This window comes from Lissotriton vulgaris, chromosome 2_1 (genome assembly GCF_964263255.1).
Source record: "Lissotriton vulgaris chromosome 2_1, aLisVul1.2, whole genome shotgun sequence".
NCBI lineage: Eukaryota > Metazoa > Chordata > Amphibia > Caudata > Salamandridae > Lissotriton > Lissotriton vulgaris.
The window spans coordinates 1,525,195,038-1,525,438,830 of NC_141687.1; the positions used below are offsets into that span (position 1 = coordinate 1,525,195,038).

The 243,793-nt window shown below is 46.3% G+C and overlaps 1 protein-coding gene across 1 annotated transcript; it reads right to left on the reverse strand.

Annotated features, from left to right (window-relative positions):
* Positions 1 to 7,495: 7,495 nt before the first annotated feature.
* Positions 7,496 to 243,285, reverse strand: ZW10 (zw10 kinetochore protein). Its single transcript, XM_086957379.1, has 16 exons — positions 243,121 to 243,285; positions 236,010 to 236,144; positions 173,880 to 173,981; positions 164,066 to 164,143; positions 153,551 to 153,710; positions 146,556 to 146,720; positions 108,879 to 109,070; positions 108,072 to 108,232; positions 99,584 to 99,766; positions 77,245 to 77,480; positions 73,628 to 73,699; positions 72,748 to 72,917; positions 60,457 to 60,587; positions 52,029 to 52,160; positions 12,747 to 12,949; positions 7,496 to 8,221 (listed from the first exon to the last, which is right to left on the reverse strand). The coding sequence occupies exons 1-16, from the start codon at positions 243,223 to 243,225 to the stop codon at positions 8,101 to 8,103; spliced, it is 2,346 nt and encodes a 781-aa protein (XP_086813505.1). The 5' UTR covers positions 243,226 to 243,285; the 3' UTR covers positions 7,496 to 8,100.
* Positions 243,286 to 243,793: the final 508 nt, after the last annotated feature.

The window sequence follows — 243,793 nt, forward strand, 5'->3', positions numbered from 1 at the left end:
GTCAAAAGTTCAATCTTCCTTGAGTGAATGGTCTCTCAAAGTGAAAGTTCGACAGGATCTAAAAGACAACAGCATACCAAACTATATTAAGTTGTTTCGTATATACAATTTTATGTCAAAAACGAACATTCTGGGGTAAACACTGACGAAAAAAGCCAAAGTACGCGCCACCAAAAAGTTGACACCCGTGTCTTGCAAAACGGTTAAATGGTGTGAGATATAGAAATAACTAACCCACTGGTTCATAGAAAGAGATGAGATAAAACATGCTTCGCTCTCGAAAGTGAAAAAACGGCACCCGAAAGGTGTCATCATAAACTCATGCTTGTGACTGAATCACCGATTGACTTCTAGTGTTCGATTGTATGCCTTTAAGTAGAAAAATCCACTACAATGTGAAAATACATACACTGGTCCGAACAGCCTCACTTTCATCCGATAGCTTATCCTACGTGAATAACCCTTTCTAGCGAGGACCTAAATGGCAGAATAATAAAAACCTATTACAATTCCAGAGCAACGTGTGGAAAATGCCCATAAGAATCTAGCGTTAATACAAGTCTTACCGCCAACTTGAAGACGGGTAAACGCGCTGCTCAAAAAGGTCGCCCAGTAACAATCTGTATATTTAAAAGAAACTCGTGGTGAGTTCAAATCTATAGGGCAAACCGTCCTTCCCAAAGGGCTTTGGTAGAGTTGGCATGTCAAGGCCTTCCTCAAAGGACAGCTGGCATTTGGATAGCTGAGCAGCGGGCCCCAGAAGTCGGGTGAGGATCTGGCCCGTATAGGGATAAATGACAAAATGTCTGTATTGAGCATCGATCTCCTCTTGCAGTTTATGGAGGATCAATTCGACATCACCGAGCTGCAGTCGGTCCTGCGAGTCGGCATCGAGGGTTTCAGCTCTGTGGCCAGTTTTGATTTAGACCCAAAAGGTGTTCAACCCAATGATCTGGTCAGCGGCGAGGCAGAAGTCAGCGGCGTTGAGGATTTCTTTTTCAGAGAGCCGGAGATGGTTGTTACGTTCCAAGATGATGTATGGTGCTGACCATGGCCAGAAGGAAGTAGTGGTCTGGCTTCTTGACTCTGGTGTTTCAGAGAAGCTGTATGACCCTTGAGACGGGGCTGATTATTTTGTGAGCAGTGTCAAGGGGAGGGGTTACTGTACTTATGGTTGGATGAGCAGTTGGATGATCCTCGATCTCCAGGTCAGTGCCAAAGCGGTCTTCAGAGGAGAAAACTTCCTTGTCTACAGAGAACAGCTGTGGATGGTGTTTCCCTGCAATGTCCTCAGTGCTGAATAGGTCCAGGGTGTCATCTCTGCTATGTGACATCCTGGGAAGGTGAGCAGGACTATCGGTGGAGGCTCTTCGTGGAGCAGAAGGAAAGGCAGGTGTTGCAGGCCATCTCATGTTCCGATGAAAGACAGAAATTACAGACCTGATGAATGTCAGTTCGAGGGTAATGCGAATGGCAGCAAGGACAATAACAGAATGGCGTTCATTTCATCACCGTTGAGACATGGTGGAGAGACGTGGCAGAGACATGGAAGTAGGCCATGCAGGACGAGGTAAACGAGCTGGAGAGGCTGACCCAAAAGTCGCTTGAACGAAGCCGTTGTTGTAAACCCGACAAAAGCAAGAATTGAGACGCAAAACAGAGTAATACCAATGGAGGGAAGGGACCTGTGTAGACTAAGAAAGAGCACCTAAACTGTGTCAAACTGGAGCACATGTTTGAACCGGACGACGGAAAGAAAACAATCCAACAATGAAGTCAGTACAAAGGCGCATTACCAGCAAGAACAGTAATTGTGGCTCGTGACTCAAAAGACTTCTTCAAAGAAAAACAAATGGCACACATCCGGGCCCACCACTAGAAGACAGGAGTATGTACAGCATGTGGGTCTGCAGCCACACATTCCTCGAACTAGATACTTCTAACACATTTGAAGCAAACCAAAATTGACAGAAGAACCTTTGCAACAGCTATTCATATTGAACTCCAGGAAGACCTCAAATATACCTTATCTTTGGTGGTTTACCAGTCTTCTACAGAAAACATCCTTGTAAATCCCTACACTTCTTCACAGAAAAAAATTGAACCTCAACTTCACATCAACTCGTGGCTAAAAAGGCACTCTATCTCAGGCTCCAATGAGGTATTATGACTTGGGTACAAGATTATTTCAAACAAGCGATACAATTCCTTGTGTTATATAGACTGCACTACAGAAATACACAACCAGGAGGAATTCATAAACTACACCTAGTCCCATTAAAGCTACGTTGGCCACTAGTCACGGATAAGTGGATCCTATCTCTATAAATCTGTTTACTCTGAAATGGCCCCCCCCCATCGTCATTAGAAATATCTGTAAACTAGCCTGCATTACCCAGAAGGCACTTCACACTGTAACTCCAAATTACCTTGTCCGCAAACATCCCACCTCAGACTGCCAAGACTAACTTCAGACAGGTCAAATCACCCAAATACCACCCTCTGTGGCACCCTCGTCTACAGACCACTAGGCCACTGGGCTTCCTTCACCAACCTCTACTTTATTGCGGCCCAGGCCCTTGCAGCCACCAACTACACCCTACTCTGCGACCTCAACTTCCACCTGAACAACCCCAGCAACCAGAACACCTCATCCCTCCTAGAGAACCTCACCAACGTAGGACTCAAGCAGCTAGTTACCTTGCTCACACACAGCAAGACAAATGCTCGACCCAGTCTTTACCGCATGAGACAGCATCATTTTCAGCCATACCACCAAACTCCTCTGGACTGAACACCACCATTTATTTCTCCTTCATCAAACCAACTTACATCACCACACCCACCGCATCTCCTGCAGAAGCTGTAACAAAGTCAATGAAGAACATCTCACCACCTTCCTCCACAGAACCCTGCCACTGGCTTCCACAGATATCAACACCGCAGCACACAACTTCCATCATTGGATCGCCAACTGCTCCGACACCCTGGCTCTCCTCAAGAAACCCCGGCAAACAACACGTCAAAAAAGCAAGCTGGTTCACCACTGCCCTCCAAGAGTCCAGAAGCACCTGTAGATGGCTTAAGAGATGGAGGAACAACAAAACCCAGGAAGCCCACTCCGCCTTCAAAGCAGCCACCAAAGCACACCACCACCTCATCAAAACCACAAAGACAGAATCAACACCAGCGCACACACAAGCAAAGAACTATTCGCATCATTAAAGAGTTTGCCAAGCCCAACAGCGAGACCACAGGCGGCCCACCCTCACGAGCCCTCTGTAGCAAACTCTGTACCTTCTTCCACCACAAGATCATGCAGATCTACGACAGCTTTGACGCCCAAACCATCCGACCACCCCCACCGCCACAGCAACCAACACCGCCGCCTCCCAGCAGACCTTGCTCAACTGGATCCCGCTCACCATGGATGAAACCCTCAGACCATGAAGAGCATTCACTCCAGAGCACCATCAGAACCCTGTCTCCACCACATTTTCCACAGAGCGCCACTACACCCGAGCTACGCGGCACCATCAACTGCTCCATCAAAACCGCCACCTTCCCTCTTCGCATCATTAAAGAGTTTCCCAAGCCCAACAGCGAGACCACAGGCGGCCAATCCATCACAAGACCTCTGTAGCAAACTCTGCACCTTCTTCCACCACAAGATCATGCAGATCTACGACAGCTTTGACGCCCAAACCATCCGACCACCCCCACCGCCACAGCAACCAACACTGCCGCCTCCCAGCAGACCCTGTTCAACTGGATCCTGCTCACCATGGATGAAACCCTCAGACCATGAAGAGCATTCACTCCAGAGCCCCATCTGATCCCTGTCTCCACCACATCTTCACCTCAAAAAAGAGAGCGTTCCTCAAAGAAACCAGAAAGGAATGGGTAATGCAAACAGTAGACAAAATAGATTTCCTTTCTGTGTTGTACAGTTACTTACTATAGCAGCCTCACTGCAGTAGTTTTTCGACTGCAGTGAGGACGCAAGATTCTGAACACGAAGGTGCCCAATATTCCTACAGTGAATACAGGAGGGGCAGTAATTTGATTAAGGTTTACCAATCATATGAAAGCGATTTGATCTACGCTTCGACAATCGGAATGACCATCATGAAATATCCGCTGTTTAATAAGTAACACTGGGCATTAATGTAAAGATATTGCCCCCCACAGAGCTTGCGAGAAGGGAAGGAGAAGGCCCTTGACTGTACAAATGAGAGCCTTAGCGTTGGCAACTCACATGGAAGATGCTATGTTTTTAACTGTCTGTCCTGAAGAAGGTGTATAAAAAGCATAAAAGACACCGAAAAGCGTCGACAAGAGGACTATTGTTTTATCTCTGTCAAAAAATAGCAAGTATAGATTGAATCAATATTGTTTGAATCAACTATAAGTGACGACTGTGTTATTGATATTACCTGATGTATTTACCATTATTGAAAAAATACAAGTATTTTAATAAAATCAACAAACGAACCTTATTTTGCATTTTTGTCCAGAGTTGTGTCATGTTATAAACTAGACGGTCTTGTTATCACTATAGTAAGTAACTGAACAACACAGAAAGGAAATCTATTTTGTCTACTGTCCACCACATCTTCCAGAGCGCCACTACACCCGAGCACCATCAACTGCTCCATCAAAACCGCCACCTTCCCTCATGGCTGGAAGCATGCAGAGATCAACCCCCTGCTAAAGATGCATTCTGCGGACCCCACGGACCTTAAGAGTTTCAGACTCATCTCACTGCTCCCCTTCCCAGCCAAGGTCATAAAAAAAACATCAAAGCCCAGCCTGCCGAGTTCATCAAAGCCAACCATGCCCTGGATATCTGCTAATCCAGCTTCTGGAGCAACCACAGCACAGAGACTGCCATCCTCAACACTACCGATGACATCCGCTCCCTCCTCAACCATGGCAAAACCTCAGTTCTCATCCTCCTGGATCTCTTGGCGGTCTTCGACAAAGTCCCCCCACTGCACCCTAAGCACAAGACCACAATGCTGGCATCTGCGACAAAGCCCTGGGCTGGATCGGCTCCTTCTTCTTTGGCCGAACACAGTGGATCAGACTACCACTGTACCTCTGAGAACTCTCAGAGATCCCCTCTGGAGTGCCCTAGGGCTATTCCCGAGCCCCACCCTTTTTGTTTACATAGTCCCACTTGCAACCTTTATCAGAAACCACAGACTCAACATAGTCTCCTCAGGAAACAACACCCAGCTTAGCCTCTCCCTCACCAACGAACCCACAGTCCCCAAGAACAGCGTCCATGAAGGGAGGGATGAAAGCCATTGCATCCTGGAAGAGAGACATCTGCCTAAAGCTCAACTCAGACAAGACAGAAGTCACCCCTCCTTTGGAACGCATCCTGGCCGGCTGCTGCACTGGGAACACCCCCACACCCACGGACCACGTACGCAACCTCTGCATCATACTGTACTCCACGCTCACCAGGAACCGCCAGATCAACTCTGTCTCCTTGTCATGTTTCAACACGCTGCGCCTGCTCCGAAAGACCTTCAGATGATTCTCCCCCGAATCCAGGTCAACAGTCACCCAGTCCTTATCAGCAGCAGACTACTACAGCAACGCAGTATACGCCAGTGTCACCCAGAAACTCCTCCGGAAGCTCCAGAACATTCAAAACACCACAACCAGACTGGTCCAAAACATCACCCACCGCTGCCACATCACACAAAACCAGCGTGAACTCCACTGGCTTCCAGTTGACAAAAAAATAACCTTCAAGCTCCTCACCAACGCATACAAGGCCCTCCACTGCCTCCCATTCCACGCACCCAATGGACCCCTCCGCTCCGCACAGCCGTCACTGGCCACTGTCCCACGGATTCGAAGGATCCTTCTCCTACCTCACCACCAAGACCTGGAACACCATGCCACTCTGCATCAGGCAATCCCGTTTTTTGGCCCAATGCAGGAGGGACCTTAAGACCGGACTCTTTGAATGAACCCAGTACCAGACGGATCAGCAGCCCCCCTCCCACCCCCCAAGCCCCTGTAAACTCTCACAGGTGTGTAGCAGCGCTTTACAAGCCCCTGATTGATTGATTCTACTTGAAATCTCATTCTTCAAGAAGTGAAGGATACTACAGCAGTTATTCTCTGGTAATCTGCAACTCCATCCTACTACCCAGCAGGGCAACCTTTTCCAATGATGCCTTAAAAAAAACTAAAATGTATATTTTCCCAATGACACGTTATGCTTCCAGAGTATCATGACTGTGCAAAGTACAACGTATTCCAGAAAGTCCTCTTTACAGTAACTACCAGTAAAGCTGTAAATAACTTTGATATATGTCCCTGTGTTTACAGAGTGATTATTTATTTGCATGTATGTGGACTACACTAAGTCATCCATATATGTACTTATATTATGTGATACTGTGCGACCTTAATTCTTTTACAGTATACATCCTTCATGTAAACTACAACTTACCTTTAAAGTAGCATACTCGGTTTCCCCTTTTTTATCTTTATTTTCTATGTTTTATGTAGCGAACACTCTGGTAAACAGTATCTTGCAACATTATCTTACGTGAAACGCTTGGTCTCTCACTGTGCCTGGTCAGTGATTCATAAAACTATTGATAAATAAGTGTAACAGACGAAAATGAATAATCTACAACACTCACAGGTTTGACGGTGTTCACCAATACTTTTTAAGCAGTTTTCCACCAGAAACACGCTTGTTGATTTACTTCAGCTAAGACCAACAGACAATCAATTTACAAGGATCTCTAAAATGAACTAAAATCCTCAGACAAATGTTGAAGAGGGTGTAGGATAAGGAGTTTCTCTTATGAGGATATATTTCTGAGTGGAGTAAAAAGAAAATAAATATTTTTCAAGTGCACACGCAAACTCGTCACATTTGTTCCTGCAAAAATGTACTTTTGTTGTATATCTATGTGTGAAATTGATTACGTATATGATAATTGTAGGAAATCTGCGGCATACGCAGAATTCTAGGGCTGTTTCCTTATATTTTGCGAAATCTCGACAAGTAGGACATATACTCCAAATGTAGGCCTAAGCCTGTGTTGGCACAGTTTCAACTATGTTTTGGGAGGCTTTGTGACTCATGCCATTGTGAAGAACTGTGACTTGAAACACCGGGCAAACTGGCAAGTAGGCTGTAAAGACGACTATATTTGCACCTGGGGTTGACAATTCCCATGGTGGTGGGCTGGTCAAGCAACAACAATTCTTCATAAATTCTGGACTGCAATTCCTTCTGGCCACTGTAGCTACAAATGGATGCTCCTGAGTAACACAGCCAAAGCTGTTTTTAAAGTATATGAGAATAGACCTATCAGGGTTTCCAAGTCCATACATAAGTAGCTCATCCAGTCCAAGTTTCGTCATGCGTTCTGGAACTTCCAGTCCTGTTTGCCCCATTAAAAAAGAATTGTAAGTCCCAGAATGCATAGAAAATGGAAACTACATCTCTGTATGAATATCACATTTATAATATTTAGGAGCCAAAAAGTTAATCTTCTGAATGTCAATGTTCCACAATGGCAAAGGGGAGAAAACATAACATTGGTACAGCAATAAAACAAGACCATAATGTTGTCTGGTAATGTAGTGCACCAATTCCAGGAGCCTGTATTTCATCATTTGGTTACCAGTTCGAATCACTGCAGGTCTAGTCGTTGTTTCTTCCTTTCAAGATCAACATGAGCACAATTGCGTTGACCTTCAATAAACATCCATTACCAGCACCAAGAAATCATTTTGGTGTGGAAAGTTCTCTTTGCAAAACAGCATTTTATTATGTTAATTTAAAACTCATTTAGAGCTTCATAGTTAATAAACGATGGAGACAATATGGAAAATTTGTTTGCTTCACTATGACATGCTGGAGTACAATTCCAGAAAATGCAACCATAAATTATATGCAAGAGTGGATATAATGTTGCATCAAATCCCAGCCTATGGAATAGTATAAAAGCCTTAAAGTGCGGTCTATGTCCAAAAAAGGTCATTTTAATCAGATTGACGCTCTCCTTTTCACAGAAAGTGTGCTGTACATATATTGGATATTGAACAAGGTAATTATATAATTTTGGAAAGGGCTGCTGCTCTCCTCCCAGTGTTCTGGAACAGCGCTCGTATCAAACTCTTGATCTCGACGGGGGAAAACTCAACGGCAAGTGGTCCGTGGCCATCGGTCCACCTACAAGATACATGTATATTATTTAGCAGAAAGTAAACAACTACATTTAAATTCAAACTCAAAAAGAGCACACAAAACCAGTTCGAGCCCAGTTAATTTGCTAATTTAACCCACAGATTTGATTTCACCAGTAGAATGTAAAACAGATTGATCAGTTACTTCTCGCTTCTTCCACTAGCCACGGTATAAACATGAGTCATAGTAAAAATGAACAGGGATTTATGTACATTGGCTGTACAGCCCTCAGCTTGAAAAACGTGCAGAAAATGAGAGTAGTAAGAAAGCTCACAAATTCCACAACAACATCCCTCAATATAATGGAGCCATACGTCATCCAGCTGCCCCAACCCATTACTGCCTCACAGCATGACTTCCCTGGAACGCTTAAATCGTAGGAAATGTACTCATTCAACACCTCTAACCAGACACAGCAGACCCTGATCTCCTTGACATAAAGCAATTTGAATTCCACTTCCCCCTCCGACCCCCAACTCACCCCCCAACTCACCCTTAACCACCCCACTCTACCCTCCTCCCAGATAGTACTGAAATATCACTTCCCACTGTTTGGGATGGAATGCTTCAGAATGAAGTCTTGGTCTCTACTAAATGATTTGTCAACTTCCTTTAATATGATGCACTACAATAGCTTCTTTTACTGACCACTCAGCAGTAAACATACTCAAATTATTCAATTCCTTCCGTGCACACAAGAGCCAGAATACAGGTTTGTGTAGGTGGTCATGTGTGAAGTCCTCAAGGTTTACCCCCTACAACATTTAGGTCATTCCCCTCATGCACCACCTCAGATCACAAAACCACTTGTACATTTGTGATATCCAAATAAATTAGCATGCATGTAACCGGAGACAAAGTCAAATTCTTGGCTGTATTCAATGGTAAGAAAACTATAGTTCTTGGAATAGCCAAAGTAACTTTAATCTAAATGTGTTGCAAACTGACATAAAAGTCCTCAATCAAATCTTATTACTCACGGAAATGGGACATGCTTGCCTACATTCCCATTTATTTCCACATCTTGACTTTGATGAGAACTTTTTCTCCAAATATACTGGTGAAGGCCTTCTTGCACCAGATTATTTGTAGACACATTTCCCAGTAGACACATTTCCCATCAAAGTCAAGGTACAGCAATTTAGGGATTAACTGGAACAGACACCAGCATCAACACACCAAGTAGAAGCAATTCTGCAATCAGTTCTTCTAGTTTTGGAAAACAACACAGGTTAGATTTGACATTAGCTTGCCCCTGAAACATGACATTGCTGTCCAGATTTAATGGCTTCGCCCCCATCCATGGAATCCAAGACATCCTTCAAGATTCTGTGTCTCTCACGCAAATTGATTAGAAGGCTGTACACCCATTTTCCTGAGGTAAACATCCAACACTACCAGCCCTTCCTCTCACAATGCTCATAGAAATCAAACATCTAATGATGTCCTAAAAACAAATAAAGGGGTACTAATGGTAGCCACCTCAAAAAAATCCACAACCTAGACATCTGAAATACACTCAACGTCCTACTGTTCACAACATAAATAGAAACTCACCCATTCCGAAACCCACAACCCACCAAGCTGCTTTTCTGAAAGGCTATAAGATATGAAGTTAAATAACCCGTTTTGCCACGAAAGAAGTCAGCACGATAACTCAGTCACCTGTCAACCAAGAAACCTTTTTCCAATTGCCTCCGCTAAAAAGGCCATGGCACCGAAATTTTGATTGCCTGATAAGCACAATATTTATTTAGGTCTGACTCAACACCTCAGCTGTCTGCCAAACTCATTTTAACAGAGTCCTAAAAAATATAGAAATAATAGGGTATTGGGTCCAATCAGATTAGTAACTCTCTCTAAAGTGTTGCTATGGGCTACTTGGCGTACCATACTACAGTTTAGGCAGTGCGTCCATTAGAATGTACAAAGGATTATTTTACACTAGAACATTACACTCAGTTGCACTGTTTGTCATATTCAATTATTTTTCTTTTATACACATTCTCTATAGAAGGCAATCACGTTTTCTACATTTTAGCCCCAGCAATGGCAAAAACAAAATAGCTGTATTTAATGTGCAAATAGCAGATGTGAATGCTTGCGTTTACAGGATATACCACGGGGCGGTGAATGCACAGGTCCTCTTAATGTAAGACGTGGTGTGCGGCAAGGTTGCGTCCTCGCCCCCTTTCTCTTTACCTTATATAAACGACCTTGAAAAGGTTTTGGTGAAAGAATGTAATGACCTGCCTGTGGTTGGTAAACGCCCTATTCCTGCATTGTTATATGCTGATGATGCGGTTCTAATGGCCCGCACACCACTAGGACTCCAAAGAGTGGTATCCAGCTTTTCAAAGTTTATGACAGATGGGGTCTTACAATTAATTCAACCAAAACATTAATTGTGGAGCTGGATGTATTAAGACCAGATCAATTCTTATTGAGGAAAAAAGGGATCGAAAATACCAAGATATTCTCTTATTTAGGAATTTTATTTGATCGTACGGGGTCATGGGTGCAGGCTGTAAAAACAAGGAGATTACTGTACATAAAAACTCTTACTGCACTCGTAAATTTTAGTAGGAAACTAGGCAGACGCCCCACGGTGAAACTAATGAATATTTAGAAGGCAAAAAGTGTTACTGTAGCTTCATATGGAGCGGGTATTTGGGGGTATGAGGATGTAAGTTCCCTTCAGGTAGCTGAAAATACATTTTTTAGAGTTTAATTAATGATCCCTAATGGTACCTCTTCTTTCATATGCCACACAGAACTAGGTTTGCCATATTTGGAAGACATCCTAAAAATTCAGCCGGTACTGTTGTGGCATAGGATATGGACAACAGAGGAAACAAAGTTCAATCGTGGGATCCTATCAGATTGTGCGGGCCTTGATGGAGTGGCGAACATTAGATGGCTGTCTTATGTTAAAATGTTTCTATACAATTTAGGTGATCGAGAATTTTATGATGATCCGCCCACTTTGGTAAGGTACTCTGGGAAAGATTTTAAGAATGAATGCTTGTGCTATCTGAGTGAACAGAGACTAAATGTCTAATTGAGTAAGGTACAAGCACACAACCTTACATTAACAACGTTTAAAATGCAGCCATACCTATGCCTTATAACTAACGACTACGATAAATTCTTATGGATGCGCTTTCACATCGGGACTCTGTATAGATCCTTAAGTTTCCCAACTGTTAATGACTGGCCAAAACAGCTATGTAAATGCCCATGTGACGACATTTCTGATCAGTCCACTATACATGTCCTAATTTCTGTAAATTTTACTCTGTACAGAGAAAAAGGTGGAATGTTCCAGTCTTACAAACACTTGGTATGAGGTCGTGTCGCCCGGCTTTTGTGGCTCTCCAACAATTAGATATAGTATATGTTGTAGCTTCTGTTTCCGCTTTTAAAAAAGGTTTCAGATGTAGGAAAACGATTGTGATGTGAAAATTACGACAATGAAATTAATGCTGTGTATGAAGAACGGTGTTAATTGGTGTAAATACTGATATCTGCCATGTATATTTTAACAATGTATTTTTATTGTGTGCTTTTATGGTTATTTATCTATAACCGAATAAAAGGGCCGATTATGATGGCGGACGGACCCGAGTCAGTCCGCCACCATAGAGTAGGAGGGAACCTCCGCATGGCCTGCGGAGTTCCCTCCTGTGCAATTAGGATGTGACCGTCACCCTGGCGGTCACATCCTCTATTTTTACCATTGCGGCGGGTGCGGCTTCAAGCTGCATCCGCCGCAATGGTAAAAATGCATACATTGCATTTGTATGCAGAAAGCGGCAGGCACCGTGCGGAGCCTGCCGATTTCTGCATACAAATGCAGGGGGGTACCATAGGTACCCCCCATGTGCACCCCCCACTGCCCCTTCACCCAGGGGGCCCGCAACGGGCCCGCAGTGAAGTTACACATGCTTTTCCACGGCGGAAAACCCGCCGCGGAAAAGCATTTGAAACAGCCCATCCTAATATGGCGGACGGTGTCTGAGAGACACCGTCACCATATTAGAGCTTTTCCGCCGCGGTTGTAAGCCAACCGTGGCGGAAAAGCTGCGGACGGAAACCAGGACCCACCAGCCATCCTAATGTGGCGGTGGGTCTTTGGTGGTTCCGCTGCAGTTTTTCCGCATCCTCCGGGCCGGCGGTGGCTTCCGCAGGCCCGGAGGATGCAGAAAAAACGCAATCGTAATAGGCCCCAAAGTCTTTTATTGATATACCACATTAAAGCCAGAGCTTTTGGTTTTGCCAGTGCTTTCCTAACTCTCAACTTCAAAAGCAGTAGTAATTGTGACCTAGATAGTCTGCCATCAAAATATACATCAAGTATCAGCCAGTCCTCCAATCATATGCAAGCCTGTATACTTTTAAGAACACTTAAAAACAGACACGTAGCATGCTGCTGATATATACAAATACAATAAACAAGCAACATATGTGACCATCTTGTGCACGTCTTAAGTGACAGCAAAATCCCTACCGATCCACTATTTCTTGTAAGCTAGCCTGCAGGACGATCAATAGCTCCTTGAATTTCATCCACTTTGGCACAAAGACTGGCACCTCTTCTTGATATCTCTTATTCTGATTATCCTCTGCCAAAGGAGTAAAGATGAGAGGTCCTTCCTCCACCATTGTTTTGCACAATGTGTGCAACTTGTCACCGCTCTCAGCAGAGATATCCTAAAATAAGACAAAAGAAAGAACATTAATTCAACATATGACTTGCTATCACTTTCCAGTACTGTGAATAACTTGATTCTGATGTAGGGTTCATCTCCTTACAGAGCTTTTAATTCAGATTTTCATGATCATGACTAAAGCAACCACAGACTGTAGAGGTAAAGATAAGGTTGCAAAGAACACTCCATACTGCCTTTCAGGAAAGGACTTCTCCACAAACATGCTATTGTGAGCTCAAAGGAACTTGATAAGTCAAGGAATTGGGTGTCCAACTCTTTAGTGGGTTTTGGCAAAGGGTGACATTGGTGCGAGAATAAGAGCTCACAATTAAAATTAATAAAGTGATAAACCATATTACATTGCAAAAAAATAGAAATTCAGAGTTATGAGAGAACTTGCGGCCCAGGTCAACACTGCCTCTTCAAAATAATAAAATTTAGCAAAACGATTCAAGCAGTCATTATTAAAAACTCAATTGTATGAAGTGTACTGAATTATTTTATAAAAATGTTGGTCCGTCACCTCTTTATTCGCTTAAATAATTTTACTGGATTCAACAAGCATACATAGCGCCCATTTCCAATGACAGTAAGTCATAGGAGCCATATCAACATTTTTTCTATTTTAATAAATATGTGTTAGGTATTTCACACTTATCCAGAGGCAACTCGAGGAGGGAGCTAGGATTTTGCACCGCTCCAGATCCACACATGGGGCCTTTATCAAGGAGGCTCTTCTGTCTCATTTGACTTGCCGTTTCATACATTGCTGCATCTTCGGCTACAAAGTGTCTACAAGAAGACCATCCACACAGTTTTGTGCCAGTTTGGAATTTCTGATATTTTACACGCCCTGACGAAGTTCATCCTGATGAACGAAACGCATTGGCTGAGACTCTTTGCACCATTTTGGAATATTTGAATAAAGGATATATATTTTTTTTCACCAAAAGAACTTGACTACTTGTTGGGACTTGGAACAGCAGACTAGGGTAGTGCACCGCTCCATTCTTTCCCGGATTTCTGATCATCTGCTTGGCAGTTTTCCCCTTACATCGGCAGGTGCAAAAGCAGTCAGTGCACACCACATGTGAATAGCTTGGTACAAAAATTTGTATACTGGGAACACAGCTAAGAGGTGCGGCCACTGGAGTCCGCCGTTGACCATCGCCTTTCCCAAATGTGTGTTAGGTATTTTGCATTCCAGAATAAATAAATACAGCTACTTACAAAATGGAATGAATCCCATTGGCGTGTCAAAACTGGAGAAAAAGTCAACAAACGCACAAGTTACTACTTGTGTAATCTGTGAGAGACATTAGTTAGTGATAGATTCCTTACCTTAGAATATCCCCAGGCATCAGACTGGATCTGGAAACTTTTGCGTAGCAATACCCCTGCGCGTCGGTAGGCGTCGTCCGCGGCTCCGCTTCCGTTGTCGGAGTCGTTAGCGCCGGAATGACGTAGTCGGAGTACTTAGACGCGGCCCTCGCGCGCTGACGTCAGTTCTGATACACAGCTTTTCCGCGCCAGATACGCAGAGCCATGATAGAACCAATACTGGTGCCATGAAACTAGGGCCCTGAAAGGGGATGACCTTAACCCTAGATATCGGTTCGCAGAACGGGGAGGATGGGTGAGTCGGTAAGGAATCTATCACTAACTAATGTCTCTTACAGATATATCGTTACACAAGTAGTAACTTGTGCATCTGAAAGAGACACGTTAGTGATAGATTCCTTACCTTAGAATAGATACCCCAGCAATACCAACCCCGGTGGTGGGTCGGCGAACCAATAATCACACCAGAAAGTCCCGGAAGACGGAACGGCCAAAGAAGCCATCCCTCCGAACTTGCCTGTCTACACAGTAGTGTCTCGCGAACGTGTGCAGCGAGGCCCACGTAGTCGCCTGACAAATGTCCTGCAAAGGGACTCCCCGGCCCAGGTCAGCAGTAGTCGCCGTGGCCCGAGTGGAGTGGGCCCTCAGCCCAACAGGAGGTTCCTTCTTAGCCAAGGAGTAACACGCTTGGATGCACAACAAGATCCTCCAAGAGATGGTCCGCTTGTGCACCGCCCATCCTTTCTTAGTGCCCACGTAACCAACAAAGAGTTGGCCATCCACCCCGTACTGGCGGGTGCAATCCAGATAGTAAGAGAGCGCACGTTTTGGGTCCAGACGGTGTAGCCTCTCTTCCTCTTTCGAGGGATGCGGAGGCGGAAAGAAGGTGGGCAAGGTGATAGACTGCCCGATGTGGAAGGCTGTGACTACCTTGGGCAGGAAAGAGGGTTTTGTCCACAACACAACCTTGTCTGGATGGACAGAAAGGAAAGGAGGTTTAGAGGAATGAGCCTGGAGCTCACTCACTCTCCTGGCAGAGGTGATGGCAACCAAAAAAGCAGTCTTAAGGGTAAGAAAACGTAGAGGACAATTATGAAGCGACTCAAAGGGAGCGCACATCAAGTAAGTGAGAACCAGGTTCAAGCCCCACTGGGGCATCACAAAAGGAACAGGAGGGAACATATGAGTGATGCTCTTTAAGAATCTGTTTACAATGGGGACTTTAACAAAGAAGGCTTATCAGGTAGCCTTAAGAAGGCTGAACGGGCAGAAAGGTAGCCCTTGATAGTGCCCAGAGCAGAGCCCTGCTGGGCAAGAGAAAGAAGGAAGAGGAGAACCTCAGAAAGAGGGGCATTAGGAGGATCCACAACCTTTGCTGTGCACCATGCTACAAATCTGTTCCACCTGCAGGCGTATACTGACTTTGTTGAGGGACGCCTGGCTGCCAGAATGACATTACAGACTTCAGGAGGCAAGTCAAATGGCCTCAACTGTCGCCGCTCAATCTCCAAGTATGGAGGTGGAGACTGGACAGGTTCGGGTGGAGGACCGTCCCCTGCTGCGACAGAATGTCCTCCTGAAGAGACAGACGAAACGGGGGATCGACTGACATACTGAGTAGCTCGGGATACCAGTACCTTCGCGCCCAGTCCGGAGCCACAAGGATAACTTAGGCCCGGTCGCTCTTGATCTTCTTCAGCACTCTGGGCAGAAGTGGTATAGGCGGAAAGGCGTACAACAGACCGCAACTCCACTCGCGACGAAAAGCATCTCCGAGCGAGTGCCGCCTTGGAAATTCCAACGCGCAGAACTGATGACATTGCGCGTTCTCTTCTGTGACGAATAGATCTAACCAAGGCTCTCCCGACTGTAGAAAGAGGCATTGAGCCACATCAGAGTTCAGACGCCATTCGTGATCCATCATGCACCGCCGGCTGAGTTTGTCCGCCCTGGCGTTCAGAGAACCTGCCAGGTGTTGAACCACCAGAGTCACGCCCTGATGTTCCAGCCACTGCCAGAGGCGCAGAGCCTCCTGGCAGAGGGTTCAAGACCTCACTTGGGCCCTGTTTGTACCACATGGGGGTGGTGTTGTCTGTGAACACCTGCAGTACACTCCTCCGGACAGAGGGGAGGAATGCCTTCAGTGCTAGATGAATCTCCCGCAGCTCCAAAAAGTTGATATGGAGCTGGGACTCCGCCAGAGACCAGAGGCATCTGATCTCCGCCTCTCACATGTGGCCTCCCCAGCCCTGCAAGGACGCGTCAGTCACAACTATGTCCTCGGGTTAGGGAAGGGAGAGGGATCTGCCGCTGACCCAATTGCGGTCCGTGAGCCACCACTGCAGCTGTCTCGCAGTGCCCTCTGACATCATGACATGGTCGGACAGGTTGCCCTGATGCTGGGCCCACTGAAACTTCAGGACCCACTGCAGAGCCCGCATTCGCCACCTGGCGTGATGCACCAGAAGGATGCAGGAGGCCATCAGCCCCAGAAGCCGCAGCGTCAACCTGACCGAGACCCAGGATAAAGGCCGAAAGAGTGGAATGAGAGCCTGAATATCCCGGACCCGCTGTTCGGGAGGGTAAACCCAAAACCGCGCCGAGTCGAGGACCGCTCCGATGAAGAGGAGCTTCTGAGAGGGGCACAGGTGTGACTTCGGCACATTGATGGAAAACCCCAGCTGGTGCAGGAGGTCTGCCGTTGTCTGGAGGTTGCTGACGACTGTCTGAGGCAAGCCTGCCTTCAACAACCAGTCGTCGAGGTAGGGGAAGACTGAAACCCCTAACCTGCGCAGATGAGCTGCGACCACTGCCATCACTTCCGTGAACACCCGTGGGGCGCTGGTAAGGCCAAAGGGGAGCACGGTAAACTGAAAGTGCTCGAGATCTACCGTGAACCGCAGGTAGCGCCGGTGGGCCGGCAGGACGGGAATGTGGAAATAGGCGTTCTGCAAGTCCAACGCTACCATCCAGTCTCCTGGGTCCAGGGCAGCTAAGACCTGAGCCAATGTCAGCATTTTTAACTTCTCCTTCCGGAGGAAGCCGTTGACGTTCCGTAGGTCCAAGATAGGGCGTAGGCCCCCTTTGCCCTTCTTGGGTACCAGAAAGTTGTGGGAGTAACAACCACACCCTACTTCCGGCCCAGGAACGCGCTTGATGGCCCCCTTGGCCAAGAGGGCCGTAACTTCCTCTAGCAGAAGTTGCAAATGATCCCCCGACATGCGGTGGAATTGCGGTGGCATGGCTGGAGGGGTCGCCTCGAAGGGGAGGGAGTAGCCCCTCCGGACGATTTGCAGCACCCACACGTCCGACGTGACTGTGCGCCAGTGGAAGTGGTGATGGCGAACCCTGCCCCCCACTGGCGTCACATGGGCCTGAAAGCGCGGACTAGGAGGGTTTTGAGGCGGATGCTGCAGGGGAAGGTGTGGACTGCCCGCGCCGATGTCCCTGACCGCCTCCACGGCCGCCACTGTGATGTGTATTAGTCTGCGGCAGGTGGCTGGCGGCACGTGTGGGAGCGCCCCTTCATTGGCCACGAAAGGAGTGAAAGGCACCCGTTTGCCGGCGTGGGGCCGAGAGGCCCAAGGACTTGGCCGTAGCCCTGGAGTCCTTAAAACGCTCAAGCGCATGGTCTGCCTTGTCGCCAAAGAGGCAACGGCAATCAAACGGCATGTCCAGAAGTGTGGCCTAGACATCAGCCGAAAAGTTGGTGGTCCTCAACCGGGCATGGCGTCGAACAGCCACCGTCGTTGCCATCGCTCTGCTCAGTGAGTCCGTGGTATGCAGCTCACACCGGATGGAATAGCTTGCCGCATCTCGACCCTCCGCAAGGGCTTGGGCGAGTTTAGCCCGGACCTCCTCCGGGCATTGTGGCAGCACGTCCGCGACCGTGTCCCACAGAGTGTGGGTGTAGCGGCCCAAGAGGAATGCGGTATTGACTGACCGCAGTCCCAAACTCAGGGACGAGAACACCTTCTTACCGAACTGTTCATACCTCTTGGATTCCCGATCGGGCGGAGCCATCGGGAATGCGGTCTGGGAAGTAGAGGCCTGGATAACCAGGCTCTCGGGGTGGGGTGGGTGGACAAGAACCTAGGGTCGCCTGGAGCCGGGCGGTAGCGTCTGGTCACGTTCCTATCCACAGGCGAACCTGTAGCGGGCCTGGACCAGGTGCCCAAAAGAACGTCACACAAGGCCTCATTAAACGGCAGCAGAGGCTCAGCTGAGCTTCTGCGGTTTAAGGACCTCAGTGAGGAGGTTAGTCCACACGGCCGCGACGGGGAGCTCCAGGCTCAAGGCCTTGGCCGCCCGTGTCAACACTACACTGTAGGCTGCCCCCCTCCTCCGTAACCACAGTTGGAGGGGAGACAAAACCAGCGTCTGGCGAAGTGTCCAGTCCACTGGCATCCCCAAGCTCACATGTCCAGTCCTGTTGAGACTGGCACTCCTGTGCCAGAGGGTCCACAGACCCCTCCCAATTCCCTTCGTCACCCATCACCTGATATTCAGGTTCAAAGGATGGGGCCGGTTCGTGGAAATAAAAATCTCCAAACGTCGTTGAGAGCGGCGCCGGAACCGAATCGAGGGTAGGAATGGGGACGGCGTCGCCCGGAGGTGGCGCCGTGGTTGACACCCTAGAGGCCGGCGTCGGCGAGGTCGTGAGGTCGACTGGCGACGACCCGGATCCGGAAGCGGATCCAGTGGGGCCCTGCGGCGCCGGAACCGAAGTCGCCGGCGGCGTCGGGCCGAAGCACCCGGCGGCGTCAGAGCCGAAGCACCCGACCTGATAGGCCCCCCAGCCGGGACCACTGGGCCTGAAGGCGCTGCGGAACCCGGCGGAAGAGGGAGGGACCTCATGGCCATGAGGTATCGCTCGACCTCCTCAGGCGCTGCATAATGCCAAGGGACCGGAAGGTGTGGGGCAGGATGTGGCGCCCGCGACTCAGTCGGAGCCGCGTGGGTGGTGTTACCCGAACCCCCGGCCGCGCGAGCGTCGGGGTGGGTCGGAAGAGCGATGACGCCTTTCCGACCTCTCACGCCTCTTACCTGAGAATCGTGATCCCGACAACCGATGCCGACTCTCGGAGCTGCGAGGACTCAGACCCCGCGACCGGTCCCTCGACCTCCTGTGGGACCGGGACCTCGAATGGCGCGGGCCGACTGCCGGAGCTCAAGTCGCTTGCGGGACCGCTCCCGCCTAGCCTTGGACGTCAGGGCCCGGCAGTCGGAGCAGGTTCGGTCGTCGTGGTCGAGGCCTAGACACTGGAGGCATTGGTAATGGGGATCGGTAACCGACATCAGTCGGCTACACTTAGAGTAGGGTTTGAACCCAGGCATCCCTACCGGCACCGTAGGAGTCGAACGACTCGGAAAAACAGATCAAAAAAGTTTAGTCAAAATGTGACTAAGTAGTAGAGCTTCTCCGGATCTGCGCTAGCTGGCACGGAAAAAAAAAGAACTGACGTCAGCGCGCGAGGGCGGCGTCTAAGTGCTCCGACAACATCATTCCGGCGCTAACGACGCCGACGACTGATGCGGAGCCGCGGACGACGCCTACCGACGCGCAGGGGTATTGCTACGCAAAAGTTTCCGGATCCAGTCTGACGCCTGGGGATATTCTAAGATAAGGAATCTATCACTAACGTGTCTCTTTCAGATATATAATGCTGCAATCATCCCACAACCTGCTTGGTGCAACAGTTACACATCAGTTCAGTCTCACCATGCCCAAAAAAGGGAAAAATACAGGTATGCAAACCACCTTCATGTGCTGCCAACATCCTGGCCGACTTGCCATGTCCTTCACTTTTAAGAGAGAGAGCGGTGGAGAGGGATTGTGAGAAGCAATTATACTTTCCGAAAAGATAACACGGTAATTGGGGCTTTGCTTGGGAGAATAAGGCACAAAGTACCTACCGAAGAGACTCTTACTAATTAGCACTTAGTCCGATTTTAGAGTAGATGAAGTTTGATGGGAAAGCAACCAAATGGTAAATCAGAGATCAACCTGAAAATAGTCATCAATAGACTCACCCAATTGAGCAGCTGCCCTTGAGTGAACATTCATTTGAGTGGCCTAAACAGATGCTTTTCATATAATGAAGCAGGAAATTAAGACAAATTGGACCCCTTTCAGAGGGGGGGAAAGCACTTACATCTTGCATCACTGAGGGCTGCAGAAACAACTATATGCAGGTTTAAGCTAACGTAAGCTCAATTCACCAACTGACTAATGCTGCCTACCCTCTACTAGTGTCCTTTTTGACTAGGTCACTCCCACTTTTTTGACTGGTATTTGATGTGATTTTGACTAAATGTGCTCTGGGTTCCTTCTATCCAAGTTTGCAGCGACACATCTCTTTCCCAAAACTGCAATTATTTTCCCCAATTGCCAATACCTTTAGTACCCTCTAAGTCCTTAGTAAATGGTAACTGTGGAATTATCTTTGGGAATATTGAAATTAAAGTGTTAGTAGATTCAGGTAGTTTATTTACATTGATGTCTAAGGAAGAATACCTGAAAGAATTGAAGAAAAACTTGAAGGACTTACAACATTCCGATATAAGTGCTGTGGGATATGGTGGAAAAAGGATAAACATTGTAGGGATGGAATGGATGGACATGTTTTTTAAAAGTAATAGTGTTCATGGTAGAGTATATGTGACTAAAGATGGGTCTAATCTTTTAGGATGGCGCCATCAAAAAGATCAGCGTATCATTCTTGATACAAATGCTAAGGAACCTGTGATGGTAGTAGAGTCTGCACAGGAATGCAGTTCACCTGTTTTAGAAGATACTTCAGATTGGGGGAAGAGTTTAAGGATGTCATTTCCCCATGTATTCACTGATAAATTGGGTATGCTAAAAAATGTTTACTCACCGCATTATCCTGAAAAAGAATGCTCGTCCTGTAGTGCACAGAGTTAGGCCTATACCTTTATTAATGAGAGAACCGTTACAAAAAGAGCTTCACAAATTGCTGGAATGTAAAATTATTGAGCCAATTGAATCTTCAGAATGGCTTGCCCCGGATTGTCGTTGCACCCAAGGAAGGAAATAAGATTCGTCTATGTACAGACTTAAGAGACTTAAATCAAAACATATGGGTTGATCAGCAACCACTACCAAATATAATGGAGATGTTGAGTGTGATGGGTGGTGGAAAGATTTTTAGTCTTTTAGACATGTCCGCTGCTTATCACCAAGTAAATTTAAATCCAGAGTCACGACCATTAACTTCTTTTGTCACACCATTAGAGGTTTACCGGTACCGACGTATGCCGTTTGGGTTAGCTTCAGCCTCTGTGGTGTTTCAAAGAGTTATGCAGAACATATTTCAGGGAATGCTTGGAGTTTTATGCTTTCAGGAGGACATAATGTTCATGGGTAGATCTTTTAAAGATCATGATAAATTAATCAGTGAAGTTTTGAAAAGAATTGCTAACCATGGGTTGATTATACAGAAAGAAAAATGCCAACTGAGAAAAGAACAAGTAAACCACTTAGGTCATGAGATATCTGCCAATGGTATTAGACCAAAGAAAGGCATAGTAAAAGCAATTATAGATGCTCCCCAACCATCAGATAAGGATTTGTTAAAATCATTTCTAGGCCTAGCTGAGCACTGTTCAAAGTTTGTATCTAACTTCTCGGATACTGTGGAACCTATGAGAATGTTAATAAAAAAGGAGTCATTTGAATGGAATGCTTCATGTGAGGCAGCATTTGAAAAAATCAAAACCTCATTGGTTACTACACCTACCTTGGCTCATTTCGATGTGTCAAGGAAAACTATATTAACGACTGATGCTAGTAATGTAGGGTTAGATGCTGTTTTCACCCAAAGAACAGCAGATGTAGAAAGCGTGATTGAGTTTGCGTCATGACGCTTGCAGGGAGCAGAGAGATCTTACTCTGCTATTGAGAAGGAGGCTTTGGGTTGCTGTTGGCCGATAAATCATTTAAAATTTTATTTATGGGGATTGCCTTTCGTTCAAGACAGATCACAAGCCCTTGGTGCACATTTTCAAAGGTGGGAAAGGTCTTGAAGGAAATGTGACTTCACAAATTTCTAGATGGCTGTTATCAGTAATGGATTACAATTTTTGAATTGATTTTGTCAGGGGTAACAAGAATGTCATAGCTGATTGCTTGTCGCGCATGCCGGTTGAGGGAGAAGAAGAGGATTCTTCCTCAGTATATGAAGTGGAATCTTTATGCATTGTTAATGATTTAGATTTGGCCTTAAGGCAGGAAGAGTGGGATGAAGCCTTGAATAGTGATAGGGAGTACATGGAGCTTAAGGATGTAATACGTGATGGCTGGAAAAATGTGATGACTTTGAATGAAGAATTAAAGAAATATTTAAAGGTAAAAGATCAGTTGAGTATTCAAATGAATAAAGTTCTGAGATGCAACCTTATAGTTCCACCTAGGATGTTGAGAGGGAAATTAGTAAAATTTGTACACGAAGGACACTTAGGGAGAAGCATTTGTAAAAGAAGATTGAGACAGAATTTTTGGTGGCCTTAAATGGATAGGGAGGTAGAAGAGATTGTAAAAGACTGCCAAGCATGTAGTAATAGCGACCAATGTAGAGTGATCCGCCAACGTCCACTGGGGTGTGTAGGTGTTCCTGATCAACCCTGGGAGAAGTTAGCGATGGATTTTTTGGGTCCGATTGATAGATTAGGTGTAAGGAGTAGATTTTTAATTGTTTTAGTTGACTACCACAGTAAATGGTTTGTAGTGAAATCTGTAGAACACATTACGTCAGAAGTTGTCATTGAATTTCTAAGGAATGCATTTTTGGCAGAAGAAATACCTAAATGCTTAGTTACGGACAATGGATGTTCAACTTGTTTCCACTGTGATGAAAAGGTTTCTTACAGAATTGGTTATTAAGCATGAAAGGGTGGCGCTATTCAGACCACGAGCAAATGGGTTGGTTGAGCGAGTTAATCGCATCATAATGGACAATATTCAATTGTCATTGAGTAATGGTTTAAGGTGGAAAGAGGAATTAGACAAAATGATGTGAGCTCACAGGGTGACTCCCCACTCTGTCACAGGCGTGTCACCTTTTGTGGCTTTAAAAGGAAGAGAACCGGCAAGCAAAGATTCTCCTGAGTGACTGCAAAAGAAAGATCAGGTCTGGGTAAATCGAGAGCAAAATGCAGAAAGAGTTAAGGAGTCTCAAGAATGAAATAAGAATGATTATGACAGAAAAAAAGGGGTGAAAGATGTTAAAATTACTATTGGTGACTGGGTGGTTACTAAAAAAATGGGATTTGTAAGAAAAGGAGAAAGTAAATTTTTCAGACCACAAAGAGTGATGAAAGTAATGAGCTCAGTGGTAACTCTTGATGATGGAAAAAAGTGGAGCATGGGTAACTTATGTAAAATTGATGTTCCAAATTCCATTGAGTGATTATTTTGTTGTTATTTATTATAACATACGAATGTTCTATTTCCTGTTATGAATTTTGACATGTATAGTTATTGATGTTTTATTGTACTTCCTTGTAAGGGGGGGGGAGATGTGTGGAGATTTCATTTCCTTTATTGTAGAACTCAGTGATGCCATAGAATGACATCACTGAGAGAGTCTGTGAAGACAGTCAGTTGAAGAAGCTGGAGGTCGCTGTACACATGTGAAGATGTACTCTCATGAATAAAGGCTTTTATTCCTTAACCACTGCCTCTGTGGTTACTACAGTTACTTTGGTACCTAAGGCCTCAGGTAGTAGAGAGGGTTCCTAAGAGCGACAGCACAAATTGTACCACCCTAAGGTATACCTCACAAAACTCATGCATAGCCTCCATTGCAGGATGCGTGTGTTGGTGCAGTCCCAAAAATGAAAACAAAACATGACAATAATCCCTGTGTGCCACCTCTGCTTACTCTGCAGGTAATATTTGTAAGGCACCCCTACTGCGGGCCTTACAGCCCTAAGGCAGGCTGTCTTATATTACATGTGAGGGCACAGCTTCGTGAGCAGATATGCCAGTGTGCTGGTCAGTTCCATTAGTGCCAGTACAAGAGAACGGGGAAGCCTTTTTAAGACGTGCTAGACACTGGTGAAAACGAGGTCCCCGCTACATGATCGGTTCACTGAAATGAGGGACGTTTGGTATCAAATATCTCATATTAATAAACTCACGCTGATGCCAGTGTCAGGTTTAGTAATACAGGCACACAGAGGGCACCTTAGAGGTCCTCCTGAAAACCTACCAGCTCCTGGTGATGACTGACTGGCTTTCGTCAGCACACGATTAGAAACGAGCGCCTGACCCCTAAGGAGAGGGTTTTTGCTCTACCGGGGCCATACACCAAACTTGCGCAGGCCAAGGGTGCTTTACGCCCCTGCCCACAAGATGACCTGCAGATTAACATTCCAAGGCAGGGGCATTTCAAAGCACCTAACGCCTTTGATATGTGAATCTGGTTTCTCTCACAGGAAACGAAGAAGACTCCCCGAACACCCTTTAATTCAGTATTTAGAGGCACCCGGGGCACCAGATCCTGATGACCTAAGAAGAAGAGGGCCACTGAAAAGTGGCAGAAGACTGTAGAAGAGCAACTGACTTGGCACCAGTCCCACACGCCTGTCTGCTGTTCCCTGTCGAAACTGCACCATAGATGTGTCATCCTGCAGCTGCAGGGCCTCCAAAGCCCGGGAGGAATGCCTGCCTTCAATAAAGACTCAGAAACTCCAGTTGACCAGCGGAACAACTTCCCTGCTTCCTGCAGGCTCCCAAAGAGACCTAATAGGAATCAAAGACCGTGAAAACCCGACACCAGCAAGTACCACTGCACCCGTTGCTCCAAGCCAGTGTGGAAGTGGGCCAACTGTGCTTGCGTGGTCCCACAACCCTCCAAAGACAAAGCTCACCTTGGAATTGCCCACTGTGGACTTCCCCTGTTTGCAGGCCCCCTCTCCAGGTGACAAAAATGTGTCACCTAAAGACACCTCTGCACTCGTCGCCCCTGGCTCATGGACAGGAGGACAAAAGGTGTCCCCATGTCCCCTAGCATAGTGAGATCTGAGCCCACTTGCTGGTTTAACCCGACTGGTTTCCCAGTCCATGCCTGCAGCCTCTTTTCGACTGGAAAGATCCCCTTTGGATAACATTGGACCCCCAAAGCTGAAAAGCACCTCTGCACCTGGCCGCCTCATGCCGCCTAAGGTGACCCGTTGGTGCTGCCTCGGACCTTACCCCATACTAACCTTAAGTCCAGGACATTGATCCTGTAAGTTGCTGTGAAGTGCCCAAATGCAGTACCTGTTTTGCGCCCATAGGGTAACACTGGGAATCCGACAGTCCATCTGTTTTCCAGAGGATTGACAGTTTCTAGCTGCCATAGCGGCATAGCAGCATACTAGGCATCAGCGTGGACATTCAATTGAACCAACTATGCAATAAATGATTTTGCTGCATGTGCTGCTTTACACAATTCCCTCAAGGAATTCAAGAAAAGTAATATGGGGTACAGCACTGCCTCCCAAAGCATTTAAATATCTAAGTAAACACTATAGACCACACAAGGCAAGATGATGGACTATGCAAAATTAGTTATTATGCCCACTCATCAAACATGTAGGTTAGCACTTAATCATTTTACAAACTGACTGTGGCTTTTAATGGTCAGCTAAAATGGAGAAAAAAAACTCCTGATCTGCAGCTTATCCCGGAAAGTCATCAAGAGGGATCAAGTGCAATTAAATTGCTTTAAAGATCAGTTGCAAATGATCAGCTTGGACCCTCTTTACTGTAATCAAAGTGATTAAAGCACGGATAAATCCCAGATAATACATTTCCATTAAATATCGCCGAGGAGTAACATTTCAGGACAATGACAGCCTTGCGTCTTTCAGTGCTTTTACACTCCACCAATACATAGAGCAGCTGATCAACGAGACAAATTAATTAAAACCTTAAAAAACCTGCCACTGCACAGCGCCAAGGGTCACTTGATGACGAGCAGGGCGGGTGGTCCTGATGAGGGCACGGCACCACATCCTAATCCTCGAAGCCGTGACTTCCTTGTTTTTTCAGAGACGAAGGATAATGCTGTAATCAACTGCTAAGCATGGAGGCTGTCACACGGCAGCAGGCTACAGCCTGAAAAACACTTAGCCCCCCCCCCTGAAAATAAATCCAAAACGCAAAAGTAACACCCTTCAGAGTTCAGCAACATATTTACGGCGACTTACTGAAGCCCAAAAAACAAAACAAAAAAACGAGGGCCGAATCCATGTCATTTAATGGATAAGAACTTAATATGGTAATAGTTTGCATTTACATTCACTGTATGTTTTCTATGTTCCACCAATCTCACACTGTCCTCTCTTCGTTTTTCATTGTGGAAAGGTATTACAAATATACCTTAGCAATGTGAGCAACTTACACATTTACCATCCTGATACACATTAAAATGTATAATAAAACAAACATATATATTACAAAAAAGCTTCCTCCTATCTAATCCACAGGTCATTTTCACTGCAGATTTGGACAAAGAAGCAAGAGCGGCACTACAGAGATTCTTTCTTATATATTTATTTATTTCACCAGTGCATACAAGGGACAGTCTACAAGTGTAGGCGATTGCCTTCAACTGGACACACACACACACACACACACACATTTCCAATAAAAATACACACTTTTTTTATTTCCTTAATTTTAGTACGGTTAAATGAATCTCCACAAAACTTTACAAAATAACATTGAAAAAAAAGCACATCACTTTAGGTTCTTCAATGCAAGTTTTGTGCAGATCAGTTAAACAGGTACTTGAAATTAGGGGAGGTCCCAAAAGTGATATTCCCCAGTTTAGCTAACAGGATTCTTTGCTGGATCCGGATCCCCAACCGACCCCTGCCCCCACCACGTCTTCAACAAGGCCGACTCCATCATCGCACCCCAACTCCTGGACATCATCAACGCCTCCTTCAACACCGCCACCTTCCCGGAAAGCTGGAAGCACGCCGAGCTCAGCGCCCTCCTGAAGAAACCAACAGCGGACCCCACCGACCTCAAGAACTTCTGCCCCATCTCGCTCCTCCCTTTTCCTGCCAAAGTCTCCGAGAAGACCGTCAACCGACAGCTTGCCGCCTTCCTCGAGACAAACGGATCCCTCGACCACTCGCAATCCAGCTTCCGCGCCAACCACAGCACCGAGACCGCCCTCATCGCAGCCACTGACGACATCAGATCCCTGCTCGACAACGGGGAAACAGCAGCCCTCATCCTCCTGGACCTCTCCGCAGCGTTCGACACTGTCTGCCACCGCACCCTAGTGCAACGCCTCAGCAACATCGGAATCCAACAGAAGGCACTGGAGTGGATCATCTCGTTCCTCGCCGCAAGAACCCAGAGAGTCTGCCTCCCCCCGTTCAGATACAAGGCCACTGAAGTCATCTGCGGCGTACCACAGGGATCATCACTCAGCCCCACCCTCTTCAACGTCTACATGAGCCCCCTCGCAGCCATCGCACGCAAACACAACCTCAACATCATCTCCTACGCCGACGACACACAGCTGATCCTCTCCCTCACCAAAGACCCAGCCACCGCCAGAGCCAGCCTACACGTAGGGATGAAAGACGTCGCCGAGTGGATGAAGAACAGCCGCCTGAAACTGAACTCAGACAAGACGGAAGTTCTCATCCTAAGATCATCTCCCTCCGCCTGGGACGACTCCTGGTGGCCCCCTGCCCTGGGCACCACTCCCAAGCCAACGGACCACGCACGTAACCTGGGCTTCATCCTGGACTCCTCCCTCTAGATGATCCGACAAGTCAACGCCGTCTCATCATCGTGCTTCAACACCCTGCGCATGCTCCAAAAGATCTTCCGATGGATCCCCACCGAAACCAGGAAGACGGTCACCCAGGCGCTCGTCACCAGCCGACTGGACTACAGAAACACCCTCAACGCCGGAACCACAGCCAAACTTCAGAAAAGACTCCAACGCATCCAGAACGCCTCCCCACGACTCGTCCTGGACATCCCCCGACACAGCCACATCTCCGGCCACCTGAGAGACCTGCACTGGCTCCCAGTCAGCAAGAGGATCACGTTTAGACTCCTCACCCACGCACACAAGGCTCTCCACGACCTGGGCCCCAAGTACCTCAACAACCGCCTGACCTTCTACACGCCCATCCGCCAGTTACGGTCGACCAGCCTCACCCTCGAAGCCGTTCCACGCATCTGCAGAGCCACCGCCGGCGGAAGATCCTTCTCCTACCTGGCAGCGAAGAAATGGAACTCACTCCGCATCCACCTCCGGCTAACCCAGGACCATCTCTCCTTCAGGAAGCAACTCAAGACCTGGTTTTTCGAGCAGTAACATACCATACCCCTCCCCCCCACCCCCCAGTGCCTTGAGACCCTTCCGGGTGAGTAGCGCGCTATACAAGTGTCATGATTGATTGATTGATTGATTGATTGCTGAACTAAGGGCAGGAGAGGCAGCTCATACAGGAGTCCTGTGGTCTAGTCTATCGGGAACACGTCTTTAGGAGAAAGCCGCCTTCAAAACTCCATCACATACACGTTTTCACACTGCATGTGCTCAACAGTGGCGAAAATACATGGCAAGGGTACTCTCTATTGAGAAAAGATGCCTTGTGCCACCTCAGGATGCATCTGCCATTGAATATCTGCAAGGCAACGTCGGGGGAGATCGTCCACCCTGGCGAGCCAAGATCCCAAAAGGTGGTTCATGACCAGGGAAATGCACAGAAAATCTGCCAGCTCCAGAGATTCAGTGGCTATTGGCACAAGACACAGGGCCACACACCATCATTTTTGTTGCAGTACTACATAGATGGTGGTGTTATCTGCGAGAACATGAACCAGCCTCCTCCTGATGAACAGTAGAAGACCTTGAGTGCCAGCTGAATGGCCCACTACTTCAACAGTATGATGAGGAGACAGAGCCCGGCCAGTGATTAGTGTCCCTCTGATCTCCTCATCTCCCAGGTGACCTCACCATCATAGCAATAGTGCATCCATCACCACCGTCAACCATGGGTAGGGCAAAGGAGAGAGGCGTAGCCCTGGTCAAGTTGCGGTCTAGCAGTCACCACTGCAGGCCTCTTGCAGTTGCCTCAGACACCTGGATGGAATCTGACAAGTTCCTCAAGTGCTGAGCCTACTGAGACTTTAGGTTCAACTGCATATGCCACCTGGCACAGTGAACACATAGGATAAAGGTGGCCAAAATACCAAGAAGCCTCACAACCACTCTCACCAAGATCCAAGACAGAGGTTGAAACATAAGGCTCATAGCCCAAATGTCCTAGACTCACTGTGACAGCGAAGGCCTGAAACTGCAACATATCCAGATTGGCTCAGATGAAACTGAGCTTCTGCAAGGGAGTCCGGTGTGATTTTGGCATTTTGACAGTGGACCCAACCAATGTTAGGTTTGCTATCATCTGGAGGTGGTCTATGCTGGACTGTGGCAAGCATGCCTTCAACAGCCAGTTGTCGAGGTAGAGGAAAACTGGAATCCCCAACCTATGAAAGTGTGCTGTGACCACCGCCATCCCTTTTGTGAACACCTGAAGGAAGCAAGGCAAATACAAAATGGTCCTTGCATGCCTGGAAGACAAAGAAGGGTCTGTGGCACTGCAGGAAGGGGACAAGAAAGTAGGCACCATGCAGCGCTACGAGGCCTCCGGGTAGTAACGCGCTTTACAAAACCCAATTTCATTTCATTTCATTCATTTCAGGTCAAATGACACCAGCCATTCACCAGAATTCACAGGAGACAGACGTTGTGCCAACGTGAATATCTTGAATTTGTCACTTTGCAAGAAAGCAGAGATCAAAAATATGATGAACACCTCCATCCTTCATGACACGAGGAAATAACAGGACTAACAGCTTATCCCTAAGTCCGAGGCCAAAATATCCTGCACCTATTGTAGCAAGATGAGCAGGTGTTCCTCTGAAAGCTGCACTGATGTGGGTGGAAGATGCAGAGGGTCGAAATGAAATGGCATGGCATAGTTTTGTTGAATGATCTAAAGAACCCACCTGTTGGATGTTATTTTTTGCCACTCTTGGAAGAAATGTCTGATCCCGATTCCCACAGGGTGGCTGTGTGCCATTGAGGGCAAACAAAAGTACCTTAGAGGAAGATGCTGCAGAGGTGGAGGTCTAGAAAGGTTGCTGCCCCTGGTGGCCTGTGCATTTTCTTCTTGATCCCCGCCCCTGACCCCGAAAGTGCAGGGTGGCTGCTGCAAAACCTCTGGAGTAAACTCGAAGGGGAATAACTGTTGAGAGTAATGTATCACAGGGGCAGTAAGCCCTAAGGAACAGGGCATGGTCTGGGTTTCTTTGAAACGCTCCAATCTAGAATCCACTTTCTCATCAAACCGGTGGGATCTATCGAATGGCATATCCATCAGGGAGGCATGCACATCCCCAGAGAAGCCCTACAACTGAGGCATGGTGGGAATGAACTGGAGTTTACCCTACAGGTGGAAGCTTGAACCACCAGACCTTCTGGCATAGACTGCTGCATCAAGGAGTAAGGATTATCTGGTACCGACTTGCGGCACCTGGCTACCTGCTTGTTTACCAGTAGGCACGAACAAAGATTAGACTAGGTGACCATTAAGTATTCTGAAGAACCTGGCCATTAGTTGTGTGGCCGGCACAAGTAATGGATCCACATTTGCCCTACAATGGGAACCAAACACTCTATTATAGTGCTTGACTCTCTCAGGGTAGCAAAGCTGAGCAGTTCAAGGCCCACTCACAAGGGAGGTGGGGTGGGTTAGTAATCACCATTCGCTGGGACACAATAGCAACAATCAATAAATAATTGCCCAGTATGTGCTTGTTCTTTAGAAAAGGGAAAACTATATTTATTACACATACTACTCAATACTAAGGGTGGGCGTAGTTCTACTAGGCGGAATTCCACAAAGTTGAACAAAAACTATGTGACTATGAAGAACGGTCTGACTCCCAAATATTTAAAGAGAGACCTCATATACTTTTGGTAAAATAACAAGTATCTCTGTCTTTACATGCTAAAATGCATATAGTCATTTCACAAAAGTGAAAATGAAAATTTAGCAAGCAGTGAGAGGTGATGATTTTGGGATCATCCCTAACCTAGGGAGAGAACCAAGCAGATGCCTTGAAAACAAAGAGCACATCTTGCTGAAGGATTCAGTGGTGGTCCCATCCTCTTAGGACCACCCCAAGCACAGTTATGGGCAAAAATACAATCCCAACTAAAGGCCCCGCAAAGCATTATGGGACGAGATTAGCAGTGGGCAGTAAATATTAAAGTCACTTTGCTAGACACTCCAAGCGCAGGGTCGATACTTTTGGTAATCCATTAGGCTTTCATGTAGGGGGAGCTGCGGCCCTTCTGCAGCTCCCCAGCCTTTTATTTCGGTCTCTGGTGGGGCCCCTGGGGTCTAGAAGCCACCACCCACTTTGGAAAAGGGCTTTGTCAAATTCTAGTCTGTAGGGCATTATGGGGCGCTTCCTTGTGGAATGTAAATGTCTGATTAGTAACTCCAGGGGCTTTTGTGTTTTATTTTTTTGGGGATGCCCTGTCCCACCTGTGGTCCGCACATGCCTGTTTCTGTTGGGAGCAGCCAAGCGAGTCCTCCCCTGGCTGCCCCAGCTGTCTTCCACACGCGTGTAGCCTCTCCTCTTCTGACAGGGAGCCAGCAGCACTCTTCTCCCCTGGCGCTTGCTGCAGTGTGGCCACAACCTCCCCTCAGACAGGGGGAGCAGGGCAGACGCACCACTGATATGGGGGGACTGCGCAGTGACACTGCCCCTTCTCCTCTTCATCTGTAGGGCCAGGTGTTGGGATCCTGGGCCCCTCCTCTTGTCAGGGGAGCGTGACAGCGCTCCCCCTGCCTTTGGTGTTGTCAGGGGCCTGGACTGGGGATCCGAGGCACTTTTCTTGGCTTTTTGTGGGTGACTGCGCTGCCCTCATTTCTTTTGGTGGTGGGAGGCCCAGCGTTGGTATCCCCCGGCCTCCAGTACTCTGGGGAGGGGGCACCATGCAACTACTCCTCTAGATTCAGATAAAAATAGCTATTTACACTCGTAGCTAGAATCAATGAAATCCCTGTTTTGAGTCACTTACTGCTCTTTGTGTAGTCAATTACACTCTCAGTATGATTCACTTACACCTTACACGTCGGAGTCACTTTTACCCTAAGAGTGTAGTCACTTGGACTCCTAGATCAGAGTCACAGTCACACCCCCTAGCTCAGTTACTTGCTCCCTTAATTTTAAATTACCTTCACGCCTAGCTTTGAAACACATATACCAATAGGCCGAGCTACTTATTCCCCTTCCCCCAGATTTAACCACTCACTGTAAGAAACTGGGTTATTAATTGAGTAGGATGAAAAGCAACAACAACAATCCTTTTCAGGATGAACCACAATAGTCAGTAAAGTAACCTAACTAAGAGGCAAAGTGTAATGTATTTATGCAGCACACAAACAGATATAAAGTGACAACAAAACAAGAAAAATCTCAAGCAGGGCTTTGCTTTGCTACACGCAGGATTTGATGAAACTTTCAGTTAGTTGGTCTTTTGGGGTAGGTTTTATCATTTTCTGAATGCAAATAGAGCACCACAGTCAGCAACAATCATACATGTCTAGTTAAGCCCTTATAATAAAAGAGAAACGAAAGAAGCGAAATATATTAGATGGTCTAGATCTTTATCTGAGAAAAACAATGCTCCACTTCTCAAATAGTTTACAGTGACAGTATGCATGATAACCTGTGGGGACTTCGGTGGACTTGAGGGCAGATATAAACACGCATGGTTCCATACACAACCCATTTAGCAATAGCAGTGTAAATACTATCAACAAGGTGTACCTCTCCACATGGTCAGTCCTAAGTAGCCAACATGGCTTGATGCAAGTGCGTAAGGGCTGCCCATTTAAGTTAGTTGAGTTCACTCTGATGCCAGCCAAGGGTCCACGACCTAGCGAGGTACCTCTTAGGATCAGGGTCTCACTCAACAGAGGCTAACAGGGCTCTGGGTGGTCCAGTTCAGCAGGTCAGCTGGGCAGTTTCAAAGAGGCCTCTGAAACTTGTTCTGTCTCTCTAGTTCAGACAGGAGGTCAGCCAACTGAACCTTGGAGAAACTCCAGTAGCCTGGGATGAAGGGAGCAGGTACAGTCTTCTTTCTCAGAGAGCAGAGCAGTCCTCTGGGGACCAATATAGGCCTCAAGCAGCAGGGAAGTCCTCTGGTAGCAGCAGGGCAGTACTCTAGGGAGTAAGATAGGTCTCAAGCAGCAGAGCAGTCCTCTAGGGAACAAAGCAGTCCTTCTGTTATGTCCACCGGTCCAGGATTGTACTGATTGGCTCAGGAGTTCCATTATTTATATCTTGTGCCAGCCTTTGAAGTGGGGGCCACTCCCTGTAGGACAGCCACATCTGGTTCTGGAAAGTTCTTTCCTTCCCCCTGCCAAGGCTCCAAGTAGTATTAAGTTACAAAACACTGGTGTCAGGTATATTTGTGTGTGTGCCGGAGGCAGCTCTTTAAATTCTAAGTGCTGCAGGGAACAGCTCCCCTCTACCCCAACCATCCTGGCAGGAAGACCCATACAACCAAAATCTTGTCCCCTTTTGTCTCACTGTCTCAGAGGACTACACAAAGGATAACTGCCAAACTATTCACAGCCCTGTTACTCAGGACACAGGCACCAAAATGTTTACAACAAGGAAATGCCAATTTTTTTTAAGTTGCAAAAAACACGGTTGATGGACAGAATGTAGAACAATGTCATACATTCACCCCAGTACAAGGATCTGGGCCTAAATCCATTGCTTTTTTGCACTCCACACCACCCTGGGATAGACACTGGCTATATGCAAATCAGCTCTGACCCTGTGCCTCATGGGAACAGTCCAGTCCGAACTACCAAGCCATGTCTTTCCCAGACCGGAATCAAGCATCCAAGGACCGGTTTCTGGCTATCAGCCTTCATCAGCCTGGATAGCTGCTTGACTCCAGTGGTATGGAGAGCCTGGGACTCACGTCTGAGTATACCCAGCACACTCGGGGTGAAAATTGCAAAAAAACACAGTTGATGGACAGAATGTAGAACAATGTCATACATTCACCCCAGTACAAGGATCTGGGCCTAAATCCATCGTTTTTTTGCACTCCACACCAACCTGGGTTAGACACTGGCTATATGCAAATCAGCTCTGACCCTGTGCCTCATGGGAACAGTACCTGGTTGATCCCCAGCGGTCCTAGTTAGCGCAGTTAGACTTCTTCTTCTTGGCGCTTGATAGTTTCGGCGCCCTTGTGAATAGTTCCTTGTTTCTTGAAGGGGGGTTGAGTTGAGGGCTGCTGACAGGATTTCTCAGCGGGTCACTGTAGATGGTCCCTCGGTTCCCCTCCTGCCGGGCCAGATCAGTGGGCTAGATCAGGGTCCCTCACTCAACTTGGTGGGCAGCGCCTAAACCCTGTCACCCCCAGTAGCATAAGTCCCCCTCTAGGCCCTACCTCCTAAGTCTCCTGCGTAGATTCCCCCAGGTCAGTGATGCCCCAACTACTCTCTGACTGGAAAGTTTCCCTCCCTTTCCTTATATAGCGACAGTTCACAGCTGGCAGTGGCAGTTGGTGTCACCTCCCCGGTTCTAGAAGGTTCCAGGAGCTTCCACCATTCTAGCTATGGGCAGGCTGGCAGGCTGGTATTGCAACATTTTTTATGGGTTCCAGCCAGCTCCTGGCTACTAGAGTGCGTCCACAAAGACTGCGCTGCAGTAGCAGGGGTCAGTGGCAGCCATGTTAGGGGAAGAGAGCACCTGTACCTTATAATTGATTTAACATTACACAGGGCATCTCAACTACGCAGGGCCTATACAATGTTGTTACGATGAGGGGACATCCTAAATTAGGGGGGCAAAAAAAGCGAAAAATTTCAAGGAAAAGGGCCAAGTCCAACACAACTCCCCCCCCTAGCCAAAAGCCAGGGTAGACCAATCACCACCTTGATGGGCTTCCCTGCTTGGGGTGGAAAAAGGTGGACGCAGGCCCGTAACTTCAATGGCATCCGCCAGCTTCTCACCAATCAAACCACCCCACTGGTGTTCCCTAGTGGGATGTGGCCAGGACTGGCCTCTAGACAATCCAAATGTCTCTGGCCCTAGTTCTCGCATTGATGTGGGGGGCAGTAGCCCCAGGCCCATTTGACCACTCTCCTTCTCCTCCTTGCAGCTCCAAATGGCCACTGGTCATCCCACCTGGAGTCCGAACCCACAGGCTGACCAGCCACCAGGCGCGAGGCTCTCCTCCCCCTAGCTCTCCTTCTAGGGTTCCGCCCATTTCTCCTAAGCGGGACACCTTCCAAACACCACTCTCTCTCCAACCTAGAGTCTAAACTCTTAGGTTGAACTGGTGACAGGGGAGAGTCCTCCCTCCCCGTGCACCCCCTCCCAGAGTTCCGAGTAGTACCCCTGAGAGTCAAATCCGGGGGGGGGACTCTCGTTACAGAGGTCCCACTCGCCAGGTACGGCAAACCCTCAACCTGGCCACCCAACCCGGGATCTGCGCCCTGTGGCTGAGCCGGTGACAGAGGAGAGTCCTTCCTCCCTCCGCACCCCCTCCCAGAGTTCCGCACCCCCCCACCGGGAGAAGTACTCCTGGAAGTCAAACTGGTAGGGACCTTGGTTACAGGTACCCCACCCTCCAGGTCAGGCAACTCCTGAACCTGAACTCCCAGTCCAGGATCTAAATCCTGCGACTGGTCAGAACCCCGAACCACTGGAGCTCCGATTACTGATGCTCCGGGTTCTCCTGACATAAGGGGATCCCTTTTACTGGAAGGCACAACAGGACAGCCTAGGCTCCCAACCTGGGGCCCCCTTAAGGAACTCTCCAGGCCCTGTGTCTGCGGTTGGGGAACCTCGGGACACCTCCCAGTCTCACTCCCTCCTGTAGATGGGATGTGAGGCCCTACAACCCTCTCACTGGGACCTAGCTGGGTAACTTCTCACCTCTCCCGCCTCGGTGGGTCGGAAGATCCCTGCACCACTCCCTTTGGGATCACTCCTCCGAACCTCAGATACGCTGCCACCATTAGAACTTCCTGGCGCACCTAATTGAAATGCTCGCAGCTCCATTTCTTTAAGCTGGAGCTTGTGCGCCAATTTCCTTTCCTCCATAGCTAATCTTTCTTTCTCCAAAGCAAACTCTCTATCTTCCCTTTCTCTCTCCCTCTCGTGCTCTAGCTTAGCAAGCTCCAATCTCAATCGCCTCTCCCTCCTCCTGTCCTCATACACCTTTGACGACGCACTCCTCCTAGATACACTACTGCCTGTCCCAGAACGTCTTCCTAGCAACACATTTCCACTCTCCACAGTGTTCGCCTCCCCTTGTGTGACCTGCCCCTCCTGTTCCCCATCCCCTCTCCCCTCTGGGTGGCCCTTACCCATGCCCTCAAGGCAGTACGGAGTTCTTCCTTTGTGGCTCTCCGCCCAACCGGCACCCCCATCCCCTGACAAAATTCCCATAGCTGTGCCCCTGTGTATTCTTCCAGGTCGGCCAGCTGGAACTCCATTTGGCCAGGTGGGGACCCAGATAAAATAAAGGGATAGCACTAGGACGTAGGTAACCATACTGGGTCAACCAGGTCTCTATACACACAGGCTAGACAGTGGGGGCAATTAATTATGCTTGCAGGCACGATAGGTGTCCAGTCTAATTGCGGCACACTCTGTCTCACTGGAGGGTGCTGTATAGTGCCAGGTCCTGAATCCCACCGCCCGGCACCAATGTAAGAACTGGGGTCACCAGTTCCCCTGGGGTAGCCTGGCACAAGCAGATAGGCACCCGAAAGCTTAGGTGTTAAGAGACTACACAGCACACGCATCCACTGAGACATTAAAATGCACGCAATGACTGACGCCACTCCAGTGAGTTTTGATTAAAAACAAATAACTTTATCTAACATCTAAGACTGCAAACGCTAGGAGAGCTCTGTACTTGCTGTTGGCTGTAGGATTTAATTCGCTTTTAACCCTTTCGATGCTGATGACGAGCTCAGCTCGTCATGATGCACGGTTGAGCTGTGCTGATGACGAGCTGAGCTCGTCATGAACAATGGTGATCAAAGCTTTCCAGCACACGGGAAAAATATGCCTAGCAGCCAAGGTGTTAATATCCCTGTTTTTTCTCCATTTCTTTGTTTTTTTGTTTCTTCGTTCTCCCTGGTTTTTAATTAGGGCCACTCGCAGACCCGCATTGCTGCCACCTTACCCCCACTCTAATTTCTGGAATACTCACCGCGTTTTAGCGGGTCCCTGCCCACTGTCTCGTTTGGTGGCCATATTGGGAGAGGCGACATTGTAGGCGGCGCGGTTAGCGCTCTAGTGTGCACACGCTCGGCGAACAAAAAGCCAGCCATGCTGACGCGCAGCGTCATCACGCAGCGTCATCGCCGGAGTTTCGCCAGAGTTAAGCCCGTCTGTGCCCGTCCGGGCCCAGACGGGCCCAGGGCACGCCACTCTGCTTAACCCTTCTAGTCCTCGGATCCGCACTTACAGGTATTCACGAGACTCTCTGCTCGCACTTCGCATGCCCAGACAACCCAGTTGCTGCTATTATTGGGCTGAGGGTTCCGCATTCAAACATTGCCTTGGCTGTCGCCCGCATAACACTTGTAAGGACCTTGATTCACTTACTATGGCTCTGCTTAACTGCAGATCACTGCCTTGCCATGCCACGGAAATTCACTCCCTCCTTTTGGACCATAGTCTGGATGCCTTATTCCTGACGGAAACGTGGCTGACCACAGGTTCCGATCCAGACATTGTCAACGCCCTCCCCTCGGGATACCTCATGTTTCATCTTGATAGGCCGGATGGGAGAGGGGGTGGAGTGGCCATTTTGTATAGAGACACATTTGTATGCAAAGCAGTAGGCTGCGGCATCAACAACGCTGAAAGCTGTCAGTTTACCCTTTGCATCTCCTCTACTGTCTCTATCTCTGGCCTCCTTGTGTACCGGCCTCCCGCTACGCTAGGGAATTTCATGGATTCTCTCATGGAGGCTGTTATCCCACTGGCTGCTGCCTCGTCCGACAGCAAGCTTACCGGCTCCAGGAGGGGTCGCAGAGACGCAGCCTTTCTCCTCCGCCCACTTCCTGTGAAAGCGCCAGGAGGCGCTACTAAAGGCCACAGCTCCCGGAGTGGAGCGGGGGTCCGACAGCAAGCTTACCGGCTCCAGGAGGGGTCGCAGCCTACACCGCCGCTTGCCACACAGCGCCGCTGGGTCCCTGACGTTGTGGCCGCCCCCGCCACTGTGCAGCGCCATCGCACGGCCGCGGAGCGGAGCGGACCACAACTCCCAGCGAGCCCTGCAGCATCCTCCGCCCACTTCCTGTGAAAGCGCCAGGAGGCGCTACTAAAGGCCACAGCTCCCGGAGTGGAGCGGGGGTCCGACAGCAAGCTTACCGGCTCCAGGAGGGGTCGCAGAGACGCAGCCTACACCGCCGCTTGCCACACAGCGCCGCTGGGTCCCTGACGTTGTGGCCGCCCCCGCCGCTGTGCAGCGCCATCGCACGGCCGCGGAGCGGAGCGGACCACAACTCCCAGCGAGCCCTGCAGCATCCTCCGCCCACTTCCTGTGAAAGCGCCAGGAGGCGCTACTAAAGGCCACAGCTCCCGGAGTGGAGCGCGGGTCCGACAGCAAGCTTACCGGCTCCAGGAGGGGTCGCAGAGACGCAGCCTACACCGCCGCTTGCCACACAGCGCCGCTGGGTCCCTGACGTTGTGGCCGCCCCCGCCGCTGTGCAGCGCCATCGCACGGCCGCGGAGCGGAGCGGACCACAACTCCCAGCGAACCCTGCAGCATCCTCCGCCCACTTCCTGTGAAAGCGCCAGGAGGCGCTACTAAAGGCCACAGCTACCTCCGCGTCGCGGACGCGCGCGGGCGGTGCCCGGGCAGAGGGCGGGCCGGATAAGGCCGTCCAAGGACGACCAGGGACGGGACGGGCCACGTCCTTAACATCACTCATTATGGGTAAGCGCAAATTGGTGACATCAACGGCAGATGAAGCTAAAGCGAAAGTGCCTAAGTACACTACCAGTATAATAACTTATTTAACAACAAAGGTGGGGGAACTATCATCGCAGATCGCTGAGTCTGAGCGTGAACTAGGCCTCGCTCCTAGCCCTGGGAGTGTTGATATATCCAATTCCTCTGCTATAAACTGTATTCCGTTGGAGCCTCGGGTCATTATTGAGGCCTGTAGACCTACCTTGTCACAACCCGCCACAGTTCTTCCATGTCCGGCTTTATCTGAAACTGTGATACCTAACTTTCCTGTGAACTCTGTGGATACTGGAAGTTCTGCTTCGAGTATGGCTGGTGCTCCCCAGCCAGCATTTGTAACGGAGGAGGGCATTATGACCTTACTGGAAAAACTGTTCTCAGAAAGACTGGAGACTGCTTTAATCCAGATTGCCTCGGACATAACTGAAACTTTGAAGGACTGTGTCAAGAATCTTATGGCAAAATGTGATGGCATAAATGAGGCCCTTAACACTCGGGCCCCCCCTTCCTTTATGCCTTTGGCACCATGCCCTACAGTTGTGCAGGTGCCTGCCCCTAAAGTTGTGGACCCACTTACATTTAGGCCGGTTGCTACTCCCCTTTTGCCCATTGTTAACCCCGTGCCTCAAAATGGGAAAGTGGATAATGGGATATATATTCCCATAACGGAGAAAGCCCACAGTGTAAGTTCCTCCGTAATGCCTAGGGGTCAGCCGGGGGCTGTTGAAAAAAGGGTACCCCCAATAAATTTACCCCCGGACGCAACACCCTTTGTTGCAATTTTGGTTAACGTGCCCAAACTAGAAGACGGGGTGGTGGAACAACATGAAACCCTTCTCAGGCACGTTAAGAAATGGTGTAATGCAAATTGCACGGGAGAAAGTAACATTGCTGATAATATTGTAACAAGTAGACGGGTGAATTGGGTGGGCAGAAACAAGAAAGAGGTATCTGGTGATTGCGTTATTGTTAATTTTAAATCCAGGAATGTCTCTAGTCGACTCTTCTGGGATGACTCTCCTCTGGACCCTGTAAATAAAGGGGTTCGGGCGATGCCCCTTGGCTTCTTTTATCGCCGACCTTATAGACCAAGTGCAGTGGAGAACAACAAGTCACAGTTTACTGTTAATACCTGGGCAGAAGACAAACTTATCTCACCTATGCCTATTAATGTCTGGAAGACTAAGCCAACCAAGGGCAATGGGGTAGTAAATGCTGTAAGGAACACATCCCCTAATGAGTTACCATTATCTAACATGTTCTCGGCCCTAGCTGATAGAATTGAAATCGAATGACTAGAACCTGAACACGACAACCTGACTCGCCCATCCCCAGGTAATGCTGAGGCTGTCCCATCTACTATCAGGGTAGAACCTGAACACGAGAACCTGACTCGCCCATCCCCAGGCAATACTGAGGCTGTCCCATCTACTGTCAGAGTAGAAACGGTTATTAATGACCCATTAAAACTAGGTAGAGGGCATATTCGGTTATTATCATGGAATATTGCGGGCCTACGGGCAAAACAGGATGATCAGATTTGGCTACAATTAGTGAAGAACCATGACATTGTTGCCTTACAAGAAACTTGGACGAAAGATAAAGCCTTTTGGGTAGATGGATATATTTCCTTCTTTGTTGATGCCCAGAGTTCCACATCGGGAAGGGACAGAGGGGGTTTGCTATTTCTTGTCTCAGTTAAAATTGCAGGGAATGTTAGAGAAATCCCCAGTTCTTCGCACTATTTTCAGCTGGTGGAAATTTGCTCTGTAGACAAGAACAAGATTGTATTAATAAATTGTTATAATTCTATGCAGGGGGGACCCCCAAATTTTGTTTTAGATGGTTTATCGGCCTTTTTAACTAAATATATGTCAAAACAAACCACTTTTGTTCAGTTTATAATGATGGGAGATTTTAATGTTCATCTGTGTGAGTCTCATTGCCAGATTATTGATGATACCGGCCCTGATTATACTACGCTGCCACACTTTGAACATAGCCCTAAGGGTGTGGCAATGGAAAACCTGTTATCATCAAATGACTTATATGAACCGGGGTTTTCAGACCCTATAAACCGTGTGGTTACTTATAACGCAAGGGGCAGTGAATCGATTATCGATTTTTTTTTATGTCTTCAGGGCTCCTTCGTTATGTATTGTTTTATAATGCAATTGTAAGTGGGTTTAGTGACCACAACCCTGTGCTGCTGGTTCTGGACGCTCTCTCTGGTTTGCATAAAGGAGATTTAAGGGCTACTTCTACGAGGGACGTAAGGAGCAAAGATCAGGGGAGACGCCTCAAATGGTGTAAAGTCTGTCCAGAGGATTTCCATGGCCTTATTGTACAAGACATGTCTGTTGAAATTGAGAAATGTAGGGATGGAGAGAGGAGGGGGGGGTGAGGTCGTGAGTGCCTTTGAAGCTATTTGTGCTAGAGTTGAAAAAGAGCTTAGAGCTAAACCAGGGAGGGGTTCTGCTCCAGTATGTAGATGGTTTGATCGCTCTTGCTCACAGGCACATTCAGCTTTGCTGAAAGCTCTTAAACAATCCCCTAGAGACAGGTCCTTGGTGGCACAGTTAAGAAGAAAATATGCTTTGGCAGTTAAACTTCGGAAAAAAGCCATCAAAGATGAAGCATGGGATTCTTTAACGGATCCCATAACCCTTAAACATAGCTCCAAATTTTGGGCCACAATAAATAATCCTTTGTTCTCCAACACTAACAACATGGATCTTGAAATTAACATCTCTGAAGCTGACTGGATCAACCATTTTTCCAATATATATGGTTCAAATGAAACAGTTGAGGCGTTTAAAATACCCCACTCCTTATCGCCTCCAACTAAATTAAATTTGAGCAAATCGGAAGTAGAGCTGGCAATTCTAGGTTCTGCTGTAAATAAAGCCCCGGGCCCAGATGGGGTACCCCTGGACCTATACAAACTTAACTCTGAGATGTGGGCTGAGATTTTAGCTAATGTTTTTAATTGTGTGTATGAGGGGGGTCTGCCAAAAACGTGGGCTTGTTCTATTATTGTACCCATTTTTAAAAAGGGGCAAAGAACTGACCCTAAATGTTTTCGACCAATCTCGTTATTGGATTCTTCTATGAAGATTTTGGGCAAGGTCCTGCTAGCTAGAATTAACACCTGGTCCCTAGATAATGACATTCTAGTAGATGCTCAGTATGGGTTCCGTGCTGGTAGGGGGACTGAGGACCAATGCTTAAATCTTCATATGTTAATTTCGAAATACACATCTGTTAAAAAAGGGTCAATTTTTGTTGCTTTCATGGACCTGTCCACGGCTTTTGATTTGGTGAACAGAGCCCGGCTGTGGAATATGCTATTAAAGCTGGGTCTTGATCCTCCCCTTGTATATTTTTTGGCAGAACTACATAAGGACTTAAAAGCCTCAATTAGAATGGACCAAGATGGCAATTGTTCTGCCTGGTTCAAATCCAGTAGGGGCGTGCGGCAGGGCTGCATCCTTGCTCCCATGCTGTTTACTTTGTACATAAATTCACTTGAGGAGACTCTTTTAACTGCTACCTTGGATACTCCGCGTGCAGGGGACACCCGTATTCCTGTTCTCCTGTACGCGGATGACGCAGCTTTAATAGCTCGGACTCCCATAGGTTTGCAAAATTTTTTAAATGCTTTTAATGATTTTATGTCATCATTAGACTTAGTGATAAACAACTCCAAATCTCACGTCATGGCTTTTGGGGCTGGTAAAAATAACTCTAAACAGTTCTACTGCAATGGTGACGTCATCACTAATGTCAAAATTTTTACGTACCTGGGTGTAATTTTTGACACTAAGGGGATCTGGGCTCCACAAGTTGTAGCTAAAACTAAAGCGGTCAGGAGCTCAGCCAACGCCATTTTAAGTTTTTCCAGAAGACTGGGCGGGAAGCCAACGGGTGCCTTACTTAACCTGTACAGGGCGAAATCAGTAGCAATAGCCAGGTACGGCTCGGGTTTGTGGGGCCATGTAAATAGTGATTCAGTCCAAAGGGAAGAAAATAAGTTTCTGCGTTCCACCTTAGGGCTTCCCCCATCGACAGCCACGTTCTCAGTTCACCAGGAAGTTGGTCTTGGGTACATATCTGACATCCTTCAAATGGCCCCTATCTTGCTATGGATAAGGCTCTGGACCAATAATAACCTAGGTCTGAATCACAAAATATTGGTGGACTGTCTAAAATTGGATAATTACAAAAACATTACTTGGCTCTCATATATACAAAAGTGTTCTCTGGACCTGGGACGTCCTGATATTTTTCGGGCCCCTCAGGGTCTAAAGAAATCGGATCTAAATTGGGTGAAGGTCAATTTTATTAAACTGAAAAATGTGGAGAGGGAGGAACGTCAATTACTTAAGCCCACGGTCAGAGCCCATTACCTGACTATTACCAGCCTTACTATACAACCGTACCTTACCATCGTCAATATCCCCTTTCATAGGTGGCTCCTGGTTAAACTTCGGTTTAACCAGATCTACACAGTTCTGTGTGATAGTCAAGGCTGGTATAAGGAGGAGGACGCCCCTGTCTGTAATTGCGATAATTTCTCTACGCAAGATAATATGCACTTTATGTTGTTTTGTAATTTTTATATTGCGCCCAGACAGAAATACCTGGTACCATTACTGAAGGACAAAGCCTTCCACCAGGCAAAACCTGCCCTCCTGTATCTCCAATTATTGGACTCTGAGTTGGCTATGTTTAGCGTGGCCAGCTATCTAGTTGCCGCTGTTAGGATCAGGAGGAGAAGACTTAAAAATGCAACACTAGGGTTTTGTATAGAAGACTGAAATGGAAATGTTGTTTATATTACAAAATTCGTTTTTTATTGAATATTTATTCTTTTTATGAAGTATTTTTACATATTGTATATTAATTAATTATTATCAATGTTTCCTCATATCATCTTTTCTTCCATGAATATGTAAATAGTATTGATTGATGATTATTGTATTTTCCCATGAATTTGCATTGCCCCTTTTTTTGTGATTGTAGAATGCTTTTATGATTTTTAACTAAATCGAATAAAGTGGTTTTGACTTGACTTGACTTGCTGCCTCGTCCAACTTTTTTATTCTTGGGGACTTTAACCTTCATTTTGACGACCCCAATGATGTAGTAGCAAGGATCTTCTAAGCTTGCTTGGGGCACTGGACTTACATCTTGTTAATATGGGAGCTACTCATAATAGAGGTCATCAGCTTGATGCGGTTTTTGCTAACTCTGTGAACCTGCAGGCTCTCCAGATGTTGGCTCTCCCCTGGACGGATCACCATCTCATTCCGTTTAGCTGGCCGCTGGGGAACCGGAGAGACCCCGCACTAAGACAACATACTGTAGAACGACTATGGTCGAAGCTCCCGGTGGACAGTTGGGCGGAAGAGCTTGCTAGAACCTGTCCTTACCCCGTAGATGACCCCAATATCGCTGATCAGCTTTTGGGCGAATGGCTAACCAACTCTCTGGACTTGCTGATCCCGAATAAAAGGAGGCTTGTCAGGGAGAGAAGAATTGGCTTTGCCCCCTGGTATACCCCAGAACTTAGGTGCCTCAGAACCTCTTGTAAAAGGCTTGAACGTGCTTGGAGGAGAGAGCAGACGGAAGAAAGCCGGGCCAATTACAAAAGAGAGTTGAGGAAATATAAAAGCGCACTGAAGGACGCTAAAAAGATTTTCTTTAGCGATAGGATTGAGAGAGCAAGTAATTCTTCAGGAGAATCGTTTAAAATCTTCAAGGAACTTCTGAAAGCCCCGGTCCCTCCAGTGGTGCATGATAATCCCAAAGAAAAATGTGAGGAACTGCCCAGCTTCTTCCATTCTAAAATAGAGAAAATACTATCCTCCTTACCCACCATCCCTCAAATCCATGAACCGGTTACCAGTCCAATAAGTCGCCCGATTGAGCTAGCATCCTTTGGCCCCTTCTCGGAAGAGGAGGTTATAAAAGTCCTGTTGGAGATGAAGAGTGGTTCTCCGGGTGACCCAGTCCCCATAAAACATCTTAAACTCGTGGCTAACACCTTGTCAACTCCTCTGACTGACCTCATGAACCTGTCACTCGCTCAGGGCACAGTGCCCCAGAGATGGAAAAAGGCTGTGGTAAAAGCCTTATTGAAAAAACCAGGATTGGATCCATCCAACTTGACCAACTTCAGGCCAATTTCACTTCTGCCTGGATTTTCAAAAATTGCAGAGAAGCTGGTCAACCGTCAGCTCTCTCACCATCTAGAGTCTAACCACCTGCTAGGAGACTCCCAGACTGGTTTCCGCCCCGGCCATGGAACAGACACAGCCTTGCTGGCAGTAGTGGAGGAGGCAAGGAGCACTCTAGATACAGGAGGGTCAGTGGCAGTGATCCTCCTGGACTTGAGTGCTGCATTTGACACTGTGAGTCATCAGGTGCTCCTCCAACGTCTGTCAGAGGTAGGTGTCTCAGGGACGGCTCTGAAATGGTTGGGATCTTTTCTCTCTAACCGTTTCTACCAAGTCTGGGAAGGATCAGAGCAATCTGCCCTAATCCCTCCTCAATGTGGAGTCCCGCAGGGCTCATCGCTGAGCCCTACCTTATTTAATATATATATGACTCCACTTGAAAGAGTGGTCGCCCCTTCAGGGGTGAAGATCATCAGCTATGCTGATGATACTCAGCTGGTGGTGGGCCTCACTCAGTTGGCGGAACAACCTGAGGTGTTACACGACTGCCTTGCCAATGTTTATCGTTGGATGTCTATCTCCGCCCTAAAGCTTAATGGAGGTAAAACCGAGCTGATGCTCCTGGGCAATTCCAGTCCCTCCATTATTGCGAGTTGTTGGCCCCGGTCTCTTGGTGACCCACCATCCCTCAAGAAGGAGATCAAGTCCTTGGGAGTATGGTTGGAAGAAGATCTGTCCTTCAGGACCCATGCCAGGAAAACCGCAGGGGTATGCTTTGGTCTGCTGAGATCAGCCCGAAAGGTGTTACCACTGCTTCCTGATCCAGCAAGGAAGCTGTTGATACGTGGCCTAATTCTATCGAGGCTCGATTATGGGAATGCCTTATTTCTCAGTGCTCCCGAAGCAACCTTTAAAACCCTCCAACAGGTGCAAAACGCAGCTGCGAGAGTCCTTATGGATGTTCCCAGAAGGCAGTCTGCTGCTCCGGCCCTCAAAGCGCTTCATTGGCTCCCCGTGAAGGAGCGGGTGAAATTTAAAGCGCTATGTACAGCCCACAAAATTCTGCATGGCAAAGGTCCTCCCATCCTTGCCAACATGGCCCGCCCTTACAAATCCCCACGTCTGCTGCGCTCGGACCAAAAACATCTTCTGCAGTCAGCGAGAGTAAGGAGAGCCCGTTCTGGGGGCAGGCGTTTCTCTGTGCAGGTGGCGTCTCTTTGGAACTCTTTGCCCCTCAAGATTCGCTCAGAGCCCAAGATCCTACCATTTAGGAAACTTCTTAAGACCTACCTGTTTCCACAGTAGTGATTAGCTGAGTCTCTCCTTCTGGTCTGTTGCGCCGGGATGCCCCCGGGTAAGCTGAGCGCATTACAAATGTCATATTATTATTATTATTATTACTAGAGCAGAGTCAGGGTAATCAAAAATTACAGTATCTCCATGTCATCAGAGCATTTCATCAGAGGGGAGTAAAGGGAGCAGTTCAGTAATCAATGTAGCATGTTGTAATAACCATTTCCTTAAGGGATTAGCATTCCATCAGTACGTTACTGAGCAATAAACATTTCATCGGGTAACTAAGACATTCCATTACTCGGTACGAAGCAGTTCCTTAAATAACTGGAGGCCTTGAGTCAACAGCTTCCTTTGCAGGCCTAAACACTTTAGTGAAAAATCAGGTAACCCCTCATTGGCAAGAGAACCAGCACCTCATGGTGAAGACATTAGTATCGTCATCCCTTTAGAACACAGGCGACGTTTCCTCAGTGAACCAGAGTAAACATCTCATTACTGGTCAGGCTGGAATAAACGTTTCATTCATTGGAAGTAACCCATTCAGTAGAAAAGACCACCATTTCAGTAGGGTAAAACCATCCCATTACCTGATGCCTGAATAAGCAGTGCATTACTCAGCAATAACATTTCATTAGGCCTTAACCATCAGCTCATCAGGCAAGGATGAGCATGTCATGAAGCAAGAGAACGCATTTCATCAGGCCAGAATAAACATTTCATTTACCATTGCATTAGAGGAAATCAAGCTTCATTACGTAGCAATAACCACTTCCAAGCAGCAGGGATCAGCAGGGCATTTCATCATGTAAATAAACGCTTCCTCAGGTAAGCAGTGGACACACTTGTGTAAAGGCCCAGATAACTAATTCATCTACACTGAACCCATATATCGACTCCTTAGGTAAAACTTCTTTAGAGGTCAGGCAACATTTCACTGGGATCAGGCAGGAAGAATAACATTCCCTTAACCAGGAGCCAACAGGGCATTAAGCGGACTTATTCAGCAGAGGCAGACATTCCATTCAGTAAGTAACCCCTTTAGCAGGCAAATCATATCCGTAGGCACAGGTAAGGCATTGACCCCGTAGGGTATTTCCCTCGTGGAACTCAGCTTCGGCTAAGAGGCCATCTGGCTAAACAATTCCACAGTCAGGGACTACTTCCGCCGCAGACCAGTCACTCAAGGAGGAATTTGGGGTTCTTACCCAGTCCCTAGGGGCTACTGCCCAGTTCAGAGGGGGCCTCCTGTAAATAATTAGGGTCGACGGGGCCCAACAACAGTGTTCCTCAGGGGGCGGTTTCAGTCCCTCCAACCCCCGCTCCGGGAGTTACCTTACTCTTCGGCCCTCTCGGGCCCTTGTGACGGTGATGGCAAGCTGGGGGAGGGCTCGTTCTCTTCCCTGAGCCCTCCGATGTGCACCACTCTGTCGGGCTAGTTGTGGAACAGCAGGGCCACACAGGGCCCCGCGCTGCTGGTGTAGTCGGGCGGAGGTTTGTCGACATTGGGGGGGGGGGGGGGCTCTTACTCCTCCCGGAGCCCTCCCTGATGATGACCGGCTGTTCCTCTCCTGGTCCCGGGCCTCCAGAGGCTTTCCCGGGCCCAGGACCAATCAGAATGCTGCTTATGAGGGGCTCGGCCACGCAGCCAATCACTGCGCGGCCGGGGCGTGGCCTAGTGACGCGGCTGTCGGCCCCTGTCCCGTGATGGTGGTTCCCGGCCTCGTCGTCCTAGTGAGGCCTAATGCAGCCTTTCTCCTCAATGCGGCGGCCCTCTCATGGCTCCGAGGGCCCGCCGCGAGGATTCTTCACTCTCTGGGCCGGCTGTGGCGGTGATGGGGCAGTCTTCGGTCCTAGCGCTGCCCTCTTCAGATTCCGGCGGCCTCTCAACACAGCGGCGGCCCTCTCCTGGCACCGAGGGCCGCCGGGGGCAGGAAACAGCGCTCTGGACCCAGCGCTTCCCGGGCAGTCTCCCCTGAGGTGAGTGGGGATTAAGATAGCGCCACGTGGGACAGTGCTTCAGGGCCCTCACACAGCGCGTCAGCAGGCAGGGGGGCGTTGACGAATTACAGACCCTCCAGGCACAGGGGTCGCAGGGCACCGCAGTTCTTGGAACCTGAGGGATGTAGCGCTCCTCAGGGGGCACAGGGGTACAGATACAGGCAACGCTGGAGCGTGATAGCACCTCAGGGGGCAGTTAGCAATTCAGGCCCAGCGCGGCCCAGCGCACAGCAGGGGGACACTTCACAGACAAGTTCTGGCAGGGCAGACAGCACCACGGTAGAGATGATGCAGGTTACAGCGCTTCACAGTACACAGCGCTAGTGAAACGCAATGTGGGGGCACACACAGCAGTTCTGTCAGCTGAGGCAAATTAGGCAGTTCAGATGATGCAGGACAGGCAACACGACAGTGGTAGGTCAGCGCAGGGACCCAGGTCAGGACAAAGGGGGCGGAAGGAGCACAGCCCTGTACCTGGTTGATCCCCAGCGGTCCTAGTTAGCGCAGTTAGACTTCTTCTTCTTGGCGCTTGATAGTTTTGGCGCCCTTGTGAATAGTTCCTTGTTTCTTGAAGGGGGGTTGAGTTGAGGGCTGCTGACAGGATTTCTCAGCGGGTCACTGTAGATGGTCCCTCGGTTCCCCTCCTGCCGGGCCAGATCAGTGGGCTAGATCAGGGTCCCTCACTCAACTTGGTGGGCAGCGCCTAATCCCTGTCACCCCCAGTGGCATAAGTCCCCCTCTAGGCCCTACCTCTTAAGTCTCCTGCGTAGATTCCCCCAGGTCAGTGATGCCCCAACTACTCTCTGACTGGAAAGTTTCCCTCCCTTTCCTTATATAGCGAAAGTTGACAGTTGGCAGTGGCAGTTGATGTCACCTCCCCTGTTCTAGAAGGTTCCAGGAGCAGGGGTCAGTGGCAGCCATGTTAGGGGAAGAGAGCACCTGTACCTTATAATTGATTTAACATTACACAGGGCATCTCAACTGTCTGGATTCCCTTCCAGAAGCGCCGGGACGCCCCTTTGCTGGGGCATCTGTGCGCTATAGAAGTGCTATTAACATAGTATAACATAACATAACTACGCAGGGCCTATACAATGTTGTTACGATGAGGGGACATCCTAAATTAGGGGGGCAAAAAAAGCGAAAAATTTCAGGGAAAAGGGCCAAGTCCAACAGTCCTTAAACAGCATTGAGTACATTCAGCCCTTGTGCATCACTGCCAACACGTTGCGATTGCAGAACAGTGAGCAAACTTGGCACTGGTACAGCACTAAGCACTCAAGGAGCTTGTACAGCACAGAGCCCCCGTTCAGTCTTTAAACAGCACTGAGTACTTGTACAGCCTAGAACACACTTTGCACTTGCACATCAGAGCAAACTGTCAATCCCTAGCTTTAGTCGCCAAGAAACCACTCTCCGAGCCACTCAAGCTCCTAGCTCTGAGTCACATGCATGCCTAACTTCACTCACCTACAACCCTTAAAATTCCAATGTGAGCCACTCAGATCCATACCTTAAGTCATACCTCTACTGTTCTGAACTATAGCCGCTCTGGAGCTTAAGCCACTTACATGCCTAGGTTGGGCATCTTTTACACCTAGCTCCACATCACTTGCATCACTAGGTCTGAGTCACTTATACCCCTAGCTCCGAGTCTCCAACACCCCTAGAGACAGTCAATGTCATCCTTAGCTTGAGTCACTTACACCTTTGCCTCGAGTCACTTACACCCTTAGCTTAAGTCATTACATCCTTTTTGGTGGAGAAGTGTGGCTCGATGATTAGAGCGGCAGACCCCGATGCAGAGGTCTGGCCCTGGACCAGGGTTCAATTCCCCGCCTCAGCGGGTCTTGGGCTCAAAATTCCACGGACCTGATAATTCTCGCCTCGGTGCCTATTCCAATCATGGAGTCCCACTCTGCAACTCTGGACAATAGCTTGCTTAATCTCCACAACGGCCCCCACAATGCTAAGGATGCCTGGCCTCCACCTTGGGGGTGCCCAGGAGTGGACGCCTCACAGGGAAAGCCAGGATGGGTTCCACAGCGGTATTCGTACAAGCGCCTTGAGACCCTTGCGGGTGAGTAGTGCGCTATACAAGTATCAATTTACATTTTTTACAATTTTTTTGAGTCACTTAAAACCTTTGCTTTAGTGTCTCATATCCCTAGTTTGAGTCTCTTACACCCCCTACTCTGTTACTAACCACAGTAGCCAAATCTGCTTACAGCACTAGCTTCATTCACTTATTTTGCCAGCTGGAGTCATTTACATCACTATCTTGAGTCACTCCCACACCATACATCGCAAACTTGAGTTACTTACGCTTCCAGGTGTAAAACCCACACAACCCCTAGACTGAGTCAATTATGGGCCTCGTTTGAGTCACACTCCTAGGTCGAGGCTCCTATATGCCTTGATCAAGTCAGTTACATACCTCGTTGAGTCACTTTGGTGCCTAACTCCAAGTCACTTTCACCCCTAGCTCCAGTCACTACTAAATGTAAATGTAAATGTACATGTATTTATATAGCGCAAATCACCGACCCGGTATCTAAGCGCTTGCTTAGGGGACCCGTCCTGGAATTCCCCTGTGAGATAACCCCGGCAGGGTATCCGCAAGGTGAAAGCCAGGCATCCCGCCGCGAGGGGCCGTTGTGGAGATTAAGCAAGCTATTGCCCAGAGTCGCAGAGTGTGAACCCATGAATCGAGTAGGCACCAGAGCGAGAATTGTCGAGTCCGTGGACATTTTAGGACTCAAGACTCCGCCGAGCCGGGAATTGAACCCTGGTCCCGGGCTGACCTCTGCTTCCAGGTCTGCCTCCTCTAACCAGTGAGCCACACTTCTCTCTACTATCCTAGTTCCATTCACTTACATCACAGCTTCAGGCACCTGCACCCTAAGCTCTTTGGTTGCGCACCTGTCCATCAGCGGACAAAGTGGTAGCAGTCAGTCATAGCTAGAGTTTCACACCATCGTTGATGGCACAGGCAGCTACTGTGGCCAGTAATAAAGCTTAGCGCAGACTTCCTATGCAAGGTAGAAGAGATGGAGCAGTAAGAGTTAAAAAAATATATATTTTTAAAGGCACGAGGAAAGCTAAACGCAACTATCTAAAGTGAAACCATGGCAAACCAAACACAAATGCATCCACAAAAGTAACATACCTCCAAGGCAGTGATTTTGCTGATCATCTCGGTAATGACGGAGTTCAGTAAGGTGCCCATTGCCTTGCAGTAAATGTGAACAGGAAGGACGTCTTGCCACACATTTCCCAGCCGCTTCAACTGGTGTATTATCTGAAAATTATAACAACTGCTACTGGTCATTAAGCTTAATGTATGTAATGCTTTAATAAACTCCTGAAAAAGCGTTATCCAACGTAAGTCCATGTCACTTACCTGCAATTGTCAGCGCATGTCCTTGCTTCTACATGTTTTAAAGCAAAACTCTGAAAAGGTGCACAACTGGGTGACACGCATAACTGGGTGATACAGCTCTTTGAGGGACTGGTCTAGTACCAGTAATTAGGACAACCACTGTCTTTGTAAATATGTTCCATTTCAATTATTCATATGTAAATAAACATGGAATAAATATTCCTTATTGGATCTGGACCTTTTGGACACTCACTGGATGCCCCGTTCTAAAGCTACTGGGCAGTCATACAAGAGCGAAGACAACTGTTAAGCAAAACTCAGTCACAGAAGAAAACAAACTATTTTCAACAGCATTTATGTCATTGACATGCGTTGAAAATTAGAGGAGTGTTAAATATTAGTTTCGCATTGTTGGCCTACTTGTAGTTTGTGGAATTTGCCACAATACCTACGTTTAAGCATGTGCATAGCTTTCCCCGCAAACGGTCACTATTCCCTCGCAAATAATGAAATGGGTATGTAGGTCTGTCATGAGTCAACGTTAACACTGCAATGCTTATACTTGCAATGCTGAAACTGAGTGGATGGTGGCTTCTAAACAACTTAAAAGGTAGGAAAGTCCTGTGTTTAAAGTGAATGCTTACATGCTGAAAACTGTAAACTATGTCTATTTGTAGTATTTATTAAAATTAATGGGAATTTGGGAAGAAAACTTTGCTTACCTCTCCAGAAAAGGCAGTGCTTCCCATGAATGATCACAATGGATGTTTTGTTGATGGGTGTGCAAATCCTTATTTGGCATTAACTACAAGAGTTAACGTACAACCTGTAGGCTGAGAAGTCACATTCCAAAAGAATTTTAAAAGGTGATAGGTTTTGAAAAGTCATGCAGCCTTTCATGGATGCAACACTTGGTGTACTGATTGCACCAAGTTGTTGCAGTTTTTCAGTAGGTCAAGTATTCTCATGTATAAATGACAAACTGTGGCCGGACTAGAGTCAGGCGACATAGGCAGTCCGATCCTGAGCAAAATTCTTGCATTTGAAGTTGTGTCACTCTCGCCTTGCACGTACTGTTTGGTCATTTCACTAACACTTGCGAATATTTAAAGTCCTGAAATAAGAAATACCATTCGGGGCGAGGGATCCAAAGCCAGATGTGCTAAATAAGGCAAAATGTACAAGGTACTTGTAAGCCCGTATCCAATTTATAACTGTAACCAGTCAGTGGAAAAGGACGGACACAATTGTGCTATGGCAATATGAAATATCCTAAAAAATCATTTTATGAATTGGTGTGCATGGGCTGTGTGCAGTCATGTTCTTTTTTTACCAGCTAAGTACCTGCAATTCTCACGGCCACTACAGGAGCAGGTCCCTGGGCCAGCCACACTGCTACTGTCAGCTCAAAGATGGAGATCGGATACCAGCAGATCGAACAGCCTTGATCAGCTGATCCACCCTACCACACTGTCTGTGACACCATTGGTTTGCCTTTTCATCTTAACCTCACTTTTATCCTCATTTAACCCTGTTTTTCTTTTTTCCTCCTGTAGCCTTGTTTCTTACATTAACTGTGCTTCCTCCTTTATCTTCGCTTTTTTCTCCTTCAATCTGGTTATTCCTTTAGTTAAACCCGGATTATACCTCATTCTTTCCTTTAAGCTCATTTCTCCTCTTTCAACTTTGTTTTTCCTAATTTTCTCTCTGAACCCCGTTTTTTTCTGCCTAAACTGCGTTCTGCCCCTTATTGGCATTTCCTGCCTTCTGCGAAGCTCTCCACCTGCTTCCCGCCTCACACTGACCCTACCCAGTGCCCCTCCCAGGAACCTACTTAATATAGGCCGCAATGCCACCCCATTGAGCAAGTCCCTGGGCCAGCCCCCACTGCTGCTGCCAGCTCGAACACTGAGCTTGGCCACCAGCTGATCAAATAGCCCGATCAGCTGATCCACCGTACTGCACTGTCTGTGACACCTATGTTTTGCCTCCTCATCTCGATTTAACCTCTCTTTTGTCCTCACTCAACTCTGTTTTTAGGTCTCGCGCCTAGCGGGGCAGTGCGCAGCACAACACTTTTTGTAGGGGGTTTGGAAATGGACCTAGGAATCGCACACGCTTGTGCGTGTGCGATTCCTTTTGGGCCAGGCTATTGGTCTTTGAATGCGTCTTTTTATGAAAGACTGCACGCAATTGGCCAAAGGCGGGCGCATTGCTCCGCCCATGGCCTATTGGTGTCTATTACGCGCACCGGCCAACATGTGGTTTCAATTGTAGTGCCCAGACACGGGCGCGATAATTGAAACCACATGGCTCGCAGTGACGCGCGCGCACGCACACCACTCGCAGCCTTCTTCTTTGGATCCATTTCACAGGGAAGCAACTAAATGAAAGAAGGAAAGAGCGGTGGGCAGCTCACACGCACCACTCGTTTCCTTCGGCTGTTGCTAGTTCTTTTTAGTTACTAATGATGAAGAGCGCCATGCTCATTTAAGGACGGGCGTGTGGAATTATTTATTTGACAATTTCTACCAGGCTTCTTTTGTGTGATATTGCAAAACACAGGGCTGGAAAGTTGTTATTGTTCAGGTATCTGCGCTGTTCTTTTTGCTCGGTAGAATATCTTGTTTCAAAAATGAAATACGAGAAAGAAACAGTGTGGGTCCTTCGGCTGACTGACCTTGCCTCAGTAGCTCTTTTTCAGCTCCCACAGGTTAGAGCAGAGGCAGCAGGGCGCTGTTGAATAATTAAAGACCGCTCATTTTAGCCACAGCAGCCAGCCTCACAGAGCCGCAGACTGTGAACCCACCAACTGTGAATGTACTAAGCCAGAAAGTTGCCCCTAACCAAGTTGTGCTGGATTTCCTCCAGCCATCCAAATCTTATTACATGCCTCGTGCGGCATTAAGCTTTATTCATTATTCATCTTGTTCCACGCAGAGGGAACCCCGAGACCAGATACTTTCCCGCGTAAATGACAGCACGTGACAAGACCCGGGATTTTATAACCCTCCTCTTGCCAGTCTGGTGCTCTGGGCAAAGGTCCGGTATAATGCTCCAATAATGACCAGTATGATGTATGTGCGACTGCGGCTCTTCTGACACCACGTTTGCCCTGCGGAGTATCCGAACCGCCAAGAGAGGGCGTGGCCTAGCACACTGCACTCTGGAATCGGAGGAAGGAAGCAAAGAGTTAACTATGTGTAAAGGTGTCAGAAATGCTCAATGCTTGTTTCGTTTGTATTCAACATTTTCTACAGTTTTGCCTTTCATGCATAAGGTGATTGTCTGCAGGGTGTTGGACATCAGCTTTAAATGTAAGGGGGGTGGTCATTTTTTGGATAACCAGTGGTGCCATGTTTTATAAAAGATGGGTTACAATACAGCACGCATAGCGTGTTTTTTACAATTGTATATTCCATCGATGGTGTGCTGTTTTAAAATACGCCACTCGCATTGTTGTAATAAAAAAATGTGGCCCACCGCTCTTTCATTTTCGCTCAAACAATGCCCACGCTGCACTTGTGACATAGAGTGCTGCCTGTGTAACTAAGGATGCGACGACTTCAAGGTCGCAGAGGCACAACGAGGCTGCTTCTGATTTGCCTGTATGCTAGACTTCAACATCTTCAGGTAGGGCTGGGGCTCGTGCTGGCTTGCGGGGGAGCCCCTGTCAGCGTGAGGTAGGGTGAATACTTCTATGTCGGAAGAGAGCACTGCTTCATATTTAAATATGGATTAGTTCGGAGTTTTCTATAATTGTTTTTGCTAGGGAACTTCCTCTTCAGTACGCTGTGGTTTTAATTTAGGAATACTTTGGAAAATTCTAAGTGATCTTGGGATGGTTTTCACTTTGTATATATATGTTTTCCTTTCAGAAATTAAGAAATGCCCTCTTTTCTCGTTTTAGTGGTCTTCAGGTAAGTTAACACTGCAGGTGGTAAAGTACTGGACTATAACCTCTTTACATGCTGGTCCTGGCCTGCCTCCCCTTGACTTGGGGTCCTTCTGTGCAGGGCAGACTGACCTACTCGGAGATTCTTTTTTGTTACACATTCGACATGCTGAGTCAGCCCACAGAAAGTGCATTTTCTGCTTTGCGTGTGCCACGTAATCATTCGTAGAAATAATCACCTGCAAATGTCTCATAAATGTGACAGTACTCAAATACGGATTGTCTGTCAATGAGAGACACCCTGTAAACCGCTCCCTATCTTTCTTTTGTCAGTTTTACACCGAACAAAATACATTAACATCGTTAATATCTCTGTTTTCGGATCCCTTTTTGTACACAGGAGAATCATTTGCACTGCTTTCGCTCAGAAAAAAAGATCACCAATCATTAGACAAATGGCCCTTGTGCAATGTACCTCCACCCGTGCCAGAGCATTTCCTCTTTTTGTGATTTAAAAGATCCTAACCCTTAGTATTTTCTGGAAATTTTCCTGACCTTCATTTCCACAAATGAACCAGAAATAGTCTGCTGAGTCCACTTCAACAGCCCATTTAGTTGTCAACAGAGACCATGGTAATAATATACCCATTCTACACTTCCATTAACCTGTTATTTATACCACGACATTGCAAATATTGACTGTTTATGTAGTGCTTAGTTCGTAGATCTTTTGATCTGAGGGCACACTGCACCCTAGGCATGGGTAACCCCTGGATTTGGGGCTGCTTGAAGAAAGAATTCTCATACATTGATGCCACGTACAGTGTGCCATGGTTTAAGGACACTGGTGCTCTGCAAGAGAGAGAGAGTCCAGCCAGGACACTGGACTTTACATTCAACACCGGAAGTGAAGAGCAGAGCAGGGCATTCATGCGAGGGAGAGTACCATGACGCATTGGTGGAGACCAGCTTTCTTAGTAACAAGCATTTGCAATGCAATAGGTCTCGCATTTTTTGATGCAAGGTGTGACTCTTGTATAGAGCATACTGTGAAGTGACCCGTGTCTAGTTGAGATTAGGGTGTGGATGGGTGTTTATGAAGGACACACTTTAATGCTTTGAAGTTGAAGCAGAAAGAAGTGTGAGTTTCCCGCAGTGCCTCTCTAGGAATCATAAAGGTGTACAGCCTATATGCTCATCCAGTCATTGCCCTCTCTGCTGAGCAAACAATAATGGTCACTTGTGTGCCTTTTGTAACTGTAGGAAAATATGTGAAGGGGCTACTCAACTGTTCAAATATGGCCAGTGGCAAAGGAAAAGAAAATGCTGTGTTTACAGTTTCGTGGGTGGGTTGCGTGTGGAAATGTAAGTGAGTTAAAAGGAGATACATGCAGATGGGGATGGGCATAGGTGACTAACAGAGTGCAAGACTCTAGGGGAAAGTGCTCTAAAGGGGATAACAGGAGTGACTAGAAAACCAAGAAGAACCACTACCCCTTCTACACAGACCGTAGTAATGCTTAATCTACTGTCCCATATTTCCACCATTGAAACATTTCCAATTCTAAATAGCCACAACAGTCTTAGTTATTCAGATGTGCATTTGCACTAAGTTAAACACGAGCTAACATTCTGCATTGTCAATCGTTATCTACAATTGGACTTAATTTATCAGTGCTTGGTGGGAGCGTGCACTGCAAAACTGACCACTGACATGACGGGTAGCATGGAGCAGAGAAGGTGAAGAGAAAGGAGCCTTCAAACAAGGATGTACTCTGGAGAGGGAATTTATTATTTCTTTGAATTGTTTGCTATGAGGAAATAGCAGAAGAATCCTTCTTTTTTGGTCACAGAAGAGAGAGGGATAAAGTGGTGTCTCTCATTACTCATATTCCTGGAAATCCTTTGCGGTTAGAACATTCTGTGCTGCCTTGGATTGTGACTTTGTTTCTTTTTGTTTAAATTTCTTTATTGATTTTAAGATAGACATATCACACATAAGAATGGCATACATTCCATAAACCCTACATAGGCTACAAGTTCAGTTTTACACATCTCGCAAATTCATTAAATCCATCTTTCATTTTAAGACAGACCAAGCATTTGCAATGCAATAGGTCTGGCATTACTGAATATTTGAGCTATTGGTGTTGCATTATTATTAGCAATGCCAATAGCTCAAACTTTTATAATGCGAGACCTATTGCATTGCAAATGCTTGTTCCTTTTTTCTCATGTAACCTCGTTAATTTCCTTAACTGTGCCTCCTCCTTTAACCTCAGGTTTTCTCCTTTAATCTCGCTGTTATTCTCCTTCAACATCGTTCTCTCTGTTAAACCCTGATTTTTTCCTTAACCTCTTTTCTCCTCATTCAACCTCGTTTATCCTCATTTTCTCCTTTAGCCCTATTTTTCTACAAAAAACTGCTTTTCCTTCTTGTTCGCTTTTCCTGTCTTCTGTACCGCTCTCCACCCGCTTCCTGCCTCTCCCAGACCCCCGACCAGTGCCACTCTCCCTTTCAAGAAACCGACTTAATGGAGGGCGCACCATAGGCGCATCAAAGGCAATATCGTCCGAGCCTGGAATGCATCCACTGCCAGGACCCCTAGACCTCCACCCAGCTACAGCAACGCCAAGCAAATGGCCCTCAACCTACTACCACAATGACGACTGTAACCATGCACCTCAACGATCCACAGCAGGACTCTCCTCCTGCAGACACTGTCCCTTCTCCTGTGACATCAGAACCCCTGTTCACGAGGCCCCACCCACCTCCATCGAGATGGAACAACTCCACCGCCAGCTGATCAACACCCCATCTCTCTACAAACACTCCATCAAGATCTGGGACATCTTCACCGTCCTCATCCCTGATGTCGTCTTACTCACCGTGACTTGGCTCAACCTGACATTAGCACTGGCTTCGCCACTGCTACAACGAACGGATTCAAGATAATTCACTGGGACAGCATTGACAAACACGGAGGATGAATGGCCTTCATACACAAAGAATCCCTCCACTCAACAGCCACCACCAATAGCACCACCTCTATCATGGATCACTTCAACTTCCAACTCAACACAGACGGCAAGTCAACATGCTGGCCTGATGTATGAGGTGGCTTTGCGGTCGCACAAGATACAATATACTAAATGTACTTTGTGAGTCAGAAAGAATTTTCTGACTCACAAAGTGCCTTTTATGACTCACTCAGAATTGGAAAGAGGAAAGGTCATGAAAAGGGCGTCCTCCTCCGCATTGCAAGTTGTAATATATACCAGTGTTTGGTGACAGCACTGACAATGCAAACTACTGACAGGTTACCAACACACCCAACATCGGGTGGTAACCTATTCAAAAAGGCAAAGTGAAAGCTGTCCATGTGGGAAAACTTGCACTTTATGAATGATGGCGGGGTCTCAGAGGTGAAAAATATATTGGTATTCACCCACCAGCTCAGTATAAAACATTTGACTAGAATGATATGGCCCTGCAAGAGTCCCGCAACACTAATACTTTTCACCAGTGCACAGATCTGCTGGGATTTATGGACATGCATGTATAATTTAGCCTCTACAGAGTGAAGACAGTTTGCTAGGGGCCTTGTATTTACCTTGAAACGGAATGGGATACTGTAGACCCAAGTGGAATACCACAGCTAAGTTCCTTGGACTTGGAATTGCAGTGAGGCATGGCAACAGTCTCGTACTCTTAATACGGATTTTCAGGCATCTGTTGTGCTTATGCTGGCAAACTAGCTTCAGAGTGAATGGTAAATGAAGAGGAATCAAATGGAGGAGGGAGGAGAGACAGAACGGAAAGGGGACCAAATGGCTATAAATCCATGCAGTTGATGGACTTAAAGACTGTGTTCAGGGTTTACTGAAAATAGAGGTTTTCATGTGCAACATATCCAATGAGTCTTTACAGATTTGAAATGTTTTAACCGTTGATAAAAGTAAGCATTCTTACCAGAAGGCATGTGACTTTGTTGCTTTTAAGAAAGACTGGTTTAACAATTTGTTTCCTAGCAATACTGTAGTTGAATGCAGAATGGTCTTGTGGCTAAACCATATTGCAATGCAAAACCTGAGGCACAAGCATGCAGGTAGTGGGTCACTTTTGATCGACCCATGAGTGCTGAACTAGGACTACTTTTATTGGATTTTTTTATACAGAACCCCAATTCCTAAATCAGTTATGTCACCTGAGAAACCAAAGCTCAATTTGTGAAGCGGTACTGTCACTCCAATATTCCCAGTCTGCAGAGGCAGGGTACTGCATGAATGATGACAGTCAAATCTCTCCATCATACTAACCTGCCGAAGGGCTTTGTTTGCAGCAATGTCGTTTTCTTCAACATCAATGTTGGCAAAATTATTTGCACTCGACAGTCGCCCAAGAAGCTCTTCCTTTTGCAAACGCATTTGTGCCAGGAAGCTCTCGGTGCCTTTTGGAGAAAATAAAGACAAAGATAAAAGACAAGTAAACCTGGAAGTACGTTTAAATTTTGCTTTTAAGAAAGACAATTTTCAGCTAAATAGGTTGATAAGAGCTAGTTAAAAGCCTTTTGAGAAATTCCAACCCTACTCAAATCACTCCCCTTTTGTTATGTTCTGTTAAATACTTGAGTGGTTCAACATTGTTCATTATTCTTGCTCCCTAACATTTAATTCATATTGGAAGTATATACAAACAGATTCAATTATGTTCTTAATGCCTTTTGAGCATACATTCTCGTCAGAAGGCATTTAATTTGATCCAGTTATCAAACAAGATGCTGTAACTCTAAAACATTATTAGTAAACTGAAGTACAAATGAATGCACCAAGAACCTCCAATTTTCCTTTCATTCATGTTTAGTGTGTTGGCATCCTCTCATCAACAGAGCACAGTTGTTCTTCATGTATGTTTTGCGTCGCATTTAGTCATATTACCGTACCGTAGATCGTTATTATCGCCATAGTAGTTTTTACCCATTGCAAATCATCTTCAATTTTATCATTCATAGCAGTGTACTTAGTAGCAAACTTTGCAAGTGATTGTGGTTCCGATAAGAAGCCCATTCATCCCGTTCTCTCTGTGATGTACAGTACGAGGATTCCCAGATCAAGAAGACTCGCGGAAAACGGGGGTGATGAGAGAGAGAGGAGAGTGGACAGAGGGAGAGAGAGAGGTGGTATTTGCTACTTCAGCAATTCAGGTAGTAGGTTGCAGGGACAACCCGGGTGATGAGGCTTTTGACACACTCAAATATGTGAATAACAAGGCACTAGAAGGGCTTTCAGTGGGATGAAAAAACTGGGGGGACGCTCTAAAGGGGGTGTGGACGATAGAATTAAGGGCGTGGCTTAAAACACTAAGTTAGAACTCTCTGAATAGCATTATGTGCCACCTGAATGATATGTTGATGCTTCTTTCTGGCTTTGCACCTAGATATAACAAGCAACATTACACCTACAGCAATCCAGGACTATTGGCTTTGTGAATGGTTGTTAGTTGCATATGATAAATAAGCAACAAAACATGGCATATTTGTATAAACTGGTTAAAATGCTTCAGTTCCGAAATGATGAGCCTGTGAAAGAACGGTAACGAGTCTCTTTAAAGATACATGAAAGGGAGTGAAGGGCAGTACTGCTGCGAAATGTAGATTTTATTTTATTTTTACTAGGAGGGGAGGACAATAAAAAAAGAGTTTGAAAGGGACCAGTTTCGACACCTGCTTTTTAGAACTGCTAATGCTCAGGACCGGCAAGACCCGGCCCGCTTAAAGCCCTGGCACTAGGACACATAGATACAAATGATGCAGAACTCGGAATGGATTGTTTCCATACGAGAAACATTCCATTCCAATTTTGGGAAGAGTTAACTGCCCAAAGTGGTTCAGGCCGCCTCAGTAGCGTGGACCAGGCGCTGGGATAAAATATCCCTCTCTGGATTCTGTGGTGCTTTGTCACCTAACCAGTCAAGTCTGGGTAACTGTATCGAGACAGCGGATTCTCCAGTAGAAAACTGGATTAATGAAGCTTTGAATCAGATTGCTCGTTGTGGAAGGCGAGCCTTTCACAGAACAAAACCCTCGGATGAGTGGTTTAACACAGCTACGAGCGTTACAGAAAAACTGTTAATGGTTGGAGCTCCTGTTCCTAAAAGTGGCTAGAAGGCAGCAATAAAACAAACCATCATGGGGGTATGGAAATGGCTCACTGTGTATTTTCCACTCAAAATCCAACAGGCTCAAAAATTCCCCCTGTGAGCTCTTCCGTGTGGTAAGTTTCTTCACTATGCACTGTCTCAGCAACTACCACTCCAACAGATGAAGGCTGCAACTTGTTGGCGCATTTTTTTCTGGTTAAAGCAGCCAATATTTCTGACTTGTTTACGGTTAAGGCTAGAGACACTCCCTGCTTGGACATTTGGTTTGAATGGTCAGAGGACACTTCTAGGTCAAATAGTTTCAGACCTATTGATGCAGAAGAGTTTACTACTGTATATACGAGTCAGTAAAATCAGGCTCGCTACTAGCTCCTGCTTCTCCATTTATCTTGGTACGAGGCTTGGAGGTGATTCACCCAGTTCTAAGCAAATTGATCAACAACTCTTTAAATTCTGACCAGGTACCCAGGAGGTGAAAGCATGCAATGGTGGTTTTTCTTTTAAAATAGCCACTGCCGGACTCAAGCAAGCCGGAAAATTATCATTCAGTTTTGCTCATTCCACTTATCTTCAAAATTATAGAGGAAGCCATCAATAAACAGATCTCGGCTTTTATGGAGTGGCACAACATGACTGATCAAAATTAATCTGTGTTCCGTCCCATATATACACTACTGAGTCGCCCTATTGTTGGCGACAGTTCATGCGACAAATTTTGGCTGCTGGCAAATCGGCAGCCCTAATGATGTTGGATCTTAGCACCGTGTTTGATACTGTGGGTCAGATAATTTTTATAGGGTTACTCTGACATTTTTGGATAGGACACATAACCCTGCGATGAGTTGAGGCTTTTCTGTAAGGACGCCCTTTCACGTGGCACAGAAGCCTCATCAGTCAAGGGTGCTCCTGTTGAATTGCCAACCCAGTTTAACGTTTGTGTGCACCCGCTAGCAGAGGTAACAGAGCTATGGGTTCTCGATTGTGTCATATACTGATGACACTCAGCTTATTATCACTGTCAAAAAATGCTACTCAGATGGCTGTGTCTCTCAGTCGCTGCCTAGTAGAATTTGTTAAGTGGATGGACCTAATTTGTCTGAAGCTCAATGCAGGAAAAACAGAGGTTTTGAATTTGGGTAACCAGGCGACTATTTGGTCATTGGCCTGGTGGCCAATGGAGCAGGCTCCTGTCCCGGAAACCAAACCTAGGGTCAAGAATCTCAGAAACTGGGATGATAAATTATTCTTTGACAACCAAATCTCTGCAGTGGCGGGAAAGTGTTTTGGACTTCTGAAAATGCGGAGAGACATAATGTTCTTCCTTACTAGAAGAATCAAAGATGACAGTGGTTCAGGCCATGATAGTGTCAATGCTGGACTACCGTAATGTGTTCTACCTTGGAATGACACAAAGTAGACTCAACAGACTGCAAAGAGTGCAGCAATGCAGCAGCTAGTCTCATTTCGAATCTGCCTAGACGGGCGCCTATGAAAGACGAGCTTAGGAAGCTTCACTGGCTCCATGTGAGACAAAGACCAGCCTTTAAAGCCTTATCCTACTGTTACAAAGCCATGACCAATAAAGGGCCACAGTATCTACAACCGCTGGGGAGACCTTACGTACCCCAGAGGAATCTTAGATCAGCAAGGAAGCTCTTGGCAATAGTGCCCGGAGTAAGGAACGCACAAGTTGGCGGAAAGTCACTCAGCTTCCTAGCACCTAAGATGTGGAATTCTCTACCCTAATCAGATTGGCAGACCCGGTCAGTAGAAATGTTTTAAAAAAAAGTAAAACATGGGTTTTCAGTTCAGGATTTAGGGGGCTTGAGAACTGTACTAACGGGTGGTATTCGGTATCGAGTGCTGCGACACCTCTCTTGAAGTAGGTGTGCACTGTAGAAATGTCATTATTATTATTCTTAATATCTGTTAGTGAACTCTGCATGGGAAGAAGCTATGATAAGACCAGACAAGGATACATGTGCAAGCACTTGGATGCCACTGAATACGGAATATCAAAGTAGGTAGTAACAAGATAAAAAGGTAGAAGTCCTGCCTAGCTTGACTAAATTAGGGAGCCAGATAGGGACAAGGGTACAAAAGTGCAAGGATCGAATATGGCAATACAATGATGAAACATGAAGCCATACAACTGCTCAACAAATTGTGAGGCATCTTTTACACACTAACTTCGGTCTTAAGTATTCACTGCCTAACAAGTCTCAGAAGTGGTGGTTCTAACCCGAAAGCAAGTGTGCACCGAGGTTGTGGAGGAGTGTGGCTCAATGATTAGAGCGGCAGACCCGGATGCAGAGGTCTAGCCCGGGACCAGGGTTCATTACCTCCTCGTCCTGGTCTCCCCGTCCCATTCCTGATACGTGAGCAGCTAGTCTGCTCTACAGAACCCCTACCTAGCTGAGCTGTTGGCACTTCCCCCTAGGATGACGTCACCATCACGTGACTACAAAAAGGGGGAAGTGCCGGAAGAATCATCCTGTCTTCTTTTTTCTGCAGTCTACGACCGCGTTCCTGGCTGGGCTGTTTCCTGGAGGCTTCCTTTTTCTCGGGTAAGTCTCCCTGCTGTTTGTTTGTTTTATGCGGCGGCCTGCTCTAGCGGCCGCCTCTGTTTTGTTTTCGCTGCCGCTTCCCCCGAGCTACATTAGGCTTCCTTTACTCTTGGGGGCATTTTTGTTACTCACGGCTCGCGTTAGCGGCCGGCTTTGTTATGGGGGCGCTTTGTTGCACGCGGCTCGCGTTAGCGGCCGTTTCTGTGCTCTGTGCCTCGTTAGTGCTCACCTGGCTTGGGTTGGCCTGCTCCAGCGGCCGTTCCTGGGCATTCTCCGGTCCGTTTTTCGCCCTGCTGTAGCGGGCAGGGGCTTTCCATGGAGTTTGGTGTCTTGCATCATTTGAGGGGGCGATTTTGGCGGCTGGCTGGGCTTCTAATACTGGCCCGGTTTTTTTTCCCCTCCCACAGGTGTTCGGGTCCTCGCCTATATCTGGGGTCCTTTTTGGGATGTTTTTTGTCCTTGTTTTTGCCTGTTGGGAGTGTTGTTTGGACTTGTGCTTCTGCAATGGATTCAGATGCTTCTTCTTCTGCGACCCCTCTGGATGCCCTGCGCCTCATTGTTAATGAGGCTGTGGCTGCTGCTTTCCTGGCTAGGGACGCGGCTGGGCCTCCTCCCAAGGTGCCTCGTGTGTCTTTAGATCCACAAGATGCTCCGGAGGAGGACGTTGATCCTGGTGAGGATGAGGGTGTCCGTGGTCGTTTTGTTCAGGGTGCTGAGCTCACTGACCTGTTTGCCCATGTGAGGTCCAACTTGGGTTTTTCTCCTCCTGCGGATGCTGTTGTTGAGGATGACTTTTTTACGCAGTATGTCCAGCCTGCTCCAGGTACTTTGCCTTTGCATGGTGCTGTGCGCAATGTACTGTCTCACGAATGGAAGGAGGTGGACAAGTCTTCTTTTCCTCGTTTCCTGTCCAGACGTTACCCTCTTGAGGGTTTTGCTGACGAATTCCCTCAGGCTGTGAAAGTGGACAACTTAATGGCTGGCCTTTCCTCTCAGGGTTTGGTTGTTTCTGAGGACGCCCTTCCTGCGGATGCTGTGGATAAGCGTGTTGAGGGGGCGGTGAAGCGTTCCTATGCTGCTTCTAATTTCTCTGTCCGGGCGACTGCTTATTCCAACTATATGATTCAGTCACTCCTTCAAGACTTCCAGTCTCTGTCTGTTCTGCTGAACGACGGCGAGGATGCCACTCCTCTTCTGCCTTTGATGGAGATGCAGGTGCGTTACCTGTCGGACATTTCCTTTGACAATTTGGGGGCGGCGGCGGCCGCTTCTGGTGCTTCCATTGCTGCCCGGCGTCATATTTGGATGCGTTCCTGGAAGGCGGACTCTCCGCAGAAGTCGGTCCCCCTTAAGTTGATTTTTGAAGGTTCTAAGGTGTTCGGTCCTCAGCTGGAGGGCATGGTCAAGCAGTCCGCGGAGAACCGCAAGCTGGTGGCTCCGATCCGTCCTCCTGCTCGGGGGCGTGGATTTGGTTATCGTCGCGCTTTTGGGCCTTCTGCTCGTGGCGCTTCTCAGCCCTTTCGAGGCAGGGGTCATGGCCGGGGGGCCCCTGGAAGTGCCAAGCCCCGGGCCGCTGCCGGTGTTGCCACCCCCGCTTCCTCCTCTTCTCAATGACTGTCTGCCTTTTCCCGTTGGTGGTCGACTCCAGTGCTTCCGCGCCCAGTGGTTGTCGGTTCCAGATGCCTGGGCGGTTCAGACTGTTTCGGAAGGTTGCCGGATACAGTTTTCCTCTCCTCCTCCTCCGGGTTTTGTTCAGACTCCCCTGCCCCGTCTTCCTTTGCGAAGAGTGTCTTTGTTGGCAGGTGTTCGACTCCTGTTGGAGAAAAAAGCTATTGTGGAGGTTCCACCGCTGGAAAGGGGCGAGGGTTGCTACTCAATCCTCTTTCTGGTTTCCAAGAAGGACACTTCCGATCTTCGTCCTGTTCTGGATCTGAAGCGTGTCAACCGCTTCGTCGTCCATCGCCCTTTCAAGATGGTGACCCTCCAGTCCATCCTGCCTCTGATCCTTCCGGGTGGCTTCCTGGCGTCCCTGGATTTGATGGATGCGTACCTGCATGTTCCGGTCCATCCTGCCGACCAGCGTTTTCTGCGCTTTGCTGTGGGGTCCCGTCACTACCAGTTCCGGGTGATGCCTTTCGGCCTGTCATCTGCGCCCAGGGTGTTCACCAAGCTCCTGGCCCCTCTGGTGGGTATTCTTCATTCCAGGGGGCTGCTGGTGTTTCCATATCTGGATGACTGGTTGATTGTCTCTCCCTCTTTTTCGCAGGCTCTGTCGGATGTGGCCCAGGTGTGTCATCTGCTGGGTTCCTTTGGGTTCCTTATCAACCACCGGAAGTCCTCCCTGGTGCCCACTCAGTCCCTGAAGTTCCTGGGGGCTTTCTTCCGGATGGACCTGGGCATGGTGTTCCTCTCCCAGGAGCGCCAGTAGACTTTGTTTCGCCACCTTTCATGGCTTCTTTCCCAGTCGCAGGTGTCTGCCCGTTTCTGGTTGCGGAGTCAGGGGGAGATGGTGTCCACTCTACATCTCCTTCCTTGGGCCAGGCTGCATCTGTACCCCCTGTTGCATCATGTCCTGTCTCACTGGGATCCCGCCTCCTTGGACTACGAGATTCTGATCCCTGTCACTCCGGGGATTCGGGCGGATCTCCAGTGGTGGTTGTCTCCTCTCTCCCTTTCCGGGGGGTTCGATCTCCTTCCCCCTCGGTCTGTGGTCGTGTTGTCCACGGATGCGAGTGCATTGGGATGGGGGGGATGTTCTGGGTTCTTCCAAGGGTCAGGGTCGGTGGTCCCGATTCGAGTCCCTCCAGTCCTCGAACTGGAAGGAGTTGAGGGCGGTCTGGCTTGCTCTCCTTTGGTTCGCTCCTCTCCTTCGGGGTCGGGCGGTCTCTGTGCAGACCGACAATCAGGTGGTTCGCTCCTATGTGAATCACCTGGGGGGCATGTGTCATTCTCTCTTTCTCCTGTCCCGGGAGATCGGCCTTTGGGCCGAGTCGAATCTGTTGTCTCTGACGGCGGTCTATCTTCCGGGGAAGGAGAATGGGCCTGCGGATACTTTGAGCAGGGTGTTCCCCTCCTCGGTGTCCCTCTGTCTGTCCCCGGATCTGTTCGGGCAGATTGTCCTCCGATTCCTCCTTCCTTGGCTGGATCTTTTTGCCTCGGAGGATTCCGCCCTTCTTCCTCTGTTTTGCAGCATCATCCCGTCTCCATTGGCTTGGGCGACCGATGCTTTCTCGATTCCTTGGTCGGGGGGTCTGCTGTTTGCCTTCCCTCCATTTGCCTTAATTCCGAGGGTCCTCCGGTAGATTCGTTTGGATCGGGCGGAGGTTCTCCTGGTGGTTCCAGAGTGGTCTCGGCAGTCTTGGTTTCCCCTTCTGCTGACTTTTGCCGTTTGCCCTCATTGGAGGTTTCCCCTGTCTCACTCCCCCCTGCGGGCTCCTCTTCTCAGTCTTGCCTCCCTGCGTCGCCTCCGGCTGGGGGTTTGGCACTTGAGAGGTTGAGTTTGCTGGGTCTGGGTTGCTCGTTAGAGGTTGCCCAGTGTCTTCAGCTTTCCCGGCGTCCTTCCACCTTGAAGTCTTATGCCCGTCACTGGAAGAATTTTTCCACCTGGTGTCTTGGGACGGGTCTCTCTCCTGCCTCCTGTGAGGCCGTGCGGGTGTTGGACTTCTTACGGGATGGTTTTGTCTTGGGACTGGCGGTTTCTTCCCTGCGGGCGCAATGGGCTGCCGTTCTTGCCTTTCGGGGTTCCTTTGTTTCATCTGTCTCCCCGTTGGTGGCTCGCCTTCTGAGGAGTTTCTTGCTTCAACGTCCTGTCTCCCGTTCCCCTGTGCCTCCTTGGGATCTGCCCTTGGTTCTTCGGGCTTTGACGGGTCCCCCGTTTGAGCCTTTGGACTCCGTAGCCCTGAAGTTCCTTTCTGCCAAGGTTATCTTCCTGGTGGCTATTACCTCTGGGCGTAGGGTTGGTGAGATTGGTGCGCTGATGGCTTCTTCCCCCTTCTTGCGCTTCTGCGCTGACAAGGTCGTTCTCCGTCCGAGTCAGTTTTTTCTCCCTAAGGTGATTTCAACTTTTCACTGTCAGGAGGATATTGTTCTCCCTGTGTTTTTTCCGACTCCTGCCTCTCCTGAGGAGGAGCTACTCCATTCTTTGGATGTGTTGAGGGCTCTCCACATCTACTTGGAGCGTACGGCTGGTTTCCATAAGGTTGATTCCCTGTCCGTCACCTACGGCCTGTCGGGTCTGGGGCTTCGCCCTTCTTTGTCCACCTTGTCTCGTTGGGTCAAGGGCGCAGTGGTTTCTGCTTATGATTCGGTCCAATGTCCCCTGCCTTCTTCTGTTCAGGGTCGTTCGACTCGGAGCGTTTCGTCCTCCTGGGCCATGTTCAGGGGTGCCTCTTTGCGAGACATTTGCAATGCTGCTACGTGGGCTTCTCCCCACACTTTTGTTGCCCATTATCGTCTGGAGTTGGGGATGGCGGCCTCCGCTGCCTTTGGGACTAGTGTCCTGTCTGCAGTGCTTGATTTGTAGTTTTGTACCGTTTACATTGATTAAAATGGACCTGTTTTTCTGACATTCTTCTGGTCTGTTTTTTTCTTACAATCACCATGTGCTTGGGTATGGGCTCACGTATCAGGAATGGGACGGGGAGACCAGGACGAGGAGGTAATGCCCGGTTACTCACCGGTAATAACCATTACTCCGAGTCCTGGTCTCCCCGTCCCATTCCTGAGCCCTTCCCTCCCTCCCTCCCTGGTTTGGGTTTTCTGTGGGTGATTGTATGTGTTTCGTTCTGTTGTCTTTGGTATTTTCAGGATGATTCTTCCGGCACTTCCCCCTTTTGTAGTCACGTGATGGTGACGTCATCCTAGGGGGAAGTGCCAACAGCTCAGCTAGGTAGGGGTTCTGTAGAGCAGACTAGCTGCTCACGTATCAGGAATGGGACGGAGAGACCAGGACTCGGAGTAATGGTTATTACCGGTGAGTAACCGGGCAATTTCCCGCCTCGGCGGGTCTTGGACTCAAAGATTCCACGGACCTGATTATTCTCTCCTCGGTGCCTACTCCAATCATGGAGTCCCACTCTGCAACTCTGGGCAATAGCTTGCTTAATCTCCACAACGGCTCCGACAACGCTAAGGATGCCTGGCCTCCACCTTGGGGGTGCCCAGGAGTGGACGCCTCACAGGGAAAGCCAGGATGGGTTCCACAGCGGTATTCGTACAAGCGCCTTGAGACCCTTGCGGGTGAGTAGTGCACTATACAAGTATCAATTTACAAGTATCAATTTACAATTTACAATTCTACAAGCTGGTTTTTCCCCACTTACAGACACCCTTAAGCCCCTCTCCTTTTCCCATGTGCAAATGTTCTTTGGATGTCTAGTCTTACCTTCCTTCCTGAATCCCAATTTCCCAACTATCTTTCAAGTGGTCTTTGTAGGATTTTTGGATGTCTTCTCTTCCTTATCCGGACAGTAAGTCTCTTTAATTAAAAACTCTGCAGTTGTGCAATGATGTTGCCATTCTATTATTTTATGTTGCTTTTTATTAGTTAAAATTTAGCCAGATTAACGTTAGGGTAGTTTTTCATAAAATGTACTGCTATTAGTGAAGAGTCATTTCTTCACCATCTATGAATTGTATGTTTTGTCCATCAGAGTTATCTTTTCTTGTCTTTGTTTCCTATGGACCAGAGTCTGTATGGACAATAATTACAGACCTATGTCATTCATTACTCAATAAATATTTTCTTTGCAATATGAGGCTAACAGAATATGTTACCCTTTAACCCATTACAACAGTGTGCACAGCTCAAATACGGAAATGTGAATTTGCTTCTGCTGTCTATTGCTTTTTTTTCTACTTATGTTGTATTCTTTCACCTCTGACCAATTACTAATTTTTGTTTTCCCTTCTTCTGCATGCAAAACTATGATCTGATGCAAAAATCTCTGTGAAAAATGTTATTAGTTTACACTTGCATGCAAGAAAGTTTCTTACCCAATAGCTCCACATCAAATATTTTGATGTAAACACCAACTTAGCCTCTTTTACAGGTGCTTTATGTTTCAGCAAAGCACCTTCGGAGGTATTTTTAACTTTTGTAATGCTTTTGATAATAAATCCTTCAGTACCCTGTTTTATGAATCAGTTGCAGAGCTTCATTTGTTTGAAATTCCAAGTCACCAGACTGTAAAGCAATATTTTTACTCTCAGAAACTCCAAGTATGGTAGATGTTTTACCAATGGTCTTCAATGAAAACTCTGATATAACAGCAAATAATTTGTCACCTTTTTGTCACCTAGACTTGTTGTGTAATCACCATCTGATTAACCAAGCTTGACTAAAACAAAAAGCAAAAAAGTTATAAAACAGTTTCAAACAGTGACGTCACTGCTGCTATCTATATAGAATTGTTTTTGTTTAAGATTGGAAATACCTTGGGAAAAAAAAAATATATATTTTTTTAAAGCATTCTCTAATCCGGCTTTTTTTTTTATAATTCAAGAATGTCTTTTCTAGTATTTTCGTCCGCACAGTCCCGATTATGAATGTCATCTGTGTACATGGAGAGTGCTATTAGTAGGGTTTTTCATTTGAATACTTCTAGGAGTCAAACTCCGATGAATAAAGCAGTACTCCAATGGCGATAGGATACAGAACACTTTTAACACAAGAAAATGAGAGGACTTTCATAATTAATTAATTAATTAATTAATTGTGGGTTTGTAATGCGCTAGAATCGACTCCCGAAGGAGTATCTCTGCGCAGTAGACCGCTGGGGAACCCGTCCTGGCTTTCCCTGTGAGATGGTCCCTGCTGGGTATCTCCAAGGTGAAACCAGGCATCCCCGGCGTATGTGGGGGGCCGTTGTGGAGATGAGGCAAGCTAATGCCCAGAGTTGCCGAGTGTGATCCCTGGTTAGAGTAGGCACCGAGGTGAGAATTATCGAGCCTGCTGACCCTGGTCCACGACCCTGCCGCGTCGGGAATTGAACTCTGGTCCCGGGCCGTCCTCTGCTCTCGGGTCTGCCGCCTCTAACCAGTGAGCCACACCACTCAACATAGAAGCAAATTTATTAATATGGTACAGTTATTGACTTTTTCCAAGAATTAGATGTTTCAGAGAAGCATACACTTATTTGTTTACTTCGGCAACATGATCAAATTAATTGCCTTCTGATAAAAAAAAAAGAAAACGATTTTGGTTAGAAGATATTTTAGTATTTAACCAACATAAAGGAGATTTGTGAACAACTTTGGAAATTAAATGGAAACATTATATATTCAAAGTTATTGAAAAATATACAAAATATTGAACTGAAGATTCAAACTTTGGAAGGATTTATTCTTCATGTTGGATTCACACTGCATTGGGGACAAAAGTCCCCAAAAAAGTTTGCTCAATAATTATTTGCCAAAAGACTGTGAAACACATCTTATAGAATATACAAGTAAACACACAGTAAACAAATATATGGATTAACTGTTCAAATAGAATAGCACCTTTTGGTAAAGAACTCTTTATTACTGAAGTTTGTATTCAGTATTCGAAATGTGTGTTAACCTAGCATATGTCCATAACCCTCCAAAACACAATAGGGGGTGGATTTGAAAGGATATGAATTATATTTTGAAACAAAGATCATGTACAAGTAGTTGGGCATAACTGTGCACAAATGGATACCCACTGCAGGCTATAGTTTGGAGTAATCCGTATGGTAATAATTAAACCAGTGAACCTTTATCAAAAAAGCATTACGAAGGGAAGCTGACAAAAAAGGAGAACAAAATAGATCAGAGTGAATATTCTTTTGAGTACAAGTGCTACTTGACAACAAGTGTTTGTGACAGCTATAAAGTGAAGGTCTATAAAAAAAATAAACTTACCAAGTCTTCTTAATCCAGGAACTAAGTCTACAAATGTGGCAGCTCCTTCACACAGAGGAGATGGCAAGTGATACCGGAACTGGTGCCCAAGCGTCAACAAGTGGTGGGCAATGTACATGCAGTTATTATGATGGATGGCCGTCAGTTGCGGCAATTTTTGAAGGTTCTCTCTGTGGGATGCAAACAGTAAAACTAAGGGTAAGATGCTTCAAAAGATAAAACACAACAGCAAAAAAATGTATAATATGACATGCAAAGATCAATGCTGAGCCATGAATGGAAGAATACAAATCTTGCCAGAACTAAGCCAAGGTGATGCAACAGTATTTTGATTTACCTACTGAAAAGTTGGTAAGTGACATTATTTTTATCAGTAAAAAAAAAAAATTGAAGAGCCTTCACTTTCACTAACATCTTAACACGTAAAAGCCCATATGTATAAAGCGGTTGTCTGTTACCAAGAAAAAAAGAAGAAACAATCAGAGTTGTTTAACTGTGATCTTATTGAGGAGCATTGATGCACATGATTTTGAGTGAGCGTCTACTCCTTTATGCAGGTATGGGATGGCCGGAGGTTTAAAGTGCAGACATGGTTTATGGGTGATGGCAAGGCCCCACTGTTATTCTAGCACAGGCCCAGTGATGAATCAAACACAAGAACTGTGGAGCCAGGAGTGTTTGAATAATCACTGTGACTGTTCTTGTTGTATTGAAAATGTACTTAGTACATTTGGTCAGCTAATGAACTATTGTAACTGAAGTGTCCTACTTGAGCTGAAAAACTATACGTTGAGATTAGACAATAATGCTCAAGTGTAAAAAAATAATAATAATAAAATAAAAAAATAAAAAAAGATTTTGAATGAAAAAATCCACTTACTTGTGGTACGTTGGTACAACATCATGAAATAAATGAAAGATATGTCTTACAGTGTAAAAAAGTTGAATGGCACTGTAAAAGAAAAGAAAAACTATTTAAGAATGGGACAAAGTAAAGAATGTTCGCAACAATTTTTAAATCAAAAGCCACTTTGCCCCTGCTCTCACTGTTTAATGTAGACAGAACGTCTGCTTTTATCATGCAGTACAACAAAGCTGCTCACCATTTAGCCCTGGCCTGTCCCACTCAAATTCACACAATAGAGCAGAGGTCAGTAAACACGTTACTAGTATCATAGTAAAAGCTGGCCTTTCTAAATGTACTTTTGATTGCTTTGATTGACCATGTTTTAACACCTTGGCTGCTACTTGAATTTTTCCCCTGTGCTGGACATTCCAGAACAGGGTGTGGTCGTGACGGAACCATTCCGTCATCAGCACAGCTCAGCCGTGACTGATGACGGAATGGTTCCGTCACAAGCATCAAAGGGGTTAAAAGCCCAGACAACATTGCACTGGCTGCCTGTTGAACAAGGAATGATTTCTAAAACCCTATGCCTCTTTACAAAGTGTATTACCAGCTGGAAAAATCTTTAGCCCTTCACTTTAATCATTACAAACAGGCAAAGCAGTTACGATCTAATACCCATATATTATTCACAAGTATACGAATTAGGAATTCTATAATAGGAGGCCGGTCTCACTCACATCTTGGTACAAGGCTGTGGAAAAATCACCCTGTTAGACCTGACATCATTGGCTTGAGTCTCTCCTCCATTTTTTCTGTTTTACGATGTTTTGCTGGTATATGCTTTGGGCGCCGTGCCACTGCTGATCAGTGCCATAGCGCAAGTGCTTCCTATGTTAAATTGATGTATCTATTGTATCCATGTTTGGCTTATTTGGTTTACTGTCAGTCCCTAGTCTAGTGCACCAGGAGTGCCGGGGCTTGTAAATACAAATGCCTCTCGTGGGCTTGCAGCACGTGTTGTGCCACCCACAGGAGCGGCCTCGTAAAAGAAGGTCTACGGGTCGGTCATTGCGAGACCCACGTGCAGCCTAGTGCTGTCACGCAGGCTGCGCAAGTATACCTACTTGCCAGCCCCTCAAACCTTCCCTTGACTTCCTGTTAGTCACCCCTATGGTAGGCCCACGGGCAGGGTGCATTGTAAGTGTAAGGTAGGACACGCCTGACCAAGTTGGCATGTCCTGATAGTGAACAACCGCCATCTTCGTTCTTCACTATTGCGAGGTAGCCTGCTCTCCATAAGTTAGAATGGGTCGCCGGGATTATTAATGCTATGATCCTAGCTGGCTCGGGGAGCATGGTGCAATGTCGAGTTTGGTATCCCTGAACTCGGGGTTTAATTACGCATCCGTTGGTGTGGATGGTTTTTGGACTCTGTGTTCGAAAATAGCACTTTTAGAAAGTGTCTATTTTCTTGTCTAACCATTTCTGGTTTCTGCTGGTCTTGCGTGTGTGTGACAGGAGCTGGGTGGCTCCAAGAGGTCTGGATGAGTCAGTGTGGGATGAGTGGGACATTTGCGTTGAGAGTAGGGGGAGAGTAGTTGTTGATAGCCTGCCCTGCCTGGTACAATGCTGGCTCCACCTCCTGCCAAGCGGCTGATGGCTCTGTGCCTGCCATGGACGATCCTAGCCCCACCTCCTGCCAGGAGGCCGATAGCTCTGCTCCTGCCAGTGTCAATGCTGGCTCCACCTCCTGCTGGGCGTCTGAGGACCCAGCCCTGCTCAGTGAATAGGCCAGGTGCTTCTGCCTGGCTCCACCCACAACCGACCCAGGATGTTGGGAAATTCCCCTGCATGGACAAAGGGATCAAAGCCGAGAAGGGGTATAAGAGAAGGACCCCTGAACCAAGAATTTAGATCACTTCTGACAAGGAACCCTGTAACCAAGGACAAGAGGCCTGCTGATTTGAGGACTTGCCTACCCCTTCTGCCAGTGTGCTGTTTGCTGGGGGGAATCCTGCAGTGCTTCTTTATTTTTGCCAAGGAACCAGGAGAGAGGAACTGTGTGTGTACTCTCACGCTTGATAAGAAAATCTCCAAGGACTGGAAGAGTGCCAGTCTCCTGCTGAAGTCACAGGGCTAAAGGACTTCATCTGCTAAAGTGCTATTTGCTGGAACCTGTGAATCCAGCACCTCTGAAAGAGCCAGCAACCTCGACGGACGTCGCCGAATCCAGCTCGACGCAGTGGGAAACGGCCCCAGTGTCCCGCTTCCTCGACGACCGGCCGCCGGGCCCGACCGACGCCAGCAGCAACGCCAGTGGGTGGGAGTACGGCTCCAGCTCCAAGGGACCTCGTGTCTGCACCGCTGCTGATCGCATCGCCTCGTGCCCTCTCGACACCGTGAGCGCTGCTCACTCTGTGCAACCGCATCATCAACGACGACGCCTGCTGAAGCCTGATCGACACCGAAGACGCGACGCCGGATTGCTCGGCGCCGCTGATCATCGTGTGCTTCATTATCCAAAGGTACTGTGTTGTTGGGGGTCCGTGTGACTCCGGGCTCGACGTAGCGCTCCTCGAGGTCGACGCCGAACCTTTGGATTAACTTTGCCTCGACGTCGTGTAGCCCCCGTGTGGGTTACCCTGTTGCTAAGAACTGTATTGCCAAGAAGAAGATTTGCTTTGATACTAAAGACTTTTGTGCTAAAGAAGAAACTACCGTTGAACTATCCTTTTTCCCTTCCCAGAGTATTTATTAAGATTGTGTACATTTTTGTCGTTATTTGGTCTTGTGCTAAGCCTTATATAAAAATACTTATTTTTATAATACTACGGTGTCGTGTCCATTTGTAGTATATTCACGTTATTACTGTATGTGGTCATAAATGCTTAACACACAGCCTCTGAGATAAGCCTGTCTGCTCTGCCAAGCTACCAAGGGGGTGAGCAGGGGTTATCGAAGGGTGTGACCCCCTTGCCCTGACTAGAAAAGGTGTGTCCCTATTTGTCAGAAGTGTATACCTCTGCCAACTAGAGACAGCCGGTTCTAACACACCCCATGTGTCGTTCTTCATTCAGGAAAGCATTGAATACCCACCTGGGCTTCTTAACCCCTTCCATGCTCATGACGAGCTCAGCTCATCATGAGGCACATTGGAGCTGTGCTCATGACAAGGTGAGCTCGTCATGAATAATGGGATCCTGCATTTCTCAGCACACAGCGGGAATTGCCTTAGCATTCAAGGAGTTAAAGCCCTCATTCGATGGCCAACATGTGATCGTACAGTGAACATTTATAAGTACCCATTCATACATTCAGCAAAAGATAAACAGCTCAAAGACTAATCTGCACCCATTTTGTTTATCCGTGGTATATGCGGGATTTTCAGTTTTCTTGCATGTATTGCAAAAAAGCACGCAGTAGTGAGCTGACTGGAATATACATGTGACTACCTCCAAAACAACAGTCAACAATGTTCGGAATAGCCAACGTTTGATATTGTTGGACTGCTTTGCCTTACAAACGTCTGATTGGGCCGCAGTAACACTCACTGCCACTGGGACTTTAAAGTTCACAGATTTCAGCAAGAGCTCCTTTCTGAACACCAACATTCAAAGTGGACTGTCACCTCCCCTTCCAAGTCTCACCACTGATTGCCACTAGACGTAGCCTCCGTCATTGTTGAATATGCCAAATTAACCAACTTCTGCACTGATTCACTAATTCGGCAGGCCGGCAAGGAGAAAGTATGCTGTCCCAGTTTGTTTTGAGTCTCCAAATTCACAGACTCCTGGATGGCTCTGGACACTTGCGGCGTCTTGCGTCGGTCGCCAGATCCAGGGTTGGGCAATTTCTGTACGCTAACCTTCGACTCCGGGGCGATCTAAACACAGAAGCAAGGTACACAAAACAGGAAAATTTAAACCGCTAACCCAACAAAAACATTCAAAAACTGTAAAGAGTAAACCATACAAATCCAAGGAGGAAGAGCCTTCCCATTCAAACTCAAGAAAGCAACCAGGAATGAAAGAGCACAGCTAGGTAGCTGGGTGCATAATGAGTCATGGTCAGCAGCGGTCTTTCATACAATGCCTGAAAAGATTGAGCTAATGATTCTACTTGCAGGAAATCTCTGCTCATTCATTTCAAACGGCACCCTTTCAAAGTATCGACACCATTAAGTGTTGAAAATGCTTCCTCCTCATTTAAGGGAAATACATACCCTTGGATTAGGAGAAGTGTGAATCTGCAGGACAAAGTATAATAAAGGACACTGAATGATAAAAATCTAACTTTACTCTCCGTTATCACATGCCTTCTGCACTGTTCCATCCCATGAAGATGCCATATAGTGCAGACCACTTACTAAACCAATCAACATGCAATACATTTGTTGTAGTCACCCTTTACACCAAGAAAACCAAAGCTGAAAAGCTCAACAAGCATTATTAGCATTTAACATTTTTCAAAGTGACTTTTTTTTTTTAATCTTTTTATTGTTTAAAGCAAAAAATAAACAGACATATCTGGTGCCATACATACATCCAATAATGACAGGGTGAATTGGTACAAAAACAGGATAGTAGTGGAACAGCAAAAATATTCGAGAGGCTCGCACTATTAACCCCTTCCATGCTGCTGACGGAACGGTTCCGTCATGCACTACGGGTGAGCTGTGCGGATGACGGAACCGTTCCGTCATGACTCCGCCCGCGCAAGGCGGAGTCAGCATGGGCGGGGAAAACCGCCCGCACGGAAGGGGTTAAGCACAAAATAAAATTTGCATCAGTATAACCGGTTAACAGTTTAGTTGCGGATCCTCAAAGCTTTCCCACCCATAAAATCAAAACGGCAGGAGAATCATGGCAACTAGATACTAGAGGTTATGGATCAAAGTCAGGATATTTCGCCAGTATTACGAGTAAAGAAAAGACTGAGAAAAATTGAAAAAGAGAGAAAACCATATGAGCGATAACAGAAAGAAAACAATAAACCCATCCCCCCACCCTGCACCCCTGAAAACGGCTATCGCCTAACCCCCAGTAGCAGCGTACCTGTCGCCCCAACGAACAAGGTTCTAAAAGAAGAAATCAACCAAAGTAGAGAAGAGAAGTGGAGGAGGGCATATTCGTGCAGGCTCCCGGACGCCCCCCCCCGCCAGAACCAAGGATCCCCTAATTGAAGTCAGGAAATCAATCGGACAGCAAATATGTGTCTTAACAAGGGAATCTATCAAACACCGCCCAGCCTTACTATAGCATAAGTTTAGCAAATCCTGTGCCCATCGATACTTGAGTCAAACCCAGTCTTTCGATCTCATCTTTGCCCCTTCCGATCAGACACATAAGTCCCCTCCTGATAGACCAACTCTTTCACAAGACAGTCCGGATACGAAGAAGCTATAATAGAACTCAATGCAAGACAAAGTAGTAGAACGAAAGTGCTGTGAACATCGTCAAGTCCAGAGACTCCCATCCCCGTTGAGAACTCCCAGCGTTGATTCGTCCGCCATCTTAGCGCCTCCGATACACAGGGAAGTGACGCAGTTTCATTCAGATAACAATTCTCATCAAAAGTTTCTGGAGTGGGAACATCAAATAGTCCTTCCATAGTCTGCAACGATCGTGGGCTTAACAATCCATTGGTGGCATTGAGCTTGTGTTCGTCTTCCAAAACCCTGGTCAAAGGCTCCGATACCTCACACAATGGGGGGTCTACTTCCTTCATCAGAGTGGCCATATTGGGTGTCTCGGTTGTTGCTGTTTCTTGTAATGGAGTAGGGTCCGGTCCAATTCGTAGCATCTCAACCAAGCGATCCATCGTCATCTGAATGCGGTCATCAACGTACACCTGAAGGACCCAATGGCCGCCAACACAGTTTGCAGCGACGGATCACTCACAGTCTGTTCAACCGCTCTTTGATCGGTATCGATCATGATCTCTTCCCCCAGCAGGCTCGTTCTCTCAGAGGGAAAGGGGCAAATAAGGACTGGTCGACTGCAGAGGGAGACTTCTATATTGTTTCGATGATATCCTGGGGATGCCACCATAGGCGGAGAACCAAACCCAGCGAACACCAGCGGGCCCGTTACCGGGTCACCGGGCAAGGCCCGCGACCACAACTGCAAGCGTTAGGCTGTCACCTCTCCTACGACCTTCACCAAGGCAGCCAACCGTCATCCACATCAATCCGAAAAAGCGAAAAATAAAAATTATTTTTCCACTCCGGTAGACCGGACCCAATCACACCACCACAGCCGATGTTGTTTAACTGAAACCCGGATGGGCCAGTACTCGAGACCCCGGCTTCCGGGCAGATCAAGGCTGCAAACTTCCACTCGACAGATCTTCATCTGCCGAGCAAGTAGAGATCTCGGGATAGCACCATTAATCTCACAGCAGGTTCATACACAATGTGGCTGGGTGCAAAACTGGATAAATGACAGGATATTCCGGCGGGAGGCAGAGGTCGGCGGAGCCGGGAGCCTACACGGCCTCCTCTCAAAGTGACTTTTTAAAGTAAAGAATATTCAACATGCAAAGAAGAAACGGAGATCCAAAAGAGGGATATAGAGCAGTGTTAACGAGTTCCCAAAACCAGCCCCATACTGCACCAAACAAAAGCAAGCAAGCAACTAATTTGGGTTAATTCCACCTTCCAACTCATGAGAATTAATAAATCAAAATAGGACCAAACGGTGCACATTGCAGGACAACTTTTCAAATACTATGGAAAAGAAGTCAATGATTTATAGGCCATTCCTTCTAAAGAAATATTCCAAAAGTCATGGTCTGACACGTTATACTCCCAAAGGAGAAAATGTCATGAATGCATTTAAGAAGATTTCATGTATCATACATAACCGTGGATTCACAGGAGGAAAATAGCTGTGCAGTAGGAGAGGCTTCGTCTGAGACAGTGTGCCATGAACAAAACAGGAGAAATACTGTTAGAGCGGGTGCCATTCACAAAAATGTCCAAGGGAAATAATACCACTTTCAAATATTGTTACAGAGTTCTCATCACGGTAAATCTAGCAGTTGAAAGCATATGAAGATTTATGAGGCTGAAAATAAAATACCATGCGCATTAATGAATTTATATGGCATGATATTGACACTGTAGGCTACAGTATTTTCGTTCATATATAAGCTGCTCAAATATGCCAGTTTGGGGTCAACTGCAGTGTTTTTTTTATCCCATTAAATATTCTTGGATCCTCTGATCACCGATGCAGAAATAAGGTCCTGTGGCAAGTGTGATAGCTACCAAGCTCTGTTTATGAATGTCACAGGCTCAGACCTCAGTGTTTACCCATCAGATACCTCTATGAAGCCATTGTCCACAATGCCCTTATCCAGTGACTGAATCGCTTAATGAAATGGCAGAGTACACGTTGTTCCGAAGTACTGTCCAGCTAACTGCCATACCAGTCTACACACTTCTGTCAGTGTGTAGACCACCAAAGCTATGAGAGTATGCATATTCTGCAACAATGTACAGCATCATTCCCATGTAAGTGTGGGAGTGGACTAATGTCCTGCAGAACCCCACCTTATCCGAAGGATATAGCTCCATTCTCCTATGGCCCAGAATGAAAAACACCACTGTCATATTAGCTTCCACAATATGCAAGGCTCCATTATAATCAATGTTTAAAGAGAGAATCCGTTTATGCAGGTTAACGCATTTGCATCCACATGTAAATTACTCTTACCGTGCCTTTCTACATGTTGCCCCTACTATGCAAAGCACGGTTACCATTAGATCATCCACATTGGTAGCATGTGCCCGACTTGCTTTTACATTGCCCTGCTCATTTCCACATGGCCTTAAGCATGGGTAGCATCATTGCCATCCTGAAAGACAAAGTGCCCCATAAGAGAAGCGTCACTGCCAACACATTACCTGTATCAGCCTTTCCTTACCCTCACTAGTGTGGCGCTGCATCGATGCAGCACCTGCAGCGGAGTAGTTCTGAGCCAGATGTACAAAAACAGGAATATGAGCGGGCTTCTGTCCTCGCAGAGAAGATTTACTGCCCCGCACAGCAGGGATTTTGGCGCAGGGTTGAAGCACTTTTTTGGGGGGGGGGGGGGGGGGGGGTATTTATATAATGTGAACTCGAACGGAAAGTATCTGAGCGCTTTACAAGAGCACCAGTTATATTTCACAATTACACATCCATGGAGATCAAGTGATTTGCTCAGAAGTACGAGTTACTTACCGTCATTAACGATGTATCTGGTAGAGACGATTCTAGCCGCAGATTACTTCACGTAGAATTATCCCCAGGCATGAGACTGGATCCGGAAAACTTTTGCCACAGCATCCCTGCGCGTCGGGGAGGGACCACGCGACTCCGCTCAGGCGTCCGCGTACGTGACGTGAGCGAGGTCACAGAAGACCCACCCCAGCGCGCCTAGGTCAGTTTTCTTCGTAGAAAGAAAACCACCCCCATCCAGAAATAGGGAAGGGGAGCCAGTCCCAAGACAGACAGAAACACAAACCTCCAAGCCACCCCAGCATAGAGAGCAACCACCCCCAAAGGAATAAGGGCAAGGCCTAGCCATATGACCCCTAAACCTCCAAGCCACTCCAGCATAGTGAGCAACCACCCCCAAAGGAATAAGGGCAAGGCCTAGCCAGATGACCCCTATTCGGAGGTAAGCAGAGGGACCAGGACCCACAGCAGCAACAGGAAGGGTAGGGAGGGGAGGACAGAGATTGAAGGTAAATTGAAGTTTGCAAATTGTATTCATGTTTGTTTTCCAGGGGGAACCATTTTAGGGGAGGCGGTGGGGGGGGGGGTTGTTAGGAAAATTATATATTTAGTGAGGTTTAGTTTTGTACGGCACAAGCCAAGGGTTTTTTGTTTGTGTAAGGTGCACCTGCTTCCAATAGAGCGGCCTTTGACACACCATAAAACGAGTCTGTGCTGCCTCCCTTCTCCCCGTCTCCCCGTTGGGCCCCAATAGGGCTTTTGGGGGAGGGGGGGGGGGAGATTTAGGGGGGGGGGGGGGCAGCCGACCCGCGGGAGGCCTGCTACCCCGGGGGTTTTGGGGCCGGGGGAAGGGGGGGGGGGAGATTGGCCAGCGCCGTATGAGGGCTGGTTTTGGGCTGGCGGTAGTTTTTGGGCTTTTGTTGGGCTGGTTGTTGGGCTGGCACAGTTAAAGCCGGCCATTTTAGGTCACAAGCGGGGGATTTTAGGTGGGGCTTAAATTCATTTTCCCTCCCTCCCTCCATTTTTTGTTGGGGTTTTTTGGTAGCTTTTTTTTATTTTTTTTGGCGTTTTGATAGATAGGAGGGTTTTTGGTGTGAGGTGGGTTTTTGGAATGGTTTTCTTGGGAGCTGGTGCATTGGGAGTGGTTTTTGAATGGTTTTTAGGTCTCGGCGCCAACGCGCGGAAGCGCGTCTCCGCCGAGATCTTTTGTCAGCGACTATCATTCCCAGGAGACAGTCCTGGCCACGCGCATCCTTCCAGGCGATTTGTAACTGGAACGCGCGCTGTGGCCAGGCGCTGTCTCCTGGGAAGCGCAAGCACCACACACGCATGCGCATACACACACACACGCGCCCATGCACGCACGCACATACATACATACAGAGACACCACCCCTGACTCATACACACACGCGCGCACACACACAAGTGCACCGAGGCCCCCCCTTCCCCTCCCCCGCCGTCACCGTCGCACACATACATACACACACACACACGAGCATACACACACACAAGTGCACCAATCGCGCTCCAGCCTTTTGGAACTTACCTTACCTCAGCACGCGGCGCCCAACCTCCTGCTGGCGCGGCCCCGGGGCTCTACACCGCTCACAGGAGCCACGGGCCGCGAGACGCTACGACTCCGCCTGCCTCCTCTTCCGGTGTGAACGTGGCCCCGCTGTGGTAAATATTTGATTTACCGTCTTAATTTCTATGCAGGTAAGTACTTAAACAAAAATAACTCAATCGGAAAGAAAGAGGCAGAGTCCGTGGTGTTAGAGTTCTTAGGGGTTTTATTCCTTAAAAAGGAATGGTCATGGTACCAGATCGGATATCGGGTTCCTGCCACCACTGGGGTGCAGGAAGGGATAGAGCAGTATTTTATTGACAATACATAGCTTATATACTTAAATCATATTATAGAAACCAATACAGTAGGCGTAACAGCTGAGAGAAACAAGATAAGAGCACACACGTGGTAGTGATACGTAATTAGAAGGCGTGAACTAGGCGTGAATATAGAAAACGTCACATGTAAGTGTCACAAGTAGGTGGGGAAAAAACAGAATATTGCAATGTCAGCAGAAATCTGAAGTCTGGATGCGCGCGCAGCTGCATGACGTGTGATTGGCGTGAAACTGGAGGGTGCAGGGGACTTGACATTTACACTAGCGGAAAGAGACAGAAGTCTGGCATGTCAGATCAACTCGTTCCTATATCATATCTGATATCTGATGTTTGGGAACCATATTATCGAAAGGAAAAGGTCTCTGGGGCAGAAGCTATTCTATACTGACTGTGAGTGCGTGTATAAGCGGCTACGTGTCTGCATGAGATGCGAGGGGGCATGGGCCTACCATGGTAACAGAGGCTATGAATTACTTGCACGGAGACAGTGAGGCCGGGCCCTTTGCTCTGCAGCTGGGGGGATGTTTACTTAAACTAGTAGGTAGGAATGTATTTTCGAGGAGCGGAACAGATAATGCGATGGTTGAATTTGGTCTTGGCAGGCAGCAGGCTGAGCTAAGCGCCGTGAGCCGCGCAGGGAGTAAGGCAGAGGTCACGGGTACAGAGGCAGCCCAGGCTGAGGCATTCAGAGTCAGAAGGCGGAAAAAGGCTCCATGGCAGAATTCAGGGCCTACTTCGCCAGAGCTGAAAAACGTGTAAAGTACACCACAAAAAGACGTTGGCATAGCATATTTAGAAACTGAATATTCAACCCGTTCATGGCGGGTCTGAAAGAGGACATGTTAACGTTGGACGCAAATGTATTTGCGTCTTCATAGCTGGCACAGGAGGGAAGTTACATGCACTTTAAGCTGGTACATGGAGACGGTGGGGTACACGTTAGGGAACATTTCTTGACCATAAAATTTATATTTCCTCATTCCCTCCTTGTTCCCTACGGACCCTTCATGATATATCGATCCTCATGAATCGATCAGTCTGTTCTTGTAACATCATTTGCTCTTCTTTCTTCTTTTTGCGTTCTGAGTGAAAACTGGAATGTGCAATGCACGATGTGGCGCACAGTCCACAAATCGCTGGCCCACATTGTAGGCACAGGCAGCAACTGAATACTATGACAAGGGCAATGCCTAGGAACGATAGGATCTTCCATCCCCACGCAGTCAATGTTGTCCAGAACCAACCGGACCAAGTCCAGGTGCCTGGATTCTGATGTATCAAACTTGCAATTTTATGAAGACGTGTGATAGCTTGGTATACCGTTGGTGCGTTTTCTGGAATGAAAACACAGCAACTTGACCCGATGACCTTACAAGCTCCGCCTCTATCTGCCAAGATGACGTCAATAACAAGACGGTTTTGAAGAACAACAACCCGCATGGCGGACTGCTCCTCTGTTAAGTTGCCTAGAGCGGAGGTAGTTTCATTCACTACTGCTTCGAGTGTTCTAGTTAATCTACGTATTAGTTTACTGTTTTGGACGGGACCTGTGAAGAAAAAGAATCCTTTATTGAAATCTGTGTATTGCTCCCATGCCGTTTCAGTATAGTCGACAATCGGGAGATCTCTTCTGAGTCTACTCTTTACTAGATTTGTATTTCTGTGATAATCAGGAGGGGCTAGGAAAACAGGTGGCAGAAGGAAGGCAATGTAACAGGTACCATCCCAATCTGGAGGTAAGCGTATGTATGCGGTATGGCCACAAACAAAATAGGAATGACGAGTAGCTCTAAAGGAAGACTTGCCATGATCACTGAATTCGACCACAGTAGTACATTTACTATGACCTAAGTGTACTGAACCCTTCTTTCTGACACATAAGTCGCCTGTGACTGGTAATACTGACATAGCAGGGAGAACTGGTGCAGCTTCGGATTCAACAGTAAGAATCATGAGGTTAATTGTATAATTACCTAATCCATATACTTCATTTTCTAGATCAGTTCCTGTCCAAATGGGGAGTCCCTTCTTGTCAGGGTAGCAGATGTTGAGCAGAACTAGGTTCAGGTTTCCCCAAATCCAATTCCCCTCGAAAACAGCAATATCAGAATCTAAAGAATTAATTAATCTAAACCATGCACCACAGGATCCATTGTGAGTGAACGGGTACGGAAAGAGAGGCAGAACTCCCTTATATTTCTGATAGGGAGGGAGTCGGCCACATATCCAACAGTTTGTAGCATTGTTAGTCTGATGGGAGTGATGTAACATACTAATGAATGTGTTGTTACGCAGCGCAAGTCTGTAAGATAGTTCATGAGACGGTAATTCACTAAAAGAATGTTCGGCAGTTACATTGTAAACAGATTGTTCACGCTTGAAGATAGGGTAGTATATTGGCAGTAGTATACTAGCAACAATAATCAAAAGACTTAGAAAAAACATAACCAATAATGTCACTATACAGTGACTGCGGAGTGATTTACAGTATGTACGTTTCTTGAGTTGTCTCTCTCTCTCTCTATCTCGATCTAGGGGATACATGTCAGAAACTATTTAACCGATTCACCTAGGGGAGGACTTAAACAATTAAACTGTCTGACTTGCTAGATCGGAGTTTTGTTCGATACTCCTCTTGGGGAGTTTTCTCTCGCTTGGGAACTTTAGAGTCACTAGATTCGAGGCAGTCCTTTGAGGGGGTGGACGAGTCAGTTTCTGGCAACAGTTCGTTACATTTTTTAATATGACTCGTGTGGATCCACCCCTTTCGGCCTTCCACTTTAATCGCGGTCCTCGTGGTAAGAAGGACGATCTTCGGCTCTTTCCAGCGGGGCTCCAGCGGGCTTTTCCTGTCAAAATTGCGAATCAACACAGTATCCCCGGGACGAACATCGTGTGGCTTTACATCAGTGTTGTCGGGAAAGGCTGCGGCAACCTGTGAACGACATGATTGGAGTGCAGACATCAAGGAGGCAAGGTAATCTGTCAGCATATTACAATCAACATCAGTTATTTTCTTAGGCATGGGCGTCCCCCACATATTCGGTGGTCTGCCAAAGACCACTTCATACGGGGATAGCCCTGATCTCGAATGGGGGACCATTCTCATGTAGAACAATGCAACTGGCAGGGCGACTATCCAGTCGACCCCTTTCTCTTTACAGATTTTGGCAAGGCGTGTTTTCAATGTCTGGTTATGCCTTTCTACAAGGCCAGCGGCCTCGGGATGTCGGACACAATGGAATCTCCACTGATATCCTAGCAGAAGGGAAACCTGTTTCATGAGCTCGGATGAGAATGGCTGTCCGTTATCTGAGTACACGATACGAGGCAAGCCGTACCGTGGGAAGAATTCTCGAACCAGCTGCCTGGCAGTGGTCGGGGCAGTGTAATCTGGGACTGGATATGCTTCGGTCCAACGGGAAAGCGCACAAACAACTACGAGGACGTACTTAAATCCTCGACATCGGTCCATCTGGATATAATCCATCTGGAGGACTTCAAAAGGGTGATCGGGAGGATGAAATCCACCTTGCTCTACAGGGACGCTTTTACCTGGATTGAACTGACAACAGATCATGCAAGTACGCACTTTCTGTTTTGCTGCTGCTCGTAAGTGTTTGTTGTACCAGAGATTCTGTAAACTGTCTAACATAGCTTTTTCTCCTAGGTGTGCTGGACTATGTGCTGTATTTATTATGACTTGAACCATAGAGTCAGGGAGAAACCATGTAGATTTTCCCTTCGTCATCCATCCTTGATCTGTCTGAATCCCTCCTAGTTCAGTCCATTTCTTGATTTCATCTGAAGTGGCATGTGTCTGAATATCGATTACATCTAGTGTGGGATCTTTAACTGTCATACAATGTGTCGGTACTATGGTCTTTGTCACGTCAGTTGTCTGGGTGTGAGTCAATGCTGTATGTTTTGCTGTTTGGTCTGCCAGGTCGTTACCCTGGGAAACAGAATCTGTAACTTTAGTATGTGCTTTACACTTCATGATGGATATGCCTGAGGGCAGATGTATTGCTTCTAACAGGGCTTGAATGAGGGGACCGTGTTGGATCTTGGCACCGTGAGAGGTCAAAAAACCTCGTTCTTGCCATAACACTCCGAAGTCGTGTACGACTCCGAAAGCATAACGGGAATCTGTGTATATGTTAACATTTCTGTTCTTGGCTAGTATGCAGGCTCGGGTCAGAGCAATGAGCTCCGCCGCTTGAGCAGACAGTGTGTCAATACGATGTGTTTCTTTGACTTCAGTTTCAGTGGTCACTGCATACGCGTCCACTAATTCTCCTGTACTTGTTCTCATACATGAACCGTCCACGTAAAGTGTCAGGTCTGGATTTGTCAATGGAACATCTGTTAAGTCTCGTCGGGGCTTTGTTACTGCATTAATGATTTCTATACAATCATGCGGGGCTGGATCTGTCATAATTGAAGGTAACAATGTTGCGGGGTTTAGAATGCTACAGCGTCTGATTTCTATGTGTGGCTGGAATAGCGTCAATTCATAACCTGTCAGTCGTGCTATAGTAAAGTGTTGAGTCTGGGTTCGGTTTAGAAGGACCTCTACAGAATGTGGGACTTGTACTGTCAATGGATGTCCTAATACAATTGAGTCGCTCTGTCTGATTGCTAGGGCTGTCGCTGCAACTGACTTTAAGCACGCAGGGAGTGCCTGGGCTACTGAATCCAATGTACTTGAAAAATAAGCGCAAGGCTTATGTGAACCTGCTTGGTCTTGAGTGAGGACAGATAACGCTGTACCATCACGTTCTGTAACAAAAAGTGTAAAAGGTTTGCTGTAACATGGTGTTGCTAGAACTGGTGCTTGACATAAAGCTTTCTTTAATTCTTCAAAAGCCTGTGTATGTTCCTGAGTCCAAGGGAGGGCAGTCGAAGTCGCTGCCTCCTGTGTTGTCAACCGAATGAGTGGTTTAGCTAGAAATGCATACTGAGGAATCCATTGTCTGCAGTACGAGGTGAGGCCTATAAAGGCCCGCACTTCCTTTTGTGTCTGGGGTTGCGGCATATTTACAATTAGCTGGATGCGATCAGGAGTGAGCTGTCTCCCCACTTTGGACAGCAAGTGACCCAAGTACACAACTTGCTGAACACAGAATTGTAGCTTCGAAGGAGACACCTTGTGTCCCTTGTCGGCCAGAAAATGTAAAACCGTCAGTGATGCTTGCTCACATTCGGGTTCACTTCGTGCGGTGATCAGCAGATCATCGACGTACTGTAGTAAGGCAGTGTTAACTGGCATTTGGATACAATCAAGTTGTCTTTTCAGTGCTTTTCAGTGCTTGGCTATAGATGCTGGGGCTTTCTGTGAATCCTTGAGGTGCGCGTGAAAATTTGAAACTTCGTCCATTTAAACTGAATCCGAAGAGATATTGGCTCTCTGGATCAATGGGCACACTGAAGAAGGCGTTCTTGAGGTCAATTACAGTAAAGAACGCTGCATCTGAATCAATAGCAGTCAATAAGGATGAGATGTCGGGAACCACAGGGTACTAGTTTCTTCATCTCCAATAATTCTAACTTGGTCAGAGGTGTGTATACATACACACGTTTCAGGGTATTATCGGTGCCCATAACTGGATGTACTTCTCGTAATGGGTTCTGCCTTTCAAAATGCTCCATATGAAACATTCTCCTTTCTGGGGGCGGAGCGGAAACATATTGTGGGCCTAAGAAAGGGTTATATCTGTGCCGTTGTTCTAGAATTATTTGAATTAACTTGGTACTTAGGCCTCTCCATCTATTCATAAGTAGCGCTTCTAATGTATCAGGTAAGGGACCTGGATCAGAATGTTGATTTCTGTATAACGTGAGGAGGTGCTGAATCATGTATATACCTGCTAATTTCTGCTCGTCTGGGGAAAGGTTCAGAAATGTCTGTGCTACTGTGCCATCATTGTATATATTAGTATTGTCAGCCCATAGTACTGCTGACCGGGCTAGTTCTTGTTCATCCATAGAATTGAGTACATGGTACTCCATTCGTTCTCGAAGCATTTTATCAGTGTCTTGAAACAGATATTCAGGAGAATTCGGTTTTGATATGCCAGAGAGAAAAACTCTCTTGCTTTCTGGGCGAATGCCTTTCCTAAGGTAAGTTCCCTTACCTACATACGCTATCGTATCTGTAGTCGTTTCTGGTTCTTCAGGTCCTTCCTCCTCCTCGGAGGAGGCATTTTCTTTTTCGTGTATTTCTATTACTGCTTTTCTTATTTTCTTGTACATGCTAGCTATGCAATTCTGTCTATCATGCTTTCCTTCGGCTATATTTTGACCCCACTTGTTTAGTGCTTCCATTTCTTCCTGGTCTACCCCAGGCCTGTCTCGGTCTCTTATTAAGCAATTTATGAAAAAACGTAATACATATGCTTGAGTGTCAACTTTCTGGTGTGCCAGGGCCTCCTTAATACTTTCAGGATTTTCCCCAGTCTGGACAAAATGATATATTCTATCTAGGTGATCAGTCATCCCCGGGAATAACACTAGGTAATCTGTGGCTTGTCGCAAACGTAGTGATGCTATCAACATTCTATCGTCTTTACCGGGTACTGGATCATATCTGCAAACTGGAAGGGGTTCTTTGAGTATGTCGAGACGGGGTGATTGGGGTGTATATGGCTTCAGCATGTCCCTAACGTGTAATCTGTGTGTTGCTGGCGGGGTCTGAAGACCCCCTGTTGCACCTCCTGGGGCAGAGGCTTGGGCATTATCTCTCTGTGGAGTCTGTATGTGTACCTGAACTTGTCTCTTAATAGGATCAGGCAAAAGCGGATTTGGTATTTTAACCTTAGGTGTGGGAAGTGGTGGGGGTGGAGGGACAGGCTGTCGAACGGGGGAACTCTGTTGCGGTAATGGCGGGATATGGTCTTGAGCCAGGTTGCCACCTCCGCCACCGTCAGTAGGCGGTACACGGGCAGGTGGGTTGGTGTAAGCGGGTGCTACATCATCTAGATAGGAAGCCAGGAATATGTCTTTAGTAGTCCTGTGTTTTACTTTAGTTGGAACCAATGGTGGCGGCAGATCTTTCGGTATTTCTGAAGTGGCTTCAGGCGAACCCTCGGCCACTAAGTACATGCCATTTACAAGATTGTTTCGTGCGCGGTCTACTTGTTCTGCTTTTACTCGGATCCCTTCATTAACTAATTCGTTTTCTCGGACTCTATCCGACGCTTCTCTAAGTCTGTCTTCTTTTCGGAGTTCTTTTTCGGCTCGTTTATGTGATTCTTTACGCCATAATTCTATGGCATCTTTCTGTGATTGTCTGGCTTTCTTTCTCCATAGTGCTTCTTCTACTTTCAGGATGCACTCGGCATCCTATGTTCCTGTAACGGGCCACCTGTGTCTTTCTTCTAGGTGCTTAGTATAATCGGCCCATAAATCTAGATACAGTATGGCGTCTATGCCATGCTTATGGTACATGAAATTTCCAGGCGTGTCCCTAGGGGGAATAGGAATTTCTTCCTCTAGCATCCCTTTCCTAGTTCCTATCTGCTTTAACTTATTGAAAAACGGCATCTTGTCTATTTAGTACTGGATACTCAATCCTTGCTACTTAACTCTGAACACAACTAGTTACACAAAAACACAATAATGCACATTAAACAATCACTCATACCACGACATTAATCACATGAGAGAACATTTTGAACATATATCTCTACCCTCGGAACTAGATGTACTGCTAAACAGCACAGATACACTGTCGAAGACAGTGCAAGAACTTGAATAACGGATATACTGCTAAACAGTACAGATACACTGTCTAAAACAGTGCAGACCGCGTTTGTGTACCCAAACCCGTCTTTACCGGATACATAATAATGCACCCGTCTAGATACGTCCCAGCAATGGTACTCACCGGGAAGCACGGAAACAGAAGGCCTCGGAAAACTTGACTGGACTGGACCGGACTCAACTCGACTCGACACGTGGATACTTCGGAAACTGGTGGGCCTCTTGACACCTCGGACCTTGCTTCTTTCGGCTAGGCTCTGGTCGGGATCCTCCGCACTCCTCACCGCCTCGTCTGGGTGCTGATCGCAGTCTCCGTCACCTCCGTGGGCCAGAGGGAGATACAGGAAATCCTGCGGGTACGCGTAGTTCCGTCTTGACTGATGGCAGGGGGCAAAGCTTGCAACGCACCAACCGGCGCGTGGGGGAGGGGTCCCTATTCGGGCGCCAAAATAATGTGGTAAATATTTGATTTACCGTCTTAATTTCTATGCAGGTAAGTACTTAAACAAAAATAACTCAATCGGAAAGAAAGAGGCAGAGTCCGTGGTGTTAGAGTTCTTAGGGGTTTTATTCCTTAAAAAGGAATGGTCATGGTACCAGATCGGATATCGGGTTCCTGCCACCACTGGGGTGCAGGAAGGGATAGAGCAGTATTTTATTGACAATACATAGCTTATATACTTAAATCATATTATAGAAACCAATACAGTAGGCGTAACAGCTGAGAGAAACAAGATAAGAGCACACACGTGGTAGTGATACGTAATTAGAAGGCGTGAACTAGGCGTGAATATAGAAAACGTCACATGTAAGTGTCACAAGTAGGTGGGGAAAAAACAGAATATTGCAATGTCAGCAGAAATCTGAAGTCTGGATGCACGCGCAGCTGCATGACGTGTGCATGACGTGTGATTGGCGTGAAACTGGAGGGTGCAGGGGACTTGACATTTACACTAGCGGAAAGAGACAGAAGTCTGGCATGTCAGATCAACTCGTTCCTATATCATATCTGATATCTGATGTTTGGGAACCATATTATCGAAAGGAAAAGGTCTCTGGGGCAGAAGCTATTCTATACTGACTGTGAGTGCGTGTATAAGCGTCTACGAGTCTGCATGAGATGCGAGGGGGCATGGGCCTACCATGGTAACAGAGGCTATGAATTACTTGCACAGAGACAGTGAGGCCGGGCCCTTTGCTCTGCAGCTGGGGGGATGTTTACTTAAACTAGTAGGTAGGAATGTATTTTCGAGGAGCGGAACAGATAATGCGAAGGTTGAATTTGGTCTTGGCAGGCAGCAGGCTGAGCTAAGCGCCGTGAGCCGCGCAGGGAGTAAGGCAGAGGTCACGGGTACAGAGGCAGCCCAGGCTGAGGCGTTCAGAGTCAGAAGGCGGAAAAAGGCTCCATGGCAGAATTCAGGGCCTACTTCGCCAGAGCTGAAAAACGTGTAAAGTACACCACAAAAAGACGTTGGCATAGCATATTTAGAAACTGAATATTCAACCCGTTCATGGCGGGTCTGAAAGAGGACATGTTAACGTTGGACGCAAATGTATTTGCGTCTTCATAGCTGGCACAGGAGGGAAGTTACATGCACTTTAAGCTGGTACATGGAGACGGTGGGGTACACGTTAGGGAACATTTCTTGACCATAAAATTTATATTTCCTCACCGCCCCCGTCACAGGCGACCGTGCCTGACTTCCGGGGCGGCCGCGAGTGTCTTAACCCTGTGAGAGATTTTAAACGCAGCCTCTCTGGGAACGAATAAGCTGGAACAGCCAATTTATTTTCTTTTAAATAAATGTATTTGTTGACTGTCAGACCCTGATTTCACCAGTCTGCCTCGCGAGAATCCACGCGCTTTTCTCTGCTGCACACTGAAACCCAGTGTATGGTTTTTCATACCATTCCAGCACTGGATGTGACTCAGCAGTCCTGGCCCCTCTCTTCCTATGAGGCGCTGCGGCTCTTGTCGCTTTGTACTGATGAACTTGGGAAACAATATTACAGCAGAGATTTGGAAATGTTCTATAAGTGCTACACTCGTCACCAGACGGGAAAGGATGACGCCGTCCACTCCAAGCCATTGGCTCACATCATCACTCTGTCATTGGGGTGTGTGTTAGTGCAGGTCTTTGTGTGCATGCTTCGTGAACTATACACCCCCCCCCCCCCCCCCTCCATATCATCTTTTGATTTATAAAGGTTTAGCCACCCTAGTCAACGTAGAAACAAAAGTTAGGAAATCTGGGTGTAGGTACTTCGTGATAATTTACACACGTGTGGTACACATACACTGAAAATTGTCCTCATTCGTGAACTATTCACTGCGTTCACACAGTGATACTGTGTTGTACACACCCAAATTGAGCTCACAGAGGGAGTGCGCATTGAAGGTTAAAGCTCACACTGTAAGTATATTGTACAGCCTATATGTTGTGATCACACTAATAAGAGTACAATGCTAGCGGCCATATCAAAATAGTGCACAGGAGCTAATAACTTTACCCTCCGAGCTGCGCACATGCCGGTGCCTCCTGTGGGGTTTCTTCACACTAACATAAGGGATGTTTTACTCATCCACAGTGGTGAGTGCAGAGTGGTGAGTGCAGAGTGGTGAGGGTGAGTGCAGAGTGGTGAGGGTGAGTGCAGAGTGGTGAGGGTGAGTGCAGAGTGGTGAGGGTGAGTGCAGAGTGGTGAGGGTGAGTGCAGAGTGGTGCAGAGAGGTGAGTGCAGAGTGGTGAGTGCAGAGTGGTGAGTGCAGAGTGGTGAGTGCAGAGTGGTGAGTGCAGAGTGGTGAGTGCAGAGTGGTGAGGGTGAGTGCAGAGTGGTGAGGGTGAGTGCAGAGTGGTGAGGGTGAGTGCAGAGTGGTGAGAGTGGTGCAGAGTGGTGAGTGCAGAGTGGTGAGTGCAGAGTGGTGAGTGCAGAGTGGTGAGTGCAGAGTGGTGAGTGCAGAGTGGTGAGGGCAGAGTGGTGAGGGCAGAGTGGTGAGGGCAGAGTGGTGAGTGCAGAGTGGTGAGGGCAGAGTGGTGAGTGCAGAGTGGTGAGTGCAGAGTGGTGGTGAGTGCAGAGTGGTGGTGAGTGCAGAGTGGTGGTGAGTGCAGAGTGGTGGTGAGTGCAGAGTGGTGGTGAGTGCAGAGTGGTGGTGAGTGCAGAGTGGTGGTGAGTGCAGAGTGGTGGTGAGTGCAGAGTGGTGAGGGTGAGTGCAGAGTGGTGAGTGGTGCAGAGTGGTGAGTGGTGCAGAGTGGTGAGTGCAGAGTGGTGAGTGCAGAGTGGTGAGTGCAGAGTGGTGAGTGCAGAGTGGTGAGGGTGAGTGCAGAGTGGTGTTGGTGAGTGCAGAGTGGTGAGGGTGAGTGCAGAGTGGTGAGGGTGAGTGCAGAGTGGTGAGTGGTGCAGAGTGGTGAGAGTGGTGCAGAGTGGTGAGTGCAGAGTGGTGAGTGCAGAGTGGTGAGTGCAGAGTGGTGAGGGCAGAGTGGTGAGGGCAGAGTGGTGAGGGCAGAGTGGTGAGGGCAGAGTGGTGAGGGCAGAGTGGTGAGGGCAGAGTGGTGAGGGCAGAGTGGTGAGTGCAGAGTGGTGGTGAGTGCAGAGTGGTGGTGAGTGCAGAGTGGTGGTGAGTGCAGAGTGGTGGTGAGTGCAGAGTGGTGGTGAGTGCAGAGTGGTGGTGAGTGCAGAGTGGTGGTGAGTGCAGAGTAGTGAGTGCAGAGTGGTGAGTGGTGCAGAGTGGTGAGTGGTGCAGAGTGGTGAGTGGTGCAGAGTGGTGAGTGGTGCAGAGTGGGGCAGAGTGGTGAGGGCAGAGTGGTGAGGGCAGAGTGGTGAGGGCAGAGTGGTGAGTGCAGAGTGGAGAGTGGTGAGTGGTGCAGAGTGGAGAGTGGAGAGTGGTGCAGAGTGGAGAGTGGTGAGTGGTGCAGAGTTGCAGAGTGGTGAGTGGAGAGTGGTGAGTGCAGAGTGGTGAGTGGAGAGTGGTGAGTGGTGCAGAGTGGAGAGTGGAGAGTGGTGCAGAGTGGAGAGTGGTGAGTGGTGCAGAGTTGCAGAGTGGTGAGTGGAGAGTGGTGAGTGCAGAGTGGTGAGTGGAGAGGGGTGAGTGGAGAGGGGTGAGTGCAGAGTGGTGAGTGCAGAGTGGTGAGTGCAGAGTGGTGAGTGCAGAGTGGTGGTGAGTGCAGAGTGGTGGTGAGTGCAGAGTGGTGGTGAGTGCAGAGTGGTGGTGAGTGCAGAGTGGTGGTGAGTGCAGAGTGGTGGTGAGTGCAGAGTGGTGGTGAGTGCAGAGTGGTGGTGAGTGCAGAGTGGTGGTGAGTGCAGAGTGGTGGTGAGTGCAGAGTGGTGGTGAGTGCAGAGTGGTGGTGAGTGCAGAGTGGTGGTGAGTGCAGAGTGGTGAGGGCAGAGTGGTGAGGGCAGAGTGGTGAGGGCAGAGTGGTGAGGGCAGAGTGGTGAGGGCAGAGTGGTGAGGGCAGAGTGGTGAGGGCAGAGTGCAGAGTGGTGAGTGCAGAGTGGTGAGTGCAGAGTGGTGAGTGCAGAGTGGTGAGTGCAGAGTGGTGAGTGCAGAGTGGTGAGTGCAGAGTGGTGAGTGCAGAGTGGTGGTGAGTGCAGAGTGGTGGTGAGTGCAGAGTGGTGGTGAGTGCAGAGTGGTGGTGAGTGCAGAGTGGTGGTGAGTGCAGAGTGGTGTTGAGTGCAGAGTGGTGTTGAGTGCAGAGTGGTGGTGAGTGCAGAGTGGTGGTGAGTGCAGAGTGGTGGTGAGTGCAGAGTGGTGGTGAGTGCAGAGTGGTGAGTGCAGAGTGGTGAGTGGTGAGTGCAGAGTGGTGGTGAGTGCAGAGTGGTGAGTGCAGAGTGGTGAGTGGTGAGTGCAGAGTGGTGGTGAGTGCAGAGTGGTGGTGAGTGCAGAGTGGTGGTGAGTGCAGAGTGGTGGTGAGTGCAGAGTGGTGAGTGCAGAGTGGTGAGGGCAGAGTTTTATTTTTGATTTAAAGAAAAAAAATGTCATGAGCAATGCCAATAGCTCTACCTTTAATGATGCCGAGACCATTGCATTGCAAATGCTTGTTTTTCGTGTCGCTGGAACAGGTGCTGGAAATGCTTGTTTTTCGTGTCGCTGGAACAGGTGCTGGTGTGCTGCCAAAAATGCCAAAGTCCCAATGAAGGAAACAAATGGCCAGAAAACACACTATAGCCAGAACAACTGGCCTAAGAAGGCCCATAATCAACCCAACTCAGGAGTCACTGAGGAGGGGATGGAGGAGAAGGATAAGGCGGAGGAGGACGGAGCCCTGCCAAGAGCCTTTGGATGGCGGAGTCGGTTGGGGGCATGAAACAACAGCTGCCATCAAATGGAACGTCGATGAGTCGCTTCAGAAAATTCTCAGGGAATACTCTGTGCCAAAGCCAAGCATGACAACGGAGAGCGATTAAGGAAGCCATGGTCAGGCCAAGCACCTCTGAGATGTCTAGAGCGGAGCGGAGAATAAACGCAGCTAGCTCCCGGCCATCCACAGCATGATGCCGTAAGTCCACCTGGACCGTCTCCTGGGAGGCTGCGGATCCTAGAGACTCAGCCGAGTCCCACAAACAGGAGGAGGCCCTAGCCAACACACACAAGGTGTTAAGGGCCCACAGGGCAGCGCTGGTCGAGGTGAACATTTTGCGCCCCCAAGAATCCAGCCAGTGGGCCTCTCGGGACGGCGGAGTCAACAGTGGCAGCAGGGAGGGAAAAGCAGTCCGCAAAAGGGGGCTGGCGGCCCTGGGGTGAAGGGAAAGACATGCCGGGTCACGTGGCGCCAGTGCAGAAGAATTTGAAGCACCGGGTCCCCTGAGGCAGGACGCCTCCCAGCCCCGGTCAAGGAAGAAAGGAGCGAACCTTCAAAGGGAAGTAAGATTTCCCTCCCACCGGAGCCCTGGTTGAGGACCTCCAAAAGATGGTCCGCCGGAAAGTGAGCCACCGGGTCACCCATGCGCAGGATGCCCACAGCCATGGAAACCGCGTGAGCAAAGGCCGCATCCGCCTCCGTAGGGCCCCACGGCGGAGAAAGCAGCTCCTCCGTGGAGGATGGCTGCAAACTAAGGCGGCCGTCCCCCAGGCCAAGCGGGACCGGCAAGGGCCAGACCTGGAAGTCAGAAGGAGCCGAAGAATGAGGGACCTGCCGCTCTTCCGACGAACACCTCTGCCTCAGGAAGGGCGGGGAGCCGCCCTTCGACACCGGTGAAAAAGACACCACACGGCAACCAGTCTCCGGGGAGGACAACACCAATATACAGCCTGTCTCCGGAGAAGAAGGAGCTTCCGAAGACGAATCCGAGGTACGACCCTTGCGCGGAGCCGTAGAGTCCGCTGCCCGAGTCAGGACGTCGGCACCATCCGGCGTCACCAGACAAGGTGCCTCCAAGTCACCCGCACCGGAGACCGGAGCGCAGACCAGAGTGGAGTTGGAGCTGAACCGGCCCTGGGCGGCTCCAGAACCACGCCAAACCGACCCCCGCTGTGGCAGCCACTGGCGTTGGGATACGAGACGGGCCTGGAGAGTGACACGAAGCCCTCCGCCAGCCGCAGCCCAGAATGAGGTGGAGATCGCTCGGTAACCCACGTGGCGGTGCCAGGGACGATTCAACCTCCGACAAGGCAGTCGCCTGTGGGGAGGGATGAGAGGGGCCAGGAGAGGGACGAGGGGTTCTCACCCGACCTCGACCGGGAGCGGGACGAGGAGGGTCCACAGACCCCTGTGGCTCCGCACGGTCCAGCTGCTGCCGGCGCCGTAGCGGCATCACCTCGGCCTTAGACAGGACCACCTTGTCAAAGGACTGAGAGGTGCTCGGGGATGTGACCCGAGCCCCGGTGACCTCCCTCGACACGACAGGGAATCCTGCAGGAGTTTGCGGCGAGGCAGAGACGCCGTGGCCTGAAAGAGGTTCCCAGGAGGAGCAGCACCCCAACAGCACCACATCCTCCAAGCCTGGATCCGAACCAGTCGGCGCCGGAGCCACCGGCGGCGCCGCAGAGGGCCCTGTGCAGGGCGAGGGATCCGCTGACGCCCCAGGAGGGGAAGGAGGAGGAGACGCGAGGCCTGCAAAGCCATCGCGTATGTTTCCATTTGGACTCTCGACGTCCCAACACCGGGAAACGGTGGATAGGACGACACGCGGGCCGCATCACTCGCGGAGAGTCCACGCCCCTGGCAGGCCGGAAACCAGCCCCCGGGGACAAACTGCGAGACTTACCCACCAGGGAGCGACGCTCACGTGACATCGGAGAAGGGCGAGGACAACGACCACAGTGTATCTGATGCCGTCCGCCAAAGCAGACCGAGGGGAGGACGTTGACCTGGAAAGACGCGCAGAGAGAAGTTTCATCCGGCGCTCCTGCCGCGACTGTTGGCACACTGCACAATCAGTGGTGCTGTGACCCTCACCCAAAGACCACATACAAATGAGGTGCGGGTCCATTACCGAAATGAGACGCCCACAAAAAGTGCAAGTTTTGAAGCCCGAAGGTATTCGCACACTTTCACCAAAAAGAATTGGAAGAAAAAGGGGCCCTGAACAGACCCGTAGCAAGGAGCGGATCCGCGGTGCACGCGGAAAAGGAAAAAAAACTGACGTAGGCACGCCGGGGTGGGTCTTATGTGACCTCGTTGAAGTCATGTACACGGACGACGCCTGGGCTGAGTCGCGTGGTGTCGCCCCGCCTCCGGCGCACAGGGATGCTGTGGCAAAAGTTTTCTGGATCCAGTCTCACGCCTGGGGATAATTCTACAGGCAGGAATCTGCTGCTAGTAATCTATCAGATTCACAGGATGTTGATCCTCCTGCCAGACTCGAACCCTGTTCCCCAGCTTTGAGGTTGACTGCTCCAGCAGGTGGGCCACATCCCTATCCGGAAGAATATTTGAAGTAACCACACCAGGTAGTGGCAGAGCACACATATAGACCACAATCAAAGGGCACTGCCAAAGAACTTCCACAGGATATGGGCTTGCTGGTTTGTAGCACACATCGCACTGTCCGCCTCTGGGATCTCACTTGCCAGTCTAGCCAGGTACTTCTACATTGTTAAGAATGTATTTAGTCAGCAAACATCAACAGCTGAAAATCGAAATCCGTGTAGCTACCTTTACAGTGGTGTGTATTTCAGATGTCATCAAGTTTCTGGCCGCTACAATGACATCTTGACATTTCTTGCTAGCAAAGAGGACATTGACGTTCTGGGCATACTTCAGCAGGTTGGTGGAATCCCCTTTCAGGAACCTCATGTCCTTCAAAGCTTTTTCAAACATCTCCGTTGTTTTAATGACCTAAAACAGAAAGAATGGTTTATCTCTGTATGTCACCTCTGACTGAGCACATGCTACAAGGGATCGCACATGGAACAATAAGGAATACTCCACCAATCACAACTTACATTGTTCTAACACTTAAGCAATTTTACTGCCAAATGTTTTGAAAGCACAGAAAGAAAGAAATGCCACTTTTTGGTACAACTGTTCTTTGACGTCACAACCATTCCATATTATGCGGCCCTTTTCTCCGCCCACCCGAACACCCCCTCCCATTATGTAGCTTCACTCCGATATAAACTACAGAAGTTAGAATGACAAATGAGAACGATAACTTGCAACTTAAGCTAAGTCATTTGAAATTTAGAAAAAAGAAAAAAAAAATCCCAACTTACCAATCGTATCCAAGACTTGTCTGAAAATATTGTTCTAGCTCAGAAGTGTGAGAACAGAAATCCTCACCAGCAACCACTACTTTAACCTCTGCCTCATTCTGGGCCACGTGTTTCAGGCTCTCCCTTTCTGGCTAAATTCATGGAGAAACACAAAGCCAACTAACTGGCTGAACAAACACCGTAAAGCCAGTTACTCGACCGACACAAGTCTGTTTAAATCCGATACAGCACAAAAGCCTCCATACTTAAGATCACAGATGAATGAATGAATGAATTAAAAACTTATAATGCGCGACTTTACCAAAAGGCATCAAGGCGCCTATAATCCGATCATAAAGGAAAAGGCAATCCAATAACTAAGGATAAGCTTTGACAAAAAGCCAGGTCTTCAGGGCTTTTCTGAAGGACTGCATCGATGGCAGGGTCCTAATGTCGCAAGGTACAGAACTCCACAATCTAGGGGCGATGCTCGAAAAGGCTCTGCCACCCCACTTAGCTCTTCGCACTCGAGGAGCCAAAAGAAGAAACTTCTTTGAGGAACGAAGATGTCTGGAAGGAGTATAGGGAGTCAGCAGATCTTTTACTCCTCCTGTCTCCTTTCTGGAGAGGGCTCCATATACCAGACAAAGGACCTTGAAGGAAATCCTGGCTTCAATTGGAAGCCAGTGTAAGGATCTCCTGGCAGCAGTGGCTGACGACCTCCTAGGCAGATCTAGAACAAACTTAGCCGCAGCATTTTGCACGATTTGCAAACGCTGTAGCAGGCACTTATTTATTCCCGCATATAGGGCATTACAATAATCAAGCCGAGAGGCTATCAGTGCAACCACCGTTTGTTTACGGGCTTGTATGGATAGATAATGCTTAATCTTCCGTAAGATCTTAAGTGCGCCCCAACAGGTGGAGATTGTCCTGTTGACTTGACAATCCAACGCAAGGGCTGGGTCAATCATGACCCCCAGGTTTCGTGCTAGGAGGGTAGGCACAGGGCAAGTCCCCAGGGATGTAGGCCACCATTCCGTTGACCAGATGTCATCTTTCCCGCCAAATACAAGGATCTCCGTCTTCTCACCATTTAGCCTCAATGAATTGTCAATCATCCATTGAGACACTGCCTCCATACAGTGTCTAAAATTGGAGGCAGAGGAGCTGACGGACTGGGCGAGAGACAGCAAGATCTGGGTGTCATCGGCATAGGAAACTACCTCCATCCCAAATGATCTAACAAGCCTGGCCAGCGGGGTCACATAGATGTTAAACAGGGTCGGACTTAACGCCGACCCCTGTGGGACCCAATACTTGACCGGCAGGGATGGAGATAGGAACTCCCCCAGCTTCACTCTCTGTTCCCTCTGGCCCAAGAAGGAGGCCAAAAGACTAAGAGCAGGCCCCTCCACCCCTATCTCCCTCAATCCAGATGTAAGTACAAGGGGAGATAGGGTATCAAACACAGCCGAGAGATCTAGCAGGATCAGCAGAGTACTTATGCCCTTGTCAACTGTGGTGCGGATGTTATCAAGCACCACAGTGAGGGCCGACTCAGTGCTGTGTCCCTTCCGAAGCAAATCCTGGCTTCAATTGGGAGCCAGTGTAAGGATCTCCTGGCAGCAGTGGCTGACGACCTCCAAGGCAGATCTAGAACAAACTTAGCCGCAGCATTTTGCACTCCCTTAAATATCATGCTACTGTGTACATCTGGATGTATGCGTCACAGGATGCAATGCCCTAAGGCGGTCGCCACAATCCACAACCCAGAGGTCTGAGGTAAGATAAAGCCCTGCTTCCCATCAGGGGCAGTGGGTGAGCAGAGTAATACTTTGCATTCTTGCTGCAGACCGGTTTATCCATGCAGAGCCTGTTCTGTATGTGGAGAAGTGGCCCGGTTCTAAGTCACAGGAGCGAATATTGGGAATAATACATGGGGCCCAATGGATTCGGACTCCTTGAAAAGGTAAAAAGGCACGAGAGAGAGCAGTGGGGGGTTTGGGGGTGGAAGAAGCCCACAAGATCAAGCGCATCATGAAGGGGGGACAGGGAGAAGCAGAAAGAGCGACAGCAAACAGGGGATGAAGGGGAAGGGGAAGCAACAGCAGGGTGAGTGAAGGAACACAGGGGCAAACGAATGAAATAGCGCACTGCGGAGGTGGGTGACGGTGAAGCACAATGGTCAAAAGTGCAATGCACATAGCTGCCAAGGTTTCAGATTGGCTTTTCTGGCATTTTCATAATTACAGTGTAATTAGGAGAGACTTTTCAACGAGTATGAGTGACACTTCTTTCCGAGGAGAAATCAAGCAATGAAGACAAGGGAAACATACCAATATAAAAAATTTGCCCCATTTGAGCTATAGTCCTACATCTCCACCACCTCATTAGGCAAGCGGTGGGATAAGCACAAATGGGAAGTGGGGAGCACATAGGCAACCAACACGGTGGAGGAGAAGACCTAAGTAAGGGAGACCCTGTGCCTCATGGGAACAGTCCAGACCGAACTGCCAAGCCAGGTCCTCCCTGGACCGGAAACAAGCATCCTGGGACCGGTTTCAGGGTATGTCATCATTCTTCAGCCAGGCTAGCTTGGATCCAGTGGCACAGTGAGCCGGGACACACATCTGGGCATACCGATCTGGGTTTAAATCCATCGTTCTTTTGCTCACTATGCCACCCCAGTTTAGACCCAGCCCTATGCAAATCAGTCTTGACCCTGTGCCTCATGAGAACAGTCCAGACTGAACTGCCAAGGCAGGTCCTCCCTGGACCGGAAACAAGTATCCTGGGACCGGTTTCAGGGTTACCACCCTTCTTCGGCCAGGCTAGCTAGAATCCAGTGGCACAGTGAGCAAGGGACCCAAGTCTGGGCATACCCAACCCACTTAGGCCGAAAAGTGTTACAACAAACAAATGATGGACGGAGTGCTGACAATCAAACATTATCCCCTAGTCAAAAGATCTGGGTTAAATCCATCGTTCTTTTGCTCATCATGCGACCCCAGTTTAGACATAGGCATATGCAAATCAGTCTTGACCCTGCGCCTCATGGGAACGGTCCAGACCGAACTGCCAAGCCAGGTCCTCCCTGGACCGAAAACAAGCATCCTGGGACCGGTTTCAGGGTATGTCACAGTTCTTCAGCCAGGCTAGCTTGGATCCAGTGGCACAGTGAGCCGGGAACCCACGTCTGGGCATACCGATCTGGGTTAAATCCATTGTTCTTTTGCTCACCATGCCACCCCAGTTTAGACCCAGCCATATTCAAATCAGTCTTGACCCTGTGCCTCATGGGAACAGTCCAGACTGAACTTCCAAGGCAGATCCTCCCTGGACCGGAAAGAAGCATCCTGGGACCGGTTTCAGGGTATGTCACCCTTCTTCAGCCAGTCTAGCTTGCATCCAGTGGCACAGTGAGCAAGGTACCCACATCTGGGCATACCCATCACACTTAGGGCGAGTGTTACAGCAAACAAATGATGGACAGAATGCTGACAATGCAAACATTCTCCCCAGTCAAAAGATCTGGGTTAAATACATCATTTTTTGCGCACCACGCCAATGCAGAATTGCTGACATTGCGTGTTCTCTTCGGTGGCGAATAGATCTAACCAAGGCTCTCCCCACTGTTGAAAGAGACCTTGCACCACCTCCGAGTGAAGACGCCATTTGTGATCCATCATGCACCTGCGGCTGAGTTCATCCGCCCTGGCGTTCAGAGAACCTGCCAGGTGTTGAAGCACCAAGGAAATGCCTTGATGTTTCAGCCATGTCCAGAGGCGGAGGGCCTCCTGACATAGGGTCAACGACCCCACCCCGCTCTGTTTGTTCTAATATCACATGGCGGTGGTGTTGTTGTCCATGAACGCCTGCACTACTCTTCCCCAGACAGAAGGCAGGAATGCCTTCAGTGCAAGACGAATCACCTGGAGCTCCAGAAAGTTGATGTGAAGCCCAGACTCCGCCGGACTCCAGAGGCCTCTGATCTCTGCCTCTCTCATGTGGCCGCCCCATCCCAGAAGGGAAGCATCCGTCACCACAGTGTGGTCTGGTTGGGGAAGGGATAGGGATCTGCCATTGACCCAATCCTGGTCCATAAGCGACCACTGCAGTTGTCGAGCAGTGCCCTCCGAGATCTGGACACAATCGTGACAGATTTCTCTGATGCTGCGCCCACTGGAACTGCAGGTCCCACTACAGAGACCGCATATGCCACCTGGTATGATCGATCAGCAGGTTACAGAATGCATGAGGCCCTGGAGACTCAGGGTCATTCTGATCAAAACCCAGGAAAGGAGGCTGAAAGATCGGAATCATAGACCAAATATCCAGGACTCGCTGTTCGGGAGGATAGACCCGAAATAGCTTCATGTCCGAAACCGCTTCGTGTCCAGAACCACTACTATGAGGAGGAGCTTCTGAGAGGAAATCAGGTGTGACTTCGGCACACTGATGAAGAACCCAGTATGTGCAGGAGGTCGGCCGTAGTCTGGAAGTGGGAGACGACTGCCTGGGGCGAGCACGGCTTCAACAGCCAGTCGCCGAGAATTGGGCAGACTGAACCCCCTGATCTTTGCAGATGAGCTGCAAGCACCGACATCCCTTTCGTGAACACCCGAGGGGTGCTGCTACAGCCAAAGAGGAGCATGGTAAACTGAAAGTGCCAGTGACTTACCATGAACCGCAGATAACGCGGGGTGGGCCGGCAGAACAGGGATGTGAAAATAAGCGTCCTGCAAGTCCAATCCTACCATCCAGTCTTGCAGGTTGAGGGCAGACAAGACCTGAACAAGCGTCAACAGTTTGAACTTCTTCTTCCGGAGGAAGCAATTTATGTCCCTGAGGTCAAAGATAGGATGCAGGCCCTTGTCCTTCTTGGGAACCAGAAAGTAGTGGGAGTAACAACCATGACCTACTTCTGGGACAGGAACGTTCTCAAAGGCTCCCTTGGCCAAGAGAGCCGCAACTTCCTGCTGGAGAAGGGCCAGGTGAACCTCCAACATGCGGTGATTTTGCGGTGGCATGGCTGGAGGGGTAGTCTTGAGGGAAGGGAGTAGCCCCTTTGGACTATTTGCAAAACCCAACTGTCCGAAGTGATGGTGCGTCAGTGGGGGGAGGTGATGGCGAATCCTGCCACCCACTGGTGTTTGATGGGCCTGAAAGGACGGACTAGGAGGGTTTGGAGGCTGCTGCAGAGGGGGGTTGGTGGACTGGTCCGCCCGCTGGCCCCCGGAACCTCACCGGTTGCTTCCATGTCCTCGGCTGCGCGAAGGCTTGGTAACTTGTTGCGGCCTCTAGCCCTGGGAGGGACGTGGTGGGGCACCTCTTCCGTAGCCACGAAAGGGGCAAAAAGCAGACTGTGCCAGACAGGAGGAGAGGCCCAAGGACTTGGTCGTAGCCCGTGAGTCCTTGAAGCGCTCTAGGGCGTTGTCTGCTTTGTCGCCAAAAAGGCGACGGCCATCAAAGGGCATTTCCATCAGGGTGTTCTGGACATCTCCTGAAAAGCCGGTGGACCTCATCCAGGCGTAGCGGTGAAGCGCTACCGGCGTTGAAATGGTCCTGCCCAGAGAGTCGGCGGTGTCCAGCTCACAACGGATGGTAAACTTTGCTGCATCTATCCCGGCAGCGACAGCCTGGGAGAGCACGGCACGGGCTTCCCCTAGACACTGTGGCATCACGTGCGCCACTGTATCCCACACGGAGTGTGAATAATGGCTCAAGAGACATGCTGTGTTTATGGATCACAGTCCTAAGCTGGCAGAGGAGAAAAATGTCTTGCCAAGATGGTCCAGCTTCGTGAATTCCCTTTCCGGTGGCGCTGTAGGGAAGGCGCTTTTGGAGGTTGAGGCTTGGACCACCAAGCTCTCCGGGGTGGGGTGTGGGGAGAGGTAAGTGGGGTCACCTGGAGATGGGCGGTGGCACTCGGTGATCATCCTGTCCACAGGAGCCCCGGTGTTGGACCTGGACCACGTGCCCAAAAGGACGTCAGTGAGGGCCTCATTAAACGGCAGCAGGGTCTCCAAAGAGCTCGCCGCCGGTTGAAACACCTCAGTCAGGTGGTTAGTCCTGACTGCCACAGTGGGAAGCTCGAGGTTGAGAGCCTCGGCTGCCCTATGAAACACCACAGCGTATGACGCTCCCTCCTCCATAGCTACAGTAGGAGGAGACAACATGCCAAGGGTGGGTGAAGTGCACCCCCCAGTTCCTCTCTCCAGACCTGCTCAGTATCTAGCTGGTCAGTTAAAACGTCACCTGACCACTCCCAGTCCTCCTCATCCTCCTCTGGCAGTCAATCTGGCTGAAAATGGCCAGGGTGGAAAACAGGGACAAAAGTACCCATCGGCGCCAGATCCAGCATCGGCCGACGCCGGTCCGGCTCCGTGTCCATATTGGGATGGAGGCCGGGGTCGACGCCGGCTGGGAAGGCGAATGCGGTAGTGGTGCCGGAGGAAGTGGCGCCGGTGGAGGTGTAATAAGGTCTACCGGCGCCGATCTAGATCCAGGCCTGCATCCAAGGGGGGCTGCGGCGCCGCGGCCGGAGACGGCGGCGGCAAAGACCTAGACCCCCCCAGCCGAGTCCACAGGGTCCGAAGGCACGCCGGCTGGGTCAGTCCGCCGAAAGATGACATGCATCACCTGGTAGAACGTACAAAGCTGGGCGGGTCGCTCCGGGTCCTGGAAAGGGAGGGAAGCTCTGAGTCGACCCGTCGGGATCCACGCACAGAGCAGCGGGTGACTGAGGTACCGCTCTTCCCGGATCTGCGCTGGCTGGCACAGAAAAATAAAGAACTGACGTCGGCGCGCGAGGGCGGCGTCTAGATGCCGATGACGGACGCAGAGCCGTTTGACGCCACTTTCCGACACACAGAGGTACTGCTGGCGAAAAAAAACTTTCTGGATCCAGTCTGACGCCTGGGAGTAATTCTAAGGTAAGGAATATATAACTAAAGTGTTTGTTTCAGATACTATGTCTCGCAACAGACATCAAATGCCTTATCTGAGGAGAGACCTAAAAATATATTGCAATGAAGAGAGACATTAAGTACAACTGCCAAAGGAATGTGATAGTCGTTAGGAATTAGATCCACCACAGAATACACCATATTTTGTTTCCTCAAAGAAACCAATATTTACATTTGCATGAATATATAGGTGCTGTTGACAGGTGATGTTATTACCCAACTCAAGGGTATTCATTTTTGGATTAAAAAAAGGTTGATAGTTGATCAACCACTGTTGAAAGATAAGAGCCCCTGGTTACATACAGCCCGCTGCTGTGGATGCTTTAGCCCACTGAGCAATCGTACCAGCTCACAGGCCATGTTCGTTGCAATGTTGCTTCATATAGGCTCCTTCCCATGTATGACAGGAAAGAAGTGGCGAGTACACAGAAACAACAAAATATGTTTAATTTAACTATAAGTGAAGGAAGGGAGTAATTGAGGACATAAATACGTGAAATAAATAAATCCAGGCCAAATGTGTCATAATGGCACAAGTGGCAAGCAACTATACACACTTTAAAGCCAACAAGAATAGTTTTGCTATCTATTCTTCATTAGGTTCAATGCAGTCCCACATCAACAAACGGCATTCTTCTACACAAAGCAGTAGTATTTCAACTGAAAGGATACAGTTATAGTACTAGCAAGAGACTTCATGCACACACAACTATGAGATAATGTACAGCGCTGATAAGTCAACAGCTTCACAAAAAGATTCTTCAACAGATCCATCGCAAGTATCTCAACACCACTGAACATGAGCTACTGAAATATTTTGAATACTCTCACACGCCTAAGTGCTCCCAATAAAAAAACAACACACTGGAGGACAGCGTGCCTTGTTAAAAGCTTTATGCTGCAATTCTTGGGTAGATATTAGTCACTCCTTCACCCGAAACCTTTTTCAGCACAGTCTAATGCAGAGACTTTTCTTACTTCCTCATACTCCTCCAGCTTACTACTGTCAGTTGGAATAGAGTAGACCAAGCAGTCTTTGATGATGCACTCCGACAAATCCTCCCAGATCATGTTGCCCAACACTTGTGACAGAACAACTTTCTCTTGTACGGTCTTCGTTGGCTCCTCCAAAGGAACATCTGCATCCACAAAAAAATGGGGATATAATCTAAGTCAAATGAACAAACACAAGATTTTCACACTTGCATGCACTCCTTAAGGTCCCCCAAATAGTATGGACTTTAAGTTCTTATATAGGGAAAAACAAAATTCATACCCAACTCAATGTCACCAATTTTAGCAGCCATAATAATGTGGGAGGGGAATCCCACCTGGATTCAAACCTGTAACCTGGAGGTTAGGAAAAGGTGTGCTGAGTTTTATTCTCTTTTTTTAAATAAAGAGTGAGTATTTAAGTGATGTGGGTAATTGTGCTATGTTTTGCTTCCTGAGCCTACAGCTTTCACCTTCATGATGTAAGATGATATGGTTTCCCTTACTTAAAGTAGCTTACACCTGGGACACCAATATGAAGCATGTTGTGGACCATCCTGTGTGACAGTGCTGCCCTGCTCAAACGTATCCTTAAATTTGATTCCCAAGAGCTACCCATGACCTCTGACAATGCATGCACCAGAAGCAGTGACATTCACTATATTTTTGGTACAACACAATTAAATGCATGGTGTGAAGAATAACCATTTGTGCAACAAGAGAAAAAAACAATGATATGCATTCATAGTTTAACAAAGACACGATAGCTGGCTCCATCCCAAAGTTGCCTACCAAGCAAGTGTTTGTGCAGCAGCTCCAGAACCATCAGAAGTTTGATGAAAACGTCTTGTGGTGCTGAATGCTCAACCTCAGTTTCTGTACATCTTAATTGCAGGACAGTTTCTTTAGACTGCACCACTGTTTGGACATGAAGTGAAGGGTACCTGACAAGAGGCTTCAAGAAGTAATCCATCAACAAATGACCTAAAAAAGAGATAGGGACCAATCAGTGCTTTTGATCAGGACAACTTCCAGCACTTTGTGTGGGGGTTGTTTAAAATGTAACCACTTCTAGCATTGGGGCCCGATTTAGACTTTGGCAGACAGGTTACTCTGTCACAAGTGTGACAGATATCCCGTCCGACTTATTATAAGTGCCACTGGATATAATGCACTTGTAATACAGGGAACAGGATATCCATTACGTTTGTGACAGGGTAACCCAACCACCGAAATCTAAAGCAGGCACATGATCACTGAAACTCTATAACCAAATTATATGACAGTCTAAACCTACAGCAAACTACATACAATTCAGAACAATGCTGCATTCATCCTCCTCCTCCTCTACTGAATAGTAATGACCACATCAACTGGTAAACAACAGAAACGGGATAATGGTGGCCAAAGTTTGAATCCATTTCAAACTGTTTTTTTTTACCACTATAAAGTATACAGGAGGTTGTCAGCACTTGTATCCAGGGTATTCCAGACTGACATCTAAAGTCAGCCACCCAGTATATGCGGACTGTTAGAAGATTGCTCCAACCTTCCTTTACTCCCAAAATCACAATTGAAGATGTGTTCCAATTCTGAAGAAACCTGAAAAGTGGAATAATATGATGTGAACAACAATTAAAATGAACACACATCTATCTCCTACCGGTGTTATTATGAATTTTGGGTCTAACAAAAGTGTAAATCCTCTATACATTTTTTATGCATATATATGAGCAAAGATAATTTTTTTTTAACCAATGTTATTTACTCCATTCCAATGTTTAACCCCTTGCATGTGCGGCGAATTTTCGCGCTGTGCAGGCACTTTTAAAAGTGGGCGGGAGCCGTCGTCCGCACAGGCCCACTGTGACGCATGACGGCCGAGGGGCGTCTTGAGCATGCAAGGGGTTAATGACATAACCTAAACACAAACACGTAGGTTTGTATTTGTTGAATGTTATGCAATAATCATTTTGAAACAAATAAAATATTGTGGTACTAGTGCGCAACAACTGGGTTAAGAGCTGCACTCAATTAAAATCCACAATCCCTTTCAGAGTGAACCACAAAAGTCGTTAAATAAACTTGTGCTTGACCCTCTGGTATCTTGGCACAAAAATAGTCAGTCTTGACTTGGCAATGTGTAAAGCATTTATGCAGCACTTCAAACAATAATAAAGTGAAAACAACACACTAAAAATCCCAAACAAATTTAGGAAATATTAGTAAATTTTAATAAATTAAATGACAACAAACAAAGCTTCAATAAGTAGAACAGGAGTTATTAATTTTGAAAAATAGCACAAGAAGCACAAAGTGCCAATTGCAGTTATGTAATCATGCTGGACAAGGTTAACGCCAGATGTTCAGGCCTACCGCAAGAGAGCGTGTGTTAGATACAAGGACCAGGTTTGTCACATATAGCAGATCAGCCAACTGACTGTTGCAGTCACTTCTGGGGTCCTTGGTTGAAGACAAGAAGGTTCAGTCTTCCTTCTTCAGACAACAGGGCAGACTTCTTCTGACCTGTGAGGGTGCCACTTTTATACCAAGTGCCAGCCCGGGTGTGGGGGATACCCCCTTTGTCTATCCTTCTCCTTTCCTAACTGTCTTGGGCTACGAGGGGCAGGCCGGCCCAGCTGTGAGCTACACTTGCCAGTAACAGGGCAGCAAGATTCACAAGTCAGTAAGGGATGGGTACAGTGCTCATGCTACCCTTTGAAGTTCAGGAAGGGCTGAGTACAGCCCCCCAGACCATCATTCCCTGGGGAGAGACACGCTTCCCCACACCCAAGGTCTTTCTGTCCCCCGTCTGAGAGGACTACACATCACACCACAGGAGAGCCATTACATTCATGTGACCATGGACACTTGCAGAAAAGCGCAGTTGGCTTAGGCAGGCAAGTGCCCAACTTTCTAAAGGTGTTTTTTCAAAATAGTATAATGAAATCAGACTTTACCATTAAAGAGCGTTTAAAATTAGAATCCAAATGAGTGGACAGTGTTTCTCTTATCTGCTCCCAAACTGAAGTTCTCACTTATTAAGGTAAATAAGGTAACCCGGTGTTAGTCTATGGGAGAGGCAGCCTTGCTACAGTGAAAAATGGCTTTAGGAGTGTTTTGCTGCCAGGACATGTATAACTTAAATTCACTCACTTTTTAAATGCAATGAACTCTGCACTATGAGCCTTTTGGGCGTACCTTATAAGTATTAAAAAGGAAGGTTTGAGCCTGGCAAAAGTTTTATTTTGCCAGATCAGAATTGCAATTTAAGACTGCATTAGAGTCGGCAGTGGCAAGCCTGAGACATGTTTTACAGTTCTACACAAGAAGGTGGCAGAAAGAGTGTTGGAGGCCCACTAGTAGCATTTAATTTACAAGCCCATGGAACATGAAGTACCAATTACTAAGGTCTGTTTTTTGTATTAGTTATTTTAATTTCTTAATACATTACAAAAAGAAGGTTCATACAAATTCAAACGTCATTGTAGGTCACCACATCCATACCATAAATAGGAAGCAGAAATTAGAGACAATTTTGCAAGCGCAGCAGAATTAATGTACATGCAACAACAGTAGATCTCAAAGATCAATCAGTGCAACCTCAAGATCGATTGTACCCACCCTTTATCGCAGCATCAGCTTAGCATCATAACAGGGTCACCTCAACTTGTTGGTATCCCATTTTACTACTCTCAAGTCTAGCAACCTATTCCAAGCACTGATAAATACCCGGTCCGTATTCCTTTCAGACCAAAGAGATGAATAAGATTTTAAATTTCTGACTGCAACAAATAACCTTTCAATGAATCCCAGGAGCCTTGGGTTCCGGAGGAAGGAGGCAATGGTTTTGCATATAGGTCCAATTGCTCATTACAGTAAATTTATTATTCAAGCCAGTCGTTACATTTTAGAATGTGGCCCCTGTCCCAGTAACAAGCCCTCAGTCTCTTCACTAAGAGCAGCGCCAGCAGCTTCTTGTGGGTAATCGGAAGCGCTGAGATCCAGCCGAGAAGCTCAACACTGGGATGCATTGGCACTTCATAGTTTAGCATCAACAACATCAGTACCAACTTTCTGCCAGTAGTCCATCACTCTAGCACATGATCATGCCAAGTGTGAAAAATCTTTTTATTTTTGTCTTTGACACAGCACACTACTCTAAACAATTGTTAATTGCGGTTTTATTTGCTTATTAAGTTATTGTGTTAGGTTTAAATCCAACATTACTGAAAGTGTGACTCTTGGTTATAGGGGCCTTTGTTGCTTTTATAAAAACAAAAGTGTGAAAAATCAGAATAGGGTGCTCTGCATCTCATGCAGTTCGCAATTCTTTGGAGACCATAATGCTCGGGCTGCATTGGGGTATAGTATGCATAATGTAGGAATTTGAACAGAGTCATTCGCAATTTGCTGGTCGAGGAGATTCCGTTTGTCCAACTGTAGCAAAATTTCCAAATATTCTTCTGTTCCTCTAAACCTAGCTCTTCCTCCCATTTAATTCTAGTAGAATGTTCCCTCTCAAGGGTCTCTGCCTGGGCTGCACGACAAGGTACACAAATGAATTGGCTAGTACAGTGGTTCTTAACCTTTTGACTTTTGTGGACCCCCACTGACTCATTCATGGGATCCAGGGCCCCCTGGCCTAAGCAATTGCTATTATTAAAAAAAGCAGTATACAGTAAGCAAATGCGCAAATAATGAAATAGTTTGTGTAATTCACAAACAAATATGGAAAATGTTTTCAAATTTAAAGTTTAGCTTCTTTATTAGTATATGCTTTATTCATTTTAATATTATTACATTTTCTAGAACAGTCGCTGACCTTCTGAGCAGGCCCTGCGGACCCCCAGGGGCCATCGGACTATAGGTTAAGAATCACTGGCCTAGTGGACGTACCACTCAATTTCTGGTCAAGCGCAAGACGATCTACAGGCACTGCTGGAAACGCAGGGATGGCCAACCTGCATTCCCTTCAGAGGGTATAATACAGGAATATGTCTAAGAGGGGTACCCTGGGTAATGCCCATAAAGTAAGTCAGTGTGACAAAAGTGACATTATTATATGGATCCCTCCCTTCTTTTAAAGCTATCAAATTTTTGGAGTTGTTTCCAATCATTTGGTTTGTATGTTTCAGGCAGCAGTGGGCGATAGTGTAATGTCAACCACGCAGTGTAAATAATCTCTCGGTGACTCCAACTGCCCAGGCCCTCCTGGGCTTTTAGAGTGCAGATTACCCTAGACGTTTTATCATTAATTTGTGAGACTGGTGCACCATTCAATGACCAAAGCAGAACAGGACCCAGTCCACTTTCCTCTATCACTTACTGTGGCATATAAATTGGATAACAGTAAAAGTCTGTGCAATGCATCTGTATGAATAAGTAATTTAATTTAAAGTCAGGGGCTTGAAACCTATCCTATTTTGAATGGGAGTTTTAGTGTGTCCCAATTAAACCTAGCCTGCTTTCCCTTCCGGGCCAATTAACTCAGCTGTATTTTTTAGTGCGTAAAAGAAAGCTTCATTTAAAGTTATAGGAATATTTACGAAAGGTATAATAGTGTGGATAAGATTACCGTTTTCTGTGAGCCCTATACGCCTTGCTAAGGAGAGTGGGAGGACGAGCCACCAGGTAATCTGCTCTGTGATCTTCGACAGGGTCACCTCTTAGTTTTCCTGCAACCCTATTGTAGGTCTCTTTGCACCCATACACCTAGATAATTAGGAGAGACCTTAAACAGCTCCAGGGGGTAGCCTAGAGTAAAATCATTCACGCTGTTCGTTACAGGAAAGATTTAGGATTTAGGCCAGTATATGGTTATGTCAGATATAGCACTGAACAGTCGGACCCTCCGCTTCTATGAGGCACAGTTTGGGTACAGCTATCTGCACTGTGGCGTATTCGAATTTTCATCTTGGAAAAGATTTGAGAGTTACTGTGCCCCCCGCATAACCCTGGAAGGAGTGCAACATCATTCTGCTGAGCCGCCCGACGGTGAAGAAGCTGTGGAATCCAGGCCTGGACTGGCCGTTGCGGGCACCGGGCAATCCCCTAGTGCGCCGCAAGGGTGGGGGCCGGTTTTGGGCCCCTGGGGGCCGTTTTTGTTACAGGGTCGTTTTTGCAGCGTTGCTGCAAAAACGGCCTTGTAACAAAATCGCCGAAAACCGGCCCTGGCAAAGAGCGCGGTCGCACCCCCAATCCCCCTGGGGGCAGGGGCGGATTGGCAAGGCGGGCATTCGGGAATGGGCCGAAGGGCCGTGCCTCAGTGCCCTCTGTGGGCCGTTTTTTTTCTCCCCTGTCCCAGTCCACAGAGAGTGGACTAGGAAAGGAGAGAAAAAAAACGGCCCACAGAGTGCACGGAGACAGAGACTGAGAAAATGAAAGCAGCCTCGCTGTGCGGCCAGACAGCGATTGTCAGCTGTGGGCTCTCCGTCACCCCTGCCCTGCCAAGCAATCAAGCTGAGGCTGGGCTGGGGAGGGGTGATTGTTTGCAATAATCGCCCTCCCTGGGGGCCAGGTGTTTCTCAGGCCTTTGAGCCATTTGCACCTCGGCCCCCTGGCGCCCATGCAGCCCAGAAACGGTGTTAGTCTTAACACCTCGCCCACAGCCCTTCACATTCAGGGCACAGTGGGCGAGGAAGAATGGGTCTTGCTGTGGGGGCCTGGTGATGTTTGGAATTTTTTTGTTTTATTTATTTATTTATGCGATTTTATATAGCTCGGACTTTACCGAAGGTGTCAGAGCGCTTCACACTAGGAACAGCAATAATACATGAGGAGAAAATTATAAGTGGACAAATTACAAAAGCAAACGTTACGTTACATGAATCAAAAGTGACAATAGTGAGCAACCAAAATACAAGAGGAGCAAACGATACATTACAGGAGGAAAAAGTGACACGTGTGCAGGTTACAAAAGCGTACAAAATACAAGTAGAGGTATAATACTGCAATTAATGGCAGACACTCCAGCACAAGAACAAACGTTACGCAGGCAATGGTGGCACTTGTGCAAGTATCTAAAGCAAACAAAAGTGAGAGGAGCAAACAGTGTGTCACAAGAGAAAAGTGACTTGTGCAAGTTACGAAAGGGTACCATACACAGGTACAAGGGTAATACTACAGTAAATGGTAAACACTCAAACTGCCAGAACACATTTGGAAGGCACTTCCCATGCACCAGCTTCACCTCAGTCTCCCCCCTGGCTACCTGGCTACCTTGGATGACCCAGAAAGCTGTGTTTTGTGCTCCCCTGCCAATACATTTTCCCAAGGCCTGGAGGATTGATTAATTTACTAATTGCAGGGGCCTTACCTCTGTTCATGTGCTCCTGAGCTGAAGGTCTGGGGAGGGCTGAGTAGGTTAGTAATAGCAGGGGCTTTGCTGCTTTTCAGGTGCTCCTGTGCTGGAGGGCTGGAATAATTTTGTGAAAAAAAGGGGCCTTGCTATTTTTTTTAGTTGCTCAGCATGTAGGCCATTGTCACCTTGGCCCTGTGTCGTGTGCAAGAACAGTATCCTCCCACTTTCATTCTTTGTCTGTGCAAATGGTGTTTCATGAAAGGGCACGCCCCTTGAATGTGGGCCACGCCCTTTAAATATGGGCCACGCCTCTTGAATGTGGGCCACTTTTTTCGTCAGTGCCCGGGCCGAATTGTGATCCCAATCCGACCCTGCCTGGGGGGTGGGGGGGCCGGCCGAGCACTTTGCCAGGGCCGGTTTTGGTCCCCAGTCCGGCCCTGGTGGAATCTACGCGGTCGGAGGACAGAGGAGAGCTACGGCATCGGACCCGGTAAAGCAACCCGCAGTCTAAGTTGCTTTATAATAGGGGATTCAGCGAGTTACCGGATTAACTTCCGTAAGCATTTTTTCTGCGAACCATAAAAAAGCAGTGACACAGTGTATGTTTTCACCAAAATATTGAAACTTTATTGGCAGCATGTTTTCCAACGATGCAATCCGTGACAGGCATAAGGAAGCGGAAGCATTGTTTCAAAATCTCCCGACAGTTATTAATGAATCACGACACTCTAATGGCGAAACACAGAATAAAGATGCAAAAGCATTATTAGAGACACTTGAGACACTGTTGAGAAACGAATTGTCCAAATGGTGGGAGAAGAAATCGTTAGAGAAATTAGAGATACTAACAGAGTACTGAGGGGTCTTCGCGTCTTACTTGCCCCCACCTTCGAAAACCCTAATCCGGCCATGCTACAGGAGTGGGCTGGGAACAACTTACAGGCATCCATGAATATGATTCACATTTTAATAAAATATGCTGAAATTGACAGCAATGCTTTGCTATTGGAAATCGAACGCATCAATGAACAATTAGAGGCTTTGGGTGAAGCTGACTTTGTGGTTTAAAGCAGGAAGGAAATCGATGTGCGCATCAAAAAACATGAGGACGTCATCAAAGAATGTAAGATCTACAGGTTTGCTAGAGATCAAAATGATTATGCCACGGGCAGAATCTTTACATTTGCCCACAAATAGGACAACTACAAACGCCAAGCACTGACTGGGGGCAAAACTCAAAGTAAACAAGTTTCTAGTGGTAAGGATGCAACAGCGATACAAAGTGATTCTGACTCTGCCTCACTCACGTCTACTAGTGATACTGATGATACCAGACCGGGGACTTCGATCTCACATCACCCAGGAACAACTAATTTTACACATGTAGATGAGCTGAATTTTGTGAGCGAGGACTGTGCGGTATTCCTTGCGCCCCCGCAAGCCTCTCTACACGCAAGGATACCAGCAAATAAAAGAAGGCATGAGAGGAGGGTAGAACACAGTAAAGCCTTCAACAAGAGGCAATGTAAGGCGGAACTGGAAATAACGAATAGTACAGAGAACACTGTGATCAATATGACTGACCTAACATTATCGAAAGCAGAAGAACAACTACTTTCTTTAGGATTATCATTTTACCCGGGAAAACTTATTTTCCTATAATCAAATACGGATTGACCTATTTTAGTTTATCAGGAAAATCAAACTTATCAAATATTTCCAACTGAATACATTCCAGGGTAAAACTGTACCCGTACCGGTTGGCTCTAATGACGATGAAGGAATACAGGTTAAAGATAATCCTAACTTACAAACACTATACGATCTAGCTTATGAGGATGATGTTGGGGCAGCTCCAACAGTCAGTCAAATGATCAATGTAAGTAAACCTGTATCTAGTCCTTTTCGCCCTAAATCTACATTTTTGCCTCTTATGCCAAAAGATGCGATCGATGTTTTCAGTGACAGAATGATCACAGAACTGAAGACTCTAAATAGAACTGTTATGTCTCAATCCCGCAAAAGAGATTATCGTAATAAACAGTACAATCTTCTCATCCAAAAACTTCAAAGAAAATCGGACGTGATTATTAATAAATCAGACAAAGGTGGGAAGATTGTTTTGTGGTCAAAGAAAGATTATTTTATTGAGGCGGATCGACATCTAACTGATCAAACTTGCTACAAAAAGTCATCTAAATCGGAAATGAGAAAAGCTGAAGAATCTACCCGCAAAAAAATCCACCAATGGCGGAGGGTTGGATTGATTACTAAAGAGGAAACAAGTTTTTTAATCAATGAACATCCTATTACACCAGTCCTCTATTTTCTACCTAAAGTTCATAAGCTAACTCAAACTGTGCCTGGGCGGCCTATCATCTCTGCCCAGGGTAGTAATAATGAAAACTTGTCCAAATATGTTGATTATTTTTTGCAGCCTTATGTGAAAAGTTTGCCTTCATTTTTGAAAGACACACTGACTTTCTCAACAAGATCAATGATGTGGTTTGGAGTTCTTATTTTTATCTTGTGGTGACGGACATAGAGTCCGTTTGTACCAGCATTAATCATTGTCATGACGTAAGGGCCGCCAAACATTTTCTAGATGATCGGGACATCTCCATGAAAAAGCACACTAAGAACATGCCTACAAGAAGCCGGAATCGAGGAGAAGGCCCTGGACTGGACCACGTCCTTCCTCTCCGGCAGAACCCAGAGAGTCCGCCTCCCATCCTTCCGATCCGAAGCCACTGACCTCATCTGCGGAGTACCCCAGGGCTCATCCCTAAGTCCGACCCTGTTCAACATGGCCCCCCTCGCACAAGTAACCCGCCAGTACGGCCTGAACATCATCTCCTACGCCGACGACACCCAGCTCACCCTCTCCCTCTCCAAGGACACACCGCCAAAACCAACCTCCAAGAGGGAATGAAGGCCGTCGCCGAATGGACGAGGAGCAGCCGCCTGAAACTGAACTCGGACAAGACAGAAGTCCTCATCCTCGGCCCCACCCCTTCTGCCTGGGACGACTCCTGGTGGCCGACCAAACTGGGAGCAACACCGAGACCCACTGACCACGCACGCAACCTAGGATTCATCCTCGAGTCCTCCCTCTCCATGGCGAAGCAGGTCAATGCAGTCTCCTCCTCTTGCTACAACACCCTCCGCATGCTTCACAGGATCTACAAGTGGATCCCGTCAGAAACCAGAAGAACGGTTACCCAAGCCCTCGTCAGCAGCAGGCTGGACTACGGCAACACACTCTACGCTGGAATCCCGACCAAGCACCTACAACGACTAACGCATCCAGAACGCCTCTGCCCGCCTGATCCTCAACAACCCTCGACGCAGCTGCATCACCTCCCACCTAAGAGACCTGCACTGGCTCCCCGTCAACAAGAGGATCACCTTCAAGCTCCTCACCCACACACACAAAGCACTCCACAACAGCCGACCAGCCTACCTGAACAACAGACTCAACTTCTACACCCCCGCCCGACAGCTCCGCTCCGCTCCGCCAGCCTCGCCCTCGCCGCCGTCCCACGCATTCCTATGAACAACCTCCGGCGGCAGATCCTTCTCCTTCCTCGCCGCCAAGACCTGGAACACCCTCCCCACCTACCTGCGGCAGACCCAGGACCTGTTCACTTTCAGGAAGCTCCTCAAGACCTGGCTCTTCGAGCAGTAGCAGCGGCCCCTCCGCTCAACGCCTTGAGACCCTCATGGGTAAGTAGTGTGCTTTACAAATGCTATGATTGATTGATTGATTGAGTCTGACCCTCATGAAAGACTTTCGATTCCCCAGGAAATAACAGCATGTATTTCAAACCCCTGCCTCCCAGTTTCTGTTTCACTCCCCCAAACACTTTCCGCATCTGTTGCACATGTTTGGTATTGTCCGGGAAAATCCAGATGATGTGAATCTCAAAGGAAAGATCTCCCTGCCGCTGAACTGTCTGCAATATAACATCTTGGCCCCTGTAATTAAGGATCTTGCGGATGGGAGTTCTTGGTACTCCCCCGAGGGAGGTGGCCGCGTCATGGACTTGGGTGCACGTTCCAGCACAACGACAGGTGAGAAGTCGGCATCTGGGAGCATCTTCCTGAACCACTATTAAAGAAAGAGTTCAGGGGTCATTCTCACCACTGCCTCGGGAAACCCCACAACCCACAGATTACAGAGTCTGGAGTCCCTAGGGTGGCAACTGTGAATTTGAGGGCCTTGCCTTCGTCCTGAAGTTTTGTAATATGCTGTTCCATCTACAATGATTTCTGAGCCACCTTATGAAGGTCGACCCGCACCAAATCCACGTCCATAGGGACCAAATCTATCTTGGCCTGCACATTGGCACTGGAGGCTTAGATCGCTGCCAAATAATGCGCGCCCGTTGGCCCAGTGAATCATCCACAGGTCTCTGCGGCTGTAGATTGATCAATTTCGTCTGTTGAGCTACCTGTGGAACTCTGTCTTTACCCATCTCCAAGGCGAATCGGGGCTCCTATGTTCCTCACACGAAGGGCTCTGTCACACAACCAAGCGCTGGACGTCTAATAGGTGTGTATCATCGCCCTTGTCTCCAAACAATTAGGACCAAAAGTAATTTGCAAGAAGAGCAGGTTCTGCAACAACCGCCCAGTAACCGGTTACTATCACCAACTCTACGGCCCCCTTCAGGGGGACCTGGACTCAGTCGAGCACAGAGCTGCCCTCAATGCTAGCTGCGTCCGTCACCACAGCGATGCACAAATTCAGGCCAACCAGCACCAAGTCTCAAGTGCAACCAACCGCTCCAGGGAGAACGCCAAAAAGTATCTGGACGGACCCCACAGTATCCCAGCAACAAGGTCTCCATCCCCTAAACCGGATCACCCTAGGCGGGGGCATGGGTGGGGAGGAATGGCAGACATGCTACCACTCCATTGAGACCCATCAGAAGCCAGGCGCGAGTCACAGGTCACCCTAGAGCAGGGAGTGCACCGCAGTGCCCAATCAAGCAATCCTCTTGGTCACCACCAACAGGAGGCAGACTAACTTCCCAGTGGTTAGCCGCTGCCCTGATCAGCTTGCATCCTCCTCGGCCTGCCGCAGCTGCCACAGGATATCAGGCCCGGAGCGCCCAGGGGCTCCAGTTACAAGGAGCTCCAACTCCGCAGCTACAGTAAGACCGCATCACTGTCCATTGTCATACAGGCACCACACCTGAGGGTTCCCCCGCCAGGGCCCATCCGCCGGCAGTGGCCTGAGCCGGCAGCACACCTCTGCCACAGCAGTCTCCGACTGTTCTCGCAGAACACATGGGGTCTCAGCAGTGCGTGGACCCTCAAAACAAGCCCGGAGGGGGTCCCAGCTTGCCTCAGGATATTAAGGCACAGCTCATCCGTAGGTGAGCGATGGTTTTTGGGGTAGGATGCCGCAGGATGAATTAGCTGGGCCGGGAGCTCCACAAGAAATCTGCCAGTTTACCAGCTTGCTTTCCACACCCAGTGGAATGCAATACATGAAAAATGTAGTGCTGTACAGTTCATGCGCAATAAAATACATATGCTGGGTGTATGTGTGCTTGTGAGATATACAACACATGAAGAGTAAAGTGTTGTGCAGCATGGTGACTGTGTGCTGGGAGTGTGTGTGTCTGCAAATAGCACACCGTGGTACAATGCAGAGAGGCTACAGCACTGAACAGTGGACACAGATTTAGTGTATGTGCAGAATGTAGGGCTGTTTGTAGTGGCAAAATGCTTTGAGGTTACAGAACTGAAGAATATGTGTACTGTGAAAGAACTTGGATTGCAAGTGTGCTTGCAATAGTGCATTACATGGAGGACTATGGAATCAATTTTGGGAAGCCCAAGTCTGCCTGACGAAAACATGGGGAGTAGAGTAATCCCTCCCAGACAGATTTGTGTATTGCTGCATTCCTGTAAACTGGGTGGGACACACACTAGAGGAAGGGAGAAAAAGACTCCCCTTTACACTTCAAAAGGTTGATCTTTTATTCAGTGATAGATCAACGGGAACGGGCCTGAACACATATCAAGACGGGGATGAATGGGGATGATACAGGAATTATAATGAGAGGGTCTGGGGGCCCCGTAATTAACCTTTTGATGCACATATTAATGTGGCTGGTATCCAGGTGTGAACTCTATTCACTCCTATGACCTGTTTTGTGGGACAATCAGTTTCAGTCTTTCCTTCTGAGATAGACAGCCTTTCAAGCGGAAAGAAAAGAACCCTAGCATAAAATGTAAAAGACTCCGACCGACATTCGGTGTCTGGAAATGGAATACAAAGAGGGAGGGGCTCAGACCTCATACTTTGTCATCTGCCAAGAAGCCAGACTGGCTGTGTGAGGAAGGGAAGCTCTGCAAGACTGGGGGCCAAGACCTGCTAGTCTACCTGCTGTTTGAAGGGATTGACACCAAGGGAAACCAAGACCACCAACCCTTGAGCACCTGACTACTTACCAAGACCAGTGCGCCCTGTGAGGACAGAGCTGGAGGGAGCAATGTCTATTGGGGAGCACTAGCAAGAGGACTACCTGAGCAAGGTGTGAGGGAATGGCTGTGCAGCGATGGGGTCATTGCGAGTGTGCAGGAGTGATCCAGTAACCACGCTGTATGCCAGGAGAGGGCCACTGTGGATGAGCCATGTATTGCACGCTTTGCAGGAAGCATCAAACCTGTATCACTGCATTGAGATGACCCCCATGTGCCAGACGGTTCCATTGTTGAAGTTATTGTTGCCAGCAATTTGAGACTTGTGTCCACCTTAGCTACGACCTCATATGCCAAGAGGAACTGCTGTGGGCTGGGCGACTGCACCAGAGGAATCTGAGGCTAGGTCGGAAAGTACAGCGGCAAACCTGTATGCCAGAAGTTTGGGCCGTGTCCCAGGAGGAGATTGCGACTGTGACCTGAGGGTCAAGGCTGCACACTAAAACCTGCCGCTGACTGCCCACCCGCCCCCTGGTACCGTGAAGGACCCTGCAGAAGACGTTGCACCCTTGATGGGGTCCTGTTGGGAGCTGGAGGATCAAATCCTCAATCCCAAACCCCCACCCATGTGTGGGGAAGATTGGCTCACCTCATCTTCACAAGTTGGGAGCATCTCTGATCACTGGGGAAAGCCAGCAGCATCACTAGAGGGAGAGAACCTGCGCCTGCTGTGTGCTACCATGTGTACTACGAGCAGCCAGACTTCTAACAGGATCGGGACTTGTGAGCACCCACGTGCAGGGCACTCGCAGAATGCATCCATACTGCAGTTAAGACTTGAACTGGGCCTTTGGGCCCTGAGGGAACTCGCTGATGATAATGCTGCGGCATCACAGACACTTTTAACGAATTTCTAAAAAGGAACCCGTGAGTATGGCCGACTTGTGAGCATTCTCTGGATGCGGCCACCAGCAAATCGTGAACAACACCAACTACGTTATAGGGAAGAGGGTGGGATAGGGTTTGCCTAAAAACACTTGAACCCCAACCTCAACGGGATTGAGTTATTGCTTACAAAAATCTTTATTCCTTGTAGTTAGAAATAGTTATTATTCTTATAAAAGAAAATATTGACTGGGCTTTGTTTACTGACAGTACTGTGTGCACTTTCAGTTATGAGTTGTGTTCATTCATTGTATCTACACTTCCCTCCGAGGGAGCCTTTGGCTGCTCATCCACAGCTACCACTGAAATCCAAAGTCCAGAAGGGGTACTTAGCCCAGTTACTCAGAATCCATAGTAGGTCGGGCCACAAAAAAGTCAGGAATAAAAGGCCTCAATCACCACGGTTGGGACCAGTAGCTGTAGCATGCCTTGTGGTTCTCTGACAGGGGTTCCAACACCGGCCCACCTCAAGATTCAGATTCAAGCAAAATTATTTTTTTTAAAGCATTTTTACTTGTTCCGGACTTTTTTCTAGATGATTTCTTCTGCAGTAGCTGCCTTTTCAGTACCACATTGGCATGCTCCTTTGCTTCAAAGACCTTCCAGATTTGTGATCATAAGAAGATTGGTTTAGAATTCAACATCACCCTACTTTTCACATTAGATGCTTGTTTTTCTTTCACCACTGGCAAACGAAGTTAGAAGATACTAATGTTTTTTAGCTTTTAGAACTGAAGCCAGGCCATAAGAGTGGCAATTTACTTCTCCCTTGGAAAAAAAATCAAAAGCTGCCATGCAGTGCTCTGTGAGTAAAGCAGGCATTTTTTAATATGGCTCGTCCTATAGGAAGTAAGCATTAAATCTGACTTGTGTAAGGGGGTGGGGATTTGGGGGGACACAATTTTCCAACTATTAAACCACAAATCACCTTAAACTTCGGCCCTTTAGACAAACAATGGTGTTACTAGGCATTTGCAGGCAAATGCCAAGCGGACCATCACAAAAGTTCAGCCTTGAGTTAGTGAGCAACCATACAGTTAGTGCACAATATTTTGAAGACAAGCTAAACCTTTCATTTACACTGTGAAGCTGGGTGAACCCTTTAATTTATATGTATTTGACCCAACGTATTATTCTCAAACACAAAAAAAACAGAAACATTGAATTGACCTTGCTCACAAGTTCAATTATTGGTCCAGGAGATTCCGAAGTGATGTAGGTGTGGGGACACCAATGAGTTAACTATAACTTGAGGAAAACATTAAGGAACAAGTGATCTATTGCAATTTGATTAAATTAGCGAATCATATTTTCCAAAATTACAACCAATCCAAGCTCAGCTGAGGTGGCATACCTTTGGATATTTCTATTTCTGTTACCCCCCTTTAGCCACACAACACTTCCCAATGGGTGTAGTTGGCACCCTATCTTCTCAGGTTGTTGCCTCCGCGCCAGGCATCCTTCCCCCTCAACCGAAGCCTATTACACCAGCAATTCCTCATTCTCAGCATTTCAGGTCACTTCATACGGTACATGAAAGAGGTGGTAGAGCAACAGAAACGGGCGGAGTATATTGACATTAACCCTCCAAAGAAGAAAACTGAATAACATGCTTTAAACACAATTTAAAATTTTTGAGGAGTGTATTGGGCCCCGATTGATGATTTAAATATGAAAGAGGAGCGGGGTCGTGGGGGTAGGGTTTAGGGGCATTGGGTACAATGATTTTAGAGGTTTACAGGCTGGGTGAAATAGATCCAGTTCTTATATACTTGCAGGCAATAAATACAAGCAGAGGCAAGAGGTACAAAAGAGACGTCTTCTTTATTCAAGCAAAAGAGCCCAGGTTCTGACATCCATCTCTCCACAGGTTCCCAACTGCAGCTAAGAAGTTAGAGCCGGCAACCATGGAGAAGGAACACAGAACCTGGAACATACTTTAATGTACACTATGCACATGCTTTACTGAAGAGCTGTCAGCAAACATGCTGCAGGATTAAAAGAACATACAAATGCTGACATTACTACATCTCCCTCCTTCACAAAACAAAGATTTACAGTAAGAGGTTAACATTAAGTTAAGCAATAATCCTTGAATCGAAGTGGTAAGGACACCTTACGTGTGGCTCTAGATTCGTGAGTTAACACATCCCATTTGTTGGTAATGAGAATATTAGAATCATGTGACACCTCTGCACAGTTGTTTGCATCAGTCAACTCCCTTTGAATCGACCCACCAAGAGATTTTCTGTGGCTTCATCAGTAGACGCAGAACTATAAACCTTCTCCTGCAACAGATGGTCTAGACTACTACGCCATGCTTCTCTCGACATTTGCCTTTGTTAGCTTGCTTCTTAGTAAGTTTCACTACTGCCCTTGTGCTCTACCACCCTAATCCATCAATCGGAGGAGAACCTTTGGTAACTTTTATTATCCTGAGAGAAATAGAATATTTTGTTTCTCCCTTCTTCACCTTATGAGGGGTTTTAAACATCACAACATTTCCCACACACAAATTAACACACTTAACATCATGTTTACCATCATAGTACTTTCTTTGCCTATTTTATACTTGTGAAACTTTCAACCTGATAATGTAATTTATTGCACACTAATAGGTTTTCTAGTCCTTCATGAGCATCTCTTTGACCCAATCAGGACAAGTATTACTTTTAGGTGACCTTCTTTTTAAAAGGCAGAAGGGAGCTACCCCAGAGTAGGGCTGTGTGGTGTAATGGAATATACCCACATTTTCTCTCTCAAGAAATCTTCTACAGGTATTTTGTTTGCTATTGTCGTTTGTACACCTTCTTTGAGAAATAGAATTCACCCTCTCCACTAAATCATTGGATGTAGGTGAACAGAATGCAACTTGAAGGTGTTTAATATGATGTCTAGAAAGTAAAGCTATCGTTTGTGCGGAAGTTAAATAGGTTGAATTGCCTGTCACTATCTCTCCACCTGGCCCCTCTATTGCAAAAATATCTCTCAAAAAGTTGATGACATTAGCTGTAGAGGGAGCCAAGACATGGGTTAAGGGAACGAAATGAGGCAATGAAGGGTCGATAAAGGACCAGCGTGAAATCGCCCAATGGAGAAGAACTGATTGTGAAGGAAGAAAAAATACCGTAGATCAGCAAAGAAGCAAAGTGCAGGACTGAACAGGTACTGGGCTCTGGGAGCCGTGGGTTACAATTGTCACCAAATGAAATAGATCTGGTTCTTATATACTTGCAGGAAATAAGTAGAAGCACAGGCAGGAGGTACAAAAGAGAAGTCTTCTTTGTTACAGAAAACAGCCCAAGTTCTGCCGTCCCTCTCTTCACAGGTTCCCAACTCCAACTGAAGTTAGAGCCGGCAAACATGGAAAAGGAACACAGAACCTTGAACATACTTGAATGTACACGGTGCACATGCCTTACTGAAGAACAGTCAGTGTAAGGAAGTGGGTTTCTGTTGCAGTAACCCCCCCACTTTTTGCCAGACTGCTGATGCACTTTGACTTGATGGGCCCTGGGTCCCTGCCAATCAAGTTCCCAGGGCCTGTGTTTCTTCCCAAAGCTAACCCAAATGACATCCCTGGCCACATGTCAGCCCCTGGTAAATGGCACCACAGGTACCTAGGGCACTGTGACCAGAGAAGGCCTCTAAGGGCTGCAGCACTTATTGTGCCACCTTTAGAGACCCTGTACCCTGACACTCACACACTGCCTTTGCAGGCTGCGTGTCTTGGTGCAGAAGTGAAGAGTCGACATGGCACACATCCTTGTGTGCCATGCCCACAAACCACTGCCCTGGCATACCTCAGTCACCCCTCTAGCTGGGTGCCCTATACGAGTGGTGAGGGTAGAGGTGCATGAGCCCCAGGTCAATTCCTGGACACTGTAGGTGCAGTGCTGCCATTAAGAGTATATGGTGCTAGGAGTTTGTCATTACAAACTCCACAGCACCATAATGGCTACACTGAAGAATGGGAAGTTTGGTATCAAACTTCTCAGCACATTAAACCCACACTGATGCTAGTGTGGAATGTAATCTAAAATGCACAACAGAGTGCATCTTAGAGATGCCCCCTGAAACTCGACCAACTCCTAGTGACCGGACTAAGTGGCTGCCACCACCAGACATGTTTCTGGACTCCTGGGTCGAGAGCTACTGCTCTCTGGGCCTGAAACAATGCACGTCCTGTGACGAGGAGCCAAGTCCACTCCCCCAGGATGGGCAGGGTTCATGAAGGAGAAGCTTCAAAGGCATGCCACCTTTGTGAGCCTCTCCAGACCACTTGCTGCTTTCAGCAACTGGTCCCCACTGGTTCTATCCCCTACTTTGGGTGGGAGAACCGGCGGGAAAAACAAGTGAGGAAGAGAGGTGTGCCCACCTCTGCCAACTCCACCCCTAAGGTGGGGGAGGCGAGGATAAAATTGGGCCTCAACACTCTGCACCCGGCCGCCTGAGTGCCGCTGAGGGTGCGACAATAGTGCATCACTGACCCTGGAAGACACCTGAGTCTAACTCCAGGACCCTAACTACAAAGACCGATTACCTACTTGGAAACCGATAACCTCTTTTTCCTCATAGAATAACATTGACACTTTTTCTCCCAAAAAGTTTTGAAGTGTCGACTTTTGAAAACTAATATTATTCCTTAAAAATCAACCTAACAACCAAAAGACATTTTCTCAACTATTTTCAGGAAATGTACCAGTGCTTAATCTAGGTCTCCAGCACTGAGTAAGAAAAATATTGCTAAAGTAACTTACCTACAAAGTGAATTTGCTCCCGTAGGATAACATTGGTGATTTTATGTGAACACATTTCTAAGTGTCAACTTTTGAAATACCATATTATTCTTTAAAAATCATACATCTAACTAAAACGCATTTACTTAACTGTTTTCATGAAATACCACGGTGCTGAATGCAAATGCTACTTACCAGTATGCATCTGTTCTTGGCATGTAGGGCTGCTGACATTCATATCTGTGCATAGATCGCCGCCTAGTGTTGGGTCCGGATGATTGCACGTTGTTGTCCTGGAAGAGTCTTCGAAGTATCACGAGATAGGTGGCTCCTCCCCTGGACTACAGTGCGCATGGACATCGCCTCCATCCCCAGATTGTTTTTAGCCATTGGCAGAGATGGAGTGAAGTATGTGAGTGATGACCATGCTATGAGCATATATATATACATATGAATGAATACTGCAGCTGCTACAGGCGCCGGGGAGGAGGGTGGGCGATATGAATGTCAGCAGCCCTACATGCCAAGAACAGATGCATACTGGTAAGTAGCATTTGCAGTTCGAGGCATGTGGGCTGCTGAATTCATATCTGTGCATAGAATACATAGCAGTCCCTCCATTAGTGGCGGCCGCCCGTGCCAGCTGCAGCAGTCTGAAAAAGTGTTTTGAGAACAGCCTGCCCAACAGCTGCCTGCTGTTTGGAATGCACGTCTACACAGTAGTGTTTAGTGAAAGTATGTGTGGTAGACCATGTGGCTGCTCTACAGATATCTTCTAAGGGAATGTTACCTAGGAAAGCCATAGAGGCCCCCAACTTCCTGGTGGAATGGGCCCTTGGTGGGATAGTGAGAGTGCGTTTAGCTTTAGCGTAACAGATTTGAATGCATTTCACGATCCACCTAGCGATCCCAGCTTTGGAGATAGCGTTTCCCTTGTGTTGTGTGGCAAAAGCAACAAAAAGTTGCTTGGTTTTGCGAAAATCTTTTGTCCTGTCTACATAGTACATCAAGGCTCTCTTAACATCAAGGGTGTGGAGCATCCGCTCCGCCAGCGTCTCTGGGTTTTGGAAAAACACTGGCAACTCAATTGTCTGGTTTATATGGAATTGAGATACAAACTTGGGTAAGAATTTAGGGTTAGTACGGAGCACAACCCTGTTAGCATGCACCTGGAAGAAAGGTTCTTGGATGGTGAGCGCCTGCAGCTCGCTAACCCTCCGTAGCGATGTAATTGCTACTAAGAACGCAACCTTCCAAGTCAGAAACTGAAGCTCACAAGAGTGCAGTGGCTCGAAGGGAGGACCCATCAGCCTTGTAAGAACCACATTGAGGTTCCATTCTGGAGCTGGTGGGGTCCTTGGTGGAATGACTCGTTTGAGTCCTTCCAGAAAAGCCTTGATAGCAGGGACCTTAAAGAGTGACAGGTGTTGCCTATTTTGGAGGTATGCTGCCATAGCAGACAAGTGAATGCGGATGGAAGAGTACGCCAGATTGCATTGATATAGGTGGAACAAGTAACAAATGATGTTTTGAATGGAAGCATCTAGCGGGTTAATATCGTGGTTAACACAGTAGATGACAAACCTCTTCCATTTAGCCGCATAACAAGCTCTAGTAGTGGGCTTCCTTGCCTCCCGAATGATGTCCATGCAATCGGGAGGAAGATTGAGGTAGCCAAACTCTAGGACTTCAGGAGCCAGATCGCCAGGTTGAGCTGTTGCGGATCTGGGTGCTGAATGTCGCCATGTCTCTGCGTCAGAAGGCTGGGAGTGAGATGAAGCCTTTGATGCGGTACCACGGAGAGTTCCAGAAACGTGGTGTACCATGGTTGGCGAGCCCACGTTGGAGCAACCAGGATGAGCGTCATCGAGTGCTGCCTGAGCTTGCGTGCCACCAGCGGTATCAGAGGTGCTGGGGGAAAAGCGTACGCAAATCTGCCTGACCAGTTCATCCACATCGCATTGCCCTGTGATTGCGGGTGTGGGAACCTGGCGGCGAAGCTTTGGCATTTTGCGTTCTCTTTCGTGGCGAACAGGTCTATCTCTGGATGACCCCACTTTTGGAAGTACGGTTGGAGTACTGATGGATGTATCTCCCACTCGTGCATTTGATGGCTGTGCCTGCTGAGCAGATCCGCCATCTGATTGTCCTTGCCCGGGAGATGCTCTGCCATGAGGAAGATGTTCCTCTGAATGGCCCACTTCCACATGCTCTGAGCCAGATGAGACAGCTGCGGAGAGTGTGTGCCTCCCTGCTTCTGAATGTAGTACATGGCCGTCATGTTGTCCGTCCGGATCAACACGACTTTGTTGCACAGATGTACTTTGAACGCCTTCAAGGCCATGAAGATTGCCATCAGTTCCAACACATTGATGTGCATCTTCCTTTGCTGTAGTGTCCAGAGTCCCTGCACTGTGTACTGGAGTACATGCGCTCCCCATCCCTGGAGAGAGGCGTCCGTAGTCAGGATAATCTGTGGCACAGGCTCTTGGAATGGTCGGCCCTTGCAAAGGTTTTGTGGATTCCACCAATGCAGAGAGTTGTATGCCCAACCGCTCACCAACACTAGGTCTGTCAGTTGCCCATGAGCCTGAGTCCACTGACGTGCAAGGCACTCCTGAAGCGGACGCATATGTAGTCTCGCGTGCGGGACAATGGAGATGCAGGAGGCCATCATGCCTATCAACTGCATGAACACCTTCGCTGGAAGCGAGTGCTGAGGCCTGAACCGCTGGATCAGCGCCTGGATACTGGCGATTCTCACTGAATTTGGCTGCGCAGTGGCTGCCAGAGTGTTGATTGTCGCGCCCAGATACTGTCGCACGTGGGCGGGCTGGAGATGGGACTTTGGGTAGTTCAGAGAGAATCCCAGCTCGTGCAGGAGATGAATGGCGCGTGACACGTGGTCGACGCACTGCTGTTCTGTCTTTGCTTGAATGAGCCAGTCGTCCAGGTAGGGGTAGACGTGGACGTTCTGGCGACGGAGATGCGCCGCCACAGTCGCTAGGCACTTTGTAAAAACCCTTGGCGCCGTGGTGACCCCGAACGGCAGAACCCTGAACTGGTAATGCTGGTCTTGAATCGTGAATCTGAGATACTTCCTGTGGGAAGGATGCAGGGGGATATGAAAATATGCATCTTTCAGATCCAGTGTAGCCAGGAAGTCCCCCTGCTGAAGCAGGGGGAGCACTTGCTGTAACGTGAGCATATGGAAGTGCTCCGAGAGAATGTACCAGTTTAGGGGCCTGAGGTCCAGGATGGGCCTGAGGGATCCGTCCTTTTTGGGGATCAGAAAATACAGGGAGTAAACCCCTGTTCCCCGTTCTTGCAATGGAACGAGCTCTATTGCCCCTTTTTGCAGCATGACTAGAACTTCCTGCTGCAATAAGGTCAAGTGCTCGCCGGACATAGGACGGCTCCTTGGGGGTATGTTTGGTGGAATGGAAGTAAGTTCCAGACAGTACCCGTACTGGATAAGAGACTTGACCCACCTGTCCGTGGTGATGGATTTCCACGCTGGCAGGAACTGCTGGAGTCTCCCCCCGACCGGTGTTGTATGGTCGGGGGGCAGTGACAAGATGTCACTGTTTGTTGGCGGTGGTGGACCTGGAGCTGTTGTTTCCACGTCCCCTGCCCTTGACGTTATTGCCTCTGTAGCCACCTCTACCCTTGTTGCTGTACGAGGTTTGGGTGTTACTCTTGTAATACTGTGTGGACTGCGATGCCTGACCTCTTGAGGTGCCTCTGGAATTGGAGCGGCGAAAGGAACCACTCCGAAACTGCTGACTTTGGAGGGGCCCCATAGACTTGGCAGTTTCCGTATCTTTTTCCATCTTTTCCAGTGTCGCATCCACCTCAGGGCCAAACAGGTGGTCAGGATTAACTGTTTGATTCAGTATTGTAGTTTGAATGTCGGGTTTGAACCCTGAAATTCTAAGCCAAGCATGCCGTCTAAGCAACACACTGGTGTTGATCGCCCTGGAGGCTGTATCTGCCACATCTAGTGCACATTTTATAGATGCATTCGTGATGAGCTTTCCTTCCTGAATCAGCATTTCTCCTGCCTCCTTGTACTGGTCAGGCAAGTGTTGCAGTAGTGATTCTAAGGTGTCATAATGAGCCCTATCATAGCGTGCAAGTAGGGCCTGTGTGTTAGAGATTCTCCAAATATTAGCTGCCTGTGCAGCAATTCGTTTGCCTGAGGCCTCAAAGATCTTGGACTCTTTGTCTGGGGGAGGAGCGTCACCAGTGGTCTGCGAGTTCGCCCTCTTCCGAGCGTTGGAAACAACCAACGAGTCCAGTGGCAAGTGTCCCTTGATGTATGTTGGATCCGAGGGCGCTGCCTTATATTTCTTGTCAATGCGAGGGATGACGACACGCACCCGGGTGGGCTCTTTGAAGACCTCTGTTGCGTGTTTGAGCACCCCCTTAAGCATTGGTAGTGTTTTGACTGACTTCTCAGCCACTGAGAAAGTGTCGAATAAAAAGTCCACATCCACAGGGTCCGAGTGGAGCTTGACGTCGTGGTTAGCCGCAGCTCTCTCGATCAGAGCGTTGAAGGCCGCCGAGTCCTCTGTCGGGGGCGTCTTGGCCGCAAAAAGTTGCGTGTCCTGGCCTGACTGCGGGTCCTCCGGGTCGCCTCCGGCCGACCAAGGTTCGTGCTCCTCCTCCGGTTCCGAGTACGCCGGATAGTTGTACTCGGCGTCTTCGTCGTCCGCATCGCCTGCGGCGGAATGCGTTGGCGAGTGTCCTAGGGCTTGTGGAGACATAGGTTCTACCAGAGCCGAAGATTCCGCAGAGTCCCTCTTATTTTTGAGAGGGATCCGAAAATGTTCCAACACCGGCTCCGTGGTGATCTTCCTCTTGAGGAGAGACAGTTTCCCGGTGTTGGCGTCGATGATGACCTCCCGACGTTCCTCTTCAGCAAGCGTCTGGAGCCGAAGCTTTGACACCACCAAGGCAGCTTTCGGCGTCAATACCTCCTTTGAGGGCCTGCCCTGTTTCGGCGCGAAAGCCTTTGGCGTCGACTTGGGCGGCAGGGTAAAACGGATAGGCGTCTGCTTCGGCGTGAGCTTCGGCGCCACAGTGTCCTGATCGGGAACCACACCGCCCTTCCGTATCCGCTGCAGGGATTCCGCTACCTTCTTCGTCAAGGCCGGAGAGGGCTTGACCGGCTCGAGCGATTTTCCCGCGTCGAGAGTCGGATCGATGGCAGGCACCTTCTTCGGGGCCGACACCTCACGCGCCCTGTCCCCAAGGGCCCTGTGCGTGTCGTCGCCCTGACGCTTCTTTGGAGCCGTCTTCGGGTCCACGACCCCTTTCGGCGCCGACGCAGCCGCGTCGGTCGACTTCGCCTTCGGCGCCGACCCCGAGGGCTTCGGGTCGGCCATCTTGGCGTGGCTTTTCAAGTCGGCCATCTTGAATTTTTGGGAAGTTGACGCCTCCAGAACCTTCTGCCCCAGCGCAACTTTCACTTTCGGTTTCGCATCCGAGGGTGCGTGACCAGACGGCTTCACTTTCGTTTTCTTTAACGGGAGTGGCGCCTCAGAAATGTCCGTGACCGGGCCCGGAGGCGGGGACGTAGGACTTATAAGTAGATCTTGGGTAAGGCCCGAAGGCGATCCCTCGACCTGGGCCGTATGAAGGGGATTGACCCCTGAGTCTGGTTGGGGATGCTCCTCCTCCGAGCTATCCCCTACAGTGGCAATAGCCCGCTCATCGTCCCCTACCTCGTCGGCGACTTTGTCAAAGTCCTCATCACCCGCGTCGTAGGCCTTCCCTTCCGGCGCGGGACCAGATTCCGAACCTTGTACGTCGTCCTCGTCTCCAACAGATTCTTGGAAAATGTCGTCTGGTGGGGGCGCCGCGGTAGCCGAGAACTTAGCCTGGAGCCTATTGGCCCGACGAATCTTCAGAGTCTTCTTGCACCGGAATTTCGAACACGCCATGCAGCTGTCTTCGTTATGGTCCGGTGACAAGCATGTATTGCACACGGGGTGCACGTCGAGGTGTGAATATTTGGAGTTACACACCGGGCACTTCTTAAACGGTGTCCGCTCCATAGCAGAAATGTAGTGTAGGCCCGTCCGCGCCGAAAGCACGCGGAAGGGTAGCAAGAGTTCGGAGCTGAGAGTCAGACAAGAAACCCGAACGCAACTATACCGACGCCCAGCCTAAAGACCTTTTGGTCTCGAGTAGAAAAGTTGAACAACTATCGGTTCCGACAGAGGGAACCGAAACACATCCGAACCCAATGGCGGAAAAAAACAATCTGGGGATGGAGGCGATGCCCATGCGCACTGTAGTCCAGGGGAGGAGCCACCTATCTTGTGATACTTCGAAGACTCTTCCAGGACAACAATGTGCAATCATCCGGACCCAACACTAGGCGGCGATCTATGCACAGATATGAATTCAGCAGCCCACATGCCTCGAACTCTAGGATCCAGCACTGTGTTAGTAAAAGTAATCCGAAAAGTAATAATTGCATTTTTACTGAAAAAGCCTATTGATTCCTATGTACTAAGTCTACTAAGTTTATGCATTGCAACCCCTGTAAACTCGAATTGGTACAAAGTCCTACTATCTTTTTGAAAATTTTCAACAACAGCATCTTGTAGCTGAAAAGTATACATGCTTACCTGTACCAGGCTAGCTTGGTTCTAGAAATAAAACAACAGTATATTTTTTATACAAAATCAATTGGCCTAGAGTTCAGTTCTTGAGTGTGTGAATTCATTTGCTGACTGAGTGCGTACATCAAATGCTTAACACTGTCCTCTGATACTGCCTTACTGATCGACCAAGCTACCACTTTAGAGAGTAAGGTTCGATCTAACTTTAACCTCTACCAAACCTCTGAAGACCCTTGGACTCTATACACACTGTACCTCACTTTGGTGCAGTATATATAGAGCCAGTTTCTTACAGTCAGCAAGCATGCTGCAAGATTAAAAGAACATACAATTGCTGACACTATACTCTGGTTTCAGAGAGCCGGTGCGCAATAATGGGATTAGTACAATACTCATTGAAGGACGATTGTTGATATGGTGATTTGCTTTTTGTCGCAATAATCGGATGAGTGCAATATTTTCTAGGTTATGACCAGACTTCTTCTGCCTGCTATTTACCGGCTGCGACGGGACGCTTTAACTAAACTGTGGAAGGAACCCCTTGTGAGACGAGGGTCCCAGGGACACGCCGAACAACCTGCACTGCCATCTTCACTCTGGGGAGGACTGCAACCGCCAGAGTGCACCACTACCATACACAGCAACCCTGCAGAGTGCACCACTACCATACACAGCTGACGCGAGTGAGGGGGAGGAGGGATCATCGCGCTTATAGCGATGTCTCTCCCACCGCGGCAGGGGAGACTTTTCTGCTGCCTGCTATTTACCGGCTGCAACGGGACGCTTTAATTAAACTGTGGGACAAGGCTCCCAGGGACACGCCGAACAGCCCGCTCAGCCATCTCCACTCTGTGGAGGACTGCAACCTCCAGAGTCCACCACAACCATACACATTTGCCACGAGTGAGGTGGGAGTCGGGGTCATCGCGCGTATAGCGATGTCTCTCCCACCGCGGCGCGGGACGACACCCGGACCAAGGGCGGGCCCGTCTGAAAGAGCCTGGGCTGGGCCAGCCCTCTAAAATCTGTATTTATCGCTGTCAGTTACACAATCTGCAACGAGTAGAGCAAGATTTAAGTTAATTGGAACTCATATGCCACAAATGAATAGACCCAAATTAGGGGTAGGATCCGGGGTGGCGGGGACTTTAGATGCATTCCTTGTACGTGCTGAATCTGCACTCATGCAAGAAATTGCACTAACCAAACGGAGGCTATCCTTGGAGCCGCAATCCCTATATGCACTTCAGCCTGACAATGGTACAGACATTGCTTCAAGTAATGGCTTGGAAACTTCCACTGCCCCTCTACAGATTGACAACGTTGCTGATTCACGGGGCCCCATCACTAACTCTAATCTGTCGGCCCAGGACTTGAGTCTTACTATCGAGCAAGAGCTGGAGATACGGAACACCGGTGTTAGCACCTGAGGCCGGCAAGCAACAAAAAACTGGGGTGTTAAGAAGGGACCTTACCAGGGAACTAGGAAAAAAAGATCTGTGGTCCAGAAACAAAACCAACATGTAACGCATAAATCGGCTTCCACATCAATCTCCCCGGTTGTGAATAACAAAGTTTGTTCCTCTTTGTCATCACTCTCTAGTAACGTTAAATCTAATAATAATGGGAATAGTCATGCTGCTTGGTGGAACGAGGCTGGTTTTTGTAAACGTTTGGGCTTATTGATTACTGACCTCCTTGCTCCCTTGGTACAGAAGTTTGGCAGTATTGAAGAAAGATTAATCTCACTTGAAAAGATAGCAGCCTCTCCTAAATTAACCAGCTCTGCTGTAGCTGATAATAATGGCAAAGATGCTGGGCCTATGCTCTTCAGGGGGAACGGTGTAACAGATAAGGGTTTAGCTAGTACAACTTATTGTCCAAATCTTAAAAGTAGCCAGGCTTGTTGCCAAGACCCGAAGACTTTGATGATATCTAACATAAGCGCTGACCCTTTGACAAAGGCACATACTCAGTCTGACCAGGGCCAAAAATTCTCAATGACAAAGTCAGCAATACAAAAAAATACTGTTCCGCCCAATATGGGAGGGGGGCGGGCTCAGGGTTGTATGAAAGCGGACTTAGTTTCTTGGTACACAAGCGGAGTAGGGCGTTTGAGGCCTCGTCCAATGAGGTTTTAAATCTCCCCCCTGAAGCGACCCCGTACACAGTGGTCTTAGCAAACGTGCTCCCAGTGCTTGAAAATTATTTTGAACACATGTCAACTTTACGAAACAAAGCTGGTCATTTTCTCAGTACTAGAACAGGGCTAAATAATGTTTTTTTTAGTGAATTTAAAATGGCACGAAGAGTTTCATGGATTGGTAAGTCAAACAAACGATTACAAGGAGAATGCGCCGTTTTACCGTTCAGATCTCCAAATTTAGTGCGGCTCATTATTGATAGAGCAGGAAATGGGGAGACCAATGTAAACGTAATCAATATTCTCCCTTTGGGGTTTTTTATCACCCTCCAACTGATGAACAGGGCTATCGCCAGCAGGCTTTATTTTTTTGACAGCAAAACTACTCATTATACAGTGCCAACCAGCAATCGCTTTGGAAATATTTGAGTCCTTAGATGCAATTGACTGACTAAACAATCAAGAATTTAGCACATCTTTTAAGGTGTATTTGCCCAGCCCAAGGGTCTATATGCAGTATCACTGAGTCATCCACACCTGGTGATGATGTTAATCCCACTGTTGTAAAGAGCCGGCTTAAAAATGACACCACACCCAGAAATGGAGATCCTCGGCAAGGGTTGATAGATAGTGAATGTTAACAGTTATTGTTGCCTTGTGCTACTCAGTCAACCATAATAGAAGGCGTTACAAGCGTTAAAGTAATGCAACCTGTAATGAAGCCTGATATTAATCCTGCTTTGCCAAAATTAGCAATGTTTATTCAGGACAAATTTGGCGAGGAAGTCCTTTGTAAACTCGTATCCTGGAATATAGCGGGACTATACAAAAAACTGAACAAATCCAATTTGGTGCGATTTTATACAAAGCCAGGGTATCCTCTGCCTACAAGAGGCATTGGCAAGCGACCCACTACATATTAACGAATATAGAACCTTACACACCAAGGCAAGAGAAAGTAATGGTGGCAGATTAAAGGAAGGCCTTTGTACAAACATCACGAATACCCTGAATTTTAGTAAAATTGAATCTAGGTTAGATAATGCTTTTTATCAAATAATTAATATTAGTATAGATAGCAAGCAATCAATAATTTTGATTAGCCTATACAATAACATTGCCATTCTTGATGTATTAACAGTTTTTAATGAGTTTAGTAACCGAAGTTCAGTCTTTATGGCATAAAAGTGCTCATGATACTAGGATTCTTTTTGGAGGAGATTTTAACTATGGTCTATTGCTGAACCAAATGTGTGTGGACCCGATGTGGAGGAAGGGCCGAGTTGTACGCATTTTATTCATTGAAAAGTTGGGGAGCGGTTAAACGAGTTGTTATGCACCCTGGACTTAAAATTTTGTAAATGAAATGTGTTTAGACAGAGTATCTTTTAATGGGTGGGGTTTATTCTACAATTGACTTTTTATTGTTGTCAAACCGCTATGCCTCTCAAGTTAGCTCATTTTACATCGGCGACATATCTCTGAGCGACCATTTCCCATTGTGTGCCACTTTTAAAGGTTGTCTAAGAAGTACAAAAAAAGGTAATACTGTCCCCCAGCCTTAGGAGTCAGTTGTACTGGACCGAACGAACGGTTATGCATTGAAATGGGTCATGGTTCATCCTGATTGTGTTCTAAAAACTGTGGTGACTAAGCGTAAAACTGAATCCGATACTTGTACGAGCGACGTAGAGGGATCAAGTATCATTTTAGAGGCTGTTGAGTCAATATCTAGCACCGTGAGGGAGGCCCTTTTTGTCCATAAGTCCAGGAAAGCAAAACCAACAGGTTGGTTTGACACCCAGTGCACCAAAGCACACACTAATTTTAAAAAGTTTCTCTACACTATCCCAAGAGATCAGAAGGCTATAAGTGTGGCAAGGAGAACGTATAACCTAGCTATTAAAGAGAGAAGAGATAGCCTGAAAAAAGAAGCCTGGGAGTCCCTCCACTTGGCTGCTATAAGTAGGGATAGTAGTGCTTTCTGGCAGGCGGTTAAAGCACCTTTTTTGAAACCAGATGGGGCCCCTACATTGAGATCACCATTCTGGAGGAACAGTGGGTTAAGCACTTCACAGGGGTTCTTAGGGGGATAGATCAGCTTGATAACAAAGCAAATAACTCCTTATTAACTAATAAATCACTGAATACTGACCTTAAATTCACCCTAGATGAAGTGGTGATGGCGATCTCTACAACCAGTGGAGGAAAGGCGCCAGGACCAGATTGTGTCCCCGGTGATCTTTTTAAATCGAATGTTTCTCTATGGGGCCTAACCGTTACGCAAGTAGCGAATTACAGTTGCCATGTTTCCTTTCCCGCAACTTGGACAGAGTCAATTATAGTTCCAGTCTTTAAAAAAGGAAACCGCCAAGATCCTAGATGCTACAGGCCCATTTTTTTACTTGACTCAATGACAAAAATTCAAGGTCATGTAATTTTAGTAAAATTAAAAGCCTGGGCATCTGACAATAGGATCTTTTCAGATTTACAGTACGGCTTTCGTGAAGGAGTGGGCACTATTGAGCAGTCTCTTAACCTAGCATTATTGGTGGGAAAATATGTCAGTGTAAAAAATGGTAATTCGGTAAGACATATCAAACCTTGGGAGATTTTAGAAAAGATAGGCGTGGACCCTCAAATTATCCACCTTTTAAGACGGTTTATTGTAATGCTCAAACTAGAGTCCGCTTTGATGTTAAGGGTGGGTCCACAACCCCAATCCCAATACGTAGCGGAGTCCGTCAAGGATGTGTCCTTGCACCATTTATCTTTAACTTGTACATAAATGATCTTGAGGGCGCATTACTTGAGCAAAACATTGACTACCCTTAGATTAAATGTCGTCAAATCCCTGCTCTTTTATATGCCGACAATGTGGTTTTACTGTCCAGAACACAAATAGGTCTACAGAGAGTTCTGAATGGTTTTAATGATTTTATGCACAACTTAGGACTATCAGTGTACACGTCCATGACCTATGTTATGAGAGGTGGTGTGGGGAGGAAAAAAAAATCTTGTGAAATGTTCATTGCGGACCAAAAGATTGAAACAAAAACCTTCTCATATTTGGGTGTCATGTTCCACCAAGATGACGTGTGAGCACAGACAGTAAGATCTAAAACATGTAGTTTTATTAATCTGCACTTACCCAGTTTTCGAAAAGATTAGGGAAAATACCTCCTGTAGAACTTTTACAAATTTATCGGGCTAAAAGTATGTTAATGTTAATGTTAATGTTATAACAATTTATTATGCGCACAGCGACTCCAGCGAAGGAGCATCCTGGCGCAGAGACAAGGAGCAAACATAACACAGCAAGGCAAAAAGCAACAGAAAAGTGCTGAACCAAGGGGACTAAAATAGAAATGTTTTTATGGCTCTACGAAACGACAGCAAGTCTTCTAACTGCCGAATTTCAACAGGGAGGGTGTTCCAGATTGACGCAGCTCTCACCCTGAAAGAACGGCCGCCCATCCTGCTGAGCCTAAATCTGGGGACAACAGCAAGGGCCTGACCTTGCGATCGAAGGTTGCGGGTAGGGACATAGAAGGAGATAGAGTTGGCCAAGATCTCAGGGCCTATGCCTCTAAGAATTTTAAAGGTCAAGCACAATACCTTGAAAAGTATACGCTTCCTGACCGGGAGCCAGTGCAGGGAGCGGATAACATGAGACACCGGGGAGAACTTAGGGAGACCAACAATAGCTCTCGCTGCGGCGTTCTGCACCCGCTGCAGGCGAGTAAGCTCAGCCTGATTAGCCCCAGCCAGCAAAGAGCTGGCGTAGTCCAGACGAGAGATGATCGTTGCCTGGACCACAAGCTGTCTGGTCGGGGCGTCGAAAAACTTAAGCACCGGCCTAAGCCCTCTTAGGAGACCAAAGCAACAGGCTGCGATTTTTTTGGTGTGCCCTATGAAAGTGAGACCAGCGTCTAGCCAGACCCCGAGATTCTTCACCTAAAAGTATTTCTACTGCAACCTATGGGTATATCCGGGGAAATTCAATTCCTGAGATATCTTTTGTCTGTACCCAGAACAACATCTGCTTACATCTGTCATGCCGAACTGGGTCTAACGTATCTGTCTGATATCATTAAACTTGAGCCAGTCCTGCTGTGCATCATGTATGGACTAAAGAAGAACCCAAATTAAATAGGGATATTTTAAAGGATATTTTAAAATTGGAAAAAGTTTTAAGGGTCCCCTGGATTTAATATGTTTTTAATTTTGTGCAGAATCTGGGTCATTCTCTGTATTTTACTGATCCCGAATCCCTGCAATCAGTAAGCAGGAGGAATTTAAAAAAGAAGGTATTGCAATGTTGGAAATGATAAGTTTGACGACTGAAATCTTTAAGCCCACGGTATTGGAAAATCAAATCATCTTAAGTGTTTTTAAAATACAGCCCTACTTAGCCATAGTCCCAGTAGGGTACGATAGGTGTTTACTAACAAGATTCAGACTCTGTATATTCCACAGACTTACTAGCTTTCCCAACATGAATAACTGGAGTCGCACTATGATAGCCTGTCCTAGCGACGATTGCTCATGTCAATCAACCATCCATGTCATCTTTTTTTGTGGTTTTTATTCCGATATTAGGAAAGTGTGGATTTGACCAATGTTAAAAACGTTGGGGATTAGGACTTGCCACCTGGGTATATTGCACTGCAAACCCTGGATAATGCGGATATGATCTGGAAAGTTGCGATGTTTCTAAAAAGGGCTGTCGCTTATAGAAAGTTTAGTGTTTTAATAATCATTGGATTTCAATTCTGCTATCCCAGACTATATCTATGTCTTTTTAACCTTTATGTACGACTGATGTTAATGGAGTTATATTATTTAATATACTGTTATATTGATTACACTGGTGTATGACCTTTTTTTATGATTGCACAATTTTATAATCAAATAAAGCTTTATTTGAATTTCAATTTGACCAGGTGTATGGAGCATGTGAGGCAACTTTGAGTGCAGTAATGGGACTAGTGCAATTCCCCCAGATGGCTCCTCATGCGGAGGGGAAGGTTAATGGCGATCCTGTGAGTAATTTAGACCCTAATCCTTGAGGAGCGTAGTAAGCTTTCACTGATGACCCAAATGTGACAGAAGATGGAGGAACCCAGGGACGGGGACTAGTGGGCTATGTGGATGCATAACAGCTTAATAGCACATGAACTGGGCCTCAGAGGGGCGAAGTGCAATATTTACTGGAGGTACATTATGAGCATAGAATAAGCTAGGTCATTTAGTGTGCAAAAATTAGTTCATCATTATTCTCTCTGAAGGCCATCCAGGGGCATGAAACATTTTAGGTTTCCCAGTGTGTAACCACTATAGTAGATAACTACAGTTAGGCTGCTGCTAGATGTGTAAGAGGGCAATACAGGGGCAAGGTGCACTTGCCATCACACCTGCTAAAATTCTAGTTTAGGTTGGGCAGCTTTTAACTGGTTTATTCTGTGGTTTTTTTACATAAAGAAGGCTGCTTCTATGGAGAGCAAAGACCGCACTGACTAATGTTGGCTTGTAAATAAAATGTTCAGATAAGGCTGTTTTTGCTTTTGTTTCTTTTTATATGTTGGGGCTGCTGGTTGGTGGGGAGGATACATGTAGTCTTTTTAGCGTGTTGATTTTTTAAAAAAATCTTTATTCAATTTTGCACAATAAAACATACTGTGATGATTTTAATTAACCGGTACAAAAGGGGGTGGTGATGGACTGAGCATCTGAACCAATCAAATACTCACACCCAGTCAACAGATCTAGGTTTAATCCATCACCGTTCTTTAGCCCACTCGGCCAACCCAGTTCAGACATGGCCATATGCAAATCAGTCTGACCCTGTGCCTCATGGGAACAGTCCAGCCCGTACTGCCAAGCCATGCCTTCCCTGGACCGGAAACAAGCTACCGAGGACCGGTTTCTGGCATTTCAGCCGTCTTCAGCCGGCTTGCTTGAATCCAGTGGCAAAGTGAGCAAGGGATTCACGTCTGAGCATACCCTGCCAACTTATGGCAAGCAAAGCAGTACAAAAAGGGGGTGGTGATGGACGGAGCATTTGAACCAATCAAATACTCACACCCAGTCAACAGATCTGGGTTTAATCCATCACCGTTCTTTAGCCCACTCTGCCACCCCAGTTCAGACATGGCCATATGCAAATCAGTCTGACCCTATGCCTCATGGGAACAGTCCAGCCCAAACTGCCAGCAGTCAATACATTCTAATCTAATTGTCATTTTCCCCAAAAGGGTTCAGAAATCCCTAGGAAATCCCGATTTCAAGTATGTGCTGATACATCAATCTTCCTCGTTGGATCAGTAGGTGTCAACTACAGGGCCCAAAACTGATGTACTGATTCAACATGGGAGGCACGGGACAACAACATATGGTACTTTGTTTTCAAATCTTTTCCAACTGGTTGCATGCCTATAGCACAGGAAGCCAATTTGTGCTTACCCTACATGCCTATTCCATTTATGCTGACAAACTATTTGCCTTACCTGCCCAAATAAATGTTAACCCTTCCTGGTGCTGACAGTATGGTGTTTCTTTTAAGCTTTGTCTCAGCTGAATAAGCTGTGTGATATGGAGGGCTCTGTACTAAATTAAGAGTGACAGCAATCTTGGATCACATGGTCGCAGGTGGTGCTTTCTAATTTTATTGGCCCAGCTGAACTCGCAGCATGGTACCATTGCACAGATTGGATGAAGGTACCTGTAGGATGAAGGTATCTGTAGCCAGATTAGAAGGGGCCTTACGGGTGAGGACACGGTCATAGCCAAAGGCTTGTTTGAAAAAGTGAGGTATGGGAACTCTTTTTGTTTCATGAGGTTTGGGTCTTTAGAATTCTTTCTCATATTCCTTCTACCTCACATTCTGCTGAAGAATCAGAAAAATTGACTTGACCTTGATTTCTTGTATGGGTGACAGTAAAGAGACCAGCAACAAAAGGAAATTGAGCCTTCTCTGTAAGTGTTGTGAATGGTGCAAAAGATTATGAATTCTGTGTTCGTCTACTCTGATGGCCAGTGCAGTCCAATGGGTGATCTGTCCATAGTTTGGGATTGAAGCAGATGGCCTGCCTTGTTTTGAACAGAGTAACTTCTGGATTGGATTCTTATTGCTACGGTATTGTAAGTGAGGAGAGACATAGTCTGCCCATTTCTTCAGAAGCTTGAAATACAGTGGTTTAAGCATCTTTCAGAACGTATATGGCTCACTGCAGCCATACCTGGACTAGACAGAGATGGAATTTCAAGATTATTTATGAAGGGATTTAACTAGGCCTGGGAATAGTCTTAATCTTGCCAGAGTAACCTCTAATTCTGCATTACTCTGATGCGGAATTACTAATAGTAAAGCAATTAAGCCCACTTGTGTAATTAAGAGTCATTTGGGTGAAAGCCCTGCCTCGAGAGCACATTTAGCAAGCCCAAGCAGCTGCTCACGCTGCTGTTTATGTTCTGTTGCATTTAGTGAGTGCTAAATGCTGGGAAACCCATATTGTCAAAACACAGTTCTCCAAACTAGTCTTCAGGTAGTTGAACTGCAGCAATTAGTAACCTCCTCCTAGCATTCATTTTTCCCTCTAGGTGGGGTGATGCATTTTGCCACTAGGACTCCCAATAACCTTCCCAGACATACTCCTACTTAACTCATGCTATTATAAGGCTAAACCGTTTTCTGCCAAAAACAGAGCCCTGCATAAACGAGTTATCTAGTCTACAAACCTATGAACGGACTATCGACTAAATAGTTCTTCAAAACCATTGTCAGTTACTTACACTCCTGCAGTCTTCCAACAGTAAACCAATATATTTTAGCCACTAATAAGACGTCCTGCGTGACCTCAGTGTTCAGGTCTTTAACTTCCTTGGACCTCACAAAAAAACTCAATCAACATGTGACTTGGCCTCCATCTGCTCTTTCTCTCTCTCCCCACTTTTAAAACTGCTCTAACAACATAAACTATTCGTCACAATCTTGTTTTTGTATCCCCTCGGCATGTTGTAAGATACAGTAATGTATTACAATATATGCAATGTTTTGCATCAACACTCTCCTACTAGCACCAGCAAGACTAATCTATCTCAGTTGTGGAGAAAGTGTACATTTTTAGCAGCCATTTCTCACAAATCCTGTTCATAAGTACATCATTTCTGTACAAAATACTCTTACTTTCTTTTTAAAAAACAAAAAAAGACTCTAGAGAAAAAAACAGGTTGGTTGCTTTTCAAAATGGGGGCAGATGAGGAGGCCATGCAAACCGTAATCAATCATTTAGCCTGCTGCTAAATCAATGGTATCTTATGGGCTGATTAGGACTCTGACTGTTGTAGCCACGGTGGCGGTGCACACACTGCCTGTCCGCCTGCCCTATTACAAGTTTGCCAATCAGACCGCCAAAGAACCACTGCAACCGCCAGGGATCCGTGATCCCTCGGTGGTGTTGCAGCGGTCTGAGGCCGCAATATGCTTGGGGGGGGCCACCGTGTCACGGCCAAGTATATTACTGGTTTTCTGACCACCTCACTTTCAATGGCAGTGAGCCTGCCTTTAAAAGTACAGCGATAAGGAAACAAAGGGGCCCAACAGTAGACGCTGTTGCCTGAGGGCCATGGGATGCATGCAGGGGGCACATGGTGGGTCCCCTTGTTTGCATGCACCCCCTTTCCTACCCGGCATGGGCTTTACAGCCTGCGTCATACAGTAATGGGCTTTGGTGTTCCCATTGCGGTGCCTTTTTAACAGGCACCGCCTTGGGGGAACGCCAAAGGACCCCCCACCTAACCAGGAGAAAACTCCAAATTACTTACTTACTGGTGGGCAGCAGGTCAGTCGAGTTTGGCGGTGTGGGAGCAGGGCACCAGCGTGGTGGCAGCTCCCACACTGTCAAACTCATAATCAAGCCCTTAGTCTTGCGCTTATTGATGCCTTGGTAACTGTATGTATTTTATTCAATATTGTGTTACAGACACAAGGATATGTTATATTAGTACTTAGAATATCTCTCTCTACCTAATCAGAGATGGTCTTTTCTATAACAATGTATGTCAAATGTGGTTTTTTATCCAAGGATCATATTCACACCCTTATAGGATTAGGCAGTGTCTTCAAATGGTTAACTTTTAGATTCACCTAAGGGGTTGAAAAGGACACAAGCCATCGTTTGCCTTGTAGGTAACACAGGAGGCCCTTACAGGTGACCAACAATTACTGATGTGCTTCCTTTCACAGGTCTATTATGGCTGACAGGCATGCCATAGGCTGGGAGTTGGTGCGAACTCCTGAAGTCATATCATTACGGTTAGAAATCAACTAGCAGACAGTTATGCCTGCATTCTCTTCTAATTGCTATGTAGAGTGGACCCCACAATATTTTTAAGGGGAAAGGGGTAAGGCTTGGTCTAAGGAAATCTAGATCTTCAATATATCGGACAGTAGAATATTCACAAATCTGAATATGGCAGGGGATGTAATCTTGAATGGGCACAGAAGGTGGCATGTGGTTGAGTTTTGATTGTGTACTGAATATTTGCACTTTTATCAATGTAATCAGTGAGGTTTTTTTCAGTGTTGGTCGTGAATTAAGGGGCGTTAACAGGATCTAAAGATCATGTAACTCCTAAAAAACATTGACTAGAGTAAAGGTTACTTCTAAGATATAGTTCCTGCAAAACGTTTCCTTGGCTTGTTTAACAATGCTGTGCACTGTGCATACTGCACCTCAATGTTCCATTGACGCAACTCACTCCGGCTTACTGTTGGAGCATTTCAAAGAAAAAAGATTTTGATTGAACCGCCAGTTAAAACTTATTGCAGTCTATTTCTTTGTAACTGTATTCTTCAGCACCAACCAGAGCCATTATGTTAGTATAAACCATTGCCAGCAGCACTTACATATAAAAGAGGTATCCCACAAGAATGACATTAACCTAGTTCAGGATAGTCTGTCATGTGTTCTGTAGAAGGAATGTGCAAGGTAAACAGACAGGGCAAGTGGGTGATATGCCCTAGAGTCTGCACACTTACCTCAACTCACAGCACCATTGTTGTTCCTTAAGTTCTGCCCAGCTATAACTTTTGTATCCATGAACATTGGATATTAGATATTAACAAAATATGAATACAAGCTTACTGGCTGCCCACTGGGACTGTCACTTAACAGAACTGCTGCCCCTTAAACATTGGAATTATTCACATCCAGGTATTTGCAAATACAACAGCGTAACAATGTTCTGGTATAAAATACTTACTAAAGGATTTCAGTTTGGTATTGAGCTCCCCGAGGATAGCAAAAGCCTGGAGGACAGAACCCAAGTGCAGCCCCTTGCCATCCTCCTCCTCCTCCTCCTCGGTCTCTGACATCAGTGCAGACAGATGCAGCTCGGTCTTCACAAGAGACTCCAGGGTGATGGGCTCTGAGAGAGGCAAAAAGGGAACAATGATAGAAACAAAGAAGGGCATGTCCCTAATGTCCAATGAAGGCCTTGGTCAGCCGCAAAGGGAATCTGCTTACACCTTATATCTTTGAAGGATTGTAAGTGTTATTCTGCACTGCACTAACTCTGTAGCTGGCTAAATAGGTATGGTAATACTGGACAAAGTGAGCAAGATCTCTTACAAACCTCTGAATAAGAAAAAATGCCAAATCAATGGACATACAGCAAACAATTTCCCCATTATGTCAAGGAGCTAGGATGAATGACATTTTGATCTGGATACAAAGCATATGTTAATTTCATGGATACTGCACTCTATAATGGATTAATAAGGAGTTCTGAAAATAATTGTGCTAATTACCCCACATGCGACCAAGGCGCATAATTAAAGGATCAATAACTAAAACTCCAATTGTAACCAATTTATCTTCCCTAAAGCCCAGAAAAGGAGACCAGTCTTGGGTAAATGGTTCCTTCGGTATAAATCTCCTCAATGTAGAATCACTTGGCCATTCTGAGAACAGTGGGTGCATCCCTATAGAAGAATATGCATGTAACAGTACTCACTCATGTTCAAGAGGCTGCGTATGTTAGATATGGTTATGGTTCTCAGTTTTAAATTTTTAGACACAAATGCAGGTGTAACATAATTAGTTTCCATTTTCTAAAACACAAACACAGAAATTAGATATTCCTTTAAGTGCCTCAGCATGCTTTCTAATCTGCCAGGTCTGCATCTCTTGCAGATTGACACCCTAGGGATTTAAAAAAAAAAAAGACCGACAAGTTGTAGCTCTACAATAAAAAAAATGTCATGGAATATATTCCTTTAGTCCTTATGGCTACTTAACTCACTAAATCTCCAAGATACTGAATAGAACTTAATATAATAAAGGATAATGAAGGCAGTGGCGTAGCAAGGGGGGCGGCCCTCCCAATCTAAACTGCAGCAGTCGAGGGGTGGCAAACACAGGGACCGACACTGAATTAAGGTCTAAGTCTAAAAGTAAAACCTTGGAACAGGACAAGATGGTAATCTATCCTTACAGCGCAGCGACCTCCAGTGCTACAAATGACAGCTTTGTTCCTCTCTTTCTTTTTAACACCAATACCTAAAGCAGGAGCTTGACAATGACACGTTAGACTTTGAGGAACCCTTCCCGGCTTCAGACCTGAACTGCTGGAAATCTTTGACCTGCAGAAAAACCTCTTGTGAACCTGGGAGGCTAACAGATGACAATCAACATCAATTGTTTTGTTGTATTTATGACCTAGGTCATTTAGACAGTAGACAATTACCGGTTATGAAATAGTGTTCCATCAAAACGGTTGTAAAACCTTACATTACGCTACGATGGAGAGAGTCAGGCTTCTCAAAGAAACTGAATGATATCACAACTCAGTAAGAAGTAGACTGGGCAGGCTGACATCACAACTCAAGAGCAAAAATAACTCTCCTAGAGGCGTACAAATATATCACACAAATGTCAGTCAGTGCTTGACATATAGTTGCATCAGGAGTCATTACACCTCAGTGAGTACATTGGGGGGTACCTTTATATGACAGTCATTTACACTATGACTTTGCCGGTAAGCTTAATTTTAACATCAGGAAATATATCAATCAATCTACATATATCCATGGATCTACACACATAAATATATATCACATTTTAAACATACAAAACCATAGAAATTCACCTGTTATAGTTAGAGTTATATCAAGTAACTGTAACTCCTGCCCTAAGGTAACTATAACCCTCACCCCCACCATGCACAGATTTCACCTCAATAAAGTTACTGCAAATGTTATAGTGATAATATCAATGAGGTTATCAAAGATGTCATGAGTGTTGTAATAGCTGGGGTAATTAGCAGTGCATGGCGACAGCATGAATTATAGTTACCTTAGGGAACGAGATATAGTTATTTGATAGAACTCTAACAAGTGAATTTCTATGGTTTTGTACGTTTAAAAGGTGTGCCCAACTATAACGTCCCTATAACCTTCCGTTTTTTAAGTGAATTTCTAAGGTTTTTTTTTAAATTCTATTTCCCAACGATAATGTCCCTGTAACCTTTGGTTTTTCCAGTGAATTTCTATGGTATTTTTAACGCAAGTAATTTATATTTCATTAAGGAAATAAAATCTTCGCTGTGCACAGCCTTTAGCCGTGCGCAGTGGGAGTTAGCAGCAATCTGACAACCACCTAAAACCACCCAACCCTGCAGCACACACAGCTTTTGGCCGTGCATGGCAGGGGTTGGCCGCCCCGGGGCCCTGCTTTAAATAAATGGGGAGGGGACAATGCAGCCCCCTCCCCAGGCCGATTTAGGCCCCAGGGACCACATCCCCAAGGGCCAAGGCTTAATTCAATGGGGAGGCGGCTATGCGGCCACCATTCCCGGGCCGATTTCAGCCCCGGAGGCCCTATTCCCTGAGGCCTAGACATGTCTCCTAGGGGCCCCCAGGCCCCCCAATCTGCTATGGGATCACAAGGGGATCCTCATGGCACCCGCTGTCCCAGCCGGCTCCTGACACCTGAGGGAGCCCTCGCTGCTCACTCAAGCAGGGAGCTGCTTGAATTAGCACTTCCCTGCTTGCAGGAGCAATGTTTTCATCCGTTTCCCTGCATGCATATTTGCGTGCAGGCAAACACATTAAAACTCAGCTTTCTGCAAGCCGGCTTAAACAGCTCCAGCTTGGAAAAAACGTTATGTTTGCTTTTGCTTGGTGGGCACCTCTGGAGGTAGCAGGAGCCTGCCCTCGGGGTGACGGTCCAGAAGGCCATAAATCGCCATCCTCCATCGTAAAACTTTGCCACTGGGAGGTGGTGGTCCCTGGGTACATGGTCCGCGACGTTTCCCCTAAATTAATTTGTTTCAGCCCTAGGGAGGTGGTGGTCCCCAAATTTGCGGGCTGAGGGGGGCGTGCAGGCAATGGCATTAATTTCATGTTTTGCCCCAGGGAGGTTGCAGTCCCCAGGGTGTTGGAAGGCCCAGTGAGCCCACACGCATATATATTTTTAAGAGCCCCGGGGAAGTGGCAGTCCCCGGGGCTGTGGGGTTGGGGGCTCGTGTGTCCCCATCACACTTTAATGTAACTTGGTTTGCCATGGGGAGTTGGCAGACCCGGGAGGGCCCAGCGGGCCCATCCACATACATATTTTATGTACAATATATTTTAAGTGCCCCGGGGAGGTGGCAGTCCCCTGGGGTTTCATAAGCCCTTTGCGCCCCCCATCTCTATATAATTCCTCTTGCCCCTGGGGGCTAAACATTATGGAAGAGCGGAAGCCAGTGCTGGTTTTTGTTTTCTTCCCGCCGATCTTGTGCCCAAAAATGCTCTTTTTTTGCCCTATGGGACTCCCTCCAAAAAACCTAGGGGTTCCCAACTCTTTTTTTATTTTTAACTTTTTTTGTGGGATTCGATCGAGTCTTACGACGGTTGCCAACACTTCCTCGTTAAAGTGTTAGCAGCCAATCACATTTCAGCACGGAGACTGTCGGATCCTCGGAGGGTACGGTTCTCTATATATACAAATTTGGATTTCTTCAATATTTTCAAAACTACTTAACAGATTTAAACCACTTCACAAAAAGATCACTTTCTGGACCAACAGCTACCTTTCTGTCAAATTTGGCGTAGTTCCGTTCAGCGGTATGGGCTGTAGTCATATCTAAAATCTCAATTGGAATTAACATGGGGGAAAAGTGTTTTGGGACTCCCATTTTTCCTGGCCCCCGCTGGACTGATCACCACAAAGCTTTAAAGACAGTAGCTGCAGTTTTGAAAGTGTTGTGAGGATTCCTCAAACGACACCAAAAAAACCGCAAATTTACCCCAGCTCTCTCCTGGAAATTTCGGGATGATCCGTCAAGTGGGAGCCAAGAAAAAAGGGGGGTAAAAAAAAAAGCAAATTTCCCACTGCATTGTTCGAAGGCTTCTTTAGGCAGTGCTATCGCAAAAACTACAGAACAGAAATACACCAAATTTGGCAGGAGGCTAGATCTTTGTTCACTGACTGTGCTTTGGTGTAAATCCGTTCAGGCGTTTTTGAGAAATGAAGGTTAAAAAATATTGCATATCTGGAAGGTTGGGTTTGAGGGACTCTTGGGAGAGTCCCTCAAACCCAATTTCAAAAATAGTGTATTCTGCTTAGCCCAGGAAGCTTTTTTCCCTTAGGCCACTTCGCTCTCATGGGAAACACGCTCCCGCAGGATGAAGCACTACGATTGGCTGCGAATAACATGTTACTGGCAGCCATTACAGGACTCAGGGACTAAGGCCGCTACTCTGGAGTAAAAAATAAACTTGCAGTGTGAAGATATCCTGCCCCCCCCCTCCCCAGGCCTTTTGGAGGGGGAGGGGCGTCCCACAGGGACTCCCCCAGGGGCCAAAATACAAACATTTGGCATTTTCTCCTGCAAACTCACTATGTAGCAGCTTTCTCCGGGCAGGAGCAATGTAGCTCTACATCATGCAGGAAGCTGGCTGTGACACCGAGGGCCCTAGGGCTCTCCCAGCAGTCTCCAACATGTGCTTGGTTGGTGTTCTAATTGGGCACCAGAGCACCCACCCATTTATAATGCAGACCCCGGCGGATGGGGTCCTTGGGACCAAAATAGGCTTGGGGAGGGGGGTTACACAGATCCCCTTTAAAAAATGGCCGACCTGCCCAGTGGCGGCCGGCACAGATCACCAGTGGCACCAGTGGCGTGGTGAGGAGGTGGGTTCAAATGAAAAATATTTTTCCTCACCTCCTCGCCCAGTCTTTCTCACTGGGTCCTCCTCGTCGCACAAGCCGGAACAACAGGAAGCACCCAGGCTGAGGCTTCCCTGAGCCAATCACAACACTGCATTGCAGCAATGTGATTGGTAAGCGCCCAGGCTCCTCCCCTGACCAATCACAATGCTGCAATGCAGCGTTGCAATTGGTCTGAGCGTCAAGGTTCAGCGCTCAACCAGGGAATGGGGGTCTGAGCATGGTCTCTATGCAAGCTGTAATGCAGCTTGTGTGGAGAACAGGAAAAGTGTGCATTAATGTTTGACCGGCCCGAGAGGGCCGGCCAAACATTCATGTGTACTTAGGGAGTGAAAACCACTCCTCCCCTCCCTATGCTCTGTCAGCAGTGAAGCCCCGCATCGCACTGCCTGGCAAAGCCGCCACGTCCACAAACAGGAAAAAATAAAATGAGAATAACTTTGATATTATAATTTTATTTTCCTTTACACTGCTGAAAAGCAGTGGGGCGATGCTCTTCCGCCCTAGCGAGGAGCGGCCTACGCCCTTGCCCTTTTTCAGTCCACTGGAGCTCGGAGGATGAGGGCCTGGGGGTCCATTAAGGCTCAGGGAGGGGAGTTGAACGTCCGACTCCACCTTAATATATGTTTTTCGAGGAGGTACCCAGGGCCTGAAGGTCAAAACTATGCTGCGTGGGGCTGGTAGTCTGATGGGGGTTTGGCCACAGGGTCTGGCAGCAAGCCAAACCCTGCGGCAAACAGGACGCCATGCATGATCAAAGGCTGTATGCAGCCTTTTGGCAACAGGGCCTGGTAGGTCGTGCACAGCATGGGTTTAACTACCTGCGGGGTGTTGGCATTTGAGAAGTCATCACTGATGTCATGAATGATGTCATGGAACTTCATGCATTATAGAATAGGTGAGGTCATAAGCAGTGCATGGTGGGGGGCGCAAGTTACAGTTAGGTCTGCTAACTATAAATGTTGAATTCCTGTGTTTTTTTTAGTTAAAGAAGTTAATAGTGTCACCGAGATATTCACTTCACTATACCATCACTTTAACCTTCGCTTTTTTTTTTTTAAAACAAAAATAGATCAGTTTATCACACCCAACTAAAACAATACTTTAACCTTTGGTTTTATCAGTGAATATATTTGTGTGAGTGTGTATACATATACCTAGTTTACCTAAATGTAATAATATGTAAATCATAATTCAATTGAAATATATGTATTACTATGTGTGTACGTATAATTTAAAAGTGTAACCAATGTATAATTTAATTTGTAATATTTGAACTAATTTTAGATGTAAATTAAGCGTAATAAAAATGAACATAATATTAATAAAAATGTGTATTACTTCTAACGTAATGATATTTAATTTTATTTTACTTAATGGTATGGAATTTTAGTCTACTCATCCCCAACTCGCATAAACTCCTTCCTACCTCAGTACATTACTCATCCCTGAAAAAAAACTTTCTGTTTTTGAACAGTTTTCAACATGGAACTCTAAATACTACTTACAATCCCTAAACACTACCCAATAGAGAACCCTAAAAAAGCCTCAAAACCCTTAAACACAACTTAACACCATATAGCCATATATTAAATTAATATTTTAAAACATTTAAATCAATGTTAAAATATTATCTACTCATATTTTATTACGTTAAATGTACTTATTGACATGACATTTTTAAAATAATTTTAGACTGAAATGTATTTTTACTTTTATAGCATTAAGTAACAATATATGTACATAAGCACATAAATATATATGTATATTCACATATAATATATATATTTATGTTCACATATAGGCATATCTACACATATTATTGCTTAAAACAATTTTTAAAAGTCCCTTACCTGCAAAGTGAAAGACTTATCTGCAGCATAAGGACTCAGAGTATACTGACTGCGCTGTAATGACTGCTGATATTAAGCCTGCAATGTAATGGGAACATACCATATCACACAATTCAAAGCAAGTGGCTACCAAAGTCATAGTATTTTGCCCTTCCAAATGAAGCACTAACCTAAGCAATGAGCTAGGTACCTTTGCCTGGAGGGAGCTTCCAGGTAACCAACTGCTGCCACTCCTCCCCGAGGTGGCAGATTAGTTTATTCGTCTGAACAATCAGCTGAATGCGGAGGGCGTCCAGCAGTTTCAGTTCGCAGCCTTTCCTCGCCTTCAGCTGTTGCAGGCAAGCCTGTGCCTGGAAGGATAACGGGCAATGGTTAGCATGGCAACTTGATCATAATAAGACTCAGTTCTACAAAGGAGGATACCTGACCTGCCATCATGGACCTATTTTCTTCTAACAAATTCATCACTTTCAATCATCTTATGAATTCCTAAGTGTTACAACTCAAGCTCGAGAGTTCCCATGGTTAATTCACATTCAATAGGGTAAGTATTTAGCTTTAACTCGGTCTCCTGTGCAGTGTTTCCTTGTTTTATAGTTAAACTGTTCAGGCCCAAACAATAAATAGCATGGTAACATTTCCTACATTAACAGTCCTTCCTGGTTCACAAAGTATAGAACAACAGCTGCAAATGTTACATTCAAATTGTGAACTGTAATACAGGCAGGGGTGGGGGAATCCTATCGCCCTACGCCCGAACCATGTTGATTTTTATTATGGGCAAGAAGATTTATTGTCTATTTTGTCCTACGGACAAGTAGACATTAAATCATGTATATAATATCGGAGCTGTGGGCACCTTAAGGCTCAAAATCAATCAGAAATGGGTAAGAGAAAGTCAGAGAACCTATGGAGGCCTCTAATCCATGTGAGCACCTGATCGCGCTCCCCCCACCCCCCTGCAACACCATAAAATTACCAGGCACAGGAAAAATCTTATGCGCCGCCCCCGTCAAACATGGATCCAAGCACTGTCAGCAGCTCAGCATCGAAATACGCGAGTTAACATTGGCCGCCTATGGCTGCACCGCTCTACCCGCCACCACCGAGGAATGGTGTAAGTGCCTGTCGTGCCGGAAGGCCACCCGTGCAATGGGCCGTGGGGCCTGAGGAACCAGCTGCTGCAGGGGGCGTCCTCTCTTCGTCACTTTTACTAATCTGTGTTTTGTAGAGAACACCAAGGAGGCGTGCAAGACACATGGCAGGGTACAGAGCTGGCTGAGGGCTGTCGGAGGAAAGCAGTGAGAATCGGAGGTCAGTGGGGAGGTCTGGGATTGTGACGAGGTTAATTGCAAAGCTGCATGCACCTGAGGCATGGGGGTTGTCTAGTGTGAGCGTGCTTGGATGTGTTACATGGGTCTGTTCTGCCGTAGGCGTATGTGTGCAACCCGTCAGTGTGGGACACTTTGGGTGTCACTTGTTTGTTTATGAACTGCGACTCCAAATGTCCGGTATTTATAGAGCGTGACATAGATGCATTCAGCCTGTTTCTAAGCGCTCGTGGTTTTCATGAGACACTGGAAGGTCAACTTGTCTTGTCAGGGTCACAAATCATCAATAAGGGAATCCACGATTAAATGTTTTTTTGGGGGGGAAACTGGGCTGTAGGCGGTATTGATTTAAGACTATCTGTAAACTCAGCCTGGTGGTGGGTTTAGGGGCACTGCGCAGGAAAAAAAGAATGCCCGTGCATTTCCCAAGGTTATGAAATACAGGGAATCTCAATGACCCAGGAAAGCTGCACATAAAGGTGCGGGAAAACCTTGCTTCAAAGCAACGCATTTCCAGCATTCACTTGTAAGAGGCTGGCGAGGGGGTGGGGCAGGAGGGGGATTTTCATTCACTGTCTTTTCTTGTCTGGTCAGCTGCTTATTTCACTCTGTGTGGCCCTGTGCTCAGAGATCTGCCCCCCTGAGCACCCTCTAGAGCGCTGAATGGTCATAAAGGATATACGGCAAGCTCCATGGTGGGCTGCCAGTACAAAAGCCAGTTTTCACAGGGGCTACACTTCCAATCTGTCTCTCTGACACTGAGGCTGAAGCTGGCCATGCATTGCAGTTTCACTTAAACTGCATGTCTCCGATAAACTACTTTATCAGAAACTGACAGGTATCCGGAATGCATGTGCAGAAAGCAGGGCAACTGTATTTATTTAGTGCTGCAGCAGAGTACTGACCCATCAACCCCAATGCTTCTGCGCCAATTAAAACAAATATGCAGTTGGTGCGCACATGTGCAAGGATCTTTCGGCCAGTTCCTCTCAACTGAAAAGAAAAATGCTGTGCTCTGACCCTGGATCCCTTCGACATTAGAATGTAGGAGCAGATTAAGAGCTGGGCTTGTGGTGGGATGGAAAGGGTCATTCTATGGTGTGAGGGAGAACACATACCTGTGAGATAGCACAGCCTGTGAGCGCACCTGCTGCATAAATCTTGTGCTATGCATCTCTTTAATGTAGGTCGAAGTACCTGGGACACCCCATCACTTATCCTTCAAGATGCAGAACAGAGCACCTACAGGAATGGCAATACAGGGTGCACGAGCAAGAAAAATAGCTCAGCGAGTTCACATACCTACTGCCACCATAACTGTAATTGCTTAGTTCACCAGTACTGTAGCATGGTGCTCCAACATTACTAATGTCTTCTTTCTCTGCCTCGCCCGGAAATGTGAGACGAGAAGTTCTGGTTGCAGTAGCATTCAGGGTAAAGGTTCACTCTCAGAGTGCGCCTGGCAGCTATTGAGATCTAACTGGTTCCATAATTGCTACCGATCTACATTTTAGCAACCCACCCCTAAACCGCTTCTAGCTAAACGTGTGTAGAACCAGTAGCATACATTTGTGTCTCATTGTATTTACATGTTAACTGGAAGGTCTTTGTGCCTGCAACCATCAGAGTAGGTGCTGTATACATTGCTATATTTTGTTATTAATAGGGGTGTTTACTTTATTTGTTGTCAGTGCAAGGTGTGCGTTTCTATTATATTTGTCTGAAGTGGTGGGGAGGTTCATGTTGAGAGGAGTTGTAGATTTTCCTTAACCCCTTCGAGGCTGATGACGAGCTGGGCTCGTCATGGTGTAGCCTCCTCAAACACTGATGACGAGCCCAGCTCGTCATGAACAATGGGTTTTTTAAAAAGTCAGCATACAAGCAGAATAAGAGCAGCGCGCATGTGGTTAATTGCTAAGGTATCAAATGCACTATACATGGAGGGGTTTTGTGTATTTGAAGGCCTTAACACCTTACGTGGCTAGGGCTAGGAAGCAGGGAGAGATGGGCTTTTGACATGTTGGCATTCGTGCAGTGTGCTGGCCCGTGCTCTGCTTATGGTTTTGGTGTACTTCCTGCTCTCTTCCTCCAACAACCTTTTCTGGTCCTTCAGGGAAATACTAGACATGAGGCTGCAGAATAGGTTAGGTGATGGACACAGAGCACAATGACTAAGAGAGAACATGAAAATGAGTAGTGGCACTTTCGGACGTTTGTTCAGCTGAATAGCTAATATTTGATTTAGACATCCTGGTAGCTGAAGCATAAATAAACGTAATTTGTCAGATAGCCTCTGACTATCCATCAGGCTAAGAAAGTGTTTCCAACTCTACTATGATTGAGCCCAGGTGTCCTTGCTCGGTGTGACATGGAATGCTGAGTCCTTCCAATTACTCACTACCCCTCCATCTGAATGATCCTGATCCTTTCACATCTAGATTGACAGTTTCTTCAACTTGGTTCTCCTTCCCTTTGCTATGAAAATAGAATGAAGTTTGATTTGCGGCTGTATGAGTGTGTGTGTGTGGTAGCCTACATATACTACATATCTTTTATATCTGAGTGAGAAACTTCCACTTCTACCGAAGAGTTGCATCTCTTCATGTCAGTGAACCTTGTGCTGCTGCTGCCATTACTGCACCTGTACTGTGCAAGAGAAACTTGCACTGCAACTGCCAGCTCTCTATATGATGCTTGTTACACCAGCCCAGGAGCGTAAAAGGGGAAATTGATTTAACTTCCCCATTAAAAGTATAGAAACTCTGACAAGAATTGTGGATACTGTCTCAGTGAACCACAGTACCTCTGCTACGTGATTTTTCTGCCCCATGAAGAGTTGATAATCTCCGGTAAGAAGTGCAGCTATTCCCACCCACACATGTTTATCAGAACATCTCTTGCTTATTTTTGAAGCTGGAGAGCTACGAGTTGGCTTTACGAAGGAGACAACCCTTTGGTCCAATAAGTTCCTATTCCGACACAGTCTGCCCCAAAGACACAGCAAGAAATGTAGTCCGTTTCCAGTCTGCACTCTGCCTTTTTTTCTACGAATGAAAATCTGTCACAGGCAGACTGACTGATAAGTGGGTGCAGTGCACAATGACATCTTACCACATGCTGTCCAACTAGCCAGTACAACATTTGCATGTAAGGGTGCACCATTCACTACATAATTGTACTGGAATTTGAAAAATATATTGAGTGGTATGTTGCACTGATTGCAGTGCAGGTGCTCTCTGTGCAGATCTCTTAGTGATTTATGGAGTAGGTAGGGCAAGCAGAATTTACATGGGGCAAGTAGACTTCTGTAACATTTTGTCCCTTGGCCAAGTAGAATTTTTAAAGATTTCCACACCCCTGCTGTAATCTTCAGAGCTCAGGTGCGGCGTTTACAAGGCTTTGACTCCAATCTCATTAATTTACAACTCCAATTGCAAAAAAAAAAAAAGACATTTTGAAAGTGAATGTTACAGGTTTACTTCCCTTGCAGTTATAGCTATGAAGTTGCTATTTTGTGTTGTTAGCCACGTGAATGGCAGTTTTGAAAACATGGTGGCCAGATGTCTCCTCAAACAAAGCAACCAGAGGTTTCATCTTGCAGAAAGCACACCACATTTTCCTCTGCCACCAGAGTACACCTGAGGGGCTGAGATGTGGTAAGTACAAAACACTCAAAAATGACAACAATTTGACCTGAAGCAAGCACATGGAGTAAATGTGCTTCCTTATTCCACCATTTGTGAAATGTTTTCCACCTGACAAGGGTCTGAGGAGAGAAGAAATTATATTTAGGAAATAGATGAGAAAGCTTAAGCTGTTCGTACTGAGGACAGGGGATTTGCGAGGCTACCGGGTTTTATGTGATGACCTCCTACAAACAGCTGCATCAGTCGGCTTTACCCCTTTCAGGATAAATAATTTAACAAGTAAAAAGTACACATTGCTATTAGACTTCTACTGCATCTTTCCTTACGTTCTGCCTCCAGGGTTCTCATGTCTCCATTCATTCCCTGAAAGCAGAGACTGAGGCCTCCACAGCCCTTTGTTAATTAGGCAAATACCAGTGCAGTGACTGCATCCGAGTGTGCTATTGAAAGCATAAAGCGGACACAACACTGGGTGCTTATTTTATAACAAGGGTCATTAATTTGGTGTCTGAAAATAATCAAATGTGTTCTCTCCTTTTCTCGTGTTTTATGAGGCTCATAGTAACTGGCCAGAAAAGAGAAAACTTCCACACTGTGAAGCTCCATCATAAACACGACAGCTGGCATGGGACTATAATAAAAACGGACTTTGCAAGTTTCATCCACAAGGAAGGTCAGAGATATTGTAGCAGTAGGCTTTCTGGCAGTATAGATCATTTAAAGAGTGCTGCTTACTGTCCTGTATAGTCAAAAAGAAGTGCAATGCTAGCGGATCCCCCCTAACTCCACATGCCAACATGTAAAAATGTATACAAGATACCAGTGTTGGGATTAGACACATATGCGAAGTGCTGAAGGGATGTGGGATGTTGAATTCAGACTTCCAACTTCAGGCCTCAAGGCCTAAAAGGGCTGGGAAAACTTACCACGAGTTGGTATATAGGATTAAACGAATACAATTATGCTATTAAACATCTCGTTATAATTTAGGTAGGAAGTGTACTAAATAAGTAGAGATAGATAGTGAAATATGATCAGGTTAGATGTAACCTTTGCCCTAATGTGTATATTACTTGCTGAGCTGGTCTTAATATTTACCAGTGTGTGTTTGGGTGTATATCTACTGATTTAGGGAATTGGAGCGTGTCCTTGGCATTTCACCTGCAAATAAGAGATCCCCGGTGCTATCTTGGCTAATAACAGTCTTTACTATTATTATTATTATTATTATTATTATTATTAAGGCAGTCTTGTATAGCGCGTGGTTACCCTGGAGCATCCCAGCGCTTAACCAAACGGAGTAATGTTTAAGTGAGTAGAGGGACAGCGGTTAACAGAAAAGAAAAGTTTTCAGATGTTTACGAAAACGCAAGAGGCATGGCTCAGAACGCAAACTTAGAGGGAGTGAGTTCCAAAGAGTTGCAACCTTCACGGAAAATCTCCTTCCTCCTGAACGGGCCTTTTTTACCCTAGGGATCTTGAGTAGATGTTTTTGGTCTGAGCGGAGTGTTCTACTTGCCTTGTAAGGGGTCACCATCTTTTGCAGAGCGGGGGGGCCTTTACCTTGCAAGATTTTATGTGCAAGGCAGAGAGATTTAAATTTCACCCTTTCTCGCACCGGTAACCAATGCAAAGACCTCAATGCGGGTTTGGCCGACCGTGACATAGAGATGTTATTAAGCATTTGTGCCGCCGCTTTCTGAACTTGCTGTAGTTTGTTCAGAGTAGCCTAAGGGGCGCCCAGGTAGATTGCATTGCTAACATCCAATCTTGATATAATCAGCCCCTGGATCAAAAGCTTCCGAGATGGAAAAGGAAGAAGGGGCAGCACTTTGCGCACAGATCGGAGAAGGCCAAAACAGACACCTGCCAACTTAGTAGCCTGGGTCCTAAAGGAGAGATCTTGCTCCAGCCAAATGCCAAGGCTCTTGATCTCAGCCTTGGGTTTGGGAAGGGATCCCAGACAGCTAGGCCAGGCGGACAGGGGGAGTGAGGGACATTTCTTCCCCATCAGCATTATTTCGGTCTTTGAACCGTTCAGCTTTAATGCTGATTCCCCCATCCAAGTGTGGACTTTGGATAGGCAGGAGTGCAGCACCTGGGGATTTTCCGTGGCCTGGGAAAGGGCAAACACCAGCTGGGTGTCATCGGCATAGCTCACGATTTTGATGTTAAATGGAGCCACCACATCCTCCAAGGGGGCCATGTGCACATTAAATAATGTGGGGCTCAGGGAGGAGCCCTGCGGCACTCCACAATGGAGGTGGGTGGATGCTGATCGTGCGCTGCCTTCCTAGACCTGAAAAGTCTGGTCGCTGAGAAATGACCGCAGCCATTTCAGCGCAGTCCCACACACTTCGACATCTGACAGCCGTTGAAGTAACACTTGGTGGTTAACAGTGTCAAAAATTGCACTAAGGTCCAGGAGGATCACTGCCACTGATCCTCCCGAATCCAAAATGCTTCTTGCTTCTTCAACGACTGCCAGCAGGGCGGTGTCAGTGCCTTGACCCGGGCGAAAGCCCGTTTGAGAACTTCTCAATAAGCCGTTGGACTCAAGGAAATTGGATATCTGGAAATTAACCAATTTTTCAGCGATTTTACTGAGTCCCGGAAGCAAAGAAATGGGCCTGTAGTTCGCCATGTCAAGGGGATCGAGGCTAGGTTTTTTTAGGAGGGCTTTTACTATTGCTCCCTTCCAGTTAGGTGGCACCACACCGGAACCCAACGAGGCATTGATAACCTCGGTTATCGGTATTCGGAAGGGGCAACCAGTTTGAGAATCCTCATGGGGACTACATCACGGGGAGAACCACTCTTAACAGTCACCAGGACCTTAAGAACCTCATCCTCAGATACTGGTCTAAGAGACTCGAGGGTCTCCAGGGGTCTCCCTCCGTCCTCGTTGGGCTCTACTCCTATGTTAATTTGGGGCAGGGTAATCAACATTTTTTCTATTTTAGTATAGAAGTACTCTGCTAGGTCATTACATTCTTCTTCCAAGTTGTCAATGGAGGCAGGCGGTGCCGGGACCCTCAGGAGTTCCTTGACCACTAAAAAATTTTCTATGGAGGAGTCGGAGGCGTTGCTAATTCTCTTCTCGAGGAACTGAGTTTTGGCACACCGGATGGCGAGTTTGTAATTCCTTATCGCAGCTCGATATTCGGTCTTACAGGCTACTTCCCAATTCCTCCTCCAGGCACGTTCCAGTTTTTTACAGGCTCTCCGCATAGCTCTAAGCTCTGGCGTATACCAGGGAGCGAAGCACGTTCTTCTCTCCCTCCTTCCTGCCGATCTTATGGGGAGGACGGAGTCGAGTGCATTGGACATCCATCTGCAGAAATCTGCATCCGTCAATACCGGGTCCTTCCCTAGCGGGGGGCGCGAGCCCTCCAGTCTAAGCGTCAAGTTCTCCACAGACAACCTAGACCAGGGTCTTTCAGGCGCACAAACACTGATGGTGGAAGTACTCTCCATCTCAGTTTGCCAGGCGAAGGGGATCATAAAGTGGTCCGTCTACGGGAGGGGAATCGGGGAGGCGGCTTTCATAGCAGTAACGTTTGTAAAAATAGGATCAAGCAGATGACCCTTGTTATGGGTGGCCTCTAGGTTTATCAGGTTAACCTCATAAGCTTTTAGGTCACATTGAAGGACTGCCGCCGACCGATCTTCCTGGTCGTCGAAATGAAGATTAAAATCTCCCAAAGTGATAAAATTTGTCGTAGAAGCGGCAAGAACCATCACGGTTTCCATAAGAGAGCTCACGAAGTTTCCAATACTTCCTGGAGGGCGGTAAACTAATATCCCAGACATCGCCACAGTAGGTGAAATTTGTAGGGAGAACTTACAGCTCTCACAGTCCTCCACCTCACCATTTTGGGCTCTACATACCAACGAGTTCTTATAAAGAATAGCAACACCTCCCCCCCGCCCCACTGGTCTGTCCTGTGACTAGATTAGAAAGCCAGGTGGAAGGGCATTCACTATGTCTGCTTCTGAGCCTTGCATAAGCCATGTTTCTGTTATAAACAGAATGTCTAACTCATGTTCCTGAATAAGGAGGTTGATTTCCAATGAGTGCCTCGGATGAGATCTACAGTTCAATAGGGCAGATCGTAAAGTATTCTTTACCACTACATGATTAGGGGAGTTACATAATGCAGTGTGTAAAAGGTTCAGTACCTTTATGCACAAATGTGCAGTGCGAAGATTTCAGGGGGCGAAGCCGAAGTAACTCTGCACGCGAGTAGGTAGTCGCAGAGCTTACTAGATTGGACAGGGTGGCTGGCCCTAGGCCCGTCCGGGCCCGGACGGGCACAGGCGGGCTGGACTCTGGCGCGACTCCGGCGAGAGTCAGGCGAGTCCGCTGCGCGAGGCTGCTGCGCATTGTCATGGCCGTATTAAATACCGGTCTAGCGTCCTTCAGACGACTAGACCGATCTCCCCAATGGCGCCGTCAGGCGTCCTTTAGATCCTCCAAGATGGCGCCCAAAAGCGAAGGAATGACCCGGGACCCGCCAAGTGCGGTGAAATAACTATTATAGTGCAAGCAATAAGCAATATTAAAAACAAGGGAGAAGACAAATGAACATTAAATTAAATACAAAACTGGGGAATTAAAAATGCACACAGAGCCTCGCTGTAATTGCGCTGTAAAGCGCTGCACGCTCTCAGTCACTCTGCATTACCAAGTTAGATCGAATAAAGTGCGCGCGCTTCCCACTTGCCTTAAATACCGGTCTAGCGTCCTTCAGATGACTAGACCGATCTCCCCAATGGCGTCGCCAGGCGTCCTTTAGATCCTCCAAGATGGCGCCCAAAAGCGAAGGAATGACCCGGGACCCGCCAAGTGCGGTGAAATAACTATTATAGTGCAATCAATGGGCAATATTAAAAACAAGGGAGAAGACAAATGCTATACTATACCAATATAACTTTTTGGGGAAGGGTGAGAGAAGAATTTCAGTTTTCATTTCCTCCAAAAATGTTGCAGTTTCCTTTCAGGGCTTAGGATATCTACTGTTTATGACCCAAGTTATTTGAGGTCAAGACAACTACCTACTTACCTCCTTTTCAAGGACAGCAGAGGTGACCCTAAATGGCATTAGAAAAACTGCATAAGCAGTGCAGACTATTTATATAGTGCACCCCGCAAAATGAGATGCCTTGTGCCTCTTTCTAATAACCCTTTCACATAATTCATTGGCACTCTTTTTATTAATATTATATTGCAAAGTGATTGAGTTTAATATGCTCTGATTAACACTGCACATCCATCCTCCGCCCCTGATGACATCCTGGGATGAGGCTTTGTCCCACTCTTCACCACTCAAGTGCATCCTAGTTGTTGCAGAAGGGGGAGGGGGAGGAAAAAGAGAGATATCAACAGAAAGTGAAATGGTCTTTTGCTGCTGCCTCAAAGACCCCTCAGACCAGCGATTACTATTGCCATTCTAAGGGTATCCCTGAGCAAGCAAGAGGTGGCAGTCCTAGGGACTGCCACCCAATTGAAATCCATGATGTTTATCTTATTGTTCAAAGAATCATACATTAGTATGGGATTTATGTAACCCCAAACGCGTCTGTATTCACCCTCAGGCACTACTACTGTACTGTATATATAATATATATATATATATATATATATATATATATATATATATATATATATATATATATATATAAAAATAAATCTTCAATAAAATACTTTGAAATCAAAAAACATACCTCTTCCAGTTGTCGAGCAGCTGCAATGTAGTTTTTCCCCATAAATGCACAATTGTATTCCTCGATTGCACTATCAAACTGTAACACAGCCAAAAAGACAGGTTATTCATTGTCGAGAGACATGGGGATGCTGTCATTCTAAAGAATGTTAAAATATACGTAAATTCCATTTTTCTTTAATACCTAATCAGTAAATATTATATAGTATAATAAATAGTAATCTATACTATAACAGTGCTCTTCGGCCCCCTAGTTTGTCATGCGATTTAGCGATGCTGGTTACGAATATATTCCACTAGTTTTTTTGATTCATCCATGTACGTCTCCAGGGCTAAGACCACAGCTGCCAAGGTTTCAGATTGCTATGTGTGACATTTTTATAATTTCAGGGTAATAATGAGTGACATTTCAACGACTATGAGTAACACTTACTCATGAGCAAAATCAAGATATAAAGACGGAGAAACATAAATATCAGAAATGACACCCATTTGAGCAAAAAGAAACGCTACGAACATCTTAAAACTGCTGCAAAGCACAAGAAATGTAAGGGCAACAGTTAGATAACTTGAGAACTCGATAGCCAGCCCATTGCAGATAGCAAGGAATTGGGCAAGCCTTAGGAGAGTGAGGCTGAGGCACACATTGCGGTCGCAACCAGGCTGTAAAAAGTCAAAAAGAAAGTAGCTCATGGTCAACCCTATAAAAATAACTAGAGCCGCCTTCCCCGGTCTGGCGAGCCGGCCACTACCTACCTAGCCCCACTAGCGGTACCGGAGATAACATGAGCAGCAGCCTGTCACAATCCTGTACAGAACAGGCTCTGCTGACATAGTGTTCATCAGTTAAAGTTGCACCACAGACAGTGGCGCTCACCGGGCCCGACCCAAAACAAGTATAGAGTATAGCATAACTCGCACGCCCGCAATCCACTGCTGATGATGTCACATATTACATCATTTGTGACATGGTCAGTGACATCACTGATGACATCACCCAGTGAAAGTGGTTTGGTTCGTTATTTAAATATGTACCATATATATATATATATATATATATATATATATATATATATATATATATATATATATATATATATATATATAGCAAATTGCCTTGAAGACTGAGTGGATGTATAAGTGTGTGAATGGAGGATTTAGTACCAATGTGATTGACTGTCTAAGTGAGGAATTTTAAGTGTCTCACTAAATATATGGGATAGTGATTAAACTGTATGACTACCTGTATCATTCTATCTCTTGTTGTGAAACTACTACATAAGTTGGTTACTACCTATGTGAAAGTCTACATTAGTTATTAATTAGTTAAATGAGTATGTGTATGGGATAGTGAATGAATGTGTGTGTGGTTGGGTGGGACGTTTGTGTTTGTGTAAAGATGTGTAAATAGATGATTTAGTAAGTATATGAGGTTAAGATTGTATGTGGAAACAGTTGTTTGGGTGAGTGAATCTCTTTATGGGTGTGGTGATGAGTAAATATATTTCTCAATGGTATATGTCCAACAAACAAAAAATATAAAAGGCAGTGTATGTGACAGCTATTGTATATAAATAAGTATACATTATAATCAGTGATTGTATGATTGATGTATGGATAACTGTATACTTGTAATACTGATTTTATAATACACTAAGAATGAGTTACTATCTGTATGAATAAATAAAGTGGTGTTTGTGTAAGTGAGTAGCTTAGTAAATAGAAGTATGATCAATTGTTTGCATAAGTGAGTAGGATGTCTGCATAAAGGAATAGTGCTGGTGTGTAATGTTGATGTAGGTATATAAGTATATTTAATAGTGTTCTATTGATCTTTGTTAGCATGTATGAGTGAATCTATAGGTAAGTGTTTAGATGTGTGTGTAGATGTAGGAATCACTGAGTGAGTTTTTAGAAACTTGAACTGGTGTGGCAAGGTTTCAAATATGGTACTTCATATTTTATAATGTGTGTTAAAAGACTATGCTACTGTATAATTAGGTGTATCAGCTTGTCACATGGATGATGTCATCAGTGATGTCACTGACCATGTCATGAATGATGTAATATATGACATCATCAGCAGTGGATTGCGGGCGCGCCAGTTATAGTTCGATTCATCAAGCAGAAGTCAAAAAAAGGGAGAGGGGGTCCACTTACCCAAAGGTGTGACTTACAATGTTAATTACAGCTGGAAAGTTTGCTGTCCGATACAAAAAAAGATCGCTGAAAGGAATTCTACCAAATTTAGCTAAGAGTTAGAACTTTACTTTGTCATTTGGTGTACATCTGTTCAGTGGTTTTTGAGAAGTTTACGTTTAGAAACGTGCTCGGTTAGGCATGAAGGGGTTAACCCTAGTAAAAAGCTGAAAAAATCTCAACTGTTGCCGTCCACATATGCTCGGATTGGTATTCAAAATGGATGGGGAAACGTCCTGTCTACAACACTGAGACTATGTTGTGGCAAAAAGGCTAGATGGCGCCCGTATAGATGCGTAGGTCGATCGGTCTTGCTCCTACTCACGGTGATTGGGAAATCTGCTACAATGTTGCCGGCTTAGTCCTCCAGTGATACAAGTTATCGTTTGCAGACACTTTCAAGCCCTGGGGGAGCAACAAAAAAATAAATCGATAATAGTGAATCTTGACTGTCCCAGATTCGGTTTGGTTGTCTGTGCAGTCCACCGTTGAAGCGGTGAGCCTGAGCCGCCTACTGGTGTACAGTGAGGCGTATGGGCGGTCTTCGATACTGTGTGGGTCTGGTTCATCGGAGGCTTCCGTCACTGAGTGTTGAGGGGCTGGAAACGCGGCTGCAGCCTCTCCATTACGTCGCCAAAAGGAACACGCAGCAGGCCAGCGTGCCAGACACAACGAACAGGGATGACAGTACAGCTGGCGCTGAGGTGAGCGAAGCTACACGAGTGGACGCTGCTAAACCAGCAACGGGCGCTGCCGCTGGCTTGCATGCTGTAACTGATGCCACGCTCAGTAGAAACAATGATGGCGGTGAGAAGAAAAAGATTCTGCCAATATTTTCTGTAAATCAAGATAAGCATAAGGGTAAACAGCCTGTTTTCCCCATAAATGACTGTGCTCAATTAAGCACCACGGCAGATTTGACTCTCAATATTGAGGTTAGTGAAGCTCCATGCAGAATGTTGTTATAGCCATTGCTGAGAATGCTGAGACTGGAGAAGGGAATACTGAAGTTGACTCTGAACTCCATTTAGCTACTACTACTCCGCTAACATCTGTTGGAGAGGCTGACAGGGGAGAGCGTGTTGGTGATTTGGCGACCCGGCGGGCCATAGTGCCAGGGGCTAATGAGGGCAATGAATATTCTAGTGGGCTTCCCCACTTATTAAGGGAGGATCAAATACATATGCCTGATACAGAATCAGGCGACTTTTACTCACTCTCTGATCACTCAAAGTCATTTTGCGAGGACTTAGCACTGCAGTATACAATGCAGATGAGTGTTAATGACGGTAGTGAGCATAGTAGCTCATTTCTGGAGGAAGCAGGGGAGCTTAAGGAAGGGCAATCCCTCACTGTTCACAAAAAATTAGATTTAACTCTCTGCAATGGTGGTAGGACCGCAGAACGTCCTGTATCTGAATAAATGCACCTTCTTGGTGAAGATGAGATATCTCTCTCACTAATTTATCAGTCAATCATGTCTCATCGTGCCGAAACACGGGAAGAGAGTCAGAGAGTCCAGAATATATGCAAGAAGTTGCAAAATTCAGTCCGACGGATGTCAAAATCGCATGCGGATTTTGTGTCGAGGTTTAATGAAGCTGAAGCACCGATCTCCAATCTGGAGGATGAACTGGCTCAAAAAAAGATTAAGACTGTCTATTCAATCGGTTAAGGACGGCAGTGGAAGATGGCAGATATTGAAAAGCGTGCTCGTAGGAATAATTTAAGAGTGATTCAGATTCCTGAGGGGAAGGAAGGAGAGGATTCTCTGCGCTATATTGTTGAATTATTTACAAAAGCCTTCCCTGAGTTGTCTAAATGGGACTGGGACCGTGAAATCGAGAGAGCACATCGCTTTCCATTTAATAGACATGTTCATACGGGTAGTAGTTCTGTGCAACTAGTTGAGAGGCCTAGAACTTTTTTGATTTCACTTAATAGCTTTCTGCCATGTGAAGATGTATTTCGCCTAACACGGACCAACAAAAAAAGATCTGGGGGGGATTATGAGTTTTTTGTGCAGCCGGACTTTTGCCAGCACACGGTTGAGCTCCGATGGCAGCTGTGTGAATTGATTCCTCGATTTCAGGTTAAAGGCGCTCAAGCCTATTTGTTAAATCCAGCAAAGCTGAAGGTGATCTTCAAGGACCGCACTCACTTTTTTTCTAGCAAAGGTCCTTCTGATGAGTTTTTGAATTCAGTTTAGTGAGTGCTGGGGCTATATAAAACAACAACGTTGTAGCGGAGCCTTTAGTGTGGGTATATATTTTGGTGTTGGTATAGTCTTATTTATTTATTTTTTGACATACTAGAATTGGGTAGAGTCAGGAGTAGGGGCAAGGGGGAGTACGATCACCTGCATCTACAGGACCACGTGTCCTAAAGCCTTGTTCCAGGAGGGGTGGTTGGGGAGGGCTGGCATGGAGAAGGGGGGTGTTGGGGTGGGTCACCTAGGTGAGGTAAAAAGGGTCAAATAATCACAGTAACTATAGGAGGAAGTTAGAGTTGTTCTCTGGCCTATCGTGTAATTTGTGTTGTTATGTTTAATATGATGGTGCGGATAGATGTGTTGTTTAACTATCATTATGACAGTTAAGGGAGTAAAGATCTGCTCACTAAATGTCTCTGGCCTTAACAACTGGCTCAAGAGAAATAGAGTCACGGCAGAGCTGCCCAGAATTGGCATGTCTCCAAGAGACACATATACCTTGGTCACAACAGGCAATTTTAGAAACATTGGGCTTTTCTCTAGTGGTGGCTTCAAAACAATCTTTTATGATTAGGGGAGTGGCGATATTAGCCAAATCCAATATGGTTAGTGTGGAATGCAGCTTAGCGGACAAAGCTAATAGATGGGCCATCGCTGAATGTATGATCGGGGATATTAAATATACAGTCTGTACAATATATGGCTCCAACTTAGACGATGCTTCTATTTTTGAAGTATTAAATTTAGAACTAGCAACCTGGGGGAAACCTTTGATAGTATGTGGGGATATAAATATCAATGTATCCACTGTAGATTTGCAAAAGGTGCCTCGCAGTTATAATGGTCGGAAACCAAGAGTGTTTAAAGCTTTATATCAATTTTTAAAGGATCATGGTCTGATTGATGTTTGGGGTACTTTAAATCCGACATTTCCTGGGTTCAATTATTATTCTTTTACCCATAAAAAGTTTGCAAGTTTAGATTATGGGTGGGGCTACAATTCAAATTTCCCAAGGGTGTCAATTGTACTTGCTGTTACCGCCACTGCCCATCATCCGCCGTTAAAAACATTTTCATTTCACCGGAAACTCAGTTAAATGAAGATTTTCGGGGACATATGTCTAAGTGGATCGCTATCAATAGATATTCTTCCCATTATGCTATAGTATGGGATTCGTTTAAGACATGTTTTAGAGGCGAGGTGCTTAGTTTTGTTTGTCAGCAGAATCGGAAGAGAAAGCAGGAGATGGCGCAGTTGTATTTGCCCTGACAATGTCGAACGCTGCTTGCTGTTCAACAAAGGGTTGCACAGCCTGATACACTAGTGTTAAATTTTATACACTTAAACCAAAAGTATTCCAAAGTTCATCCTTTTTAATCTCCAATTTTTATTCACAGTTCCTCAATCGCGTCAAAGGCTCGAAATTCCAATTGCTTGTGCGTGTTACATATTCCGAAATTGCCCATCCAGGCCTATTCCAGAACACTTGTGCAAAATTCAGAGTTCTCCAAAGTCCAATCACTACACCCAATGCATTTCGGTTATTTCAACCTTCTTCAGGGGTATCTACAATGTGTAAAAAATACATTTATCAACCACTAGACCATCTAACACATCACTAAAACCACAACATCCTTTGAAACATATATATATCACATGCATTTTCAAAATAACACAGGAGAATAATTTGTGAATCTCTGCCCCACCATCCCCTTTCATATAGAAACAATATAACGTAAAACCAAAATAAACTGCTACCTTCATGGTGAATAATGTCCCACTAACACCCTTTTCAATATGTAAAATATGCACACATACGTTGTATGTAAACACTCCCAGTTGGTGAATATTCCCATATTCATAAATAATTTCTCTTACATACCAGTAGTTGTCACAGTTTTAAAGCATCTTCGATATTGGAGGTTCCCTTATGTCCTTTGAAGAGCTATCTAGACAAAGTAATTTGTCTAAATCTCATTTTTTTTTTAAGTTTTCTCAAATTCGAGATTTTATCTTCAGGAAAAAAACTATACCGGTTTCTAATACAGTAGGTATGGCTATTCAACGCCATGCTAAAATTGGTGAGGTTTATCAACTATAATTGTCGTATAGAAAGGATGACTTAGATAAACATAATGTCAAAAGGGCTATGATTTGGGGATCTGATAATATATGTTTAAAAGATGTCCTTATTAGATCTAGGAATGTCCAGTTATCCGCCAACTTGAAAGCACAATGCTTTAAAACTTTCTTTAATTTGTATTATACGATGGCATGCATGTTCAAATGGGGGACAGGACAAGACGGCAAATGTTTTCGTGTGGGGGGATAACGCAGATATTTTGCATATTTTCTTTAGTTGTGGTCATTTGTCAAATTATATTACTGGTATAAAGAAATTTTTGTCTAGAGTTATTGGGGCTCCAATTGTTTTACCATCTTCAATTATGCTCGTGGGTACTGGGCCTGAACTTGGGAAGGGTATTCCCTTATATAAACACCGAAATTTGATTTTTATAGCTATGACTGTCGCCCGGCTTTGTATTGCGGCGGAATGGCTACAACTTGCAGGGGTGGGGGAATCATATCGCCCGACGCCCGAACCATGTTGTTTTTATCATCGGGAAAGAAGATTTAATGTCTATTTTGTCCGACGGGCAAGTAGACATTAAATCACGGAAATAAAACAGGCTGTGGGCACTCTGGGGCTCAGAGCCAATCATAAAAGCTTGCAGAGAGCCTTTGGAGGCCTCTGATTGGCTAGCAGCCCATGACTTCACTGAGCTCTAGCCAGTGATTGGTTGGGGAGTGAAACGTCACTCAGTCTCAGCAAGCCTTTGAACTTCGGGACCGCCGCGAGCGAGGTAATGATAGATTCAGGTAAAATAAGCACTATAGTGCCTGCCATAGCATTGCTAGAGTGTTATTTTGCTGACCTTGCGTGCAGATCGCTCTGAAATATTGAAATAGAACTTGTCTGCCTGCTGACGGACCGTGTCTGATGCGGAGTCAGTGTGGCTGCAGAAAGCAGGTGCTTTCATCGCTGCTAATTGCTAACTGCGCACGTTTGCATTGGTGTGCAGAGTGGGTTAAAACTTCCTTTCACACCAGACGTGTGACACAGATTGGGCAATTTCCCTCACAAAAGGGAGATATCTTTTCCATTTGTGTGAGAAAATGCTCAATTGGCCAGTGCCTATTTGTCGGGCTTAATTTAGCCCAATATGCGCATTTTCTTTTAAGCTGCAGCGGCGCCTCAGGAGAACTGTTCCCTTCAAAGTTCATTGCGGGTGGCATGGGCACGGCACAGTTCCTGGATCTTTGGACTAATCTGAATGCGGGGTTAAAAATATATGTGGTTTTGAAAAGCGAAAGTGAAATTTGCCGCCTCGCTATGCTGATGCTATAAAGCTCTTTGTGACCGGGATTAGAAGTCACGTTAGAAGTCCGTATTTTTGCCGATGATGGTCACAAAAGGTTATGATTTCTCGTGCAGCTGCAAATAAGTGCTACAGTTAGAAATAAATAAACGTGTCCAAGTTGTGTAATGTAACTGGCGCTCATGTACAGCGCTCCAAAACGTTCAGGTCGAGTTTGCGCTAATAAACTGCAAAAAATATAATTCTTTGATTATGAATGCACTATGTCTCAAGGTCATATGCAAGGGTAGTCAAGTGTTAAAATAATAGTCTAGGATATTTAGAAACAAGTGAAATCGGAGGTGGTGAGGAAGATATGAAGGGTACTACCATTAAAGATAAAGAGACAATGCTGATTTCACTTGGCAGCAGTACATCAAATCTGGTGTTGTGTTAATTTGGTATGTGCTAGTTTATACACATATGCCAATGAACACACACCTAGACCACTCTGATTTGTGTGAAACAGGGGAGCCGGGCCTCCATGAATAGCTCTGTAATGCACTTCAGTTCTGCCTCAAATAGCTCTCCAAATGCACGTTCACGTTATATTATCTAATCATAGTGCTGGATTCTTTTGGTCATTGTATCTATAGTTTTACTTGAAGCAGGTGGATATTATTTTCTGTTCGTTATTTGTGATATGTCTGCAGGCTCTGGGATAGTCTAGTATTCTGGGTAGGTGTGGTTTGTTGGCGACAGATGTTCATTATTAGTGATCATGATTTATTTTTTAAGCAGTGAGTTAAGTAAGTACTGGTTGCAATTAGTTGTGCATTACTTGTGACATTGTGCAACACCCTTCTTGAGTGCAGAGTTTATATACAGTAGTTATCTGCTATTTGTGATGATGCAGAATTCTTGACGGTCCGGAACTATTTACATACTCTTTGTGAAAGAGAACCTTGCTTGATAAATTAAAAAACATGGCTTCCATGCTTAAATTGTGTGATCTTAGGCAAATATTTTATTTCACCAAAGCTAACCTTTTCTTCATAATTAAGGCTTCCTGTTTTCCGTTTAACAGATTTTTACAGATCAATAGACAGAAAACCATTTATTTTCTCATCTGTGTTTATTTTTAAATGTGGATAAAAACGGAAATTGGGTTAATGTTTCTCTGTCAGCTGGAGCCCTTATGTTTGATGTGGGATGGGAGTAGGTGGGACAAGTGGATTTTACAGGAAATGTAGATCTCAGAGACATTTTGTCCCTTGGACAACTAGATTATTTGGAAAATTCCACAGCCCTGAACTTGAACCTCCCTCCTTCGAACGATGGAGGGCAAAGATGTATAATTTATTTCATTTAGAGTTTAGTTTGTATGCATTTAAAGGGGTGAAGAAACAAAAGATTGGTTTAGGCATTTGGGGATTGTTCTCTGATCATATGCATATATGAAGTCATGATAAATGTATGCATTTGTCTTTCGAGTTACTGTGAGAAAAAAAAAAAATTAAAAAGAGACTATGTTGTGGCAGCCGTTACAGGACCCGAAAAATGAAGGCCGCATAACGGGTAAGGATGGGCGCTTGAAATGTAATCAATTATGTTATTTAAAATGTCACAAGGAATGTATGCAATAAGTGAGTTCATAAGCAGTGCTTGACGGGTGCAAGTTATTTTTTGTTCACTAAACCATTTGGAGAATTTCAGTATTCTTTCGGTTTTAAAACGTTAGATCTTATTTATTTCAAAACCTAACTATAGCGTCAATTAACTATTGCGCTTTTCAAAGAACATACAAACACATATGTCTTCTTTGATTGTGCTTCAAATATGTGGTGTTGATTATGCTGAATTAATTCCACTGTACACTGCAGTATTTGTTTGTTACTGTATATTTCAATTACCATCGCACAGGCTAATGGCACTTTAACAAAGGATAGGAGACTGAATGTGAAGAAAGTGATTTTTAGAAATTCAGACAAGCATAACTAAAAAGCCAAGAAACAAAAATTATATTTTAACTTAGTTTGCTCACCTTTTGAAGCTGTTTGAGCACACTGAGAATGACTGTATTTTTCTCCAGCTGTTCCTTCAAATCTGCATACTCTGTAATGGCCACGTGAAGATCCCGGTTGACCTAGAACCAAAGCACACAACACAGTGTTGTGATGTTGCAAGAGAGTTGAAGAAGTCATGTTGTGTACAAATTTTCAGACCGAAATCCAGACGTGGTTTGAAACAGATCTACAAAAAAATGCGATTCCCATAGTCTGGTGGAGTTGACATATAACCAGGTAAATATAGAAGCTAAATAAGGGCAGGCAGATACCACAAATGTTGGTGTAAAGGGGAGGTTAGACGCGCTCCTTTTAACCACCACTTTCTATGGCTTTGCGAAGAATGGATGCACCAGTGTAAGTAATTAGTTCACGGCCACGGCACCAGCAAAATTGCATGAGTATTGCTAAAGGTTGATTTTTGGGGGGATTGTCCTTTGCTGTGGGGAGTTCTCAGGGTTTATTTACCTTGTCTATGTATCTCAGCATTCTAAAGATGTAATGGGTGGCAAGTTAACACCATACAAAAAGGCTGCCAATTGTATACAAGCGTCAATGAGAATTTGCCTAGCCCTTGGTGCTGGTAAGTTCCAATTCTATTAAGGACTCGGACTCGAGGATTATGCCTTTCTTCCTTCACTTTATTTGCACAAACAGCAGCAAGAAAAACTACAAACAACTACATTTCCCATTAACAGTAGGGAAAGAAATGTTAGTCCTTCGTCGCTCTCCACACTCTAGCAGCTCCCATCATGCCTTGCAGCTGCTTCCTCTTTGTTCGCGCAAAGCCCATGCTCCAGTCACATTATGCATCCTGTTTATTTCCGTCATTCCCTGCAAAATACGCAGTGTCAGATATTGACCGTACACACCGATGAGTGTAAGACACATGGCAAGAGAACATTACAATCACTATCAAACATAGCCAGCAGGAAACTCCATAAATGAATTACTTACATTCCGTACGGGGAGGGTCCACTTCCTCGAAGTCATTGGGGGGGGGGGGGGGGGGGGATAATCCTCGCCTCCGAGTCTTTAATAGAATTGGAACTTACCAGCACCAAGGGCTAGGCAAATTCTCATTCTATGGCAGGACCGGAGGCTTTGGATTAGGCCAGTTCAAAGCTTGTCGACAACTAGCCGAGCAACTTCCAACACTGGCTTGAAATAGAACCTCTTGAAAGTGGAGTCTGAGGACCAATCGTCCGCCCTCATCAAATCCTCCAACCTAGCCCCAAGAGTAAAAGCTTTAGAGGCTTCAGCGCCAGGAAACCTCCGGTGTCAGTGCGCTTTATAAATACAGCATAAGATAAGATAAGGCCATCGCCCCTCTCGCCGAGTGAGCACCAAACTGCTTGGTATCAATCCCGCCTCCTGCATCACTCAACGCACCCACCTGGCTATAATTGGGGAAGAGACTGCCTTATACGGTTTACGCAGGGCAATAAGCAATTGTCTTTCGCCCGGAGGATGAGTGTCTTCTGTCAAATCTTCATAGGCACTGTACCACACACAGTTTAGGGGAATTCTGAAAGGCCGGGTACGAGATCACTCTCGACAGGAACTTAGTCCGCCTACTCACTGTGAAAGACACCCCATCAGGGGAGAAAACTCTAGCAGTGATGTCCAATGCCCGCACGTCTGAAACCCGCCTGCAAGACATCAGGCACAACAGCATAGCCAACTTAGCCGAGAGCTCTTTGCGGAACAAAAAACTATTCGGCTGCCAGGACAAAAACAAGTTCAGAACCCTGTTCACGTCCCGTGGCTCAGGTGGCAATGAGAGGCGATTTCCTCTCAGGAGCCGACACACCAAAGGGTGCTCCCCAACCGGGGAACCATGCACCAGGTCGTGCCCGGCCGAGAGAGCGGAGCGGAAAGTGTTGACCGACCGATAGGCAAGATCGTCCTCCGCTAACCCGGCCAAGAAGTTAATAACTTTAACTACGTCTGCCCCCACTGGATCAAAACCCCCTCGCATACACCAGTGACGCCATCTATGCCAAGCTGACCGGTATCTCCTGGTCGTGCTATCGGCCCATGCCTTGGAGAGCAAGTCCTCTGCCTTTCCCGAAAGGCCTGGGAGCGTCCAGCGACGCCGGAGATCCTCCAAGCCATCAGACGGAGGGACCCCTCCTGGACTAGCCGGTGGGGAGCACCCTCCGGACTGAGCAGAATGCGAGGAGAGTGGGGGAGTAGGATTGGAGAATCCCAGGAAAGTTCCAGTAGAACTGGAAACCAAACTGGAGACCTCCACCATGGGGTGATCAGGACCACGTCCGCCAACTGACGGCGTAGCAACGCCGACACTCGCGTTATCATTGAAAACGGGGGAAACGCATATCCCTGCTCGCCTGACCAGTCCTGGAGGAAAGCATTTGTCGCCTCCGCCAACGGATCCGGTCGCCAACTGAAGAACCTCGGAAGTTGATGGTCCAGGCGTGACGCGAACAGGTCCACCGAGAAGGGGCCCCACCTGTCCGCCAGCCAGGAGAATACCAGAGGATCCAACTTCCATACACTGGCGTCCAGCAGGTGCTGGGAGTGCCAATCGGCCACCTCGTTCTGACAACCCGGCAAGTACTCTGCCGTGACCGACACCTGTTGATCCAGGCAAAGTGCCAAAAGTCCTTGGCAAGGTCCGCTAGCATTTTGGACCTGGTCCCCCCCAGGTGATTGATATAACGGACCGCCGATACGTTGTCCATCCAGAGGAGGACGCAAGACTGAACTCTGTCCTTCGTCCAACACTGGACTGCAAAGGAGCCTGCTAGCAACTCCAAACAGTTGATATGCAAAGACTGCTCGTGGGCAGACCAGGCGCTTCCTGTGGAAAATTCTCCACACCTGGCCCCCCCAGCCGGAACGACTGGCGTCCGACTCGATAATGACATCCGGCGCGGAGCCGAAAATCGCACGGCCATTCCAGGCTTCCATGTGCGTTAGCCACCACCGCATCTCGTCCCTCACTTCCTCCGACAATGGGATCATCTGAGAGTATGTCAGACCCTTCCTGAGGTGGTACACCTTCAGGCGCTGCATGGCCCGGTAATGAAGAGGGCCTGGGAAAATGGCCTGAATCGAAGAGGAAAGGAGACCCACCAAAAGCGCCAAATGGCGCAGTGACGTGTGAGTCTTCGCCAGAGTCTGACGCAACTCGTGCCTGATCTTCGCCATCTTTCGAGCAGGAAGGCTTAACGTGGACGACACCGAGTCGTCGGTGAAACCCAAAAAGGTTGCACACTGTGTGGGGACGAGAAGAGACTTCTTCTCGTTGATTACGAAGCCCAGACCCTGAAGCAGGTTGACCACCACGTGAAGCTGGGACGAGAGCCGCTTCGGACACTGGCCCATGAAGAGCATGTCATCCAGGTATATGATCATCCGGATACCTCGAGCTCGCAAAGCCTCCACCGCCGGGCGCAACACCTTTGTGAAACTCCACGGCGCCGAGGATAGCCCGAAAGGTAGCGTGGTGAACTCGTAGACCTGACCGTCCCATTTGAACTGGAGGAAACACCGGTGGGGAGGGAAAACGGGCACCGCCAAGTAGGCATCTTTTAAGTCGAGACAGACCATCCAATCTGACGGGCGCAAAACATCCCTCAGGAGGTGGATCCCCTCCATTTTGAAATGGCGGTATACCAGCCATTCGTTGAACTCCTTCAAGTTGATGACTGGACGCCGGCCCCCGTCGACCTTGTCGACCAAAAAGAGATTGCTGAGGAAACCCCCGGTGTGCTCCTGCGCGCAACAAATCGCCCAAATTGCGTCGCAATGGGAAAAAGTAATAGGACGGGGATGTTGTAGCTGACACGGACGGCCATGAAACTCCAGCTGGAAGCCCTGGACCGTCTGCAGCACCCAAGCATCGCTTGTCAGGGAAGCCCACGGTGGGATAAACTGCGCCAAGCACCCCCCACCCCGCAAGCTCGCTGAGGGCAGCACACTCACTTCTTCCAGCACCTTGTTGCTGTCCTCTATGGCCGCCGCGGCCCCCTAATCGCTGACCCCGGGTCGGGTAGAAGTTGTTGAAGCGGGTACCATCCTGCGCCTGCCCGTGGCCGGAGCCTTGCTCCCGATCGCAGGGGTTGCCACGGCCGAACGAGCAGCCCCTGCCACGTCCGTCCCTCTCAAAAACCAGAGGGGCAAAAACTTTTTTGATATTGGACTGCGCCCTGTCCAAGGATGTGAATGTGGCGACGAACTTCCCAAGTTCCTTGATGAAGGGGTGCCCGGACAGGCCCCCTTGGGCCACAGCACCGGCTTCTGAAGAAGCGAGGTCACCCAACTTGGGGACAATTTTTATCAACAGCGACCTCCTCCTCTCGGTAGAGAGGGCACAATTCGCATTACCGAGGAAGAAAATGGCCCGCTGAGCCCAATTGGACAGGACCTTTGGGGGAAAAGGGATCCCTGTGACCTTGGCTTCCTCTGCCATATCCAGAATTTTGGTCATAGGACCTACCGCGTCTAACAACTTGTCCTGGCATGTGCGCCAGGACCTGTCGATACCCTTTTGATACCCTTTTGAGGATCTCTGACAAATTTTGCCAGGAAAGTCGCCATCTTAGGGTTGATGTCCGGCGTCAACGCCACCTTGCCCTCTAGGGTGGGCCGAGGGCACTCCGCCCTAAGGCGGTTGCGTGCGTCTATTTCCATGGGCTTGCACAAACGGCCGGCCACGTACTGGGCCACCTTGTCGCCGGGAACCCAGTCCGAAGACCGGGGGTGGACGATATCGTCCGGGTCCAACATGTCCGAAGGACGCGCAGAGGAGGGGGCCTGGGACAGGAGCCACGACCTCGAGGAGCAGGCCTCCTCATCTGTGTCCTTGAAGACGCTTTTGACCCGGGCGAAAGCCTCAGAGTCAACCCCCTCCGTACAGGGCTTTTTAGGAGGGGGAGTGGGTGAAGACGCAGAGGCCGGGGCTGGGGCCGGCGCAGGAATCAGGGCTACCAACTTGGAGTATGCCTCGTCCAACCGTGCCGTGAGGCGCTGCTCCAGGGGCACCATAGCTTGGTCTACTGCCCTATAAATTGAATCATCCACCGCTTGGTAGCAGTCCTCATCCCAAGAGGCGTAACTGAGAGGGTCATCCTCTGCATACTGCCCATGTTCCCCCTGCATCATGAGTGAAATTAGGCTCTGGCAGGAAGGAAAGTGCAGCACAGCTAGTAAATATGGGCCCTAACAGGCACCAAATATAAGCTGGGAGGGAGCCCAGACTATAAGAGGGGCACCAAGGCACAGAATTCACGGGCACAAGCCCCGGGAACGCTGCAGCCCTTTAAGGTCACAGGGCGCCAACCTGGCAAGCGTCCCCAGCGCCAGCAAACCGGCGCCAATTACAACTCTGCAGGGTGTTAACGTAGGAACCAAAATACAACCCTTTCCGGGCGTTCAACATATGGGGAAAACCCTACCAATTACGACCCCGCAGGGTGTCAAGCCGGGAGGCAGGGGGGCACCGCAAACAGCCTATAGACAAAACGCGCCGGAAAAACGCTTCAAAAAGCGTCCCTCAGGCGCGCTAGCCACAGATGAAGCTCGCCTCCTAGCGGTGGAAAGAGCACACCGCCCCTACCACTGGGACCAGGTCGCGTGAGGAGCGTTGAAAAGCGTCCCGCAATCACCAGGGGACTCTGCAGAATGGAAAATGGTCAGCGCTTGCCCCAAACACAAAACGCTACCCACACAGTCCCAAAATAATCAGAGAGAAAGCCAAAAACCATTTAACTTGCTGCTGAGCAGCGAAGAAAGAGCAAGAGGAAGCAGCTGCAAGGCATGATGGGAGCTGCTGGAGTGTGGAGAGCGACGAATGACTAACATTGTAACTCTTTTCTTTCCCTACTGTTCATGGGAAATGTAGTTGTTTGTAGTTTTTCTTGCTGTTGTTTGTGCAAATAAAGCAAAGGAAGAAAGGCATAATCCGAAGCCTCCGGTCCTGCCATAGAATCCTAATATGTACCAAAATATTAGAGCCTGCGTCCACGTATTTAGTCCACAATGATTTTGGTACCAAACACGGTGCACTAGAATCCCTTTATATTGTGACATCTTATCTTTCTTTTACACAATTGTTACCAATATTTCTTAATATATACTATTTATCTACGATTTAATGGAATTGTCCAGCAATATACTTCACTTTATGAAACTCTTGAATTATAATCGGATGGCCTACCCAAAGAAAGAGCACATCCACTGAAGAAAGAAGAGGGCGTGCTCATGTGAAATGAATCATCTGCATCACAAATCTTATTTTACATCGAAGGTGAATGGCCCAAGAGCGACTAAATAGAATGTCCTTAACTAAATAAAATTAGGTTACAATAAAAGAACATCTTAAACTTGCCACTGTGAATACTCAGTCGAAAACTCTTCAAGAGATATCTTGCTTCTCCCAGTAAAATCAAGTCTTAATCCAAAAATCCATCAGGCCAACCTGCACAAGCGTGAACTTCTGCAAACACGCTCAATCTATTTATAAATCCTAATACAGTCTCCATGTCAGTTATTCCAAAAGGGTACCCAACAGACAGACTTTGCAGGAATAAATAGCTTGATGGCACATTGCAAGATGGGAAGGCCCCCTACATGATTGCCAATCTGTCTTTGACCTTTTCCGGTGCTCATTTACATGACAAACATGGATGTACATTTAGGACCCTTTTTTACTCAGTGACTTTCATACCAAGAGCAGCACTTGGTGATCTGAAAGGATATACCAAGTGTACCCTCTTTAGCGAATGGGATTACCGTTGGCTCGCTGGACTACTTGAAACTTGCAGCAATGACACCATTTAATCAACAACAGGATGAAAGGTCTTTCTCCGGGGCCGATTGACGAGCAGACTCGCTAATCTCGCCATGGTTAAGTTCTGGCTAGCCTCATTATCTGGATCCTTTGCTACATTCAACATATATGTAGCATGCATATATAATATCGGTGTGGGTGGTGTGAGCCCTTAATGTATGGGTTTGTGTAACATTGCCACAACAGAATTGATCTTGGATTTTCAATGCGAACATGTGGTACAAAATGGAGGTGAAGACAACGTACCAGAAAAGCCTAGTGTATTCCTTACATTCCAGTTGCCTTGATGCGGGAGGGATAGAGACAGTTTGCTCTTTGGAAATTAATGTATAGACCCTAATATATCTGTTGTACAGTGCTTTGCTTCTTCCTTGGGCTAGCACTCTAGATCTCTCCTTGTGTTCTGGGTTCTGGAGCTCTCCTTCGCCCTGTTGGCAGTTGGAGCTCTGGTTGGACGGGGAGCTGACCTACTAATCTCTGTGCTGCAATAAAGCTTCCATACAGCTTACCTGTTCCTGTGGTCTGCATCTTATTTACATCATTTGGCGACTTGGGCTGGCGAGATGTCCGACCATCGCTTCCTTGTGAATACTGCAGCTTGTAATGACTTTACAGAGAAGTAGCGCATCAACTCCCTCAAGAATCCACGTGTGATACACAGCGTGAATCTGGAGCATTTTCTCCGTCTTGTCAGTGACTGCGACATCGTAGGAGATAATTTTGCGGACTTTGTTGCCGATCTTCGTGTTCGTAGTGCAGTGGATGACGTCATCTCTACCAACGTCTGGAGACTTTGGTGAGTCACATAGCAACGCGTTTCCCAGCAACAGACAGTAAGCAGCTACGTCACCAGCTACCCAAGCGGCAACGTCACCGAAACCAACTTCCTTTGTGTGGTGAGTCGCTTAGCAACACTCTGTCACTGAGCGAATTCCATATGCGCGTAGATTCACGTTGTGGCTGTAACGGAACGTCTGACGTGTAACATACACGCACGACGCCGTCGGCCATTTTGGCAGCGTTACCTGTCTTTCTTCATTGTTGCCTTGGTTACACGCCAGGAAACAAAAGAGTATTGCGCACACGATTGGAAGCGGAAAAACTTCGCTCTGGCAGCAGCGTCACTGAAACACAAACAGCAGCGTCACTGAAACGCATAAGCAGCGTTTTTGAATCAATACGCATAACGTTCCTTTCTCCTCGCTTACAGACTCTTGCTTTGGTCATTATCGACAATCTTCATAGAAACGCTCGTGATTGAGCGTTAAGCACCATTTCTTCGCAACAGACCTTCTCCTGTATTTAGAGTAAGCATTTATCCTCATCTCATTTTACTCTACTGTTTGGTGTACTTATTTCTCATTACCCTGTTGGTAGTTAATAAAAGACATGGCTCAATCGATCAATGTTGCTCTTCCTCCTCAATTTTTGTCAGAGCCGGGCAATCCTCCTATAGCGTGGGAGGACTGGATAGTCATGTTTTATAATTATATTGAAGCTCTGGACGGAGAAGAGTATTCACCCAAACGCAAAAAAGCACTATTAAGGACCACATTGGGTAAAGAGGGACAGCGCTTATTCAGATATTTACCACAAGTACTACCTGCAGGATCACAAGCTGATTTTGATGAGTTTAAAGAGGCTGTAACAAGATTGGAAACCCGTTTTGGTAAAGAAGAAAATCTCATCCTTCAGAGATACAAATTTTACAAAAATAAACAATTGGCTGAGGAAAGTATTGATGAGTTTGTAGCAAGACTGCGCGAGTTATCAATCAAATGTAACTTTGGCCAGATGGCGGACGAATTAATTAGAGACCAATTAGTTGTCCAAGCCAATAATAGAAAAGTACAAGAACGTTTGTGGGCGGCGAAGAACCCAACGTTGAAAGATGCGATAGAACTTGCCAAAGTCGTGGAGGAAAGCGAAAAGTGTATGAGGGAACTACAGAAAAGTGGTCTGGAAACCAAAGTGGCTGAAATCTCTCATAAGAGTACATTTAGCGAAAATAGTGACGATGAAGCATCTGCCATAGCAATTGTTAGAAAGAAAGGTTATATTCTTCAGAAAAAGAATGTGCAACAGATGTCTTTTAGTAAGAATAATCAAAAGATGTGTTCTAGGTGTGGTAGTTTTTCTCATTCTTCGGATGGGAAATTTTGTTTTGCAAACAACAAAGAGTGTCTACGTTGTGGTAAGACCGGACACTTTGCTAAAGTGTGTAGGAATAAGAATAATTCAAAAGTTACAGTTGTTAATGAATGTGATGATTTGAGACGTGATGTTAACAAAATCTTAGTCCTGACTGACACTGTGTGCGCGTGTGATAACCAGAGGGGTAACCCTTTTAAGGATGATTTTGTTATTGATGGGAAAGTCATTACACTCATGGTTGATACCGGTTCCAAGTGGACCATAATTCCCTCCTCATTGATGAAGAATGTGTGGGGAGAAAGAGCGTTGAAGACGTGCGACATTTTCCCGTCTGGTTACCAGGGTGAGAGGATTGACATGCTAGGTTTCTTTGAAGCTGAAATTGACTTCAAAGGCAGATCAGCTTATGGCAAAATATATATATCAGCTGATGGACCGGCAATCTTAGGCCGTCATCACCAATATGATCTGCACATTGTAGTCGATCCCAGGTCTAATAACCCTGTTTCCATTGTTGAGACCTCTTCCTTGGAGGATATTATGGCCAGATATAAAAATGTGTTTAGGGACCAGTTAGGTGAACTTATCGGCTACTCACATCGTATAATTCTTATGGAAGGCAGTTCACCCGTGCAACACAAAGTAAGGAGGGTGCCCTTTGCTTTACGAGATGAAGTTAAGGCTACCCTTGAGGAAATGCTCCAAGGGGGTATCATTGAACCCATCGAAGCATCTCCTTGGATTTCGCCTGTCGTGATCTCGCAGAAACCGGACAATAAGATCAGGTTCTGTGTGGATCTTCGTTCCCTAAATAAGTGTGTCGTAGCCGATGTGTTTCCCTTACCAAACATCGGTGAATTGGTGTCAACTCTTAGAGGGGCAAAGTTCTTCAGTAAGTTGGACCTTAAACACGCCTACCATCAAATTTGTCTTGATGATAACTCAAAGCATTTAACTGCTTTTATCACCAGTGAGGGCACATTCCAATTCACTAGACTACCCTTTGGGCTAGTCTCAGCCGCTAGCGTATTCCAGAGACTTGTCTCTGAGGTTTTTAAGGGTCTTGATAAGGTGCTGTATTTTCAAGACGATATCTTGATTTATGGCAATTCTCTACAGGAACACAACAAAATCTTACAAGATGTGTTACTTAGGGTGGATGAGGCTGGTTTAACTTTAAGAAAAGAGAAATGTGCCTTCCTATTGAAAGAGATAGAGTATTTAGGATTTTGTTTGTCGGAAGACGGCATTAAACCCAAAAAGAACTTAATTGAAGCCATTGAGCTAGCACCCTCCCCAGTTGATAAGGATCAACTTCGGTCCTTTATGGGCTTGATCGAGTTTTACTCGAAATTTGTAAGGGATTTCTCATCCAAGACTGCTTCCCTGAGATCTTTACTCAAAAAAGGTGTCAAGTTTTGTTGGACCACTGAGCATGAATCCTGTTTTAAATTGATAAAAAAGGAACTCAAATCTGCAAATGTCCTCACCCCTTTTGACACTACTCGGTCCTCCATCCTGATGGTTGACGCCAGTGCCATCGGCCTGGGTGCAGTTCTCTTACAGAGACATGGTAGCGTTGAAAAGACAATTGCATTCGCGTCTAGGCCTTTGTCCACCTCTGAGTCTAACTACTCTGTAATAGAGCGTGAGGCTCTTGCCGCAGTCTGGGGAACGAGTTACTTTCGAACCTACTTGTGGGGTTACAAGTTTGTTTTACGTACCGACCACAAACCCCTTTTAAACGTTCTAGCTCCCGGTGGGGCTGGTAAGGGTTCCCCAAGGTTGGCAAGACTAGCTTCTCGTTTGCAAGACTATCAGTGCGAGATTGAATTTGTTCATGGGTGGAAGAATATCCAAGCGGATTGTCTGTCTAGGCTCCCTATTCCTTCCACTTGTTGTGGTTCTGAGTTCAAGTCTGATGATCTTGCGGTTGCTGTAATGGAGGATGTCTTGTTGGTGGGTGGTGGCACATTTTCCCGTGATGAATGGTCCAAGGGCATGGAGGAGGATCTGACGTTGAAAGCTGTTATCAGTCTTGTTTCTAATGGTACAAGGAGGGAAAGTACTGTTAGTCCCTCTGTCGGACCCTTCCTGAAAATTTTGGATGAACTTTCTTTAGAGGGAAAAGACGTGTTGATGCGAGGTGATCGTTTTGTTCCCCCTGATCCATTAAGAAGGAGAATTCTAGACTTGGCTCATGAGGGACACTTGGGTCAAAGCCTCACGCAACGCCGTGTCAAACAGAACTTTTGGTGGCCCTCTATTGATAACGATGCAGTTGATTGCGTTTTGAAGTGTAGTTTCTGCAAGGAAGGCGAGAAGCGCCTCAAAATTTTTGGCTCTCAGTATAAACATAAAATTGTCTTTGAGAATACTCCCTGGCATAGTGTTTGCATAGACTTCATAGGCCCAATGAGTGAGTTACCTACAGACCACCGCTTTGCAATTGTTCTTATTGATTGCTTCTCAAAATGGCTGTGTGTACAATTTGTAAAAGAGATTACTACTGATGCCACCATTAAGTTTTTGAAGGGTATCTTTATCAACGAAGGGTATCCTTCTGTTCTCATTTCAGACAATGGGACTCAACTCACGTCCTCGAAAATGGTTTCTTTTGTTAATGATTGTGGCATCAGGCACCAGAAGACTAGTCTTTACAACCCACAGGGTAATGGCCTTTATGAAAGGGTGAATCGCCTTGTTAAAGGCGTGATTCAGATGTTTGTAGAGTCTGGCTGCTTCTCTGATGAGCGTGTCCAGGAACTGGTCTGGGCTTATCGCTCCACACCCCATAGGACTGGTGAAAAGTCTCCCTTTGAACTAATGCGTGGTCGCACACCGGTAAGTAAACTGACCCCTGCTTGGTTGAAGGGCTCTGGTAGCGATGTCCCCTTAATTCATGACGGCACCCCCTTGCCCATCTCTGTGGGTGACCTGGTTAAGGTTAAGCCGGGGAGACTTGCTAAGGGTCTTAGCAAGTTTAGGGGTCCCTACAGAGTCAAGAGGGTTTTTCCTCATTTCATTGTTTTGGCCAATGGTGAAAGTTGGAATTACCGGAGGGTAGCACTCTACCAGAAACGTAAAGATTCTTCTTCTGGTGACCTGTTTCCTGCCCAGCTGGATGGCTGTAATGGTTATTTACTGTCCTCTGGTGGTCCTTCTTCTCCCATCCCCTTACCAGCTGGAAGGGGGGAGGTGGGTGGTGGCGATGCCTCCACTTCCTTATGTACTTATCATAGTAGTTCTGCAGTTGATTCCGTTCCTACCTCTCTTGTTCCTTCTTCTGTACCTGGTACTCCTGCTTCTTCTTCCTCTTCCTCATTTGATGGCTGTTCAAGGAGCTCTCGCTCCCGTCGCCCACCCATGTACTTGAATGACTATGTGCATTAGTGTTTCTTTCCTTTTCCAGTGTTTTCTTTCCTTGCAAGGAGGGGAGATATGTTGTACAGTGCTTTGCTTCTTCCTTGGGCTAGCACTCTAGATCTCTCCTTGTGTTCTGGGTTCTGGAGCTCTCCTTCGCCCTGTTGGCAGTTGGAGCTCTGGTTGGACGGGGAGCTGACCTACTAATCTCTGTGCTGCAATAAAGCTTCCATACAGCTTACCTGTTCCTGTGGTCTGCATCTTATTTACATCAATATCCTGCTTTTTTGGCCTTCTATAACAATACCGCATTAGGGGAGAACAGAGAGAGAGAGTGATCTCTGTAAAAGCCCAAGATAGCTCTGTGCCAGGGCTTCCTCTTTTTAGGTTTTGCTTACACTATTGTTTTTAATATAAACTTAAAAGGGACTTGCATCCCGCCTCCTCTCTTTCCTGGCTTCTCATTGGTTCCTGTGCGTGTCACTTACCTTTCCTCCATTTGTACTGGCTGTAGCATATTTTCCTGCATCTACCAATGCTTGTTCCTTCTTTTATTAGTTTTCCACAGCCGACATACTGTTAACATCTACTTTCGTGGAACTATATTTTCATAAAGTTTTACCTTTTACTATTGTAGCATATTCATATAACAACTTATGACCCAGCGTGATTAAGTGATTTGCATAGAATCACACTATGTTGTGAGGTACAGCCCAGATTTGAACGGGGGTCCCCAGGTCTCAAGTCAGCAGCTCTGGCCACCGCGCCACATCCTCTCCCCTCCCGTGTTATACATCAGCGCCACATCCTCTCCACTCCCGTGATATCTGTCAGGGAGGTCTTTCCTTCTTCCGGACGATGACTGATGAAAACAACACTTTATTCATTACATAGACAAATCTGATGCATTACCAATGCTTGTTTTATGGTGTCACTCACAAAAAGATCGATATGTTCAAGGTGTGCAACTGTTTTGGATGTCAGGAAGCAGATGCCTCCTAGCACTCCCCTTCTTGCCAATCATCGTCTGACAATAACGGGAGTCTAGCTCGAGCAAGAACAGACACACAAAGCGGACAGTCTGTTCTAATGCTGTTGCAAATGCCTAATGAAAACACAATCCCTTTCTGGAAAATTAGTATAGTAAAAAGACTATGCGGTCTGTGTTCTTGGACTTCTTGTCGATCAGTAAAGGAAAAATCCTACAAGCAGATGGCGGGTTCTCAGAGGACCATAACTTGCGCCCCCGATAGCCAAGTCCCAAGCCCAGTGACGAGACATCACTTAGAGGGTCTGTGACCAGTGACTGGAGAAACAGATGTAGGTCATGTCATTGCTCACTTACTGTTTTTTAATATCTGTTTTTGAATATTAAAAATAAAATAATAAAGCATTAGGTTTTTTAATTTGTTTTAATAATTAGATTAATGGATAGGAGTAAGGGTAGTGGATAAGTTCAGGCCCGGGTGAGGTTTCAGGTAAAGGTTGGGGTTAGAGTAATTGTTGGGAATTGGAGCTAATTTCTAAGTTAAGGTGAGGGTTAAACTTGGCTCTAGGGGCATGTAGGGCACATTTTGACTTTAACATTACATTTGTGTATTTTTTATTTGAAATAGTGTAAATAATATTTTTATCAAAACATTTCCACAGCTGCATTAACTGTTAACATTATATTTCTATATTTTACATACAACCAATTCCAGCAGCTATCTTAGGAGCTAATATATGGTAGGCAGATAGCATTCCGTCCATCAGGTTGGCAGAGAACATTGGGTTTGCCAAGTTGAGAGATCACCAGTGGCCTAGCAGTAATCTCTGTAACTTTGCAGAAACTACAGTCAAGGGGGTTCCTGTCAAGGTATACAGAGCTTAGTGCGTGGCTGCCATCAATTTTGACAGCTGGCCACCACTCTTTAATAAACTTGTATTTTTCAAAACAAACTCCCACACAGGTAAAAACAAAAAGCAGACAAAGACTTCCATCCACGGAGCCAGGGGAGGCTCTAACAAAAGAAAGATGGCGGTCAGGGCATGCGTTTGCGAAGGAGTAAACTGCCCGCCGAAGTATAAATCAGACCATTAGTCTTGATTGCATGGTGTAAAAGGGGTGTTTATTACACAACCCATTTTTAAGTTGTTGCAAAGCCTTTGTTAATTTGCAGATCTGGTAGAACGCTTGCCTAAAAAGCAGAGGTGGGCCAAAGCATCAGCTGAGTGGTTCACCATCCACACTTTCCTAAGCACTGGTTGGGTGATTTGGCATCCTAGGATTGACCATGGGAGCATGGCATCTAAGCCTTTCCACCCACTGGGGGTGGCTTCGGCGCGGTGCAAGATGGCCGCAGTCTAAGCGAACTCTGCTGGCTGAGCTAATTATCTGTCAAAATTAAAATGAAACGGAGGCCATCCATCCCAGACACTGATTCACGGTGCCTTGTGAATACCAGCGACATTGGCAAAACACCACTAATCCCGCCACCCACCATTATCCAGCCAGACCGCGAGCTGTGCACAGCTGGGAGTGGGCTGAAGCCTGTGCAAGCGGGACACGCTCAGAGAACAAAAAACATGCCAGAGACGCTGTGACGATGGGGGCTCGACTGCATCGCACACATGGATCAAACTCTACCTGCCTCCCTCCAATGGCTACATCAGACTGCCCTGACATCTGGCCAAGGGACAGAGACCCGTGGTGTAACTCGGGCTTGACCGCTGTGGGCAGCGCAGCGGTACAGGGCCTGCCGGCGCCACTGGAGGAGGAGCTGGACTACTGAAGGCGGTGAGTGGAGGCACGAGGGGGCCTGAATGGGGTCGCGGGCAGGACCCTCTGCCTCCTGGACTCCTGTTCGGACGCTCCACACAGCGAGTACCTGGATGCTTGGCGGGCCGCAGGGACTCTCGGTACGCCGCAAAGAAGACGACCCCAGGCCCGGATGGGGCAGTGACTCAACGGCATCGAGCTGCGCGGCGGCCCCGGTCCCAGCAGCTGCTGCGTGCCTGGTTCGGGCCTGTGCGGGCACGGTAGGCCCGAGCGCCAAGACTTTGGTAAGTTCAGCTGCCAAAAACTAATTTTAAAAAATAAAAGAAAGACATCTGTTTTTTTTAGTTTTTAAAAAAAAAGATAAAGGGAGAGGGGAATTTCAGCTCATAATCGCTACCAGGTGCACCCTATGCTCCCTTCCTTAGCACACATCTAGGGATGTTGGCGCCGCATGCCATAGATCTCTTGGGACCCACATGGACACCTGCAACACACCATTTGCTCATAACCGCTGCAGACTTAAACCCAGCGCTCTACACAGCTGCCGCAGACCGTTGAGTAGGCAAGCCCAGTGCCCAGAAACGCCAGGGACACCAGATCCGCAGCTACTGTGAAACCTGCGGTCCCGACTCTGTTTTAAAAGCCGCTAGCTGTACACCTTGTGGACAAAAGAGGTACTGGGGTAGATCGGGGTGCCTGGTGACTTCTGGACGCGGGGTGAGACAGAAGAGCAGGAAATACCCCTTTCAAGCTCCTGCAAACCGGCGACCAGCAGACCTGCGAACATGAGGAAAACAGAGGGCAGGCAGTCTAAGCTCAGCTTTGAAAAAACATGCAGCGCTAAGCAAACTGAAACCAAAGCGGAAAAAAATGCTCCACCACACCACCCAGAGGAAAACGCACCAGAGGACCAAGAACAAGACCTGAGAGCCATACGACTGGACGTTAAATCTAGTTTGAGAAACATTGATGCTAAATTAGATATGCTCCATACTCGTCTGGACAGAGTCAAAAACAAGGTGGAAGAACACGATACCCGGCTCGACTACATGGAAGCCAGAGTCTCTGAAACTGAAGACAAACAAACAGCCATCAGTGAACGTATGCTGCAAATGGACAAAGCACTGGAGTTAATAAAACAAAAAAACAAAGATCTTGAAGTTCGCTCAAGACGCAACAATCTCCACATAACTGGCAATCCTGAGTCCACAGCCATCTCCGGAATGGAAGACTTCGTCGAAACAATGCTGCGAGACCTGTTCTGCTCAGATCTGTCGCCAGTCTTCATTGTCGAAAGAGCCCACAGATCGATGGGGCCGCGACCTCCACCATGCCCCCCCCCCCACGGCACATCGTGGCGCGCCTACTAAATTATAAATACCGCAATACTATCCTGCGACAGGCCAGGGAGCGGGGCTGCATTCAATACAAGGGAGATGCCGTATCCTTCTTCCCGGATTGCACCATAGCGGTGCAGTCAGCCCGCTGTTGGTTCCTACCGGTAAAACAACTTCTGCAAAAAAATTATATTAAATATGCCATGCTTTATCCCGCTAAGCTCAAAATCACTCTAAAGGGCAAGGCAACTAATTTCACAGAACTGAAACTGGCTCTTAAGTTCGGCAAGCAGCAAGCCCAAAAAGAACGTTCCCGAGAAGATCACACAAGCTCCTCCACAGCAGAAGAGTGACTCAGTGGTAATGACTAATTGCCACTCACGCATATCTCTGGTGTGATCGCAAGGAAACCAGGAACAGAAAGTCGCCGCTACAATCAACATCACTGAGTTTTCAGGAAGCCGTCAACTCGGCTAAGTGAACCATGACCACACTGTGACATACCAGCGTACGGGATGGGTAGGGTTCCACCCCACATTTACACTCAGCCACCCAGCCTCAAGGCGGCTAGACCCCGCGGTGACTCCGCCACCCCCTGGGATGATGCGAAGAAGTTGTGTTCATGGGAGGGACGGTCTCAACCTAATTGGTTGAGACATATGGGGAGGGTGGGTAATTGTTGAGGCGTTGTTACTTCAAGTTTATTGTTAGTACTAAAACTGTTGGCACATCAACACATTTTCACATAGTCTTACATAGAGCTGGCAAGAGCACACTGACACATCAGAAATACAACCGCAACACCATAACTCCTTCAAATGCGAATGGATAAGAGGGCCATGGTCAAACTAAAATCCTGGAATATAAGGCGGCTTAACGATGCAAGAAAGACAAGTCTTGTGCACGCATATCTAGATAGACACGCCATAGACATTTGCCTACTCCAAGAAACCAACTCTCAAGCAATACACTACAGACCCTACTCACACATGGATGGGGTCCCACATACGTCTCCTCTTATTCTAACTACGCAAGGAGGGTTTGCATTTACATACGCAAAGACCTGGCCTGGTCATTGGACCAATACATATGTGAAACCGAAGGGCGCTACATTATCCTAACTGGCAAACTCAATAACCATCCCGTCACTTTTTCCACCGTTTACTGTGCAAACACAGATGATCCAGCATTTTTCACTAATGTCTGGCAGCGGATCGCCAACACCACCCCGCAAACGGCACTCTGGTGCGGGTACTTTAATATCCCACTGATAGATGATATAGATCAGGCATGGAGCTCCAGACGGCTTTCCCCACAAGCTGCATCCACACTCGCAACAATTATCACATACAACCACCTCTTGGATATTTGGTGCGACGGGCATCCAGATATGCGCGAGAGTACCTATTTGTGCCTACAACACAAAGCATGGTCAAGAATCGATTATTGGCTAGTGTCCAAAACTATACTGGCTGGAACCCCACAATATCTCATCGACTTCCCACCCTTTCAGATCACGCACCAGTCCTACAGACTCTCTACCCTCCACACACACCAACACGTGCATTCTCCTGGTGATTACCCTCGAAAGCGCTTAAAGATCAAGTTTTTAGAGAAGAGTCACATGTTGCCATCGAAGAATACTTTGCGCAAAACACTGGATAGGTAATTTCCCCCAGAACACTTTGGGATGCCTTTAAGGTGGTTATCCGCGGTGTGTGTATAGCCAAGCAACATGGGGTGCTCAGAGCTATCTGAGGAACACTCTCAACTCTTGAATCTAAAATTTCCAGACTCAAGACCCAATTTCATCAATCTAACGACCCTAAGACATGAGCGGACATCCGTAAAAAATTGACGGCATATCAGGAGGAAGCAGCTAGGGAAGTTGAATACCTAGGTAAAGAAACACAAGCGCACAGATATGGTGTGGGCGACCGCCCGGGCAGGACACTCGCCAGGTTGCTCCAGAAACCACGGGCGTCTTCTTACATTACAGGCCTCGTAGACTCAGAAGGCCAACGCCACACCCACACCCCTGATCTCATGCACATAATGGTGGAATTCTTTACTCAATTATACGTTGCTTCCCGGGAAGCTCCCCTCTCGGATTTACAAACATACTTTGATGCCATCGAACTAGTGTGGCTGTCCAACTCCCACCGAGAATTTCTGGACTCCCTTATCACCACTGAGGAGGTGCAGCAGGACATTGCCGGCCTCTCCCCGGACAAGGCCCCTAGCATGGATAGACAGCCTGCATCCTTCTACAAAGAATACTATGACATTTTAGCTCACCAGTTGCTGGAGGTATACTGTGATGCGCTAAAAGTAGGCTTGCTACCACCTTCCATGCAGGAGGCTGTAATTGTCATGCTCCTCAAGACCAACAAACCTGCTGAACAGTGCGATTCTTGCCGGGCCCTAGCGCTTATCAACATCGATAATAAAATATTTGCGTTGGTACAAGCAAACAGATTACAGCTGCTACTGCCGGAAATGATAGGGACAGACCAGTCCGGGTTTGTACCAGGCCGCTCTACAGCAAACAAACTTCAGAAAATGTTTGCGGTAATGCATTACCTGCACCCCTACACAACAGTGCTGACAGCCATACTGAACGCAACTAAAGCGTTTGATACATTGGAATGGGAATTCCTGTTCCCCCTCCTGGCTAGAATGGGCCTCGTTTCCATCTTCCTTGCACAAATGCGTCTCCTATATACACTGCCCATCGCCCGGTTAGGGCTAAATGGGCAGATATCAGAACCTTTTCCGGTGAGCAGGGGCACCCAACAGGGGTGTCCCCTCTCACCCCTACTTTTCGCCATTGCAATGGAGCCTCTTGCTGCATACATTCGACAACATCATGCAAACCGAGGGGTGGGATTCACAGCATGAAGTCTCACTGTGTCTATATATGCGGATGACATTACACTGTACGTAATTCAACCAGAACACAACTTATCCCCTCTAATCCGTGAACTCATTCACTTCGGTGGCTTATCTGGAGTCCAGATTAACTGGAGTAAATCAATACTCTTTTCACTAACGGAAGCCACAATCCAATTTTCGGTGGAGTACCCTCTTCACTGGGCAATATGCCAGTTAAACATTTAGGAATACATGTCAGCACAGACTTGACCGAGCTGTGGCAGGCCAATTTCGGCAAAACTATGGCATGGTTTGAGGAGCGCATCCCCATATGGACAAAGCTACCTTTATCTGTAGCGGACCAAAACGCTATTGCAAAAATGGTAGTTTGCCAAAATGTCTTTGTCTATTCATAAACATTCCCACCTCAATCACACAGGGCTTTTTTTTAAATGACTTAGGTCGAACCTCATCGCACTGGTGTGGGCAGGAAAACAGCCCCGGGTTAAATATGAATTGCTGACCCTGCCATAGCTTCCTGTCATTTCTGTGATGGAAAGTTCTAGAATCTATGTGGGTCCACAGAATTCCACCCACCCTGCATTCCTCAAAGTCTCCCGATAAAAATGGTACCTCACTCTTGAGGGTGGGCCAAGTGCCCACAGCAGGGAAGGGCCTAAAACGTTTTGAGGGGACATCAAAATGACCTATCACAAAACAACCTGGTTTTGCAAGGGGGTCACCTGGGTTTTTGGTCCCAGGCTTGGCGGCCATCTTGTGAAACCTACAACACCCACCCATTCTCGAAAACAAGACACCAGGGGGAGTCAAGGGAGGTATGGCTTGCATGGACACCCCCAAGGTTTTCCTACCCAGAGTCCCTTGCAAGCCTCAAATTTAGCTGAAAGAAATCACTTTCTTCTCACATTCCTGTGTGGGAAAGTTGTGGGATCACTAGGCTGACACAAATTTCCTACCCCCACTGGTCTCCCAATAAAAATGGTACCTCACTTATGTGGGTGATCCAAGTACTCGCAACAGGCAAGGTCCCAAAACGTATTGAGGAGACTTCAAAATTACCCATCACAAAACAACCTGGTTTTGAAAGGGGGCACCTGGGTTTTTGGCCCGGGCTCGGTATCTATCTAGGGAAACCTACCTAACCCACACATTTCTGAACACTAGACACCCGGGGGAGTCCAGGCCGGTATGGCCTGGGTGGATTCCCCTACGTTTTCCTACCCAGAATCCCCTGGAAACCTCAAATTCTGTTGAAACAAAAAACATTTTCCAAATATTTTTGTGTGAGATCACTGTGCCGGCGCACATGTCCATGTCGTTGGACTCCCCTGCATGTCTAGTTTTCAGAAAAGTGTGAGTTTGGAAGGTTTCCCTAGACGGCCACTGAGCCCGGGGCCAAAAACCCAGGTGACTCTCCCCCCCCCCCTTGCAAAACCAGGTCGTTTTGTGATAGATAGGTGGGCACATGTGTTTTTGGTCCCGGGTTTGCAGACATCTAGGGCAATCTAAAAAGCCCAGACATTTCTGAAAACTAGACACCCATGGGAGTCCAAGGAGGTGTGGCTTGCGTTGATCCCCCCCAACATTTCCCTTCCAAGAACATTTCCCGACACCAAAAGACACCCCTGGAACCCAGCACCCTGTGGGCCCCGTGCCCTCCTTTGGGGTACCTACCTCTTCTCCAAGATCCCAACTTACCTCTTGAAGTGGTGGTTGCACCTGAAGAATCTCCATCCTCGAGCCTGTAGCCTTTGTTCACTTTGTAACTTTCGCATTGGATAACATTGAGTGCCCGACGGATCAAAAGCACCCTGTACCCAGCCACACGAGTGCCGCTGGAAGTGCAACTACTACCCCACTCTACTTCCTCACTTGCCCTGAGTAAATGAACCCAAGCTCAGCTCCCTCAGCCGCGTGGCCTGCCTGCTTGCAGCCACCAGCCAAAGGCCCCCTACACTCCATTGGATTACATTGGGCCTACTCTCTCTGCACCCGGCTGCACCTGTGCAGCTGAGGGTGTAACAACTGTACCTTTCCGACCCTAGGAGACCCCTGAGTCTATGCCGAGAACCTTAACTTCACCAGTCGAGTACTCACCTGAAAGCCAATAACTGAGTTTCCTTCCATAGGCTAACAATGACTGGTTTTCACTGAAAATTCTTCTAAGTGTGGAGTTTTGAAACTTTAAAATATTAATCTAAAATCAGCCGAATAACGAATTCCGAAATACTCACCTGTGATCAGGAGAGAAGCCAGCGCTGTACCTTGTAGCCCAGTACTGAACCGCAAAGTAATCCTAACTGTACTTACCAGTAACTTGAATTTTCTTCCATAGGAAACCATTGACTGTTTTTCTCTGAAATTTCTTGTGTCGATTTTTGCAAACAAGAAATATTCCTTAAAAATCGTACTAAATACTAAAACGTAATTACTTACCCGTCTTAGGTAGAGGTCCCAGTGCTGAACCTATGAGTCCAGTATTGGATTACAAAAGTAACGAGAACCTACTTTACCTGAGACTTGAATTTCCTTCCTGCTAGTTTTTCACTGAAAAGTAAGTGTCAACTTTGAAAATACATTTATATTCTTTAAAAATCACAATTGTAACCAAAACGCTTTAAATTAACTGTTTACAGCTTAGGTCCCGGGACTGAATCCAGGATCCAGTCCTGTGGTTAGAAAAGTAATCCTTAAAGTAATCACCTGCATTTATGTAAAAAAACAAAAAACATTAAGCTCAAAGTTAAATTGCGTTTAGAATCGTGTTGCCTACTGCCACCACTGTAGCTATTGTGCTTACAAAGTCAATTGCCTTTCTGAAAAGTAATTACCTAAAGCTACTCATATTGAGAAAAGTATATTTTGATACCTGTTGGTTCTAAAATAAAACAACTACAGCTTTTGATATAAAAACAATTGGCCTAGAGTTCAGTTCTTGAGAGTGGGAACATTTTTGCTGACTGAGTGTGTACAACAAATGCTTTACACTGTCCTCTGATACTGCCTTACTGCTCGACCAAGCTACCGCTTTAGAGAGTAAGGTCAGATCTGACTTTAACCTCTGTTATACCTCTGGAGATTGGAGACTCTATACACACTGTACCTTACTTTGGTCCAGTATATATAGAGCCACTTTCTTACACCAATCCCATGAGAAAACAAAGGAAATACGAGGGCCGCCACATGAAAACACTTACTACATGCGAAAACCTTAAATCCTCCTCATAATCAAAACTACCTAAATGAATAAAAATACACAATAAAAATGAGCTAGCGCACTCAATTAAATAAAGAAAGAAAAAATACATAATAAATAAATCAAATTTCTTTATTTCGGTTTACCATAAAAGAAGCGACCATTCGGATCATAGATTTCATTTACAAATAAAAGATGTTGAAATAGAAAATAAAAAAGCGCTCAGTTTGACATTAAAAGGATGCAGCATCATATAAATCAAACAATATCCAGAGGGATCATGACTTGGCTCTCACTAACATAATTAGTCAGCACAACCTATTTTATCTATTCATGCAAGCTAGCCTTATGGGTTGTGCCCTCCTACTGATCGCCCAAAAGTGGCTTAAACATTACGCAGTGGCACAGGCGAAAAGAGGTCTGGCATCTGATTTTAGTATCCATAGGGAGTCTTTAGAGCTTCAGGTCCCTAATTGTCTACACACAGGAGCTAGCCATTTGCTTTTTGGCTTTGCTTATGCTTTGCAGGCAAAAAGTACATGGCCAATGGATTCTAGTGGACATGAACAGGAAGGGCAGCCCTTAGGATGAAATTTGCTTTTCTAACAGGAACTAATAAAAGCATTAATTGGTAAGCTGCTGTGTCTAAACTGTGTGTACAACTTCCTGTCAGCTGGGACCTTAATAATATCAAAGTAGCTCTCTAGATGACTATGAGGTTTCAGATCGATGAAAGCGTATGTTAGGATGCCAAGATGTTTTTTCTGAAAGTTGTTCTCATTGACCCAAGTCCAATACAAAAGTTTAACTTGGCTTCTTGAGTGTGAAGGTGGTTGATTGATGGCCTGGGTTTACAAGCCAATGTTAGACCGTAAAGCATTTACTTGTTTAATCCAGGAAATTTTATTTGAGGTGTCCAAATTTGAGACCTCGCAAAAAGCAGCTGCATAATGTGTCAAATCAGGGGTGATGACCAATTTATGCCAAAACAACAGTGGGCGAAGCCTCGCAAGATCGTTGATGGACTTAATACCCAGATCAAGCTTAAGAGGGAGAAGAGGTGTGCTTAAAGGAAGGGATATCAGGTTCCTAAGGAACTTATTTTCCACAGCTGCAAGGTCATTAGAGGACGCTGTGCCCCACAGCTCTGCCCCATAGAGGCCACTGGTCACAGCCTTGCAGTTGTACGATTTGAAAGCAGGGGCTACGGGCCTGGTATACGACAAGCGATGCTCCCTACTCAGTACCCCAGTGAGCTGAGTGAGCTTCAAGGAGACCTTCTCTAAAATGTCTCTTCCAAGCCATTCCCTCCGATAGTCTAAATCCTAAGTAATCAAATGAACTAACCCTCTTCAGTGGGACATTATCCAGGTGTATATTTCCCTTAAAAGATTTATGCGGGTTGAACATCATTAGCTTGGTTTCGGAGGTGTTAATAACCAAGCCCCTCTCATCACAGAATGCCTTAAAATAGTTTCAAAGTTTTTGGAGACCCATGCTAGTTTTGGAGATCATTATGGTATTGTCAGCAAATAGCAGTGTGGTGATATTTTGGTTCGCCAGAGTTGGTGCATCAGCTGGTGAAGAACACAAAAGATCTGCCACCTGATTGACATACCGGTAAAAAAGGGTTGGAGCTAGTACACTTACCTGGCGAACCCCCTGCTGGATCTTAATGGGCTCGGTAAAGTTGTCCCTGGTTTCCCCATCTCACCGGGCATAATTCCCATCATGTAACCTACCTAATATTTCCAGGATCTCCAAAGGCATTCCCATATCCCTAAGCACCCGCCATAATAAGTCTCTGCGTACGAGGTCAAATGCAGATTCAATGAAGGCAAGTTATAGACTTCCCCTGCCCAGAACAACCTTCCAATATATCATCACTAAGCAAAAAGCTTGATCCATTGTGCCGATCTTCCGCCGAAATCGTGCTTGGAGTGGAGAGAGGATGTCATTCTCATCCATCCAGTCCTGGATTTTGGCCAGGACAGAAGGGCAGAAGACCTTTTGCGCACAATCGATCAAGCTGATCGGGTGGTAATTAGAAGGCATCAACCCGTCCCCTTTCTTGAAAATGGGTATAACTTCAGCCCCTTTCCACGAATTAGGGATCCCCCCCCATCAGCTAGATCGTTGGCCAATTTCATAAAATATGTAGCCCAGTTTTCCCTATCAACGCAAAAGAGGTCACCCGGAATACCATCCCGGCCCGGGGCTTTCGCAGGTACAATTTAATAAGATTTCCTCTCTGGTAAATGAGAGGGTAAGCACTGGGCAGCTTATGTCCTGAGACAACTGATTTCCGTCATGTGTTCCTGTGAGAGAATAGAGGTCACTGAAGTGTTTATGCCACTCTAGGGCTGGGATGTTATTGGCCAAAGGGGGTGTTCTTTCGAAGTCGCCCTTCGTCAAGAAGGTCCAAAGCTTCCTACTATCTAGATGACGAATGGCCTCCCCTAGGTCTTCCCATTCTCTCCTCGCTTTGGCCTGTACTTGTTTATATTCCTTCCTGGCATCTCTAATACAGGGTGCATCCCTATTTCTGATAGCTATGGACAACATCCCACTTGACACTCTATACTCTCTATGCAGAAGCAACACTGCAGAAACCTCGAAAGGCGCTGGAGACGTAAATATACTCCGGCAGACAAAACGACCTACAAAAATGCTTTGGCCACCTATAAAGGACTTATAGTTGCTGAAAAAAGTCGTTATTATACCTCTCAAATCGAGCAAGCAAATAACTCAGCAGGCGAACTATACAGAGTGGTCAATACTTTGTCTAACCCTCCTGAACCCCAGCTAGAAGGATCTCAGCCATTAGCAGACGCTCTAGCAAACTACTTCGAGGAAAAAGTCAGATCCATCTTCAATACTTTTACGAACTCCGTTCCTTCTCCCGTCCTCGAGTCACCTCCTGATAATACCAGACCTTCCCTATTATCCTTTGACGCCGTCGGACAGGATCATATTCATCGCTTGGTATCCAGTATCAAATCTGGCTCCCCTCTTGACCCCTGCCCCCCAGCTATTTTAAACCGCATCCCTGATGCAATCTCCCCTGCCCTCACCACCATCTGTAACGCCATGTTTGCAACTGGCATATATCCTTCAGTGTGGAAGGAAGCCACTATCAAGCCCCTTCTAAAGAAGCCCACTCTAGACCCCCAGCTCCCAGCTAGCTACAGACCCATCGCCTGTCTCCCCTTCCCAGCAAAAATTTTTGAAAAGTCTATCAACATCCAGCTTTCCAAATTCATCAATGATAACAATCTTCTTGATGAGACCCAGTTTGGTTTCAGACAGGGTCATGGGACAGAGACGGCACTACTAAAGGCTGCAGATGAAATTAGAGCAACCATGGACATGGGAGGAGCAGCGGTCCTGATACTTCTGGACCTCTCGGCTGCTTTCGACACGGTCGATCATATCACTCTGATCGACCGTGTCTCAGCATTAGGAATAAGAGGCAAAGCTAAAGATCTGATTGCCTCATTCCTAGCCAACCGTCCCCAGACCATCAAGATGGGCAATTTCACCTCCCACACCTTCTCCCTCCCTTGTGGTGTTCCCCAGGGCTCCTCGCTAAGCCCGACGCTGTTTAATATCTATGCGTCGGACTTGGCGAGGGTGATTAAATCCTATGGAATTGCCCTTACTACTTACGCCGATGATACACAACTTGTACTATCGGTGCATAATAATGGAACACTCATTGCAGCCAATTTTCAGGAGGGAATGAAGGCGATAGGCTCCTGGATGTCATCAAATTGCCTCAAACTCAACTCCGATAAAACGGAGGTGATGACATTCGGGAGCTTGCGCCCAGCATGGTCCCCTCAATGGTGGCCACCTCACATGGGGCCTCCACCTCAGCCGGTGGCAAAGGTTCGCAACTTGGGAGTCATTTTTGACGACAAGCTGACGTTTCACCACCATGCCAACGCCATTGTTTCTTCTGCTTTCTACACTCTCAAAAAAATAAAAAAATTGCTTCCTTACCTCCCACAATCATCAGGTAAAACGCTCATTAGTACATTAGTGTTCTCGAGAACCGATTATTGCAATTCACTGCTTCTGAAAGCGCAAGAAGGAGTTCTCAATAAATTACAAGCAGTACAAAATGCTGCTGCCAGAACGCTACTGTCTATTCCCAAATTCTCATCTGTGTCCCTGCACATCAGGAAATTACATTGGCTCCCTATCAGGAGCCGAATCAAATTTAAAGCTTTGTGTATTGCTTATAAGACCTTGAATAACACAGGACCACAGTTTTTAAAAGAAGCTCTCCGTCCAGCTGAACAACAGAGGGTTTTACGATCCTCCTCAGCCTTTCTGCTGAAAGTCCATCGTACAAAGAGGGTCAACTGGGGAGATAGACGCTTCACCATTGCCACGGCCAAACTGTGGAACACTCTACCGCTCTACATCAAAGCTGCTCCCACGCTTCTAAAATTCCGTAAAAGCCTTAAGACATGGCTATTCTCCTCCTCCTAACTCCCTGTTCAGACATGACTACCTCACGCCAATTCCCCTGACATCTCCAGTGGGTTCTATGAACTTAGCGCCGAGACACCCTCACGGGTATTTGTTTGCGCTTTAAAAATTGCTAAAAATAAATAAATAAATAAATAAATATTGAACCATAAGTTGAAACCCAGCTGTCTGGCTTGTTTTTTTCCAGTTCTAGTGCCGTCGAGAACAAAAAGAACTGGTCAGGTGCTCAAAGAAGTCTTTGTGTGAGCTACTGCAAGAGAATGTATTGGGGGGAGTCATCGGGCTCAACATCTATGGTCTCCAGATGCTTTTCTAGATCATTTTCAATCGCTCTACTCTTGGTTACGTCTCCCATAATGGCAGGCCATTGAAGTTGACGTTTATTATTGGAGGAGATTACCTCCATAGTACTTAATGGAATCAATCCAACCTTAGACCTCTCGCCCCATGGATGCTCATTAGTCAGGCTAAGGAGATTATGGTCACTGTCACAGGATGGAATAATAACCATGTCCTGTACCGAGTAACATAGAGTGAGATCTTCAAGAAGGTAATCAATCCTGCTTGTCCCTTTCGGTCCGCTAAAAGTCATCCCTCCTCCTTTGTCTGAGCTTGTTCTCCCATTTGCAGCTCTTAGCCTATATTCCAGGGTGATGGCATTCAGCTGTAATGCTGCTTTTGTCCATTTTTTAATGGGGGTAAGCTCCAGAGGTGGTACCACCCATTCTTTGTCCTCCTCCCTCACATCATGTGGCTCTACCCAATCCAGTGGTTCGAATGTCACATTGAAATCACCACTAACTAGTAAGGAGTGACCATCATGTCTAGCCTCCAATAGTTGGTCCAGAGCTTGCAAGGTTGGGGAGCTTCCTCCTCTGGTACTTATAGCGTACACATTAAAAATGTTGATGGTTTTGCCCTTGGAATTCTTTAGCCTTACTACTAAGATATCATAGCTGTTAGTATCCACTTCCTTGCAATCGCAATTAAGTGAGGTGTTATTTAGGATAAGCAGCCCACCTGATGGTCGGTTGTGTTTGGATGGAACGGCTGGTCTATGGAAAGTCATCAACCCAAGTACACATATGGGGGTCAAACTCCATGTTTCCTGAAATAGACAAATCTTGTGAAGGCTGATAGGCTCAAGCAATTGGGGGAAATCTAATTTACCCCTTATGCTTGCCATATTCCATGATACTATCTTCAACACCCTGCCCAAGGGTGTTGGGAGGCGAATTTGAGGAGCCGGAGGGGTATGTGTGTTGTTTGTCTTGATTGCGGGACAGCCATGTATATCCTGAGTATTAGCATGCACATATTCACTTGATACAGACACTGAAGCAAGATCTAGAGCCAGCTGTATGTTGCATAGCGTGCTCTTAAGCTCTGGGCGGAGACCCGCTAGGTGCATATCACCCCAAAAAAATATTGTGCTCCTGAGTTTTACTGGAGATGTACTTAGAGTCCTTTGCAGCAAGCAACAAGAGTCAATCATTCTGAGAGAGCAATGAAAAGGTGAGTCCTTGAAAAGCTGGAGTGTGGTATTACATTGTTCTGATGTGTGAGGGATGTTTAGTTTCAGCCTAATCTTTGTAAGATGAATCATTCTAAATGAAGATCAACTTCTGTATTTTTGGAAAAAACGTTATCATAAGAAAAACAGCGTTCTATAAATAATGGATTGGACAAAGTTTGAAGAAATGTCCAAATGATAAACACTATGTGCATAGTAGTTCCCAGGTGGCCCGCAAGATGTTATTGTTCTGGATATTCAGTCCTTAATTCGGGTGCAACCGATCGATGAGGCCAAAATGTAATAGGTCAGAAAAAGTGGTTGAATGCACACCCAATTTTTTAAACTAATCAATAGTTGAAAAAATGCTCAATGGAAGCACCTCCTCCACTGAGTAGACATTGGACTGTTCTGCTTCTGTACCAGGAGAGATTCAAGCGCTACAATAGGGTGTTTGGTTCCAATGTAGGAGACAATTGTGGACTTATTACTTGCACAGGCCTCACGTTCCACACAACTAACAACCTGATTTCTTACAATCTTAAATAAAAACTCCTGACTAACACATTAATACTTACCTGATACTAGAATTACCTTGAAAACTGGATAGGATTTGTGATGGCAATGTTTTAGTAATGACACTCGCTGGGGTGATACTGGAACTTAAGTTCTATAATCAAACATTAACAGAAACCCAAACAGAGCACATCCCCCTTTCTATGGGAAGAATCGGACTAAATAACCTGAATATAATGAATGTTATAAAGGAATTAAAAGAACACAGAAATTAAAAGTCAATACAATTAAACTTATTCAATATAGCATTTACACAGTTTAGTCTGAAACACCAAAGTGTTAGGGCTGCCTTAATTTTTTCATTCCTGTGCTCCCTTTGTCAACTGTCATCATATTCTTTTTCGCTCATTTATTCTGAACAGACGAAGAAACTTTGATTCATCCTTCTTGCGCAGATATAAATTAGACATTACATCTATCAAACTTGGTTTTCAGGTCCTTAGAAATTTGAGAATAAATGTCACTAGAAAAAAAACTTTCATTATATAAAGTCTTCAATCACAATAGTTATTTCATAATTCATTATATTCCAGATATATATACCTCTGCTCCTTTCACATCAAGTAGCGAGTCACTCAACAAGCGGGTGCTGCATCGCGTGGGTGTAACGCGTAAATATGAAAGCTCCAAAATCCTCCCAAATCCTTAGGACAGAAAGCAGCACTCACGGGAATTTACCTTCGGCGGTGTTTATCAAACAGACAAACGCGTTTCGGATAAACTCCTTCTTCGATGTCAAGTTGTAACGCGCTGTGCGACGCCATTTTAACTCATTCGTTTAACACAGTTGAAACAAAAGAGGGACAAATGCTCCGCTGTATAGCAGGCGCCATATTGGAAGTATTACCAATTCATTCTATTTACAGTAATCACGTTTTGCAACAAATAGCATTTCAAAAACATACTTTGAACAAACCAATTTACTATTATAATATTGGTATGTTGAAAACCGTGACATGACAGATCTCGCTATAGATCGGAACTGGCAACCTAATTAGGTTACCAAAAAACCCTCACTGTTCTGAATGAAGCCGATAATCGGCTCAAGCTCATTTCTGTTATGCCAAAAAATTAATAATAACAGTATACTAAACCTGTGACATTACTAGAAAATTTCATTCACAGTGATAGAGAGATAATCACATAGTCCTATGCTTTTCCTCAGGTCATAAGTAAATACTTTATGCCTACAAAATGCCCAAAAACAATAAAAAACACATATTACTGCTGTACGCCAATACGGTTTCTTCATAATAGTAACTGCTAATTACTAAAAACTGTTTGTGGCGTATATCGGCCTACTTACAGCTCCATCTCATAATGGCTGATATGTGAGATGATTCAACGAGACAACCTACACTGAAAATCATTTGTACAATAGAAGATGGAATACCAATTCCCTAAATGTACTCTTAGTTCCTCCCCAAGGTTTAAACCCCCTGGGAACTTAGTCTGTAAATCTACGATATACCGAGATTCCAGCCTTCTTAGTTTTTGTATTCAGTCTCCTCCTCTAGGATTATTAGGTATACAATCCAAACAAAAATACTGCAGCAAATTCCTGTCACTCTTGTGTTTGATGGAAAAATAACAGGCTACCGGATAGGTAAAATCCTTCTTCACGATGGCACGCATATGTTCCAAAATTCTTAATTTAACACAATTGATGGTGCTCCCTATGTATCTCAGTCCACAGGAACATTTCAAACAGTAAACTGCAAATGGTGTTTGGCAGGAAATAAACTTATTGATTTTCTTTCCTTCCTTTAGACCTTTAACTTCATAAGACAGAGTCCTCCTACTAAATGCGCAGGCTTTGCATCTCCCACAGGGGAAGAATCCCTTTGCTTCCTGTATTGACCCCTGTTTGTTCGAAAAAGGATCTAGATGGCTGTGTACCAAGTTGTCTCTTAGGGATCGTGCCTTCTTAAAGGTGATCAATGGAGCTACCGGCACGTCGACACCAATAATTTTGTTGGTTTTCAACACGTGTCAATGTCTCTTCATGATCATCCTTAACCACCTTTTCTCAGGATGCGAACAGGCTATCATCCGAAACCTACCATCTTCTCCGCTCTGTCTTTCCTTTTTGAAAAGATCCTCTCTCGGTATCTGCTCAACCTTATGGAGTGTCTTCTCTAAATGTTTTGCATTGTAGCCTCTTGCTAGAAATCTATTGAGACTGTCTCTGGCTGCCAATTCAAAATCACATTTCTTGGAGCAATTACGCTTTAACCTGAGGAAATCCCCAGACGGGATGCTGTTCATCAAATTCTGCGGATGACTGCTTAACGCATGTAGCGTGCTGTTACCCACTGTTGGTTTCCTGATCTTCCCCTCCTGTATTTCTATTCTCAGGTCCAGGTAATTTGCTGCCACCAAACCAACCTGGCCTGTGAACCTCAAATTGACATCGTTATCATTAAGAAGTGTTACATATTCTTCTACCTCACTTTTAGAGCCATCCCACACCAAAAACAGGTAGTCGATGTATCTATACCACGACAAAATTTTATTAGACCACTTTTCATTGATAGGGGCCCAGGCTACCTGCTCCTCCCACCAGCCTACGAATAAATTCGCACAGCTGGGGGCGAAGCAGGAGCAAATTGCCGTACCAGAGACCTGTCTGTAGAGATCCCCCTGAAAAAGAAAGATGTTATTGAAAAGACAATACTCAACCGGTTCGAACAGCATTTTGTTATATATTGCAAATTTCAACTGTCGCTTCTTCAGGAAATATTCTACTGCTTCCAGGACTTGCACATGGTCAATACAGGTGTAGAGACTTGTGATGTCAAGAGTAATCAGACAGTAAGTAGGTTTCAAGTCCATTTTCTCAATCTGTTCAATGAAGTCCGTGGTATCCCTCATATAAGATTTCAAACCCAATACCGCCTCAGACAAAAAATGGTCTAGGAATCTGGAGAGATTCTCAGTTAGACTGCCCATTGAGGAGACGATTGATCGTCCAGGTGGTCTATCCATGTCCTTGTGTACCTTTGGTAGATAATAAAACATTGGCAAAATAGGATTGGTCGTCCTCAGGAATAAGAATTCATCCAAACCCAGCATGTGCTTATCATGTCACTTTTTCAACAGCGTGTGTAGTTGATTAATACTGTCATTGTATCTTTCCTTGGAAGTTAGTTCATAACAACTTTGATCTCCCAGTTGGCGCATAGCTTCTTCTACATATTGTTCTCGGGAGAGTAAGACAACGTTGCCCCCTTTGTCCGAGGGTTTGCAAATAATAGATGTGTCGTCTTGTAGACTTTTCACTGCCAACCTCTGTGCCTTGGTTAGATTATCCTGCTTTTTGGCAGGTTGTCTGTTTACTCTAAATGCCATCAAAGTGGAACAAGAGACACTGAGTAGTGGCTTGAAATTACCATCAAAGTTTTTGCCACAGATGCCTCTGGATACCATAGATACCTTTTCGGATTTAATCATCAAGCTACAATGCAAAACTTTTAGAGAAGACACTCCATAAGGTTGAGCAGATACCGAGAGAGGATCTTTTCAAAAAGGAAAGACAGAGGGGAGAAGATGGTAGGTTTCGGATGATAACCACCTTTTCTCAAGATGTGAACAGGCTAAGGATGATCATGTAGAGACATTAACATGTTTTGAAAACCGACAACTTTATTGGTGTCGACGTGCCGGTAGCTCCATTGATCACCTTTAGGAAGGCACGATCCTTAAGAGACAATTTGGTACACAGCCATCTAGATCCCAATTCCAACAAACAGTGGTCACTACAGGAAGCAAAGGGATTCTTCCCCTGTAGGAGATGCAAAGCCTGCGCATTTAGTCGGAGGACTCTGTCTTATGAAGTTAAAGGTCTAAAGGAAGGAAAGAAAATCAATAAGTTCATGTCCTGCCAAACAACATTTGCAGTTTACTGTTTGTAATGTCCCTGTGAACTGAGATACATAGGGAGCACCATCAATTGTGTCAAATTGAGCATTTTGGAACATATGCGTGCCATCGTGAAGAAGGATTTTACCTACCCGGTGGCCCGTCATTTTTCCATCAAACACAAGAGTGACAGGAATTTGCTACAGTATTTTTGTTTGGATTATATACCTAATAATCCTAGAGGAGGAGACAGAATACAAAAACTAAGAAGGCCGACATCTCTGTATATCGTAGATATACTGACCAAGTTCCCAGGGGGTTTAAACACTGGGGAGGAACTAATAGTACATTTAGGTAGTTAGTATTCCATCTTCTATTGTACCAATGATTTTCAGTGTAGGTTGTCTCGTTGAATCATCTCGCATATGAGCCATTATGGGATGGAGCTGTAAGTAGGGCGATATACGGCACAAACAGTTCTTAGTAATTGGCAGTTACCATTATAAAGAAACCGTACAGCAGTAATATGTGTTTTTTAATTGTTTTGGGGCATTTTGTATGCATAAATTATTCACTTATGACATGAGGCAAAGAATAGGACTATGTGATTATCTCACTATCACTGTGATGAAATTTTCGAGTAATGTCACTGGTTTAATATACGGTTATTATTAATTTTTTGGCATGACAGAAATGAGCTTGAACCGATTATCGGCTTCATTCAGAACAGTGAGGGATTTTTGGCAACCAAATTAGGTTGCCAGTGACTATCTATTGCGAGATCTGTCATGTCACGGTTTACAACATACCAATATTATAATAGTAAATAGGGTTGTTCAAAGTATGTTTTGAAATGCTATTTGTTGCAAAACGTGATTACTGTAAACAGAATGAATTGGTAATACTTCCAATATGGCGCACGCTATACAGCGGAGCATTTGTTCCTCTTTTGTTCCAACTGTGTTATGTGAATGAGTTAAAATGGCGTCGCACAGCGCGTTACAACTTGACACCGAAGAAGGAGTTTATCCGAAACGCGTCTGTCTGTTGTTTAATAAACACCGCCGAAGGTAAATTCCTGTGAGTGCGGCTTTCTTTCCTGAGGTTTTGGGAGGATTTTGGAGTATATATATATATATATATATATATATATATATATATATATATATATATATATATATATATAAATTCACTGAAAAAACCATAGGTTATAGACCATATATAGTTAGGAATTCGCATTTACAAAACCTTATTTTACTCACACAAAACCATTGAAATTCCATATATAGTTAGTTGCACTAACTATATATCGCGCACCCGCAATCCACTGCTGATGATGTCACATATTACATCATTCATGACATGGTCAGTGACATCACTGATGACATCACTGATGACATCTCAAATGACATCAATGATGACATCTCAGATGACATCACTGATGACATCACTGATGACATCACTGATGACATCTCATTTGAAATTACTGATCACATCACTGATGATATCATTCATGTGATAATACGATGAACCTCTTCAGACTCTAATATAACCTTAGATACAATCAGTGTAAACAGACACTCACAGACTGTCACTCATCCATGGAGTTACTCACACACCTAGTCAGTCATGCAAAGAATCAATCACACCTCCATTTCCTCAACTATACAGTTATACAAACTTTACTTATTCAAACATATACTAACACATATTTACTCTCTTATACAATCCCTGATACAAGTTCACAATGATCCATACAGCCACTCACACATTCACTGGCTCTTATGCACAGTTATTTATATATGTCAACTCTCACATGTACTGTGTTTTACATATGTACTTACTTTGACATGTAGCAGTGAGATATCCATTCACTCACCAATACACTCATGCACACAGTAAACCGCCCATACAGCTGTTTCCACATGCACTTTTGAAACCATACATCTAGTGAATCAACTGCTCACACATCTATGCACAGAGTCATACACCTCCCAGCCAACCACACACACACTCAGTCTCCCATACAAATACTTGGGCAACCAATCAATAACCCATATAGTTACTCATATAGCTACTTATCAACACATGCAACAGTTTACAGAACAACAGACATAATGATGCACAAATTAAGACAGTTTAGTCACTAACCCATGCACTCAGTGAGACACATTTAATCACTCACTCATACAGTCAGTCATGCACCTACTAAATCCTTCATCCAGACACTTATACATCCACTCATTCTTCAATATGTAAGACATATTTTAACTTTACAGAAACATACAGTCACTGGATGTTGTCATCAGTGATGTCATCAGTGATGTCACTGACCATGTCATGAATGATGTAATATGTGACATCATCAGCAGTGGATTGCGGGTGCGCGATATATAGTTAGTGCAACTAACTATATATGGAATTTCAATGGTTTTGTGTGAGTAAAATAAGGTTTTGTAAATGCGAATTCCTAACTATATATGGTCTATAACCTATGGTTTTTTCAGTGAATTTTCAAGGTTTTGTAAATGCTAATTCCTAACTATATATGGTCTATAACCTATGGTTTTTTCAGTGAATTTTCAAGGTTTTGTAAATGCTAATTCCTAACTATATATGGTCTATAGCCTATGGTTTTTTCAGTGAATATATATATATACATACATATATAAACATATATCATCTGTATATCTATATAAATACAAACATAAATGCATGCATACATATACTTATATGCATACAGATGCATGTTATTTACATGAAAGTTGAAAAAATACTAATAAAAGCAAAGCTAAAAAGCCACCTCATTACAAACAGAATGGCTTTAACTTAAACGAGGGCGAGATCTATTGCATTTTCAATGCTTGTTTACTTTGGTTCCATCAAGAAGGCTTTCAGATGTGTCACACATTTGCCATAAATTCTGAATGTTAGCACTCTAGTTGCACATTAGATCACTGTAGTAAAGCTACTGCTCACCAGGGACGTCTGCTGCTGGTATTCAAAGTGCATGTTTCAGTCTGCATGTCAGAATTTTTTTAATGAAATAGAAGAGGATTTGAGAAGTCACTCAAAATGATGCCTATTTTTCTTTCTGAAGCACTAAACATACTTTCTATGGCAAAATTAACCCCCTCATGTTGTTCCTTTTTAAATTGAGTGTTTTCAGACTTACCACTTCATTCCAATCAAGATGGCTTCAGGTGTTCCATACTTTTGTCATAAGTATGACTGTTAGCGCTCTAGTTGTTCTTTAGAACACTCTGGGACATTCTGTCATTGGGCTATACTTGGGCTACATCTGGGTGATATTTTGGCTACATTTGGGCTCTTTTGTCTCTGGTGGCCATTTTGGGAGACTGCATGTCAGAATGTTTTAATGAAATAGAAGAGGATTTGAAAAGTCACTCAAAATGTGCCCTAATTTTTCTTTCTGCAGCACTAATAATACCTTCTATTGCATAATATACCCCCTCATTTTGTTCCTTTTTAAATTAAATGTTTTAAGAGTTACCACTTTATTCCCATCACGATGGCTCCAGGTGTGCTATACCTTTGTAATAAGTAGGACTGTTAGCGCTCTAGTTGTTCTTTAGAACACTCTGGGACATTCTGTCATTGGGCTATACTTGGGCTACATCTGGGTGATATTTGGGCTCTTTTGTCTCTGGTGGCCATTTTGGGAGACTGCATGTCAGAATGTTTTAATGAAATAGAAAAGGATTTGAGAAGTCACTCAAAATGTGCCCTAATTTTTCATTCTGCAGCACTAATCATACGTTCTATGGCAAAATATACCCCCTCATGTTGTTTCTTTTTAAATTAAATGTTTTAAGAGTTACCACTTTATTCCAATCAAGATGGCTTCAGGTGTGCCATACCTTTGTAATAAGTAGGACTGTTAGCGCTCTAGTTGTTCTTTAGAACACTCTAGGAGGCTGCAGTAGAACACAAAGGAATCAACTGACAGTCTCTGTCCTTGTTGGATGTACATGTTTTACTGAGAATGTCAGACTTCATTTTCACATGACTGAGAAAGATAATGTGAATTTACAGAAAATATGCTTTCAGTTTAGCTTATAGATCCCCTTCCAAACCACTGTGGGAAAATCATGAGATATTAGTTTTCTTTCAAACAATATTCATGATATCACAGCAGAAGGTTTTTTCACATGGTAAAATCACCTTAGAACCCACCACAATTCCTAAAACGAGTATGGTACCATCAACAAATGATTTATGATGTAACTAAAGTCCTAAAACCCTCTATTAACTACAATGCTTTTTAATGAGGTGCTATCATGTATATTGGTCCCAAGATGGCTGCCAACACTTCTTGGATGAAGTGCTGACAGCCAATCAGATCAGATGTGTGGTTAGGCTCCGCCCAGATATATATCTTTTTTTGAACCTAAATTACTCAAAATCCACTGGAGCACATATATTGAGACCTAGCAAAGGCACATCGGGCTAACAATCCCTACAGTTTTGCCAAGTTTCGTGCAAATCCATTCAGCCGTTCGAGCTAAAAGTGAGGCCAACCGCCCTATGGAAATTAACATGGGAAAAACGCGTTTTGGGACCCCCCTTTTCTCTCGGCCCCCCCTTGATGAAACCCCCCCAAATTGTCAGGGGCTGCTCAGAAACAAAATGTTCCATTTTCCTGAAAATTTCAGCCAATTCCGTCCACAAACGCCAAAGTTATTAGACATAGAATTTTCAAAAATCCCATAGAGAAAAAATCCTAACTATATATACCTACTGGCGACCGCCAGTAGGTAATATATATACATATACATTTCACCTCCAAGGCAGAAAAAACTACCAGTGACGAGACTTGTGCAGACCAAAGTGTTTATTGCTATGTCGCCCTCGGACGCGTTTCGCCTGACCAGCAGGCTTGTTCACCGATACTTCAATAAATAACAGTCGCCATTTAAAGAAAACTCGTGCAACCAGACAGTCATGTGATTAGAACTACAGATCAACTGATAGTGAAAACAGACTCGTAGTTTTGCATAAATGTTGATGGCTTGCTACACATTCATCAGTGTTAAACCTTTTCCATGATAGTTACCCTCATTTAATAAACGGCTGTTTAAACAATACATTTGATAAAGATTTAAATGCGCTTCAGTAAAATACTCGCATAGTGCGTGTAAACTTAATTACGTCTGAACTCAGCGTTGCATAGAGGTTTTGCATTGAGCCCATAGTGGGCATAGGATAATTACATGACATTAAGGCATTAAAATGATTGCATTTCGTCATTGTTTTCAAAGATATTGCCCCAGTGGGCGTTTATACCACTATTTTCTGTAGTGCGGGCAAAGAAAGTGAAAGAAAAGAGGAAGTGAGATAAGTGTGTGAAGATAAAAGAAAAGAAGGAATGTGAAGGAAAGTGAAGGTGCCCTTGTTAAAAACATTTCATTTTTTATATACAATTCACTGTTCAGTGTGGAACGTATAGTTGAGGTCACCAATGCTCTCCATTTGCTGACTTAACCAACATTACTGTGGCACAGAATTGTAACTGCAGAACAGCTAACATTTCAGAAAGGGCTATACACAACCCATGTCACAGATGTGTGCTTAGATCTTCTTCAAGGTTTAACCCTCCCGGGGCCTTAGAATTGAGTTCGAGAATATACCTTGATTCGAGGCGTCTTAATTTTTTCAGCCTATCTCCGCCTCTTACACTCTTTGGAATTTGGTCAATGACATAGTAGCTAAGCCCGGTTTCATCTTTATTGTGCTTGTCCTCAAAATGGCGTGCCACTGGGTAAGCCGGATCTGTATTTCGGATGGCACGCATGTGTTGCAGTATGCGAATATGTACGGGATGGATGGTGCTGCCTACGTACTTCAGGCCACAAGGGCACTGAAGCACGTATACTGCATAGTCGGTCTTGCAGTCAAAAAAGCCCCTGATTTGCTTTACTCTCTTGGACAGACCCCCTTGGTATGAGTTGGTGTTTACTCCCAATTTACAAGCCTTGCACTTCATACATTTAATGAAGCCTGGTTTCCTCTTGAGCCAGTCTGAACCTGCTCCCTTCACTTTAGAATTAGGAGGCAGCATGTTAGACACCAGCATTTGTTTTAAAGATCTGGCCTTCCTAAATGTAATGGCAGGTTTTTTGGGGACTAGGTCTTGTAAAAGTGGATCATTTGCCACGAGGTGCCAATGCCGGTTCAGTATTTTTCTCACATCTGCGTGCTTTTTACTGTATGTTGTTATCATTCTGGCCTGGTTTCCTCCGCTTTGCTTAGTAGTTTTTGTGTATGTTGGTTAAACAAAATTTCTTCCCTACTGCGTTTTTTTGCCTTATTAATGCAGCTTTTGATGTATATACATATACATATGTCAGGTTTCAGGGTCCCTTTGCGCCTACCTAATGCCAAAAACTACAATTCCCATGAGCCTTCGCAGAGGGAGGTACTTAATGACCACACGCGTTGAAGCGAATGCGCGTAATTCTGTTTGTCTCCTGGTTACGGAGCTGATGTCCAAGAGTTCAGTTCTCTTGTCTATCGCTGGGTTCCTTAGTACATCGTGTTTGGTCAAGCGGCTGTGCCTTCTTCCCAGTAACAGAAAGCTGTGTGTCGGCCGACCACGCGTTACCGGCTACTCTTCGTTTTCTCTGGCTGATGCTGTTACTGCAGAGTTCTTCAGCGCGGCTGCGCCTTGTGGGGATAACGGAACGCGGTGTGTCGGTTGGCCACGCGTTACCGTTATTATCTCTGTCTCATGTTTGGATACGTTGCAGAACATAGTGGTGCCACTACATGTTGCCGTGACATTGGATTCTTCTTTTCCGAATTGCGGAACGCCGTGTGTTTCGGCCACGCATTACCGTGCATGATTAATCATTCTACTATAGAAGCGGAGTAAGGTGTGTTTGGTGACCACTTATTGCCTTGTATCCTGTGAACGTTCCTTTCTTCAGTGAAACAGCGGAGAATTGTGGTGGCTACTACGTTCTGCTGTGTGTGTTATAAGCTGCTTTGGAATAAACTACATATCCTTTATCTTAGGTGGAATATGGCTATACAATATTCCAGGAACTAGGAACCGTGATATGGTCTTATGCTCTTGCTGAACTTTCGATGGTTATAAACTGCCAGTGAAGTCTCAACCTACTGTAGATAAAGAGATTCATGCTCAAGAGTATAGAACGTTATTTTGGTTTCCTTTCATGAACTGATAAATGCTTGCTGTCTCATTGTTCAGGTGTGTTCAAGGGTCTTTAGACAGTGTCCTCAAAGCGAGAATTTATGAGAGTAGCTAATTTGATTGTATGCCTTGTATATACCTTGTATTTTGTTCTTGTGTCATTTCAGAGCTTTTTTCCCAGCAGTTCCTTCCCCTTCCTTTTTTTCCCTCGCCTAATGGTTCGAACTCCCTGTATTCTAATATCAGGGTGTTGGTAACATTGGGAGGTGGACCCTAATAGCAACGACCGGATCCTGTGGAGCTTATTCTTGACAATATACAAATATGCACTACCCTGCTATCTTCGGGGGCCTTGTGATTTGAGATACACCAAGCCATATTTTTGGGGGCAGCAGAGCAGGATTGAGGACGGGTCGACACGCTGAGGCCCATTCAAGGACTTACATTTTGTGCATCTATTTGGAGATTTGATTTCCGGCACTACAGCTCCCAGAATGCCATATCTCACTGGAGCGGCCCATCTATGGGCGGGCAATTGAACATTATTTAAAAGAGAGGGTGTGCCGGACGAAGCACGTAATGTTTCCGTGAAAAGTGTCAGGCAAGATACTTGGAAATGATCAGCATGTCTCACGACGTCCATACCTAATAAAAGCTCGAAGCTTTGCACTGCTGTCAGAGTGGTTCCTACTGATGGGCAACCGTTTGATCATATATATATATTTCTTTTCTTATTAGCTACTAGGATGTTTACAGGATCCAGAAGATTCAATCACATTACACAGACTTAAACCATCCACAATGGCTCTCATTTGAAGCAAGGATGCAGCTCAAGATAGCTTGCATGACACATAAGCCCCTTCACCACAACACTCCTGTCTACCTGGCCAAATTCGCACCTCAAGAAGCTCGAACTCCCTATTGCTCATACCATAGAAGTTCAAGAAAAAGTAAACATACAACAGCTCCTTCTCCATTGTAGCTCCAAGACAATGGAATGCACTGCCTCCTTACACTAGGACAATCCCCACCACTACCTCCTTCAAAAAAGAAGTAAGAGAGCTTCTGGTAAATAGATTCCTTCTTCAGTGGTCCTAAATCACTCAGAGTGACCCTTTTCTTGTGAACACCTCTTGATCCTGAATCTATCAGGCCTTTCCGGTATATTGTATACGTATTGGTTTCTGTTTTGCACCCTACATTCCTTAATGCATGTTCCTTGTACGTATGACTTGACTGCTACATGTACAGCGCTCCGATACCCTGATGGGTCATGCTTGTGCAGCATAAAACTCTGCAAATAAATGTGCGGTATTTCTATCATCATAGCATTCAATCACATTGTGCATCCACAGGTCTTCAATCTCAAGCCTACTATATTCTCTTCTTATTGACTATGAATCCATACTCCATCTTTGACACATTCAGTCTTTATCAAGAGATTATGAATTTGACCAACATTACACATGTATCAAATCCTCTTTTTGCATATTGGAAAGGCAAATCTATCAGGGATCACCTAGTACATAGCTATACCCCTGGTCAACCCCAATATGAAGCCATCACAGAAATGTGGGGATTGTCTAGAATTAAGGGGCACTGTAATGTGTTACTTTTAGTGCATGTAAGTTTGCAAAAGAGATAGATCATCTTCAAGTTCACATTGTGAAAAAAGGACATTGATGGATTTGACTGACTGAAGAACCATAGAGGTTATATGCATCATACTCTGCCCTTGTAAAAGCATATACATAGGCATGACAACTAGGAGAAATAAGAACTAGAAAAATTCAGTATAGTTAAGAAATTAGACAAAACAGAGAGACAGCCCCTCCGGTTAAACATTTCTCAGAAATTAAATTTACAGAGGACGAAATATTATGGCTAATAATTGAGCTAACCATAGAATAAATTACAAAAAACAGACAAACTATTTTTTAAAGAACAAAGTTTATCTTGCACACAAGAACCTTTCAGAAGGGTTTTGAATGAAAAAACATAGACTGGGTGGCTTTGGAATTAATTTAACATATATACAGGTTAAAGTTCCTAAAAAGAAATATTACAAATTCAACCATACAATTCTATTAAATGATTACTGAAAGAAAAATGCTCTTCTAAAATACATATTCCTCTGTACGCTGGGTGTATGAATAACGGTTAAATATTTAGTCCTGGGTATCTGAACATGCCTTAAGCTTCACACAATAAAAGTCCAAGATATGACCACTATATAAAAAATTGAGTACCGTTGTTTTATCAACCTGTGCTTACTCCATCAAAAAGCTGAAGTTGTCCCAGAAAAAATCAACATCAGGAAACGGCATAAGCGCAACAGGTTTTCCCATCCATCCCTTACAGAGTTGGAGAGATTACGGACTTCTGACAAACTGAAGTTGTAAATGTGGCTCAAAGCCAGGCAATTTATTTATGGGGTCCGATAGGAGAAGGAATGTCAACAAATCCGGAGAAGCCAAATGGTGAGATATACAGATAGAGCTGTGAAGTTTACAGGTCCTAACAGATATAAATTACAGATGAACTCAATTAAACCACTCTATTTTTCAAGCTGCAGAGATAATTAAATATAGGGAAAATTCTATCTCATGACCAAGGGACCAATTGAACCACTGCAAGAATCAACAGAATTACAAATGGAAGTGTACTGTGAGTAGCTAAAAAGGTGTGACACACACACGCAGAGAATTGTGAGAATAACAATCTCAAGATAGATGTGTTATACTAATAATTTTTCTTATTTTAGGTATTCATTAAATAACAAAAACAAACGTCACCATGACACTGAGACACATATTTCCATTGAAGAGTTTGATAGAACTAAAAAATCTGGAGCAACCCTGGAGTAGTTTAATAAAAAGGTGGGAAACATGGGCACAAACACGAGTTCTCCAAACTTTTGAAAAAAGCTAAAGATTGCCCCTATTTTTAGCCCTCAGTCAAGAAAGCATAAGAAACCCTGTGGTTATGATATTAGGCAATGAATCGAAATTTGCCTAGCTTACGTAACGGTAAGTTTCAATTCTATTAAGGACACGGAGGCGAGGATTATGCTATTTCTTCCTTCGCTTTATTAACATAAAGACTCCACAGCAGCTTAGGAAAAGATATAATAAGAACAAAAATGCTTTAAACATAAAGCATTGACGTAATGTTCAACAAATCAAACAACAACTCCCAAGAGTCTCTTTGTATAACACTAGTCCATAGTCCTTCCACTCTGTCCATCATCACTATAAAACCGGACTTCTCATCTTCTTCCTCCTCTTTCTTCGCGCAGATCACGCTTGAGCCTCATTGGTCCTGTTTAGCACCGTCGTTGCCTGTCGAAAAAGGAACAGCATCAGCGAGGTGGTTCAGGAATGCGACAACAAGGCGAGGAGCATTCAGTGATCAACACATTACTGACCATGTAAAGGAAAACGCTTTACTTACTGACATACGGGTGGGTAGAGACACCACTGTAGCCTGGGTGGGATAATCCTCGCCTCCGTGTCCTTAATAGAATTGAAACTTACCGTTACGTAAGCTAGGCAAATTTCGATTCTATGTCAGGACCGGAGGCTTCAGATTATGCTAGTTCAAAGCTTACTTACCACCAAGTGGGCCAAATCCACCACCGGCTTAAAATAAAACCTCTTAAAGGTGGAATCCGAGGACCAATCCGCCGCTCGCATTAGGTCCTCCAAACGAGCACCCACGAGAATGCCTTAGAGGCCATGGCCCCCCTGGCGGAGTGTGCTCCAAAGAGAGAAGTATTGATGCCTGCTTCTTGCATGACCCACCGCACCCACCGAGCAATAGTGGGAGAGGAGACAGCTTTGTGTGGCTTCCGCAGGGCAATCAACAACCGACGCTCGCCCGGAGGGCGCAAACCCAAGGTCAGGTCTTCATATGCTTTGAGGCATTGCACGACACACAACTTAGGAGTGTCAAGAAAAGCTGGATATGAAATGGAACGCGACGACGTTTTAGTGCGTCGGCCCACCGTAAAAGTAACCCCATCCGGAGAAAAAATGCGTGCAGAGACATCCAGCGCGCGCACGTCAGAGACGCGTCTACAAGAAACCAAGCATAACAACATGGCTAACTTCGCCGACAGCTCTTTAAGAGACAGATAGGAATTGGCCGGCCACGACAGGAACAAATTCAGAACCAAATTGACGTCCCAAAGGACGGAGTACCTGGGTTCCGGAGGCAGCGCGAGGCGGATAGCTCGCAGAAGCCGGCACACAAAAGGGTGTTCCCCTATTGGATGGCCATCGATGTTGTCGTGGCCAGCCGAAATCGCCGATCGAATAGCATTGATCGTCCTATACGCCAGGCCCTTGTCGGCCAAATGCGCCAGGAAATTCAGCACGGGAACGAGGCCTGCGACCAAGGGATCCAAATCCCTTCGTAAACACCAACGCATCCACTTAAGCCAAGCGGATCTGTAACGCTTCGTCGTACTATCGGCCCATGCTTTGGAGAGCGAGTGTTCAGCCGACCCCGAAAGGCCCGGGAGCGACCAGCGTCTCCTGAGAGCCTCCACGCCACGAGGCGGAGAGAGTTCTGCATGACGAGGGGATGAGGTTCCTGATCCGGACTTGTCAGGAGCAGAGGAAACAGGGGGAGTAGGATTGGAAAATCCCAAGAAAGTTCCAGAAGAACCGGAAACCACACTTGAGACCTCCAGAGTGGTGTAACCAACACCAGCTCTGCACCCTGGCGGCGTATCTGAGCCGCCGTTCGCATTATCGTGGAGAACGGGGGAAACGCAAACGGTTGTTCCCGACTCCAATCCTGTAAGAACGCGTCCGTGGCCTCCGCCAGAGGGTCCGGCCTCCAGCTGAAGAAACGCGGCAGCTGGTGGTCGAGACGGGACGCAAAGAGGTCCACCGAGAAGGGACCCCAGAGGGAGTGTAGCCACCGGAAGACCTCCGGATCCAGTTTCCACTGGCTGGCGTCCCTGAGATGTCGGGAGTGCCAATCCGCTACTTGATTGCACTGGCCTGGCAGATGCTCCGCCGTCACCGCAATGTGACGCGACAGGCAATAATCCCAGAAGTCCTTCGCCAAGTCCGCCAAGGCGCGGGAACGAGGGCCTCCTAGATGGTTCACATACCGAACCGCCGAAATATTGTCCATCCGTAACAGGACACAAGCCTTGACCGAATCTTTGGTCCAACAACGAACTGCGAAGGAGCCCGCCAGGAGCTCCAAACAATTGATATGCAATTGTTGTTCTTCTGAAGACCAGTCGCCGCCGGTGGAAAAATCCCCGCATCGGGCGCCCCAGCCCGACCTGCTGGCGTCGGACTCTATGATCAGTGCGGAGCTGAACCGAAGATCGCCCGACCATTCCAAGCCTCCATGTGAGACAGCCACCATGACATCTCCTCCTTCACTTCGTCCGTGAGGGGAACCCACTGATCGTAACTCATCCCACGGCGCAGATGTTGCGCCTTCAGGCGTTGGAGAGCCCTGTAGTGCAACGGACCTGGGAAAATCGCCTGGATGGAGGACGAGAGAAGACCCACCACCTTGGCGATATGTCGCAGGGACGTACGGTCTCTCGCGATCGTCTGCCGAAGCAGGTGCCGTATCTTCGCGACCTTCCGACCCGGCAGGCTCAAGACCGCCTGTACCGAGTCCACCACGAAACCTAAAAAAGTGATCTGTTGAGTGGGAACCAGAACCGACTTGGAGCCGTTGATCACAAACCCCAGTCTCTGGAGCAGGCCGACAGCTTGACGCAGCTGGCCCGCCAGCACCTCTGGGCACTGCCCCATGAGGAGGATGTCGTCCAAGTATACCAACATACGGACCCCTTGACTTCTGAGAAACTCCACTACCGGGTGGAGGACCTTCGTGAAGCACCACGGGGCCGAAGAAAGACCGAACGGCAGAGCGGTGAATTCGAAAACCCTGTCGTCCCATAGGAATTGTAGGAAACGACGATGAGGGGGGTGGATGGGGACGACCAAGTAGGCGTCCTTGAGATCCAGTCTCACCATCCAATCCCGAGGGAGGAGCACGTCTCGAAGGAGGTGGATACCCTCCATCTTGAAGTGACGGTAGACCAACCACCCATTGAACTCTTTGAGATTGATCACGGGTCTTTTGCCCCCATCCGTCTAGTCCACTAAAAAGACGTTGCTGAGGAACCCATGTGGGTGGCGCGTTGATAGGCGGATGGCTCCCTTGCGCAGCAAGTCCGAGATCTCCCCGTCTATCAACCGCGCGTCGGACTCTGAAAAAACCATCGGGCGCGGGGGCCTCGCCTGAGTGGGCTGGTCGTAAAATTCTATATGGAAACCTCGTACAGTTTGCAAAACCCAAGCGTCGGCAGTGAGCAACTCCCACTCCCCGTAAAAGCTTGCCAGCCGCCCCCCAATAGGAACCTGATCCAAACAAAGTACACTTACCGGGGGCATTTCCCTGTCCGGAGTTCTTCTTGAACCCTCTGCCACCGAAGCGTTGTCCCCTGGTGGGGTAGAAGTTGGTATAGTTGGCCGAGGTCTGGTATTGACCTCTTCAGGAGCCTTGTCCTTTGTTGTTGGTCTGCTGACCACGGCCGATCGCGCGGCCCCTACCGCGACCGGCCCCTCCGGAGAAATGCTGGTGGAACACCCTCTTGATGCTGGACTGGGCCTTATCCAGCGACGTGAACGTATTTACGAACTTGCCCAGCTCCCTGATGAAGGGTTGGCCGAAGAGGCCTCCTTGGGCCACAGCACCCGCCTCCGACGAGGCCAGGTCCCCCAACTTTGGGTCCAGCTTGATGAGGAGCGAACGCCGCCTCTCCGTAGACAGGGCACAGTTGGCGTTGCCCAAGAACACAATCACCCTCTGGGCCCAATTCGAGAGCACCTCCGGGGAAATGGCGGTGCCATTCGCTCTAGCCTCCTCCGCCATGTCGAGGATCTTCGTGGCGGGCCCGACCGCATCTAATAATTTGTCCTGGCAGGCCCGCCAGGACCGGTCAATCCCTTTCCTGGGGTCCTTCATAAACTTCGCCAGGAAGGTGGCCATCTTGGGGTCCAATTCCGGGGTCATGGCCACTTTCCCTTCCAAAGTTGGCCGAGGGCACTCCCCACGTAGGCAACCCCTTGCCTCCTTTTCCAGGGGCTTGCGCAGCCTGCCCGCGACAAATTTCGCCACCGTCTCCCCCGGTGTCCAGGCCGCGGAGCGGGGGTGGACTATCTCGTCCGGGTCCAGCATGCCCGACTCATCTCGGGGCATCTCCTTGGCAGAGGGCGCCGGAAGCCAAGACCGGGTCGATTCCCCATCGTCATCCGTGTCCGGAGAGTCGTAGATTGGGGAGGCGGGGGCCGTAGACACGTCCCCCGAAGCACTAGGGTCCACCAAGGGTGCAGGGGGCACCGCCGTCGCCTTAGCCAGGAAGGCGTCTCGAAGACGCTCAAAAGCGCCCCTGTCCACACCTTGGGCCTCCGATGACGGCCCCTCCTTACAAGGCCTCTTCGGGGCGGGTGGCAACCCACCGGACATCCCCGGGAGCTCGGGGGACGGAGGCACATGCGCCGCTGCCAGCTTCGCGCACTCTTCCACGATGCGGGCGGAAAGGCGGTCTTCCATGGGGCCTACCACCTCCGTCACGCAGCGGTAGATGGAATTGTCCACCGCCTGGTAGAACTCGTCGTCCTGCAGATAGGGGCAGGGTTCTTCCTCGTATTCCCCTTCCATCTCGGAACCAAGGGTAAATGCGGGGCACCCAAGAGGGCGGCTACCGAGAAAGATCTCGAATGTGGGCAGGCCAAGCGGCTGCGATCACGTTTTAGGCCAACTGACGTGGCAGGTGGGCTGCACCAACCCCCAAGCGCGCAGACCCTCCTCGCCGGGACCGGGTCACCGCACCCCTCAAGCGCGCTAGGCCACACTTTGGATAAAGAGGTGCACAAGGGACACCCGAAGGTGATTCACGCGGTCAGAGCCGCTATACAGACCCCAACGGGGCGTCAAGAGTAGGAAATTACAGACCCGGGGCACCAGGTGTCAGAGGGGTACGCGAGGGCTGGCACCCGCGCAAGCAGACTCCACGGCGCGACTCCTGGCACTGCGGAGGCGCGCCGAAGGGTCGGCGAGACGACAGGTCGCCCCCTGGCGGTCTATGTACACACCGCACACAAGTGGGAAATAAAGTCGCGTAGGAACGAAGAACGTTCCCGCAACCGGGGACTCTGTAAGGGAATAAACCATGCAATGAGTCCCCCAACGATCGTACACAATACAATCCGTAACATTGAAAAGGGAAAAAATAGGAAAAGCACTTATCTGGCTGCGGGAGCAGCGAAGAAAGAGGGGGAAGAAGATGAGAAGTCCGGTTTTATAGTGATGATGGACAGAGTGGAAGGACTATGGACTAGTGTTATACAAAGAGACTCTTGGGAGTTGTTGTTTGATTTGTTGAACATTACGTCAATGCTTTATGTTTAAAGCATTTTTGTTCTTATTATATCTTTTCCTAAGCTGCTGTGGAGTCTTTATGTTAATAAAGCGAAGGAAGAAATAGCATAATCTGAAGCCTCCGGTCCTGACATAGAATTAAAATGCCACCTGGTAATATCAGAGATGGTCCCAGAATTAAATACGAAGAAGGTGAATAAAAATGCAGAAAGGAAATTGAACATTTGAAATAGATTCTAAACTGGGTAATGGTATAAAAATATGTGAGCCAAACATGATGAATACTACATATTGAAAGAGTTTGAATAATAAATCCATATGACATAAATAATTGTTGTCATAAATGGTTAGTGAAATAAATCGGCATTGAATTTAAAACACCAATGGTTAGTATCAAAGACAGTACTATAATGAAATTAGATGAGCAAATGCAGAAAATAAATACATCTTAGAAAAGGTTCTGAACTGAGTAACAGTATCGAAGATAAGTGAGCCAAACACAAACGTTGCTGATTGTAGGGGTTTGAATTATGAACAATGACCAATACTTTTTATCACATTTCGATAAAAAAATAAATACCAGAGTACTGTGGTAGAAATATGTAGAATAATTGTCACAAGTAGTTTAAGTTACAAGAGAGTAGAAAATATGTGTGTGCTAATATGGAAAAATCCCACTATATACACCAAGTGAAGTAGTGTGGCTCACTGGTTAGAGGCGGCAGACCCGAGAGCAAAGGACGGCCCGGGACCAGGGTTCGATTCCCGGCGCGGCAGGTTTCTGGACCAGGGTCAGCGGACTCGATAATTCTCTCGCCTCGGTGCCCACTCTGATCAGCGATCACACTCGGCAACTCTGGGCATTAGCTTGCCTCATCTTCACTAACGGCCCCACCAGACTGCCGGGGATGCCTGGTCTCACCCTGGAGATACCCATTAAGGGACCATCTCTCAGGGAAGCCAGGAAGGGTTTCGCAGCGGTCGAAGCGCCTTGGGACCCTACGGGTAAGTAGTGCGCTATATAAATGCCAATACATTTACATTACATTTACATTGCACATAGTGCAATGCACAAATAAGTGGTATATTAACATTGATATTGTACTTAGAATGTTTGAGGGCCCCGAATTGTATCGTTAAATGTTGCTGAATTGATGATACTTTTCATAATAAAATATAAATAGGTTTATATGTTGCAGATAGCTCTATGTACGATGATGTAACAAAAACACAACGGAATCGCCCACTATCCTAATGAAGGCTGAAAGTGTCAAAGACGAAATTATGGATTCATAGTCTATAAGAGAAAAGAGAAGGGTAGAAAAGAGTGAAGACAAATAGATGCTCAATGTGATATGGATGTTATAATACAAGAAACTCCCTCGCCTAAGTTTTTAATATAGACGATTTTTTTTGGTATGCTTGGTAGGTTTGTCTACAATGTAATGAATTATGATGCAATATTATGATGAATAAGAATGTATATAAAGTTTTTTATAGGAACATTTATTCTGAAGTTTCAGGGGACCCATAAACTGAGTTTGACCGATGTCATTTCTAGTTGAGCTATATAATCTGCCTAGACATCTAAACTAATAGAAGCCATACCCTTTTGTATTAAGTCTTAGTGTGCAACTTGGGCTTTTTCACAAGAACCATCTGGCAGACACTCAATACTTGCTTCTTTACCCTCTTTTTGTACCTTTCTTGTTATTTCACAAAGTTGCTATTACGCTCCCTGTTCTCAGAATAATTTGTTCTCAACCAACTGGACACAGTTCAATCTCAGCCTTGCATCCCTCTAAGCCCTTAAATGGTGAAATGCCAGTTACTATGACAGGTGTTATCCTATGGACCCACTGTGGCTCTTCAAAATCTAGAGGAGGTTTTCCCATAATTGTACTGCCCTTTGAGCACACTCTCTTATCAACCTGCTCATGATCTGTATTAGACCGTTTGCTGGAGGCCGATATAAAGCTATGCAATAATCTACCACTCACATCTCTTTGAGGAACCAGAGCATCTCCTCCAATGAAAACTGCACTCTGTTGTCCAAACAATTACTTTTAAAATACTTTCTCCACAGAAGCCGTCTCTTAAAAATTCTGTAACCATATGTGTGCTAATTTCACTCAAACAACTGTCTGAACCGCATTTTGCTCAGAGCGTGGCAAATGATTGAAAAGCAAGACAATATCCAGCCAAATCATCTGCCAAAGGTCCCTTGGTTTCTCAACTGGCTCTAAAGGAGCATTTCTCACAACAAGCACAATGTAAGCAATCCTTAACTACACTCTCCTTCATGCTGTCCATTCCTGGCCACAATAGGAAATAACCATATTTTGTGTGATGCCCCCCATATATTTGCCTGTTTTGCTGCCATTGGGACTCTGTATGCTTTATCCCAGCTAACCAGAAGTAAAGTGCCTTTGTTACCCCGTTAATCATGTCGAAATGTACCTAACTTGATTGGGGCTTGTCATTTTCCTATAAGGCCTTAATATGCAGTGTGGGGAGGTAAATGTCATCTGTGGACTGCAGCAACTATTGTGCCATCCACTAAAGTGGCAGTGCAATCAAGGCTTCAGGGATTTCACTGTATCCTGACAGCAGCAGTTTGTACTCTGCTGCTCAGACCTGTCAAAATGACCGTCATGACAGATAAAAGAAAACCTCATTGAATAAGTCACCCCTCAGCACACCTTGCTGTCCAAAAGCTAGGGTGCATAATATTTAGAAGTGGAACATGTGTAACATTAGAAATGGCATGTTCCCCTAATGACAATGCTCAAAATGACACGGTCACTGGTACATAGGAAAAGTTAAACTACAGATTATATACTTTAATCTATAGATTTTGACCTGTACCAATTACAGACGCCATTCAAAGACTTATTTTTATATTTAATAAAAAAACAAATCTGACAGTAAAGGTGGATTTGTATTAAATGTATGAGAATTTAACTTTTAGAAACCTTCTGGAAGCTGATATGATTTATATTTCAGCAACTGCCCAGGCAGTACTTGGTTTGAATGAGGTGTGAAAGAGGTTTGAAAAATGCTACCACAGCATAGACAATGGCGCAAGAGTGGGGAGCTTTTTTCTTCAACTGGTAGTAAGATCAGCTGCAGTGGGCATAGCAACTTGCTTTACTTCAAAGAGGCCTGTCCTGTCACAGGCAAAAATTAGGAGGAAACTTGAAAAGGCCCAGACTTTTTCTCAAAAGGCAGGCTAGTACCAAACCCCATGGATAGAAAGCTATCTCAAGACCGGTTTAGAGAGTGACCACATAGGATGGGACTGCTCATTACCATGGCCACACCTCTGGGTAGGCACACAGGCTCTGCATTAAGTAGGGAAGGGTTTCCACATCTTTGTTTTGAGAGTGAAGGGTACATTGATATATTCTGCAGTCAGGAATACAAGAACTGCTGAATAGATGTGTAGGAATGCCCCTAGCAAAGTTTACTCCATTGGTTAGGGGGTGCTCAGGAGTCACCCAACCCCATTCACTAGCTGTTGTCCGGCATAAGCGTGGCATCTCAAGGCACCATCCCTAGAACATCTTCTGAAACAGCAGAAGATCATACAGTCCTCTAGTCTGTGACCAGAGAGAAGCCCAGATGGATTGACATGCTCCTCCTTGTATCTAGGACACAACATAGGATTGAATTTCAGCTTTGTCCCAGTCTAGGCTTTCAGCACCTCCAATAAAACAACTTAGCCCAATTCCGCTTTGGGGCCAATCCACGTATGGTATCGGACCAGAGCCCCATCTTGGTCTCAAATCATACCTAGGTCCCAGACTACCATATCTGTAGACTAGAATTGCCATTTTATCCTTATTGATGCTATTTCAACATAAAAAATGTTAAACATTCATCCCTCCGGTCCCCTTATGTTTGTGCTGTTTTGGTGGTATTTTGCTTTTTTAATTTACTTTATTTAACTAACTTGGTTTGGAATTTGTATTGTCTGGTGTTTTGACTATTACTGTTTTGGTACTTCATAAATAGGGCTCCCGGTTTTATGGTATTTATTTTTTTGCCATTTCCGTCTGTATTTATCCATATTTATTTTTGGGGCATTTATTCTGTATTTATCCACATTTATTTTTGCCACAAGTAGAAAGCGATGCTATAGCTAGTATTTTTCCACATTTATTTAAATTGACAATGCACACATGCGCTCACTTAAACTAGCGATTTGTGGCTTTGGCAGTGCTTTGAATGGTCCAGCACTGAGTAATTTGAAAAGGAGAGTACATGTGCTTCTCAGTTCTGCTATAAAAACACTTTAGGAAGAGTACAAGCACTTATCAGGAGCAAACATGTGCCAGCGCTTCTGTATTTCCATATAAAGCCACCTGTCACAGGCACTTAACTCTACCCCCTTCAGAGGAACCGCGCCCCCTCCTCTTGGAAGGATGCCATCCTAAAACAAACACGGATTTAAAGTGTGCACAGTAAAAACCCAGTGCTGTACACCTGCACTTTTATTGTCCTGTCACTTCGTGTCTCTTGTCGCCATGGTACCCAGACATGCAGTGTATCACACAGCTCACAATGATGTAAATGGGGAACATCAGTGAGAGGGCACAGTACTTACAAAGTGGGGACTCTCTGTAAGGACCTCTGAGGGGTACTTGTGGCCGCATATGCGTCCCCTTTCAGGTGTTCCAGTTGGGGCGGGACAGCCAAGCATGTACAGTTGAGCCAATGAGTGAGTTATGTTCAGGGAATCAGGCATACACAGGAATTCAGCACTTGCCATCGTCTCGCAAACTGAGTGAGATGTTAGGTTTCCTTTCTAAATGACCAACGTACTTTATTTCTTGTACAGCGAATAAGAAATCAATTGGTTTTAAGCCATGTGCCAGGATGCACTGCTGCAGCACTGTGAATTTAAGTGCTTATTTATTTATAAAGTTTTATATAGCGCGAACAAAATTCCGAGGGATATCGGAGCGCTTTACAAAGGAAGGGAGGAAGGACATAAATCCAGTATTGACCACAAGTAAGAATAAACAAAAGGAATAAACGCATATATCTCAGACAAATCAATGCATAGTTTCCAGACAAATGACACATGGAGAATAGTACAATAAACAAGTATGTAACAGTCTAAGAAAGGGGGTATACAATGCGGAAAAAAAGAGCGTAGTTATCGTTGAGCTGTTTTAGCTTTCAGTTCTTGTTCATGAATGTGTAAAAAAGTAATCAATTTGCAGTAGTTTTGTAAGTACTGTCATTGTAAGCGACGGCAGTGGCAATGGGTGGTGCAAGCTGGGGTGACCTCCTGACAAGATCCCTGGCACTTATTTGTTTATGTGCAAATTAAACACTGGTCTTACCTCATTAATTTAACTCCCAACTCAGAGGCAGGCCCCTGGTATACTCCAACAGATTGCCAGCTCCTTCAGGAATGGACGCTTCCAGGGAAACCTATGGCTCGTGAAGGTTTCCAAATAAAATCCAGGGGAACTATGTCAATTTGCGACACAAGAAAATTGTACAGTACATAGATTTCCAATGTTTAACAAACCGTTCAGTAATTGGGGCATTTTAATTATGCAGTTTAGTTGATCATCCAAGTTAACTGTGGGCAGCAGGCTTAAGCTGCAGGTTCCTGACATTTCCATTGGGGACTGCTAATCAGTATTTTCTATGCTCGGCAAGAACCCTTCTGCATTCCTGTAGGTTTCCTGGCCGGAAGAATTCCTATAACACATTATAGCTATTAGGCACCGTCGGATTTCATAACCACATTTATATTAACTTTCAAATATGTGGTTAGTGACGATACATTTTCTTCTTTAATATACACTTAAAATGTTCCATTTTATTTGATGCATGTAGATGAGAGGTCTTTGCAAACGGCAATTAGTGTTATTAGCTGCCGAAAAAACGCTGAAACTTTTGTTTCTGCAAAATTTCAATTTAACCGAGGACAAGCAAAAAATAAAACGCAAGAGCGCTCAAGGAAAGTGTTTTTATTTAGAACTCGGATATGCTGTCGGAGTAAACTGAGTGGCTGTTTGTTTAACTGAAGGGGAGGTGAGGGGGGTCACAGAGCAACAGGTGGGACGCAGGCAGCAAGGCTTTTCCACAATTTTGCAGAGTTATCTTTGGACAACTCAGAAGTTAAGACTCGGGCTGACCTTCGACACCTGCTTCCCTTAGTCCTGGGGCACATTACCACACAAACCTCTCAGACTTATCCGAGCAGCTCACTTCTGACAACAAAACACACAGATGATAGTCAGCGTGCACGGCCGGCTTTAGCGCTGTTCGCGACCGGTGTTACAATATGTTTGGCGCCCCCCCTTCCCATCCACGAATTTCGTCACTACCGCCTTCCAACAGTACCCCTCATATCCCCTTAGCCCCTCTATTAGATGCATTTCATTTTTATAGCGCTACTAATTCACTCACACTCGGGTCTGTTATCTGCATGGTGCACTGTCAGTCACACCTTTGCAGGAGGCACATTTGGGGCCTGGGACAGGGAGTCAGGGGCGTTGGGAGAGGCTACGGCATGGGGCGATAGAACAATCATGGGGTGCCAGAACAATAAGCCTCATTAACAAGTAAATGGTCTGTGAAAAGACGTGTGAAGTACTCGGGTGCGGCTGTGTATGTGTGCGTCCAGGAAGCACTTTCAAGCAGCAGGCAGGGGGCATGGCGAGGACTCTGGATTCCAGCGCGGCAACATTTTCTAGTATTTTACCGTTTATAAATATAAATACAGACAAAGGAAATATAGATTTCCGTCTGTATTTATATGTATAAATCCGTAAAAACGGAAAACCGGGAGCCCCTATTCATAAATAATTTACACTTTGTCCTAGATTAAGCCTGACTGCTCTGTGCCACAGGTTCCAGGGAATTGAGCTCAGGTGAACATAGCAACTTTTGGCGTTCACCATGAAAAGAAGTCTTATTACTTCATAAGGTGTGCAGTCACCCACCCCACAATATAATCCAATTTCTTACAGCTATCTGTACAAATCTCTGACTCCCACTTTTGTCTGATTGTGACTCAAATTTCCCTTGTGCTAAATTCACCAATTTGATCCAAAGACTCAACATTGTCCCCTGAAAATACATCCTTCAAATATACTAAATTCATCCTGCACTACCTAATAGGCTTTCACTTTATCTCGCAAAGATCCCAGTGCAGGATAACCCTGGACTATATACTGATTGATTAAATCTAAAACGCTGTACTCCTTCAATGCCAGACAGCGGTTCTTACATCATGGGACAGGGACCTTTGGGGTCTGCACTGTCTACTCCGAGAATTTGTGACAGCTTCGAAAATTAAATTGTATTAAGTGATTAATAAACTGTGTTAAATAAAAAAGCAAAATGCCAGTTGAAAATGTTAAAACTCTCTCCGTAAATGCGAATGAATTTGAAATTAGAGGTTAATAATTAAGTTAGTGCCCTCAGATTGATCTACAGGAGCAGCGCAAGAGCATAAAAGACACTATAGTATGGACAACGGCTGACCTAAATGTCAGTTAGGAATGTTACACACTTTCCATTTAAATTAAAATGTTGATTTTATTTATATTGTGTTTAATTAAATATTATATTTAATCATTTGCGTATTTGCTTGATGGAGGTCTGTTTCTGTGTTTGTGTTTATTGTTTTGCAGTTCAAATCATTGAAAGTGCTTATATTGGTGCCCTCAGCCTCCAGCAATGAGTCAATGGGGTCCCAAGATTATAATAATGATTTAGGGGGGTCTGTATTTTCCAGTAATTATTGGGGGGGTCCACAGAAGTCAAACATTTAAGAACCAATGCCTCACATCATTCAGTCTTCTCCAACGGATTCTTTTTTACCTACAAAACTGGTGATACTGCTAATACTTCCTGCATTTCAAGGGTGACCTTGATAGTCAATCAGCTGCACGATTCTTCATTCCGGCTAACTATTCCACTAGAAAATTATAATCCCAACTCCTTCCATCCATTTACTTATGTACGCCTTGGTAAAATAATGAACTGAAATACTTAATTATTAAAACAGTGCGAAACAATAACCTAAAATACGTTAAGAAAAGGAATTCAAATAATTAAGTTTATTTACTCAAGTAGTGTTAATCTATTAAGGAAAGTAGGATCCTGTGGTAATTGAAATAGGCCTTTTTTTCACAGTACCTGTACGTTGCAGCTTGACTTGAATAGCAGGTGGTGAAAACCCTAAGTCATAGCAGCATTTCCTTGGAGATATTTTTTCCCTATGGTCCTCTTCGTGACACGAATAGTAACCCCCATCAGCGAAATTTATCTCCCTGTACATTTAAGAGTGCTTCCCTGCATTGGTTCATGCTGCATAGTACGCAACCAGGGAGTCCATCATCACTATTAAGCATACTTGCCTTCCAGTCAAAAATACGTGCTCTATCTGCTGCATCCGATTGTTCCAGTATCTTCACAGCTGGGGGGGCGGGTGATGTTGATGCTGCATGCAGCGGAACATTCTTCTCTTTCAAATTGAAACCACTGACAATAGCAGGAAACGCCATAACTACATTCAAGTTCAAGTTCCAAAATTTGTATAGCACACTACTCACACAGAGGGTCTCAAGGCGCTTGAGGGAAAGGAGGTGAATTTACTTATCGAATATCCAGGTTTTTAGTTGCTTTCTGAAAGAGAGGTGGTTCTGAGTGAGGCGGAGGTGGGTGGGGAGAGAATTCCAGGTTTTAGCCGCTAAGTAGGAGAAGGATCTTCCCCCCATGGTGGATCTGTGGATGCGCGGAATTGCGGCGAGGTCTTGATTGGACGATCGCAGTTGGCGGGAGGGGGTGTAGAAGGATAGACGCGTGTTGAGGCATTCGGGTCCTAGGTCGTAGAGTGCTTAGTGTGCGTGGGTGAGGAGACGGAATGTTATTCTTTTGTTGACAGGGAGCCAATGGAGGTCTTTCGGGTGGTCGGAAATGTGAGCTTGCCGAGGGATGTCCAAAATGAGTCTGGCTGAGGCTGAGTTGGAGTTTTTTCTGTAGTTTGGCTGTGGTTCCGGTGTAAAGGGTGTTGCCGTAATCCAATCGGCTTGTGACCAGTGCGTGGGTGACTGTCTTCCTTGTTTCGGTGGGGATCCAACGGAAGATTTTTTTGAGCATTCGTAGGATGTTGAAGCAAGATGATGAGACGGCGTTGACTTACCTGGTCATCGAGAGGGAGGAGTCCAGGATGAAGCCCAGGTTACGTGTGTGGTCCGTAGGTATGGGTACGGTTCCGAGGGCCGGTGGCCACCATGAGTCGTCCCAGGCAGAGGGGGATGGTCCTAAGATGAGGACTTCTGTTTTGTCCGAGTTTAGTTTTAAACGGCTGTTCTTCATCCACTCGGCTACTTCTTTCATTCCTTCGTGTAAATAGGTTTTGGCGGTGTTTGGGTCTTTGGTGAGGGAGAGGATCAGCTGGGTGTCGTCTGCGTAGGAGATGATGTTGAGGTTGTGTTGGCGCGCGATGGATGCAAGGGTACTCATGTATACGTTGAAGAGGGTGGGGCTGAGTGATGATCCTTGTGGTACGCCGCAGATGACTTCGGTGGCCTCTGATTTGAAAGGGGGGAGGCGGACTCTCTGGGTTCTTCCCGTGAGGAACGATATGATCCAGTCCAATGCCTTTCCTTGTACTCCGATGTTGCTGAGGCGTTGTATGAGGGTGCTATGACAGACTGTGTCAAAGGCTGCGGAGAGGTCAAGTAAGATGAGAGCAACTGTTTCTCAGTTGTCCAGTAGTGTTCGGATGTCATCTGTTGCTGCGATGAGGGCGGTTTCGGTGCTGTGTTTGGCTCGGAAGCTTGATTGAGAGGAGTCTAGGGATTTGTTGGATTTGAGGAAGGCGGCGAGCTGACTGTTGACGGCTTTCTCGATGACTTTGGCGGGGAATGGGAGGAGCGAGATGGGGCGGTAGTTCTTAAGTTCAGTTGGGTCAGCTGTGGGTTTCTTCAGAAGGGCGCTGAGTTCGGCATGTTTCCAGATTTCCGGGAAGGTGGCGGAGTTGAGGGAGCAGTTGATGACGTCTCGGAGATGGGGTGCGATGATGGAGTCTGCTTTGTTGAAGATGTGGTGGGGACAAGGGTCGGTTGGCGATCCTGAGTGGATGGAATTCATCAGGCGGATGGTGTCTTCAGTGGTGATTGGGTTCCGGGCGCAAAGGTTGTTAGAGGGGGGTTTTGGTTTGGAGGTGGGTGGAGTGGACTGGTCTTCGGAATGGTTTTGAAAGCTGTTATGTATTTCGGCGATTTTGTTGTGGAAGAATGATGATAGAGAGTTGCAGAGGTCTTGGGAGGGGGTGATGTCGTTAGTGCCTGCGGAGGGGTTAGTGAATTCTTTGACGATGTTGAATAGTTCCTTGCTGTTTTGGGCATTGTTGTCAAGTCGATCCTTAAATGCTGATTTCTTGGTGGATCGGATGAGTTGGTGGTGTTTGCGGGTGGCGTTCTTGAAGGAGGCCAGGTTGTCAGTGGTAGGGTTTTTTCTCCAGGTTTTCTCGAGAGTCCGACAGAACTTCTTGGATTTCTTAAGGTCATTGTTGAACAAGGGGGCTTTTTTGTTACCTTGCTTGATTAGATGGTTTTTCAAGGGTGCTAGTTCGTCTGCGCTGTGGGTGATCTATTGTGTGAGGTTGGTGGCTGCTTGGTTTGGGTCCGATGAATTGGCAGGGGGGTTTTGTTGAAGCGACGAGAAGAGCTGGTCGGTGGTGATTTTGTTCCAGTTTCTTCGGGGAATAGGTTGTGGGGGGTTATGGGTCGTGGATTTTTTGTAGTGGAAGTGAACGCAGCTGTGGTCCGTCCAGTGGAGAGCTGTGGTGTGATCAAAGGAGATGTGCTTGCTGGAGGTGAAGATAGGGTCAAGCGTGTGTCTGGCAGAGTGGGTGGGGGTGTCAACGAGTTGTTTGAGTCCGAGATTGGCCAGGTTGTCCAGAAGGGTGGTGGTGTTGTTGTCGTTTTTCTTGTCCAGGTGAAAGTTGAGGTCTCCAAGTAGAATGTATGACTCGGATGGGAGGGCATGTGGGCTGATGAAGTCAGCGATGTCTTCACTGAATTGTGAGCGGGGTCCTGGGGGTCTGTAGATAAGGGTGCCTCTGAGTGTGGTTTTGGGGTCGGTGTGAATCTGGAAGTGAAGGTGTTCGGCGGTAGCGAGGTTATCGTCGGAGCTGGTCGTGATGCGGATGGTGTTCTTATGGATGATGGCGATGCCTCCTCCTGTTTGGTTGATGCGGTCCTTTCGGATGATCTTGTAGGTGTCCGGGATGGCTATGGCGATGTCGGGGGCTGATGAGGCGTTCATCCATGTTTCTGTAAGGAAGGCGACGTCCGGCAATGTAGTGTTGAGTAGATTCCGGAGTTCGATGGAGTGTCTGTGGACTGAGCGGGTGTTCAGCAGTAAGCACTTTAGGTGGTTAGTGTCCGAGCTCTGTTTGGAGTTTGTGGATTTGGTGTGGGTCCTGATGCAGTCGAACTTGCAGGAGTGGCAGGTGAAGGGTCCATGGGTGTGTCCTGGAGCGGCTTGGTAGCAGTTTGGGAGTGGGCCGGGGTTAAGTGCTGAGAGCGTTGCGGCGTCGTATATTATGCGGGTGGAATGGGATTTGCGTGAACCAGGGGGTCTGGCGCTGGGCGCGGTCCAGGCGCGGATGGGCGTAGACGGGCGTAGACGGGCGTAGACGGGCGTAGACGGGCTTACCTTTGGCGCACCTTCGGCACGCATGGGGCGCGATCACTGCGCGTGAACGCTGCACGCAGAGGCATCTGTCATATGTGGATAGTGGAAGGGGAGGGGCGAGGGTGGAGCAGCTGGGAGGCGGGAGCGGGGTGGAGATCCGGGCAGGGAGCCACAACAACAACAACAGAAACAAGATGGCAGCAAGCCAAAAGCGAAGCAGGATTGGGGCCCAATCGGTGAAAAAGCGCGATGCAAATGTCAGTGGCACCGGCACAATCAGGCACGAGTCTATTTCACAGGCAGCGCAGCACAGTTGTAAATATAGTTAAAGCGCACTTAGGCAATCCAGCGCTACGACACAACAATGATTATTAAATCAATAATTAATCAGGCAATCTAGCGCTATGAAACAAATGCGATCTTCAATTGGGCAATAGCAGATGTGTGAGCGAGGCGAGGCAGCACACTGCAGTCTGGTGGTATAGCGCTACGATACCAGTGGTGGCAGGCAGATCGGGGAGCAGCGTGAGGAGCGACCGCTTCTGTTAGGAACAGGATGGTCACGGCGCTACGACGGGAGAGCGGGGCTTACTGTATCAGTGGGAGGGAGGAGCAGGCGGGAGCGGGGTGGAGATCCGGGCAGGGAGGCACAACAACAACAACAGAAATAAAATGGCAGCAAGCCAAAACCGAAGCAGGATTGGGGCACAATCGGTGAAAAAGAGCGATGCAAAGGTCAGTGGCACCGGCACAATCAGGCACGAGTCAATTTCACAGGCAGCGCAGCACAGTTGTAAATATAGTTAAAGCACACTTAGGCAATCCAGCGCTACGACACAACAATGATTATTAAATCAATAATTAATCAGGCAATCTAGCGCTATGAAACAAATGCGATCTTCAATTGGGCAATAGCAGATGTGTGAGCGAGGCGAGGCAGAACACTTCAGTCTGGCGGTATAGCGCTACGATACCAGTGGTGGCAGGCAGATCGGGGAGCAGCGTGAGGAACAGGGTGGTCACTTTGCGCTTTGACTGAGTTAAAAGATACCAAGGGAGCAGGTTTAAATAACGATTTTCCAATATCTTGACTCTACTTTTTATCTGGAATCCTCGATCATACTAGCATTTTCCATTAGGTTCATATACAATGACGAGTGCTGCATCGGTCAGAAACAGAGGTTAAAGGTAAATTCCAACCTCTGTTTCCTGAAGTAAAATCCAAATAGCTACGAGAGTAGTGATTTTGTAATTGGTATCCTACAGTCATCAAGCGGCCTGACAGGTCAGACTCCCAACAGCAAAATGACCACATCAGATTCTTCTACCGCCCTCATTTTAAACTCTAGAGGAACTTCATTGCATTAATATGTTATATTCCAACATAAAAAGAAACCCAAACATAGCATACAGCTCCCACTTCTAAGCAGACAACCCTTCGAACTCCAAACATGCTCCGCAGCTGCATTCTAACTAGACAAACACAGAAAGATGGTAATAACTTGCTTATATATAGTGTTTTATATTTCACTTCTGTAACTTCTAAGAATTATAAACAACAGGTGTTTCTATTAACTCAAATGCATGCAATATGCTGGCCTAAGAAATATGGCTGATCCTAGAGAGTTTCAAACATCTCATGCAAATCACTGCATATTGCAGAAGCAATCCTTCCACTCACTGTCAGTTGACTAATCATAATCACGCAACTCATGCTTCATCCATACAGGTCACCAGAACACAACAACTATTTAGTCCGAGACTTAATATATATTTTACAAGAACTGTGTCTACCAAAATCAAGGAGACACTACATCCCACAAGTCAATAATGCGCAATATCATACCTCGTTCTCAATTCGTGATTTGAGCTGGTCTACATCAGTGGACAAGCCATCAACTTGAAAGACCAAATCCTCAGTGCTTTGCATGCTGGGTAGAAACTCATCGTATTTGTTAGTGATAAATTCGGATACTTCTCCCTGATAAAAACAAAGGAAAAATGTCCCGTTATGTTTATTTCAATGAGGGTGTAACATAATTTACATACAGCTGCCACTCTATACCTCCCATAATCTTCATTCCCAATTGAGGACGTTGTCAAGCCCATCTCAAAAATGACGTTGTTGCCAAACCTCCTACTCTGATTACCCGACTCAAAGTTCATGGTCCTTATCTGCTCCCTATGCCAAACTTTTTGGTTCTACTAGTCCTAAACGTTACCTCCTTTCACAAACTGCATGTCCTATTGTTCCCAATGTCATTTTCAGGCACTACTTCACCACTCTTGCACAATTTTGAAATACTCTCTGGCCTCCTATATATCCCCAGATTTATATCCACTGCTGTGCTAGACATCTTGAGTAGGTCTCACATCCTTTCAAAAGTCATAGGAACTAGTCTTGCTCACTGTTGAAGGTATGGTTGGTTCATCGTTTGAGCTCCCCTTTCATCTGATTCATCACTTGCTTGAGGTCCCTTCTAGCCCTAAGGTCGCCCGGTTTACCTTACTCCTCGTCCACAGTCTTCATTTCACTGTACCGGTGACTGGTGGTCTCAACAGTCCACATCCTACGTCAATGTGGTTCTGCCTCTTCCATCTCCAACAACTTTCCTCTCCTTGTCAATTTCATTTTGATGCTTGAGCTATTTTGCCAATGTCTTTGCTGAACCATTATTTAGGTTTTAATGTACATCGCTGACAACACTGGTCTCACAGCACTAGTATTCTCAGAGCACTGAAGTGTGGCAGGTGACCAGAACACATTTACATAAACTTTGGCAGTGCACTGTAGGTGGTATTCAAATTGAAGGAATATGATAGTAAAGTTCTTGAAGGCACATGCTCTAGGTTATAGCCAAGATGGGCCCTGCAGTCTTAGGCAACTAGCAAACAGTTATACATGTTTCAGGGAAGGAGATTAATTGTAAAAACAAATTCTGTATAAAACAGGTGGGTCTTTGTATGTTTTTTCAGAACTTGACATAATCATCTGCCAGGAAGTATCAAAGGTCTATCTCCTCTTTACTGGTGGCCAGTGGAGAGATTTCAGGGTATGTGGTCTTACCTACTCAGAGCAAAAAACAGGGGGTGGCATAGTTTATAACAGTTTGACGCATAGGCATGGTTGTTGTAGAAGATTAGCGTACAGACTAATAAAATTGTCTAAACAGAAGAATAATAGATTTCTTGGGATCAATGTAGCAGAGGCAAACCCCACTTTAATAGGCAAAGCTGGTGGAAAGTGGTTTTGGAGTCTTCTTTTTTGTGGATGTATTAGCAGTCAATGTCAAAGAATACTGCTTAGTTACGAGGTTTTTCCACCGCAATGGAGGAGGATTCTTTTTGGAAGGCAAGGGTAGAGAGAAGGGAAAGGGGTTGACTAACCTAAGAAGGACAAATTATTGTTTTTTCCCTGTTAAGAAATAACCAGTTGCTTTCTATCCGCAACTGGAAATGGGTGAGGCACTAAAGAAAATTAATACATTTGATCTGTTCGTCCTCCAGCTTGAGGTGGAACTGTATATTGTCTGCATACATGTAATAAAAACCTATCTTAAAGGCACTCAAGATGGTAATGGGGGACCTATATAAATGTTGGAGAGTGATGGTGACAAGGCAGAAGCTTGTGTGATGGCACATGGGTATTTGTGGTCCTGGAGAGGAATGGTCCTAATTATACTTCGTGGAAATTGTTAGCGTTTAAGAACTCAAAGCATGACAGTGCTGTGTCAGTTACAAGGATTGTGGTGGAGAAATGCAGCCAAGGTCTTGGGAATGTGCATGAAGAATCGCTTATATAATATTAAGAGAGTTGATCTCTTTACCCTGCCAAGGTCTTAAACCTGCTCCAAATCACTTGGGAAGCGGACACCTCCATGTGTGGTGACAACTGACAGGTTTTTTATTTGTTTCTTTTTTTATCCTCGTAAGTGATACGTTTATTGTACAGTTAATTAAAACCTTTACAAAAGTTGGCCATATTTTTATAAAACAATAAAACATCAGTTTAAAAAAAAAAAGAATTCGCCACAGTTAAAAACACACTTAAATTTGAAGAAGAGAACCGTTCCGCCAGCCTTGGCAACCCATAGTCCAATTACTGTCTTTTGTGTTTGAGGGAATGTAGCAGCAGTACACGAGGTAGAATTGCCCCCCTGGTCAGGGTTTTGGCTGCACAATTCGTGTGGGCGAATGGGTACCAGTTTAAAGTGCATGGTGCTGCATCAACTTTTATTACTGAATACAAAAAATGGCAGGTAATAACTATTTTGAGTGCCTTATGATGCACAGTAGGCTAGAGATAGGTCTGTAACTGTTGAAAATGTCTGGATCAGCAAATTTTTTTTTAGGACCCGATAATTGCTTGCTTCAAGTTTAATGGCCTGCAAGATTACTCCAGTAGTGAGGGGGGATTTGACTAGCTAACGATGATAGGTATTACTAGTTGGGAGGCTGAGCTCGATTTATCTAGAATTACAAATGTCACAGCAGGGTGCAAATTTCTTGAAGGAGGGCAGGATAAAGCTCATGTTGGACTCAGAGACTGGCATTAAGTCACTGAAAGGGGTTACGCTGTTGCAAAGTGAAGAACTGGAAAACTTAGAGTTGGGCTAGGGGTAATGGGAGCCACTAGGGTGCCAATTCTGTCAGTGAAGAGAGACGTCTGTACATACAGTAAAATGGAATTGACTGGCATGCTAGATACTGAACCGGGAGACAACTTATATTTGAGCAACAATTCTTTGGTTGAGTTAGCAGAGTCATCAATGTGTCATTGAAAGCATTCCTTTCTTGCTCTGAAATAAGAAGATTGTAGCCTTTGGTCTTTGCAAGGAAGGCCATGGGCTCCGAAGGTGACTTAGAAATGTTTCAGCATCTCTCAAGGATTCTGCTGTGGTGTTTCAGTTGGCAAGGTGGTCGGAGTACAGGTTACTAGCCTTTCGATGGTATAGTTTGCAAGAGGACAAGGGAGGAAGAGTATACAGCCTTTGCTTGTTTGCTTTCCAGTTAATCTAAGATACCAGCAAGGGATTCCAGGTGAGGACCAATAGTTTCAAGGAAGGGGGTTGTGAAAATTATGAACAAAATTTTGTTATGAATTCTTGACTGAGTAGGTTGGCCAAAATGGGGAGTAGATTTGGATTACCACTCTAGCTCATTCTTAATACAGAACCGAAGAGGATGGTTGAATGAAGATTACAAGTTCATCGGAGCAACGGGAAGGCATTGCTAGGGTGAGAGAGCAGCTTTGATAACTGTGTCGCTACAAGCGCTCCTCTCCTCCTGTGCAAAAGCTCATGAGGCTATAGTTTGGTAACATTAGTAACTAAAACACGTATGATCACACCAATTGGGTATTGTATCACTGCGTGTTTTTCTATATGAACTCAAATCTGCAAAATTGAGCAGGCAAACCATAAGGTTCTTTTCTAACATAGAATGGTACAGGGATCACGTTTTGGGCCTGAAGAGCAGCCAGGGGGATGGCTTCGAAACATGTAGACTAGAGAGGTAGTAGCCCATCATAGCATACAAACCTCTACTCCCCATTTGTAATAATACCAGCTATACGGAGTATAAAAATTTAGTTTCCACACAGCCAGGTATTTTTTAATCCCACTATATTCACTCAGACCCTTCCACTCTCATATCACACATAACATCACTTCACTAATAAGTGCTCCCACGTCATCGTTGGTCGCATCACGCCCCGTCCCGTTAGTGGGGCGGGAAGAAGCAGATGATGAAGCATGGCACCAAGTGACCTTTTGGTGGGTGAGGTTTATTTTAGCAAAACAGTGTGTTTTTCCTATACTTTGTCAAATACTGAAGAAAGAAGGATAGTAACATTTCTATAGTTAAAGGTGGGCTATGTTTGTTTTTTCTGAAGATTATAAGTGCAATGGAACTGGTGACTGGGCAATAGGTAGAACGGTGGATTAATTAACCAACAGGGTAGAGTCTAGGGAATCCATGACCACAATAACACGTCTAGTGAGTCTTCCACCCAGATTTGCTGCTCATTGAAGATGAGATTAGGGAAGTGATTGTTAGAATGTGAAGAGCAAGATCAAATGGATTGTGTGGCAGGAAGGGTGGGATTTCTCGGAAAGGTTGTAAATCACAGCACAAACAAAGAGGAGGTTGTAAGAATGTGAAGAGCAAGATCAAATGGATTGTGTGGAAGGAAGGGTGGAATTTCTCGGAAAGATTGTAAATCACAGCACAAACAAAGAGGAGGTTATTAGAATGTGAAGAGCAAGATCCAATATATTGCGTGGAAGGAAGGGTGGAATTTCTTGGAAAGATTGTAAATCACAGCACAAACAAAGAGGAGGTTGGACTAGTGATTGCCCTGGAAAAGAGATACTCAAAAGACTCATAGAAAGGGCCTTGAATCATATGACGGTGAACAAGCTCTAATACTGCATGGTGACCCCACCAACTCTTTCTCTATTTTTAAATAGAATTATATAAATAGGGCAAGGAGATGTGTTGAGTCCGTCATTGAGGAAGTAGTAAACTAAGTCTCGATGGTGGTCAGCAGATGGAATCTTTTTTTGTCACAGTTGGGATTGAAGATTTTTCGATGTTTTTAACTATGGGGTGCAAGATAGAGCTTTGACTGGGATGCAGGGGGAAAGTATTGGTAGTTGGAAATTTTCCTACATGACAAGCACTATTATTACTTTAACACCCCTCTTCAGAGAGAGAGTAAAACAATTAAAGTAGCTTCTTGTATGAAGTTATAACTGATATCATTCATCAGAACATATTACTAGTGAACTGTGGGAGGAAGCATTCAAGTTTTTTTGTATACAATACTCCCTACTTTTTGACCAGTGGGAGCAGTGTACTACAGCTTTCAGAGTGATTAAATACTACAGAGTTCCACCTCAAACAAAGTAAATGCAACTCCTTCTCCCTGTATTGTATCAGCAAAAAGTTATAGTTCTACACAGCTATTCATCTCTGTGGCAGTCCCCTCTCCTCTACCACTAAGATCTCAGACAATATCCTAAACTGCTTCACCCTCCTGTGAAGCTGTTTTTTAGGTCTTACCTAGGCAGCGTATGCGCTGTCTTTGAGACATGCTGTATTCTTCTGCCCATCTTTTTAATTGGCTGATGTCCCTGTCCTTTGTAAGTGGAGGCTTTTAATTTGTCTATAGGCTTAGTAGTCCCTCCTTGACTCTTCATGTAACCTCCCATGATGACAGCCCTGTTACATGTGTATGGGCTCCCCACGTTTTAATTACTGCATCAGAGAACTATTTTCTTACAGGGCTTCAGGCAGGACATATGCTTGAGCCCAAGCTAGGCTGGCAGTGGTTACTTCACTCACTAGCACATCTCACATTTTCACAAGACCTTCTATAAATTTCCCTTCATCAGCTCCACACAAAGTAAAACCTAATCCGGAATGAATATTATAATTATTTTGTCACATTTCAAAGCTACAACCGTATATATGGACTTAGCTATTTGAATGTACTTGTGGTACTGTCTTGCATATAATGTATTATGGGTAGGGTGGATTTACCATATTTACTGCAGTGTGCAGTACCATATGTAACCAAGAGGTTACATGAGACCTCTTTCGGCCACATATGGCACGGCACCCTGCAACATGACTAGGTAAAAATCACTGGCATTTATAATGCCAATAACTCCAACACAACAAATGCAAGACTGATTGCATTTCCAATGCAGTAGATCTCGCATTTGTTAAAGTTAGAGCTGTGGGCGTTGAAAATGACAATGTTTTTTACCTTTGCTTTTTATGCTATTGGCAATGGTGCTATGCAAATATACTAACTCCACTGCTAATAAAAAAACAAAAGTAAAAAAGGTTAACAGCTCTAACTTTAACAAACACAAGACCGATTGCCTTGCAAAAACGCTTGTCTTACTTCCTACATACACTCATCCATCCTAGGGCACTCCTCCTCCGCATCCCTGCACAATTGCTGACCTAGGTGCCTGTTCCCTGATCTCTATAATCAAGACTTAACCCCTTATCTTGATTTCTTCCAACAACCTGCAAGGTGATGATCTAACACGTATATCCCTCCTCCACCATAATCTCCCATCCTACTTACCTTAACTCTACCCCCTCCCACAGCAGGGCTGGCAATCTTGGTACCGGTCTTATCTCCTTTACCATTAGAACCCCACCCAACTCACACCACCATAACCAACTGTGTATACACCCCCATCCTGGGTTTTCACGCCCATTACTGCAACGTTTTCCTGTGCAGTTAATGGTCTTGGACAACCGCCCGCCCTCCCCCCAAAAAAGCTGTCACACTCATTAGACATCTAACACAGTCCAAAACAACTTATGATCTTGGCGATCGCCTCTCTCTTCAATCCCAAACTTTCTCGCCTATTATCTTGCCCTCCACCACACTTCTGCACAGCTGGTAGCTTCAGTCACTTTCCTGAGGGCTTTTAGTGGGCCGTTGCTAATTCTAAAAAGCAGCTGCTGAGACAGGTCCCTGCCAGGCTTTCCATTCTTGCCTTCACCCTCAGGGTAGAATTTCTTTTTTTTAAATTCAGCAGCAGAACCACTCTTTACTGCCTTTGAAGTAACTTCAAAGAGACTCGGTATAGTTCAGAACTTAAACATTTTCAATATTATCTACAATGAAGCCATAGTTTTTCCTTTTTTTCCTTATGCAACTAACAACCACTGACAAAGCCAATAGTTCTGGCTTGTAGGTATGTTACTTCTTGCATTAAATATCTAAATACAATGACTGAAACAGTAGAATACCAGCCGTGCGGCACATTATGTTAAGCACAGATTTTAGCTTATGTGTTTTTAAGCCATGCCCTTAATTACATCGCCCACGCCCCTTTGAGAGACCCCACAGTTTTTCATCCCACTTAAAGCCCTGATTGCCCCTCTGTCTCTTCTCTAGCCTAGAAGGAAATTACAGGGCCCTTTACCTTGATCTTTTCCACTCTCGTGCACAGCTTACTGAGCTTGGTACTTAAGTCTTCCTTTTCTAGCTTTCCAGAGTGTGCTAACACCTCAGTCACGAAAGAAGCCATGTCAGCTGCAAAATCTCCAGACTCCCGCGTCTGCACTATCTCCTCCGCCCCAGCAGAACCTTTCAAACTCGACTTGGCACAGTAACGCCATCTGCATAGAGGAAGGACTGAAGCGGCTCATAACAGGAGCCGTCATCTTCGAAACGAAACCGCTTTACTGTATTTTGTATTATCAACGCTAAATGAAGGAACCCTATGATTTATAATTCTTTTGCAATGTTTCTGGGGAATCTATTCAGAAAACTCCACATGTTTGTAATTGCGTGTGCAAATCCAATATTTCAGTACGTTCCTATAATTCCATATAAATTAAGTAATTCACCAGGGTTGTAAAATAAAGAAAAATGTAGCCTTTTATCCACTTTAAAACCTCCTTTTTCTCCAAACGCACCCTACAAATCTTTTGTTAAAATATGATATTCCAAGATGGCCGTCATTTTTCTCGAATTTGTACGATGACGTTTCTCTTTGAAGAAACAGAAGAAGGACGATTTGATGTTTTTATAAGAGATCTAAAAAAAATTGTGTACGTATCCGTGAACAAGTCAAACATTTGTTTCTCAAACAT

Coding starts and splice junctions, on each gene's coding strand:
- ZW10 (XM_086957379.1), bottom strand. CDS start 243,225: ATGGCTTCTTTCGTGACTGAGGTGTTAGCACACTCTGGAAAGCTAGAA. Junction 73,700..77,244: donor ACGTCTAGTGGCAATCAGTG/GTGAGACTTGGA, acceptor TTTCTTTTACAG/TGCCATTCAACTTTTTTACA. Junction 12,950..52,028: donor GCAAAATCACTGCCTTGGAG/GTATGTTACTTT, acceptor GTCTTATTTTAG/GATATCTCTGCTGAGAGCGG.